The following is a 242510-nucleotide window of genomic DNA, read 5'->3' as shown; positions in this document are numbered from 1 at the left end:
GTATGCTTCACATATTGGGGACAGTGCTAGTTGCGATCCATAACGAAGTCTTACTGTTTGGATCAGCAGTCCTGTAGTTATCAATCTCAGCCTGAACTCATTTACCAAAACGGCATAGCATAATTCCAAATTGCATAATATGTCGAACTCTTTAAAAAAAAGAGACTTATCCCCTTAGATTATGTCGATAAAAATATTAAGTCAATAGTTAAAATAATTCTACAGCAAATACTGTAGTCCACCTTATTATTTTAAGATATTCCTAAAGAACGGTTCTTGCTCCAGAAAAAGTATTCTTTATAAGAATGTTGAGCAATGGAGTTTATCAACATAATGCATGAGAAAATGTGCTTTTTTAAAGAGTACAACAAAAGTAATTTTGAATCATACCATGTTGTATTGTGGAAAAACGATTTGAGACGAAATGTAAATATTCATGAGGGCAGTTTAATATTTTTGAATCCTGAGATGCCGAGTTTCAATTGTCTTTAGGTGTTGACTCATGTTTACGAACAGTCACAAATCTGGACTCAGCGACAGACAGGCGTGTTTTTAAATGACAAAACATCAGTCTAATTTCATGAATTTTACAGAATAAACGTACATAATAACTTTCGAATGGTAATATTTTAAGCAAAGCTCATCTTGTAGAACGAAAGTCACAATGAAATTAAGATTTGAAGTTTTAAGTCCTGTGAGACTGTTCGCAAACATGGGCAAACATCCAAAGACTCCCATTCAAAAACACCTCACTGCTCTTTTGGAACTATTTCTTTGAATATTTCTTCTTTCGTGCAGACGAGCTAGATAGCAAAATATTTAACTATGATCACATAGACACCGTTACGTTTGATGTTGTGCTATTACAGATGTCAAAGCTCGACTTTGAAATACCTCGACAAATATCTACAGTTTAGTCAATTCAGTTAGGTATGGAACTACAAAAGCAACTACATATATACAATCTAGATGACATGTGGACAACGTATATATTCCATACTTCCAGTGTGTATAATTAGAACGTTATTTCCATACCCCAGAGAGTGGTGGTCATTACAATAATCAGCCTATCATAAGTAATGAATGTCATAAACAATAAAACATACATGCCTGACTGTCTTACTCCTTAACATGTGCAATAGCGACGAAAATATAAATATTCAATTAAGGAATGAAATGCGGGGTTGATGTCATTATCTGGGTATGAACGGAATTGGGCTGGTCAAAGTGTGTGACGCGTACTTTGACCAGCTCAATTGCGTTTATATCCCCGATAATGACATCAACCCCGCAATTCAATACTTATATTTACACCAATAGTTCATTATTTCATGCAATACTTGTTAAAAAAATACTTCATTTCATTTAAGAAAACCTTTCAGTAATCCTTTCTTACCCATTCTCTAAATAGAACGACCCGACTGTGACCGGAAACATTTTTCAAATGACGTCACAATAACGCGGGAAAAGATCAACCACTTGAAATCCCTTTTAAACGTAAAATTGAAACACTTATAGCAACAAAACATTTAAAATATAATGAATTAACACTTTCTAAAATGTTGATTAATATTTTACGGGACCTGCTGACACAATACAAACAATAATAAGATCAATAGTTTTCATGTATATTGTTATGCGATGAATTGCGATCCGAACATATCCGAAGATGTTGCGTTCATCGATTGATAAACGCAATTGCCGAAAGGCAGTTCATTTAAGGAATGGAAGTTGAGGTATAAATATTATGTTTTAAAGGTCCGAAATTCCATGTATAAATAGGACATCTTGGGATGCGTAGCAATTTTCTTGATATATCCAACTTTAATTGAAGACGATATTGCTCAAACACATTTTCCAGAATCTAAAATTATATTATAGTTATCTATTAAACAACGCATACTCAGTTTTTAAAAGCTAATTTGCATAGTGGTTATAAAAAAAATCAAACGCAAAGGGCAATAACTTATGATACTGACCAATTTATACGACTCTGGCGCATTCACCAGCACACTAAAGTTATATGCATTTCAAGTGAAATAATATTCTGTCCTTAAGTGACACATTAATAGCCGTACCCCCATCACAAATACGTTACATAATAAGTTTCATTAGTTTCTGTTGATTAGTAGCATGACGATGGCTCCGTAAGGACGAATTTCATTGTTTACAATAAGGGCAATTAATTACTGTGACTGATTCAATCTAGATGAATTTTGAGCTCGCACCAGAGCACTTTGGTTTTTAACACAATTGACATAACATAGTTACGGACGACCATATTTTGGTGGGGGATTTTAAGTTTCTTTCACATGTATGCAAGGCGGAAGAAACGTGAGGAAGCCGGTAACGAGGCTTGCAGCGTGCCCTCAGGTCGATTTATTTTTCATCCGCCATACATACATATAAACTGTATTTTTTTCTTGCATAACCGAAAACTTGAATGTAAGTGCAATTTTGACGCGAAAGTGTTGTTTTAAGATATAGCACCAAGTTTCGAGCGCAACGTTGTTCCTTGGCGTCAATGCCATGACGCGCAGTAATTTGAAGTTAACGTCAAATAGTCCCCGATTGACGTCGCCGTATTGAGGTTTCCCATTAACGTTTGTACTAACATTTTTGTTGATGTATATTGTTCTGACTCTGCTCTTCTAAGTCGTTACATTTAGATATTATTCTAAAATTGCACGAAGATGCACGTTTGTCAACTTACCCGGGGTTGGCAAGACGGATATTTCCAGGCCCGGTAAAACTCGGAATATAAGTATTTTATATATATGCGGGGCGGATGGACAAATCCGACCCGAGGGCAGGTCCGTTAAAAACTCGGAAACGCATGTCCGCAATGAAAGAAACGCATGTCCTTAATACAAGAAAATGAAACTCTCAAGTAACTGATCAGGAAATAATGGATGTCAATAAATTCCACACATTTACTGATATGGTATGGGCATAGTTCCATCGTTATGACAACAAAACGATCCATAATGTTTCATTTATTATAAATGTGATTGAAAAATATTTAGTTTAGTTTACCTTTAATAGACTTAACAAATAGTTATCACATCAATCAACAGTATTAATTGAAAGAAATGAACATGAAGATGGGTTTAGATTTCAGGTTTATATATATCGTATACAAACAAAAAGAGACCCATGAAGCACGAACAAGGGGCATAATTCAGCAGACGATCTTTGATATACTGAGAGCTTTAAGCAAAATCAGAAACTAACTTGAGAAATGATTTATAACAACAATTTACAAGGTGATAAGACAATTCGAAATTTAAAAAAATACTTTTATATTTTTATATAACCATAATAAATTTATTGTTAACAATGATGCCATACAAAAGTCAAAATGCATAATATCTTTTTCAAACATCTTTATTGAGATTCAAGCATAATTGAAATTAAGTCTTTTTGTGATAAATTTCAAAAACAATGTACATAGTATATACATGTATGTCATAGTTTATTCATGAAACAAATATACGAACGTCGTGTTTTTCATTTGACGTTATTTCGATATTCTTTCACTTACACAAGACAAGTCTGGTTGCGAGGACAACACATTCATTATCACAGAGCCTTTTGTATTTCTCAAAATGTTCACTGCCTCATGATGTGTGAGACCCTTAAGACTAGCTCCGTTCACGGACAGAATCTGGTCACCACGTTTGAGCTGGCCGTTTTCGGACGCGGCTCACTTGGGGGACACGTTTACCACATAGATGGGGGGATCGCATTCAGAGCTCCCACGACCGCCCCCAACACTGAACCCCAGACCGTACACACCTCGTTCCAGGACGATTGTCTTGTACTTCGCTGGCACACTGTAAGTAAATTGTATTACTTTTGATAATGATACTAAATTTTGTGTAATAATACTTAATTTCTTCTATCGACGTAACACATGCTCACACACTGATAAACGTAACCATAATAAAGCCAGGTTTAATAGTGTGTACATGAGAGAAATAATACAATTATCAGAGTTGTACAATTATACCGGAATTTCATCTGAATGTTCATTCTTATATTTCAATTCATGCAGTAATTCAGAAAAAAAACGCTAGGTTAGAAAATATAAACAAAGCCCATACTCATCGTCCTCGAAGACATTGTTGTCCTGCAGGGTGGATAAGTGGAATTTTGAAGTATCAGGCGCTGTTCTACTGGTTGAGCCCCTGGTTAATGAGGAACGCCCACTCACACTAACTTGGGTCTGCTCTCCCGTGGAGAGAAATAATAGCACGGTGATGATGCAACGCGGATTTTTGTCGTCAACATTCGACATTGAAAACTATAATATTCAACTTCAAGACAACACCTTAAAATTGTCAACAAACTGGTGTTTTTCACGTAAATTGGGTTAGAAAATATCTTATAGTACATAACTTCCAGAGGTAAAATATTCATGTTTACCAGGTGTATTTGGGGCATCAATGACTTCTTCCTCAACAATGCCAAGGCCGGTTTTGGATGCCATCATCCTTTCTGTGTCCGAGTCCTTTCCGAATGTGTATTGATGAATGGTATTCTGCTTGTTGATCATATCAAGAGCAGTCTGTGTTACTTCCAGAAGTGTTTTGGCCCGTTTTGCCTCTATAAACAACTGGATGGTGTTGTTTTCTTGTGTTTCAAGCTTATTCTTGATTTCTAATACCTTAGCCCTAAGCTTATCACATTTTGTCCTCAGATAGCCTAGCAGTGCTTCATCGATATTTTTCATCTGTTCTATGTTCTCGAGGAGTGTTTTTTCTCTTTCGTCGAAGTAATTATTGATATCATCTCGACATCTTTTTAGTTTAGAAACCTCATTTTTTCACCCATTTCTGCTATAAACTTCATGTTTTTCTCTACGTCAGACGCACAATCATCAATGTCTTTAGATAACTTAGCAATTGCTTTATCGATGTCACCATACTCTGGACCATCATTGAAGGCCTGCGATATATCTGAGATTTCATCAACATGGCATGATTGATGGTTCTCCACTAAATAGTGTCCACAATTCAGGGACTGGTGGATGGGGCAGAAGTATTTTATGAACTATTTAGGATGGATCTCACAAGGAGTTGTGTACTTATCTTCATCGTCTTGGCCACTCATTGACGTAAGCATGCTGAATTTGTCAAGAAGGGCGTGTGCTCTAGTCATTATCTGTCTCTTATGTACACATGCGCAGATGGAGCAGAAAAACTCTTTACAAACAGTACAGTACGCCTCAGCATGGAGGGTTTTTCCATCATGGGAGCAGGGCTGACAGTACGTTGTGTCAACGGCAGATGACTCTAGCTGTAGTTTTCTTCCGGGTACCTCCATTTTCTAGTAAACAAAGGTATCGAATGTGTAAAATCAAGGCAAACATCACATGTTTCAGTAAACAGTTGCAATGTTCATGTTGTAGAATATGAAATTGTTTACTATAATTGAAACTATTTATTTACAGAACTATCTTTAAAAAGATAACCTTCTAATCACTGATTCACCAATGCACAGATTGAAACGTAAATAAGCTTTATACAGGTTTTTATCATTTCATTATTCATTTTCAATTGGTTTTGAAAATTAGATTTAAACATCACAGCAAGAAAGTGTTGAATTCAATCGAATTGCAATTTATCATTTTTTCAAAACAATTAATTTCTTTTAACAAACGGAAGTTCACTCTACATGAAGTCCATAGTCATTTCCTACTGAGTCGATTACACATAATATTGATATCAGCTATAACATGGGTCACGGTGCACGCAATCCATCACTTTTAGAATTAAAACACAACCTTCGGTTGAAAGTTTTAACATTGAAGACATTGTGATAGTGTACTTAAACTGTTTAGTGAACTCTATATATACAACATCAACCTTTTAAGCTATGTTCATTATTGAACCAAAAATTATCCATGGAAACATTTGTATATCAATATCGGAGAAAATTAAGACTAAAATACACCAGTATAACCATTTAAGACTAACAATAGCCAAACATATGTGTGGGGAAGACACCCAAATCCCAATCATCACATACATGTAATAATAACATACATGTATGACTCTTTTTGGACGGTCAGCTAAAGTTTCGCACCCAAGGTCAGCCCCCTCTAATAATAACAATATGTTACTCTTATTAAATTAGTCTTGAACATAAGAAATTTTAAGTGCATGTGCATGGTTTCGGTATGGACGATCAAACATGCAGAGCCAGGTCACATCCGTGTTAGTTCTCCTATCCAGAATTGCGTCGCGTTCCCGTTATGTTTCTGTAAAAAGAGTATGGACGCCGAAACTCTTCGCTGCATTTCTTCTTCTTTCAGTAATTTACACACCGAGCTAGCACATTCACATAGCATTTAAAGATGGTGTTCAATAGTGTCCAAGCCGTCCCGCATATAACGCCTACCTCCTGCACCAAAACCCGTACCATGACGCTTCTTTCGTTTTCAACGATGTTTTCTATTGACGTCACAATTTGCAGCCGAACTTTTGGGCGTCTTCCTCTTCTCTTGTCGTCGGAAAGTGTTTGCCGACCCTCTCTTAAACGTTTATGCTTCTTGAAAAGCTACATGTGTTCTGTTTTTATCTCCGCTGCACGTATTTCATCTAAAGATCGAGTCGCTGTTTATCCACGATTTACACTTAAAGTAATGACGGCCCGCGTGAGTCCGATGGCGCCATAAAAATGTTGTTGCCTGGTGATTGGTATAGCGAAAAAAAGCAGTTTATTTCACAGCAGATGAGATGACGTCCGAAATTTACATCAGACGTAAGATATGGCGTCATTGAATATGAAGCCAAGTTTTCATGATTTTTTTCCTTAAATATGAATGTGTCACAAGATGGAAATTTGATGCGTTGGTTTATCAAAATGTACATTTTTCTGGAGTGATTTGCGATATCGTTAATAGACATTTTCGATTCACTTTACAGTCGTTATTTGTGTGTAAAATAAGACATCATAGAAATAAGATGTTGCCAACTTTGTAAGAATTGCATTTATATGTTTCAAAACTTTCGGATGGCTTGAAATGTAGCGCCAGTAATATATTTAGTTGAATGTAACCCGTCTTTATTTTCTTCTGATGATACGTTACCGGATATAATTTTTTCGCTCGTTATTTAAGATTTTCCAATAAAGTTCCTTTGTTGAATTTCTCTTGTTTAATCATTCAGTGACGTAGGCTATAAACTAGCTATCAGTTAATAAATTTAAATCAAGACCTTTGCCGGTTAAAATTTAAAATATTCAACAAACATACTTATACATTTGAATTGTTTGGTGACCTCCATTAATGCAATGTATTCTATTTCGAAAGATCTACTATTCAACATTTTAAGCTAATGTTCATCATTGATTTTCTCGTACGTTTAATTCATTGCCTTTATATACATATTGATTTTACAACACGTTCGATCAGATCTTAGGAATGTTAAGTAACAAATATATATACGAAAACATTTATTACTTGTATACATGCATACATGTTGTGAAACTGAAATGAATACTCAACAAAATTAAGTGTTAAGGTTACCTTGTCCGTTCTTGTACCGTCCTGAGGTTATTTAATCCAGCGAGAGAAGTAGTTGAATGAATTTATGAATTCGAAATGGAATATTACTATGACTCGATTATAAAATAATTTTGAAAATGGTTATTTCCCTTTTCAGTGGCTCTATTGACAGGGGCGTACATGTAGCTTGACAAAACTATATGTGTAGGCCAAGTTTTAGGGGGCCCGGAGACATGCTCCCCATATATATATATATATATATATATATATATATATATATATAATGTCGCTTTCTACAGCTCAGTTGACTCCCCGGGATCATTAAAAACTCTAGCTTCCTGCATTTTCGCGACGCAAACACATGACGCGGTCAACATCTACGATCAGGCTCTTGTGGCCGTGGATTAGGGCCAAGAATGACAACCTGTCGCTTTTCATTGTCGTTCGCAGGAAGTTTTTTATTCGTTTCATTTCAACTAAACAACCTTCGAATATTGTAAATATGCTAGGATACAGGTCCTTGTTGGTCTGCTTCGTGGTCTCTTGTAGTCTAGATAAACTTCGTGGCGATCAGGGGCCTTAGCAGCAAAAATTAATGGCAGCATGTCGTCCTGCAGAATTTCCAGTTTTGGAGGCAATAAATGTAATGCACTGTATCGGTCTTTGAAGTAGTCAGATGGTGTTTGCGCCTCAGGATTTGCTCTGTTTTGCTGTCGACCAACTTTTCTTGGCATTGATGGTTGAATGTCAAAGTCTGAGCTTATATCCGTTGCTTTCATATACAGTTCATTCTACACATCAGGATCAGCCCCCCATTCATTGCACAATTTGACAATGACGTATGTTTCTTCAACAGCGTGTAGTATATCGTTGCCTTCCTTCAAGAAGGTTTGTCAGGTTCACGGTTATACCCAATGTGTTGCGCCCCTACAAGTGAGATCATTAATTAAAAGCGCAGTACAGCGGAAAAATACTGGCCGGCCTTCTCGTCTCTGTCTTCAAGTGCACGGACCACTACGGGAACGCATTTTGGAACGTTTCGAGTGCGTCCGCACGACTGAACCATCGTGTCTCACATAACGAGCGAAGCTTAGTGCGCCGGTTCATTTTCTCTTTCGTTGCGACTAAAAAGCTCGTCCTGGAACGCTGCTAGACGATTTGTTGAAAAATTGAACAAGAATCCAATGTCCTGAACTCTGTCCATCATAGTTCGGTAACTCGGGTGGACACAGGCACTGGAGGCATGATTGCCAAGTTCCTTCTAGAAGTTGTTGTTTGGTATCTTCATCTATTGAAGTCAAAGTGAGACTATCGAAATCAGGAAACGTAGGACTATGTTCGGCAATGTTGGTGCCAGACCGTTTACAATACTCAAATAATAAAGCGCCCGCAAACTTTTACCAAGCCGATTGGAAATGTTTAATGTACGGCGTAAACGCGCAGACTACTGGTATGCGACTTCTGAAAAATTATACACGAAACATTAATGTCGCGTGAAAATGTATTTGAGAGCAATGGAAAACGATATATTTGAAAAACCAGGTTTCCTATATATCAAAGCGCATTTGTTGGAATTTCATATTTTAGTCCCTCACCCTCCTATGCATTCAGTTTTTATTGCAGATTTGGCATTTTTATTTTTTTCGGTTTTTCTGAAAAATGTGTAGGCCGCGGCCTAAACGGCCTATAGGAAGCTACGCCCCTGATTGATGTGGAATATTGATAAAGAAACAAAAGCAGTTCTCCGTTCGGGAAATAAGAAGGCCTTGTGCTTTCTAATAAAACAATCTCAATCATTAACTTGATTTCTATTCGATACAATCATGTCAGGATTGAAGAACGCAGCAATAACAAAATGTGTCCAAAAGGAAAGCCCCTTAATTATGCACCAGTCAATTGTAACCACACACCCCCTCCCCCAGGTCAGGGGGTATAGTGGGGGAAATGGGCCGTGTTTCTAACTTTCGGGTGGCCCCGCATAACCGAGCGAGTGCGGTGGTTTTGTTTTCACGCCGAAAACAGCGGGGAATGGGCCGTACCTAGGATGTCCCAGAGGTGCGTGGGCATTTGGCGGGGATTTTACCAGCAGTGTGCCTGGGATTTTACCCGGGATCGGCTAGACCGAAAGTCAAAGTCCCCGCTATTCCCCGGACCCGGGGGCGTGGCTACAATTGACTGGTACATTACTTAAAGGTCAAAGTCATGCTTGTTGGCCAAAGCAGATTCACCGCGGATAGCTAGGCCATGGACGGACCCTTTTCGCTATGCTCACCATCATCAACACTAGCTTGTAATCAAGCAGTAATGAAATTGGCATATCATGCAAGAACTCTGACAAATGTCAAGCTTAGTTGTTCATATGTAGAATTACAAAGCAAATCGATGTACCTTGCAAGTACATGTATAACAATAAAAAAATCCGTTGCTTTGAACAAATTCATGTATTAAAAAAACAATAACAAAAACTATATTTACCCTGTGCAAATAAATCTAACGAAACATATTTGTCAATCGAAACCTCCCAAATTAGAACAAACCCACAGCGCCGCATTTGAATTTGAGCCTATTATCCACTGTACAACATATGAATGACGCAGCAATGTCTAGCATTTAAGAGTCAGTGTAGCCTGGCAGTTTTGTAACCTGATTTTAAAGATCCTACGTGACCTATGTTTTTGAAAGTGATCATCTTGGATTAAAACGGATTTGCCATTGCAATATTTCAATGCTTCCAAACCTCGAAACGCAAAGTATTTTGTAAACAATACTGAAGATGTTTTCAACGGTGTTTGTTTTTGTGTGAATTATGTTGTGTCTTATATAGCATGGATGTGGGCTCGTGTTGTGATAATCCCAAATCACACTAGATGTACCGTGACTTGGTTGAAGGGGTTTGACATTGGGAAACCACTGAATGTTAGTTGGTTGAAGGGGTTTTCAATTGGGCAAACACTAATCGTTACTCGGTTGAATGGGTTTGCCATTGTACAAACACTAATCGTTACTTGGTTGAAGGGGTTTTACATTGGGAAACCACTAATCGTGACTTGGTTGAAGGGGTTTGACATTGGGAAACCACTGAATGTTACTTGATTGACGGGGTTTGCCATTGTGCAAACACTAATCGTTACTTGGTTGAAGGGGTTTTACATTGGGAAACCACTGAATGTTACTTGGTTGAAGGGGTTTGCCATTGGGAAAACACTAATCGTGACTTGGTTGAAGGGGTTTGACATTGGGAAACCACTGAATGTTACTTGATTGACGGGGTTTGCCATTGTGCAAACACTAATCGTTACTTGGTTGAAGGGGTTTTACATTGGGAAACCACTGAATGTTACTTGGTTGAAGGGGTTTGCCATTGGGAAAACACTAATCGTGACTTGGTTGAAGGGGTTTGACATTGGGAAACCACTGAATGTTACTTGATTGACGGGGTTTGCCATTGTGCAAACACTAATCGTTACTTGGTTGAAGGGGTTTTACATTGGGAAACCACTGAATGTTACTTGGTTGAAGGGGTTTGCCATTGGGCAAACACTAATCGTTACTCGGTTGAATGGGTTTGACATTGGGCAAACACTAATCGTTACTCGGTTGAAGGGGTTTGACATTGGGAAACCACTAATCGTTACTTGGCTGAAGGGGTTTAATATTGGGAAACCACTAATCGTTACTTGGTTGACGGGGTTTGATATTGGAAAACCACTAATCGTTACTTGGTTGACGGGGTTTGATATTTGGAAACCACTAATCGTTACTTGTTTGAAGGGGTTTGATATTGGAAAACCACTAATCGTTACTTGGCTGACGGGGTTTGATATTGGAAAACCACTAATCGTTACTTGGTTGACGGTGTTTGATATACGGAAACCACTAATCGTTACTTGGTTGACGGGGTTTAATATTGGAAAACGACTAATCGTTACTTGGTTGACGGGGTTTGATATTGGGAAACCACTAATCGTTATTTGGTTGACGGGGTTTGATATTGTACAAACACTAATCGTTACTTGGTTGACGGGGTTTGATATTGGGAAACCACTTATCGTTACTTGGTTGACGGGGTTTGATATTGGGAAACCACGTATCGTTACTTGGTTGACGGGGTTTGATATTGGGAAACCACGTGTCGTTACTTGGTTGACGGGGTTTGATATTGGGAAACCACGTATCGTTACTTGTTTGAAGGGGTTTGATATTGGGAAACCACGTATCGTTACTTGGTTGACGGGGTTTGATATTGGGAAACCACGTATCGTTACTTGTTTGAAGGGGTTTGATATTGGGAAACCACGTATCGTTACTTGGTTGACGGGGTTTGATATTGGGAAACCACTAATCGTTACTTGGTTGACGGGGTTTGATATTGGGAAACCACTAATCGTTACTTGGTTGACGGGGTTTGATATTGGGAAACCACTAATCGTTATTTGGTTGACGGGGTTTGATATTGGGAAACCACTAATCGTTACTTGTTTGAAGGGGTTTGATATTGGGAAACCACTAATCGTTACTTGGTTGACGGGGTTTGATATTGGGAAACCACTAATCGTTACTTGTTTGAGGGGGTTTGATATTTGGAAACCACTAATCGTTACTTGTTTGAAGGGGTTTGATATTGGGAAACCACTAATCGTGACTTGGTTGACGGGGTTTGATATTGGGAAACCACTAATCGTTACTTGGTTGAAGCGATTTGACATTTGGCAACCACTAATCGTTACTTGGTTGACGGGGTTTGATATTGGGAAACCACTAATCGTTACTTGGTTGACGGGGTTTGACATTGGGCAACCACTAATCGTTACTTGGTTGACGGGGTTTGACATTGGGCAACCACTAATCGTTACTTGGTTGAAGCGGTTTGACATTGGGCGACCACTAATCGTTACTTGGTTGAAGCGGTTTGACATTGGGCAACCACTAATCGTTACTTGGTTGACGGGGTTTGACATTGGGCAACCACTAATCGTTACTTGGCTGACGGGGTTTGACATTGGGCAACCACTAATCGTTACTTGGTTGAAGCGGTTTGACATTGGGCAACCACTAATCGTTACTTGGTTGACGGGGTTTGATATTTGGAAACCACTAATCGTTACTTGGTTGAAGCGGTTTAATATTGGGAAACCACGTATCGTTACTTGGTTGAAGCGGTTTGACATTGGGCAACCACTAATCGTTACTTGGCTGACGGGGTTTGACATTGGGCAACCACTAATCGTTACTTGGCTGACGGGTTTGACATTGGGCAACCACTAATCGTTACTTGGTTGACGGGGTTTGACATTGGGCAACCACTAATCGTTACTTGGTTGATGGGGTTTGATATTTGGAAACCACCAATCGTTACTTGGTTGAAGCGGTTTGATATTTGGAAACCACTTATCGTTACTTGGTTGACGGGGTTTGACATTGGGCAACCACTAATCGTTACTTGGTTGACGGGGTTTGACATTGGGCAACCACTAATCGTTACTTGGCTGACGGGGTTTGACATTGGGCAACCACTTATCGTTACTTGGTTGACGGGGTTTGACATTGGGCAACCACTAATCGTTACATGGTTGAAGCAGTTTGATATTGGGAAACCACTAATCGTTACTTGGTTGACGGGGTTTGATATTTGGAAACCACTAATCGTTAATTGGTTGAAGCGGTTTGATATTTGGAAACCACTAATCGTTACTTGGTTGACGGGGTTTGATATTGGGAAACCACTAATCGTTACTTGGTTGACGGGGTTTGATATTGGGAAACCACTAATCGTTACTTGGTTGACGGGGTTTGATATTGGGAAACCACTAATCGTTACTTGGTTGACGAGGTTTGATATTTGGAAATCACTAATCGTTACTTGTTTGAAGGGGTTTGATATTGGGAAACCACTAATCGTTACTTGGTTGACGGGGTTTGATATTTGGAAACCACTAATCGTTACTTGGTTGAAGGGGTTTGACTTTGGGAAAGACTAATCGTTACTCGTTTGAAGGGGTTTGACATTGCGAAACCACTAATCGTTACTTGGTTGAAGGGGTTTGACTTTGGGAAAAACTAATCGTTACTCGTTTTAAGGGGTTTGACATTGGGAAACCACAAATCGTTACATGGTTGAAGGGGTTTGACATTGGGAGACCACAAATCGTTACTCGTTTGAAGGGGTTTGACATTGGGATACCACAAATCGTTACTTGGTTGAAGGGGTTTGACATTGGGATACCACAAATCGTTACTTGGTTGAAGGGGTTTGACATTGGGATACCACAAATCGTTACTTGGTTGAAGGGGTTTGACATTTGGATACCACAAATCGTTACTTGGTTAAAGGGGTTTGATATTGGGATACCACAAATCGTTACTTGGTTAAAGGGGTTTGATATTGGGAAACCACAAATCGTTACTTGGTTAAAGGGGTTTGACATTGGGATACCACAAATCGTTACATGGTTGAAGGGGTTTGACATTGGGATACCACAAATCGTTACTTGGTTGAAGGGGTTTGACATTGGGATACCACAAATCGTTACTTGGTTAAAGGGGTTTGACATTGGGATACCACAAATCGTTACTTGGTTAAAGGGGTTTGACTTTGGGAAACCACAAATCGTTACTTGGTTAAAGGGGTTTGACATTGGGATACCACAAATCGTTACTTGGTTGAAGGGGTTTGACTTTGGGAAACCACAAGTCGTTACTTGGTTGAAGGGGTTTGACATTGGGATACCACAAATCGTTACTTGGTTGAAGGGGTTTGACATTGGGATACCACAAATCGTTACTTGGTTGAAGGGGTTTGACATTGGGATACCACAAATCGTTACATGGTTGAAGGGGTTTGACATTGGGATACCACAAATCGTTACTTGGTTGAAGGGGTTTGACATTGGGATACCACAAATCGTTACATGGTTGAAGGGGTTTGACATTGGGATACCACAAATCGTTACATGGTTGAAGGGGTTTGATATTGGGATACCACAAATCGTTACTTGGTTGAAGGGGTTTGACATTGGGATACCACAAATCGTTACATGGTTGAAGGGGTTTGACATTGGGATACCACAAATCGTTACTTGGTTGAAGGGGTTTGACATTGGGATACCACAAATCGTTACTCGTTTGAAGGGGTTTGATATTGGGAGACCACAAATCGTTACTCGTTTGAAGGAGTTTGACATTGGGATACCACAAATCGTTACTTGGTTGACGGGGTTTGACATTGGGATACCACAAATCGTTACTTGGTTGAAGGGGTTTGACATTGGGATACCACAAATCGTTACTTGGTTGAAGGGGTTTGACATTGGGATACCACAAATCGTTACTTGGTTGAAGGGGTTTGACATTGGGGTAACACAAATCGTTACTTGGTTGAAGGGGTTTGACATTGGGATACCACAAATCGTTACTTGGTTGAAGGGGTTTGACATTGGGATACCACAAATCGTTACTTGGTTGAAGGGGTTTGACATTGGGATACCACAAATCGTTACTTGGTTGACGGGGTTTGACATTGGGATACCACAAATCGTTACTTGGTTGATGGGGTTTGACATTGGGATACCACAAATCGTTACTTGGTTGACGGGGTTTGACATTGGGATACCACAAATCGTTACTTGGTTGACGGGGTTTGACATTGGGATACCACAAATCATTACATGGTTGAAGGGGTTTGACATTGGGATACCACAAATCGTTACTTGGTTGAAGGGGTTTGACATTGGGATACCACAAATCGTTACATGGTTGAAGGGGTTTGACATTGGGATACCACAAATCGTTACTTGGTTGAAGGGGTTAGACATTGGGATACCACAAATCGTTACTTGGTTGAAAAGTTTTGATATTGGGCAACCACTAATGGTTACTCGGTTGCAGGGGTTTGATATTGGGAAACCTCTAATCATTATTTGGTTAAACGGGTATGCTGTGTGTAAATGTGTCAGTGTTTGCTGATCAGGTGACTGAGTTTTGATAGGCTGAAGGTATTTGTCACAACTTTTGCCGGTAAACGAAACTGAAAGTGTCTTAAGTAGTTGTCAGACGGTGAACGACGGTATGTTGACTGGTCTATGATTGTTCCGTGGTTGCAATGCAGTTTGTTTGTTGGCAACTTTGGAACTTGATATGCAACATATTAAAAAAAATTTTTTTTCATTTGCCCACCATTTGCGAAGCATGAGAAGTAAATCAATACTCAATAATCAACGATCAGTGTATGGCCAGCAATCAATCGCCTACTTTTGCCTTTTTCACACTTATTAATATTACTGTCATTATCTTCCGGTGGCAGTATCTCTCACAGCAAGCAGAGCTTTCTCAATAGAAACATTTTGAGGTTTAGCCCTTTGAACAACTTGTGAAATACCAAAGGATTTATTGCAGCATCCTCATATGCAATACCCTTAGACATTATGCTATTAGATTATATATAATAAATTTTTACAAGGCTACTTAGTGCCGTACGCATATAGACCATAAATCTGCCATAGTAACAATTATTTCATGATACATTAATGATCAGAAGTCAAGGAGATGGCAACATAAGCATAAGCCTTCTGTCATTATATTGTATTCAAAAAATTTTGATAATTGGACAATGTTTGCATGAAGCTCTGCAACCCAGCATACAACCAATCAGTAATACATCATATGTATTTAACACAGACAAATATGGCCAGTAGTGGTTGTCATTGGCAAGTAGCTATTGAGAAAGCTGTTACCTGTGAGTATAAACCGGATGGTGAGGAGACTCTCACAATTGACAGTTACCATGGTAACGACAGTTTCGGGAGGAAGTAACTCCAAATGTTGTAAAGTTGACAGGAGTGACCGGGTGCGGGGTGATACAGGAATCCAGTGGATTTCACGTGAAATCCACTCAAAACGTGAAATCCACTCAGAACTCAGTTATTTTAATTAATAATTTATTTTTTTTGTATACATATTAGAAAGTGCCTCATGAAGGGTTTATATTTCAAATTTTATTGAAATTGGTCAAAAAATAAAGAAGTTAGAGCAATTTTTCATTTTTTTTCAAAAATAGATCGGAAATCGAGGTGAAATCCAGATTCCGATAGGTGAAATCCACTCATAACTCATTGATTTTAATAAATAATTTTCTGTTTTTGTATAATTATTAGAAAGTGCCTCATAAAGGGTTTATATTTCAAATTTTATTGAAATTGGTCAAAAAATGAAGAAGTTAGAGCAATTTTTCATTTTTTTCCAAAAATAGATCGGAAATCGAGGTGAAATCCAGATTCCGATAAGTGAAATCCACTCATAACTCATTAATTTTAATAAATAATTTTCTGTTTTTGTATAATTATTAGAAAGTGCCTCATAAAGGGTTTATATTTCAAATTTTATTGAAATTGGTCAAAAAATGAAGAAGTAAGAGCAATTTTTCGAAAATAGATCGGAAATCGAGGTGAAATCCAGTTTTCGAGAAGTGAAATCCACTCCTAACTCAGTTTTATCAATTAGTAATTTTTATTTTTTGAATACGTTTTGGAAAGTGCCTAATAAAGAGCTTACATTTCAAATTTTATTGAAATATATCAATAAATGAAGAAGTTAGAGCAATTTTTCGGAAATCGAAATGAAATCCACATTTTGACAAGTGAAATCCACTTTTTCAGACGTGAAATCCACTCATAACTCATTGATTTTTAACAAATTAATTTTTTTGTTGAACAAATAATTGATAAGGCTTTATCATGTGTTTATATTTCAAAAATTATTCAAATTGATCCAAAAATAAGAAAGTTGTAGACCTATTTTGAAAAAAAGATCGGAAATCGAAGTGAAATCCACATTTTGACAAGTGAAATCCACTTTTTCAGACGTGAAATCCACTCATAACTCATTTATTTTTAACAAATTAATTTTTGTGTTGAGCAAATAATTGAAAGGGCTTCATAATGGGTTTATATTTCAAATTTTATTCAAATTGATCCAAAAACAAGAAAGTTGAAGTTATATTGTGAGGGCGTTTTGTTGTGTATGTATAATTGTTTATTTTTTTTCATGATAAACACAATATCCATACACATCCAGGCCATACCACGTGGAGGCGCCCTCAATCATGGCCCTTTTTTACTTTCGAATTTTGAAAATCTTAAAAATTTAATAAATAATCCGAATATTGTTTTGTATTATTTGTTTATGCCAGACATTTATTTATGGTTATTTATACATGTACATTGGTTGATATACGTAATCATAAAAATAAATAAAAAAAGAAACAAACAAATACAACAGAACCATTTTTACCATTTGTTCGTGGTTCAACCACGGTCGATTGTCCGTCGCTGGAGGTAACCAAATTGGGGCGTTTAAGTCTGTGCTGTCGAAACCGCTTATAATGGTTTGACCGCTGGACCAATGTCATATTAAGCCATTCTTGTTTTGAGACCAAGAATTGGGAATGGCTGTCAGACAACCGGAACTCACCAGACCCAATGAGTGCAGCTCTGAGGTCTGACGACTGTCCTTTGACTAGGTCTTCGGCTAATTTAGCAAAGACAGTTAGGCCTTTTGCTTTCCATTCAACCGATTGCTTGAGAACATGGTTCATGGATTCACAATTGTTGTTCGTCCAATTAGAACTAATGAGACCTTGTCGCGATGGGACATTGACCTTCTCTTTAATAAGGGGCTTTAATCTACTTTGGAAATATCTGAGAAATTTTTGAGAAATATCAGAGCACTTGTTCTCAATGTCTGTACATTTGGCCTCAAATGCAATGGTATCATCAGCTGATGAAATACCTTCATTGCCAAAGATCTGTTCCATTAGATCTTGTCTACACTTCCTATCAACAGCGTCGTCAGTTAGCTGATGTTTTGTGTTTTCCTTAAGATGCCTAGTGCACAAAACATGAGTAGCTTCAGGGAAATTTGACTGAATGGCTTTGACCATGGCTTTCTCATCGTCGGTGCCTATCACAAGCTGTGAAACCTTGACGTCAGACAACTTCAGTTTCAAATGATGAAAGAAGTGACTGTATGTTTCGTAGTCACTATTGTCATGAATGAACATGGGACCGACAAAGACAGGAGGTGCCTGAGTTCTATGGCGAACAACAGACATGTTCTTATAACAGGTGACTGTGACATGCATTTTACAGAGCATAAATGTTTTGTCCATCCCCAAAACAGTTTGACCAGTACAGCACATACTTTTTATGTCAGCTATTTGCTCATCAGTATACATAATGATACAAGGGGGTTTGCCGCTATTCCTTATCATTGAACGTACAAATGGATGACCTTCAGCAACCATATTGTCAAGCTGAACAATTTGATCTGCTATATTGGAAGACGGACCCTGACCTTCAGTTACTTTGACCTTTTGTCGTTGGGCTATTTTACGCACCGCTGCAATAGATGCTGGGCGTTCAAGTTCGTCATACTTTGTTTTAAGCACATTCATTATCGCCATGGGTTTGACCTTAGAAGACAAATCTTTTATCTCGTCTAATACATAGCCAGGGACTCGAACATATTCCTTAACATGTAATCCATCTCCGTATGGACCAATACCAGGATAGCTTCCGACATATTCTACAAGGGCAATAGAGTCTGACGCATTATTTAACCATGAGACACGCTTTTTGTATTCTTTATTGACTTTGAGGGTTTTGTAGTAACGTTGAACCTCTATTATCTTATCAGACTCAGGCTGGGGGTCTAAAATTACAAATACTCTCTTGCCCTTGACCGTTTTCCTTTTCCCGTACTGACCATCTTTGCAAATGTGCTTATAAAAACACGTAGTTATTAATTTATTGTTGTTATATAGTTGTTGTTATTTATGTTTTCAAATGTGCTTCATTCATTCATTTAAATGTTGTAATATTTATTCATGATTGTTAATGTACTTAAACTTATTATGAAATATATTTTTGAAATGAATAAATATTGCATTAACTCATATAAAACGTCTCCGTTTTCAATAATAAGCATATTATAAGATATGCTAAGTATATATTACACTTACCGATTCAGTGCTGCTGTGTAGTTGTACTCATCCCCGACACAAGCACACTTTATACACGCAAACTTGAGATGACGTTGGTCCCAAGACTTAAGCTCAAGCTTGCCCATTTGACAACATGTACGATGGCACCACAACTTACAATTATCACAATAAATTGAGTCAAGTGCACATGCCTCAAGGCAGACACTACACGGAAAGGTTCCCATTTTATGAACAAATACAGCAGAAATATACAGAAACAATTAATTATCCTTTTAAATATCCAAATATAATAACACAAAATACACAGAAACAATTAATTATCCGTTTAAATATCAAATAATACGTATATCCAACACTACATGTTCATAGCATAAAAAATAAAAACATAGCAATGACAATTGCCATTTCTGATACATTTTATACTTACCATATCTTCTCAAATTCTATTTCGGCATGAAATAATTACTGCCATTGTACTAAACTTCTTTAATATTACCGCCGAGTATGTTATGTCAACTTTCTCGGATATTTGATGTATCACCTTAACCGCTAAGTGCGAAAGGCGCGAAAGTAACGGCACGTGAGAGTCGTGATCCTCGTCTTTGATAGATATAGATCAAAGACAAGAGTAATTATTAAACGATATTATAGAACTAATATATTGGGTAGTGGTTACTTACAGAAAAAAACAAACCAAAATATTGCATCTCAACTGATTCAGATATTAGATCTAATGTTATATAAGATATCACGACTAAAACGGATTAAATGATACTAATGTAAGTAAATAAAACAAAAAAACAACATTAAAATATAATCATCGGACACAAACTACTACTGTATAAATATTAAGATACTTGAAAGAATTTATTTCTTTACACTTAGTAGATTTCTTTACCAAATATTGGATTTCACTTGTCAAAATGTGGATTTCACTTAGCTTTCAGATCTATTTTCAACATATTTATCTAACTTTTTCATTTTTGGGCCAATTCCATTTAAATTTTAAATATAAACCGATGATAATGCCTTTTCAATTATTTGCTCAACACAAAAATTAATTTGTTAAAAATAAATGAGTTATGAGTGGATTTCACGTCTGAAAAAGTGGATTTCACTTGTCAAAATGTGGATTTCACTTCGATTTCCGATCTTTTTTTCAAAATAGGTCTACAACTTTCTTATTTTTGGATCAATTTGAATAATTTTTGAAATATAAACACATGATAAAGCCTTATCAATTATTTGTTCAACAAAAAAATTAATTTGTTAAAAATCAATGAGTTATGAGTGGATTTCACGTCTGAAAAAGTGGATTTCACTTGTCAAAATGTGGATTTCATTTCGATTTCCGAAAAATTGCTCTAACTTCTTCATTTATTGATATATTTCAATAAAATTTGAAATGTAAGCTCTTTATTAGGCACTTTCCAAAACGTATTCAAAAAATAAAAATTACTAATTGATAAAACTGAGTTAGGAGTGGATTTCACTTCTCGAAAACTGGATTTCACCTCGATTTCCGATCTATTTTCGAAAAATTGCTCTAACTTCTTCATTTTTTGACCAATTTCAATAAAATTTGAAATATAAACCCTTTATGAGGCACTTTCTAATAATTATACAAAAACAGAAAATTATTTATTAAAATTAATGAGTTATGAGTGGATTTCACTTATCGGAATCTGGATTTCACCTCGATTTCCGATCTATTTTTGGAAAAAAATGAAAAATTGCTCTAACTTCTTCATTTTTTGACCAATTTTAATAAAATTTGAAATATAAACCCTTTATGAGGCACTTTCTAATAATTATACAAAAACAGAAAATTATTTATTAAAATCAATGAGTAATGAGTGGATTTCACCTATCGGAATCTGGATTTCACCTCGATTTCCGATCTATTTTTGGAAAAAAATGAAAAATTGCTCTAACTTCTTTATTTTTTGACCAATTTCAATAAAATTTGAAATATAAACCCTTCATGAGGCACTTTCTAATATGTATACAAAAAAAATAAATTATTAATTAAAATAACTGAGTTCTGAGTGGATTTCACGTTTTGAGTGGATTTCACGTGAAATCCACTGGATTCCTGTATCACCTCGCACCGGGAGTGACCCCCCTTTTTAGATTCTGAAAATGTGTCCGAAAATGTTTCCACTTAAAATGACCTGAAAATGGATCTCTTGGGAATGAATCGAAATTTGTTTCAAATTGCTCAACGGCAGAAGCGTTGCCTGAGAAAAACAGTGATAGATTGATTAGGTTACTTTTCTGAAAAACCAATATGAAAGACATCAGTGGAACAGAGTTTACTGCAACGAATAGAGAATTGTTTCAAACTGTATCTGTGACACTTGGAACAGCATGATTTTAAGTAAAATTCATAAATAAAAAATATAGTATGTGCAATCACTAAGCAAGTCTCGATCTATTACCATCAGTAGATTCGAGTTCAACCATATTTTAATCGTCTGTGAAGACACATAGGGATTACTTTGTTCTGTTTCGTCGTCCGAGGATTCGTCATCATCGGCGCCACACTACAATTTCAAAAACAAAACTTGGTATGTACAGTGTTCTTGGTCAGTAGATGACCCATATTGATTTTGGGGTCAACAGGTCAAAGGCCATAATAACCCTTAGTATACACATCTGATTTGCGGAAGTCTAGTTTTAAATTTAATGCTGCACACAGTTTTAACACAATGAAACTTGGACATTTGATGAATGTTGGCATCTGCAAAGAAAGTCCAACGTTCCATCTGCAAAGAAAGTCCAACGTTCCATTTTCAGAATTTGTTTTGGATTGAAGGACCAACTCTAATTAAATTTTGTTCTTCATTGTTTAATATAACGTTGAAGTTCAAATTGTATAATGATGGGTGTATTTGTTATAACACATTATATCCTTCATAACAATCTAAAAGCCCTTGTTTTAGCTCCTTATTGCTCATAAACATTTAAGCGAATGATAAACATTATTTTCAATCACCATCCATCCTTTCGCAACAATTCCAGCCCTTGCACTAATGTTCGAATATGGTGAAAACAGCGTCAACATTTAAAAGCAGCACAGACTTTTAAGTGCAAAAATGAGTTTTTTGTTCAAATTTTGATGAAAATATAATAGAGTAACTGGTACTGGGTTTTACTCAAGCACAATGTTTTGCTCAAGACTTTGTATTCTTTTAAATATTGAGCAATGCGGTTTATCAACATAATGCATGAAGTAATGTGCTTTTAAAGGGTACATCAAAAGTATTTTTTAATCATATCCTAATATTGTAAGCAAATCTCATCATGAAGAACGAAAGTTACAATGGAATAAAGATTTGCAGTTCTGAGTCAAGCGGGTCTGAACTCACACATGAGAAACTGGCCCTGATTTTAAAAACACTTTAACCTGTTTTGATAAATAAATCTTTTTCATGATTATCAGACATATAACTCCAATAATGAGAAGTCAAAAAACTTCTCAAAAAAGTAACAATATCAAAAATATTCATGAAAAATAGTGATCTTAGCATGATCCTGTTCTAACAGACTAAAGTAGCTTCAAGAAATCGACCCGTTTCGTAAACAAGGGCCAATATTCACACACACTCAGCATCCCAGGATAAACAAGAGCGCCGTGCAGTGGGCGCCAAGTGTCCCCTACCAGTTTAAAGCCTTGTGAAAAGGATGAGCGTGTCTCATGAGAATCTCCATGAAAACTTTAACAAATCCTACCAATAAATCAAAGTTGTTTAAAAGTCAACCCATCCCATGTGGTAGTGAACTAATGGCATTTATGGTAAACTTTATCCATCAAAATGCAACAGTTTAAGCCATAAAACCGACCAGATCACCAATGTCTACTTTTCACGTATTGCCCTCTATCCAAATACTAAGTTTCTTTAACTTAGCTTTGATACTTTTTGAGTTATCACAGGACCAAAATGGCTATAGTTTTAATGTCAAAGGCAATAACTCTGCATTACCTTGTCTGACGAAAAATATAAACTGAAGTGCATTATCTCCATATCACCCTTTTTCCATATACTAAGTTACATTAACTTAGCTTGGATACGTTTTTACTTATTCCAGGACCGATATTTTTTCAGTCAACAGCTATATTTTTAATAAGTCAAGGGCCATGACTCTGCATAACTTTGTCTGACGAAAAAAATAAACTAACGTGCATAATCTCCATTTTACCCTTCATCTACATACTAAGTTTCATAAACCTAGCTTTGATACATTTTGAGTTATCACAGGACCAAATTGGCTATATTTTTAATAAGTAAAGGACTATAACTCTGCACAACTTTGTCTGACGAAAAATAAAATACGTGCATAATCTGCAAATTACCCTCTTTCCACATACTCAAATTCATTAACCTAGCTTTGATACCTTTTGCGTTATACCAGGACCGTTTTTGGTATTCAGTCAACAGCTATATTTTGAATTAGTCAACAGCCATAACTCTGCATAACTTTTCCTGACGATATAAATAAATTAATGTGTATAATCTCCATATCCACATACTAAGTTTCATTAACCTAGCTTTGAAACCTTTTTAGTTATCACAGGACCAAATTGGCTATACTTTTAATAAGTCAAGGGCCATAACTCTGCATTACTTTGTCTGACGAAAAGAATAAACTAATGTGCATAATCTCCATATTTCCACATACTAAGTTTCATTAACCTAGCTTTGTTACTTTTTTGTGGACGGACGGAATGATAGACAGACGGAAGGATGGAAAGATGGACGGAGGGTAAATCTGAAGTGTCCTCCGGTGAAACCTGTAGGGGACTAAAAATACTTTTGATTTTCTACTTGACTGATGATAATGCTTTTCCTCTAAAGGCAATAACATAAAATATCAGTTAAGCAAGTTCATCAAGGTTTGGAACTTGAGTTACACTATGTAAATGTCATAACAAGATTCATTTTAATACATAACTTAGAGTGACTGGTGAATAAATAAGATCAGTATTCTATGTGCTGCTGTAATATGTAATCAACCCATAGGCTTAATTAAAATGGGAAACTGGAGTACCCGGAGAAAACGAACCTGTCTGGCTTGGTGACCACCAACTTAACTTACATGCTCCTATTAAGGCAATAGCTTGACAAATATCATCAGTTTAGCCAGTTTAGTGAGGTATGAAACTTAAAAAGTAGCTACACAATGTAAATGTCATAAAAAATATAATTTTAACATCTGGTTTAACTGCTAAATAAGTAGAGAGATCATTGGCGTCTCAATATGGTCAGTATTCAATGTGCCGCTGTCATATGCAGTCATATCATAAGCTTTATTAAAACGGAAACCAACCTGGTGAAACCCCACTTGTTCGGCCTTGTGACCAACATCCAAACTTACATGCTATCAGGCCAGAAATTGAGTGACATTGGTGAGAAGTGAGTGTGCTATAATAACTGCGCTTACCTGACAACCGATGTCTACATGAAAGGATGGCAGACGCCAATTCTATATACTTTCATATTTTGTTGGTGGTGGTGGTTTGATAGTAATACCCTCGAATTACTGGCCAGCAAGTGATGGGTGTAAATAAATTCAACCCAGTTCAATGGTTTTGACAAACAAAACAATCCATAGTTTTTCATTTATTATAAATGTGATTAAGAATAATTAGTTTACCTATAATAGATTTAACAAATAGTTAACATATCAATCAACAGTATTAATGGAAAGTAATGAACATGAAAACAGGGTTTGATTTCAGGGTTTTGAAACAAGTACAGATAATATACCAATAGCAAGAGCGCCATGGAGCAAACGCCAATGCCCGTCTGTTTTTTATTTCAGTCAAACAAGGGACATACCTCAACATTTATAAAAGTTATTGGCCTTGATTTACATGTGAGAATTATAATCCAAGTTTCATTTGAATATCTTTCACATTAGTTTCTTCAAATTCTTGCCAAAGTTAATTTGTGCACGATGCTGTGGTCAACAACACAAATTGCTATCACAGTACCTCTACTTTTTTTTCTTATAACAGACAAGCTAAAAATGGCTGAAACATTACAATCTGAAAATTTAGCATAAAACTGATTCTTGTAACAGAGGTTATACAAGGGGTGATCCAAAATTACCTGGACTGGCTTGCTGATTAAAATATTGAGTTGTTAAGTGTAACAATATAACAATATATAAACTGTTTGCCGGGTGCCCTTTAATATATAGTGCCCCTGTTCGGACCACTGTAACATTTGCACCATACACACCATTGCCATACAATATTTAGTGTTTGTAGCAGATACTCCCTGCCTCTTGATAATGTATATTTTGATGTATATTATTATACTGTATATTTTATATTAGAACAATCCTGTTTATTTTGGATCATCCCTCTTTTTGATCAAAGCATACCTGCGTTGTTCAGATAACATCAAAATTAACATAAATATAAGTGTAATGGAATGTTAAGCAAACAATCATAAATGGCCATGTTTTAGATCATAACAACTCCCGAAACAAACTTGATGCAAGAGTTGTACCAAAAATACAAAATTGATTCAAGCATGACTGATTCAACAGAGTTTCAAATCTGACTCAAGTGTAATTGTATTGGCAGATCCCATCAGACGAAGCACACATGACCCGAATCTAATCCAATTGGCAACCCAAAGAGTTTTCAATTTCAACCACGTCCATATTTCTAAAATTTCTTTAGAGTAACAAGCTTAATTATATGTACTTTGTTTCATTAAGCCAAGTTTCTTACTTAATTCTTCTTTTACTTAATAAAAATAAGTATATTGAGTGAATCATAAAGACAATTTCTTTTTTAAGTCCAAAAGCTCATATTTAGAGTGAGATACTATACAAATTATACCAAAACAGAAATAGCGACCTTAGTTTAATCCTATTATAAGATACTTACAAGGGACTTTACATAAAAGGATACAGCTGGCCAATTATTACATACACATGTATTTGTTTAAAATGAAAATATAGTTAAATGCAAGAGCTCTAAATTATACATAATTACATAAAAATGGTTATTGACAGTGTAAGATAAATATTATCTAATCAAGTTTCTCTTTTATCGGCAGACATCAAGTAAAAAGGATAGTTTCACATTATTTTTAAAAGTAACAATTAACAGAATAGTCTACATTTTTATGTGAAGTTTAGGATGAGGTACAGTATCTTGAATAATTAAATTAGGGATTGTCCTATTTTCCAATAAGGAATATTTCAGTATTTAAGAGGAACTTTGTTATTTTTGGGGTTACAGAACATTAACATGTGTCTTTATAGTAAAACAATATTTTGGAATATTTGAATTGTTCAAGTAATTCTGATTTTGGAGAGCTTGAAGTTTGAAATTTTAAGAAAACAACATAATTTATTGAACTCTTGAAATACATTCATGTAAAGAATATGATTTCAGATGAGGTTTTTTTCATAATTTTAACATGTAGGCCAACTCATACAGATACTATCCGAACTCCTTTCACTTCAATAGTGTATATGGAATGCTTCAAATCTGACAAGTGACAGGCAAAACGTTGATCGGAGAACACAAAGATAAAAATTGCTGTTTAAATGACTGAACACCTCATATGTCTCTTGTTTACATATAAAACCCCGTCCAAATTGGCTTAACTTAATTTAAGTAAGCCCAGTGATCTACATGTATACCGTAATGACAGAATATGTTTCTTGAATATTTTATATTTTTGAACGTAATATAAATAATTTATTTTGAGTAAATTAAAAGTCAAATTTCAGAGATATAAATATTTAAAAAGAATGGGTAAAAGGCTTCCTTACTGATTAATATTGTGAAAACATTTTTTCCCGAAAAATTGACAAAACTTGGTCACTAAATAATTAAGCCAATTTTCATTATATTAACAAAAGATCTCTTACCCAATATTTTTATGATAACTCAACATAGTTACAAATAAATATTTGCCATGAACGATATAGAAAAAATAAAATCTAATTCAATAAAAAAATTCAATGATCGACCCCAATTAAATAAGAAAGTGTCGTAAATAAACTTTTTTGTACAATGAAAACAAATCACAAGTTTTATTAATCAAAATCTAACAAACGCAACGCAACCACATCAAGGAAGATAATTATCGACTGTAGCAGAGATTTATACAACAAATATTGCTTATGTCACAACCTTGGAAAATTGATATAAAAATACGAAAAAACATCAAACATTAAAACCACGGAAAATATAAACAATATACACTGAAAATAATAAGGTTTTCTACGGTCTATATAATAAAAATCATCATAATGAATTCTCAAAACCCCCTTAACAATTTTTTTATTACCTATCTAGTTTCAGTAGTTTATCTAAGATATTCGCGATTATTATTTGTCGCAATTCTACAAACTATAGTTTATTTATTAAAGTCTATATGTTTGCTATGACGTCACAATGTAAAATTATTTACAACTTTCAGTGGACATTATAATATACTTTTGAAATGAATTATAAAGATCATCAGACGACCTTTGATGCAAAGAGCTTTTAGCAAAAGAGGAAACTAACTTGAGAAAAATGTTTAATATCAACAATTTACAAACGTGAGCCAATTAAAAATAAAAAATAATCGTAACAATGAAACCATACAAAAGACAAATGCATAATTTCATTTTCAAACATCTTGATTGCAATTTTAACCATAAAAAACAATGAGTCTTTTTGTGGTAAATTAAAAAAGAAGAGGTTATCTCCAGTTTTTCATAAAACAAACATCATTTTTCACTTCATATTCCTTAAATATTTATTCATCTCCACAAGAAATGTCTGGTTGCTAGGACAACACATTCATTATCACAGAGCCTTTTGCATTTTTCAAAATGTTCACTGCCTCCTCATGTGTGAGACCCTCAAGACTGGCGCCGTTCACGGACAGAATCTGATCACCGCGTTTGAGCTGGCCATTTTCAGACGCAGCTCCCTTGGAGAACACATTTTTCACGTATATAGGGAGATCCCCGTGTGGGCTTCCATGGCCGCCGACAATACTGAACCCCAGGCCGTCTACACCTCGTTCTAGGACTATTGTCTTGTATTGCGGTGGCACACTGAAAGAAGAGTGTATTGCTTTTTATAATAATCATATACTCAATTTCTTCTGTATAACAAATAATTAGCCAAATTCCTTAGACACTTATTTACACACTGAGAAAGAAAGTAACTATACAGCCACTTTTAATAGTGTGTACATAACAGTAACAACACAATAACCAGGGTCATACAATAACACGGTTAATCCATCAGAATGATTACACTTACCTTTCAAATCATGCAGTAATTTAGAAACAAACTGAAATGGTATGGAAATTTAAAAAAAACAAAGCCCATACTCATCGTCCTCAAAGACATTGTTGTCCTGCGGGCTGGATGGAGTGAGTTTTGTAGTGTCAGATGCTGTTCCCCTTGTTGAGCCCCTGGTTGATGAAGAACGCCCACTCACACTCACCTGCGTCTGCTCTCCTGTTGGGTGAAACAAGAGGAGTAATTTATGGAGTAAATTGCATCCTGCATAGAACCTTCCACATACATTAACAATGTTATGTTCTGTATTGTTTACACCAGAGAATGGAAAACCTACATTGTGTACTTTAAAATGTGACCCTACCAAGATATTAAGTGTGAATGAAGGATTGTAAACCCATTCTGTGTGATATAAGTAAGAAGGGAGAATGGTTAACCCAGTGTGTGAAGGATGGATAGAAAACCCAACTCCATATGACAAAGTATGATGGGAGAATAGTAAACTCACATTGTGTAAAATAACATGTTATTAAAAGCCTACCCTGAATGACATTAAGTGTGACAAGAGAATGGTAAATCTACCCTGTGTGACATTACATGTGAATTTAAACCCACATTGTGTGACATTACATGAGATTGAAGGATGGAAAGCCTACCCTGAATGACATTAAGTGTGACAAGAGAATGTGAAATTTACCCTGTGTGACATTACATGTGAATTTAAACCCACATTGTGTGACATTAAATAAAATTGAAGGATGGAAAGCCTACCCTGTGTATCATTATGTGTGACAAGAGAATGGTAAATTTACCCTGTGTGACATTACATGTGGTTAAAGGGTGTAAAACCTACCCTGTATGACTCAAAGTGTGACTTTAGAATGGTAAACCTTCCCAGTGTGACATTTCATGTGATTGAAGGATGGAAAACCTATCCTGTGTGACATTACCGGGTTAGTGTGACAAGAAAATGGTACACATATCCTGTGAGGCATTATGTGTAATAATTATTGAAAAACACCTATCCTGTGTGACATTAAGTGTGATGAGAGAATGGTAAATCTGCCCCGTATGTGTGATTTAAGGGTGGAAAACCTGACCTGTGTGACATTAAGTGTGATGAGAGAATGGTAAATCTGCCCAGTATGTGCGATTTAAGGGTGGAAAACCTGACCTGTGTGACATTATATGTAATGTGAGAATGGTAAACCTGCCCAGTGTGACATATATACCTGCCCTATGTTATGTTAGTTGTAATGGCAGTGTGGAATCCAAACGTATTTGACTTAAAATATGTTTAAAAGAGCATGTGTATCACAATGTGTGATTGGAAGATTGAAGTACCTACCCTGTGTGACCTGGAGGGTAATAGGAGGCTGGGAGGACTTGAGCAGGCTGACCACCTGGTCATGGTCCATCTTCTCCGTACTCACACCATTCACACTCAGGATCCTGTCTCCAACCTGGGAACATGCAGATGAAATAGTGCAATTTAAAACATGGAAACATACCATATTGATTATTAATCAGAGGCTCAAATCCTTTCCTAGCTCCAAAAATCAAATTTCTTTTCTGATTCCTATTCTGACATGTGAAAATGCCCCTGCCTGAGATTAAATCCCACTCCTAGCCGTTACAGCTGGATCTTATTTCTACTAAATAAGCCATTTCATACAATCATTGAACCAAGACATTGTGCTTTTAATGATTGACCTTATTAATATGAAAGATGGTCAATAACGATCAAAACAAACTTCTTATCTCCAGTTTGTGTGACCTTGGGACTGCCCGCCATACTAAGGCCAAGTGAACTTTGCCGGCAATTCTGAGCCTAAGTGATCTCCATCGCTATACTATGCCCAAGTGAGCTCCACCCGCTCTAATGAAAAAAGTGACCCATGCACAGCTGAGCCCAAGTGAGCTCCACTGACTATACAGAACCAAAGTGAGCTCCACTCGCTATACTGAGCCCAAGTGAGCTGACCCCACAATACTGATCCCAAGTGAGCTCTCCCAATAAGTTAAGCCCAAGTGAGCTCCCCCCACTGTATTGAGCCCAAGTAAGCTCCGCCACAGTAAGCTCCACCCAATTTACCCAAGTGAACTCTGTCCGCTAAACTGAGCCCAAGTGAGCTCTTCACTCTATACAGAGCCCAAGTGAGCTCCCCCCACTTTACTGAGCCGAAGTGAGCTCTGCCCTCTTTACAAACCCAAATGAGCTCCCCCCACTTTACTGAGCCCAAGTGAGCTCTGCCCTTTATTCTGAACCCAAGTGAGCTCCACCCACTTCACTGAGCCCAAGTAAGCTCTGCCCTTTATTCTAAACCCAAGTGGGCTCCACCCACTCTAAAGAGCGAGAGGAAACCTTGAGTGTCAAATTACTTAAAGTTTGCCTGATTTCCCTATAGGACTCTAAGGGGTAAGCTGCTGGGCATGTCCCCTTCAGATTAACAAATCCCGCCCACTATACTGGACCAAAGGGAGCCACCCGTTATACTGAGCCAGAAGAAGCCGTAAGCTTAAAATTACTTACTTTTAGTTTACGAGATCTCTCTGCAGGACCGCCAGATGTAAGGTTGGCAACAATGATGGGCGTGTCTCCAAGTGATGAACCGACTCCGCCGGCTATACTGAGCCCAAGAGAGCCGTTAGCATCGTGTTCAAGCTCTATAACACGGATGTGACTTATATCTTCACTGTTTTCTGAAAAGGAAACGAAAAGTGGGGGAAGATTAGTAGGAGGGATATTGATATTCATGTGAGGAAAATAAACAAAATATTTATCTTGTACAGATAGGGGATAAATTTCGGACAATATTCAAAATCGATATTCCAGTTTATCATTTTTTAGGCTTATATTTAGTACTTCATGTGAAAGAAAGAAAATACATGGTTGATCATTTTGACTTTAAAATGTGTTAATTTCTCTTTCTTAGTACCAAAACCTATCCGTTTATAAATGCATATGATTTTTGCCTTCATACACATTCCGTATAACAACTATAGCAAATCATATCAGATCATGTTAGTACGACTATACCAGTTGGCATGCTTGAAAAAATGCCAGGCAACTATAATTCATTCATTGAAGTTCTATTATTGTAATAAATATTCATGCATATCTGAAATAAAAACTTAAATAATATGAATTTAATTTAACAATGAAGTATATTCTCATGCAATAAGCTATATATAAAAAATGATAATGTGAACTTACAATGCTTCCTTCTTATTCATGAATCTTTGCTTCGACTAATTAAAAAACTTTTTTTATAAAGTTAAAAAATGACAGGGGAATGTATATGTTTGTGCTATAATGTTCATAAATAGAAAAGTTTATAATATCATGAACGTACCATTGTTGTTTATTGCAAATTAATGGAATTCATTTCAAGAGTGCAACCAGTTAAACCATCCAGCCAAACACAAACAATCTGTTGTTGTTGTTGCAATTGTTGTTGTTTTTCATTCAACAACATTAAATCCAGAGTTATTGGCCTTGCTTAACATGTGGGTGTTGCCATTGGCAACATGTGTACAAAGTTCCTTGAATATCTTGAATGGTTTTTGAGTTATGACCAAGGTTACTGTATCCAAGTGAGTGCATGACGATGAAGCAGACATCGAAAACAACACCGGTTACCGTATCCAAGTGAGTGCATGACGATGAAGCAGACATCAACAACAACACCAAGGCTTTACTCTTAAAAAATCTGTCGTCCAATAAAAACAATCGGGATAGTTATCAATTGCTTATTAAAACATAAAGGGTGGAAATGTCACTGGGCCGGCAAACTTTTCACTCAAATTGGATTAAGACCATTCATTGTATACTTTGTAAATAAAAGAAAATATATTGAATCCAAGTCCACATGCATTAATGTTTCGTCCAGGTTATCATGTGACTAGTAAATCTCTCCATTTGTTTGACAGCTATGAATATCTATATCATGGTGGTTTGGTGTCATGTCAACTAGCTAATGTGTTAACCATTGTGCAAACAGAAAATCTCTTGTATGTGATTGGCTGTAATACTTTTGATAAAACACAAGTGGTAACAAGCTTGGCCTGTATTCACTAACCTCCTGAGTTTGAGAGTCAGAATCAGAAAAGCTAAATCTTAATTTTATTGTAAAAATGCTACTTTAGAAGCAAAGATGGTAAAAACTGATGTTTGTGTTACGAATAATCTGTCCTACCATCAGGCACACATCTTTTGTCGAAATAAGTCATATTATAGATTTTTTGAAACATTTAAGAATTCTCTTTTCTGAGCCCGAGTCTTACACTCTGACTCAAGACATTTGTGTATACGGACCCTGTACTTTCGTTCGAAGTTTGATGACATTTGTATCAACTGGGTAATACTAAACATAGTTTAAACAAGAAGACACATCAAGATCAAATACCAACTCTGGTCTGCGGCTAGAGTTATGGGCTTCGATATAGACGTGTATTGTGAAATTTGATGACATTTTCATCATTAATACTAAACATAATTCTAATAAGGCGATAAATCAAGATCACCACCGGACAAATGCCAACACTTGTCTTTAGCTTTTTTTTCTGAAAAGCAAAGGACATCACTGAACAATTATTAAAGCAAGAGTAACGGGTCTTGATATACATGTGAATATTGTCTCTGTAAACATGAGTACCACTGTTTATATCTTGACTCTTTTATTGAGTTATGGCCGGTGACCATCTTTTGCTTTTCAAAAAGACATATCGATGAGCTTAAACATAAATAATTCTTGGTCTATATCAGTGCGATTGTGCATTGTAGGATTGTGGGATAATATCTTTGTTATGTTGTATGGAACTGTGTTATAGATATAAAAATACAAGTTGGTGGAGTAAATTATCTTACGACGCTTCGACATATACAGGAAGGAAACATTAAAAGCTGCTTGAAAATCTTACTGAAATCTTGCATATAAAACATGTTTTCAAAGTTTCATATCACTGCAGCATGCCAAAATCATTTTTTAACGCCCAATATATTTTAGGGTTGTTAATTTTTCTTTATATACTAAAACCTAAGATAAACTTAAAATATATCCAATAATCATGATAATTTAGAACAAGAAATGCTATTGTTAGAAGTCTTAATCATCTTTAAGATTTACCACGATAAACACATAAGAAATTGTTTTATCTTTTCTTTAAAGAGAACTTGTATGATAAAAAAATAATAAACAAAAGCATGCATAAAACTTGAGCAAGCAAATAAAACAGCAAGATTTCAGCAAAATTTCTGAACATCAAAAGCCATGATTCCATATGATGCATTCTTAAAACTTACACAATTTTCCCGTAGAAAACCCATTTCCCTAGCTGTCTGGCCATATCTTGTGGATCGTTTTGAGCCAATCGAATTATATAGATATATTTTTAATTTTAACTTACGTTGATTTTTTTTAGTAAGTTATTGCTTTAACTCAATTTTTTGGGGCCATTTTATAAATGAGTGTACAAAAATATCATTAGATCAAGATTGTAGTTAAAAATTTCATTAAAGTCAATATTTAAATTAAAAGAGTTATTGGCAAATCAAAACTTCAGTCGAAACCTGTTGGCATGATATCCCAGAGACCGGTCAAAATACTTTTAGCCTCGCAAATATGAAGCCAAGCAGGAGTAAAACAAAATCAGTTCTTAAACATCCAGTTCCAGTCCACGAGGAAATCCAGCCAAGAGATATTTAGCCAATAGGTTTCGACTGTATATGATGGTCATTTTTAAGACCTGAATAAAAAAAATTGTTGAGAAAAAAATAAATAATCCTACTTGGAATTACCAATTTGAAAAAGCAATCAAATTATTAAATTATGATCGTTAATAAGATGATCGTCTTTGTTCTTTTCATGCTTTCCAGTTTTTCATATTGCTGATACTGTTTAATGAATATTTTTTTTATTTTTTTCACCTGTAAAAAAACTATATCAACTTCTTAATTTCTTTTCATGACAGGGCATGCAGTTCCTAATTTCCTTTTTTTTTTTTATCCTTTTAATAGTATTTCCTAAAATGTGTTGAAACAAAAACAGCATACAAAAAAAAGAAATTCTTTGTTTCCACTAACACCTAAAAATAAAAAAAGGTAGGTAGGTTTTTTATTATTTTTTTTTTGGGGGGGGGGGGACTGAGATTCTGTATCAAACAGATATCAGGGTACATCACAATTGTAGAAATATTTATATATAAAATGGTCAAATTTTAACATGTTCTTCTTCTTCTTCAAAAAACCCCAAAAACACTAATAAGGATATTACAAAAAAAATCCAAACAACAGCAAATAAAGTGTAGTCAAGAGGAAGAAACATCGAAGGTCAGGTTAGTGGAGACAAACAATTTTATTTTTAAGCCTAATTCACAAAACTTAACTGTAACATAACAAAATAAAAGATATGTAGGCTATGTTATATATAGTATAAACCATAACAAAAATACAATTATATATTTCATATCATAATAACAATATACTAATATGTTTTCTTATACATATACATTTTTTTTCCTTCAAGATATGACCAGACTTAATTGGGTTTTATGGAATTTTGGCCACCTGTAGATTTGAAAATATAATATTCTTGAACCAGTCTAGAACACAGCGAAAGACTTTCCCAACAGCATTTCAAATAAAATCAAACAGATACCAATACTTATAAATTGAATGATAACAACAAGGAATTTAAGAAAAAAGTGTCATCAATGCTCATCTGTAAGTGCTGCTTTAAAGGGACTAGACACCAGATGGTCCCAGAATCAGCATATTGAGTATTTCCTCAAAACAAGCCTAGAATTGTCAATATGAGGCTGATAATATGCCACTTTTAAATTATTAAAAGAGTATTTTGTCACTGTCTCAGCCGAGTTTACCAGTTTTAAAATAGGGAATAATACGTTTTCCAAGCTTAAAGTGAGTTTTTTTAGCATGTGAAAGTCACGTTATTTGTACAGATACATAAACCATTTTATTATAACAATTAGTAGTATTTATGTGGTAAAACGACCCCAGTAAAATTAAATTTGGAAAAAAATACGCAAAAACTGCGAAAGTTACATTTATAGTAAGTGATGTGATATATCTGTAAGCATTTGTTGTACACATCGCTATCAGTTTTTTTTATCTTGCAATTGTATCATCTGGCGTCTAGTCCCTTTAAGTCAAACAAGAGACATATCCTTATTAAAACAAGAGTAATGGGTGTTGCTTTACATGTTTGAATTCCAAGTTTCATTTAAATATCTTTCTAAGTTTTTGCATAACAGTGCTGTGGGCAACGACACAAGGGCATAAGAACAGCTCGACTATTTTTATTTGAATTTAAGACAAGCTAACAAAGAATAACTGTAGCCATATTACTTCTTTCACCATGAAAAAAGTTCATAATTGTGTAGTTACCAAAATTAACTGGAAAACAAGATGGGCGATAATCATTCAAAAAGATTACATTTTTTTTTCAATGTCTTAAAATTTCACACAAGGTTTATTGTCATAATAGGTACTAAAATGCCGGACACTGAAAACAACCTTTAATCTATCCCACTAAGTGTATGCCATTTTGTTGGTGTCAATCTTCCTCAAATAATTCCATATCCAGAGTCATTGCAAAGTTTTAAGAGTTAATATTACATAAACTGTTGCACGTAAGTGCCATTAGTATATTCAGCCTAAACAGAAGGTGCACTGGTGTAGAATACATAATTATACGCAGCATAAATGATTAGTGTTCAAAATTATATTTTGTCCAGTTTGATGGCAGTATTTTTCATAAATGTCTTACATTTGTTTCGGCAAATCAGCTGTTAAATTGATTCAGTAGACTTAAAAAGAAGCTGAGTCAGTAGACAAAATATATTCTTAATCACCAAGCTGGTTAAAGGGTTATTTGTACGCATTTTCCATATAAACTAGCAAGTGTCTGCGACACTGAAGGCTGTTTTATTTTGGTAAATGCATTTTAATAATCTTAAACCATTTCTTCGTACAAAAGATACAATTTTAAACATTGAAATGCCTCTCTAACAATGACAATATGTAAGAAACAAAAAAGCTCCTATAATGTCTATTGTTCCAAATATTCACTAATAATTGGCTAAAACAAAATATGTGAGTCATAGTAATGCATTACACAAGCGGAAAATGTCCAATACCTATATCAGAATCAGGAGATGCCACTAAACAATAATAAGTACAAACTGATGAAAAAAATCAGCTTATTTTTCAGAACTTTGTTCAAGTTAACATCATTGTCATTACATGTACTTTTAAAATCTTAACTCCTCAGATGCAGCTCTTCTTACGAATTTAGAGACATCTGTTTCAGTTTACTTGCTTCATTCAAATATTTCAGCATGTGATAAATTACTTCACCATTTAAAGTTAACAGCGATGACGAAGAATTGTTAACTTTAACAAAATTCTAAACAATTGGCCCATTAATATTTAATAAACCTTTCATTATATATCAAAAACATGACTAAAAACATATCACAGAATCTTCACATATAACTTGACCACATCACGAAAGATTTACTCTCAATTACGTCAATTATATCACTAACTACACAACTGGGTAACAATACAACATTACTTAATCTACAAATCTGACCCTCATTATAAGAGAACATTTTGCATGAGAAAGTAAAATCTTCAGAATCTGTTTAACATAGAAAATAACGTTGAATGTTTTAACTTTTTTTTTATCATATTTTTGTTTTTATTTCATTTCGTTTCAGTTTTAGATATTATTTTATCCACGAGGAGTCTAATCTTACAACAAATTATAACTAAGAATGTAGTTTTATAAACATTTGCGGCATGCTACTCTTACTTTTGGAGTGTCGACCCCCACGTGACTTGTTGCTTGCTGTTGACTCTGATTTGCGCAGACCCGATCCTGCGTTGTTGGAGTTTTTACGCGAGGAAGTGCGGGAACCTGCTTTCAATCGACCAACAGTCAATGCCACTTTACCCATTGTTGTCTAAAAATAGAAATACATACTCTGTGTGTGTATATAATGTCTATCAAAATTTTGAAACCTATTTTCACTACCAAAACGCAATATTCATTACATGACATAATAAAAATAATCATCAGAAATCCACAGTAAACCCACTCAGATTTTCTCCTTTCATTTACTGTGACATATACGATGAACGCTTGTAACAGAATTGGTCCCACCTAGATATCTGATTATCACTTATACATCTGTAAAAATTCAGTTCTGTACTATAAGACATTATGCTGATTTGTCAATCCTGAAAAATAGCCATAGGTCTGCTAGGGTCAAGGGAAAGAGCATATTAGAGACAAGGGGGGCAAATTGGATTTGGGGCATTTTAAAGAACTTCTAAATGCTTCTCAGCAACACATTTTGGCATTTCAGACACCTTTTAAGCCCCCTTCCCTGAAAAATAATGGGATGAAATAAGAATCTCAAAAGTGGCCCTGGAGCCTCTGGATTACAGGATAAACCCTGAGCTTTAAAACCTTTAACAAACTAACTACTTTTTATTACCTTGAGCACGGCAGCAGCATATTCCTGTGTAGCGTTCCTCATATCTTCCCCATTCACTGTGAGTATCTGATCCCCTTGCATGAGGCGACCATCAGACTCCGCGGCCCCGCCCTTCACAATGTCCGATATGTACACACCAACATCATTACGCTTCCCAACAATACTCAGTCCTAGCCCTCTGCCGGGCTTTTTGATAAGGTCCACAGTGAAGATGTCGTAAATGTCCTCCTCCTTCACATGAGAGTCATCACGGAATACCAGCATGTCAACAGATGGTGGGGTCTGGCGAAGAACTTGAATTGCATAGTCGTGAGTTGCCTCCCTTAGATTTTCATGATTCACCTTTAAACACAAAAACAGTTATCGTTTAAATAAATATGCAGTAGGAAGAACTTGAATTGAACGGTCATGATTTACCTCCCTTTTCATCTATGTACCAACATCAAGATTTAGAAAGATATCATTATTGTTGGAGCTGAGGTACAGTACACTCAACGACTTTATCCCTCGGAGCGATCGAGGAAAGAGTGTCTAACTCATTGAGTGTAGTGTAGCTCTTGAAAGTGATAGTATAGATCGGTATATAAAATATATATTCAATAAGCAACTTAGATATTAACTTAAAAATTGAGAGTACAAACGAATGTTTTGATTGGACTTTAGAATTAATTTGCCGATTACCTGAATGTAACTACTGAGGTATGTCTAAGGGTAAGAATGATATTGACTACTGGGCTTGCGCCATATTTTGACTTACTCCATTAATAACCTGGCATAAACATGAAAACCTAACAAACACAAATTTTGTCCATAAATAAAACATACCTAAAACAAGTAAAATTGGAAACAATTAATGTTTTCTGGCCTAGACTACTTGCCTCTAGAATCTGGTCCCCGGCCCAGAGCCGACCATCCCGGGCAGCGGCTCCGTCCTCGTACACCTCATGAATGATGATTGCTCCCTGAAAATATTGCTTCATCCCATCAAAAATCTATGGTGGACAATAACCACGTTTCATCAAGCTTTACAGTCAAGACCAAACCGCTTGCCATAATGGTACTAACATTTTATTGAAAAACCCTTTCGGGGCAAACAGTTGGCTGAGTCCTCTTTTTCTACCAGTTTATATAATCAAAAGTGTTTCTGCTTACTGATATTGTGGGGATATGTTTGAATCACCAAGTATTTAGTGAACTTCTCATGCAGCATAGGACAGTTTTTCAAAAGAAGGGGTGTGAATTCAATTCAAATTCACAGTTATCATGTTCATTATCATACAACAAGTAACTAATGATGTCTCTGGCAACATGTTAGCAATTTAATTTGAATATCCTGAATCAATTCTTATAACAACAGTTATGGTCCTTACTTTCCATGTACACACTGTCTCTGGCAAAATTTCACCAGTTTAATTTGTATATCTCGAGCGATTTTGTAATTTTGGCCAAGGTTCAAGTTCTTCACAATGCCGCAGCAGACGATACCAGGGCTATGACAAAACCACAAACTTTTTCTTACAGAAACAGACAAGATAAATATACATCTAGTCTTCCACTCACCAACAGCGTGTCTGCCCCACCCACAATACTAAGACCCAATCCTGTACGACCCTTCTCTATGGTAATGCGCATTTCCTGGCCGGGAATGATTGGACATGTGAGGGGGTCATGTGACCCGGAATCTGCCGTCTGATTGGCTGTTGAACCATCAGTGGATGATTCACCTGCATTGAAGTAAAATAATCAGACATGCTAAAAATTAAAGAGTATATGGGGGATGTGAATATTGCCATTCTTTTTTTTCATGACATGCACATACTTCCTGCAGTGGTTGTAAGTGGTTACCCTGTCGGTCTTTGTATCATTTGGACCCAGATTTGATCCCCACTCGGAGAGCTATGCCGCTGATTGTTCAAGTTATTACCAAGGAATGGTAAAATGCTCTTAATCGCATGTACTTTGCAGAATTCAAAACTGTTTATTTTTTGTCGCTCAAACACTCTACAGCAGGGCTTCTAAAAACCGGCAATTCGCCTGTCTGGACCGATTTTGACCAAGCCAGACCGATTTCAGTTTCAAAAAGTGTAAAAAAAATCGGTCCGAAATGTTGTCATTTTTTTATAATTTCGGTCCAAAACGACTAGGCCAGTAAAAGTTGCAGAAATTGTAACACACAAATATTCATGGGTCATTCACACATTCAAAACCACCCCCAATAGGTCATAAAAATGTCTTAGTTACCATGTGACTAATGCGCCCAGCTGCTTTTTCCGCTACACTGATCACTCTATAGCCTATCTGTTAATTAGCAGACGCTTGCAATCGGTCCAATCACGTGTATTGGGTGGTTGTAGAAGACACGATTAAACAAACTATGTGTTAATTGTGTGCTTACAGCTATCCTGATTAAAATCGGTCCATATTTTCACATGGCAATATGAATATGCTATGTCGTCGTCAATCATTACATGATATATCCGTTTGTTGATTAGCAAACTGTTAAATTTAAATTGTTCTTTTAAATGTGCATATGTCATTGTAAATCCAAACCTAGTCATACAAAGGATATCAACAGCGACACGCTTGATTAACTACATAGTCTGGAAGCTGAGTGCGCCGCTTACGTCATTTTAATTCGCAGTAATAAAAAAATCGTTATCACACTTGAAGCCCCGATTATAAATCTAGATATATATTATTATTCAAGAGTATCAGTTGACCCACTGTATATAAATCATAATACTGTTTCACATTTTGTCGTCTGACCATTAAATTCGACAGCGACAGTTATTTACGATTGCAGTCGTTCTTATTAGAAAGGCCGCAGAACTCGATGAGAATCTCATTTGAATCAAGCTTGTATCAATGACTATCTGAATCGGCTATGCGGCTCTAGAACTCTCTTAGGAATTGCGACATCGCGGAAAAATATTGACAGAAAAGACGTCGCGAAAATGTATGACATTTCTAAGAAATAGGACTTTTGAACAGGTCTTTTTTTTTTTCCGGGGGCGGGGGGGTTGTCGCCGGGTCAAGACCGATTGTCGCCAGGTCCGGACCGATTGAGGTTCCAAAGTTTTAGAAGCCCTGCTCTACAGTCTCAGCTTTTGTTACACGCTCATGGATCCAAGATCACTGCGTCGTAAAATAAATATTTCATTTTACCTTTTTAATACCTTCATGTACATGTTCCCACAAAAGGCCCTTGAATACTGTATATTAATAATGAAATGGCAGTCTAACCATAAATATACCAGTAATTAATCTCTTGAAATGTATGGGAAAATACTGAATTCAATTTATAAACAGTGAAAACAGAAGTTTAAACAGATAAATTTCGTCAAATCTGTATAGATTATTGGCAAAGAATACATAAAAGAGTAGTTCAATTTTTATTAAAAAAAGTCAGGCCCCATATGGGTATGTGACAACATGAAACAGTATATGAAAACGAAGCAACACAAAATGGCAATTAGAACAAAACAATGTATGAATGGTATGATTACAATGCATTTAAAAGCATCAATTTATAAACAGTTGAAAAATAGACGTAGGAATAAGCTTGAATTTTCTAAATAATAATCTCATTTCCTTGCAAAATACAGGAAATTTCAGAAGGGTCTCTTTATTAATAATCATTCATCAATATTTCAAATTTCAATTTTTCAAATTTACATTAAAAAAGATAATAAAATTCATCTCCTATAGCTTTACTGTGACATAGACTACAAATTTTGAATCCTTTTGCACTACAATGTATTATCAAATGTTACTTCTAAATCAAAAGAAAACAATCATACCTGGAGGGTTAGGTAGAGTGACTTGCCCTTGGATATTATTTTGAGCATGAAGGGCACCATCTTCATCACACTTTCTCACTTTTAATCGTACTGTTCCTTGCATATTGCGTAGTATCTCAATGGCCTGTATAAATAAAGAGAGGAACTAAAGAACATTTGCAGTGATTCGTATATACAATTGATTATGTCTGGTTTTCGAAATAAGCAAGTGCCTGATGTTATCTTAGAACAAAAGATTTCACAAAAAAACAATAGTAATTACTTGATTCTTACACAAGATTTACACAAGCATGGAGAGTATACAGTATACATTGAGATTACAATGCTTCGATGTAACAAAATGTTTGTGTCTGGTTTCCTAACCTAACCTAAACTTTTGCACCTGACTCTATTCTTATTGCAAAAACTTTTTCTGAGAAGGTTTATTTTCATCCATTTTTGTTTTTCTTTCCGATAGTTCCTTGTGTTTGCTTGAAACATGAATGTACTGTTTTTTATAGATTGTCAAGAAAAAAAATAAAATAGCTGTAGACGTAAGTGTGAAATGACATTCAGGCGCAGCTGTCAAACCGTAAATGAATATTTTTAAAAACCATATTACCCTGTCCTTTTGACAGTGAAATCGGAAATAAACATTTGAGGGTTTTTTTGCCTTACAATCAATAACATTGTAAACTATACTGTATGCACAATCATTGCGTGTGAATACAGATTATTTTCATACTTATCAACAAAATCTCGACTGAAACTGAATCACTAATGCTCTTTTCCATTTTTAGCTTCTGATAGGCCAAAAGAAGCTTCTATGACTACATTTACAATCATCAAATAGAATGCAGCAGAAATTTCAAGGGCTATTCTGTGGTCAAAAGGTTTTAAAAGCTATGGATGTAAATTTGAAAACCTTTGGCTTCATTTATTTATTATAATAAAGTTCATCCATTTGGCAGTCAAATGAATGTAAGTCTTAAAACAAATCAATGGTCTATAACACTGAAAAGATAGCTGGATAATTCCAGATTTACCCCACCCACCTTATCATAATGCACATCCTGTAGGTTTTTATCCTGCACTTCAAGAAGCTGGTCTCCAACCGTGAGGCGCCCATCTTTAGCTGCAACGCCCCCCACTGTAATGCTGCGCACATAGATCCCGGGGCGACCATCCTGTGTCTCTTCTACAATCGCAAACCCTAACCCGTTTGGTCCCTGAAGCGAATAATAAATATTATAGTGTAATTTTCAACTTAATAATAACAGTAATTTTATCACACAAAACACATTCCGATCAAAAGGTTTCACTTTTTTATTTTTTGCCAATGACTGTTTTATCATCTTCACTATCAACAATCCTGACAGCATTTAGTTTATCTTGGAAGAAAAGAAAAATTGTCTTGATATTTTTGCTCACAATAAAAACTTCTGATGTATTTTTTGTAGCCTTAGAATTTTCTGTTCTCTGTTACAGAAGACAACATCCATTGCATCATAAACATTGACAAGCACTATTTACTTACAGTAACAGGGAAGACTGACCAATCACTGATATAATTCATAAATGACCAATCACTGGTTTCAGTCATAGACTGACCTATCACTGACATCATTCATAAACTGACCAATCACTGATATCATTCTTAGACTGACCAATCACTGATATCAATAATTGACTGACCAATCACTGATATCAACCATTGAGTGACCAATAACTGATATCATTCATAAAATGACCAATCACTGATATCATTCATAGACTGACCTATCACTGACATCATTCATGAACTGACCAATCACTGATATCATTCATTGGTTGACCTACATGTATCACTGATATCATTCATAGAGTGACCAATCACTGATATCATTTATAGACTCACCAATCACTGATATCATTCATGGACTGACCTATCACTGACATCATTCATGAACTGACCAATCACTGATATCATTCATAGATTGACCAATCACTGATATCATTCATTGGTTGACCTATCACTTATATCATTCATAGAGTGACCAATCACTGATATCACTTATAGACTGACCAATCACTGATATCATTCATGGACTGACCAATCACTGATAACATTCAAAGACTGACCAATCATTGATATCATTCAAAGACTGACCAATCACTGGTAAGATCATGTTAATTGATCTGTGGATTCAAACTGAAATTATAAATGCTGGGAATCAATAGCAAAATTGTAAGAAATGTATCTTATTTGATACCACAATCAATAAATCTGCTGAAAGTAGGACAATCTAAAACTCACAGAATCATTATCTGCAGACAACAACCACTTGCAACCAAATGTGCATTAAAGTATGAAGAATCAATCAATTTGATGATTTAAAGTTGGAATAATGGGAGATACCGGTTGCCTGAATGATGATGTTTTTCAAGAGCAAGGAACCAACATTTTCCGAATGCTGCAAAGTTTAACTTATTTGTTAATATTGCAACAATCACCTAAAAAGGTTGTCTTAAAACATCACTAAATATGATAAGAATATCAATACAGCGTAAAACAAGGGAGTGGTTTAAAAAAACAACCTTACATAACGAATTAAGCAAGGATTTTTTTGCTAACTGATTGGAATGTTATAATTACTCTCTTATCTGATTGTAGAATTATACAAGGTGGCAACTTAATTATTTTGTCTTAGATCTTTGTGAGACCAGCCAGAGGTCACTTTAACGATTTCTTGGTGCTACAGTAACAAATATGTATATTGTGCACCAGGATTTCAAAAGATATATTAGTTTATTATACGCTTTCCGGGGATTTAAAGAGGTTTATCAGAGAAATAAAAGTGATATTTCACTATTTCAAACAGTGAAATAACATTTAAATATTTTTCAGTGATATGAAATTTTAGCCTGCTTTCAATTTCAAATTAATGTAAGTGCACACAGGGCTGGGACATCAATTCAATGACATCATTTCAGAAACGACATTAAATACACATACAAATTGGCACACTTTTCTGAAAAACTGCAATAATCTGTCCTTTTTAATCCTTTTAGGCATATGATAAAAAAGAAAAATTGTTTGTTTCAGTGTAAGATCGCAATATGTTTTACCTCGTGAACACCTAAAGTAAATATTTCACTCATCACTACGCCAGCACTTGTGAAATATAGTATTTGGTGCTCACGTGATGAAATATATTACGATCTTACACTGAAACAAACAATTATACTCTATATAAAATCATTCTAATAAATGATACACACTAGTGTTTGAAAATCGGACTCCATTTGCAATCGATAATCGAATCGAATCGAACCAAGCATTTTGATTTACTATCGGACAATAATCGAAAGTTCATAATATCAATAAGGAATACATTCTTTATACATAGTATCATCATGCTCATTAAAGTTGTTTAACCTGGAATCAGTTCGTGTGATGCTTTAGTCATGCTTTTTGCAACAGTGAGTCAATTTCCATAATCTTTTTCTGTCTTTAATAACTTAACGAAGAAAACATAACAACACAACACATACTTAATAATTACACATCAATTGCACAATAATTCACACCGCATCAAGTAAATTATCTTAGCATTTTATCCATGTAAACTAAATATTAGTGCACTAGCTTGACATTCAATAACCTGTTATATAGAATATTTCATTAGAATATCTCAATTTCATAAAACTTTCACAAAAAATGTAAAGAAGTTAAATACAGACGATACCAAAAAAGGTTTCAACAACAGAATGCATCAAGCCAGGATTCCCGGTATTTGCAGGTAAGACCGGACCCACCACACCATATAAACAGGTTACTGAAGATGGGTTTATGAAATATATATCAACAATTAAAATGAGATTGTAATTTTGGGGGAGTGTGTATGTTTTAAGCAAAAAGAATTACATTCACCGCATTTGTGTCAACTTTAACCACAAAAAACCCAAAAAAAAACGTAGTAACCGGAATTAACATTGGCGACATCGATTTTGGACAAGCACTACCGATTGTCGCCCACATAGCATTGTCAGCGACGATTAATCGATTGTACTCGATAATTGTTTCATCACTAATACACACTAATGATGAACATAATCAAATTTCAACAAACTCCAAATTGCAAAAATAATGCGTTAATTGTACATTCATATACAATTGATATCATCTGAAACTTAAAGCTCAGGCCTCTCACAGATTGACCATTTTGACAACTTTGTTTGTTTTTTTTTGTCTTGGAATGAGCCAAACTTTGAGTAAATGTCTGGAAACCAGTGATATAAGACTGCTGACAAAAGATCAGATTGCAGTTATTCATATTAAAGTTTGAGCAATTTTATGGCTAAAAGTGTTACTAACACTCAACAAAACATGTGTTTTATGGCAGTTTTCCAAATAATTGAGATTTGTTATATTGCCAGTCTTCATATATGAATGAATTGAAAGCATTGATAACGAAAATAAGCTGATTCTGAGACAAAAACAAAAAAAAAGTCAAAACTTCAATGCTACACAAACATTAACAATTTGCAGAAGCAAATCTGCCCAAATCCCCTCGGTGATCACAACACATATTCTGTATTATCTTAGAGAAATCCCAACCGCTTCAATATGCAAACTGCTGTAATGGACCATAGGGGGTAATTATCAGACCAAATGAATAATTACATGACCTCATTTACAAGCTTACAGGCCTAATGGAAGACAAGGAAACAGACTTTTATGCTTATGAGGTATTTGTGTTTGGTGTATGGAGTTAACATGCAAACTAAGTTTGTTAACCCTTTACTTCATGTAAACCTAAGCCATATCAGGCTGCCAATGTATGGCTTATCAGTTCATATCAGTACCCCTACTTCATAGGAGATTATTGGTTATTATTGGAATTTTGACCCTTATGTATTACAAACCTATTTTCTTAGTATTTCTTTTGGTTTAATCAGTAAGTCATCAATGCAAAGTTTATAGAGAATTAAATTTCCAATCCAGTCATATAAATTTTTTGTTATCTAAATTATTTCCGCATGGTATTCATAAATAAACAGAAAAATATGTCAAATTTGATGAAAATTAATTTTTATTACACTTTTATTTATCATAACACAAAATATTATATAAACAACATATTTTTATAATTAATTTAATGCAACCTGAATTGAAACAAAGATGGACAGAATTAAAAAATAATTCACAACAAAAAAGCACGGTATATTTATATTTATGAAACAGAAGAAAAAAAAAAAAAAGTTGATCAACAGTCACAGTACGTATAACTTTCGGTTATTAAACACTACAATGAACAAATAAAGTTATTAATCAACTACTAAATGAGGCCTGCATGTTGTTGTTTACTAAATTTATATTGCTAATTGCATGTCCAGGTATTGTCATAATTGGGTTTGATTTTAAAAATCCTCATTTCTCATATCCTTGTGTGCGTAAAGCCGAGGTCCAAATTCGCCATCTCGACGTCGTACTCAAACTCATTTTAATCGAAGCCAGAATGTTCCAATTCGTCAGACAATCACTAAAATATAAATGACATTATTCAGGAATGTTGTTTTAAACTGAAGTTAACAAGGGCAGAAATTAGTTCTACATTGCATTATTGTGTATTCGAAAACACGTGTTTCAACAGCTGATCAATGTTAAATTGGGTCATGTCAAAGTTTAACAATAGGGATAGTCATTATTTTATAACACATTTGTACTTACTTTCAATTTGTAGAAGCAGATGCGCATTTTTATGACCGGATTAGCGAAACAGAAGTGACACATATGTCCCATATAATGATTTATGGCCTTTGTTTATACAAGCCAGATGATTTTTTGTTTATCCAACATGGCCGACATTTTGACACGATTCCGAACCATGACCTGTGATCAATAAAATATAGTTGTATTATTGGTAGTTAATTATAACTTGCAGTATTGTGTAAATTTCCACGAGGAAAACGAGACAGGAATGCCCACAAACCTGCGCAGTCAATGTTTTACGCATCTTTGATACCAGTGACCTTATTTCGCGATTTTCCGAAATTCTTTACATAGCAACATAGTGTTTTTATAGTGCATTGTATTTATCAATGTTTATACTTCATGAATATGAATTTATAGCGAATAAACAAGCATCAGGTATGAAAATAAATGTCCCTACATTACCAATACGTAGGATTACCTATCTATGAAGCTATCGATAAAACGTTAAGATCCGTATCTATGAAGCTACATTTTTATAGATAGATAAGTAAAATTGCGTATCTATGAAGTAAAGGGTTAACAATGTTGTTAATTTCAATGTTGTTACCTTTCAAATCTTACTACTCTTGAAGTTACATGGCTACACTTGTGATCTGCTGCACTTATTACAAAGTTTGACAACTGTTTCAGCTGTGCTTGTTTTGTTTTTTTAAATATATGCGCACATCATAGAACATCTCACCTATACAAGTTAACAACAATGCCATTATCATTGTTTACTTTATTAAAGTTCTATACGATTGCCCAATCACCACATTATCATATGGCGTAAACAAGTGGCCATGGGCATGGTCGGTTAACTTGCACTATTCATTATAACTCTACATACACCATATGCGGTTAACTTGCACTATTCATTATAACTCTACATAAACAATATGTGGTTAACTTACACTCTTCATTATAACTCTACATACACCATATGCGGTTAACTTACACAATTCATTATAACGCTACATACACTATATGCGGTTAACTTCCACTATTCATTATAACTCTACATACACCCATATTCAATTTGGCTCTTGGTTGACGGGTCATTCTTTGTGTTTATAAGTCTGCTCGAGCCTTCACAGCTGCATTATGGCATAACTCTGTCACACCCTCTGTACGACTTTCAAGAACAATTTTGTTAATGAAAAGGGGAAATTTACTCCCACTGGTTGGCGGAAAATGCGAAAGAAGTAATTTTGAAGCCAAAGTGCTGTGGAAACTTTAAGAATGCATGATACTGGATCAACAGCGCCAACATTCTGAAAAGAAGGAATGGCTGCAAATTTATGAGACTCTGGCCAGACCTTGTTAAGTGCAGAGGCAATTGAAATCAATGATTTAGCATTAGAAATTTAAGTAAACATTTTGATGTCAAACCAAATACAAATTAGATATTACAGTGTTTTTTTTTTTCTGCTGTTTAAAGGACTGGTGGCGGGGCTCTTTTTGGCAAAAATGAGGGAAATATTAACATTGGCAAAAAAGAGGGAAATATTAACATGATTCATATAATGTTCAACTTGTATTTAAACCTTTTATTCAACAAACCTATTGCCAAATTTGTGATAGCTAAGTTGGTAACACCCTTGACTGTGGGGCATACATATAGTGTGCCATATTGTAACATTTACCTTTGGAGTATTTTAAGTTAAAAGGAAAGTTAACAAAATTTAAAAATTAAGCTTAAATACATGTCCAAGAGATATATGCTTCAACTAAATCTTGACATGTCCGTGTTTAATCAGATTTGGTAAACAAGACAACAGCAGGAAATGGGAGCTGAGAGCCGCTAATGGAATGCCATGAAAATAGGAAACATGTGCCAATTTTGGCCGCAGAAGTTTCAAAAGTTGACAACCTGATGAAACGAGCTGGTCACATGCTGTGGTCACACACTGTGGTCATTTCTGTATATAAACTGTGCCTTTTTGATATTGGGCACTGAGGATTTACTAAACTAACTAACTAAAATACTTGCTTAAAGGGGCTGTCTCACGTATGATAAAATAGCGAAAAAAAAAGAAAATTGTCGAAAACTGACATAAACTTGGCATCGATGTGTACAATGCATGGACACTTACTAACTGAAATACCACAAAGTTTACAATTTATTTAAGTTTAGCAGTTATTTCGTATTTTTCCATTACAAAAGATTACTGCATAAGTCTACCAGGTAGAATTCATTCCTTATGCGTGATTGGCTAGTCGGTGTTATCACGTGATATTATCGAGGTAGGTATATAGCTTAATTATGTCACCCGATTGGAATAAGCCTTTGTAGCGCAGTGAGTAAGACGCTGGACTACAATTTTGGCGACGCAGGTTCAAACCCGGTCTCCGACACAATTTTTTTTTTACGTTTTGGTACTTATTTTTACAATTATGATATCAAAGCGTAAAACATTCTATTAGATAATTGTCCTGAGATTCATTACAGAAAAAAACTTTTTTTGGTGCCAATCTGTGACACAGTCCCTTTAATGAAATTCTGACTAAAGGAACCCTGTCGTATAACATTGTTTCGTAAATGTATCAAGTGTTAATCATATTGAATGTTCAGTTGAAAAAGTGAAGACAGTAAAACCTTTAAGAACCCTGGTTTTAAATAAAAAAGTTATAACTGAATAATTAATAAAGCCATAGGGCAACAATATAATTACATAGGTTTCAGTCTGATGGAACCCACCACATTTTGTAAATTCAATTTCTTAAAACCTCCAAAAATCAATAATCCAACTGGATGTTTGAAGAGTTCATCAAGTGTAACGTAGGCGTTGACAATGAAGCTTTCAGCTCTTACATTCCAGAACAAAATATCAAATTGCTCCATCCAATTTTTACTTGATTAATTGATTAAAGTGCTCCAAACGCTCATCAAAATTCATCTCAGCCAGACACTGCGATGGTTTTCACACCAGTTCAATAGATGACAAATTGGTTCTGTAACCATTAAGTATATAACTCATTAATTAATCTGAACAGAGAACATCAATAGTTATACTGTTAAAAACTTGCAAATATGGATTTTTTCGAAAATTACCATTTTGTTGCCACTTGGGGAAACTATTAATTCAAAACAATGCAAAACTTGTAAAAAATATTTGATGAAATAATAGCAGAAATTTGCATTATTCATGCATAAGCTATTCCGGGCATGAAGATCAGTTGGTTTCAATTACTGTAACAAAGTCATCATACAAAATCAAATCAACTTGGGGAGATTGAAATCAAATCTGAAAACCCAAGCAGTCATTTGACAACAAATATTGAATATATCCTCAAAAAGTGTGTTAAATGCACATGTAATCTGCATAAAGCGGTATTGGCACCATGTTTTAAATGTTTTGTTTTTTTACGGAGTGAATTAAAAACTAGAAAAATATGCACTTTTTGTGACTAAAGCACATTTATTCTGCACTAAAAGGGTATTTATTTCAGACTCAAAGGGCCTTGATGCACTTAAGCGCAATTGTATCAGCTTTAAAAGCACATTTTTGCTGCATTAAAAGTGCATTTTATCTGCGTTAAAAGCACATTTCTTATTGCATTTGAAGCGTATCTTTTTTTTGAGAAGGAAAGTATGGTCACATTTCATTCCTTGATGTCTGGCCTCTGGTGTTGATGGAACAAAGTTAGAGACAAATAATTCTACCAGTGAATCCATCTCAGTCAATGTCGATTAGTGAATGTTAACTTGATCACAGTTGGAACAGAAAATCTAGGACAGAAATTAACTCCAACTGACCGAAAACATTGATATTGAATAGGAAAGCAACATGATGAATAGGAAAGTATAATTTTAGGGTTATTCTCAGGAGATTTTCTTGCAGTACAAGAATACTGGATACCATATATATGGATATATATATATATATATATATATATATATATATATATATATATATATATATATACCAATTTTGCTTAATGCTCACGGCCTGGCTAGCATATGATATAGGATGAACAAATGTGATGTTGTTTACTTTTTTAGTTATAATTTCCTGAACCTGCACACTTTTACCTTTGATATTTGTGTGAAAGATTGATACATATTTTATGAAGAGAGCACCAAAAGCTATATTTCACCAGTGGCAAAAAATGGTACTTTGGTGTTCACGAGATGAAATATATTTTGATGTTACTGAACTGAAAGAAACAATTTTTCTCTTTGTTATTTTCCTTAAAAAACATAAAAGGACAGTTAATTGTAGTTTTCAGAAAAGTGAGCCAAATTGCATGTAAACACTACGTCATTACGGAAATCACGTCGTTGAAATTTTTGACCCAGCCTTTTGCCCGCTGACGATTGATTTGAAACTGAGAGCATTATAATATAAACAGTGAAATATATATTATATTGAAGTGATAAATCACTTGACTATCTACCCATCATAAATCCACATGCATGGGGAAGTCTGTATTCCAATCCAGTGCAATACGACCGTATTCCACTCTGCTGACATCACAACATAACCCTATTTTATACCACAGGAAAGCATATAATATATATTTATAATTTATATATATATTATGCCCTAGTGGACATGCATTGTGAGTTTCATTAATGATTATAAGACCTTTTGTGTTAATGGTGTTGTGTAACCTTCAAATAGGATGATAGGGGAGCTTTTTATATTAATGATGGCGACAAGTGTACAGTAAACAAATGGTGACAAAAACAATTAGTGATATATATATATTCATGGAAAATTAGCAGCTCTTTTTTAAGTTTTAATCAGAGTAAGCAATTTCCACATCCAACAAGAATTGTAGAAATACCAATGAAATATCTACATTGTATATGGGCATGTACGTCTATATAGACATTTACGGCATTTGGGTTAAAACACAGAGCTTATTAAACCTATCAGACTAGGTCACGCCACAAGTAGGAAAGATGTATCCAGGAATGGCTTGGCTCCAATATGCAATCAATTTCAATCTAGAGAGCAATTCCATTAATTTGGAAACTCTGCTTTAATTTGCCAGACTCTTCTGATTTTGAGCATTTCCGAAACAGACTCCGCATGTATGAATAACACAAGAAATCTATAAAACAATGTTTGGGAGGCAACAGGTTTTAAGTTAATGCTAGTGAGTTCTAGTCTTCTTTTATTCCTATCCTCATTCTTAGTGTTAAAAATATCCTGAGTGTGAAAGTTTATTTTTCTTTTTAATATTAGTGTAAAAATCGATCCAATTTTTTTTTTCCTTTTTATTCATGAAAAAAATATCATTTAAGAATTTCCTTTTCCATAGTGTTTACTATTCCTCTGTGTTAAAAAAAAAGAAGTTTTTCTTCCTTTTTACTTATGTAAAATTTATCCTTTTTATAAGTGTAAAAAATTGTTTACCAGTAGTTTTCTTTTCCAATGTGTAAAAATTCATCCAACTTGTTTTGTTTTTCTTTTCATTGGTGAACAAAAATCATGTATATGTACCCAACTAATTTTTCTTGTACTTTTTTAGCTCATGTAAAAACAAGTTGTTTTTTCAACAATACTTTTTATGGGGGGCTTGATGTCCAATCATTGTGCAGGCTTTCAACACTTTTGTTTGATGTGGTGATGCTTATTGTAATAGCCTCTGAAAATTGCTGCTTCTTTATCATTCTTACTCCCTTAGTAGCATGTAATGTGTAATAAATGTCCATTTCAATAACTGATAACATGGAGTCAAGTATGTACATATACCATGTTGATATCAGAGCAATTATTGATAACACGTGGCAAAACCCATAGCTCCCAAGTCTAGAATGATTTGGGCCATGGAAGAATATTTCGGAACAATGATGTTTTTTTTTTTTTTCAACACTTAATCTAATTTGTTCTCGTTACCTTTGTAACAACAGACTACTTTATTAGTATCACTTAGCACTGATTTGAGAGAAGCAGCCTCCAAAATATAGAGTGAGGACGCGGTAGTGGTCAAAACCAACAGCAGAAATCATATCCATGCATAGTTCAAAAACTTTAAATGACTTCAAGAGATTGCTTTGCTACATGAGCATATATATATATATATTAAGTACCTTGTTGAGCGAGATGACCTGTATCACATCGTGGGTGGCTGTGAGCAGTGTGGGGGTAGGCTTCTCTTCTGAGGGGGTGGGGTTTAATGTGGCGGGCTCTGAGAGCAGCGGGCTTGACTGCTTCTGCTCATGGGGCAGATCCTGTTAACAACAGAAAATTAATATATTTGTTTTAAATTGACCAATAATTATATAATTTTACATAATACGAATCGGGGAATGTTAGGATTAATTTAAATGAAACTGAAAGTCTTTAAGATGACATACCCATATCAAACTATTGCCAGCCTTGTGGAGGAAAAAGGCATACATTTTTTTATACATGTCTTTACCAACAACAAGTGACTTTAACCCTACGTCTACTGGTGACAATGATACAAAGTGATAATAACCCTAAATCTATTGGTGTCACGACGCTTCATCTACTGGTGATGAAAAAAAGAACTGACTATAAACCTACATCTACTGGCCGCAACGACAACAAGTGGTTATAACCCTACGTTTACTGGAAATGATGACAAAAAGTGACAATAACCCTACATCGTCAGGCAAAAAAGAAAACAAGTGACTATAGATTTATGTCTACTGGCAATATGCAGGAAGGAGAGTTCACAATATTTACATGTTTTAATATGGGGGAGGTGACCTTTAACGGCTTGACCGCCATTCTTTCCAGGTTGTCATCACGCCTGAAATACAGAACAAAGTTACATTATTTCAACACATCAGCCAAGTATTTTTGAGTTATACAAGTACTATATGTTGATGTAAAAAGATCCAAAATGTATGCTACTAGTATGAGGATGAATCCAAGAACCTATCGTTAGCCAGTCAAGCTTGGGCAGCCTCCAGCCTTTAATCAGGTGAATAAGTAGAATTAAACAGAGGCTGGGAAAGACAAAGTACCTAAGATCTCCTATTTCCATGCTAATGAGGTGACATAATTTTAAAGATCTTTCCTGGTATTTTCAAAGACCTTTTCACAGGTTTGTATACTGACAGCCTCTTAGAGATGCAAATGAATGCATAATTTCCTTTTAAATGTTAAGAGGTACAAAATTATTAGACACCAGTCAGAATAAGACCTTTACTGCCCCACAGTCAGGATTAGACCTTCACTGCCACGTCCTTGAAGTACTTCTTGTCACTACATGTACTTATATCTTGATCCTGTCACCATGATCAGAAATACTGTTTTTATTCAGAGGTTTAAAGGTTATTATCTTATATACAAAAACTAAACTAAATCATATTCTAATGTCTAATTTAAGCCATATTTCTTGGAAATTTCTCCTTTAAAGATTATAAAGAAAGAATATAATCATGATTATTCAGCCATTTTCCTCTATTAGCAATTCTTTAGCTGAAAATATCAATAGTTCAGACGCCAAGTGATTGGCATTGCAGCTGCAATAAACAAACAATCAAAACATCTGACAAATATTTTTTGAAGGAAGTAATTACGCCGACGTCAATATTGTTCCAGAACCTTCACTTCATGCAGAATTTGACATGGAACAGCTTCGATTGCTAAGATGCATGTCTACAAGAACAGCAATTACATCGAGAATGACTTATTAAAGGGACTCGCTCATTTTATTTTTGTGCTAATGCATCTGAAAACACTTATGTCATAACTATTTTACTCTTTGATAGCGAAATGGTAAAAAAAAATACACAAAGTTAAAACTAACACTCTGGTTTAAGTAGGGTATGAACCAAAGCCAGTAGAGTCAAGGAAAACATAGAAAACTGATATAAAAACCTCACACCCACAAGGAATCACACATAAACATAAGTCTTTTGTTGAATAGCGTTACTAACGTATTTCAAAATTGTGGACTTCAAAGACAATATTTGAGCATATATCAAGATTTGTTGAAGGGTTCCAACTGTCAGTATCTTAGTTGTGAAACTAGATTTGGTTATTCAAAAAAGGGCATATTACAAAAATATGAGCAATCAGTCCCATTTCCACCAAAATGTGCAAAAAAAATATTGTGAAATGCAGGCATCCTAGTCATGGCAGTATCAATTAGCCAGATTTTTTTGAATATATTTATATACTATTTCTTAAGTATGTTTATGTAAATCATGGTGCCATATTGTCACCTTAAAGCTGCACTCCCACTGATTGACTGTTATGACAACTTTTTAATTTTTTGTCTTGGAATGAGCCAATTTTTGCGTAAATGTCTGGAAACCCGTGATTCAAGACTGCTGACAAAAGATCAGTTTGAAGTAATCATATTTAGCTTAGAAAATAAACATTTTATGGCTAAATTCTTACAAATGCTTCAAGAAAAATGAGTTTTCGGCATAAAATTGACTGATTAAGATTAAGAATAAGATTAATTCCAACACAAGTCAAAATTGTTGGAAATACTGGCTGGATAGAACAATTAAAGAAATCAAGTGGAACGTGTTTCACTGCAAGGAAATGTGCCAATGGATGGACCCGTGCAATGATGTGACGATGCATGTGTTCCTATATAGCCTCAACTTCATTTTGTGAAGCAGAGATATAAACAGAAAAGAGTAACGTTCCTGTTTCACTGAGTTCTCTTTAAGTCAAAACCTGTTAGCTACGCTCCCTGAACATACTCATAAAATTAACTCCTATTTTTTGTAAGGCGTTTCAATACTTTGCAACATAAAATGCACATCCATTTTTTGTAACATGCTTTTCAATTATTGGCAATAAATGCCGCAGCTGTTTATAGAGTTTTGTTTGTACTTCTAGTGTTTTCTGTAAGCATTTAGAGGTAGAATATATTAACGAAACAACTATTAAAATTTCTGCTCTTTAACATAATACAAACAAATTCTTTGCAAACTGAAAATTCTTGCAAATTCAGAAAAATATTGTTTGAATGCCTAAATTTTGCTGGAAAAATAATATGAATTGGGGTAATTAAACATTTGGAAAACATTTGGGAAAACAATTTGGATATTGATTTTACTATTCCCACCCACCTCATAAGTTTTTATCATCTACCCACCTAGTGGGTTTTATGCTGAAAATAATGCATTGCACACACTATCAGTTGGAATAATTGGATTCTTAGGCCACAACTAATCAATTGTTAGTTTCCTACCAACAATTTCAGGTGTGGGCACTGGTAGGTTGTTTTTATTTTTACTTTCTATCCCCTTATTTCTGTACTGAAAAATTCAAAAGAAACGATAACCACTGGAGGTTGAAGGGGGCATGATACAGGTTGTTGCATTTTTTTAAATGCATTATTATGTTGAAATTCTTTGACTTTAATTATTGAAACAAAAAAACATGATTTGTGTGCAGATAAAAAAAAATATCAGTCTTTGTAAAAGATATTTTTTATGATTACTGGTAATAGCTTACTCCGCCACAAATTTACTCATTAAAAGAGCGCAAAAAAATTGCTTTTTATCTGTACACAAATCATTTGCTTATTTGTTTGTTTTGATCACTCAAGTGAAACGAGTTAAACATAATAATGCATTAAAATGAAAAATAAAATAAAAATGCATTAACCTATATTGTGCCCCTTCAAAGAAAAAAAAGGGTAGCTGGTATTATGTTGAGTCAGTCGTGGAAGTGCTAAACCATTTTTTTTCATAATTTTGTCCTTAAGTATTAACTTTATTTTTCCATCAGTTTTCCCTAGAAAAAAACGCACCCAGTTTCCAGACAGCCTGTGAGGAGTGTTTCATTTCCACATGCAGAACATGTACGATATTGTGCGGTCTTGATGGACATGTTTCCTTGACAACGTGTCTTAATTTTTAATTAGATCTGACAGTAGATTTAATAGAAAGCAAGAAATGTCGGCTTTTCAGAAATAATATGAAACGTAAACAATCATGATTCCGGATATATCTGATAAAATAAATTTATTTTCTCTAGGTGTGTCTACAAATAATTATTAGGATTTTTTTTTTCTGAATATAGTTTTCTGTCAAGCGGTTTTTAATAATTAGGTTTCAGAGTGGTTCAGAGATGTAGATGACTGCTTCTCATATAAAAGGCTGGTTAACGCCCCATTTTCTTGGCATCTCAAAAAGAGCACCTGTACTGCATGTCCCAATTATATTTTTTATACATGCTTATAATTAAGATAAAAGGAATTTACATAGTATGAACTAGATATATGTACATTTATTTAGAAAGGCTGAACCATTGTCAAACAGATTCAGAAATAATGAGCATAACACTTGTATAAAAAATAATATTAATCAATTTTGATGATGTGCATACCGAATAAAGCTTAAAAAGAACGCTTAACGCATACAATACTCAAAATCCCCTCAATACCGCATACTTTTAAGTTTAATATATCTTCATGCAGTTTGAAAAGAAATATTTATCATTAGTTTACCATGTGTTTTTTTTTTATAATTGAATTTTCAATAATCATAACAAAATATATCTTTCATGAAAAAATATTTTTATTTAATGATAAGCTTACTTTTATATCAATTCATTCTAGCTTGGTTGCAGAAAGAGATGATAAAATCAATGTGCAGTACTTTTCTGAGTTACTTAACAAGTGCTGTATATAAAATTTCCATTCTAAAAGGCCTATAGTGGTCAGAGTTTAAACCCATAACTTCTAAGGTGAGAGGCTCACACCTGCAACCACCAGTACCCAGCCTACTTATAATAACAGTTTTGAGTCTGACGTCTTACCGTAAGAGAACAAACTTGATGACTTGTGTGGTGATGCCTTTAATAATTGCCGAGGCATTTAGGTGGCTCCTCCCATACAGGACATTTCCATTCACCTGAAAACAAAAAAAGAGTAGAGTCAAACAGTTAAGATAAAGCTGATTTCAAGGCATACCACACTGAAATTGGTTTATGCAGGGCAGATTTTGACCACCTCTGACTGATTTCAGAAAAACCATAGTATAATACTCACAGTGCATACCATTCCTCACTATATACATGATTTGGTTAAAACTGGGAGTATGTGTGTTGAACAATCACTTAAATCTGTTTTATTTCAGCAAAAGAAACATAACAAGAGCTCTGCCAAGCAAATACCCAAACTAGTCTGTTTTTGTTCATTCAAAGAAGGGGCATAAAAAACAATAAAAAAGCCTCAGTGACCTTGCTGTACATGATTTGACTATTGTCTCTGGCAACATATGTACCAAGTTACAGTACAATATCTTTAACTTCTTTAAGTTATGGCTTACGTTGAACTTATGCACAACAACCCCAGACAAGCAGAGTCCAAGGACATCAAATTATACCAACTTTTTTTCTTAAAAAAAAAACAAAACGAGAGTTCAAAACTTTTTTTCATTGTTTTTTTTTTCATCTGAAAACCATCTGAGGGAATGCCGCTTAACATCACATGAACTGAAATAAGTTTATTGGACATGGAATGTCTGCAAATAGCAGATAAATGACAGGAAATCTGACAACTCAACATGTGAAATAGACACATTAGCAAAGGAACTGTCGTGCAAATGTCACATAAAATAGTTAGTTTCAACCATTTTCAACATTCCCCATTCTCCCCCAAGTATGAAATGGAGAAAAAGCTAGAACAGAAGCAATTGACTCGTGTTTTCGCTCCGGCTGCTTGTATAAGTTATCAAATCAATCGTATACAGTCCTGGTTTTTTTTCGCAAAGATTAATCCTGCTTTCCCCTGAGACCGACCTTGAAGAAACATTCAGATGGCCTCGAATATGTTAACAGATAATATATTAAAAGCATCTACGATTTCACCTCGAACATGTTTACAAATAAAACATTGAAAGTTGTATAAGGAGCATTGTGAAACTTGCCATTATAGCAGGATTTTTTATTTTGACAATGACATTTGTTCAATAGGATATACGGTTAGTGGACAAAACTTATATAGGTAAATGTTTTTCTCTTGGATTCAAATATTCTGACCATTTCATAAAGATAGGATGAAAATTTAAGTTATGAAAGAAAAAAATGAACTTGTGCATTAGGATTTGTGTTTGACTCTTTATATTGGAAACTAGCAAGTGAATTTAGTTGTTGTTAACTAATTTTATACGTTTTATATGCATTGTTTATGAAGGGGATTTTTTTTTCTTTTTAAGATTTGACCTAGTGACCTAGTCTTTTACCCATATTCATACTTGTTGAAAAAATGCAGACAAGTATTCTGAACAAGTTTCATACTCACAATTGGATGAAAACTATTGAATTGATGACATGGAATAATAACTTGAACACAGACTTGTTCCCCTGCCCAGTTTTAGCCAATCCATAACCTGTTATCTTTTGTTAAAAAATCTGGCTTAAAAGGATCGGTTCATTACAACATTTTCCAATTCTCAAAGTGTGTGTGGGTGGAAAATTCCAAATAATTACTGGCAGTGAAACACTATGTGGCTTTGCAAAATGGAGAAAGGCTTACAAAGCAGGCATACTTTATTTTGATGTAATAATAACCCCAAGAGATTAAAACTAATATAGGAGCATGGCATCTGATAAATTCCTAGTGGATGATTTCTGTGAAATAAGCAAATAATTGTAGGGAATCAGTAGTTATAACTGAGTTAGCATCTATCAGTAACATTAAACTTTTTCCACAGAGGGGCTTTGAATTTTTACATAGCCAAAAATGTTTTGAAATGGGATATCAACTTTCAACTATGATTCACTTAATATTACTGATTTAAAAGCTGGCATCAAAGGACAACAGAACTAGGTTTGGAATTCAGAAACAAATACCAGACAAACATTTGCCAAAATTCCCCCCCCCCCCAAAAAAAAAATGCATTTAGGGCCTCCCAGAAAATCTTAACCACAACCTATTTATTTTATCCCCCAAGCAGCTTATCTTAATCAAATATATTTCTTGCAAAAAGTCCATGAATTCCAAAATGGCTATCAAAAGCCCAATTTTTAGCCCATTTATATTTTATATAATATCATTTACCTCCATTGATTAGTTCTGGATCATATTTTTTCTAGTCCATAATATCTTTTAAGGCCCCGTTAGCAACATTTATTTCTTACCAGTCCACAAAATGCAAAATTGCCCTCAGAAACATCCACTTTATTCTTTACCTCCAGTAGCTCATCTCCGACCATGATATTTCCATCATGTGCGGCGGCACTCTCGGGCTGTATTCCCGCCACAAACACGCTCATCGTGTTGCGATCCTTGTTGCCTGCAAGACTGATTCCGAGCCCGCCAGACCCTCGTGTCAGTTCCACCAATAACAACTCCCCGTTCAGGTCACCATAGCGACGCTGGATACGCTCTAAAAAAGAAGAAGAAATGTCATTTAATAATACTTTTTTGGTAGCTTATGTGTTAAAACAATTAGTTTTATAAGCTTCCAAAAAACACATGGTTTTGTCGATACAGGGAACCTTATTCTGTTCTCTGAAAGTTTGAATAATACAATTAGATAGATTAGGAAATCATTTAAAAATCTTACATTTGTCAGAATATGTTTCCGAACTTTGGGCAAACTGCTGAATTAAATTTAACCCACTTATTAAAACCAATTAATGCGATTAAATGGAATTTTGGTGGTCGTTTTCTTCAGACACATAATAACTGATTAATTCAGAATCCGTCCAGCGACCCATTTTACGGACATTGCGTAAACACTAACTATTAAATGGTCTTTAAGTCTGAAATGCTCTGAACATAATAACTGCTTCTGGAAGCAATGTCTAAACCCCTGGCAATAATTCACCAGAAAGTACTCTTCAACCAAACCTGACTGATTCTACAAGGATTCTGTACTAATGAGCAATGCGTTTAATTTCTTACACAATTCACTAATAACTACCTAGTGGAATATACTGAATATCTTTCCAGATCTTAAAGTTTACCCAATATAATTGTATATACATATATATATATGTGCATATATTCAATGCTTTGTTCTCAGAATATATCCATATACAGTCGAAACTCGATGGCTCGATATTCTAGGGACCGGCCAAAGTACTTTGACCCTCGAGAATATCGAGCCAAGCGGGATTGCTTACAGAATGTTATTTTTTTCATTTGTTACATAAAGTCTTATTTACCTCGTTTGTTATTGGCTACGCTATCTCCCCAAGAGAAGGAAGAGTATTTATTGGGCATAGTTACGCACCCTAAATTTCGTAATATGACTTATTCGATTATTAGAAAATATCATTTCATTTTTTATTTATAATAAAAATACATTTATGCGAAAACAAGCAATTGTAAACAGTGGGTAACACAAACCTAGCTTAAAAGTTATATCAATATGCATAGTAATTTAGGGATGGATAACAATTAGAGACATAACTTAAAGTGATGGCATGTTTATTCAAACTGTTAAACCATTTAAATTCGATAATAATTATAATATCAGTCAAGCAATTTTAATCGATTAGCGCCTTGTGCTAAATGAAGCCAATCAAACAAATCAAGGCGTGAGATTCTTAACTGAACCCGCGAAAATGACATTGACCCAAGCAACCAAATCAAAGTGTGAAATTCTTGTTTGGGACCGCGAAAACCACTTCGAGCGTGGAGAAATATCGACCCTCAAGATATCGAGCCATCCGATCGAAATTTATATGAACAAACAGTAAATAAAAATCGGTCCTTTTAATTTGGTTCGAGCCAACGAGGATATCAAGCCATGAGATATCGAGCCAACCAGTTTCGACTGTACAGTAAAACATTGTTGACTCGAATTTCCTGGGACCAGGGAAAACACCTCAAGTCTTGAAAAATTCGAGCCAAGTGGGATTTTTTACCTTCAGTATAAAGAAATCAGTATATATTTATTTATATATTTATTTCAAGCCAATGAGGAATTTGAGCCACAAGCGAATTTGAGCCAACGGGGTTCGACTGTAGTACACTTCTTCATATAAGCAGGAAGAACCTTACCCACTTAAACAGACACAATAAACCACTTAGCTAACTTTCCCATTTACATACTAAACAATTAGGCCAAATATTTCTTGACTAAAACTCCGCGAGTCGGATGTGTCGCCTGACGAATTATTTACTGTCGACATTATAGGTGTTAGATTGGCATTTTATTCATTTATAGACAATGATGTTGCCATTTAACTTTCAAGTGTAGGTGGCTTACAAGATATGCCACGGACAAAACCTAAGCATGAAAATTAACAAAGGGAAATAACTCTAAAAATATGGCAGCAAGAGTTACGGTTCTTATGCACTGCACTTGCCCTCAATGAGATCTATCTAGCTATGAAGTTTCAAGTTGATACCTCTTATATTCTTCAAGATATGCCCCGGACAAAACTTTAAGCATGAAAATTAACAAAGAGCAATAACTCTAAACATATAGATGCAAGAGTTACGGTTTTTGTGCACTGCACTTTCACTCAATCAGATATACCTATGGAATAAGTTTCAGGTTGATACCTCCTATAGTTTACGAGATATGCCACGGACAAAACCTAAGCAAGAAAATTAACAAAGGGCAATAACTCTAAAAATATGGCAGCAAGAGTAACAGTTCTTGTGCACTGCACTTGCCCTCATTGAGATCTATCTAGCTATGAAGTTTCAAGTTGATACCTCTTATATTCTTCAAGATATGCCCCGGACAAAACTTTAAGCATGAAAAATAACAAAGGGCAATAACTGTAAAACTAAGAAAGCAAGAGTTACTGTTATTGTGCACTGCACTTGCCCTCCATGAGATCTATCTACATATGAAGTTTCAAGTTGATAACTCTTATATTCTACAAGATATGCCCCGGAAAAAACTTTAAGCATGAAAATAACAAAGGGCAATAACTCCAAAAATATGGAAGCAAGAGTAACAGTTCTTGTGCACTGCACTTGCCCTCAATTAGATCTATCTACATATGAAATTTCAAGTTGATACCACCAATAGTTTAGGAGATATACCCCGCCGCCGCCGACAAAAGTAACGCCTATATGTCGTCTTTTCAGGCGACACAAAAAGGGGGCTATTGAAACCATCATGCCAAGCAGAATTCATAACCAATCTGCAATTCAATTTAAGGCTCTGATAAGATTATTACCTACATTTACTGTCAAAGAAATCGGCCTATATCTGCCTCCAATAAGTACCATGCATGCTTAATTATTAAGACTTGCAGATTTACAACTTAACATACATTTCTTCATTATTTGGTTCCCTGTCTGTAGAAAACCCATTGTTATCTTTTTTTGTCAAACCTAAATTACTAAGAGAGACTGTACTGACTTCAGTTGCTTCACATGTTCCATCTTAAAAAAGTTTTTTTTAATACGTTATGTTTTAACTATTCCTTAAAATATCCTACTGTTGCATAAATGCATGCTTAGAACACAACCGCCATTTTCAGCCAATGAAATTTCAGATAGGCCATCATTAAGTTCTCGGCTTAACATACATTTTCCACCCATGAAATTGCAGATAAGCCATAAGTACTAAGGCTAAATTATTAAGAATTTCAACCTGCGCGGGTGTTTAAAAGGTTCGGCCTACGCTAGGCTCACTAAGCCCATTCTTATTCATTAAGATTTTACTTCATTTCATCAAACAATTACATAAAACGTACCTTCTGTTATATTATTTCAAATAAACCATTTAAAATCTAAAAGGCTATTTAGTATAGATTATGAAACAAATGAGACACTTTCTTAAACAAGGGGCATAACTCAACAATATTTTAACCAGAGTGTTGACACCTGCTACTAATATGGAAATGTATGCTTATTGACATTATTGACAGGTGTACTAAGTTTCATTTGTATCTCTAGAATAAATTCCAAACTATGGGGGAATGTTATTAATGATTTGCTGACTGACATCACTGATGACATAAGAAAGTCACAAACAATGCCATGCCATTATCTCGCCTCTTACATGATCGAGCTAAGAGTGTACCACATGACCCCCTTTGAATACATTTGATAACAATCTGACAACCTTTGAATTATTTCAGCATCACTCAAGAATGTAAACAATACACTGTTGTTGATGGCAAAGCATACCCGAACCCACCCAACAGTGCAAAAACATTAAAAAAACACTACCCTATCATACATCCGTCAAATGCCAGAATAAACATACAAAATCTGAGAAAAATCTCAGACACAACCCAATGTCAGCAATAAGTGTGTACATGCAATGCTGTATTTCCCATACACAGAATGATGTTTAGCCAAAAAAAATATAAGAAGTTTTTTTAAAACATTACTTAAGGTGTGCAGTGTACAATGATGTGAATTTTGAGTGGCAGGGGACTACAGGTGTAATGTTTTGGAGGTTAGTTTTCTATGTAGGGAACAAACATGTCAAAATTATACTCAACCTAATATAACGTAAAAGCTTTTAAGGCTGTAAACTATAGCAACTTTGGTCATTTCAAGTCCAATTTGAGTTGAAATAAAAAAAAACCAGAAATACTTACTGCAATAACTTTATCAAAAATTATGTTTCTGTCATTTATTTTTGATATTTAGCAATCAGCAGCCAATGCACTATCAAGTGATACCAACATTATGATTTTAATCATATTTTATTGCATGACATTACATTTACACAATATATGATGAGGAAACGAACACAGAAACAGAAACAGAGCAACACTTCTTTTGCAATAAAGCTTGCGTTCATATAAAAAAGACATGCAAAGGGTTCGGGCCACAAGTTTTTCCAACATTGGCAACAGCCCTTTCCCAAAATTCTATACAGTCACCAGGCATAATAGATTTAACAATGTGGCTAGTGCATGGTTAGATAAAATACCAGTTTATATTTGTACATCAGATACGAAAACACAACAAACTTTAAACTTTTTCAACAATTATTTAAAATTCACAAAAATAACAGTGTATAAATGCATTTCCCATAATGCATCACCATCTTTGCTAAAATGACATTTTTGTAGCTTACTCCTAATAAACATAATAGTACATAAATATTGAACTTAATTTCTCTTACAGGCTGCAAATCTTGTGCCAGTATGCCAGTGTGTTATATATTATAATCTAATAAAACTCCGTTTCCTCATCTAATGTAATAAACAAATGGCATATGGTGGTTATTACTTTACCAGTCAAAAATAAGCTTCTATCTCAGTGCAATTTCTTCATAACATAAAAATAAAACAGCTATCTAGATAAAACATCATTATAGCTTTAATACATGGACAACATGTATCCTTGCTTTACTGTATGTAATTAGACAGTGTTTTTTTTCAAGCCATTAACAATAAAAAAAATCTTGATTTGTAAATATCAGGGCTTTTTCTCTCCTTTTCTCAATTAATCCTACTGTTATTTCTTGGAAACTAGTATTATGCCTTAATTGAATATAAGATAAACTCCAAAATGCATGCGCAAAAAATCAGCAACAAATGGGATTATTGAAAGCCATTAACAATAAAAAAATCTTGATTTGTAAATATCAGGGTTTTTCCTCTCCTTTTTCTTAATTAATCCTACTGCTATTTCTTGAAATCTAGTATTATGCATTGAATATGGGATAAACTCCAAAATGCATGTGCAAAAAATTGATGGGATCATTGAAAGGTTAACCTCATGGAAAACAAACCACTTTTATCAATTTGATTGTTGTTTTAATACTCCCACACAAGTTTGGTTCTGAGAAAATATTTAGAATCCCTGATTTATTTGTTCTAAGCAGAGTATTCAAGATCATTTATTTAGGTAGTTTTAGCTTTCTCTGCTTTATGGTTTCATGTCTCTGGGCAATTTGATGAATTTGTTTCATTTGCTGGAGACAGGAAAATCTGAAAGAATATTTACCAATTGTTTTATTGTAAGGATAAAAAGCTTTGGCACCAACCCTTTTCTGCATATTCTGTTTTCTTTATGCCTCTGTAGGGCACAATTGTGGAGTCATTCTACCTTAGTATGGTACCATTGTGGAGTCATTCTACCTTTGTATGGTACCATTGTGGAGTCATTCTACCTTTGAAGGATACCACTGTGGGGTCATTCTGCCTTTGTAGGGTACCATTGTAGAATCATTCTATCTTTGTAGGGTACCATTGTGGAGTAATTCTACCTTAGTATGGTACCATTGATGAGTCATTCTACCTTTGTAGGATATCATTGTGGAGTCATTCTGCTTTTGTAGGATATCATTGTGGAGTCATTCTACCTTTGTAAGATATCATTGTGGAGTCATTCTACTTTTGCAGATATCATTGTGGAGTAATTCTACTTTTGTATGATATAATTGTGGAGTCATTCTTCCTTTGTAGGGTACCATTGTGGAGTAATTCTACCTTTGTAGGATAGCATTGTGGAAACATTCTACATTTTTAGGGTACCATTGTTGAGTCATTCAACCTTTGTAGGATATCATTGTGGAGTCATTCTACCTTTGCAGGATATCTTTGTGGATTTATTCTACTTTTGTAGGATATAATTGTGGAGTCATTCTTCCTTTGTAGGGTACCATTGTGGAGTCATTCTTCCTTTGCAGGATATCATTTTGGAGTCATTCTACTTTTGTAGGATATCATTATGGAGTCCTCCTACCTTTGTAGGATATCATTGTGGAGTAATACTACTTTTGTAGGGTAACATTGTGGAGTCATTCTACAATTGTAGGATATTATTGTAGGTTCATTCTACCTTTGCAGGATACTATTGTAAAGTCATTCTACCTTAGCAGGATATAATTGTGGAGTCATTTTACCGTTGCAGGATATTATAGTGGAGTCATTCTACCTTTGCAGTATATCATTGTGGAGTCATTCTACCTTTGTAGGATACTTTTGTAGACTCATTCTTCCTTTGCAGGACACCATTGTGTGGAGTCATTCTACCTTAGCAGGACATCATTGTGGAGTCATTCTCCCTTTGTAGGACACCATTGTGGAGTCATTCTCCCTTTGTAGGACACCATTGTGGAGACATTCTTCCCTTGAAAGACACCATTTTGGAGTCAATCTACCTTTGTAGGCACCATTGTGGACTCATTCTCCCTTTGTAGGACACCAATGTGTGGAGTCATTCTACCTTAGCAGGACATCATTGTGGAGTCATTCTCCATTTGTAGGACACCATTGTGGAGTCATTCTTCCCTTGAAAGACACCATTTTGAAGTCAATCTACCTTTGTATAACACCATAGTGGACTCATTCTTCCTTTGCAGGACACCATTGTGGAGTCATTCTTACTTTGCAGGACACCATTGTGTGGAGTCATTCTTCCCTTGAAAGACATCATTTTGGAGTCAATCTACCTATGTAGGATATCATTGTGGAGTCATTCTTACTTTATAGGATATCACTTTGGAGTCATTCTTCCTGTGTAGGATATCATTTTGGAGTAATTCTACCTTTGTAGGATATCACTGTGGAGTCATTATACCTTTGTAGGATATCACTGTGGAGTCATTATACCTTTGTAGGATATCACTGTGGAGTCATTATACCTTTGTAGGATATCATCGTGGAGTCATTCTACCTTTGCAGAATATCATTGTGGAGTCATTCTGCCTTTGTAGCATATCATTGTGGAGTCATTCTACCTTTGCAGAATATCATTGTGGAGTCATTTTACCTTTGCAGAATATCATTGTGGAGTCATTATACCTCTGTGGAATACCATTTGTGCAATAGCAGATTCGTTAGACCTTGGTAAGGCGCCATAGTGGATTCATTCTACTTTTGTCAATGTATTCATTTACCTTTTGTAGGGTTCCATACCTATGCGAAAAAGATTAGAACATTTTAAGAAATGTCCATGAATGATTCTTGAACAGTGTGCAAGAACCGTACTTGAACTACTCTTAAAGTGTGCAGGAACAATTCAAGTACATTTTAAGAAATGTTAAATTGGACAAATTTTAAGAACAGTTAGTTCTTAAAATGTAACAGTTCCAGAACTGCATTTTAGGAACAGATCTTGAACAATTGTTCCTACAATATAGTTCTTAAACTGAAACTGTTACATTTCAAGAACTAGAATTGTTCCTGCACACTTAAAGAGTAGTAAAAGTACAGTTCTTGAACAGTTCAAGAACAATTCATGCACATTTCTTAAATAGTAGTAAAAGTACAGTTCTTGAACAGTTCAAGAACAATTCATGCACATTTCTTAAAATGTTCTTATCATTTTCTAGTGGTTCTTGTACACGTTAAGAATAGATCAAGTACAGATCTAGAAATGTTCTTGCATGGATTAAAATCTTGAAATCTACCCAGTACATTCCTGACTAGATGTGATAACAATTGTTAAACGATAACGTTTTAGGAACAAATCTTGAACAATTGTTACATTATAACTTTCTTGTTTAAAATGTCAACCACTATTATGAAAGAAATAGTCAACAAGAAAATTGAAAACACTTTCTTATAAGCTCCAGTTTTAGGTAACCAATTTCAATTCTTCATGAAAAGTAGATTACTTTTCTTAATTAAGGAGTAGTCATTTAAAACAAACATATTATTATACATTACAAAATCAGCTATTCTTTCATACAAATATATGTTGTTGGTTACATTTCTAAAAGGACAAATACTCAATTGCACTTTTTGATACATAACTGTTGGCGAATGTCTTCAACTTTTGTTCCTGTGATACGCACAGAACGAGATAAAAGATACTGCTTCTGTTTTACCACAATGAACATTTTTTTCATTTATGATTATGTATTAAAGTTACAAGTATTGCTCACATTTTACTGCGCTTATGCTGTATGAACGCAGTAGGGTAAGAAAGCAAATGACCCAAGATGCTCTAACATGCTTTATGAAATTTGCTCACATGCCCTACTGCGCTCTTACAGCATAGACGCAAGTAAAACTGTTATCTCTCCTTAATTATATCATTATATTTTTCAAACATGTACTTTTAACCAATGTGCATAAAACATGGATAAAAAGTTCAAACTAACACAGTTGATAAAGTTATTGTATTTAAGAAACAAAAAGTATGCACCTGTACATTAATGGTTCTTAAAGGTAATTCTGGAGTTTAAATGCATAGTTATTAATGACTTAATTTTTTGCATCAGCGCGCCAAACTCAGTTTTGTATTTACTGATAAAAGTTAGTCATACAGTTGTTATTTTGATTCTAGAACGACAGCGTATTAATTGATCCACATTTATCATTTTCCATGTATCGAGCTTCTTTAGTCCAGCAAATTACTTATCCATGTCAGTGACGTCAAGTGTTTGATGAGAATAACATGAACTATTCATGAATGACAATTTGGACAAATCATGTTCATGAACTCCCACTAAGTTCATGAACTCCTGCTTAGTAAATGAACTTGACAGTTCATGAACATTATTTTTTTCAAAATGTCATTCATGAACTAAATTCATGAATAGTTAATGTCATTCGACACAGGGTGATAATTTCATCATTACTACACATCCATTTATAACAGTTTTAATTTCTTATGACGCATATAAACACAATTAGTAAGAAACCATTGAATTGCTCATTTCAGTCCTTGACATTTACATCTAGTCTCTGTACCCAGGTCCCTTTTCCTTATACACTTGATGATGAAACGCATCTGCGAAAAGATTTTTTGCAGTCATTCTTTGCATGATTGTTTTTGTTGAAGTGGTCTTTTCTTAACTCTGGAAGCCTTTCGTTGTCTGAGACTTTGACATCCATCTTCCAACCTGAAAAATATTTCTTTTATTTATTTGTACTGCCAACATTTTCAAATAACTAACGGCCAGTTGGTTATCAAATCAGTGCGAATTAAGATTTCAATGTTGCAGGTATATAAATTAATGATAGCTTATTTAATTCTTTCGAACCCAAGAGCTCAAATTTATTGAGTCTGATTTTTTTTTAAAGATTCTCATTAGTGTTTGTCTGTTACATATAAAATCCACTCCACACATCCAACCATATTGTTTTCAAAACCAGAATGAAAATCTTACCATTTGCTTTAAAAAATAGTCTACTCACTGATGGATTTGACAATTTACGGCTTTGAATGTTTTTCTCCTTCACTGGTTGATTCTTTTGAGGACTGATGATTTATTTGTTAGCTCCTTTGGGTTGGCTAAAATAGACGAAACAACATTTCAGACACTTAACCATAATTTGCTTGCATAGTGGTTATTTAAAAGGTCAAGGGTTGGCAGCGATGCAAAAGTCCATTGAAGGACCAAAATTTAAAAATGTTAAAAAAATCAATTTCTTCTTAGTTTTGAGGTTCAATATTTAACAAGCATGATTCATACCCATTTATCCATTGCAACATGAGGAGCTGTAATTAGGATTTGAGCATATTTTATGATATAAGATTTTATCAGATTTCAAATCAAAAAGCTATATTGTCTTTAAACCAAAAGAGTATATTTGTGACTGAGTCGAAGTTATTGAAACTGTCCAATCAACAATGTCTTTGTTTTGATTGCAGCTATATTTAAAAAGATATTAACATATTTGTAACCCGGAAATGATCTCTCATCCACTACTTTTCATTATTAACCTGAAGAACTTTTTTTTTTATTTGACAAGATATAATAACGAACTCACTACATTGTTAAATAGGTAGTCTGGAGCATTTTGACATGAAAACAAAGTGATAATGTCAACAGACTTTTTAGAACAAATGTGAAAGTTTTTTTATAAAAAATATTAATATTCTATTGTAAAATTTGTTAACTCCCTACTAACATGTCGCCAAAAATATATGTTTCACTCCCCTAAAAGATCGTTCCTCAAAACAATAAAAACTTTTTTAAAGGTTTTAGTTTTTGACCTTCCCCACCCACTTTTGCATCGTTGCCGGCCCATTACAATTGATCCTTTTTCTCGACAAAAATAGCTTACCAACGTTAAGAAACAAATTTAAAAGCAGCTTTAATATATATATATATATATAAATTAAGTATTAGCTGAACGCTAGTCAAAAACAAGCATTTAACTGTGTTTCTACACAAACGTATTTCCTATGTTTGTCGCGAAAATGTATTACAACAAAACATATTTGCTCATTACTTCAAAATGTTGCTATGTTATTTTAAACAATAATATTAGCGTAAAAGATCGTTATAAAAGTTACTGAATTATACTCCTTACATCGCTTGAACTTACCTTAAATAAACGAAACAAGACATCAGTTTATTTGGCGCATTATTTCGACAAAAATGGCGGGCGTTCGAAACTATCTCCGCCAGTGAAGAGCGTTTCGTCTTAAATGCGTAACCGTTAGAATATAGTTATATAGCTACGTTAGAATATGGCTATAGTATTTTGTAAATATTATAATTAACCGGTTTAACGACTAATTAACCAGTGTTGACCACAGGTGCTCGTCACATTGCCTGGATACAGTAATTTTATATAAAATAAAATATTTTTTATATTTATTTATTTTTAATTTTTTTATGACAAGATAGTGAATATATGTCATTTTAAAAAATATTCCACATTTTTCATGAAAAAAAGTTACTAATAACTTGACAAAATCTTGACAAAAAAATAAATAAAAAATATAAATTACTGTATCCAGGCAATGTGACCAGCAATCCACCATGGCACCTTACATGATACATATGATATATGTGGTGTTTTAATTCAAATAAATTTAATTTTAATGTTCATGTTATTTGGATATGGAATTTCCTTTACGTTTGTTATTTTTTATTTATAATCTTTGGGTTTTACCTGGGCCAAATGTGTTACACTAAATGCACCAGCCAGTTGTAACCACAGCTACCTCAACTTCCTGCCTGACTTGCTGATGCAACTACTTGTTTTTGTACAAGTTTCCTTTCAAAGACATATGCAGAACATTTTAAGAACTTGCCATGTTCATAAGCTGTTCCTATGATGTTCCAAATTGTTTGAAAAGCACATTTCAAGAACATATTAAGAACATAAAAGTTCATAAACTATTCTTTAAATGTGCCAACTTGTCTTTATGAACAGTTCAAGAACATTTTAAGTGCAAACACTATTCATGAACTGTTCTTATATTGTGCTAGACTTTAATATAGAACAGTATTAGAACAACAATAGTGTTTAAAAAATTCAAGAACTGTTCTTAAAAAGTGTTCTTGAACTGTTCAAGTACAACTGTTCTTAAAAGTGATCAGTTACTGTTCTAGTACAGTTTTGCACAGTTCTTGAACAGTAATTAAACACAAGAACATCATTTCACAGAGGTTAAGTGCATTCATTAGACTATTGAATAATGCCATAGTGGATTCAACAGAAACAATAGTGAATTCATCAGATATTTGTAAAATGCCATAATGGATTAATTTGAGATTTGTATGATACCATAGTGGATTCATTAGACATTTGTAGGCTGCAATGTGGATTCATTAATCATTTGTAGGCTACCATTGTTGATTTAGTACACATATTCCTTAAAATGCAGCCACAAGAAACAGATTACACAATTCAATAATAAAGTCTTCTGTAAAGATATCAATATTGGAAAACAGCTTCCCAGAATTAATTTACTAATCTTCAACATGACCACACTGTTTATTAAGCCTTCATTTATAGAACACCATATTTACATTGTGCTCAAAGCTGTGTTTACTCAACACTCTAGACATCATGGTCCTATAGATATTGCAAAAATCTAAATTCCAGACAAGAAATTCCCTTAAGGCATAAGGCAAACAAACTTCATTGGTCCATGTTAATTTCTTCCCTTTTTTCTTCTGCAAACACTTGCTCAACTTTGAAAACATATGGCTATGGTTGTTTCCAACCATGTTTTTTTCAGTATTTTTTGGGAAATTACCTTAAACCATTGGAATCAGGTTTTTTGTGTAGTTTTTCACGTAATTCTGACTTCTTGGTTAATATTTATTTAAGTTGAAGATACTCAAATACCCTTTTTTACTTTTTTGTTGGTTTTGATAACTTCAATAAACAATGTAAAAGTATCAAACAGAACTTCAAGGATTTTTAGAAGAAAAAAAAAATTGGATTTTTTTCATTCAACATTTCAGAAAAAGCATCCAGATTGGCAATTGGAACATAACTGAATATATGCTATAAAACTGTGCCGAAAAACCTTTGGTTTTCCTGTGTCGTTTAAAGGTTCATTAAATAAAGTGTGAACAGAAAATATTGACACTTGCATGAAATTTTGTACCTTTAAAGAAGCTGGTACATTTCATGGAAATTGGGTTGAATACAAAAAGCAATGATTCTTGTGAAAGACCTTACTTCTAGGACAATCTTTTTTATAAAAGTGAAAAATAGGACATTAATATTGGTATCTGAGACTTCAACAGCAGCAACTGTTGTCAACCAAGCAATTAAGTTTGAAGGCAGTATGTCTAACAAATTAAATCAGGGTGCTCGAAACTTGTCACAAACATTCATCACTCTAATCCTAATTTGGTTTAAAAAAAATTAGTCTAACAACTTGAAGCTGACAATCGAAGAACACAAAAGGCTCTTTCTGAATATGACATCTGATCTCGTCATCACAATTTTGTGGGAGCATGAATATAGTTAATAATGTTATATGATCAAATTAAACTGGAAATTAAAGTAATAAAGAAAAAATTGTAAATAAGCATGACATTATAGAATTTATGGGTAGAAATGAGGAAATATGCTATCTTTTCTCTTTTCACTTTAACACAGCAACCACATCCGTCAAGCTCAGCGAGTGAATTGAAGAAGATTAGAGGTTGTTACTGGCATCTCCCTGCCAGCTGCCAACTGATGACATGGTCATGGCATGTCTCTACATAACCTGTCCTCCACTTGTCCAGGGCTAACAAGAACCGATGCTGTTATGCAAAGTCAGTAACTTCGTGAAATAAGCCAACTGTTTCTGAGGGGGAATCTCAAACACCTATACCACTTTTGGCACTTTTGGAGCCTATTCTTTCCTCTTTTTTTGGGGGGGGGGGGGGGGGGCAGGGGGTGATGCCCTATGTTGTGCCCCCTATAACATCAAATTCTGGATCCACCCCTGTTTCTTTTAAAGAGACAATTGTGTTGATGCATGGCAAGAGTGCAAATATGTGAAAGCAAGTATGTAGAGCCATGCGAGATTGAAGAGGCAAGTATGTAGAGGCAAAGCAAGTATGTAGAGGCAAGGCAAGTATTTAGAAGCAAGGCAAGTATGTAGAGGTAAGGCAAGTATTGCAGAGGCAAGGCAAGTATGTAGAGGCAAGGCAAGTATTTGGAGGCAAGGCAAGTATGTAGAGGTAAGGCAAGTATTGCAGAGGCAAGGCAATTATGTTGAGGCAAGGCAAGTATGTAGAGGCAAGGCATGTATGTAGAGGCAAGGCAAGTATGTAGAAGCAATGTAATTTGAAGAGGAGAGGCAAGTATGTAGATGCATTTGCTAGTTTGAAAAGGCAAGTCTAAAGAGACAAGTAAGTACAAGCAAGTTTGGAGAGGCAGGTGAAGAGGTAATGATACTAGCTTTTAGGTCTCCTCAATCCTTAATATGATGTTTGTCTTGTTTCAATGTAATTTAATAAAATAAAATAATGTTTAACCCTTAAGCTGCTGATGGCGATTTTAAAGGCTTTGCAAACAGCTTGGAACCAGACCAGACTCCGAGTAACTCGGCGCCTGGTCAGGTTCCAAGCTGTTTGCCACTCAGTCAATATATCCCCAAAGTTTTAAGTAAATTGAAAGAAATTTAGAATAAACCAGACGACATTTTTGAGCAGAAGACAATTTACCCAGCATGCAAAGGGTTAAACTAGAGGCAGGCATGTAGAGGTGAAGCCAGTTTGTAGAGATAAGTATGTAAAGGCAAAGCAAGTATGTAGAGGCAAGGCAAGTATGTAGAGGCAACACAAGTTTGTACAGGTAAGGCAAGTATAAAGCGGCAAGAAAATTTGTATAGGAGAGGCAAGTACATAGAGGTAAGGCAAGTCTATAGAGAGGCAAGTTTGTTGAGGCAAAGCAAGTTTGTAGTACAGGTAAAGGCAAGTATGTAGAGGCAAGGCAAGTATGTAGAGGCAAAGCAAGTTTGTAGAGGAGAGGCAAGTATGTAGAGGTAAGGAAAGTATGTAGAGGCAAACTAAGTATGTAGATCGAGGCAAGGCAAGTATGAAGATGCAAGGCATTAGTATGTAGAGGCAAGGCAAGTATGAAGATGCAAGGCAAGTTTGTAGAGGTAAAGCATTTTTGTAAAGGAGAGGCAGGTATGTAGAGGCATGGCAAGTATGTAGAGGTAAGGCAAGTATGTAGAGGCAAGACCAATATGTAGAGGCAATGCAAGTATGTAGAGGCAAGGCAAGTATGTAGAGGCAAGGCAAGTATGTAGAGGCAAGACCAATATGTAGAGGCAAGGCAAGTATGTAGAGGCAAGGCAAGTATGTGGAGGCAAGGCAAGTATGTAGAGGCAAAGCAAGTATGTAGAGGTAAGGCAAGTATGTAGAGGCATGGCAAGTATGTAGAGGTAAGGCAAGTATGTAGAAGCAATGCAAGTATGTAGAGGCAAGGCAAATATGTAAAAGCAATGCAAATATGTAGAGGCAAGGCAAATATATAGAGGCAAAGCAAGTATGTAGGGGCAAGGCAAGTATGTAGATGCAAGGCAAGTATAGGCAACGCTAGCTTGTGAAGGCAAGGCAGGTGTGTAGAGGAAAAACAAGTGTGTAGCAGCAAAGCAAGTATGCAGATAACATAGATATTTATTACCATGTTGTTAAAACCAATGTTCAATAAATACTGTTTCGTATAAGTAAACAACCTTTTAAGCTTTCTGACAATAGTTATAGCATTGTTAATCTCGGCCTTCCTGTTTATGTTCGGATATGGGAAAAATTGTGCAGACGTTAACAAGGAAAATACTGTCAAACATTGCTGTATCAGTCAAACCCCGAGTTACCATTACATTGTCATTGGCGAGAACTTTTTTCAATGAACACTTCTCGAATAATGGAATTTCTCACTTACCGAAGATTCCTAGGGAAGCCTTGAAAATTGAACCGAAAATGTTTCCCCAATAAATCAGCATTTAATGCTGACATCAGCTACAAAGACTTCTATCAATTCAGCAGTTAAAAGTGGTCCTGTCATCGGTAAAATAAACAAAGTATATCTTGCAAAGAGACTTATTTTCCCAAAATAGTGTTTTACATAAATAGACGATTTTTCTCAGAACTGCAAATATCATTTGCGTATCAAGGTGAGAGGCAGGGGACTGATTTATCAAGAATCCTAGGAGCAACTTCCAACCTAGGAGTGGTTTTCAACAGTGAAGTACTACTGGGAAATCCCCAGGAATTTTGATCCATTCTCCGATCTCATCCCCTGGTATATATCTATACATTTTTTTTTGTGTGCGTGTAAGTGTAATTCAGAAATATGCAGACTTGATTGCTATGTACAATATATTTGTTTACACCATAAATTCTCAATAAAGCGCTTTTTAATTAAATAACAATTGTATCATGAATAAAATGCTTTTAAAAATAGAACATGCAAACAAAAATTCCCACACCGGAGCGATTTATGATTATTTCCCTTTAGATATGGGGAAATTGCCCTGGTTACCTGAACAAAACTCCCAGGGAAGCCTTCCAGAAATATGGCATGTTTGAGATATTGGCCCATTGTTTAGACACATTGAAAATCCCCTAGGCTCATGTCAAAATCCCCTTGTTTTCTCAACACAGTTCACTTGGGAGGTCTCCAGAAATATTGTATGCATGCAACATTTTTTGATACATTTAAAAAAACCCAGGGCTTTTGTCAAATTCCTCTGGTTTCCAAACAAATCCACAGAGAAAGTCTCCAGAAATGTTACATGTAATCCCAATACTGTTCATAGTAGCTACATCTCAAAATGTAGTCTCATACTAATTCCAATACAACAGGTTAAACATATCCTGGGCTCAAAGAGTGAATTTATAAGGCGCACAATATAGGCTGATGCCTAAAATTATTATTTGAATGCATAAATATGTTTAAATCATTTGACTTAAATGATGAACACAAAAAAACCCATAGGATTTAGATACAGATAAAAAAGTATTCGCGGCAATTTTTTAAATTTTGCTTTGTTTTAACTGGGGTGGCTTATAAATAAAAAAAATTCAACCCATACCTAAATCACATGCTTTTTTTTGCTTTTATCATTAAAATTAAATAAGTTGAACATGATAATGCATAAAATGCATAAAAATAAAATATGAATAAAACTTTGCATCAACGTATATTTTGCGCCTTTAATTTTTAAATCGAACTTGAATCATTGTCAAATTTCATAAGACTTTTCCTGTTTCCCACAAGGTTGTAAAGGAGATAAAACATGCACAATCAAAATAGTTACCTTCAGGCGTTTCATCGATGTGCAGATTCATTCTACATCCATCAATTTGCACAACTCAGGGCATAACTTCATGCCTTTGCAAAAATAAGCAGCGCCATACATTCCATTAACCAATTTTGTAAATAAAATTCACCTCTGAAGAAAAGGCAAAACACTTAAGACTGAGAAAGCCGAATCTTGGCACACTTCTATTACTTTCAGGAAATTCTGGGTGCACTAATTTCCTCCAATCTGCCAGAAAATAAGCATTATCAAATAATCCGACTGTTTAACCATTTTCTTCAAAAGACACAAACACGTTTGCACTCTCAGCACATGGAAACACTACCAGACCTTCTGAATTATTGTTTTTGCTTATTTCAAGGCCAAAATGCTTTTCAAGGCTGGAATACTATCTTAATATATGATAAGCAATATCCTCTGGCAAATCCAGTGAGTTTTATATTAAAACTATCATGCATAATTTCCAGCTATTTTTCTAATAAAATATCATATCTCTCACCCTAAACTAACTCTTGCTAACACTCATAAAGAGGAGGACAAAAGCGTTTTATCCAGTTATTAAACGATTTCATTCTATTTGCCTCACGAAGGAGTATCCAATACAATGCTTGCAGTGCCTATGCCACACGAATGACTCCTACTCCACGTTCCAGGATAAGCAGCCAATATCGCAATACAATTCCAATATAACTCACAGTCTCACATTATTTCAAACCATCTCATATTCCAAGAACGAAAATATGATTTTTTTCCGCTTTTTTTTCCTAATATTTGCTCACACTCAGAAATTGAATTATTGTAATAGTTTATCAAGAGTTTCAATTATTGCAAAACACATTATGCCTACGCATTTAACAAACTTTTTTTTTTGTCTCAAAAGGAAAATGGATATTATTCGAGCCTATTTCACCATTGTTGATGGCTGTGTACTTTAAATCTGACTTCCAGCTATGCCACACTTTTTATCTACAGAACATGATACCAAACATCACAGCAAGATGCTTTATTGTTTTGATATGATTTCACACCACACATCTCAGCAGGATGCTTTAATATGTGATATGAGAACAGCGGGCAGAATTTCATTTTTTTTTTCATTGACAATAGCATTTTAAATATAGCAAGCATAGGAATGATGCAATTAGTTGCTTATCTCCTTATAAATGAATTTATACGAGCGAACACATCCTATACATTAAACGCTGTGTTTTATATAAAGAACATATGTTTCTCTGCAACTTCAGGCGGACATCAAACTAAGATGGACACAAATGTTTCATGATGATTGGATGATAAATAAAAACATTGTCTTTACAAGCCATAATTCAACTGGTTGTGATTTTTTTTTATTTTTCATGTTAAAAGAGTCATAACTCTGGCAGAACTCAAGTGTTCATCATCCAAAAAATTAGGCCTAGACTAGATTTGGCCAAATAGTTGAACACTGTGACAACAATTCATGATGATTAAAACTGGAAATTTAAGTTATAAATAATTGTCAACATGTTACACTGGCATAAAACAATTTTAAAACAATTCTAAAAGGGGAACAACTCTATGAAACTAAACAATAGACCAAAACATTATATCCGCAAACGCTGTCTCAAAGCTTTGTTGTAATGTTGAGATAATAACTGTAAATCTCATCATGTCAACGGGGCTTATCATAAACCAATAAAGTAACTGTAAATGCAGTTTAATGTTGAAGTGCATGATCTCTACTTTTATGCTGGCTATCAAACTTTATCTAATAAAGGCAATAAATGCCAACAAACACTTTCGGTGCTTTTTTGATAAGTGAATAAAAAAACTCATCTTTATGCGGCTCCTTAAAACTAGCTATCTGGCTATTATCATTGAAGCATTTTTAAATTATGCGTATATACTTAGTGAGCCTTCGACATGACATGTGAATGTCTTTCATAAGTTTGACGCGACAAGTTATATGGTGTGTTGTAGAGGGAGGGATGTCCCCACCAAAAGGATTTTTTTGATGAATACAGTAATGAAAGAACCATTTGTAAGCATCACATGAGAACACCAAAATTCTGTAAAATTGCAATAAACAATGACCTGAATAACGATGCCCATATTAGCCTTCGATTTCTATTCCCGTTTTCAAAACTTAAGCACTTGCAATTTTGGGGGAATGTACGCATGGGCGTACTTGAGTATGCCTAGATACACCTCTGCCACATCGATAACTTTTTGCATATGAAGAAAAGCATATCTTTAACCAAACTTATAAATCACTCACAAAACTTATAATGAACAAACACATCCTTAAAATCACCTTAACACAGACAACACACAATAACTATTTGCCTTTGCAATGCAGTGTCTGCCCTTCATTTGAACTTGACGAATCCCCTGAAACACTTCACATGAAAAAATAACACAATATGACCACACACAATGAGCCAGGAAGCTTGAACAAGTGACAGTAGGACAACGGGAAGAATATGTGAGTTACAGGAAGTCAATAAACATGTGACTTCTCTCTTTTAACTGTCCGTGAAACATAAAGGCAATAACTTATAGTTAAAGATACAGTCTAAATGTTCTTAACATATTTCGTCCATACATATTTTAGCAATGTTAGATTTTGATACCCAGTCACCTGTTGTATTGCTGTAATCATATGGAAAAAAAATCAGTAGGTTGCTAATAATGTGATTATATATATTAGGTAACTTGAATTACATTTAGGCATTAGAGTTTGCATTGCATAATTTTCTTTTCATTTGAAGTACACGATCAAACAGGATAAAAACAATTTTGCAATCTCCCGATCTACCATATCAAGATAAAACAAGTAGAGCTGGAACAGTTGTCTCAAATCTTGTTAGGAACACAGCAGATCATAAGTGTATCCATGAGACTTCCAGAGCAATTACGATTTGAAAGTTAACAACGCTGATGTTCACTTTAACAAAGTCATGCACAACTGGCTCAATATCTTTCAGATGACTACATCAACCTTAATAAGCATTCAAAATAAATTCAATACACTCGAAACTCGCTTTATCAAACTATTTTCTCAATGTTCTGTGATAATATGTCAAACTTTTTTCAAATGTTTAATAAAACACTTTTTTGTATTTTGGTTATATCCAATGTTTGTTATCTCGAAGTATTTCCAAAGGTCCGAACAACTTTGACATAATGAGGTTTTACTGTATATTAATATTCACGAAAGCAATTACCTTGTGAGGCATCCATTGTTTTAAACACATTTTCCTCAGAAAATAATTATATCACAAGTAAATATTAAAATGTTACAAAAGAACAACAGTTTTAATACTGAACACATTGAAAAGGCCAAAAAAAATAATAAAATAAATAATTGTCAACATGTTACACTGGCATAAAACAATTTTAAAACAATTCTAAAAGGGGAACAACTCTATGAAACTAAACAATAGACCAAAACATTATATCCGCAAACGCTGTCTCAAAGCTTTGTTGTAATGTTGAGATAATAACTGTAAATCTCATCATGTCAACGGGGCTTATCATAAACCAATAAAGTAACTGTAAATGCAGTTTAATGTTGAAGTGCATGATCTCTACTTTTATGCTGGCTATCAAACTTTATCTAATAAAGGCAATAAATGCCAACAAACACTTTCGGTGCTTTTTTGATAAGTGAATAAAAAAACTCATCTTTATGCGGCTCCTTAAAACTAGCTATCTGGCTATTATCATTGAAGCATTTTTAAATTATGCGTATATACTTAGTGAGCCTTCGACATGACATGTGAATGTCTTTCATAAGTTTGACGCGACAAGTTATATGGTGTGTTGTAGAGGGAGGGATGTCCCCACCAAAAGGATTTTTTTGATGAATACAGTAATGAAAGAACCATTTGTAAGCATCACATGAGAACACCAAAATTCTGTAAAATTGCAATAAACAATGACCTGAATAACGATGCCCATATTAGCCTTCGATTTCTATTCCCGTTTTCAAAACTTAAGCACTTGCAATTTTGGGGGAATGTACGCATGGGCGTACTTGAGTATGCCTAGATACACCTCTGCCACATCGATAACTTTTTGCATATGAAGAAAAGCATATCTTTAACCAAACTTATAAATCACTCACAAAACTTATAATGAACAAACACATCCTTAAAATCACCTTAACACAGACAACACACAATAACTATTTGCCTTTGCAATGCAGTGTCTGCCCTTCATTTGAACTTGACGAATCCCCTGAAACACTTCACATGAAAAAATAACACAATATGACCACACACAATGAGCCAGGAAGCTTGAACAAGTGACAGTAGGACAACGGGAAGAATATGTGAGTTACAGGAAGTCAATAAACATGTGACTTCTCTCTTTTAACTGTCCGTGAAACATAAAGGCAATAACTTATAGTTAAAGATACAGTCTAAATGTTCTTAACATATTTCGTCCATACATATTTTAGCAATGTTAGATTTTGATACCCAGTCACCTGTTGTATTGCTGTAATCATATGGAAAAAAAATCAGTAGGTTGCTAATAATGTGATTATATATATTAGGTAACTTGAATTACATTTAGGCATTAGAGTTTGCATTGCATAATTTTCTTTTCATTTGAAGTACACGATCAAACAGGATAAAAACAATTTTGCAATCTCCCGATCTACCATATCAAGATAAAACAAGTAGAGCTGGAACAGTTGTCTCAAATCTTGTTAGGAACACAGCAGATCATAAGTGTATCCATGAGACTTCCAGAGCAATTACGATTTGAAAGTTAACAACGCTGATGTTCACTTTAACAAAGTCATGCACAACTGGCTCAATATCTTTCAGATGACTACATCAACCTTAATAAGCATTCAAAATAAATTCAATACACTCGAAACTCGCTTTATCAAACTATTTTCTCAATGTTCTGTGATAATATGTCAAACTTTTTTCAAATGTTTAATAAAACACTTTTTTGTATTTTGGTTATATCCAATGTTTGTTATCTCGAAGTATTTCCAAAGGTCCGAACAACTTTGACATAATGAGGTTTTACTGTATATTAATATTCACGAAAGCAATTACCTTGTGAGGCATCCATTGTTTTAAACACATTTTCCTCAGAAAATAATTATATCACAAGTAAATATTAAAATGTTACAAAAGAACAACAGTTTTAATACTGAACACATTGAAAAGGCCAAAAAAAAAAATGTTTGTTTCAGGTTACCAGACCTACCTAAAAAAAGACGCCGACTGTAGTAATTTAAAAAAAAGAGAAAAAAGAAGTATTCCAACAATAAACACAATTTTTTTTTTTAACATAAACTGTCATTATTTTTTGACAGAAAAAAGCTGCATAACAATGAATGCCATTTTCACCCACATTTTCACGCAAAAGCACTATTTGAAGGAAAATGTTCTTGACATAAAGAATATTTTTAAAAAATCCCCAAAATCCCTATCTACACTTCGTAGTAGTTTTTGGGATGTAACCCTAAACAAACAATTATATTTTGAGGCCAAAGCATTAAAATATGTAAATTATTGCTTTTTGATACATTAATTTGATTTAATGCTTCTAATTTGAAGAAGTTAAAGGTTGGAATTTAAATTGGACAATTAACATAATTGTACTCACTTGTGAACGATTTCAATCAAGATTATCTGAAAATTCACTTAATACCTTTAATGTTGCAGAACTTAAATTTCCAGTATGTATATCAGCCTAAATAATCATATTCCTGCAAAATTTAAACAGCTAATTTGAGTTGATCGAAAAACTTCTGTATCGAAATTCATTAAATCTAAATGCATGTTAAGTTGATGACTCAAGGTAAAATACAACACTTGGTCTCAATTTTCAGTTTGACCTCAATATCTTAAAGTTTGAATTTTCACCTAATTTCATAGAACTGTAGGGTCGATATCATTAGTACTATTGGGTTACAATATATCCAAATATTATGTCAAAGTCCTCGGTGTAAAGTTCCTTGGAATGCTTTCCCACCCCCTAACCCCCATTATAATTTTGGGGAAGTAAAAATAAATAGGGTATATTACTATATCGTGTATCAAAACATATGACTCCTATGTTAAAATCTCGACCGTCGGAAATCACCCCTGGTCTCAAAATCCTTGTACTGCTCCCCCACCCCCTTACCCTCATCACATTTGGGAAGTAAAAAATAAGTAGGGTCTATTTATTATTATTGGGTATAAATACATCTGACTTAATGTCAAAATCTCGAATGTCGGAAATCACCCTCGTTCTGAAGTTATAGTATGCTCCCATATTCCCTAAACCCAATCTTCATTTTGGGGAAGTAAAAAATAAATAGGGTCTATATTACTATTGGGTTTCAATAAACCTCTGGAAATCACCAACCACGGTCTCAAGTCCCCTAGTATGTTCCCTCACCCTAAAACCCCCATCATCATCTCTGGGAAGTAAAAAATAAACAGGTTCTATATTACAATTGGCTATCGATAAACCTGTTGGAAATCACCAACCACGGTCTGAAGTCCCCTTGTATGTTGTCCCAACCTCCAACCCCCATCATCATCTCAATGAAGGAAAGCATTGATAGCTTGCATTAAACAGATTTTTCTCCCATATACTTTTAATAAAAAATCACTTCTAAACATTCATTAAAAACTCATTCCACAAAATAAGCAAAGAATAAAACAGAAAAGCATGGGAATCAGATGCGCATGAGTGGCGTGCATGATGCAAAATACACTTCCATTAATCACAGGCACCTTTAATGTCTCATACAATCTCGAGAGTCTCTCTCAAAACACTTCCCATAACGAATTGTTCTGCCTCCAAATTGACAGTAAAATCTTGTCAGACTGATACCCAGCGTCTATGAAAAATGCTGACAATGACTGAGCGCCATTGATTTCCGACAGATAGCCATCATAAGCATTCTAGTCACTCTTCTTGTGTCTGTTCTGTCCCATACGGACATGATTATGACATTATGGACCTCCAATGCCAGGAGAGCTTCAATTGCTCTCCTCCAAATGAAGAGCACCCACAGGAGTTCAGACAGAGACAACATATCTGCATAGAAATGAAGAGAAATTAAAATGTGGCAGATATTATAACGCATGGGCCTATTGTTCAGAAATATGTTCATGGATATATTCTTTGTGAGATTGAAAAAGGGAAGTATTCTATGATGCGGGCACATATTTTTTATAACACAAGCACAGTTGAAAGTAAAGTCGCAAAGTTTGTAAGAAGTGCTGCCCATCACAAGTGTGTCCATTAAGTTCCAGAGAAGTAATGATATGAAAGTTAATAACAACTAGAGCTGTCACAGGAGTGACGAATACCCCCAAACGCCGCCTGGACACAGGAATGGCAAACCATTCCTTTGAAAAGAGGCCATAACTCCAAGGTTACTGCAAACTGCATCTTCTTTTATCATGCATGTATTGTTTTTATTTAAATCTGTTAAGTAATTTAGAAATTACACTGCTGACAAGAAAAACTAGTCTTTCATGAGTTATCATCCGGAAACCGTTTTTCTATTTTTAGTAACAGTGACCTTGACCTTGGCCCCACCAGCCCCAATATCGAACTTGACCTGTATCTTCTGATGTTACACCTTTGTACCAAAAATTGTTCAAATCTGTCTAGCCTTTCATGAGTTATCGTCCGGAAACCGTTTTTCTATTTTTAGCAACAGTGACCTTGACCTTGGCCCCACCAGCCCCAATATCGAACTTGACCTGTCCTTCTGATGTTACACCTGTGTACCAAAAATTGTTCAAATCTGTCCAGCCTTTCAAGAGTTATCGTCCGGAAACCGTTTTTCTATTTTTAGTAACAATGACCTTGACCTTGGCCCCACCAGCCCCAATATCGAACTTGACCTGTATCTTCTGATGTTACATCTGTGTACCAAAAATTGTTCAAATCTGTCTAGCCTTTCATGAGTTATCGTCCGGAAACAGTTTTTCTATTTTTAGTGACAGTGACCTTGACCTTGGCCCCACCAGCCCCAATATCGAACTTGACCTGTATCTTCTGATGTTACACCTGTGTACCAAAATTTTTTTCAAATCTGTCTAGCCTTTCATGAGTTATCATCCGGAAACCATGAAAACCGACCGACCAATAGACAGACAGACAGACCGACCGACGACCGACCGACCGACAAGCTCACTCCTATATACCCCCTCAAACTTATAATGATGTAAATACATTCTATATACTTTAACAAACATCTGAACAATCACAGCATTGCATAGCTGACGACCACTGGAACAATCCTATGCACTTTCTTTAAAGTTCAGCGTAGTAATGAAGAAACACAAAAATGACCACTTTTTCGCTTGTACCAATTATTCACACACCCTGTAAAATCTTTGTTTACCAGTATGATCGTTTTTCATACAAATTAATCTTTGTGTTCAAGGAAAGCACTTTAAATGGAAAAAAAAATAAGATAATATTGTTCTTTTGTCCTACATGTACATTCCATTACAGCATTTTATTGCAAAGAGACAAAAAATATGACACATTCCTCATTCCTTGGTGCATGGCTGCTGACGCTGCAATAATCCTATTGTGCTAAATCTACATCATCATAATAACATTAAGAAATGAAATGTGACAGTCAACAGTTAGTGTTTTCATGTTTCCCAGTTAAATACCCGCCAATGCCAATCAAGTGCCAAGTAAGCGGCACATTGGTACAATCATTGCAATCATCCTTATTATGCTATGGTCAGACCCAGAATTGGGCCATGGCTCTCTTACAGTGTCTACAAGAGGGTTGAGGGGGAGAATGGACATATAAGGTTCTAATAAACATCAAATAACAAAGCAGAAACTTCGGACACATTCACCTGCCCCCTAACCCCCTCCTCCCGGGATGCTCTACATCAGAACCATCCTGGCATTGCCATACTTTAACAATTATTTGTGAGTTTTTATGTAAATATTCTACATTTTTGTACTGTACATCATGTTATTGCATTTCACGGTATTCTAATATTAATGTCTTGGGCCAATATTCATAAAACATATTCCCTTATTTCCAAACTAGTCTTTTTTTATTCAATATTTCATCAATAGTTTGTGCTCTTTCTTGCATAAAAAGTGAATCTTAAATAAAGTCATTGAAAATTAAGTACCTCAAAAATTATAGAGAATATCTCATTTACTTACTAAAGCTAGAAGATGACTTAAAATTGGTTTTAAATAGGGGCCCATGCCTACTTTTTAAATACGGGCCCATGCCTACTTATGATGCGTATTTGCACAAATTTCCGGGCAATCCCCAGAAAACCTTTCAGAAAATGCTCCATCATAATTTCAATCTACAATGTACAGCAATGGCTGAATCTACTACAGATTAGACATGAATAATGGCTGCAGCAGACAGATGATTACTTAAAAGCACTATAGAACCTCTTTTATGTTGAACTGTGGACTTATGTTGTTATTTTGTGGCAGTAAAGTTTGATTCAATAGTGTGTTTTTGTGAAGATAATGGAGCGAAATACTGCTTTATCTGCACTAATCAGAAAGACATGAATCAGTGCAAACAAAGAACAATCTGCAGATGGAATGAATAAGTCAAACTTTGTGATGGCGTGTTATTTTTTTTTTAGTTTGACTGATAAATTACTTTGTAATATCTCTGACACCAGGGAGAAGTTGTCTGAACTTTCTTTCCCAAATACTGTTTTTCTATAAGCATTTTTGCATAGATGTCACTTTCATACTATAGTTAGGCATTTTTTTCATTGAATTCGGGGGGGGGGGGGGGGGGGGGGGGGCAAAAAAACCCATCCAACTTCATGTATGGTAGTTGTAAAGGTCATGGATGGTTTAAAGGAGTCAAAAGAAAAGAAGAAAAAAAGAATAAGGCTAAATGATAAACATATTAATGATTCTTTTTTTCTTATCACTTACGAGCATACTACACACTCACACGTGTTCTCGGACACACACACTTATACCTTATACGCCAGTCAATTGTAACCACAGCCACTCCGCCCCACCCCTCCCTCCAGGTCCGGGGGTTTACTGGGGATAGCCAGGCAAATGGGCCGAGTTTTTACCTTCCAGGTGGCCTGGCAGTGCCAGATGAATGAGGTGGTTTTGTCTTCATGCCAAAATAGCAGGGAATGGGCCATACCTACGGTCCTTTCGGTGTGGGGCCATTTGGTGGGGATTTTACCCAGGCTTAACTAGACCGAAAGTCAAAGTCCCCTCTATTCTCTGGACATGGGGGGGGTCGTGGTTTCAACTGACTGGTGCATTTTACACACATGATTTTGTCCATCTCCAAAGTTTGTTGCCCCTTAATGGATTTTCCAATCTAAGTATTGATAAGTTAGTATTCAAAAAGAATAAAAATCTGGTTGGCTATCTGATGTTTCATTCAAGACTGTTTAATATTTTATGTTTAAATGCCGAAGTTTCTGTGATATTTTTATTTAAATCATATATGTTGCCATTAAACATGAAAGGAACTAACTATTGCTTGATTTAATCCTTTATGCTAGAAACATACTGATAATCCTAAACATAAATGAAAACATGCGCAAAATATGAATAACATATGCATTATCAATATTTACTTTGAAACTATGATATATTTTCTAGACAAGCACTTAAAGCTAGACTATTTCAATCTCTAGTACAGAAGTAAATTATTACAATGCATTATTCGAAGAACTTGCCTAGAATTGGTCCCATCAGAATGATAGAGTGATAACGAGATGTCACAGGGGAGTTTATATGTGATCTAGTGGATGATAAAGAAATATGGTTATGCTATATTTATTACATACTTCTAAGAGATGCTAGATATAGATGATTTTCTCTTGATTGAGCTAGAGTTATATACAACAAAGTGCTGTTTAATTGAAGTGCATTTCCAGGTTGTTGTTTTCCATTTTGTGAAGGACAGGGTTCTATGAAATAATAGGCTCTAATGTTCAACATCTTGCAAAAGAGTGTAACTTTGCATAAGTTTATACAACTTCTTCACAATTGTTGTAAAACAAATCAAGCTTAGACTAATATCAGGACCAGTATTCAATATTGATATTATCCTTATCCTTAGACATGCCTCAGTCATTCCATTCAGCCTATTGGTCAGGTAAATATACAGGCCAATCAAATCACTAAAATAGTTGCTAATCTTAATTTTAAGTTTAATCTAAGTTGTTTATTGAATATTGAAAATTTGCTTTTATAAAGAAATAAATGGAAGAAAAGGTTTGTTAGACACTCTTAGACATTCCTATCACATTTTCTACATTGAAAAATATGATAAGAGCAATACTCGTTATCAGACAGAGTGCAAAACCAATATGCCTCAGCCCACACCTCACATCAACAAGTGATCAATTCAGTCTAGGGAATTTGTCAAGATTATTACTGTAATGTGAAATTATATATACATAAGCATCTCTCACCTACAGGCAATGATATCTAGGGAAATGTAATAAATCTTTAACCCACTTTCCCAATGGTGTCAAGGGAACTCTTATAAAAGGTTAACCTTTGTCAGTTACAAAATTATCAAAAAATTGTAATAAATGTTAAAAGTAGCAAAGGAATCAAAACTAGAGCTTTCATTGAATGTGATTAATATCCCTAACGCTGCCCTTCGAAAATGGCAATAAAATATTGAGATATCCCAACTGAAATTGACAATGCTGAGGAAACATTTATGGTTCTTGTACACTGAGTATCCTCTCATTGTGATTTACCATTTAATGAAGTTTGATTAAATTCCAACAAGTAGTTTTCAAGTTATGCTTAGGAAAAGAAAAAGTAACCAAGGGCAATCACTCTGAAATAAGCTCAAATAGAGTAGTGGTCCTGCACTATCTTTCATTGTGCTTTACCATTGTATGAAGTTTGATACAATTCAAACAATTAGTTTTCAAGTTATGCTCCAGAAAAAGAAAAATTGCAATGGACCAACCGAATGACCAACCAATGGCCCTGCCGACCATGGGGTGACTCCAATATACCCCCTTCAATCTCTAATAAATGTATGAGTCTGGTTTATTCCATGTTAAAGCCAACATCTCTAATAGTGTTGACAATAAATTCAGGTCACATTACACATACAGTTTCAGTAGGTCTGCAGTCCTGAGGCACATGAACTCCTAAATCATGACATGGATTTTATAAAGCTTGTCCCTGGTAAAAGTATTTTCTAACCCTGTTGAGATTAACATGAACTATTCATAAACTATTCATGAACTTTATTCATGAACAGTTCATGAACTATTCATGAATGACAATTTGGACAAATTGAGTTCATGAAATAAATGGTAGTTCATGAACTTTCAAGTTCATGAACTCGCACTTAGTTCATGAACTTGATTTGTCCAAATTGTCATTCATGAATAGTTCATGAACTAAGATCATGAATAGTTCATGAACTAAGATCATTAATAGTTCATGAACTCAGTTCATGTTATTCTCAACAGGGTAATAAGCTTGTCCAAGTGGACTTCCATAAATCCGTACTGATAATTATGAACTTGGAAACTGATTGTTGCCTTCAGCATTTCAGCGCCATATAGAGCTGTATATATTATACTGAACTAAAAACAAATCATGATTTTATTACAGAAGCATCATAATGTTAACACAAGAAACACTGTAAACTTCATTATTATACATAAGTCTGTCTGAAACATTGTAGACTACATAATTTTTTGTGAGGCTATTATTTTTGCTACTATATAATAATTTTCAAAAATCTCAAAACTTTGCTAAATAATAATGAAAAAAGAATTTCATCCAATATGTCATCTGTTGGAAGAATCTATAATTTTTCTACTGAAGGTCATCGTGAACTTTGGCACACTGACCAAAGTAAAACTCATCTTCTTAACACGAGTGTTGAGCAAACAAAATTAAGGACCCTCAAACTAATCAGTTTTTTGACCAAAACCAAAAATGTGACGCCAGAGTCGATAAAAATGCAAGTTAAAGTATCCCTACGCAGTCATTGAAGTTTGGAATAATTTTGGTTGAACATGCCTGAATCTTTTATACAGGTGCTTGCCTCAAAAAAATCAACAAGCCCTGCTATATAAAATCCAGAATTTGAGCAAACAGGAAAAACATTTTACTATTTCATTGACAAGATTAAAGGCCAGATAAGGCTGGATACATCACTTAATTAATTGCTGTATCTTCCGATTGCCTGATTAGTTGTACTGTCTCAACCCACGAATGAAGCATTTTCCACATTCTTTATGTCTTTGAAAAGAATTCTGTGAATATTTATTTTAATAAAGTAGACTGTGTACATGACTTTGATAGTGTTTGTTTGTTTGTCTGCATATCCATACAAAATGGAAGAAATATAATTCCCAGCTTGTGCTGATTTCGACCACTACCAATATGTCTGCTATACTTCCTAGGAAACACAAAATTACCATGTGATTGGAAGCGATTTAGAACATCAAGATTTTGCAATTACTAAACCTCATAATGGTAAAAAAAAACAAGCTCATAATGGTCAAAATATACAACCTCATAATGGTCAAAATATACAACCTCATAATGGTCAAAATATACAACCTCATAATGGTAAAAAAAAAACAAGCTCATAATGGTCAAAATATACAACCTCATAATGGTCAAAATATACAACCTCATAATGGTCAAAATATACAACCTCATAATGGTCAAAATATACAACCTCATAATGGTCAAAATATACAACCTCATAATGGTCAAAATATACAACCTCATAATGGTAACATATACAAACTGCAAAAAAAGTACCTCGCAAGTTCAAAGCACTCCACAGTAACTGATTGCTATGGTAAATCAACTTTACCAGACTTAACCTGGAGGCCAAGGGAGTACTGACCCCTTCATTGCTCTTCAAGAAAATCAATCGCAGGAGCATTGTACAATATTCTGTACTTGGAAACATACAAGACTCTTCACTAGGAACAGTTGAGCTGTATTGCATTTCAATCAGCATTTTTTGTTCTATTAAGTCAAAGAAAATCATTCTTCTGTGAGAGATGTAAAAAACAAATGGGATTAACACCAGACAAATGGCTGAAACACACTCGAATATATGCAAACAAGCAAAATAACTCAAATCTTTCATTTGATTTGCTAATGTAAACCACTCCATGTACTTTGCAAATGATATAGACAAACTTGCAATCTCTATAACATATGTTTGCCTCATTATTTTAATACAGGATTTTAACAGGTCTTGAAAAGTACTTGAAATCAATCGCTCTCTTTGAAAAGTACTAGGGGCGTTTCCATAATGATCTTAATCGATTTTAGCCGTAAATTAAATTGCATCAGTGCCATAGTTTTATTATTTTGCTACATATTTGAGTTAATTGAAAATAAACCAACATGCTGAGGAAATCAATGTACTGCCATTTGTGTCGTTTATACAGAGTATACAGATTTACGACCAAAATCATTCCCCTGGATTATTCATATACTTCTCAAAAAAAAACACTTTTTTATTTTACATATTTTGTGTGTTTAAAGAGCAGTTTTACAAGATCAACTTTAAACAACTAGCACAAATAATACAATAATGCAATCTTACCGAGTGAGTACCCATATTCGTCCACATGTTCATCGGATGGGGATGCTGCTCTGTGACCCCCATGGGATTGAGTGGTTAGGGGTGGGGCCTCTGTTGGGGGTACAGGTGAGCTGGTCTGGATGGGGGCCTCATCCACCGGCACAGGGGGTGGGGCTGATTGAGGGAGGCCTACTTGGGATGCCTCATCGTAAGATTGTACAGACTTGGTGTCTTGTTCAAGATCGCGAGGCTGGGAGTGGATTAAAATGACTTTATACTATGAACAGATTACCAAGGTAAAATTAGCCTATGCTAAAAAAAAGCAAAATTTAATAAGGCTGTACATATCAGCACGGCATAACAACAACCCTGTAGCAAATATGGCTAAGAGTGATCTCATAAAAAGGAGGAACACTCATAGAACATGGAAGAAGCTTAGAAAGCCTATTAATCTAATTTCTAAACATTCATGTCATAGACTGACCTTTAACTGAACATCATTTCTTTTACAAAAAGGAGTAACTTGTATCTTTGTTTTTAAACACATTGTAACATTTAAAAGGGTTTCTACTTACACAGGCAGGGTCAGTAAGACTCTGGACGACAAACTTAACAGGGTTACTGGCATGTCGAATAGTTTCCACCGCTTGGTCGTGCGTCGCATTACGAAGGTCCTTACCATCAACCTTGAAAACACATTGAAGATCATAATTAAACTTGTTCAATATGAGAATTCTGAATTTAAATATTCAAGTTCTAAACTTGCTCCTTAAGACAGGCAAATATAGTGCAAGCAGTTTATAGGTGATCTTTTTTCACTCATACAGACATGGTTCGAAACCTTTAGGATGTCACATACAAAGACAGGAAACCTTATTTTTCGAATTACCTTAGAATTCTTCCTGCCCTTCCTGTCATCAATATAAAAAAATATTTTTGCAAGAAATGGCATACATGCAATATTTTCTGGAGACCATTCAGGGGGATTTGTTCAATTAAGTCTGAAAATTCAGGGGGATTTTGGTAGTATTCAGGGGGATTTTTTAGCAAATCTAATTTGGCAAAATTTCAAAGTATTTTAAGACGCAAGTACGAAAAAAACAAATTGCCATAATTTTGAAAGGCTTCCGAGGGGATCATGTCCAGAATTTAAGGGGATTTGGGTCACATACCAGGGGATTTTCATCATCGCCATGTAGCATTATGGGCATGACACACGTGCCAATTCACCTTGTTTACCCCTTTTTCCAGCACTTCATCTATATTTTTATGAGACACAGCCATATTGCATAATAAAAGCACTCAATTGCAAAATAGAATACTTCACAGAAAAATATGTTTCAGAGACAATTTAATGGGCTTACCTTCCTCTAAAATTGGATACAAAATCTGCTGCCTATGTCTATGATCATAAATGATGACTTTCAGACTAATAGAGAGAATGGAATGAATTATCAATATTTTTCATTTCAATTCCCAAATAGTCAGATTTGTTTGCTTCTGATAAAAAGCAAATGCATAATTTATTGTTTAAGCTCAGAAACATATCTTCTTTTGGCATTCATCAAAAAATAAAAACATCACCACCATAATAAATAAATAAAAGTCATTTCATCCAAATTGTCTACTTTCAGTTTCTCTTCTGGAAGTTCTGTTATTTTGCGATGAAGGTCAAAGTCATGTATGTAAACATATTAGTGAGGCATAACAAAGAACAGCATTGTCTATAAGTTATTTAAATCCTTTTCTTTACTGAATAATTTACTGTCACCTTTAAATCATTAATCCTTTTGATGACAATGACACATGTTTTGAAGAACGCTTTAATTTGTTACATCCTCTCTGATTGGATAAAAATTATAGTTTTAACCAATGAAAATCGACCTTTTATCTGACCAGTCTAATTGACATTTCTTACGCAAATTCTGTCAGTTTCAATCAAAACAATGCATAAAATGTGCCCTGCTGATTTATTAAGTGTCACCCAATAGGTGTTGTTAAAACACACCATCAGTTGATTAAATCCAATTAGGCTTCAGGACAGGAAGGGCATTATAACTGTAAACAGGCATATATAATTAAACCCTGTGATAAATTTGCATAATTTTAAACACACTTTTTTTTGAATTCCAGGGGATTTTCATCCCCCTCCGGGAGACCGGGGGATGAGTCGAAATTCCGGGGGATTTTCCCCCTCCGGGGGATATGGCATGTATGAAATGGGGACATTTTCTAGTCTGTTAAATGTAATGTCTAAAATGAGCTGACAAACGAAGCTCCAACTGAACAGATTTAATAGCTTCATAGATCTTATGTCATGTGGGGTTTTTTTTAAGTCAAGTAAAACTATGGCAAATGGCTTGACATTCTACTTTTAGAAAGCAGACGTTACCTTGATTACTTAATCACACTTCTCCAGTCAACAATCTAAAACATGGCACATAATTGATGACAGTGTTTTTTTCCACCAATAAGGGCAAGGTCTCAGGGCATTTATGATTGGGGAAATGCATCATTTTGATTAAACAAGAGGCTCATGATAGCCTATGCTATTTTTGCATGGCTTTTTGGGGCATTTTCAATTTGATAAATTTCATGGGGCTATATAACCCAGTCATGCATGGGAGGATCTTGCTGGTTATTTAAAAGACCCATGATTAAGTCAATATCTATCTACTGTATTAAGTAAAGTAAACATCGGAAGATGAATGGTATCTCTATGGTCTTCTCAAATTAAATTATAGGATATAATTTTAAGGGTTTGAGCTTACCATCATCTTGCAGGTGTTTGATGATAAAAATCATATAAACTGATTGTATCTTTCATATCTTTTTGCTGTTTTAAATGCGCATGTTACGTCCTGTTGCGTCCTTTTGGGCTGTCAGCCACCATATGTTTGATGATAAAAGAAATCAGACAAATACATTTAATCATACCGTTAATATCCTGTCGCCAGTTTTGAGCGTTCCATTGCGTCCTGCGGGACTGTCTTCTAAAACGTGTTTGATGAAGATTCCTGAGATCATGTGCTCCTCGGATACATGGAACATGTCCACACGCCCTCCTGGTAAACATAATCGAGGCATGTAAAAATCATATTCAAAGGCACATAACATTTAACATGATGGCCTTAAGTCACAAAAAATATTCCACGCACTTCTACCCATCATGATTGGTAATGTGTACCAAGTATCAGAGTGATCCTTCTAAAGTGAGTAATATTCTCCACAAAATATGGCCATTAGACCACCCATCCAACTGATAAAGTGTGTATATATGTTGACTCCAATATTCCCCCCTCCAAACATTGTTAGCGGAGTATAAGAAGTTCATCGAAGACAGTAATTACCTTTTATAAATCACTATTCTGTTCGTTTAGAAACCCTTACTTGTGTCTGTTCTTAGAGGCAAATAGATTGACTTTCTGGATGGGGTACCTACAACATCTTTGGTGAGAGGAGAACGCCTACTGAACTAGACTGGTTTCCCACATGTTTTTAAAAATAATGTTGAATCTTTATACATGGTAAATAGAAACTCCTTCATGACTGTTTTATCTACTAAAACAATCCCATTGAAGTCATATAACAATGATGTGCATAACAGAGTGCATAATTTTATGTTTTCATGGTATAAGAGGAATTCTGGTGCATTGCACATTAAAGTTAATGCACTTCAAGAACTAACTTAAATCTTCTGTAGTTTGTATACATGATAAGCAATAATACCACTTTTACCGGTAATTATTTAACTTACATAAAAAAGAACTTTCTTGCTTACCAACAATGCTGATTCCGAGAGTTTTTCCTTGTTCTCTGTACAACTCTACAAGCCTGGGTGGACCCCATGTCTGGTTCCCTGGTCCAACAACTATGGTCTCCTTCTGTCGAGGGGATACCTATCATGTAGGGCATTATTTGCACTTTACATTTCACTTCAAAGGGATGTCACTAACATTGATTGATGAATTTAGTTATAGCGGGAGCAGAAAATCAGGTCTTGTTAAGAAAGTGAAACAACATAGCCATACAAATATTATATTAAGAAACTTCCAAGATGGAGGGTATGGCCATAATTATCTGGTGGGTAGGTTTGTTTTTTTCCAATTTATTCATTGTGTCCTTACTTTTAATTTTATCATTTACAGCCTAAGCAATCTTCATGTAAAATAATTAAATTACCTTTCCAACCGTTTTCAAGGTACCGGTATGCAAAAACATTATTTTTTGCCTGACGACACTATCTTTATTGTTGACACCAAAACTATCACAATACCTTGACTGGTTTAATGAGAAAATATGAGATCTCCTTGGGTTCAAAACTCATATTATTGAGTATCGGATACATTATCAAAAATGAAACACATTCATACCTCGGGTGGGGTTGATCTCGGACTTTGGCTGCCTAGTCCAGACGAGTCAGGAAGAGATGATGTCCTTCCTGGACTTGAGAGAGGTGATGTTTTGAAAGGGGAAGTGATCGGAGATGTGGTGGCGAGTTTCCGTGGCGATGACATAGGTGATGAATGGTTACTATGGTTACTACCTTCTGATGTCGTGCTGCCGGTATGCTTGCTAGCGGGGCTCAGGGTTGAGCTGCAATAAGGTAATTTGAGAATAAGAAAAAAACATAAAATGTTTTTTGCATAGTTGGAACCCATGGGGTATTGTTTCATTACATAATTGATAACTTAACTGAAAGAAATTAAAGTCTATGGTTATTGTGATCAAAACCTTCCCTCAATCAACTTACAAAGGGGTTATTACTATAAGTATAGAGGTATTTATACTACATAACAAAGATTCTTAAAGAGAAGTGTCACACAAAAATGCACCTGAAAAAAGCCATGCATACAACAAACAAAACATGTAGAAAAAATCTTACTGTACGATCTAGACCCATTTTCACAATATCTCAAGGTTTTAGACAAGGCTTTGAATGCTATCAAGACAACATGAAAACACTAAGGTAGATGCTGCTGGAAAAAAACTTTGTTGGACAATCAAAACAGACTTGATTAGATCCATACTGAATTTTCTCCCTATTTTAAATTGAATGATGTTTTGCAAATCTTTGAACTTTAAATTCTTTACCTTTACATTTATTTGATTACTTGACAAGACATCTTATACTTAGTAAAACTAAATGAACAAACTTTATGGACACATTATTTCAGATCCGTTTTATTTTAAGGGACTTAATGTCGGAAACATTTTTATTTTAAACTTTGTTCAGTTTGGGTTAAGTTTCTTACTTTCAAGTATTTGCCGCCATATGCAGGTTGTTTTTATTTTTTTTAAAAGCTCAGTATGAAATAATGACAAAACAATATTAAGCCTATTTGCTTCAGCACAAGACACAACCAATGGTTTGACTTCACTTTTAAGCAAAATAAAGCAAACTAAACAATCAACACAACAACAAATTTACCAACTGGAAACTACACAACTAAACGAACAAACAAACAAACAAAACTTATTGATAAATAACATATGGCTGTGGTGCGTTTATATGAGACAAATCCCAGGAATCGGGAAAATTGTGCAAACAATGTGGCTTACCGATAATACTTTGGAAATATCCTAGAGGCGGGAGGAAAATATTGTTTTATATCAATTATAACTAGCACCATCACAGGTTGTGACAAAGACCTTGAATGATAGCATCTTTAACAGGGGGAGCGATTCAAATAAATCATATTTTTTTCTTAGATTGAAATTGCTTTGAAAATATTTCTTATATAAGAATTCAAAAGACACCATAAATTTAAATACTATATAAAAGTTTCTCCAATTTCCATTTCTTTTAATATCCTATTGGTAAAATACATAGAAACAAGAATAAATTATTTTATCAATTAAGTTTCACACTAAAATACACATTTAAATTGTTGACACACTAACATATAAACAACAAAGCAAACTAATAAATTTGGCAACATAATGTTTAGACAATACAAGGAGACACTTTCATTCCATTGACTATTAATTAAATTATGACTTTTACACTCATTGTGTATTACATTTATAACATGTCCTCACGAATTTAAAGTAAGGGATCAATGTTACAGTTTTATAGGTGCCCACCTCTCAGCCAAGAGGTCATGGGTTTGAGCCCATCCAGGGTATCTTTCTTGGTGCCTCCCAAATAGGACAACAGTACTGGTTTCTATCGAAGAAACACACATGAAACTACTTTGTAGGCTATGAGTTTTAGTCCCCAAAAGAGGCGAGATAAAATGCTACATGTAGACAAAATTTTAAACTTTATCACAATCTAAAGATAGGCTTGTTTCTTAGTGTTTATGTGGTTTGCCTGCACCCATAAGCTGCATTATGTCTTAAACCCTCAAGGACACCATCACAACTTTTAAATGCTTTAAGTGACAAGTGATAGAAGCCACTGTATTCCCAGTCACATCTAGCTTAAAACAGAGTTGAAGAAACATAATGCGAACTAGAAGATATTGAGGCGATACCCTCGCGCTTTTTAAGAGATTTCTTGTTTCTTTAATGTATCCGGTTTGAAGCAACAATACACAGAAGACCAATTTTCAAGGTTTAACCAGTACTGAATATTCCACCAGTTCTACCCTCTTTTCCGAGCACAAATCAAGGGAGCTACTGGTACCAAGTTTTAAAGTCTTTCGTTTTGACCCTGTCCAAGATATTAGCCGGGACCTTCTGTTCTCGACCTGATGGTTATCTAAAAGCAAGGGTAGGGAGTGTTGCTGATATGTGAAAGATTACACAACTTGTGCCCTTGAATAAGACTGGAAATTTCGGAGGCAAAGTCAGGTATATTGTCTGGCAGGAGGATAATCCAATAAACATTTCAAGGGAATGCTGGAAGGGAAAGGTGCTCTCAAAGATCTGGTGTCTATAAAATAAAAATTTAAAAGATATGTTTAAGCTTTTTTTTAGAACTCTGGTGGCACTCATGTGAAGCCAGAATTTTTTTTAACATTTAACTTTATCATGTTGAGTTGTTTTATAAACAAACTTGACAAAAGCCTTTTAACTTGGTTTTCAAAGTGCACTTTTCATTGACATAAACTGTTTTCCAAACATGACTAATCATATATCACTATTATTACAAACATCAAATGATCTATGATCATCTTTAACAGCTAAAAGACCTGAGTTACAATTGAAACAATCGCTAGGTGCAAGGGTATTATTGGCAGGTTTGGTTGAACAATGGATGTTCTTCCATACCGCATAAGTCGGGCAGCCGCCATTGCACCTACTACACCAATTTTGATGACTCTGAAAAAGCAGTTAGTCTGTTTGTTTCCGAATTTATACTCTCAAAGATATCATTTAAATCTGATATCTAATCAATGAGCAAAGATGGTTACTTCACATTTTTTATACATATATAAATGATATATATAAATAAATATAACCCTGACTGATACAGCCACCTATGGCTGTGATAACAGCCACCTGTTATATTTACTAAACAAATCTCTTTCGATGGGAGAAGACATCATATATGGCAGCTATTGGAATTTTAAAGAGGATGGGCTGTCGTACATGTATGTTACACTTTATCTGTGCTCCCCCCCCCCCCCCTGCAAATCAAGCACACAAATTAAGCATACATATTATACCCCCCACCTCCCAACCCAATTCCAAATTACACACTGCCCCGACCCATCATATCTCCCAGGGGTACATACTTTGGTGAAGGCATCATATGTGGGCTATTTGGGCTCTCCGGAGGTCGGCCTGCTACAATCTCCTTGTGAGCTGCCCCATCAGCTGCTGTCACATAGTTGATACTGGAAATCGAAAAAACAATTGTTTAAGTTTATCAAAATATAAACCGAAGACAACTCATTAAAGCTGCACTCTCACAAATCGACACATTTGATATATTATTTTTTATTTTTGGTCTTGGAATAAGCCATCTTTTCATAAATATCTGGAAATCAGTGATACAAGACTGCTAACAAAAGATAAAATCACGTTTTTTCAAACTTCCTTTCAAAAACAGATATAAATGGCTAAAAATGATACGCTTTAAGAAAAAAAGAGTTTTTCAGCAGTTGTCCATACAGTTGAGATATGATCTTTTGAGAGTTATCTTATATGATTGAATTGAAGGCATTGATGACAAAACCAGCTGGTTCTGAGACAAAAATTAAAACAAAACTTCAAAACTTTATTAAAGTTAACACCATTGTTAACAACATCATTGTCAACTTTAAATAGTAAAATAATTAATGATATGATCATATATTTGGATAAAACTAAACAGCTGAAACAGTGGCTGCCAACCTTGTTAGAAATACGGCAGATCACAAATGTGTCCTTGAAAGTTCCATGGCAACAGATATTTGAATTATTATTATTATTATTATAATTATTATTGTTAATTGTTAACACTCAGATAGAAATAACCATTGCTCATTGCTTCTAGTGAGCTGATTCTTGAAGTCTGTATCATTTCATTATACCTGATATCGGTGCTTCCCATGAGCGATGCCCTACGGAGAATCACACGAGCCTGCGTGTTGGTGATGCGTCGCATGCTTTCGTTGTTGATCGACATGATATAGTCCCCAACCTGGATCTGCCCATCCTTGTACACAGCCCCTGTTTTAGTGAGCGCCTTTACCATACAGCCGTTGATTCCCTTGTCTGTAGATTCTACGGTCATACCTGAAAAATACAGCCCAAAGCATACAGTGTTAAATTTGAAAGCCTTTAAATGGCAAAAAGAATAATCATAATACATACAAAGAAGTACAGTCAAACCCCCTTGACTCATTCTCGCTTGGCTTGAATTCATCTATGGCTCGAACTTGAGGTAAAGGACCCATTTATTTAAACTGAATGTAAGCATAACCGCTTGGCTCAACTTTTCCAAGGCTTGAGGTATTTTTGCCAGGTTCGACTGAACGAAGAAGGCAGGAAAAGGTCGTGTTATACCTACCTTTTTTCAAAGAGGTCATGGATTCAAACTCAACAAGAGGCACCTCTTCTTGCCTCTTAAAAGAGGCTACAAATACTGGTTTCCTCCCATCCAAAACCAGGGGCAGTATTCATAAACCAAATGATGTAACATCACAAAATAATCACCTACCTAAGTTGTTATGAGATCGTTTGAGGGTGATCCGTTTCTCCAGATTCGGAGGGAATGCATCAGGTCCGGAGAACGATCGGAGCAAACTTGGAGATGTGATCGGAGATATGCCTGGTGAAGCTGTGCGAGGTGTGGATGACGATGATGCTGATACTGCCTGTGAACAGAATAATTTCTTAATTTTAAAACATTATTTACTTAAAACAAATATCACTTTTTTATATTTAAAATGAAACAAAGGGCAGTCTATGCTGCTTAAAGAGCCCCGCTTTCATTTCATTACCACAATTTGATAAGGCGATTACTTTTCCAAAATACTTCAACAATCATGTTTCAAAAAAAATAACATGTGCTCCATCAGGCAGCAGTTTTGTGAAAAGGTTTGTAAAAGTGTTATATAAAGAAATTAAACTCTCAACAAAACTCTGCTAAAAGACCGAGGGCAGGGCTCTTTAAGCAGCATAGACTGCGCTACTTTTCATTGAGAAAGGTAAAGATAGTGAGGTTACCTTTGTTTAAAGTATTCATTCGAAGCAAAATATTGCCTTCCGACGAACCATTTATGAAGCAATTGTGTGGTTTACACAGACTGCATATTTCTCTTTGCCACTCACCTTAAGGTCACTTGTGTTGAACTGGTCTGAGGAGGAGGAGATATTGAGAACGTCTGTCTGTCTGTCTGACAAGTCCACTTCTAACACTGTAGACTGGTCACTGGACGGGGCACGATCTGACACGGTTGGAGATGTCTGTAAAAGGGAAGCAACTTCTGTTATTTGTGATATAAGTGATGTTGTTTTGGTCTGCAGAGTTGAGCCTCTTTGTCTGATGAGGAAAAAGACTTAAAAATGGTTTACACATTTCAAAATGTTTTGGCAAAAAAGCGACCCATTAAGTTTCAGGAGACTTTAAACATCGCACAATCATTAAGAATTGAATTATTGCTCTTAAACAAAGCTGCGAAGGATAAAAAATCTATTATTATAGAAATGACAATGGGTGAATTTCACTCAGAGATTGGTTAAACAACTTGCTAGGCTACTATGACCCAGTAAAATGATTTTTAAAAAGACAAAAAATCTATCTAATTAATTCAAAAACGTCCGGTACCCATTTCACTATTGTTTTTCCATCTTTGACAAGATAACAAATATCTTCAACCATTATCTACAACTTCTTACCAAGAAAATTTCCAAATATCAATATAATACAGATAGGTTGATCTTACAGGAGTTGCAATTTAATACATAAAATATTAAACTTAATACAGAAAAGTTATAATGCATGCTTGGACCGAGCTTTATAACTTTACCATAATGAGTTTCATGAAATTTTGTATTAGATGGCAACTAATGTAAGATTCTTTTTATCACATGACTAATTTGATTCTAAACCTTTTTCAGTATCCTTTTTATGATTAAGCAAAAATAGAACTACGGTCAAAACATAATTTCACTAGTGTAATACACAAAAATATGTTATGGTTGTATATCACGCAAAGCATGGAATGTCATGTGATAAAAAAATTATACAGATTCACAAACAGATAATAAAAGCTTATTTCTAGCATATAACTAATACATTCACCAACATCACATTAAGACATCCATTGAATATTTTTAAAGAAACTGTTTGTGACTTATCAAATATCTATTCAAGATGCATTCATGCTTTTTCAAACAATAATGCATGTTTATATTTAAGATACATGCAAAGTAGCCTATTTTATGCTAGTTACATTATAATTACAAAAGATCCATGTAGTTTTAATTCTTTGTTACTAGCACATTAATTAATGCCTTTATGCAGTGTAGCCATGCAATCCATATCCAAGAGATGTTCAGCAATAATTTAGACCAAAAAAACAACTTGTACCTATGCCCGTCCAATCAACAGCAGCTTTGATGAGACAGATTCAACCTTTCAAAGAGTTTTGCTTGTATTCAATCCATTCTCACCAACATTATCTAAAGCTTTAATTTAATTGGTTAAACCATTTTCAAACTGTACATGTCAAGATACTGTCCAAGGTTATATTAGGCCAACTCTTAATTATTTATCTAAGGTTATAGTTCTCAGAGTATATGCCAAATCGTGAATGAACTCTGTCGGTTTCATTGATATAAGAGGCCAATGAGGTTGCACTTGAATTGATTTTAAATTCACCTTATCAATATGGGCGGAATTAGAGCCATGATCATTCAATGCTTTCAAATCTTGACATGCTATGTTCATTTGCAAACAGTTAGAAAGAGTCTACACTATTTTTGAACAACCCTTGTATATGGCATACAGCAGCTTCAAACAGTATATTTGTCCATTTACTTTTACATAGTTATTTCAAAGCCTTTGTCTCAAACGAAGGAGAAATTGGAAGACATTTGTATATTTGAACATAATGTACCTGGTTCATGTTCATATCTTACCTTATCCATCCAATTCAATAGATCCTAGAATGGTTTACACATTTTAACATGTAGAAATGCTCATCTTTTGTTATTCTAATAACCAGTCACATTACTTTGATGAAATTATAATGAAATTTGGTGCATTTGAAGAACTATTTGAAAACAGATATGAAAGTGACTTCAAGCTCTTATGCTTAAGTACTAAAACAGTAAAATAAATCAGACGACAATACAGAAAACTATGCATACAATTTTGTTTTTCAATACTAAAACTACACTGGCATCATTTCAAATATCTTTATTGTTATATGAGTGGGTGAAGCTTTTGCAAATTTGGCTGCCATAAACGAAGATGACAAAACCAGTGCTATCTCAAGACCTCTACCTTTTGCCTTTGGACAACATACAAGCTAAGAATGAATACACACATACACTTATTAATACATTTATCAAGCAAAACTTAAAACTCGAAAAAAATAACAACATTTCAACAGTTAAAAAAGAAATGTCTTTCACTATCACAAGCAACACGATAACTCCAGCATACACCACAACAGGCATGTATAATATAATTATGGGTGAGAATGGCCAAAGTAAAGATCCCTGACTATTAAACTGGGGATCCTGGGGCTCAAGATAGGCTGGTCTAGGGCATCACCTTTGTGGGGATCACGCGAGCAAAGCCCCAGGTTGAAGCATTCAAAAGAGCCTAAGATTGAACAAATTTGTGCTAGTTTTTAAGAGTAAAAAAAATCCATATTGCTGGGAAATATTCTTACTTCTAGTGGCAATATCTAATAAATTAGCAAAAACAGCATATAAAGCACACCTCAAGGTTTTATTTTTCAAATCTAATCATATTTTTTCAGCTATTACCATTACCTTTGTATCCTCATCCAGTGCAGACATATGGGGAGGGGAGGAGACAGGAAGTGGGGGTGGCGCATCCTGAAATAGACCAATCAAAAAACCTCTTACAAATCAACCAATCCTCAAATGGACCAATCAGAATCACTCTCACAAACAACCAATCAAATCTGGTGTTGCAATGTAAACAATTCAAACTTGTTATCACACCTTGCATTAGACTGTTAAACAACAAAGTTTTACAGTAAACCAACTACATGCATTTGACCTAGGAAAATAAATCAAAACACACAATACATGATTCTATGAACAAGATATCTGACATAAAAATTTCAAGGCATTTTGTCTTTTAGAACTTAATTATTAGTCTGTTACACAGATAATGTCATTAGAAGCATGAGGGTACAGTGGTGCCATCTTATCTAATCATACAATAACATATTATAAGATCAAGACTTTAAGGTCAATACTTAGTTAGTGTCATAAATCAAAATTAAAGTTCTTCTTGCAAATTCAAATAGACTTTGCCAAAACTGACCAATAAATCTCTTTTTTTTTAAACAGATTTTATAACTACTCAGAAATATAGCCTCGAAAAAGTGATCGCACAATATGTGCGATAAAAAGATGGCCCCATTATGTATTAGAGATACAAAATTTAGATACATCATACATGCCATATTTTCTGAAGACCATTCAGGGGGATTTGTTCAAAAGACTAAAAATTCAGGGGGATTTTGGTAGTATTCAGGGGGATTTTTTAGCAGATCTAATTCAGCAAAATATCAAAGTATTTTAAGACGCAAGTACAAAAAAACAAATTGCCATATTTTTGAAAGGCTCCTGAGGGGACTCTGTCCAGAATTTAAGGTGATTTGGGTCACTTACCAGGGGATTTTCATCATCGCCATGTAGCACTATAATGGGCATGGCGCACAATGCCAATTCACCTTGTTTACCCCATTTTCCAACACTTCATATATATTTTATGAGATACAGCCATATTGCATAATAAAAGCACTCACTTGCCAAATAGAAAGTTTTCTATGAAGTATAGAAAAATATGTTTCAGAGACAATTTAATGGGCTTACCTTCCTCTAAAATTAGATACAAAATCTGCTGCCTATGATTATAAATGATGACTTTCAGACTAATAGAGAGAATGGAATGAATAATCAATATTTTTCATTTAAATTCCCAAATAGTCAGATTTGTTTGCTTTTGATAAAAAGCAAATTTATGTATAATAAAAGTAAATGCATAATTTATTGTTTAAGTTCATAAACATATCTTCTTTTGGCATTCATCGAAAAATAAAAACATTACCACCATAATAAATAAATAAAAGTAATTTCATCCGAATTGTCTACTTTCAGTTTCTTTTCTTCTAAAGTTCTGTTATTTTCCAATATTTGCGATAAAGATCAATGTCATGTATGCAAACATGTAAGTGAGGCATAACATTTAAGAAAGGCTTTGTCAATTAGTTATTTAATCCTTTTCTTTACCAAATGATTAACTGACACCTTTAAATTTTTAATCCTTTTGATGACAATGACACAAGTTTTGAAGAACTCTTTAATTTGTTACATCCTCTCTGATTGGATAAAAATTAAATTTGAACCAATGAAAATCGACCTTTTATCTGGCCAGTCTAATTGACATTTCTTTCGCAAATTCTGTCAGTTTCAATCAAAACAATGCATGAAAGGTGACCTGCTGATTAATAAGTGTCACCCAAAAGGTGTTGTTAAAACACACCATCAGTTGATAATCTGATAATAATTAAGCTTCAGGATAGGAAGGACATAATAACTGTAAACAGGCTAATATACTGTAATTAAACCCTGGGATAAATGTGCGTAATTTTAAACACACTTTTTGTTCATTAATTCCGGCGGATATTCGTCTCCCTCCGGGAGACCGGGGTATGGGTCGAAATTCCGGGGGATTTTTTCCCCCTCCGGGGGATATGGCATGTATGATACATGTATGTGTAAAATAGTATTCTAACATTTACTAGTACAATGTTAGAAAAATACAAAATCATTTTGTCATATGCCTTGTGTCAAAAATATTGAGATGTTTTCTTTAGTAACCATGCTTTTGTACTTTCTTGTCGGCTTGATTTGGCATTCAGCTAACCCTGCTACAAAAACTATCAAAATAAATTTGATTTTGATTATGTGTGTGTATATGTATAAATCAGCATTTTGACAGCCCAAAGCTTCTTTTAGTCATGCAGTTACTGTACAAAATGTACATGAAAAAGTATCCCTTTTTTCACTATCCTTTGCTTGTTTACCATAACTCACTTATAGCTTTACCTTTTTTGCTTGCAGTGACCAAATTTTTAGCTATCCTTTGCTTGTCAAGGATAACACATTTTTGCTATCCTTTTACTAAATCTTTGCTATCCTTTGCTTAGTTAAGAGTTCACACATTTTTGCTACCCTTTGTGGTCGTTTAAAGTTATCACCATTATGCTATCCTTTGCTTGTTTAAAGTGACCATAATTTTTTGCTACCCTTTGCTTGATTAGAATTACCACTGTTTTACTATCCTTTGCTTGTTTAAAGTGACCAAATTTTTGCTACCCTTTGCTTCTTTAGAATTACCACTGTTTTACTATCCTTTGCTTGTTTAAAGTGACCATAATTTTTTGCTACCCTTTGCTTGTACCACTTTTTTACTATCCTTTGCTTGTTTAAAGTGACCATAATTTTTGCTACCCTTTGCTTGTTTAGAATTACCACTGTTTTACTATCCTTTGCTTGCTTAAAGCATACATGTGATAATTTCTTGGGTCGATTCCGGGACACCCATCGTAATGTCAACGCACACTAGGGGGGTCCGGGGGCATGCCCCCCCGGAAATTTTTTTAAATGGGGAACGTCTGTGGTGCATTCTATAGCATATCTGGGGCTATTTTAGTCGTTTTTAACGTCGGGAAAATGTACCTATTTTGACTGCCAAGACGTATTTTTTACTTGACATGGTTGTTTTTTTTCTGCATTTTCTTGAAAAAATAAAACCACCAGATATTTTCCCAGGCTTTAAATGAAGTGCTACCCAGGAGGATATGCAGTCTACTTTCGGTTTCATCAAAACAGGAAATAAACAACTATACGGGCACCTGTTTTCCCGCGCTTTTGAGAACATCCGTTACAAAATATTTATTTTTTCATCACATTTAAAACGTTTGCAATTAATGACACACAATATTTTTCAGACGATAAAGAAGATTTTCCAGTCGATGAGCTTTTTTCCGTTTGGAGATGCATATAATTTTGATAGAGACGTGTCAACAATCGGCTGTATAAAGCGATCACGTGACTTACCATGGTCACGTGATTAAAGCACTCTATATAACCACCTGTAAACCCCATATCGTCAGTTTTATTTCGGCGTAAAAATACACACGATAGTTCGGAAAAAAGGTCAAAACACTAAAATTCCTTATGGACGCATAAGTTGTTAAAAGTATAACGACGTATCGACTTTGAAATTTGAAAGGAATATGGGATGTTTTCCGTGTTTTAATTTTGTTTGTTTTTCTCATTTTGTCACTTTCTTTGAACTTACCTTCATGCTCGTTTGTTGGTAAAATGTGTGAAAAATATCAATTCATCAATTAAAAGCTATCATTCATAAGACCAAACAAATCCATATGAAAACAATGAATTTGTATACAAGAACCCTCCCCCACTCGTTAAGCACAACAATAGGCCGATAGATCAATTATCGGGTGATTGACGATGACCTCGACGACACACGTACCAATTAACGGATTAGTGTCAACATGTCCTGTGTTTTACGACCAGTGTCCCGGACAGGCAAAATAGCTGACTTACATTGGTAAAATTAAGATAATCGATTCCGACTCCGAGATTATTTTTTTTTTTCGTTTTTTTTTTATGACTTTCCGGGACAAACATGCACCCTCCGTGACTCCGTGACAGAGATACGATTTCCGGGACAATCCCGGACGTCCGGGACGTTATCACATGTATGCTTAAAGTGACCATAATTTTTGCTACTCTTTGCTTCTTTAGAATTACCACTGTTTTACTATCCTTTGCTTGTTTAAAGTGACCATAATTTTTTGCTACCCTTTGCTTGTTTAGAATTACTACTGTTTTACTATCCTTTGCTTGTATAAAGTGACCATAATTTTTGCTACTCTTTGCTTCTTTAGAATTACCACTGTTTTACTATCCTTTGCTTGTTTAAAGTGACCAAATTTTTTGCTACCCTTTGCTTCTTTAGAATTACCACTGTTTTACTATCCTTTGCTTGTTTAGAGTGACCATATTTTTGCTACCCTTTGCTTGATTACATTGACCACATTGTAAGCTATGAAGCTATTGTTAGCTCACGCTAGTATATAAACACAATTCTACACATTAATTGTTTAAAAGTTTTAGTATTTTAGAAAATTTAATAAATTTACTATTCAACTTGAACTGAAACTAGCCATTAAAATTTTCAAAGACAATACCAATGAAAATATTGCTCCCAAACTGATACAAAAGCTTAAACATTGTGGGAATAAAGGAATAAGAAACAAAACATTGACAAAGTCTATGATTTGAAATAAAATAGGAATTTCTAATGAACTTTTATTGAAAATTGAAAACTAAGGGAATCAGGGACCTAACTACAAACATTTATCATATAAAGTGATAAGCACCCCCATGTGAACAGTCATCATAACTTCAAATGTTGTTTAATTTTTTTGTTTCAACTATAATATTTTACTGTTATCTTTCACAACCATTATACATGAAAACAAAATCTTTATGTATTCATACACATGACAGCATTAAACAAAAGCCCTGTCTGGAAAAGTGGATCCATGGCAGACAACGTATTGAGGAAATATTCTTAGAACAAACCATGTTTCTAATTTGAATGAAAAAGATATTCCAGTAATCATGAGTTTTTCATCTATTTTCACCTTTAAAATAAAATTTTTTCATTGCTTGCTTATTTGTGAAATGCTATATGAGCTTGTATAATTTCACACATTGGTATCTTGCGCATGCAAAGTATTATTGTGCAACTAAGTTATATCGTACTGAGATGACAATAAACAATGTTAACCTGGTAGACAATCTAATACATTCTGGGAGTTGATCTGCATAAACATGTTAGTTTGTGTTTATTAATGACAGGGTTGTGATAAGGCATACTTAAGAATGCACGAAATCAATTTTGGTTCCATCCAATTGGCAAGTGCTTAATATTCGATATCAGGTATAAAAAAAGAAAAGAATGCTAAGGGGTTGTATATCGATATTGCTCTAAATTTGGGGATAAGAATGCTTGGAAGCTGTTCACTCATAACTGAATTTTAAAAATATAAATCCCATAAAAATCATATAGGAGGAGCACTCCTCTCCCAACCACCCCATATAACAGTGTAACATATTGGAACAAATTCTATGTAATGAGAGACCATCACATATCGAAATATTGATCATGTGTGCTTGTATGTGCATACAATTCAAAAGGTACACCTCTGAATGAACAGGAACATCCTAATGTTGCCATCATGTGTGTCACACACTATGTCTTGTTATGCACACACAGAACAGCATACAACATAAAAATTAAACCATGCAAACAGTTAGTCAAACTGAAAACGTGTTAATTATTAATGCTGATACAAGTCTACAACAGAACCAGTCTAGGAGAGCTAATATATGAACAGAGGGCTGAGTGGAGTGCTCACTGCATGCACAGTGACCTTGACATTACCTTGACCCCTGGTGACCCCTTACCCGGGGACTTAGGTTTGGGGGGTACAGGGGGTCGAGAACGAGACCTGCCTGTAGTCTTCTCAGAAGAAGTTATCTTTCTTGGAGAGGGCTGGGGCCTGTTAGTCTAACACAATGAATTCAAAAAAACGGTTGGTTACTTTGTCAGGCAACGTTTACATTCAAGACGACACTCAGAAATTAAAGATAAGGAAAAATAGCGATAATAAACTAAGAAACGCAAAAAAAAAACAAGTCAGGAATAACAATATAAAAGGTTTGAGGGTCGTTCTGGAAGTGTGCAGAATTTAACATAAAAAGAACACAATTTGATGAAAATTGTTGTAAATTGGTACAAATGTTCAAAAGTTCAATGTTATCCACATTGTTGCTATGCAAGTGGTGTATTTTACCAAAAGCTGTATTTCTGGTATCCGTGCCGACTCACATGTGAAATTGACTCAAATAAATATATCTCAAAATAAATTTTGAGAGCAAAGGTATAATATCTACATTATAATTAATAATTGATTCTAATTGTTCATGCGTTCATACTGCTTGATGTAGGCTTTGATAAAATAGGCTAATTGCCGTGACCAATGTAGAATGCACTGAACTTAATCTGTACCATTTTACAAACATTTTCTAGATCACATTTTCCTTAGTGTTAAAATTACGCAAACTTCCGGAACAACCCTTGTAGTATCAATCCATTTGCATATTGATACAAGAGGAATAACACAAAAGATCACGACCATCAATTTTCCTGTAATGAGTATGTTGAGTGAAATCAATGAAGTCATATCTTTTTTATCAACATCGAATAAAACAGATCTTCTGCATAGAAAACCTTCAAAATGAATTATGAGCAGCAAATCAAAAATCAAATTCAAATGCACAAATTTGCAGTATGCACTAAACAATGCAGGGGGATGCTATGATAGTGATCAGAATAGTGGATATTAAAATATGAATATTAAGGAGGAACATAAGCAAATAATGATAGTCATATTACCTCATCTGATGAAGAGCTATCTGACCCTGATTTCTGAGTCATCACCATATTTGAATCTCCACGGGCCGGAACAGGTGGGGCCTCGAGATCATCCATGTTGAAAAATTCTGCATCCCCTGACACGGCCTCTTCATATGAAGGCAAGGGAGCTAATGAGGTGTTCTCATACAGAAACATTTCCGGTGATTCGCCCCGCTGCATAGTAGTTGTCTCCCTTTGTTTGACTTCCATAGAAGGAAGTGTTGAGCTGTCGTAGTCGTAACTAAGTTCTAGCTCACTAGCAACAGGCAGAGGAGATTCACTTAAGCTTGCTTGACTGGCTTTTATAGCTTCCTCATGCTCTTTGAGGAGCTGTATTGCGTCTTCATTCTCATACGACGTGACAGAGTCTTGCTTCCTCGGCTGTGGGACGGGTCTCTTAATCTGCGGCTTTTCCTTCAAGGCAGGTTTTTCAGGTTTAGCAGGTCTGGCCCCACTTTCATTCATCGAGGTTGAAAATGAGAGTTCCTCTTTATCAGACTCATAAAAACTGTCGCTGCTCTCTGTGCGTGCATGACTTGGTGACACTTTCTGCTCAATCATTTCCGGAACACGATCCTCAGAATCGCTTTCGGAGCTTGAAGATGACAATGATGATTGCTGGTGGCGTACGATGCCGGCTAATGCTGGAAGACTATTACTTTCTTCAAGGTCTTGCAAGTTCATATAATTGTGACTCGTGCTGTGCGAAACGGATTCATGCATGGGTTGGGTGGCATATGTGGCTATATTGGTGTCAGCGCTAATCTGCAGTAGCAAACAGAGTAAAAAAACTGAAGCTTGTAATAATGGCGTTCAAGACATGCACAAAAAAGGTGTTGGAACAGAACAGTTTAAGAAAATACTTAAAACAGATATAAATGCATAAAATTAAAATAATGAAGCATGACATTCAAGAAGATTTTACTGAACACACAGAGTTATTTTTAATTTCAATATGAAACTGGCTTGCAAATCATAGTTAGGTAAGCATATTAAGGCAAACTAAGGCAAACTAGGAATAAAAGCATGATTCATACTGAACCAATGAGAATTAAAAACAATTTTTTCATCATTTTCATTCTATTTATCACTGGCATCATATATGTAAGGCTATACTATTTTGCACATATTCTTAAATAAGCTACAATTAATGCTTGAATTTCCAGACTTTGTGACCATATCTGTTGGAGGATTTAAGCAATTATACGTAAGAGAATGGAGTACGTACGAAATAGAGATTGCTGTTATTTTGCGACAAACTTAAGTCACAATACAAGCGAGAGAATACAAATATTTTCTTCAAACAAAACGAGAGCTTTAATACCTCTGAATCAAACATATTCTGAAATCAATTGGTCAATGGGACATAATTTTTAATAAACCTCTTTAATTTGCCATCATTTCACCTCACATGATCTCTTCAATTGACAAATTATTTATTCCTTTATCAAAAAGAAAGAAATGACAAACTAATGTGAAATATATTATTGTAAATGCATCTTTTTTGTCAAGTCGATAGTCTGATGCAATCCCAAGATGGCTCTGGATTTTAACCTTAACCTAGGCCTAATTATATCAAATTACGTATGTTCTTTATGTCATAGGGTCATATAATGTATAAACAAAAAGATCCCTAATCAATTCATTTTGCAAAGGGCAGGTCATTAGTAATCATGGCACATGATGCATTGCTTCTTCCTGGACCTGACCACACCCACCTCTAATTCTTCCTCCACGGGAACCTCAGGGAATCCCCCACTGAGCGGCAGGGGTTTTGCTACCCCTATCTGGACGACGCCCTTCTCTGCCCCTTTCAACGCCTGCACGGCTTCATCCAGCGTCGCACTTTCCAGGTTGACATCGTTGACAAACATGAGTCGGTCCCCTGGAACCAGTCGCCCATCCATCTGGGCCACACCTCCAGGAACAAGACTACGAATCACGATCACTGTCTCACCAGGATTAACTGGGTCCTAGAAAATGAGTATATCATAAAAAGGTGCATCACATAATCTATGCTCATACACTATGCACCTTATCGTTGTTTTCTTATGTATATAAAACTGTTTTAAGTGACTTATGTGAAATGATAGTGTTCTTCATGGTTTTGTGTTAGCCCTTCTTTGAGAATCGACAGCACATAAGTTTTTTATTTATTAAGTATCAGGATAAGACATATATTCATAACATGTTTGACCAAAACTTTATAACACAGGATTCAAGAATAATTTGTTTCTCACTCACCCTACCCCTATTTTGTAACTAGGTACAACTTTTCTTGTTGTTTAATATCTTAACCCCTTAAATCCATATTAAAACAATGGGGGAAAAAATGTTACTGTCATTATTTGAGAATGGCTAATGGCTAAAGTACTTTTTTATGCCTTATTATACACAACCCTTACCTGATAGTCCAGTATGCTAAATCCAAGCCCCTTGTAACCCTTCCTGAGTTCTATCACCATAGGCTCCTCACTCCACATAGCTAATCCACTTAGCGGCTCTAGCGACCGCGATTTTTTACCCGATAAATTACTCTGATTCATAGTCTCCGATAGCGCATTGTCTGATTTTGATTTCACGAGCCTTTCCAAACTCACTTCGCCGACACTGGGGTTGAGAGGTGGTGTCTCGAACTCTTCTGCATAGTTATCATTAGGCATTTCCTTACGACGTGCACAAACAAGGCGAACATTCTGTGGAAGCTGTTTGAGGATTCCTACGACTTCTTTGTGATTTAGACCCAAAAGTCTTTTCCCATTCACCTTAAAAAACAACAACTTCATTTAAATACAAGACAAAACCATTCATTAGCTATGCTCATTTTGGCAGCATTGCACAATTTACTTTTTGGCATTCTGCAGTTGACATATTTGTAATATCATTGTCATTTATCTTTCAACTCCAAGTTTGAATGTGTCAAATATATGCTTAAATAAAAAAGTCAAAGCATTATTTATTTGTCGAACAAAAAACTGAAAAAACTTACACTTATTTTTTCATAGTTAAAAATATACAATTCACATATTTCTTATCATGTATATGCTAAAAGCATTTTTTATAATCATATATGCATTAAAAAAAATAGTAAAAAAATAATATTTATATATATTTTTCTTTTTGTAATTTAGTACTCACAAAATAAATTAATCACACATAACTTTAATATAACTCGTATATAAGCTAATAAATGAAGATAATATCACATATAAGTTCACAATTATTACAAAACTTTTACTCTGCGGAACACAGTTTATCATTTATCAAACAAATGTTACATATTTTTATCTTGGCTGACATCTTAATAACATTCAAACAGTACTTTGATTTGATATCAAATATTACATTGTTCTAAAATTGATAATAAGGAAACATCCGTTCATTTGTCACATAACAGATCAATTAATGAAATATGCTTAAAGGGACTAGACACCAGATGATACAATTGCAAGAAAAAGAAGAAAACTGTCAAAAACTGAATACATAAAAATTGATATCATTGTGTATCACGTATTGAATCCCACTTACTGATGTATCACATTGGGTTGGTCTACTCCTTAAGTTTAAAAATTAAGTCAGTATATTTATCATCATTCATCACTTGACTTTCGAATGCTAAAATACACACACATAGGGATGACCAGTTTATGTTTCACTTTGTGAAAACCTGGTTAATAAGGAACAAAAATACAAACTGCCTTAACCCTATATGTAATGTATTGTCGCTCATTTGTTTTTTTTTACAGTAATCAGTAAGCAAAATGTTTTTAAAGGTAACAAAATTATACAAGGTCACCACGCACAACAAAATTTAACATTATGGCAAATGGCACAATATATTGACACACTTAATTGTACATCTAAAACCTTAGCAACAGTTGGATGAAAAACTGTTACAATTTCAAATTGTGTTCAGCCTGTTACAAATTAAGCAACTCAATAAAAATGTTATCCAATTATCAAGGTTAGATTCAATCATTATCAAGGTTACATTCCATCATTACCTCCAGCAGTTCGTCCCCGCCATGCAGTCGCCCATTTACGCCAACGGGGCCGTCTGGAAGGATTGCGCGAATGTAATGATGTGGACGCACCTCTACCCCATTCTCGACATCCACAGTTCCTTCGAGGCTGATTCCAAGCCCGCTCCCTTCTTTGAACTTGGACAGCTGAGCCACCTGAACATATAGGGAACCAGTCATTATGAATAGATACCCATTCACCAAGCCATTTTAATCCTATTTACTAGGTTTAGGAAAGCTTCAGGAAAAATCTTCTTTTTTCTCTTACAAACATAATCCTACCTACGTGTAAGAAAATGATTTCTTTCCATTTTCAGGGCTGCCCTAAATCTAAACGTAGAATGAACATTAACTAAGTGCTATAAAATGACAAAACGACCCTGATCCTGATTAAGCAGACCACTTTTAAGAGAAAAAAATGAAGATAAAAATCTTACACTAAACTTAAAAGCATATTATAGAGAAGACAGTCTTAAAAATTCCTATAAAGTAACTTATTTTCTCCTGAAAACAAAATCATCTTTACGCCCATATTTGGCATAAGCTTAAGTTTCTTCTCCCAACAATTACTTTTCCAAAGTCCCTGGATGCAGAATAAAGAAAGTCATGAGAAGTTACAGCCAGAATAATTCAATTACCAATAATTATAACGCCAGTTACAATTCCCACCAGAGGTGTCTGGCATATCGGATGTTTCATGTCCTAAATGCTCTTGTCTGAGACAACAGACACTCAGAGACCGGCTCTTTGTTCGATATCATTACACCTTTTTGCATTACGTATGCCAAGTCTGTCTGGACAATTCTGCAGCTGCTTAAAGGCAAATATCCCTATTATTACAAGGAATGAGGACAGGCTTATGGATAAGCTGTATTTTAACCATCACTGATACAAATAGAAGTAACGGATTGTCCTTTCTATGGCGGTCAATTCACTGTTTTCACTGAAGTTATTTTCATGGGAGCAGGACTTTTCAACCCTAGACTTTTCAACCCTTTCTCAAAATGAAGACTATTCAACACCTATTTTTAAAGACTTTTCAACCCCTATTTTTTAAAACTTTTCAATCCTTATTTTAAAGACTTTTCAACCCCTACCTATTTGGACTTTTCAACCCCTATTTTTTAAGACTTTTCAACCCCTACCTATTTGGGTTTTTCAACTCCTATTTTTAAGACTTTTCAACCCCAACCTATTTGGACTTTTCAACCCCTATTTTTTAAGACTTTTCAATCCTTATTTTAAAGACTTTTCAACCCCTACCTATTTGGACTTTTCAACCCCTATTTTTTAAGACTTTTCAACCCCTACCTGTTTTGACTTTTTAACCCCTACCCGTTTAAACTTTTCAACCGCTATTCTTAAGACTTTTCAACCCCTACCTATTTGGACTTTTCAATCCCTTTTTTTTTAAGACTTTTCAACCCCCACCTGTTTTGACTTTTCAACCCATATTTTTTAAGACTTTTCAACCCCCACCTGTTTGGACTTTTCAACCCATATTTTCTAAGACTTTTCAACCCTTACCTATTTGTACTTTTCAACCCCTATTTTTTAAGACTTTTCAACCCCTACCTGTTTTGACTTTTTAACCCCTACCCGTTTAAACTTTTCAACCGCTATTCTTAAGACTTTTCAACCCCTACCTATTTGGACTTTTCAACCCATATTTTTTAAGACTTTTTTACCCCTACCTATTTGGACTTTTCAATCCCTTTTTTTCTTAAGACTTTTCAACCCCCACCTGTTTAAGACTTTTCAACCCATATTTTTTAAGACTTTTCAACCCCCACCTGTTTGGACTTTCAACCCTTATTTTAAAGACTTTTCAACCCCTACTTGAAATATCTTAATTTCCATATTTGGAATGTAAGTATGGACCTTCATAGAATTTGCAAGACTGATAACGTTAATTACACCTTGGACTGTATTTCAGAAGCATATTAATTAATAAACAACTACTTTTTTCCTCAAATTTGAGATTGTTTTACCTGCTTTACTTTGTTTTACGTATATAAGCAGCCTTGACCTTGATCTTGACCTTGAACTACATTTTATCTTCCTCTAGTCATACATACCACAATATCAAATTCTTCCCCAATGATCGGCTCCCAGCATGATCGGATTGCTGCCTCAATCTCAGACGTTAGCTCTGCGTCTGAAAAACACACCAGTTTTGAAATTCAACATTGAGATTTTACTTCTACAATAAGCTCCCCTAAAAAAACAGACACCATTTGTAAATACGGTAGTCAATGGTTATTTAACCTTAATAGTAACATCCCCTTCCAAAATCATACATCATTAACTTGATCATTTAAATGGAACAGATTGGTTGGTTACTGAAAAATTTTATAGGCCCCCTTGTGGTGGGGAGAGATAAAAAGTTATTCAAATTAAAAACACTTATTTCACTTATTTAATCACTCTGTTTCTCTCTTGTTACCTTGCAAAGTGGAATAAATCATTAATAGGCCATAATTTTAATAAACAGTTTGATCATGATTAAATTCAATTCATTAAGTTCATCCCTAAATTGAATATTTTCATATGTGCATTTTCAATCAGTTCCAGAATCAAATTTGTCAACTATGCGATTATCCCTCCCTAGAGATTGGAGACATTAAATTTTGCATCCAGAAATTGATCAAGCCTTGAACATCGTTTTCATGCCCCAGATATTTTGAAAAACCCTCCCATTCTAAGGAGACATCATAATTTGCAGGCTCTGCTATTGCACCGTATTGCATAATTGAAGCATTTCGAGATATCTGCATCATTTCAATAAAACATTTTCTACAGAATTTATCAAATATTCAGAACAAGAAAAAATTCAATCAGAGCTTTCTTAGGATTTCAATTTCTAGAAATTCAGCCTTCCCAGAGATCTTTTCAATTTATATAATATTTGTGCAATAGTAATGGTACACATATTATTCTGCTTTCCTCCTGCAAACCGCATTAAGTCCGAATTCTGTCTATTTATGACCAACCTGGTATTTTCTGTACATTATTTATCGTTTACATTAATGTTTGATTGCTTTAGACTACCATAAATCCGACCCAAATTAAATAACAGATTCCATTACTGTGGCCGCACATCTATAAAAGAATATTAAGGGATTTCTATTTGCAGTATGCCTATAGGCACCCTCTGTATTGCGTTAATTACTGTCTGTACGTAAGTTTGTGTCTAAATAACCTCGTAATCAATCTCCAAAATTTTGCGATCGCGTGGTCAGTCTTTCGCAGACGGCTAATCATGGTCAGACGGAAAAGACAGACAAAAAGATATAAAGGCTCGCTGTTATGGGAAAATTATATCTCGAAACATCACTCGGCACACTCCCTAGTGGTCTGATTGCTACATAACAGCACTATTCCTAGAATCACCGATACTGTCTTCTGACATGACAATTCATCATTAGGTACATCAACATGAGAAATGTAGTTTCAAGCTGTTACATGAGATCTGTACTTTAATGTGATACACATTTAAGAGCAGTTTTGCTAAATGTAAATGATACCTGGAATCATGAATCTTAAAGGGCATTCATGATTCTAGGTCCCTTCCAGAGTTACCTACCCATATCATCTCCTACTCCCTTCCAGAGTTACCTACCCATATCATCTCCTACTTCCTTCCAGAGTTACCTACCCATATCATCTCCTACTCCCTTCCAGAGTTACCTACCCATATCATCTCCTTCTCCCTTCCAGAGTTACCTACCCATATCATCTCCTACTCCCATCCAGAGTTACCTACCCATATCATCTCCTACTCCTTTCCAGAGTTACCTACCCATATCATCTCCTACTCCCTTCCAGAGTTACCTACCCATATCATCTCCTACTTCCTTCCAGAGTTACCTACCCATATCATCTCCTACTCCCTTCCAGAGTTACCTACCCATATCATCTCCTACTTCCTTCCAGAGTTACCTACCCATATCATCTCCTACTTCCTTCCAGAGTTATCTACCCATATCATCTCCTACTCCCTTCCAGAGTTACCTACCCATATCATCTCCTACTCCCTTCCAGAGTTACCTACCCATATCATCTCCTACTCCCTTCCAGAGTTACCTACCCATATCATCTCCTACTCCCTTCCAGAGTTACCTACCCATATCATATCCTACTCCCTTCCGAAGTTACCTACCCATATCATCTCCTACTCCCTTCCAGAGTTATCTACCCATATCATCTCCTACTCCCTTCCAGAGTTATCTACCCATATCATCTCCTACTCCCTTCAAGAGTTACCTACCCATATCATCTCCTACTCCCTTCCAGAGTTACCTACCCATATCATCTCCTACTCCCTTCCAGAGTTATCTACCCATATCATCTCCTACTCCCTTCCAGAGTTATCTACCCATATCATCTCCTACTCTCTTCCAGAGTTACCTACCCATATCATCTGAGACTGCCTGTAGTGAGACATCCTCCAGTTCCACCACCCCGGTGACCACTGCATGCTGAGTGGGTGGGGAAGAGTTGTTCTCTGACCTTGGGCTTGACGTCACTGGAACTGTTGAAGTCTGGTGTGCTGGCTGGCTAGGGGGATCAGCTGAGGAGAAGAGAATTTTAGGTTAAATGACAAGATACTTTTGTGGGGGGTTATACTTTCAAGTACGAAGTCCATCATGCTGAATAATAGCTTCAATTATTTTGACATTTCAACCAAATCATCAGCTTATGTTCATCACACTTTCTATCAAGTACTATTTTTGTTAGACCATTACGGTACCAATAAAACCATTTAGGATGTAGCTTTTTTGCACACAAAAACAAGCAATTAATTACAAAAGAACAAACTGGGGGTGCACATAAAATGTCCTTAAAAGCACAACGATAATTCTGTAACAAAAGGCATATTATTGATATATTCAAACCCAATCAGACTCCGCCGTAAATAATTTCTCATTTAAGCATTGCCAGACCTAACAGTAAGCGGAGCAACTTATTCAATCAAAATATCTCTAGGACTTCCGTGCCAATGCAAAATCAACACTAGATTGTGTGTTTGGTATTGTCCTGAAAAGCTGCATTTTCAAACATATCATGAAACAATCTAAATTAGAGAACAGCTAGCACTGACCCAGGGGAAAACTGTCGATAAATGAACAATTAAACGAGCCTCTACAAAGCAGCATATCATACTGCCTTTATAATCCAACCAGATCAGCTTAAATAAAACATACAAGCTCATACCTTACGAGAAGACTGATTACTCAAACTAAGGACCATTTCCATGCTTTAGTGAAATTAACATTCATTTTTTTTTTTAAATAGTTGTTATTATGTAAAATGCTTTGCTGTACATGTGTGTATAGTCTCTGCTAGTAACGTATGTACCAAATTTTATTTAAATATATTGAACATTTTAAAGTTATAGACAATCGGTTATGTTTTTACCTTCCCATGACTACAACGAAAACCAAAAACCATGACAACAACAAAAACCGAAAACCAAGACAACAATGAAAACCGAAAACCATGACAACAACAAGGCTACACGACTACAATTCTTCCGAATTTTTTCTTAATTTTTTTTAGATGAGCCATAACAGCATGATTCCGACATGTATGTATCAGCCTCTGTTGCTAATACAAACAACACGCTCTTCATAGGATGTCAACCTTTTTTTACTGGAAAAAGTAATATATTAAAGACTAAGTTAAAACAAATATAGAATTCATTTATTTTTTAAGCAAATCACACATTTTGTTTGCTAAGTCATTATGCACGTATAATGACAATTTGCAATATTTTCCGATTGTTCATGATTCTGATGAAGAACCTAATCGATTTAAATCAGATTTGCTTGTAACCTTTCAAATCATTTTATTCTATTTTTATAAAAAAACAACAATTAGATATTTGTACTTTTTTTCCAGCTGAGCTAACGTCGAGATAAAGACATCTGAATATTGAGAGCGAATATGACCTAGCCGTTGTTGGTAATATGTATCTGACACGTCACGCAAGATCGTAATGAAGAAATTGACAAACCTATATACGAAAATCGTAATACTCTTATTGTCGGCACTGTTTGTCATTTAGTCAGAAAAATGGCTTTGTCAGCTGAGAAATGGAATATCTATAAGGAAAATGAGATCATTAACAATTTAGATGAAACACAGTTGGAACGAGCGTATTCCGTGTAGAAAACCAATTTTTATAAATAGCAAACATGGAACATTGGAATGGAAGAAACATTTATGGCACAAATTAACAACCCATTGTTCAAGACAAACAATACATGTATTGTCCAAAATCTACTTTAATTATTGTACACAGTCATCCAATTTTATCTTTAAAATCATTGTCTCAAAAATGATTTGTTGGTCACCTCAAAATTGCTTGCAAATCAGGCCCTTTTTTTATATTGTTTGTATTTGATCACACGGCCCTCCAAAAATAGAGTTGTAGGTCAGGGGTGGTATTCAATATGTGACTTAAGTCAATCTTATGGTCATACATCATTGACTTTATTCACACTATTGGTCAGTTATTAATAACCAGTTATCCGATTGGTTACATTGTTCTAAGATCCAATTATTACCAATATTGAATACCAGCCCTGGATTTATTTATTTTATTAGGTAAGGATGTGTCTGAATATCATTGGCTGCGTACACTTCAAAACTGCGCCCATTGGCAAAGGATAAACATTAACTAGAGTGCACTATAAAAACAATACATTTAGGCTTCTTTACAATTTAAGAAACTACTTTTAAGATGTACCAAAAGGAAGAACAAATGACGCAAATGTTTGTCAGATGGCAAAAAGTAATTATGTCGAAAAACTTTTTTTTCTTTTTTATTGTTACGACTCATTGAAATATAATCAAACCAGGATATTGCTTTTTCCCTAATTTGCATATTGTTTACCTCCCTTAAATTATTCTTTTTTGCAAACAGTACTCAACACTTTAGCAGACAAATTTCATGTTTCAATCTTGCATAAATTGTTAGCAGACAAATTTCATGTTTCAAACTTGCATAAATTGTAAATTCCATGTTGTACTTTTAATTCAAGGAAAAATTCATCTTCGACCTTAACCTCACACAAAACAAAAGTCCTAAAAAAACAAATAACAAGAGTTGTACGTCAACCGTCCTGAAATTGTTTCGAAACATAAACAACCATTTCTCCTGGCTCTTATTATAACTGATGCCATAATTTTTCGCGTGAAGACACATTTTTCGAAACCTTACACTCCCAAGCGACCATACAGAGGATTGATTCTGAAGACAATTGTTTATGGCTTGAGCGCCTATTTTCTATTACAAAAATCTTTTACGAGTACCTTTACATGCAATTTGGCGGAAATGCTTGTATTAACACGTCCCGAAATCAACCACAAGGGAGAACATATGAGACGCATTAAAATTATTCCCTCAGACAATATTTTAAAGATCTCGATAATAATCTGTGACATTTAAGAATCTCAGCTATGACAAGCTTTCCCCAATGAGTCGTTTATAGAGATTTCATGTGATATCTAAGCAGACGAGTCTGTTTTATATGCATTTCAATAGAATCAGCTTTGAACGCCAAATAAAGTATGATACTATCAATCCGCAATGTTTAGTTTATACCAATTCATTTTAGCTTTTGTGCAGACAGATAAAAGCTAAAAGCCGATATGAATCACTCTGGAGTTCGCTTTCTGGGTAGGAGCTTGACTGTGAACCACGCTACAAACTGGGTTATAAATGCTACGTCGGAAGGGAACATTTTGCTTTAAATGAAGACTTTAAACAAGATAACTTCACTATTTCTTCACAATTTTATATGAAATGTAGCACAGTCTATGCCGCTTACAGAGCCCCGCCTTTAGTCTTTTAGCAGAGTTTAGTTTCTTAAAACACTTCGACAAACCTTTTCACAAAACAGCCGTCTGACGGAGCACTGTCAAAACATTATTTTTGGAAACAGGTTTGTCAAAGTGTTTGATAAAACTAATCACCTAATCAAACTCAGGTAAAAGAACAAAGGCGGGGCTCTTTAACCGGCATAGACTGCCCTTCTAAGCAAAATGTTGCCTTCCGATGTAGCATATATGACGCAATTTATCATGTGGTATACACACACTGGTGTAGACAGCTGAAAAGTGATATAAATGACTCGGGTGTCAATTTTCTCCAGGGTAGAAATCAGTACTGATGTCCTTTTTGAGAGGCCATGAGAAAGTAACCATGGTTGGGATAAAACCCACACCCTTTTGGGTAAGAAGTGGACACCTAAACCACAGGACCACTCCCACATGTGTAAAACTGTAAAAATCTAGGCTGATCAGTTAGAGATTACATTCAAATGATTTTAGCAACCCTGGTAACTTTATTCTGTTTGCCATGAAATCCATTAGTGCCGAAAGTCAACTACCCATAAAAGATCAAACAAACACTGCAATTAACTAAACACTATAGTAACAAACCTTTGTTAATTGCATTTACCACTAGATTCAATCTAATTAGATTTAATTTCCATGATTCTGTCTATCACCATGAAGTTATAGTTTAAACATATTGCGTAAAATCTATATGATTAAGAAGGGCTTAGTGAGCAAGCCTTACTTAGTCATTCAGATTTTGCACAACATTTTGTATCTGTTTTTGATCATAGCATGTTTTCTGCAATCGAGAACCAAATTATGGCGTAATGCCTGTCAAGTTGTAAAATTGCAAATCTTAATGATAAGGCATGGTACTTATATATTGAAGGCTGATTGAGTGATCTCTGACGACTGGCTGGGTGGAAATGTAGGTTGTAATCCACGATCTGCTTAAACAAGTTCTGACAAAGAAACTCTGGCTTTGGAAATAGACATACATCTCCAAAGAAACTCTGGCTTTGGAAATAGACATACATCTCCAAAGAAACTCTGGCTTTGGAAATAGACATACATCTCCATAGAAACTCTGGCTTTGGAAATAGACATACATCTCCAAAGAAACTCTGGCTTTGGAAATAGACATACATCTCCATAGAAACTCTGGCTTTGGAAATAGACATACATCTCCATAGAAACTCTGGCTTTGGAAATAGACATACATCTCCATAGAAACTCTGGCTTTGGAAATAGACATACATCTCCATAGAAACTCTGGCTTTGGAAATAGACATACATCTCCATAGAAACTCTGGCTTTGGAAATAGACATACATCTCCATAGAAACTCTGGCTTTGGAAATAGACATACATCTCAGTAAAACTATTAATATTCATTTAACATAAAACCACCCCATTTAAAAGCCAGACAATTTTCCCGTTAGCTCATCTGACTTCCTGCCTCATGTCGTACGCAGCACCAGAAATTCTGTATGCAAACACCAAAAACACAATCTGCCTGGAACAAACTTACTGAATCATCATTAGGTTTCTGTCAACACCAGAAACAATGGGACGTTGCTCCATGCATACACAATCATGGATTATAATTCTCTGCTATATCTCCATTGGAGCCGGTCAGATGACATCCAGACATTGGATTATCCGCTCAGATAATTTTGTTTGGAAACTTTATGTAAATGGATTTTTCTGGACAAAATTTTGTACCAGACAACACGTAATATGATTCAAGAATGTCTGTGAAAATCTGGTTAAATTGAAAGGAAAATCTGTGAAAATCAAGAAGAAACACTCACATCGATATCATGCATATGAGATATCGTCAGTGGAAATGAGTTTTGTAAAGGAAAAAGATTTCATTTTGACCCATCCTGCCCAGTTCTTTGCATTGCCTACACATATTTGCAGCAATTCATAAAGCTCTGTATACCTACTAATTAAAGTTAATAATTCTGTGGTAATTTCTTAATATATCCCCTCTCATTAATTTTGTAAATGCCCTTTTCGATAAATCATTTTCCAAACGCCATGAACAAGGAGTAAGGGGGAAGATGAGTTCATTGCTTCCCCTGTTAAATAACACTTATGATGTGATTGTATTCTATTCCACTGCCTTGCTTGTTATCCAATATCCATGGTAATTAAAGCAAGGTGTATTTCATACCATTTTGGGCACTGGGCCAACTCCTTTTTGATTGGTGAAAAATGTGTCATTTTGACTAAAATTGGGATTTCAAATTTTGACTAGAAATGAACAAGAATGCTTTAAAAAAATAGACTGGAAAGAACTCAAATTGGTCAGAAAAGAAACACTGTAAAGAATTATCTTGAAACAAGTTATTTGCTTGAAACTCTTGGCAAACCTTAAATCCCATTTCAAAAGATTAGAAATCCCAATAAAATACAACAATTTTCTGGTTCTTTGACAATAAATCTTAGCATATTTGGAAACCCCCCAAACAGATTTCAACATTTCCACAGCTTTTAAACCACATTAATTGCATTATATGACAAAATACAGAGGACTCAGAATGTTAAACACTCAATCAAAACTCATATAACCACCATTTTAAGCAAGAAGAATTGTCCCATTATTTTAATCACCACAAATAACTTACATAATTAAAACTACAGAGAAACATTATTTCAATTACTATTGCCTTAAATCTTTCAGTTGTTTCATCTGTTTCTCCTTTACTCCTACATCATACACCTACATCTACCTCCTACTCCTACCTCACTACACCTAGTTGCTTGGCAACCATGCTTGTATCAGGTTAAATTAAACTTGATCTCATGTCTAGCTTACCAGTACAATTTTTTCAATAAAACCACCATACACAAACTTATCTAGGTACTGCTGGTGTAGCTCAAATTTGGCCATATGCTGGTATCAAGCTAACTTCAACTTGATCTCATGTCTATCTATATAACAAGTAAAAGTATGATATGTTTACAAATACAAACACTCACTTAGGTAGTGTTGTAGTTGCTCAAACTTGGCGCCATGCAGGTATCGCGCCAACTTCAACTTCACCTCGTGCCCAGTGTTCCGTAAAACCTCCACGGCCTGGTGGTTGGTGTAGCCCTGTAGAGGCTTACCATCAACCTAAGGAACAATTTTAAGTCAAAAGTAGAGATCACCATCGTCAACAAGAGCTGTGGTAAGACAGCGCGCTCGACCACGCCGCTTTGACTTAGAAGTGAATACAATAACAATGTATTATGTGCCTGTCAAAAGCAATAAAACAATCAAATAAAAAAGTGAACAAGAATCGCGATGTGACAAAACCAGGTTTTTAATGATTGGCAAAAGAAATTCAGTTTCAACTGCTTTCTTCTATTTTTTGTAACAGTAACCTTGATCCTAAGGGCCCCAAACACTGTCCCATGGAAGACCTCCATAAACTCTTCCTACATATCAAGTTTAGTCACAGTATGTCAACCATTACTGAAACAGTAATCTATTTTTAGAAACAGTGACCTTGACCCTAGGGGGCCAAAAAGCAAACCATGAAAGCTCTGCATAAACTTGTCCTATATACCAAGTTTGGTCACACTATGTCAACCCTTACTGAGTTATTTAGTACTAACCATATTTCTATTTTTAGCAACAGTGACCTTGACCTAGACCATAACTCTTGGGGCCCAAAACACAATCTCAGGAAAGGTCTCTATAAACTCTTCCTATATACCAAGTTTGGTCACAATATGTAGACCCTTACTTAAGTTATTTAATACCAATCCTTTTTCTATTAATAGTAACCTTGACCTTGATCCTATGGGCCTCAAAAGCATTCCAATAAAAGGTCTCCATAAACTCTTTATATTTACCAAGTTTGGTATTGCACTTATAAGTGAAAATCCCAACTTGCCCTAAAACTTTAACCTGCCCTAAAACTTTAACCTAAGTCAATCAGGGGCCATAACTTGTATAAAGGATAATCTGGAGTTATGTAACCTCATTGTGTGATGGTCCTGAAAAACTGTGTGAAGTATAAAGTTAATTAAACGTAGGATATAGAAGTTATTAATAAATATCCCAACTTGCCCTAAAAATTAAACCTAAGTTCCATAGTCAATCAGGGGCCATAATTTGCATTTAGGATAATATGGAGTTATGAAACCTCATTGAGTGATGGTCCTGAACAACTGTGCGAAGTATTAAGTCAATTAAATGAAGGGTATTGCACTTATAAGTGAAAATCCCAACTTGCCCTAAAACTTTAACCAGACGCCGACGCCGACGTTGGGGCGAGTATTATAGCCCTCCTTATTCTTCAAATAGTCAAGCTAAAAAGTTAGACCAGTCTTATGGATTAACTGTATTTCATCCATCACTGATAAAAACATTTGAGGCCCACACAGCTTATTTTTCGAATATCATTTTGAAAACCATAGCTAAACTCTCAAGAAATTGAGGCCAGACATCTGCAATTACCTCAATGATTTGATCGTTGACCTGTATCTGTCCGTCTTGATGTGCTGCGCTTCCCGGTGTGATGCTCTTCACAAAGATACCACATAGGTCTCCTGCAAATTATATTGACATAGCATATATAATATAATTATAATAATTGTTTGTAATAATATTGGGCAAAACATGGTTGTATAGTCATCAATATCTGAGGTGATGCTTTTCAAAAGGGATATAGACAAATCCCAAAAGCTGAATACAAATTTCTAAAAAAAAAAAGATCAAAAAAGAGTATTCAATCTACAAAATCATTCATAAACATTTCTTCAGGGGAACTTCAAGGGTACTGGGGCCTTATTCATAAAACTTCTTAAGACATTTCTTAACTTATGTCAATTTCCTAATATTTTTAACATGAAAGATTTATATTCAATAAAGTCAAAGTAAATAAAGTTATTCAGATAGCACTAGGATATTATATAATTTGATAAGTGAGATATTTAGCTTTGACTTAAATTGAAAATAGACTTAAATTAGGAAAAGACCTAAGACATTTTATGAATACCAACCCTGGTCATTCTCCCAATACGATGGTACAGTTGAAATGTATGTAATGTTAGGATTGCAATAAAAGGAATGAATAGCCATGCTGGTGTAAAACCAATCACATTTTCAGTTCATTTTCCAAACAAGCATTAAGTCAATAGCTCTTCTCTTCATCAATTATTTACAAGAGAAAATCATGATAAATGTTTCTACAGAGACTTTAAAAATGCATGACTTCAAAAAACCGTTTTAATAAACAAATGATTATTCAGCCCAGTAAATTCCTTGTGGATAATTAAGTCAATAAATTAAAGGTCACTCATTCCTGACTTGCCAATCCACACAGAATTTACCTGACTGAATAATCTTTTGTTTATTAAAAACAATTTTTCAATTTAGGATGATTTTTCTTCATTATTTTTCGTCTGCAAATTATCTATCCTTGCTTACGTATTGTCTACAGTAATTTATTTAATAAAGTCCTTTTATATTGTTAACATACTGAGCTAGCAGGATCACTCCCACTGGTAACATGTGAATATCTTTAACAGTTTTCAGTTATGTCTGAGGCTAGAGTGTTTTTACGTCAATGCTGACACTAATATGACAATAGCTCATTTTTTTAATACCCCCCCCCCCCCACCCAGACAAGCTAGCAAAGCAATTTATTGATAACAGACATCCCATAAGAACTAAAAACACCATAAAAGTACTTTAAGTTGTGACTAAGCCAACTAACTGTTCACTGTTTAGCAGTATAATACCTGGGTTATTGTCCTTGCCAATGTAGCCCGCGATGGTTATACCGAGGCCCTGATGGGAATCCTTCCCCAGCGTCACATCAAAATACACGACCTCCGGCTGCACCTCATCCCTGTATGGTGGTGGGACGTCCTCACCTCGGTATGGAGGCTGCAAGGTACTTGTACATATTAAAGGGGCACATATAGGTTGTTGCGTAAAACAGTTGTTTAATTTTATTGCATTATAATCTTTAACACTGGGTTTGACTTTTATTATCAAAACCAAAAAAAGTGTATGATTTCTCAACAGATAAAAAAGATATTAGCCTTTATACTGGTTAGAGAGCAGTAGCCGGCGGAAAGCAGTAGCCGGCAATCGCTTTTTACTCGTGTTTTTTTTAATCTTCTTAAAGAAGGTGAGAATGGTAAAAAAGAACTGTATCCAAGCAACACCATTTGCATCGAATCCAACACAAAGCGTAAGTTTTAACATTTTATTTACAAAAAGTATTGGAAATGTCAAAAAGTTTGCCAACTTTCTCGTGGGGGATGCTCACGTGAATGTTACTGCGCATGGGCAATAAAGCATGTTGAAATGATATTTTCATATTGCCCGTCAATTGCTTTCAAACAATATTGAGACATATTAAAAAATTTATGTATCCATGGTATGGTTTTATACGCGTTGTTAAAGCAAGACTACTCCAGCACTTGGTTACCAGTATTACTTCCCTGTTCAATAGAGGCACTCCATGGGGAAATTACACTTAATAAGCCGATAAATATCGGTTTTATAGTCAAGGAGCGGTACTGAAATAAAACTGCCGGGTACTGCTTCTCATAATCCGTAAATTGGCACTATTTGATTACCCCCTTTGTGGCCCCAATTAGGCACGCGCTTAGTGACGACACAAATTTTAATATTGTAAAGAGAGTAGACCTTGACCCCTAGTTTAATAAAATGTAAATATTATTTCCGTTAAATTTCGATCTACCGAGAAAATCTACCTTTTTTCTTTGAAGAAACAGACAAGCTAAAAATAACTAATAATATAAAAACTTTTATTACAGCTAAAAATAACTAACAATATAATAACTTTTATTACCTCTCGGATATAACTCAATCAAGTTAATAACAAGCGCAAAATTGTAATCAAGAAAACCCAGCCAGGGGTCCCTCTGTATTATAGAAGTAATATCCTGGTATCATCCTACGAACTAATTGGTTCACAATATAATACTATAAATTGCCTTAAATTGGAGAGAGGTTCATTCTATGCAATTTCTTTTAATTAAATTAATGACTTTTGTGAGGTTAAGTTTTCTTGATGCCATTTTGATGAAAAAGGGTTTCCATAAATCTACTTAAAGCTGCACTCTCACAGATTGAATGTTTCGACAACTTTTTTATGTTTTGTCTTGGATCCAGCCAATTTTTTTTAAAAGCATGGAAACCAATTGTATAAGACTGCTGAAAAAATTATATTGCAATTTTTTTTATTCAAGTTCAAAAAAAGATGTTTTATGCATTTTTCTTAAACCATTAGTAACGGTTTAAGCCATAGAACAGAATATTTTCAAATGGAAATATGAAAATCTGCGATCTGATCTTTTGTCAGCAATCTTTTATCGTTGGTTTGCAGACATTAACACAAAAAAATGCTCTTTCCCAGACAAAAAAATAAAAAAAAAGTTGAAAAACGGTAAAGCTGTGAGAGTGCAGATTTAAGATAGGATTTCCATACATCATTTTAGCAAATTTTTGAATTTATAAACACCATTCCCCAATTTCTTTCTGTGAATATTAGCAAAACTAAAACCCTAAAAGAGGCATGGTAACAAAATGACTTTGGCCAGTTCATTTACGCTGAGAAATGACATTTATAATATATATAAAGGGTTGACATTGATGTTTTGAATCAGTTTCACATCAAGTGACAAATTACATCATAGCTTGAAATTAAGCTCACAAAAAACAACTGTGGTGACAGACAAAAAAACCTGACTGTTCAAAGCCCCTGTTGAATGTGTACAAATTGACAATCATCAGTGCATAACAGTATTGTGATGGTGCTTTGTTTACCTGATTAACAAGCATGTTATTTGCAAACAGTAGCTGTAAGCCTCAGGCATGAATTTATTGTTTTTCAAAACACTTCATGCATGAAACACTCTAACACCCAACCATCACACCCCTCTGACTCACCCCATGAAGTTCCACATTGTGCATCATGTCCTGCTGTTGTTGGTTCATCTCAGACTGTTTCTCAATCATCATCTGATCTCGTTTCTCCAACATCGATACTATCTGTTCCATATGTTCATCAAGCTGTATTGTTGGAACGATCGGAGCTTCAGGAGTCGGTAATCCACTTGGCTCATTGATGGGCCTGGCGACAATAAGTCTGACATGGCTGCCTGCCTGACGCAACACCTGGGCTACTTGCTCCGAGGCGAACCCGCGAACATCAACATCCCCTATCTGCAGTATGTGATCCCCGCTATGGAGACGGCCATCCTGAAAAAATTGATGCATTTTTAAAAAATCGACCATTTCCATTTTAAAAAAATTGACCATTTGCATTTTAAAACAATCGACCATTTGTAATTTACTTTAACCTTTAAAAATTAAATAAATATAATTAAAATACTGTCACAAGCATCACAAACCTTCATAAACTCTCATCTGTCTTTTGTCCTTTTTGGGGCAATTTAAATTGACAATTTTAAGCCAGAGTTATGGCCCTTACTTAAAAATATGCATATAATCACAGGTAGCAAGCAGCTTTTTCTCATTGCATTACGACCAATAACACAGTCAGAAATCAAAAAAGACGAGAAAAACTCAGACAACTTTTTCTCCATTAGATTTCTTCACAAGCAAGATTAATTTATCAAGACCTTTTTCATTTGTCTGATTGGAAATGTAGGCAAAATAGACTAAAGCCACAAACACAATTTTCTTGGAAATTTCATCTACCATAAACGCACTGTTAGAAAATTCGTAATAACGAGGGTACAACAAAATATTGTTGGATTGAGAAACTTAGTTAAGTATTAAGTTAGTGCAATAAACTAGACTACGCAAATTGAATATGCTGTCTGCTTGGATTATGCCAGGAAAATATCTGCAAAATATATATTTTTCGTTGTGATAAGAACTGAATCAGAAGTTACTTGGACCAAAATATTTCATTATTGAACTTGATGAAAATATTTCAAATATATAATGGAATATAAAGCTTAACTGAGATGGTCAAGTTTGGAAAATCAGGGCCCACTACTCCAAAGTGACTGTTGCACTCTCCAGCACTAGCAGGCTACCAAACTTGCACAAGATGGAATACTTATAGCAATTGTTGGTGAAACTCCGAGAATAAATGGGAACCTCCTGTCAAATTTCATCACATTTTAACATTTTTGACAAAAAAAATATTATAACTCTAGAGTGAACAGTGCTATCTTGTTGATGATCAAACTTGGTGGCGCTATAATGCCAATAAATGTAATGACTAAATTTGGTAATGATAAGATCACAAATGCTCTAATCAGAGAGTTGTCATTAAAGTGTGTTGAGCAGACGACAAGCGACAATTCCCCCACCTGACAACATGATCCCTATATGTCTGTCATTTTATGCAGGCAACATTTAAAATCATGCAAATAATATTAAAATTTTAGATGGAAACTAATTAATTCAAGTAATATATTTTGAGAAAATAATTATACCAAGTCACAGGGGAAATATTTAAGAGAAATTTTAATAGAAAAAAAAATGTCATTAAACAGACTCACTTCTGCTCTTCAAGTTTTTCATTAGAGTGCAAAACTTCATTCGGATGATACAAGATATATATCTTGTTGTCAAGGTAACCATACTTCAACAAGAGACGTGTGTCAACCATTATGCCCAATGAGCGCTGCTTTGTCAGTGGAAAAATGAAAAAAGATGTTAAAAGAAAAAATGCTTTTGTTATTAATGCTTGCACCAAGTTTTCTGGAAAATGAAGATGTTTTGACCTTTAAACTTTGTTTGCATAAGTCTGTTGACCATGACGTTTGATCTCCTCACCAACACCAACCCCACACTCAAAAAAAGGGGACAAGGTCATCTACTGTTGCCTGGATTCATTGTCCTTAGTCAAACTGTTCTCAAGTTATGGTGAGACAAGTTTTCGTATCACTGTTGACCTTGACCTTTGAACTACTCTACTTAAAGAACAATACATATCAAGGGCAGCCTACCACTGAAGTGGATGATACAACATTATGCTATCCTTATTACATTTATTATCAAACTTTTTTTACATCATTTCATGTGCTGTTCTGCACTAAACTGATATTTTACCAAGAAGAATAAAATCCTTTTTTGGAATGTTGTTTATTTTGGTAAAAGTTATTGAACCTTTAAAAATATACCAGAATCTGATAGAACAGACACTGCCGGCCTGGGTCCAAATGGTTGTCTGTTTATCACTGCTAACAAAGAGACATAACCCACTAAACAATATAACCAGAGTGATTTAACTTGCTACAAATATGCTCATTGGGAATAAAAACATGATTGTATATACCAAGTTTCATGTTAATAGTTTTAACCATTTCTCAGCCAGTAATAACAATGATGCCAAAACTATGACAATACTTGACCATCTTTCTTTGAACAAAAAAACCCTCAATATATCAGATAGGAAATTGAACCCATTTCTTAACTTACCACATGGGCCACGCCACCAGGTAAGATGGTTTTGACAACAACACCAGTGCTACGACCCCCGATTATACCAAAGCCAAGTCCAGTGCCATCGTTGATCAGGTCAATAACTTCAATCTGTGTCCATTCTGTATTCAACTGAAATATACAATGTCTAATAGTTAGAGTCAAAACATCATTTCGGTCGTATTTCATATAATGAATGGTATTATATTCTTTAACGCCATACTGTTTTACCATCCAACACAAGCTCAAACATAGTACAGTGTTTCACCAAACTGTTTAAGACACAAAATAATTAGAATCTTCCAATGCATTACTTATAGGCACATTTTCTGCATAGTTGATGCATTTCATGCATAATTCTGCAAATGGGCTCTAATCTTCGCATTGGATAAGCAAATTTTCTTTGTAGTTAATAAATTTCATGCATAATTTGGCAAATAAGCTATAAATCTAAAGTTTTTAAATGAATCAACTTACATTCTCTTTCTGAGTTATCATAAAGTTTGTTTTCCTGTTGGCTTTTCTCGATATTTGACACTCTCATCCAATCATTCTTTCTAAGCCTTAGGCATCTACTGGGACATTAAAATAATCCTAAGAAAGTTTTTTTTTTATTTTCCATAAGTTTATATGTTAGAACTATGTACCTTGATCATAGCAGACAACATCTAGAAATTTCCAGACAGTTATTACCTGTTTCTTGCATAATGGACATATGCGTTTCCGAGTTTTTACCAGGCCTGTAAATTTCCGTCTAAGACAACTCATGTGCAGCTACAAGCCTTTTCATAATGATATTTAAATGGATAGTGATCCTAAATTAAAAACAGAACTATTTAGAAGATCAGAGTTAGAACAATCTTCATCAAAATATATATATATATATATAATATATAATGAAAACCTCAAAATGGCAGCAAGAATCAGGAACTCTTTGACGTTTACTTTAAATTACTGCGCGTAATGACGTTGATGTCAATAAACAATTTTCCACTTGCAATTTGGTGGAATATCAAAAAGCAACACTTACACCATCAAAATTGCACTAAAATCAAAATTTCGGTATGCAAGAAAAAGTTGTTCACATGTTTGCAGGGTGGATGAAAAATTCCGACCCTCGGGGAAGCTTCTTCACATGCCCTCTGATCAGATTTTTACCATCCAACCAGCATACATATGAAATGTTATATTATATATTATAATATATTCTAGCAAAAAATGACAAAACAATGAAGTCATCATAGTAAAAACAGAGCACTTTCAATGTCCTATTTTTGGTGCAGTATGCCAGACAAATAATATTCTGGATACCATCAAGCTTTGACTAATGATCACTTAAAGTTTATGTGCCAACAAAAATAACATGGAACTGCAAGAGAAATCTGCAAGGGTTATTTACGGAATATCTTAAAAAAGACGCAGCCTCAGCCTGTCTTTCTTCATTCAAGGTCATTACTCAGCAATTATGAAAACCAGAGTTATGGCCTCTGTTGTACAAATGCGTATTGTCTCTTTCAACATGTTAACAAAGTCCTGTTTGAAATGTGTTAAACATTTTTAGATATATGGCTTAAGTAAAGGTTTTTGCACACAGACAATGTTACTGCCACTCAGACAACTACGACTCCAAGTCTATGACAAGAAATTACACAAACAATAACTGCTGACAATAACTCCCATGACAAGAAATAAAAACAATAAAAACTGATGTGAAGTGAGCTAAAAAGACAACTTGATGAGACTACAGTGTGCTTAACCAAACAGAAGTTGTATGGTCTCTTTAGGAACCACTGTTGGAGACTCTCCTGTGAAACAAATGTTGAACAATCTGTTGTCAGCATTACCATTCTTGTTCTAATTACCAGGCTATGAAAAACTAGCTAGCTCCCCTTGAAACATGACAACTGATCAATATAGTTAATCACCAACAAGCAATTAAGGAGAAAAACATGGCAAAAAAGTGACAACGCAATGACAGATCACAGAATGACCACTTTGGTTTGCATTCTAAGAATGTCCCCTGAATATTGAACAATGTGTTTTTGTGCAGAAATTATACAGACCAGTGCCAATCAATATCTACTTTTATTCATAAAGTGATGTCCTAAGATTATCAAACAGAGTTGACCGCCAAAAAGTAAAATAGTTCACTGAGGTGAGAAATTTCTAAAAAATGGTTGTTGGAAGGAAAAAATTGTATCATTTAATACTACTTCCAGCAAATAAAATGGTAGATAATTTGATAAATGCAGATGAAACATCACGCAAATGGTAAATGACTTCCAGAACATCTCGATATATTGACTAAAAACAAAAATAAACAAGACTGAGCAATTATAACAAGAACTTTATCGTAGCCAACGTAGTACCGGCATAGCTCTGATAACAAGGCGTGGTGTCGAGGCTGGGGAAGGGGTCTGTCGAGACTTCATATAGCACATGGCCGCCACAAGGGCTCCACAGATCGCCTCCTGGTATGACTGGTTTATCCGTCTGTCCATGTTCAGGTCTGCATGCCCCACCCACCTAATCACGCAGACAAAAGCCCCACCCACCCATTCTTAAAGGCAAATATCCATCATTGTGACCTTGCTTACGTGTCTCTTTATATGGCGTGTACGAAAAATAAGAATTGTAACAATCAACACACTCATTTTCCAATGTACATGTAGATATATATCAGTCGGTTTGTTTCACATTAAATGATGAAAAATCACGAAAATGCTGAGAAAATATTCCAAGATTACAGCATGAAATATAGGAAACAATCAGAAAACATGACATTATCAGTGTCGTCTCGCCTCCAGAAATCAATCCCATGGTCATATATGACACATGATCATCATGTTTTCCTCGAAGAAAATGTCTCCAATTGTCAATACCGTTGCACATTTAACATTTAAAAATCACAATCGCCATGGAGAAGTGAACTCCCTTTAGGAAAACCAATAGATTCATTTTCTGAATAACCGTCTATCTTCAATCAGTACTTCTCTCTCCCTGGTAACACTCAGTTGTAGACTGATTAAACTCTGTATCATTTTAACATATTTTCCAGAAAAAAATCTCTGTACTCTTTTCCCTACTGTTGAGATTAGATTTTGCAGGATGCATGCAGGGTTTATTGAACAACTGCACATAACAGGTAAGGCCATACGAAATTGTTAATATATTCAGCGTCAACCCTTAGTAGGAAAACCTTATCTAGCTAACCTGAAAAAAAAGCAAATGACCCCCCCCCCAAAAAAAGGAGTAAATTGTGACATCCTCAGTAGAATATAGAATATAGACACAAGAGTCTTTGTCAATTGTGGACCATTCTCCATTGATTATAATAGATTTCCACTGCAAAATGAGTTCAAATAAAACTTTATTTAACTGTGTTGATCATAAAACCACACAGAATGCATCATTTTTTGATATCAAATGCCAAAAAAACTAGTATACAATTAGTATAAAGCATGTTGATTTCACTTGTGTAGTTGGAATTTTGTCAAACGAAATTCAAAATATTCAGCAGTATCAATGGTCATATAAGTTGTTGTTTCTTTTTTCATTCAGACAGCCAAAAATCTACTGTGTCTGCTGACGCAAAACATAGATATGATTTGTGGTATAATGGCCTAGCTATTCATGAGGGAATCATGTTTAATATGGTCAGTCTCCCCGAAAACATTAGTTTTGGTATTTGTTCATATAAGTAATTTAAATAGCACAATTATTGAACAAATTTTGCACAACATAAAATATGTTAGGACCATGTAGCCACAATCACAAACATACAGTATTTGCATGTTTCCTGCGATTCCTAATGCCTTTCCTCCATTCCTCATGCCTTTCCTCGCCAATTTTATCTGGATTACTGCACCTCTATGTTGTCTGCAATTTATGCCTTTGGACAAGGAATTTATTATTATTTAAATATTGAGAGGGGTGCTTAATAAAATTAAATTAAATATGAAAAAGTTGCTCAAAAAGTTTAAAAAAAGAAAAAGAAAAGGTATATACTTTTTTTCACTTTGAACTGATGGAAAAAATAATAAATAATATATATACCCATGCTTTTTTTCTCAATTTATTCACTACATGGTATTCAAGCTAGGTAATTGAAACTTTTTTGTGCATTTATGGCTATAAGGTGATTTTGCACATCATACGACTGGGGAATTAAAACCCTCCAGTCTTTTGGTATGACCAAAAATGTCCGTAGTGAGTGTGTGATGTTGGAAGCAAAAAATTCAATGATCACTATTCAGTAAATCAGTGGTTTGAAGTACATGACATGTAAGATTGTTTTTCAGGAAATGTTCACTTTATAAACATGTGGTATCCATATAATTTCATTGGATGTGGTTAACATTCGCAACTGCCAGGAGTAAATATCGGCAATGAAAACTCCATCACATTTTGGAAGTGAATGGCCAGACTTATAATCAGCATGAGCCAATTGGTTTGAAGAAGGAAGGTGCGCAAAATGTAATGGAGACAGCAGTTTCTCAATAACGACTTGGTAATCAAGTCGTAATGGAACATACTTTTTAATCTTTAAAATGAAGAGAAAGACACTCAATAAGCAATACTGAAGCGCATTTAAGGTGTAAATAGGAAAAGAATTGCCAATAAATGTTGTAAAAATTGTTGTTTTGGGTAATCAATGTCTCAGTGCCGACTCTTTTCTGTTTACATAAAGTACATAATTACTACTTTTCTCCGAAAATCAAAGCACTAAAAGTGCTGCAAGAATGGGGGAATGGTAAAGTGGTGTGAAGACTGATTTTTTAATGAGGCAAAGCATTGAATATGTGACTGCGAAATCAGGTTAGCATCAATAACAATCAATATTCACTAACTTCATTTGGTGTTAACTTTATCTCGGTATCACCTCTTTAATGCTTTGCATCATTAAAATCAGTCTTGACACCCACTAAAATATTCCCCCAGTCTCGCAACACTTTCAGTGCTTTGATATTTTTTGTTGGACAAGAATTGTGGTTGCTATGGCTACAAAATCAGTTAAAATAACACTTCCACTTAAAAAACTCAAGAAGTATGCTTGCTAGAATTATGAAACTTGGATTGTGGTTAGGTGGCCATTAGCAGATGAGTATGATTATTTATTGTTATACAAAAACTGTTGTTTCTATGGCAATGAACATAGTGAAAATACCACTTTTTGATGATACTCGAATGACTCAAGAAGTATGCAAGCTAGGTTAATGAAATTAGGTATGTGAATAGAGGGCCATAAGAAAATTATGCACATCATTTTATTCTTATTGTCAGACAAAAATTGTTGTTGCTATGGTAAGAAAAATATAGTGAAAACACAACTTCTATAAACCATTATTCAAACTATTTTCACAAGAAAGAAGAAATAGTATGGATTCTCAAGAAAACCTATGAAAAAGTATAGAAGCCTAGAAATAACATAACATGGAGCATTTTAGTAGGGTTGCCTGAACGCCTGAGAGATAAGTACAGAGACACCAAGCTAAAATGGGGCTTCAAGTACAAGAGAATTACAAGAGTGTATTTCTTCTTATCTGTGGTATTAATTCCCATCACCGACAATACTAAGTGTTTTTGGAAAATACAAGTAATCATTCCTGATGGCTAGGAACAATCCCAAACATATAAAAACATCCTATCAGGAACATCTATTTAGGTTAATAGGAAGAAAAGGCTAGGCTAGGAAGAAAAATGTCAAAACACCATTTTCCAATTACCCTGAAAACAGCAGGAATTCATAATGGTCAAATCACAACCCATGTACATGTAAGACATGTTGTACAATATCTATTCCACTGGATTTTCTGTTACCTCCTTTATACCTCTAGATCTTATTAGTATTTTAACCTAAATCATAATGGGTCCATCTTGTTGCTTAGTTCTTGGAGACTAAAGATTGCAAACAGTATTTTTTAGTTATATAAATAGTTACCCAAATAGATGAATGATTTTAAGTTGCTAAAATATACTTTTGGGCAGCCAAATTAATACATACCATAATATGCATTAAAATGTTTTCAAGTCTCCAATAGTTCGGTAAAAAATATATGTGCATAATTTTTTGCATCATTTTATAAACATGCACATTGAGCCCCATTAGATAAATAATATTACTACCAATGTCCGAATTATGTTCTTGGAATGCCATATTTCAGCATATATATTACAGCTAAGTTAGCAGTAAATGTAGCCTGTATGAGGTCAAAGAGCTATCATTTCCAATTAAAAGGCACTTCTTTTTAATCACCAAGATTGGAGAGAAAACAACTTGACCTCAGCATGTCCCCCCGCTGAAGATTAAAGAGGAATATAGAAGCCAGAAAAGGAAATTTATGCTATGATCCTACAATGAGGTTTAAAGCCAAAGAGAATAATTTAGCTCTGAGAAAGTGGTTGTGTAACAACAATGAATGTCCTCTAAGCATTACACCACCTAAAATGAAAAAAGTGAAGTCAGCCTTGGTCATAATTTATGGGAGTCGACCAGGGTCTGTGTACTTCACCGGTTGGTGGCAATGAGTCACCCCAAGGGAACCTCAGTTGTAGACTTCAGAATGTTTTCCCATCAAATGATTATAAGAGCCTTTTAAAGTGAGGCTGGTCGAATAGCTCTCATTTCATATCCTCCTTATATTAATTAGAGAGCAGCCTCCATTCTAAGAGCGTAAATTAACTATGAAGTCTCAATTAGAGGTTGAAGGGCACCACTTTCTGATCCTCTTTTATTATAGATCTAGTATTACTTTTTCATTCTCCATAATTGAAGAGCAAAGATACCATGTGACCTTAGTGAGATTAAGATTTCTCATTCACTAATCCTCCATTTTGGAGAGCACTTGTTTAATCTTCTTGATTAGAGCGTAAACAAAACATATGGTTTGAAGGAGGTTAAAAAAACCTCATATTTTAATCTTTCTCGGCAGCTAGCATTACCATTCAATCCTCATGATTGGAGAGTAAACATACCATGTGAGGCTGAAGGGCTCTCACTCTCTGATTCCCTTTATTTGAGAGCATTACTTTTCAATCTTATAATAGACTACTTTTCAATGGCCATTAATGAGGGTAAACAGAAAAGAATAAAAGAAAAAAAAATCCAAGTTTTGTCAATAAAGTCTTGTCAATATACATTCAATGTAATGAGAATTTATCAATATACCATGTTTTATTCATACCTAATAATGCAGGATTTACCCCAAAATGCTAACAAAGCCAAAAAAGTGTTTGTACTTGGGCTTTTAAGTAAAAATAACTATGAGGAATAAACTACAGAATCCGAATGCATACAGGGGCTAATAGCCAAATCTCCAAGAAGTCTAGGTTGTCAACCTGACAGTCTCTAATGACCCTATTTTCCGAGACCAGACTCCTATAACAAACACTCAATCTCTGAGTTCTTAATGAAAATGAATCCATAGGGATCAAGAAACAGACATTGTGCAAGGTCTTGCATAAGGTTAACAGGAAGGTTTTGTCACTCGAGAAAGTTCGGAAGAATTGCAAGATCGTGCAATATTTTACATAAGGTATACTGAATTATTTTGTCATTGTAGAAAGTCAGGAACATGTACAAGATTCTGCAAGGAGTTACGTACTGTACAGAAGGTATATAGGACAATTTTGTCATAGTATAAAGTTAGTAACAAGTGCAAGTCATATGGTAAAACACAGAGCTTTCACAGTTTTAATGAATACCCCAAGAGACTGCCTTCAGGACTCATCAAGGCGTGGAATAAATGAGTGAAATGTGAAAGAAATGGTAGGTGCACGTTACTGCATACCTATGAGGTTTCGTGAGTGATTATATAATACTTTTGGCGCTACATGCTACACAATAATTTTCATACCATTTCCTACATGTACTAAGGCAGGGTCATTACTCTTAATGTGACAGAAATGGCAGATGTACAACAGCCCATTCTGACCAACATCCCTATGAAGTTTAATGTGTGTATGTGAAAAACTTATGGTCCGACTTGCCACAGAATACATTTGGGGCCATTGTTTACTAAATCAAGGGCCGTAACTTTTATAACCTAAAATAGATTTGGAACATTGTTCATTGTTGTCAAAAAATGGCTGGGAATCTAAGAGTGTGTGAGAGTGGTTAAATAGTGGTAAAGGTTTCAGCCTCTTGTCCAAGAGTTGATGTTCTATTTAAACCATCAAGCATCTATTATCTTATCACACAAAAACAAATCTTACAGACATTTGAACTGGTTTCAAGCAAGGAAAATGATTTGCGGGTGATTATTATCGGCAAATAGCTGTCTTCACAATCCAGCTAAAAAGCTAAGAATAAAACTACATGAATTTTGGTATTTAAGTTAATGCCACATTCCAGCAAATATCCCATGAAAAGATGGCACCAGGCAAACAGACTATGCAAACAGACCATGTGGTCTGCCGGGAGGTTGAAGAGCTGTCATTTTCTAATCCTCCTTATTAGAGAGCACTACTTTTCAATCTCCTTGATTGGAGAGTAAACAGAGCTGACTTCAAGAATAATTGCTTGGCAATACAATCAATGCATTGAGAGGTAATCAATAGAACATGCTTTATTCATAACAAAATGATATCAGGAATTACCGCCATTCTATAAGAAAGCTCAACAACTGTACACACTCTCAGTCACAATGACAATCACAGCCAGATGTTCAAACAGAATCAAGGTACAGTATTACTACTGTTTACAAATGAACTTAGCATTTCAACTCTTTAAAGCTTTGAATTAATGACCACAGCTTTAAGTCCACCGAAATTCTAACAAGTGAATTTCAGATCAAGTTCAACGTCCATTAGCCTGTGAATAAAATTCCCACATCAAATGAAATCTGTTGCATGCAATCATCAGCAATTCCCATATTCTCTGACGATCACCATGGAGTTTGGCTCATAACCCCCCTGCAAAGCATCCATACATGAACAGTTTACATCAAACAACCATTACCAATTAAATCGTACTTTAAGTTATAAAAATGCTGTCAAAGACAGCCTGGTCCTAAATAAGGGCTAAAAACTTACTGTTCAAAACTGCTCTTCGTGCGTTAAAAATTGACTCGCTTTATTGCAAATGACATTATGAGCGTTATTTTATTACATGATCGACATGAAAGCTTTGCTTTGCTCCAGAAAAGTAATTAAGATTGCTATCATGTGATATGAGTGGCAGGAGTGATTAATATTTAAAATAGGGGAAAATTTCACTGTGCAGAGTTTAGGTCAATAGCTGGTCCTCCATGAAAATTTGCATGTTGAAATACAGGTATTTCATTTTGGAATATAGCTTGTCAAAACGTTCCCTCATTTCTCCATCATTCAACTTCCTTTGATTCCTGCCAACTTTTCCTCATGAGAACATTTCTGTGATATTGCACTCCTGTTTTCTTGTCTAAATAACAATGCATCACAAGAACACAAGAGTAACGAGAAACAAATATTTCTCATCAAACAGCGTTAGCATAATAAAGATAACTTAAATTTCAAGATAATTTTATATTCCTGATTTTAACAAATCAATCAAAGCATATATTTAAAACAAAAAAGTGAAAGATCAACTAACCAGTGTTTGCAAATAAGCTAATATTGATGTCACAAATTTTAATCCTCATCAAATTGGCAAAAATCTTGGAATCGCAAAAAAAGTAACTAACGAAATTGAAATAACCTACATTTCCTTCCCATGCACAACTCACTCTGCTCATCCATCAATGAGCTTATCAATCGATACTTCATGACAGGAATTATTTAATTGATTTTTACATAATTAGATTTTGATGTTTAATTCTAATTGATTACCACAACTGAGAACATGCGATTTAGTCTTTACATTTGCTGCTTTAGCAGACATTCTATTATAGCAGACGACAATGCTCGACAATGCTCGGATGATAAATAATTTATTACATGTGTCAGCTTTCATCGCCATCAATAATGCTGTTGTATGACAAAGTAGAAAACTGTCTGGATCAGAGAGTTGTCATCAAACACTCTTGAAAGTTAAAACACACAAATCCATCCAGATTCTGAGAAATTTCAGAGGCAATATTTCTACTCAAGTTAAACACACAAAAAACAGAAATTCTGAGAATTTCCTAAGCAACATGAAAGTCTAACATATTATGAGAATGTGGCTAGGCAACATTTTCACTCGTGAAAGTCAAACACACAAATCCCATGAGATTCAGAATAACATTTCCCCTTATCAAAGTGTAACACACAAATACATTGAGATTCTGAGCAAAATATCCGCTCATAAAAGTCAAACACACAAAGCGATTCAGATTCTGAGAAATTTCCAAGGCAAAATTCCCACTTATAAAAGTTGTATATAACACACAACTAATTAAGATTCTCGAAAATTTCTGAGGCAACAAAAAAGTCAGACACGTAAATCCATTGAGATTCTGAGAAATTTTTGTCTTCTTCTGATAAATGTAAAAGCACACTTTCTCAAATAATTTATCAAACTTGAAATAGGAACAGAAACAAGCTTATAGTGTGTCAAACATAAGTTTTCCATGGCAAAACATTTTGATCTTTTAACGTCTTCCAATCAATCATTATGCTCTTGGTTTTCGTGACCTCAGTCTTCTTTCTGAATGCCGTTCCATTTAAACTAACCCCGATGAGAAAATTCTAGCACAATATTTCATCCAAGAGTTATCAAAATTGTAACTTTATAAGATTTAAATTGAGCCAACCAATTTCTACCAAGTTTCTGTAATATCATTCAAATATCTTTCAAAGTTATAGCCAACATGTAACGATTTTTTTGTACAACAACACCAAGGTTATGACTTTGAAATTATATAAAGTAAAAAAACTAAGCATACCATATCTGCCTCAGAGTTATTCTGTAACGAGGCTGGCTGCTGGTCGAGGGAGTCTGGCTGGTCGTCGGGGGCAACGGTTGCCGAGGGGTGTGGCCCCCGGGCGACAACGATCTCGACGATGCCTCCCGTCTGCTGCAGAATGCGTATCGCCTCCTGGTGAGAAACGTCTAGTGGCTGTCCATCGATGGCAAGCAACTGGTCCCTTTCCCGCAAACGACCATGTCTGAAAATATATATCATTCTAACATGAGGTATTTCGCCATTATGAACAAAGAAATTATCAAGCATTCTTCGAAGCACAGATGAGCTCAAAATGAATTTAAATAAAAAAAAAGAGCATCATACGAAAGTCGTCCTTTTTTCAGAGTTTAAAAAAATGATCTATGACTTGGAATTTGTAATATTCATGTTAGATTTTTTTCCAACAAAATTGGGAATTTTGTTGACTTAAGTTAGTAGAATATATTCAAAAACTGTTTTTGATCTTTTTTATTTGTAAAGTTTTGTTACTTGAACATCAACAAACAAATCTTTCAACATTTCTTTTTTCACATTTCTAATTTGGAATTTGCATCCCACGTCAGACCAAAAACATACAATTTTTGGCATTGGGAACCAGAATAGCAGAATATTAGCTCTAACAGTGGCTGGGGAAAAACCCCTGATCTATCAACATGACAGCAAAAAACAAATAGAAATGAGTGTTTCCAGGCATTTCAAGTTTACAGGTGTCAATTTTTTGCTCTGGATTTCTTGGCTCTCAAGAACAACCTGATGATGGTGAACACTTCAAATAAATCAAGATTATTACAAGAAAAAACATTTATCACCCACCAACATTTATGAGGCAAGAATATTACGAAACTTAAAGTAAGTGTTATTTTTGTGATTTTTTTTTTAATGAAATTTCTAGACATTGTATCAAAAACAGCTTCAGTGGAGTGACATTATTCAATGAAATTTGAGTTATTATCTCAATTTTAATAGAGTTTGATTTTAATTACATATAATCTTTCCAAATATTTTCATTTTCAAATGAATGAAGAAATAACAATGGGTATTCAAACATCATGAAATTCTTACTTAAGTGTAAAGTGACACTAAGCAACTTCTAAAAACTTAAATGATTATACAACTTTGTATGTGCAGTGACACACATTGTTATTTTGCAGTAGGTAAATGTCAAGGGAAATAATTGTGTCCTGCTTCTTTCAGTTTATTCTAAAATGAAATCTGCCATTGCAATCAAGAAATCGATGAAAATGCTCTGTGCAGGAGTCAAATTGCCACTTGAAAGTGACACACATCTATGTAGTTCATCTTATTACTGTAGATCAGGCCATTCCATTTTGTAATTTTGTTGAGAGTCCACGTCAGCCTGGATTTTGAGCACGGCATGACATTTTTGGAAAGCTAAAATAAGCTGAATTATCTCCCATTTCTGATGCCTCTTGAAAGAGGACAAGGAACCATACCACATTAAAACAGATGCAGGTTCACACCAATGATATGAATGAAAAAGTAAGCCTTGTTAGTATATTATTTGCCATTCAACACTGTGGGGCTGGTATCACAAAAGAAATTGTTTATAGGTTTAACCTTAATTAACAAATAAATAAGACAGGTAATTTGTTTTTGAGAGGAGCAATCCTCATGGCAAGCAAAATGATTTAAATCAGTCTACAATGGCACTCCAGGTTAAAGGGCCTATAATTACACATTACCAGTATACCTATTTGGGACAAAACCTGCAAAATAATTATCAACTGCGAGAAAGTCAGCTGAGTTCTATCGAGAAAGCATTTGAAAACTTGATCACATGTAGCAATACCAACGTATTACCGGCATAGAGCCGACGTGCTACAGATTGTCACTTTTCTGTAACCGATGTTATATCAAGGTGTTGCCGTTGTTCTATTAATGAGCCACCACTGACTGGAGCTATAGTGATAACTTTGCGCAAAGTTGAACTATTGATGGAAGGTTTTAGTACAGTAGTAGTATGGTATCACATCGCTAGGAAGGGAAGTACACCATAAGTACATCAGTAGGACTTTGTAACAGTAACACATCTGTATCAGTACTGCAATGGAGTGCCGCTGATCCATTACGGGGCCCTAACGGTGCTCTATCAACATTTAACGAAGCCATACCAGAATACTGCCGTTATACTGCTGTTGCAGTCTCTAATAGCTAGCATTCGCAGCGCAATGGCAGAAAAACTTGAGCATGTTCAAACATTTATACTGTCACCTGCCGCGGCCAATTTTTTTCACCAATATTCTGACAAAGTATTACCTTTCTTAGCAATGAAATACCGTCACCTTGCTGTAACAGTCTTGATCCCTGAAAATTGCCTAATTTGTGCTCTGGTAGGGCTTCTGTGAGCCAAATAGGCTAGGACTGTAACAGGTCCTTAAGTCTTTTATTGAAATCACACTACAAGCTCCTTTGAAGATCTTGCTCTCCTTTGGCTGTACATACTTGAGCCAGCAATTTCATATATAATGTGTAATGTATTCCTTTATAGTTTCAAGAGGCATGAAGTCTTTCCAATCAATTAATTGTTCAACGATGCATAAAGCTAGCTGAGAAAGCTTCATCAGTCAACTGGAAGAATACTTAAAGAGCAAGAAATTTGTCTAGTCTGAGACTAGACTTAAAGGCAGTCAGCTTCATTTCAAAAGTTATCAAGAAAGATCAAATTAAAGATGTGAAGAAAATGTATGAAGTATTACAGAAAGAAAAGAAAAAATCAGCCAAATTCCATCCATACAACAATATAAGAAATGGGGCTTAAATGGTAATTATCTATTTTCAAATGTATTTAGAACTTAAGTGCATACAGTTTATGTAGTATTTCTTTTCTATAAATAGCAATCCTTATAAGAGTCCAACTTTTCAAAATGTGTTTCATTGTTGTTGCTTAATTCTGCCAAAAAAATATAACATGAACATAATTATGTTCCAACATATGTGAACATTTGTACAAACAAGTGTGAACATATGTACGAAAATGTGTGAATATATGTATCAACATGTGTGAACATTTGTTTTAAAAGTGTGAACATATTTACCAATGTGTCTGAATTTATGTACCAACATGTGAACACATCTACCAACAAATGTGAAAATATGTACCAATGTTTGTGAACATATGTACCAACTGTTAGTTCAATTTGAATATCTTCTGCAGTTTTTGCCAATAAAGTGTTTGCACAATTGCATTGCCACCTCAGCTGCCGCCACCAATACAAAGACAATAAATCAACTTTGTTTCCTGAAAAACAGATAAGCTAACAAAATCAAACATGTCTTCTTCCTCCACTGCAATATCAATTTTCATTTCCAACAATAACAGATGTTGCAGCAAACTGCACATTTGTCTGGGTAAAGATCAAAATAGAATTCAATAATTCAGAGAAAGACAGTCAAAAATACAGTGAATAATACAGCAGACTTCATTTTTCTTCCAAATGTTCATAAGAAGCACAATGTAATTATCACCTTCTGTCATTGGATAGATAAAATCACACACAAGCTTTTACTTGACATCATTGGATGGATCAAACAATGCAGCTTTCACACAATTTTTTAGTTAGATAGATCACACACTGTTGATATCACTACTACTGTCATTGGATGGACAATATCCCACACTGTAGCTAGCACCTACTGTCATTGGATGGACAAGATCACACACTGAAGCTAGCACCTACTGTCATTGGATGGATAAGATCACACACTGTAGATATCACCTACTGTCATTGGATGGACAATATCACACACTGTAGTAATCAACTACTGTCATTGGATGGACAAGATCACACACTGTAGTAATCACCTACTGTCATTGGATGAACAAGATCACACACTGTAGCTAGCACCTACTGTCATTGGATGGACAAGATCACACACTGTAGCTATCACTTACTGTCATTGGATGGACAAGATCACACACTGTAGTAATCAACTACTGTCATTGGATGAACAAGATCACACGCTGTAGCTATCACCTTCTGTCATTGGATGGATAAGATCACACACTGTAGATATTACCTACTGTCATTGGATGGACAAGATCACACACAGTATATAGCTATCACCTACTGTCATTGGATGGACAAGATCACACACTGTAGCTATCACTTACTGTCATTGGATGGATAAGATCACACACTGTAGATATTACCTAATGTCATTGGATGGACAAGATCACACACTGTAGTAATCACCTACTGTCATTGGGTGAACAAGATCACACACTGTAGCTATCTCATAATGGCATTGGATGGACAAGATCACACACTGTAGACTAACACACTGTAGATATCACCTACTGTCATTAATGGTTGGACAAGATCACACACTGTAGTAATCACCTACTGTCATTGGACAGACAAGATCACACACTGTTGCTATATAAAATTACCTACTGCCATTGGATGGATAAGAGCACACACTATATCTATCACATAATGGCATTGGATGGATAAGATCACACACTGTAGATATCACATAATGGCATTGGATGGATAGGATCACAACTTGTATTTATCACATTAATATAATCATTGGTGAAATGAAAACATATACTGCAGTTATCACTTATTGCCATTAGGAAGATAAGATCACACACTTCAGTTATCATCTATTGCCATTAGGAAGATAAAAATCACACACTGCAGTTATCATCTATTGCCATTAAGAAGATAAGATCACACAATGCAGTTATCACCTATTGCCATTAAGAAGATAAGATCACACACTGCAGTTATCACATATTGCCATTAGAAAGATAAGATCACACACTGCAGTTATCACCTATTGCCATTAAGAAGATAAGATCACACACTGCTGCGTGCAGTTATCACCTATTGCCATTAGGAAGATAAATAAACAAACAGTGTGTAGTAATCATTGGATATGAAAGAACAACATCAGAGGTTATACCTGCACTTATTATATCAGATAGAAGCAAAAACTCTCCTGAAAATAAACAAGTGTATCATATATTATTTTTCTGTGTAGTACAGCACTGCATTCACAGTGGAAAATTGACCAAGACATATATATGCCAACTTTTTGTCTTGATACTTAATACAACTGAAGAATGAATTGGACAGTTTTCACAAATCAAACTGTCTAATTGAACACCTGTATACATGATATCTGTGCTAAGGTGATAATGTGATAAATGAGATTTATTTATCAAGTCCAATCACATGGATTTTTTTAAATGAGCATCAAATTCCATCTCTATTCCATACTGAACATTTGCACATTATCTGGGGAAGGGGGATCAAACAGTTTCCGTTCTGTGACAGTGAAATCATTAAAAGGTTTCTTTGAGATCAAACAAATGTGACAATAAAAGCGACAATATATGTGACAAAACAGTAATTAAAACAACAATGATCAATATGCAGAGGTTAACTAAAATGGCAGGGTGCTGTAATTAAAATTGGAATGAGAAATAACAAGGATAAAAATATACTTTCATTGCATTAATATGTTACTTTTCCTCTGCTGAGTTCCATATTGTAAAAACAATTATTATATTTACTACAATACTAAGAGGGTCATAAGAACGATATATCTAGATTTAACCACAGGGTCATAAGAACATAATATCTAGATTTAACCACAGGGTCATAAGAACATAATATCTAGATTTAACCACAGGGTCATAAGAACATAATATCTAGATTTAACCACAGGGTCATAAGAACGTAATGTCAAGATTTAACCACAGGGTCATTAGAACATAATGTCTAGATTTAACCACAGGGTCATAAGAACATAATATCTAGATTTAACAACAGGGTCATAAGAACATAATATCTAGATTTAACCACAGGGTCATAAGAACATAATATCTAGATTTAATCACAGGGTCATTAGAACGTAATATCTAGATTTAACCACAGGGTCATAAGAACATAATATCTAGATTTATATAACCACAGGGTCATAAGAACATAATATCTAAATTTAACCACAGGGTCATAAGAACATAATATCTAGATTTAACCACAGGGTCATAAGAACATAATATCTAGATTTAACCACAGGGTCATAAGAACATAATATCTAGATTTAACCACAGGGTCATAAGAACGTAATATCTAGATTTAACCACAGGGTCATAAGAACGTAATATCTAGATTTAACCACAGGGTCATTAGACCATAATGTCTAGATTTAACCACAGGGTCATAAGAACATAATATCTAGATTTAACCACAGGGTCATAAGAACATAATATCTAGATTTAACCACAGGGTCATAAGAACATAATATCTAGATTTAATCACAGGGTCATTAGAACGTAATATCTAGATTTAACCACAGGGTCATAAGAACATAATATCTAGATTTATATAACCACAGGGTCATAAGAACATAATATCTAAATTTAACCATAGGGTCATAAGAATGATATATCTAGAGTTAACCACAGGGTCATAAGAACGTAATATCTAGATTTAACCACAGGGTCATAAGAACATAATATCTAAATTTAACCATAGGGTCATAAGAATGATATATCTAGAGTTAACCACAGGGTCATAAGAATGTAATATCTAGATTTAACCACAGGGTCATAAGAACATTATATCTAGATTTAACCACATGGTCATAAGAACGTAATATCTAATTTAACCAAAGGGTCATAAGAATGCAATATCTAGATTTTACCACAGGGTCATAAGAACATAATATCTAGATTTAACCACAGGGTCAAAAGAACTTTAGATTTGAAACCACCTGCAGCCATTTGCATAACACTGTTATTTCTTTGGTTTTATTGAAGTAAGTTTAATATTTATTTAGTTACTCTGACCTGTGGATAACATATTTTTTATCTAGTTTTATTCAATTTGCTGAGGGTCATAAGAAGGTAATAATTTGCAGCTATCACTGGAGATATAACAGCAGGGTCAACATAAAACATTATATAGCTTGTCTAGCACTGATAATGAAGTTTTCCTTTTAGTTATAGGAAACAATTCTCCATTAAATACTGTGAAATCATTAATGTTCGTGGGGCATTAATGTTCGTGGTTTTCGTGGGTTGGGTGAACCACGAATTCAAGATCCCACGAAATATAAACCCTTTATTCACTTTTTCAATTGCCTTGTTACGTACATACTCTAGTATATTCTTTACAGAGGTCGCAGTATACAGTGTTAAAACCTGTCTCACTGTATAACTTACGATCATTATTCTGTTAATATATTATAACTGCCATTAACAAATAATCAACCAAATCAATTAAATGTGTTTTATGCAGCAAATGACAGTTATAAGCACGTGTTTAAACGTGTGCTGTTAATGAAAATCTCCAAGTTTACAAGATGTGCGTGATGAGTGTCCATACTCGATTTTTTATTTAATAAAATAATTAATCGAATACTAGTATATTGAAGGTTACTAAGCACCGAACGTGACAATATACGCACCTTTTCGGTGTTTTCACAGTTTGCAAAATTCTTAATTGGCATTCAATGGCTTCCCCTATCTGTATTTATGATCAGGGTACATTTTCTTGTATTACCTTTATTCCCAATTAAATCGATAAGTGACATGGGAGATATGCACTAATTGGCATGTCGTACCACATTAGCGAGTGTCATAAACCCAGTGACGTAGAAGACGGAAATCAAGGGCCAGCGCGTGGATATTATGCAGACGATCTAGGACGATCGCATCTTCGATTTTTATTTTTTTTTTCAAAAATGAAAAACCACGAATTCAAGTAGCCACGAAATTGTTTTTTTTCGGCAAACCACGAAATTTCATGCCCACGAACATTAATGATTTCACAGTATTTAGAAACACATTCTGTGAATACCTTAATAGTATAGAATCCTTTTAAACTGTGAGCAAACCCTTAAACCACAGTTAAAAGATAGTCTTCAAGATATACCTCAAACTAGTGACCTGACTTAATTACTCTGTTCAGATCAAAAGCCATTCAGAAATCAATGAGACATGTCTAACACCTTAAAACCCAGCAAGTTCTTGAACTATCATATTTCTTTGCTTCCTAAAACAATAGCCATCATGCTAATGCTGGAAATGGCCATAATTGATTAGATCTTGGGCTTGATGGCTAAAATGGCCACTTGGCAGCGAATACCATCCGTCTGTGACTAGATTGGCCAGCTATGCCATCAATATTAAATGAGACTAGGATGATTACTACCCCCTATTGCAATTTATCAGATTTTTCACCGCCACTATGACTATTAAGAGATAATAATGACCCCTGCATGAAAGGATGAAGCCGTAGCCAAAGAGTGTTCCAAGCCTTAGTCAAAACATTAATGGCTTATATAAGGTTAAAGAAGCCTTTCACTTAGCAAATACTTGCCAACATGTCCAAATAATATACATGTACATAAAAATGTAATGCATCACTGTCCAGATGATGTGGTGCAGTGGTACTGAGGTTAGGTTAAGGGAAAAATAACCAACTTAGATCAGACTAAAGTTTATAGAGTAGAATCTAGTCACAGTTTTGATTGGACAGTAAAAATAACGGAATCACTGAGGCGTGTCTAAGGATAAGGATTAGAATAATATTGAATACAGACCCTGGTGTAGTCCTCCCCAGGGAATGTTCTCATGGTCTGGAAAAAGGACTTTACATATGCAATGGAGATAATTCAAGTTCAACATAAATCAACATTGGTTGTATGATGTTTGAAAGTGTTTTCTTTGAAGTTTCGGCTACACATTAACTCCAATATCGGAATGGTTAAACAAGTAGATGTAACCGTTCTATAACTACCATGTGGACAATTCAAAACTCTATTCACTAATACCACATGCTATTTATTGAACACTGTCCTAGGCAATATGATGTACAGAACAGTTATGTCACTCATGATTGGAATTAAGCGTCTAAATAACTGATCAAGTTGTAGGTGCCCTAACTATTACATAACAGAAAATAGATATATCATAAGAGCAATACATCTGACATTATATGCCTGCAACTGTTCCGGAAATTAACAAGCAAGGTCAAATCAGAGGATGTTCTTACCGACACACACAATAACATTGGAGAACACAATCATGTCACCTGCAGATAAGCTTGAGCACTTATGATTATTACCAACCACACAGAATTACTCCAGTGATGGCATGCAATTAAACACAATCAAGCCCTCAGATGAATAGTGTTACAAACTGTGGGGTCTGTCAGAATATTGGAAAGAAGCTGGTAGTGCCACTGCTAGAGGTAGAAACATGCAGGGCAACCATCCATCATTATGTGGTGACTCTGTTGGAACTATGGAATATCTAGGATTTGATGTAATATTGTTTTACCTTCTCAGATCAATCTTTATTCGTTGTTAGGGCACACCAAAAAAAATACTTTGTTTTCCTTACCCCACCCACATTTTGAGGGGTGGGAGGGTTGATTTTTGTGTTTTTTTAATTCATATAAACCCCTACAACCCCAAGAGCTTTGGATCAAAGAACAAGCTCAAATTTTCACACTTATGTGCCTGACACAAAAATATTCAGAATTCAAACAAGCCTCCCTCAAGTTTTCTTAACTCTTAAGCAAAATAAATATCAGCCATTAAGTTGACAGAGTGTGACAATTCCCTTGACATACAAGCTATGGCATGTATTTTATTATTTCATCTTCCGTTTTATCACTCTGTTTGACAAAATTCTATTTGAGCAAAACAAATCATTACCAAGAAAATAAAAGTGTTGTGTGCTACCTTATTCCATCAGGAAAGAAAATTGTTGTATGCTACCATTGATATTTTACCATTTTACTACTAAACATAAAAGTGCAGCTAAGTGTATTGAAACTGTCTGCATTGAAATTGAATACAGCAACATGTCAGTGGGAGGATGATTGTTCTTGAACAGCAATGAACATCTCCTTTCATTTGATCAATCGCTGGCTAAATAGGCATCAACTCAATTTGTATTCCTTTTTCCATGATTACATGAAACGAAATTTGAATTGTCTGGAGAATATGAAGGTTGTATTTGTTTTCAAAATATTTGTTTGCGGTGCTATATATCAGATAAAGCTTTGTTGTCTGTCATATTTGTTATTTTCAAACATTTGTTAACCATCGATTACTGTTCCTTTGAAACAAAATGCAGAAGACATATAAATACAGTAGTGCAGATTAGATTGGCTGCAAGTGCTGATTATATTGGCAAGAAGTTCATAAGGAAATGCAGGTTGAACCTACTCGAAGAGGATACTCAGGAAAAGCCGATGACATATACTGTGTATTGGGCTGAAGTCAGTACTATGTAATTATAATTTTGATACAATGATACACAGTTTTTTCAGCAAAGCTGATGCTACTCCAGCAATAATTGATGCGATGCATTATTTGTTTATGCACCAGTCAATTGTAACCACGGCCCCCCCAGGTCCAGGGGTATACCGGGGATAGCCGGGGAAATGGGCCGTGGTTTTACCTTCCAGGTGGCCCCCGCAGTACCGGGTGAATGCGGTGGTTTTGTCTTTGTGTCAAAAATAGCGGGGAATGGGCCTTTCCTATGGACCCTGGGGTGTGGGGGCATTTGGTGGGGATTTTACCAGCAGTTCGTCCCCGCAGGACAGGGATTTTACCCAGGTTTGAATGGACCGAAAGTGTATAAGTATAATAATTTTTATCATGATAAATGTGTTTCCGGTTCGGATCGAAAAAGTCTGACCCAAGGGCAAGTGCCTATTCAGTCAGTAACGAGACATGCCATCATCAGATTAATGGTCTGAGTTTAGGTTCTCTTGAAATTCAAAATGTGTCATTTACACAGGGAGTATAACTCTATAATGGTTTTCTTCAAATCAAAAGATCACCCAGGAAGGAAAAACTGATTGGTTTCTCATGTGACCAATCACTGATGATTTTAGCTTAATTGTACTAATTTAAAGCTCAATAAAGCTACTAATAGAGCTCGTTTGTGCAAGGACAACATCTATCAAATGTAGCTTCTGAATTACCTTGATTACCTAAAATAAAGGTAACTTAGCAACACTAAAGGCTAGTTTTTCTGTATGTGACTTAAGGTTAGCTGATTTTTTCAACGCAATTTCTGCAGCCAATTGTGAAGAACCTGGATAGGTTGTCCCCAGGTAATGAATAGGCTAGTTTTGAACATTTAAATGATTTCACTGGTCAATATCAATTTTAGGGTAAGTTATAATTGACCAATCAATACATATTTTGGCCAAATTTAACAGAACCAAAGACTTAACCAGTTGAATACAATTATGCTGAAAGACACCTTTGCATTTTAATGCACGATAAATAGATGACACTATATAAATATATTGGTTGGAACAGTTATTTAGACTTTTCATCAAACCTGCTTGTCTGTTAGAGTAAACAGTGAGGATTAATTCATTCAGAAATATATTGATGTAAAATAATCACAGTGGCTTGACTGTTGATTAACAAGAGAAATTGTTCATGAAAGGTAAAAATAGAGACCTGTGAATGAAGATGTAGTAAATACACTAGCGCTTCAGCACGAGTGTAATATTTCCAAGCGAAAGTGGAGTATGTGACGAAATTGCTTTGTACCGAGTGCTGTCAAGGACAATGTTCGATAACTAACATGCAGTAAAATCAAATAGCATTGTAATTTATGCGCATGCTAATTATTAAACAGCTTAGCTCTGCCTCCGCCTCCCCAACTATTCCCATAATCAGAGTTATAATATATTATAGAGATGCAAAAATAAATGACTCACTTTCAAACAAGGTACAAAATCATGTTTTGTTTTTGCGAAGGCCTTGTTCTTTTTATTTATCCTATAAAGCAGACTCATTGAGGCAACAAGTAATAATGGTAGTCCTTAGTGTTGGGAGGGTTAAAATGAGGTCTGATCAATTATTGATTCAGCTTCCTAGGCCAGAAACTAAAGTGAATGAGCAATCCAACATAGCACTGGAATCTTAGAACAATAAACTGTGATAGCAATGTTTGCTGATGCCTTTTTGCACTTCCTGATCTACCTTCTGATCTATTCAAAGTTAGCTGTTCAGTTAAAGCTGCACCTCTCACAGACAAAAATCAGATCATATTTAATTTCAAAATTTGATGTGTTATGCATTTTTCCTAAATGGTAGTAATTACCACTTTTAGCCATTCAACAATAATTTTCGAATGGAAATATGAAAATCTGCTACCTGACCTTTTGTCAGCAGTCTTATATCACTGGTTTGCTGATATTTATGCAAACATTTCAAGACAAAAAATAAGAAAGTTGTCAAAACAGCAAATCTGTGAGAGTGCCGCTTTAAAACACACCCATCTGCCCTAATCATGTTCTTGGAGCTATCTGTATTAAGTGTTTATTTATGCAAATGTCTTAACAAACATCTCTTCCAATGCGGGACAGATTTTGATTTAATAATTCAGAAAGCTGCAGATGAAAATTTGTCTACCGCGAAAGTTACATTTAGTTATTGGTTGGTTTAAGGTTCATGCATCAAGATGTATAGGGACATTTGCGCCAACACTAAGATAGCTTTTACCTGCAGCCGGGATGCGCTGAGCTTATGCCTATATATATAATTGCATCTGGGTTTAGTAAAGCAAAAATAAATAACTATTACTTAATAGTTATCTGCCTACCTGTTTATCATATAGCTACCTGTTTATCATAAAGTTCTTCAAGCCACCTGCGTTTAACAGCCACATCCCAGTACGATCTTCAAGTCATCTGTATTCAACCGCCACCAGCCTAAATTACTTCTTCAAGTGATCTGTATTTAATAGCAACCTGCCTTCAGATCTTCAAGTGATCCAATTATTTAATAGCAAACGTGTCTGAAGATCTTAGAGGCACCTACATTCAACAGCCACCTGCCTTTAGATATTCAAACTATTTGTATTCAATAGCAACCTGCCTTCAGATCTTCAAGCTATCCCTATTTAATAGCAAACCTGTCTTAAGATCTTAAAGGCACCTGTATTTAACAGTCACCTGCCTTTAGATATTCAAATCATCTGTATGTAACAGCTATGTTTCATTAGATCTTCAATACATCAATATTTAACAGCCACCTGCCTAACAATATTTAAGACAATTGTACAGTCAACTGCCATATATTCTTCAAGATAAAAAATCCTTCATTGAAATTAAACAGCCTGTCCTTATATATTCCAGACATCAGCATTTACAGCCTGTTCTTAGAATAAATAGAAACATTCAAGACATCGGCATTTTACTACTAACTGTTATTAACATTTGAAAGAATTGTGTTGGAAGTCATGTTGTCAACATCAAAACTTAAAATTGATTTAAAAACCTGAAGTACATTAAATTTAAACAAACTTGGTTCCCAAATCTTTCCATAAATTCCACAAATTATTTTGCACATTTTCTTATAATAAATGATGAAAGAAGTCCAACCAGTCAATTACCAAATACACATAGGCAAGAATTTCCAAGAAATACTAAGAGCTAAGTAATATGAATGCTTTTGAGGTAAAAGCCTACTAATAGACAAGAGTAATTATAGAAAAAACACATATTCATAATGGTCAATTAATAGTGTATTAAAACCTTTTCTAGTACATGGCTTAAGATTGTTTTCCAGGAAAATTATGCCGATGAACTATTGAACAGACACATTTCTGCTATTAATTTGAAAGCATTGGGAATAAAGTTGTTTCCTCCTATCCAGTACATCTTTATAAATACTTCCTGTATGAATCAAAGCAGAAAGCTTTTAAGTGAATATGTGTTATTTAATATTGAATTAATGCAACTTAGATAGGGGAGTTGTATTTGCATCATTGCCAAAACTTTTATTGTCAAGAAAATGCATACAATGTAGAATAATATTAATGTTTTAAACTTTTAAATTAAAGGCCAGATTGCTATTTCAGTTTGAATATTTCTTAACAAATATTCAAGTTGAATGTTTTAGGTATGACGAAGACGTCAACAACATTTAATAAAAGGTCTAACAGCCAAAGGGGCCAAAATGTCAATGAATTTTTCAACTTTATTACTCGATATCTTTTCATATTTACAGAATCCTGACACCTATTTTTGGTTTAAGAACCTATCTTAATTGGTACAATTAGGAGTGGCAAACAGTTGCAACATAATAGGCCCATATTAATTATGATTGTTTTTAGAGTTTGTGCAATTTCCGCAATTCAAGGGACATAACTCTACAGTGACAGTGACTATACATAATTGGCAAAGATATTCTGCCCATATACATGTTGTCCAAGTTAAGTGATTTTAGGGAAAAAGCTTCTGGAGCTAGAGCCTGGACAGCGCTTAGTTGACTTCACCCACTGGTCCTACCTCCCCAGTCAATCCATTGTACCTTAAAAATTTAACTCCCTTTCCGTTATTGATAAAAAATCCTTCATTATAATTATTCCTGTTTGTTTTTGTTATTGCTTCAAATAAAAGGCAATATATTGATGTTTTTGAGAATAAGAGCATTAATAATTCAAATTCAGCAACCTCAAAATACAATCATATAATGCATGATGTTTAATGTTCTATTTATAGGTTATTATAAGTTCATGTATTACAAAATAAACAAATTTACCAGTATACAAAGGGAGTGATAACAACTGTAATAAGGCAAAATAAAAATGGTTTGGTTTACAGGTTTTTTTTAATAAAAGGCTGTATGTAAAAATGTTGAAGTTATCTTCTGCATTACTATTCAGCTTTGAAGTATTTTTAACTACATAACAAAAAACGCACTTAAATCACTTCATATATATATATATATATATATATATATATATATATATATATATATATATATATATATATATATATATATATATATAAACAAAATACCAACAGATAATAATTGGTAGCGTCAGCGCCTATTTCATAAGCAGGATCTGGGCCTCATGCACCAGAAGGTTTTTATAGACCTTACGAGTTGGTTTAACTTGTTATACATCACTTTACAAAAAACAACTGAGACTCACTGTAGATAATTAATTATGACATCATAACCCAATTTATGAATTACAATAGGCTTATAAATGAAATACAGTGCAAAAACAGTTGACTCTGATTGGCTTATTCAAAGCAATTCACTATATTTATGCGTTAATATCAAAATGAGGTTTTTTAATTCAGCCACTTTTTTATACAAAACAAGACGCCAATGCAGCATTGCTGTATAATAAAGCCTGATTCTTTATAGGATTTGAGCTAGTGACCTAGTACTTTTAACCAAAAAGACCCATATTTATACTTATCGGAGATATCATTCATACAAATAACCTGATCAACAGAAACTATTCCATTTGTGTGAGGAAAAATGAACATTTTATAAATACATCAGCTTTTCCAATAAGATCTGTCCCAGAGACCTAGTTTTTGACTCTAGATGACACACTTTATCATATAAGATTTAATTTTTTTATGACATCGAGAAAATATTTTCTAAGATTTGACCTAGTGACCTAGTTTTGATCTGAGGTGACCCATATTCACAAATGTTTAAGACAACATGTAGACAAATATTCTGACCAAGTTTCATAAAGATTTGACAAAAAATAATGAATTTTTATGACCGTGGAATTCTTTCTCCTAAGATTTGACCTTGTGACCTGGATTTTGACCGGGGATGACCCATATTAAAGAATGTTCAAGATATTATGCAGACAAATATTCTGACCAGGCTACATAAAGATTTGACAAAAATTGTTGAATTCATGACGTGGAAAGATTTTCCTGTAATTTGACCTAGTGACCTTGAATTTGACCCGGGATGACCGATATAAATAATAAGCAAGATATTATGCAGACAAATATTCTGACCAAGTTTCATCAAGATATGAAAAAAAATGTTGAATTTATGACGTGGAAATATTTTTCCTAAGATTTGACATAGTGACCTAGATTTTGACCCAGGTTGACACATATTAAAAAATATGCAAGATATAATGCAGACAAGCATTCTGACCATGTTTCATTAAGATTTGATTAAAATTGTTTAATTTATTACCGTGAAATATTTCTTCTAAAGATTTGACCTAGTGACTTAGTTTTTGACCCGAGATGACCTTTATTCATACATATTCAAGATAACATGCTGACAAATAGTCTGACCAGGTTTGATAACCATTGGATCAAAATTCTTGGTTTTATTACATAAAATGAAAAGTTTAATGCAGATTTGTTAACGTCCGCCCGCCCTCCGCCCGTTTTCACCATTTTATAAGTCATAGTTTTTAGATGAAATATCTGGCTAAAAACCCTGATGACAATGAATTATATAATACAACAAACTTACTTAACAAGAGCTGTCACAGAGACAGCGCGCCGAAACATGCATGGATCACTGTTAGATTAGATTTCAATGCAATACATTATGTGCTGAGATATTTACATAAATTGAATGGAAAATATTTGAGGTGGTAAGCAAACTTTAACGTAAATTCTAAGTAAAAAAAGGGGCATAATTTTGTCAAAATGCTTGATAGAGTTACCTCCTACTGTGTACAGGTTGGGGGTATGATGGTGAACAAGCGTGCAAAGTTTCAAAGGCAGATGTCAATGGACTTTTAAAATATTTGAGGTGGTACGCAAACTTTAACGTAAATTCTAAGTCGAAAAAGGGGCATAATTTTGTTAAAATGTTTGATAGAGTTACCTCCTCCTGTGTACAGGTTGGGGGCATGATGGTGAACAAATTTGCAAAGTTTCAAAGCCAGATGTCAATAGACTTTGAAAATATTTTAGGTTGTACGCAAACTTAAACGTAAATTCGAAGTAGAAAAAGGGGTATAATTTTGTCAAAATGCTTGGTAGAGTTACCTCCTCCTGTGTCCAGGTTGGGGGCATGATGGTGAACAAGTGTGCAAAGTTTCAAAGCCATATGTCAATGGACTTTGAAAATATTTGAGGTGGTAAAAAAACTCTTACAAAAACTTTAACATAAGTGCATGGTTACCCCGACGCTCGGGTGACTAGGATAGCTCTCCTAATTCTTCGAATAGTCGAGCTAAAAAGCAAAATATCTATCGAAGTGTTCCCGAACGATGGGTAATTAAATATCTGAAAGTAAATCATTGCTAATGATTTTCTATGTGAAGCAGGAAGTTAGTCAAGAATGGTCAATTTAGAATTCCAGGATATGGGGGGAAAAGAGATTATTATTATTCTTAAGTAAGATACAAATATAGGGATTAACCTCAGGGGAAAATCAGGAATAGAAGAGCAGAGGAAACAAACAAAATCATTTCTATGTCAACATTGGAGATTCTGCTTGATTTTGATTGACAACTTGGTGTGGATCTAGCAGTATTTGATGTGTGGAATGCATAGAAAAATACCTTTATTGCTAAGAACAACAATTTTAAGACTTATGCATTATATTGATGTTTGCATTTTAGCATGGGGCAATGATGATCAAGCTTTTTCAAATTTTATGTTCATTTATTTTATACCTAGATTGATTCTGACAAATGCCCCAATAAAAACCAAATAAGTTAGAGTCCAATTTTGACAATCTACAGAAAAAAGAGCATACAAGCTTAATCGGCCTGCGGCCAAGGGACACACTGACGCTAAAATTAAACTCTTAACATATTGTACATGACATTCTTTGGAAATCGTCAGCAAGTAGAGAAAAATTGGGAAAAAATCATCACAAGCTGTCCCAATTAAAAGAATAGAAATTCCCTACCAGGAAAAATCCCTTGACCTTAGAGGTTTTTTTCGACCCTGGATAAAAAAATATAATTTGATTTTTAGTTGTTGTTGCATGACTTTGTAACAATTAAAAACACAAATAATATTTAAATAATAATATATACACTGAAATGTCATGGTAATTATTCGCGACTTGCTTTGCTGTTTTTACTGCATGGACTTAAACTTCAAATTTGTCTCTACCCTACCCAGTAGTTTTGAGACTGTTGCCCTTAAAAAATGCCTAAGCCTAAGTCTGGATTATTATACAGATTTTCTTTCAGGTAGTTTCACAACAAACACACTTACTTTTAGGTTTAAATACATAACCAGATGACATTTAAATCCATTGAAAGAATCCAGCTCTTGATATTATCCTCTAAACCACTATTTTTTGGTAAACTCCAGAAAACATATAACTATTTCATAAGAATGTCACAAGAAATTTATGTCGTCGCATCCACTTTTCAGCAAACTCTTAGGAAACACCACAATACTCCATCTGAACGTCACAAGAAATTAATACTATCATCTAACCACTTATGTTACTGCACATTATAGATAAAGCACATCAATATTCCATCAGCATGCATAATTGTCCCAAACATTCTGCATTATTATCTATCTGCTTTAGTTTTTTGTGCACAACTGTTGAGTACGTTCCTCTAAGTAAATGCATCAATGTTTAATACCATCATTTCTCAAGATTTTCATTAATTACAGCTTCAGTTAGCAGAAAAAACTCCTGTAAATACCTTAATAGTACATCGGCATGTCACAAGAAATTTACATTATATCCAATCCACTTCCTGTTATTTGCAAACTCCCAAGTAAACGCACCTCAATATCTCATCTTCATGTCACAGGTTATTACTTCTCAGCACTAACTGACGTACCCCAGACCAAAACAATAGTTCCCAAGCATCAATAGATAACAACTAAGGAAATATAAGACCAGCGCTGGCTAGTACCACCTACACTATTAGCACCTTGCAGCTGTACTGGTCAATGGATAGCATGTATGTCTCTGGTACCACCTACAATAAAGCAATTGATAGCTCTTGTTGTGGGCGGTTAGCATGTGGCTAGCATGTACATGTGGCTCTATGCTTCCATGTTGATTGCTTGATATCCATTGTCAGTTTCTGTTGTTTTCGGACAATTCTTTATTAAGCATGTAACACAATGCCATTATCGTGAATTGTTGCCAGGCATAAGATTTAATTAGCGGTATTTGTGAACACTCATAAAACATTTATGATATAAGAAACAAACGATTATAATTTTTTATTGAGTTAATACTTAATTAAAGCATTTATTTGTTTGACAGACTACCAGGTATCATGTCGAGTTAACGGCATTCAAGCCAAGAATTTTGTTTGCAACGAAACCAGAATTAAATCACCGCGACTTATTCCAACTACAGCTCTGAATGGGATTAGTTCACAATTCCAGATTAATTCACCAGTTCCATGCCATCTAACATACATATCCTTGCTTCTTCCACGAAATAATAAGAAGTATTTTAGCAAAAACAAGACATCATATCAGTACACTATCCAGTGTTAATCCAACCAATGAAACGTCCATCCACTGCACAAATCCAAAACTGTGTCACAATTTTTCACTAAAAACTTCAGCACAAGAATCTATCCAGTACGGCTTAAAACACACAGATGTACCAGACAGGACAGTGAAGATCCTATTAAAGCAACCAACACATACACACCATATCAGCCTGTCTCAAAATATTGATTTGTGAGCGAGAGAATGTACTATGTACAGACTGACTAGAACTCTTTCTCTCCCACAAAGTCCAATAATAAGTGAAGATCATTCCCCAACAAATACTATCAGATTCGGCCAGCCAATGCTTCTAGCTTTGCGACACAGGAACGTAAGTCAATAAAAAAAATGACACAAAAAGGCACTTGTGAAACCTCACTAACTGACCATTGCAATTAATGGTATTCTATTAATGGCATGTCATTGTAGTCATGCAGCATGGTATTCTATTAATGGTAGGTAATTGTAATGCATGGTATTCTATTTACGGCTTGTGATTGTAATGCATGATATTCTATTCAGGGTGTGTCATTATAGTGCATGGTATTCTATTTATGGTGTGTCATTATAGTGCATGGTACATGTATTCTCTTTATGGCATGTCATTGTAGTGCATGGTATTCTATTAATGATAGGTCATTGTTATGCATGATATTCTATTTATGACATGTCATTGTAATGCATGGGATACTATTAATGGTGGGTCATTGAAAAGCATGGCTTACTATTAATGGTGCGTCATTGAAATGCATGGTATTCTATTAATGGTGGGTTATTGTAATGCATGGTATTCTATTAATGGTAGGTCATTGTAATGCATGGTATTCTATTAATGGTAGGTCAGTGTAATGCATGGTATTCTATTAATGGTAGGTCATTGTAATGGATGGTATTCTATTAATGGTGGGTCATTGTAATGCATGGTATTCTATTAATGGTGGGTCATTGTTATGCATGGTATTCTATTAATGGTGGGTCATTGAAAAGCATGGGATACTATTAATGGTGGGTCATTGAAAAGCATGGCTTACTATCAATGGTGCGTCATTGAAATGCATGGTATTCTATTAATGAGGGGGTCATTGTAATGCATGGTATTCTATTAATGGTAGGTCATTGTAATGCATGGTATTCTATTAATGGTAGGTCAGTGTAATGCATGGTATTCTATTAATGGTAGGTCATTGTAATGCATGGTATTCTATTAATGGTGGGTCATTGTAATGCATGGTATTCTATTAATGGTGGGTCATTGTTATGCATGGTATTCTATTAATGATAGGCCAATGTAATGCATGGTATTCTATTAATGGTGGATCATTGTAATGCATGGTATTCTATTAATGGTGGGTCATTGTTATGCATGGTATTCTATTAATGATAGGCCAATGTAATGCATTGCATTCTATTTATGGCATGTCATTGTAATGCATGGTATTCTATTAATGGTGAGTCATTGTTATGCATGGTATTCTATTAATGATAGGCCAATGTAATGCATGGTATTCTATTAATGGTAGGTCAGTGTAATGCATGGTATTCTATTAATGGTAGGTCATTGTAATGCATGGTATCCTATTAATGGTGGGTCATTGTAATGCATGGTATTCTATTAATGGTGGGTCTTTGTTATGCATGGTATTCAATTAATGGTAGGTCATTGTAATGCATGGTATTCTATTAATGGTGGGTCATTGTTATGCATGGTATTCTATTCATGGTGGCTCATTACAACCCATGGTAATCTATTCATGGCAGCTCATTACAACACATGGTAATCTTTTCGATTATTCATAGTGGGTCATTTCAATTCATTGGTATTCATGGTATTCTATTTATGGTGAGTATTTACAATTCATTTTAGTCAATTTATTGTTTGTTGCAAATGAGACGCAAAAGAGACTTTAGAATAATTGTTCCAGAAATATTTAGTAATGATGCAGAAAATGTCATAAGACTATGTATCATAAATGATGTAAAATATTTACACCTTTTCTTACGCCAAGTCATTAAGAGTTAGTTTTTTTTCTGCTTACACTGACGTCTGTGCAAAAAAACTAAGAATGTTATAATCTAGACAATCTAGACAAAGATGTTTACATCTTAATTAAGAAAGTGTAAAACACATTATATACATATTACAAACACCGCTAGCAAGTGCTAAGGCAAGCCTATTACATCAGGAAACTGAGATGTTTGTTTTTTATTACCAATCAAATTCTAATGATGTACCACTGCCTGTGCCGTACGCACATATCCCCCTAAATCTGCTTGTGGGTAAAAAAGCTAAAGACCAGAATATATCTAATGTTCATAGAAAATTAACACCAGAAATGTTTGCATTAACCTGTCTTGCATAGTAATGATCACTCAATTCATCAAATAACTTTTTATCAAATTATCCTCAAGACATTTCCTTACGGAACTTCTCACATTGGTATTGACAGGCATTCCCAATGTTGGTATTTTATTATTTCCATCAGCAAGCATTTACACCTAACAAATGTTCAGCAGTCCATAAATATTGCCTGTTTGGCTAAAAGCATTTTTCAAAGACTTTTTTTCACAACTTTGAATTATATATGATTATGTTTTCTTCGCCCCTTCTTTCTGGGGACCTGACATTTTCATTCCATCATCAAGTATGAAAAAAGAATGCAAATATGTTAAACACATTTAATTCTGGTTGAAGAGATATAATTACTTTAAAAAGCCAATCACCTACACTGTTGAAGTAATTAATGTACAACTCATTTTAAGACAATTTGAAATACATTAACAAGCAGGAAAATTAGAAATAAAATAAATTTTAAAAATCTAAAACTTGCATTTTGAATTTAAAGAAAACCAAAAATTGTTTTTAGACCAAAAATATGAAAAAGGCAAGAAAAAGGTCAAAATAATTAATGCTTAAAAATACACATGATGAAAATATAGAGTATTAAACAAATCTGTCTTTAAAGATTCCATTTTTTTTTTACTATAAAGCTTTATGAATATTACAAATTATAGTTAATTGACACTGGTATTTGCATATTAACTTCCCTTTAGTCAAGACTGATACTTTGACATTTCGGAGTTACTCCCCTTTTATGCAAATTTGCCATCGGTAATCTAAAAGGTGTCATTTGAAAAAACAACAACACTAGCATGTTTCTGAATATCTTTACTGTAAGTCATCAATGACACTCCATAAACCCAGGTAGGCCTCTTGATTGCTGTTTGAACCAAAACCATTTTCTTGTTGACACGTCTGTTTTACCTATCAGACAATTTCTGCAATATCTGCAGAGGTATTATTTTCCCTCACTGAAGGTTTGTAGACAGAAATATCGCAGATATCTCCATCTGCATTGTTTCAACATAAGAATAAACGTTTGTAGTGATGATAAGATGCTTTTACAAATATACAAATTCAACTGACATAGAAAGTCTGAATGTTTATTGATAAAAAAATGTTAAAGCTTTACCTCAGCAGATAACAGAGGGTCTGAGTCACCACTAACTGTGCCTCAGCAGATTACAGTGGGTCTGAGTCACCACCAACTGTACCTCAGCAGATAACAGTGGGTCTGAGTCACAACCAACTGTACCTCAGCAGATAACAGTGGGTCTGAGTCACAACCAACTGTACCTCAGCAGATAACAGTGGGTCTGAGTCACAACCAACTGTACCTCACTTCAGCAGATTACCAGCAGATTACAGTGGATCTGAGTCACCACCAACTGTACCTCAGCAGATAACAGTGGGTCTGAGTCACAACCAACTGTACCTCAGCAGATAACAGTGGGTCTGAGTCACCACCAACTGTACCTCAGCAGATAACAGTGGGTCTGAGTCACAACCAACTGTACCTCACTTCAGCAGATTACCAGCAGATTACAGTGGATCTGAGTCACCACCAACTGTACCTCAGCAGATAACAGTGGGTCTGAGTCACAACCAACTGTACCTCAGCAGATAACAGTGGGTCTGAGTCACAACCAACTGTACCTCACTTCAGCAGATTACCAGCAGATTACAGTGGGTCTGAGTCACCACCAACTGTACCTCAGCAGATAACAGTGGGTCTGAGTCACAACCAACTGTACCTCAGCAGATAACAGTGGGTCTGAGTCACAACCAACTGTACCTCACTTCAGCAGATTACCAGCAGATTACAGTGGATCTGAGTCACCACCAACTGTACCTCAGCACAAAATGTTAAATAAAATACAAATAATTTGGCTATTTGAAATAAGATACTTAGTCATGTTACACTAAAGATTGTCTGAAAAACTGGGGCCAGAGGGGCTTAAAAACACTTCAAGACTGCTGATGTATTTTTGTGAGTCTGTCGGGAATGCCGAACAAACTGTTTTATTTATTCTGTGGCCTAAGTCTTGTTCCATACTTATGAACTTTGTCAGAACACTTTCTGCAGAGTTAATCAATACAAAGCACCCTGAGAACCATGCATCACAAGTTGACAACATTAAATGTAGCCTTACATAACAAACAATCCAATTATAATAATAAACATATATGCCATACATCATAAGAGTCAATTAAATACACGGAAATTGGTTTAACAAGTTTTAGTACTGAAAATATATGTTTTAACCAACAACTTTGATTATAGCCCAATAATTCAAGTTACTCAGGTTAAAAGCAACCTTAGTTGAGCATTTGGTGTTAAAAAATGGCTGAAAGCCAAAATCCCTGGGCTGGTGTCATAAAGATATCGACTTAAGGATATGCTTAAGATGCTTTGAGTATACCACCCCTGAACTCTGTAAGAGGGAGTTAGCTTAAACCCAAGAGGGTCACAAGGTGCAAAGCCTAGATTGCATATCCTTTGTGATTTTATATTTCATATCTCATCTAGTTGTTAGAAGGGTGTTTTTGGTCTAGGACTCAACAAAATCCACAAAAGATTCTCACCCCAGGTAGAATGTGAATTAACCAGGGCCTTGTTTCAATCCTATAAAGATCGTAAGGCTTAGTAATTTTCTTGGCATAACTACATTTATGGCATAAGCTGCGCATAAGCTGCGTTTCAATAGAAATATTGCAAGGACGTTTATTGTATGGACTCTGCCCATAACATTGGGTTAAACCCAAGCACTCTTAAACCCGCAACTTTCTGACTAAGATATTTGATTGAAAGGGGGCCCTTGGGTATTCAGAGGCCAAAATTTGAGCCCAATGTTAATGAAATTAGCAGAATAGGCTCAGCAGAATGTGAATTAACACCCATTTCAATAAAGATTTGAAGACTTAATTTAAAATTGCAACTTTCTATATGGCATAAGCTGCATTTCAATAAAACTATAGGACATATATTGCATAGATTCTGCTCATAACTGTTTAGTTAAACCTGAGCAGTCTCTTTAGCAGGGAAAGGTTTACTACTAAGATATCTTATTGAATCAAAGCCCTGGAGTATGCAGAGACCAAAAATTTCCCTAACCAAATGTTAATGAAGTTTGAAGAAAAGAGGCAGCAGAAAGTGTCTTGAGTACAGAAGCCAAAAGTTGCACTAATCCCAGGTTAATGAAGTTGGCAGAAAAGAGGCAGCTAAGAATGTAATAAACCTTGAATACAGAAGCCGAACTGCTCTTCAGTCCCATGTTAATGAAGTTGGCAGAAAACGGGCAACTGAGAAAATATGATTAACCTTGAGTACAGAAGCCAAAAGTTGCACTAAATCCTATGTAAATGAAGTTGGCAGAAAATGGGCAGCTAAGCATATGATGAACCCTATTAGGTACAGAAGCCAAATGTTGCACTTACAGGGCTTTTTCTGCCCATTTTGGGAAAAAGACCCTAGACATTTTGGGAAATTTTGCATCGTGAAAATGCGGAAATTGGGAAATTTTACAGTGAAAAGAAAAAGCTGTCTAGTCTCCTGTGAATTAGGAAATGATTTAATATTAGCTTATTTTCCCTTTAAAAGACCCACAATGGCTGAAATATCAATCCTTGGGGTGTAAATATCTATTGCAATAAATCATGACAGATAATATTTCATATCTCTGAATGTGATGAAAATCAATGATTTCTGAGTTCAATTACCAAAAAAACTTCACATCACATAATTTATTAGGATGTTGAAAATGAACCAGTACAGGTAAAAAGATTTTTTTTTTTTTTTTTTTAAAAAAAAATTGGGGGGGGGGGGGGATTGGGATTTTTTCTGAAGATTGGGAAAAATATCTTATATTTTGCTTTGGGAATGGGTCCGATAGTCGGACCCGTGGATACTATAGAAAAAGCCCTGACTTATCCAATTTTAATGAATTTGACAGAAAATGGTCAGCCAAGAATATGATTAACAGAAGTACAGAAGCCAAAAATTGCACTAAATCCCATGTTAATGAAGTTTGCAGAAAAGGGGCAGCTGACAATGTGTTTAACCTTGAGAACAGGAACCATAAGTTGCACTTAATACCTTGTTAATTAAGTTGCAGAAAACGGGCAGCTAAGAATATGATTAACCTTGAGTACAGGAGCCAAATGTTGCACTAAATCCCATGTTAATGAAATTATGAAATCAATCAATATGGAACACCCACAGGGATCACAGGCTAACAACATTTTGTAGCATTATATAACAAACCATCCAATATCACAACTAGCAGGAGAGGCATTTTACTGCCATTCTGTTTAAAATATTGGTTTCTCCCTCAATAAGTGGAAGTTTACAACAAAGTAACTTTTCGCTCATCATACAAAATTTCAAGTTAAATGACACTAAAAACAATAGCTGTAAATTATTCTTTAAAAAAAAACAAAAGGAAAAGGAAAAGGAAGAATAAAGAAACCAATACTGTAGTGTTTTAGCTAAAGCGGAATGGAAGGGCGGCCCGCCCTGCCCGTTGCCCCTTTTTACATGCCCTGTCATATTTTTCCCACCCCCTTGCGCCCTTATGGCCATTCAGATCGTTGTTTATCACAAAGTTACGCACTAAAAGTATTTCATTGGTCAATGGCGCCGTTTCCTAATCTGTCATAGATCAGTGTGTGCTAAGGCACATGACCGTCATCACCGCGGGTCTGATCAACGGTAATTCACGCTTATAATCAGGGTGCTAATTGCTGTTCATTATGACACATTATTCCTTGTCTGATACATCGAAGTTGTACCTCTAAATGTCGATCTTTGATGTTGTTACAAATTTAATTAATTTAGCCATTTATAATCGGTAATTATCACATAATTGGGTCATCTATCATCCAATTATCGAAACGTCCCATTTTAACCAATCAGAGAAGACACTGGTCAAATGATTAAAAGTTTGTTAAATTGCGATAGAAAAGGCGAGGAATTGATGAAAAATGTTGTTAAGCACTAGTAAACAATTGATACTTGCAGTGTAAAAACAAGGCATACTTGTTTCGTTTGAAGCAGACGGTCATTGAAAAACAGACAGTGGCGCTAAGAAAATCAAATACTCAAAACTTCATGACCAATATTTGATGTTGAATGTTCACAATAAAAATTTGTTTTGTAATCTCAAAACTTTTTTATTTGCTTTATAAAGGGTTTACTTACAGTATTTTCCTCATTTGTACAATGTTTAAAAGTAGAAGATTCGGCGAGTCACCGCCATTTTTCGGAGTGTATTTCTCGATTTTTAAGTTCTATTATTAAGTATTAGTGAGTTTTCATGAAGGATAGAGATTTTAAATGTCATTTTGTTTTAAAATGTCAGCATATTGAAATTCATTTAATAAAAGGCAAGTAAACAACAGCAAAGCTGAATGTGACATTCGTACCCTATCCTGATCGTACCAAAACAAGATTCGCCCCCTGCACTTTAATGTTTTTAACAGCTCATATATAAGGCCATTCTGATTGTTGCAAATGTGTTGTTTTTAAATGTCTTTGTTTTTATTTTTGAGGTCAACTATACATTGCAAAAAGGAGACTCTAGACAAATACACTTTTGATAGGCCAAAAAAGAACACTTTTTTTAACATTCCATCTAGAAAAAGCAATCAAAGTAAATGTGAAATTAAAGTTTTGTGGCATGGCACAATATTTATCTCAGGTTTTACGATAAGTATCTCTTCTCCTTAAAGTCCCCCCACTTCTCCCTAATTTGACTGGTGGGAGAAGTGACTTCTCCCAAAAATTCAGCCTTGTTCTCGAGAGCCCTGGTGAAAACAACCCGAGATGGTAAAGAAATTGTCTGAAGTGAAAATTAACAAGAAAGAAGAATTAAGAGTATTCTGTAGGGATATTACTACAATGTGTGCATGAACATGCATGTACTTTGATAACAATACAAAGCTAATATTGTGCGCATTGTTTTCCCATTTAAGAAAGCACCATGCCCCTATTTTGGCCCACCCTGCCCTTTTTAATTCCTGGCTAAAACACTAAATACTGTAAAATCATGTATATTTGTCTGTACAAAAATTTCGTGGTTTTCCAAAAATCGCCGTTTTTGTGTGTAACTTACTTAAATTTCTGGATTACACATTTTAAAGAATACAGAATGCCAAATACATTTTTGGCTTTAATTGTTTTAAGGGGAATAGTTATTATTTTGTGAATAAATATTTTGTCTGGATTTTAAAAGCATGGATTGCCTAGTAGCAAAAAAAAAGCCAGGAAAACTTCATCCCGTGAATAAAAACAATTTACAAATACACAAAAATTAAGAAATGAGTGTTCTAGGCTTCCACATTGTTGGAAGTCATTTTGCGTGAAACATGCCATAATAACTGTAATAGAGAAATATTATTATAAAACATCAGTACCAAGTTTTGTTGAAATGTTCGATAAGAAAATCAAGCTCAAGTTAGAGATTGGAAAAGGTGTAGATTGTCTTCAGTTGACAAAGTCCCCTCTGCCATGCACCATCGGATATTAGACATTTAACCAAGGGAGGGCATGCAGGCTGGTATATGTAAATTATATTTCGAATTTGGGAGGTTTAATAGTTGCTCTACAATTGGTGATCAATTTATCCCAGTTTACTTCCCTTTGCTGTACAGAAATTATTGCAATCATTATCAAAATCATGTGACCACATTTAAAATCATGTGACCGTACTCAGAATCATGTGACCACATTCAGAATCATGTGACTGCATTCAGAATCATGTGACCACATTCAGAATCATGTAACCTTATTCAGAATCATGTGACCACATTCTAAATCATGTGACCATATTCAAAATCATGTGACCTTATTCAGAATCATGTGACCGCATTCAAAATCATGTGACCACATTCAAAATCATGTGACCGCATTCAAAAACATGAAATATCTATCCTTCAGAAAAATATTTTGCTTTTAGACATGAAATGTTCTATAGTTTAAAGATCTAAGCAAAACAATACAGCAATGAGATAAAAAATCTGAAATCCAGCCTTTTCCGAGATCAACAGTCTGCTCATCAAGGGAGATTACTGTGTAGAAGATTGCATGATGACAAGACTTTCTCCATATATTTCTTAGCGATGATCTGAATATTGCGTTCCATATAATGGAGTGATCAATCAAGAAAATAAGCAAAAAAATAAAACCTTCAAGTAACAAAAGCCAGCTAAGACAAAGTAGTTAAGAGTGTATGTTACATCGGACCTTAAATACTTCTGACACAATTTTTTTAGAGAAAAGAAGACATGATTTGTATGGTCAGATTCTTACCCATCCAATTTATTTATGGACATGAATCTTCTCTTATCAAAATGATTCCAAATCTATCTTACAAAGTCAGTTGAATGAAAATCCCCAAGGAAATCATAACAAGTCTTTCTACAGCAGTTAGATCAGAAACATGTCAGAAAAAACCCTCCATCCTCCAAATTTTGTACAAATTAAACACTTTAGCTTTCAGCATTTTGTACAAGGAAAACACCAATTATATTGATTCAAGTTATGTAAATTGTTTAATTCAGGATATGGTTTTATTATGTGAAAACCGAACAAAACCTAAGGGCTGAAACTATTTTGGCAATGGGTTTTGGGGGCGCTTAAGGAACCCCTATGGGAGTCAAAGGGTGTGTGGCACCATGTCACAGAGGCAAAACTGGCTTTTTAAAAGCACTTTTGATTGCCCCACTGACTTCAAATTTGAAGAAAACTAGACTGTCAATAATAACAACAAATAAGGAAACAACCAAAAGGTACCAGTCAACTCATTTTAAATAGATAAAAAAAATATATATATATTTATTAACAAATTGCATCCCAGGCTTAAGTTTAAGTATCGGGCATATATTGAAATAGCATTGAAATTTATCGACATACTATTAATTGCGGGGTTAATTACTACCTGGGTCAGTCCTTTCTGATAGCTGAATGTATAAAAACAAACAAGTAAAAAAGTCGCTCTAATATGATTCAATGCATAATAAAATGACATATTGCAGCAAGTCAAATTCAACCAACAGACAAATCGCTTCTAAAAGATTTGAATTTGCCAGATCTCTTCCATGAAACATGGCAATTTTTTATGTAAATTCCTGACAATGGAAAGTCTGGATAATAAATAGGATCAAATGAGCACAACTAAAGCGGCATTCATATTTATCAGAGGACTCTATTTCAACAAGAAAAGACCATTTCTGGATCATATTTTCTCTGACAAATGCATCCAAATGAATTGCAACTGTTACTGAGGATTTAAACGAGATGACAATATTGAATGATGACGAGTATTTCACAGGATTGTCACAATAAAACGAAAGTTCCACTATCATACTTGATTTGTTTACTTTCCCTTGACAGAGTTATTTATATAGATAATATTTAAGCGTTCTATAATTTGATAATTCAAAAGGGTCCAATGGGATCCACAGTCTAAAAACCAAATATGAATGTTAATTTGACCTGAAATGAGAAGAATAAAGAAAAATTCAAAGGTACTGTTTGCTATGCTATTTTTTATGAACAAAAACAAAAAAGGAGCAAAATCTATTAAGCCAACAAACCTATGTATGTTATGCCTAAGCTTCTAAGGGTAATAAATTAACATGTACAAGCTAACCTGACAACGAAGGCACAATACTGCTGATTTAACTTAGCATTTCATGTTTCGAGTTTCAAATCAAGTGCAAAATAGCCAGTCAGTCGAGTATCACATGGAACTAACTCCTGAAGAGGCATGCTAATGCACCAGCAAAGCATTCACACATGTATAATTTGCATTGTTCTCATTTCAACATAACTGAAATTACATTCATATAACGGCATGGTGACAAAAGACACTTTCTGAAGTGTTAAAACAGACTGTTTGAAGCAGCTGTGGGGGCAGTATAAATTGACTTACTCATTGGTGCAAAATAGCATTGTGATTATACTTTGTTTAACTGGTGTTTTTTTTCACTTTAATTAAGCTTCTGATCTACAATGTGTCCTGGATTCAATTCACGGCCAGGATCTAATGTGTTGGGTGTTATCACATAGCTAGACAAGTGGATTTCTTTTCCTTCTAAAACTCATTAAGCAAAACCATTGAGCAGTATAAAAAATATTGAATATAAAAAGAGCAAGTGCAGATGCTTTTTGCTACATCAATAATCCAAAAACAATAAAAGAAATAATCACACACTTTATCACTGGAATATAACGGAAACCAGACAATGGAACGGAATGTCCTGATTTCTTTCCAGGCCACATTGACACAGTGACATTGTCTTTTATGGGAAAACTATCTTCTCTTCTTCGCCATCTATGGCAGTTTTCTTCAGCAGATAAAGATGTTTGGGGAAAGCACTTTACCATGGGTGGTATTCAATATGCAACTTAAGTGAATCTTATGGGCAAACATCATTGACTCCATTCACTGTATAGGTCCATTATTTCATTATCCAATTAAGACCAGTATTGAATACCATATATCTTGAAGTATTCTTATATTTTCTGGCAGAGGGATACTTCTGCAGCATTTGGGTCATGATTACAAGACAGTCTAAGTTCAGACTCAAGTAAACACATTTAAACTGCAAAACTTCATTTTGTTGTTATCTTCTTATTGAGTATTGATGAATGAAATCTGATGATTCTGTGTACTATTTGAAACCATACCATCACTTACGTTTATTTTTGCTTAAAAAATGGAATAAAGATGATTAATTAGTGTTTGTAATATAATAAAATAGCTTTTCTCTTTTTAAGATTTATAGTATTAAATCATGGGCCCAGAAAACATGAATTGTTATGTATGACACTACCCATCTAAGTTTCATTGAAGTTGTGAAAGAATATCAGCATGCACATCTTTCTCCAGCAGCCAACTGTTTGAATGGCAAATTTCAATTAACTTGGAATTTCTTGTTCATGGTAGAAGGCAGATAAAAGATAAAGTCAATCAATGTAGAAAACATGAGAAGGGCAAAACAGCCTTATAAATCAATTCCAATATACATACAAGCTAATTTGGTTAAGAAAAGTCAGAGAGTATTTTTGCTTTCCAACAGCTTAAAGGGACTAGACACCAGATCGTCCAAAAATCGGCAAATCCAGTATTTTCTCAAAATGAGCCTAGAATTATCAATACGAGCTAGTATGAGGCTGGATAATACTTTATTTTACATGACTAAAACAATAATTTATCGCTGTCTTAGATGAGGGCAGTGGTTTTTTTTACTCAACATTCTGGGAATGGGCCCCGGGGTCTTTCTGATTGGGAAAAATGAGTCATAATTTCGTCTAGGGAATTTCAATTTTTGCCTCGAATTGAACATTAATGCTTTAAAAATATAAACACTTGAGCAAATTTCACTTGGAAAGTGTGTTGGTCCTCATTTTTTTTAATAGTCATGTTTTTGTGTTTTTTTTGGTAACAATTATATTCCACCTTATTTAACTCTATGTTGCATTTTAATTCCGTCCAACTTGAATATCAGAAAAATCTAGACAACATTGTCTTTTGTGCAATACAGAGCATGCAGATAAAGTTTTAAGGAATTTTAATATATATATGCACGCTACATAAATATAGGATGGTAAAATAAGCTTGAAATAAGCTCCGTGAACTAGTTATATACCAGCTCATTCTTAGCTATATAAGAGAATTAATGTTTAAACAGAAACTTAAAACACGTTAAAATATGGTAAAAGACCCGTATATGCCAAGAAAGTAATCCCAGAGATGTCTGATTAAAGAAACTTGGAAGGTATCTTTCTAAAGCTTTTAACAATTTTCTTTGACACTTGCTCTTACAGAAGCCATGCATTGTCTTGGTATAAATGTTTCATGTACATCTGTATAAATATTATTATGACAGCTGCGAGCCATTTAATCAAGAAGTTGAATAACTAGTGTTGGGAATCGGTTGCAGTATGACTGAAGAAAATCGGTTCCACTCAAGTAACCGATTATCGATTACAATTGGTTTCTGACAATACCTTTATTGTAAATTAATTCTTGTACCATATCGCGTATTTGTTAACTAAGCTTATAAGTATGTTTTAAGTACAGTACACTCAACGAGTTAGACCCACTTTCTGTTTCCCTCCGTGCATTTTCGCTATCCGGCCAACACAATGATTTTATCGACTGTCCGCGTTCCTCAGAGTTTTAATTTAAGGCCCTCGGAGGGTGATCAGTCGACCAAAGAATAACGAACGTGGCGTTCCTCGGAGGGGTTAACTCCGCGAAACTCTGCAGACACTTGAAAAGAATCTATGCTTAAGTTATTTTATTTTTATTACAATTTTCAACCGATTACAACGGCTCCAGTAAATCGCTATTATTCTTTTTCCTCTGCCCCTTTTGAATGAAGTTAGCTTACCACAAGAATGCAGTCATATTTCACTAGTTGCACATGCATCTTATATAAACGTGTTTTTGCTAATGACTGAATACATTGATAAACACATTTCATCCGAGAAAGGCTAGGTTACACATTTTCGGAAAATCAGGAGGTCAAATGCGTTCAAAGTTCACAGCGCATGGTTTTGAAGGCCTTCTTGCCTCATTTTCGGTTTTTAACCACCAAAATAATAAATAGTATATTCTACATTGTATTGATCACGCGCTTGGCGTCAGAGGTCATGGTTCAGAATCATGTAAATAGTCGGCTGCTTTATGATGCAATAAAATTAGTGGCAATACTTTAATGATTCAATGTTTATTATTCAAGGCAATATTCAATTGGCGTTTACGGACACAAATACAAATTAAACTTTGGTACATGTAAGAATCTTTTACGAGGGAAAAGTTTTACTCTCAGGAGGAACTAGACTTTATCCCTCAGAGTGAGCAAGAAAGTAGGTCTAACTTGTTGAGTGTACTATATATGTATTTAGTGTTGTTGTTGTGTTAATTATTTATAAGCGATAACAACTGAACACTTCCGAATGTATAAATGGACTCCAAGGAGAAAATAGGTGGAAATAAACCGAACACAAATAAGGAGGGCAAAGACAATTAAACCAACTTGCCGGTTGAAAAAATGATTGATTATGACCAAATACAATTAATTGTCGCCAGTTTCAGGCCCAACCAATCAATTTTTCGATTATAATTGATCACTGAAACATCACTACTAAGAACTACTTCGTAAAAGAAATTTTACAACAGTAGTCTTAAAAGGACACCATATAGGTTGATGTAAAATAATTGTTTTAATTTAAATGCATTATCATGTTTAACTCAATATGCCTTTAATGAACAACACACAAAATAAAATGATTTGTGCACTTTTAAAAAAAAATTGATTTTGGAAATATGTTTGTTGTTTAATTAAAAGCTTCATCAGGCCACCAATTCCCCAGTTAAAAAATAGCACACCAAAACATCGCTAACATTTTTTTACCTCAATCTTTACCAAGTTACATTTTTCGCCCAATAAGCTAATTCTTGGAAACATGACAAATATTCTAGACAAAAGGATTGAATGGTGGAAATAAAAACCTAACTCTAGTCTGCACAAATAATGATTACATTTCTGCAGAATATATATCACATGTCAGAGCTATAGTAATCAGATTTGTATCTCAAAGAAGCTTTAATGCCAAGTTTAGTTATATAATTTCTTCAAAAAGGAATTAAATGCGATTTTTTTGTCTTTCGCAAATATTTAATTTGATTACATGAAAGTTCTGCCTTCTACTTGGAAGGAATAAAGCCATTAATAAAACAAGAGCACCAACTGTCACAAAATATGCTCATCCTAATTTTTAGACAAAAAGTTAGATGATATTTAAGAGGTTGTATGTTAAAGTAAGAGAGCAGACACTGTAAATACAGTTTTTGGCAATACAAGGGTTATAACTCTGGAATGACTGAGGTGAAACAGCTGGTTTTTGAACCTGACTGAGATATTCTGCCTATACACATTCTGACCAAATTTGTTGATGATTGGACAAAGGATTCTTAAACTTTGAAACAGACAATACTGATTTTTGGTAATCTCCATAATAAAAGGGTGATTACTCATGAGTGACTCAAAAAATATGGCTAAACTTGTCAGAGATATAAAACCCATACACATTCTGATCCAATCTGATGATTGGTCAAAAGCTTCTGAAGTTATTGATCGGACAAGTCTAATTTTAGGCAATTCTACAATTAAAGGGTGATAACTCTCGAGTGACTACTGAGATATTGTTGATTATCAAAATGGTCCAAGATATTATGCCCATTTACATTCACATTAGTTTATATAGTATCGTTACAGCATTAAAATTACCCTTATTAATAAATTGGTAAGGCCTTTTTCTAATTTTGCCAAAAAAGGCCTAGAATATTTCAATCACAGTTCAAAAAAGTTGTCGAAGAACATTCCTGATAGAGTTCAAATACCTTTGCCGGCAAACTTTTCTAACACATACTGAATTCCTCTCAAAATACACACACATCAGAGCATCACCATAAATTTGACAAAATTAATTAACACTCCACATGTGCTTTATCACAGAAAAGCCTATTTTCCATATGCTTTGATTAATAACAGAGGCTCTATATTTCCTTGCTCAATACTCAGAATGGTTCACTTTATATCAATATTCCCCCCTTAGTAAAAAAACATCCAACAGAATTCTGAAAAACACTGTCATAAATATTCCTAAACTGATCAAATATTAACGTAAACTGCTGACAATGCTTGCTGCAGCAGAAGGTAAATCAAACAGACTAGGAGAACAGGGAAAGCAAATGGTCCTAAACGTGCCAGGACAGAAAATGATGTTCTTGCATGCTATTGAATATTAGCAAATATTACGGCTCAGACTTCCCTGGCACCTATAACATCAATTAAGGACTTATAAAAAAAAATACTGGGGCCCTATCCTCAACATTTTTTCCTGGAAAAAAATCAAGCAAGGAGAGCTTGAGAACAAGAGAAACAAAAAATTCCTAAAATAGTCTTATTGTATTGCTTCAGTATTTCTTTGGTTTGGTAACGAGAACAGTGTTTTTGCTCCACTTTTTATATATTGGGAAAACCATTAAAATTGTTAAAATTAGGTTAAGATGATGAAATTTGGATTTTATCAAGTGCCTTGGTTAGGGTCAAAGATTGATTTAAAAATGTTAAAGAATACAAGATTGGCCCCATTTTCAATTGAAAAAATTAACACTTAAACACCACACATATCTTCTCTTGGCCTAATGCATATCGGCGAGGCAAGGAAACATATGAAGAAAATTTCTGCTTTTCCACAAAAACTGACCCCTCAAGCTCAAACTGTCCCTGATTAAGGAGCCTAAGTATGCCGGGTTAGTGGCACTTCATATCCTCATTTACATACAAACATTCTCTTCATTGACTGACAGGCCTTCTTTCATATTCATAGAAACATAAATTGCTTTTTCCTAACGAATATAAAATTACTGATCAATCAATGACTATTTTTTTAAGATAAATCATTAAGTATCTTCACATAGTAACAAAATGTTATGTCCATTAAATATCCTTAACTGCATCACTCTGGCCATTAAATATCTATCAATTGCATTATTCTGTCCATTAAATATCCTTAAATTGCACCCAACTGCATCCAATGCCACATGGACCTTTACATTTAAAAAAAAATTAACCATTACAGTCCTGAGCCATTAAACGGAAGAAGTAATGCATGCCATTGTTTGTTCTCTTACCATTTTCAGAATGGGGCTGGGGCCTTTCTGTTTGCAAAAATTGCCCTTTTTGACTAAAATTGATAAATCCAAATTGCCTGGACATGAACAAGGGGGCTTTCAAAAAGACTGAAATGATAAAATATTTTTTTTTCTTTAAGATAATGCCAGCATATTCCTTACAGCTTAGGTTCAATTTTGTTTTCACACTTGAAAATATGTTTAAAATATGTTTATGTTTAGAATTTGCAATGGGGCCTCATATGGTCCGAAAAAAAACACAAGGCATGCACATTTCATGATGAATTCTCAACCTTTTGTAAAACACTTTTTAAATACAATAAAAAAATTAGCAGAGCACATCTGACAGTTGTAATGAAATAAGTAAGCTAATATATTAGTTGCCTTTCTGCAAACATAACTATTAATTATTGAAAGTGTTACGCTGTTTGTAAGGCGTGAAGGCGTGTTTTAATTCAAAACGTAAAATTGATAATAATATTTTTTTGTTTGAACAACATTTGGAAAACATCCTGTCACAGGAACAACTCTCCAATAAAATACAGTGCAATAGAGTTAGCAGAACAAGAAAATAATTGAGTCATCCATCATCAAATAACAGTCCATATTGAACTTTATCTCTAGTTCACATAGGTCAAATATTCTGTCTGGCTTTTTAAAACCTGGCTAAAACCCTTGTCAAATTCATATTTATCAATTTCTTCACAGACATACTCAATTTCATCACCTTTGTACAAAAGGCAATGTGTTTTATTTCAATGGCACTTATTGACTTCGTTAGCACCCTAACCCTTTTAAGCGCAGCTTCGTGCCATTTTTAAATCTTTCGTTAAACATTATTACATCCGATATCCATTCAAAACTTATATTCAGACAGACGAATAAGCATTGATTAATGTTTTGCACCGGTTTCTTCAAATTTTCAGCATGAATTCCCAGACATCAAATAACCTTTTCAGATTAACAGTTCCAAAAAAGAATCAAGCAAGCCTAATCATGTAAATCAGAAAATGGATCAATATGACAAAAAATCTGTACAAAACTAGTTTCCTTTGGAAATGTAGCCTGTCTGGTTATGTAAAACTTGAATTATTTACAAGACACAATGGACTCACAAGACACTGACAACGCTGAAAGAAATATTTGTAACTGTTACCAAAGGACAGATTTATGGTCACATGATAACCGTAGACAAACAAATGCACATGGACTAAAAGAAATAATTTGTAAACAAAGTAGGTAATTAATGAGGGCATTCTTTATCAATTACAGTGTCATATAAATCAGTATACTAGTGCTGGGCTTGCAGACTTGTGCTAATAAATTTGACCATTGCAAACAATACCTTTCAGCAATCCCGCCAGGCTGGATATCCTGTACATATATGGCCGGATCGCCTGGGTTGGCGACTACACTGAACCCGAGGGACTGTTTTTCTGGCTTGAACAGCTTCATTGTCTCAATCTCTCGTCCCGCACCAGCTGCCTCGATCACGCGCTGGAACTCATCGTTGTACGCAGGGGTTGACTGGTAAGGCAGCATGCTGGTGTGAGGTATCTCTGCTTCAAAAACGGGGTTTGTATGGCCAACTGGGGTGAGCTGAAGTTCCGGTAGAAAATCTACATCGTGTCCCTCAAGGCCACCGCTCTCATGAACCTGCAGAAAGGAATAATACCCTAATAAAGCCTTCAATGTTTTAGACATGATATGAACTGCTCAAAAGTCAATTTGCTTTGATATGATTAACAAAGCTTTTTATTGGCACACATGTCATAACTGGGATGTAAGAAACAAAGGGAACTAACTCTAATTGTACAGAAAAGAAAATCAAAACATTATTCTACACCTTTATTTAATGAGCAGCAACAGGTACAAAGGAAATCTCTCAGCACTGACACCATATAAATACAGCCTTTAAGTATGCTTGAAAACCTGATGGTTGAATCATGATCACCCACACTAGTTAGCCACCCAATCACACCCACCTGTTTTAGCTCTTCAAAGGAATCCTACAGTACCACTAGCTGCCTAAACAGGATTCTGTAGAATACAGATCAGGACAATAACATTGTCATATTGGTTGTGGTCCCCACCTGTGACATAAACAACCCAACCACACTCACCTGTTGTAGCTCTTCAATGCAGTTCTGCAGTTCCCGTAGCTGCTTAAACAGAGGGCTCCGTAGCATACATTTCAGGGAGCTCACATTGTCATAATGGTTGTGGCCCCCTGTCCCCCACCAGTGACATAAACTGTCCCCCAACTGTGACATAAACAACCAAACCACACCCACCTGTTTTAGCTCTTCAATGGAGTCCTGCAGTACCAGTAGCTGCCTCAGAGGGCTCTGTAGCATACATTTCAGGGAGCTCACATTGTCATAATGGTTGTGGCCCCCTGTCCCCCACCTGTGACATAAACTGTCCCCCAACTGTGACATAAACAACCAAACCACACCCACCTGTTTTAGCTCTTCAATGGAGTCCTGCAGTACCAGTAGCTGCCTCAGAGGGCTCCGTAGCATACATTTCAGGGAGCTCACATTGTCATAATGGTTGTGGCCCCCTGTACCCCACCTGTGACATAAACTGTCCCCCAACCTGTGACATAAACAACCCAACCACATCCAACGGTTTTAGCTCTTCAATGGAGTCCTGCAGTACCAGAAGCTGCTTAAACAGAGGACTCTGTAGCATACATTTCAGCGAGCTCACATTGTCATAATGGTTGTGGACCACTGTCCCCCACTTGTGACATAAACTGTCCCCTACCCATGACATAAACAACCCAGCCATACCCACCTGTTTTAGCTCTTCAATGGAGTCCTGCAGTACCAGAAGCTGCCTAAACAGAGGGCTCTGGAGCATACAGATCAGAGAGCTCACATTGTCGTCCTGGCTGTGGTCCCCAGATTCCCATAGAAGGGTTTGAAGATGATCCAAGCACTCTGCTGCATGGTCACCATCTGCAAGCCGTAAAAGGTCATTAAAGGTAGTAGATCACACTGTTTGATGGTAAGTTTGTCTTCTTTTAAGTATTTTGATTATTTTTCAGTTGACAGTTTAGGAAATGCTTTCCTCTTCATTTGTATTTGTGCACATAATTACTGCATATTTACAAGTGTATTTGTGTTCATGATTCCTACTTTTACAAGTGTATTTGTGCTCATGATTCCTTCTTTTACAAGTGTGTTTTAGCTCATGATTCCTTCTTTAACAAGTGTATTTGTGCTCATGATTCCTTCTTTAACAAGTGTATTTGTGCTCATGATTCCTTCTTTTACAAGTGTGTTTTAGCTCATGATTCCTTCTTTAACAAGTGTATTTGTGCTCATGATTCCTTCTTTAACAAGTGTGTTTTAGCTCATGATTCCTTCTTTAACAAGTGTATTTGTGCTCATGATTCCTTCTTTAACAAGTGTATTTGTGCTCATGATTCCTGCTTTAACAAGTGTATTTTAGCTCATGATTCCTTCTTTTACAAGTGTGTTTTAGCTCATGATTCCTTCTTTAACAAGTGTATTTGTGCTCATGATTCCTTCTTTAACAAGTGTATTTGTGCTCATGATTCCTTCTTTTACAAGTGTGTTTGTGCTCATGATTCCTGCATTTACAGGTGTATTTGTGCTCATGATTCCTGCCTTAACAAGTGTATTTGTGCTCATGATTCCTGCCTTAACAAGTGTATTTGTACTCATGATTCCTACTTTTCCAAGTGTGTTTGTGCTCATGATTCCTGCATTTACAGGCGTATTTGTGCTCATGATTCCTGCCTTAACAAGTGTATTTGTGCTCATGATTCCTGCTTTAACAAGGGTATTTGTGTTCATGATTCCTGCTTTAACAAGGGTATTTGTGTTCATGATTCCTGCATTCACAAGTGTTTTTGTGTTCATGATTCCTACTTTTACAAGTGTCATTGTGTTTATGATTACTGCATTTACAAGTATATTTGTGTTCATGACTACTGCATTTACAAGTGTATTTGTGTTCATGATTCCCGCTTTTACAAGTGTATTTGTGCTCATGATTACTGCATTTACAAGTGTATTTGTGTTCATGATTCCCGCTTTTACAAGTGTATTTGTGTTCATGATTTCTGCATTTACAAGTGTATTTGTGTTCATGATTTCTGCATTTACAAGTGTATTTGTGCTCATGATTCCTGCTTTAACAAGTGTATTTTTGCTCATGATCCCTGCTTTTACAAGTGTATCTTTGCTCATGATTCCTGCTTTAACAAGTGTATTTTTGCTCAAGATTCCTGCTTTTACAAGTGTATTTGTGTTCATGATTTCTGCATTTACAAGTGTATTTGTGTTCATGATTTCTGCATTTACAAGTGTATTTGTGCTCATGATTCCTGCTTTAACAAGTGTATTTTTGCTCATGATCCCTGCTTTTACAAGTGTATCTTTGCTCATGATTCCTGCATTTACAAGTGTATTTGTGTTCATGATTCCCGCTTTTACAAGTGTATTTGTGTTCATGATTTCTGCATTTACAAGTGTATTTGTGTTCATGATTTCTGCATTTACAAGTGTATTTGTGCTCAAGATTCCTGCTTTAAAAAGTGTATTTGTGCTCATGATTCCTGCTTTAACAAGTGTATTTTTGCTCATGATTCCTGCTTTAACAAGGGTATTTGTGCTCATGATTCGTGCTTTAACAAGTGTATTTGTGCTCATGATTCCTGCCTTAACAAGTGTATTTGTGCTCATGATTCCTGCTTTAACAAGGGTATTTGTGTTCATGATTCCTGCTTTAACAAGGGTATTTGTGTTCATGATTCCTGCATTCACAAGTGTTTTTGTGTTCATGATTCCTACTTTTACAAGTGTCATTGTGTTTATGATTACTGCATTTACAAGTATATTTGTGTTCATGACTACTGCATTTACAAGTGTATTTGTGTTCATGATTCCCGCTTTTACAAGTGTATTTGTGCTCATGATTACTGCATTTACAAGTGTATTTGTGTTCATGATTCCCGCTTTTACAAGTGTATTTGTGTTCATGATTTCTGCATTTACAAGTGTATTTGTGTTCATGATTTCTGCATTTACAAGTGTATTTGTGCTCATGATTCCTGCTTTAACAAGTGTATTTTTGCTCATGATCCCTGCTTTTACAAGTGTATCTTTGCTCATGATTCCTGCTTTAACAAGTGTATTTTTGCTCAAGATTCCTGCTTTTACAAGTGTATTTGTGCTCATGATTCCTGCCTTAACAAGTGTATTTGTGCTCAAGATTCCTGCTTTTACAAGTGTATTTGTGCTCATGATTCCTGCTTTTACAAGTGTATTTGTGCTCATGATTCCTGCTTTAACAAGTGTATTTTTGCTCATGATCCCTGCTTTTACAAGTGTATTTGTGCTCATGATTCGTGCTTTAACAAGTGTATTTGTGTTCATGATTTCTGCATTCACAAGTGTATTTGTGCTCATGATTCCTGCTTTTACAAGTGTATTTGTGCTCATGATTCGTGCTTTAACAAGTGTATTTGTGTTCATGATCCCTGCTTTAACAAGTGTATCTTTGCTCATGATTCCTGCTTTTACAAGTGTATTTGTGCTCATGATCCCTGCTTTTACAAGTGTATCTTTGCTCATGATTCCTGCTTTAACAAGTGTATTTTTGCTCATGATCCCTGCTTTTACAAGTGTATTTGTGCTCATGATTCGTGCTTTAACAAGTGTATTTGTGTTCATGATTTCTGCATTCACAAGTGTATTTGTGCTCATGATTCCTGCTTTTACAAGTGTATTTGTGCTCATGATTCGTGCTTTAACAAGTGTATTTGTGTTCATGATCCCTGCTTTAACAAGTGTATCTTTGCTCATGATTCCTGCTTTTACAAGTGTATTTGTGCTCATGATTCGTGCTTTAACAAGTGTATTTGTGCTCATGATCCCTGCTTTAACAAGTGTATCTTTGCTCATGATTCCTGCTTTAACAAGTGTATTTGTGCTCATGATTCCTACTTTAACAAGTGTATTTGTGCTCATGATTCGTGCTTTAACAAGTGTATTTGTGTTCATGATTTCTGCATTCACAAGTGTATTTTTGCTCATGATCCCTGCTTTTACAAGTGTATCTTTGCTCATGATTCCTGCTTTAACAAGTGTATTTGTGTTCAAGATTCCTGCTTTAACAAGTGTATTTGTGCTCATGATTCCTGCTTTAACAAGTGTATTTGTGTTCATGATCCCTGCTTTAACAAGTGTATCTTTGCTCATGATTCCTGCTTTTACAAGTGTATTTGTGCTCATGATTCGTGCTTTAACAAGTGTATTTGTGCTCATGATCCCTGCTTTAACAAGTGTATCTTTGCTCATGATTCCTGCTTTAACAAGTGTATTTGTGCTCATGATTCCTACTTTAACAAGTGTATTTGTGCTCATGATTCGTGCTTTAACAAGTGTATTTGTGTTCATGATTTCTGCATTCACAAGTGTATTTTTGCTCATGATCCCTGCTTTTACAAGTGTATCTTTGCTCATGATTCCTGCTTTAACAAGTGTATTTGTGTTCAAGATTCCTGCTTTAACAAGTGTATTTGTGCTCATGATTCCTGCTTTAACAAGTGTATTTGTGCTCATGATCCCTGCTTTTACAAGTGTATTTTTGCTCATGATTCCTGCTTTAACAAGTGTATTTGTGTTCAAGATTCCTTCTTTAACAAGTGTATTTGTGCTCATGATTCCTGCTTTAACAAGTGTATTTTTGCTCATGATTCCTGCTTTAACAAGTGTATTTGTGCTCATGATTCCTGCTTTAACAAGTGTATTTTTGCTCATGATTCCTGCTTTAACAAGTGTATTTGTGTTCAAGATTCCTGCTTTTACAAGTGTATTTGTGTTCAAGATTCCTGCTTTAACAAGTGTATTTGTGTTCAAGATTCCTGCTTTTACAAGTGTATTTGTGTTCAAGATTCCTGCTTTTACAAGTGTATTTGTGTTCATGATTCCTGCTTTAACAAGTGTATTTGTGTTCATGATTCCTGCTTTTACAAGTGTATTTTTGCTCATGATTCCTGCTTTAACAAGTGTATTTGTGCTCAAGATCCTGCTTTTACAAGTGTATTTGTGTTCAAGATTCCTGCTTTAACAAGTGTATTTGTGTTCAAGATTCCTGCTTTTACAAGTGTATTTGTGCTCATGATTCGTGCTTTAACAAGTGTATTTGTGTTTTTGATGACTGCTTTTATAAGTGTATTTGTGTTCATGTTTCCTGCTTTTACAAGTATAGTTGTGTTCATGATTCCTGCTTTGACTAGTGCAATTGTGCTCATGATTCCTGCTTTTTTAAGTGTATTTGTGTTCATGTTTCCTGCTTTTACAAGTTTATTTGTTTGCACGATTCCTGCTTTTATAAGTGTCATTGTGTTCATGATTCCTGCATTTACAAGTGTATCTGTTTTCAAGATTCCTGACATGCAAGTGTATTTTTGTTTATGATTCCTAGTAGTACATGTGTATTTATATTCATTACTCACTGACAATTTATGTTTATTGTTTCAACTTCATGTTGTTTATAGTTTATGCCATTACATGTTCATGATATATACTGTTAGTCATTAACAGAAATGTACAAATATACTGCGATAGCCAAAACAATTTATTAAGTAACATGGACTTTGTTTTTTCCATCAAATGTTCTAAAAAAGATGCATAAATAAACTGATCAGCATGCTTAGCTGACAACCATTACTTGTTTTAAAGGATTTTTATGATAATAAAGCATATCTCACCATTGATAAGTGACATGTTGATCCTAAACTGAACACTGCTGACGCTTTAACCATTAACAGTCCAAGGGTCAATCACAACTCCTGAAACAAAAATTACAAACTGACATAAATATATTCCACTGCCAATTTTTGTCCTAGAAAACACAAGTTAATCAGACAGGACTCTCTGTAATAGCAGAAAAATATGGCAAAATCAGGGCCGACCAATATTTCATCTAAATGAAATCTGTTATAATAACAGAAAAGCTTGGAAATAGGATCAATGGCAGATAAAATATGACAGTACCACACATGGGATTTATCGAGAATGATAACTGGAACATAACATACTGGACAACATTGCAAATGGGAGCAAGTGCCCTAGGACAGTAAGCAAAATTGTATTGAATTTTCTTGGATCACAGATTAAATGGAGTGCTGGACAAAATTTCCCATTCCCACTGGACAGCATCCGCCTCCCTACCGGACAAAATCCCCCCTCTCCACCAGACAAAATCACCTACCACCATTTTTTTGTGACCCACTGTGATTTTAAACTATGGTAGATCCACCGAGTCTTTGATATTGTTTCTAGCTAAAACATTTGTAAAATTTAATAAACATTATACAACTTATACATTATTGGTGATACATGTGATTAAACTTCTCTGCAGTCATTTTGTCCATCTGGATGACATAAAATCATAGCATAAATTCTAAGTTAGCATAAGGTTATTCAATATTTAATCAAACAGCATGCATTCAACATATTTTGAAAACCTTTGGATAATAATGTTTACAGAGTTGAATACATTATTGCATAATGAACCAAAACCTACTTAAATTGAAAACAATTTGTAACATTTCATATCACATTCATATTAAATGTATTAGTTCTTCACAGCCTGATACAATGTGACCTTTTCTCCCTAAAAGCACTCTTTTGCAGCACCCTGCTAGTTTATAAAACCTCCTTCATTCTCTATTATACCTCTACTACTCAGTAATATTATCCCAAAATGTATAAACTTAAGCAGCACTATATACTAAATATATCTAACCTATTAAAGAAACATCCAATGCTAACTCCTATGTGACTTACCAAAACAAATAAACACAATAATGTGAAAGGGCATAGGAGGAACTGCAACACATCCCTGTAATACTACACCTCCACATAAGATAAAGCACCTTAATAGGCTGACCTTATCAGTTATTATCTACTTCATCCTTATTGTAATTACCTTGACAGTCACAAATTTTGCAGGCCCTAGGCCTGCATAAACCAAGCTTTTGTATCTATCAATAATTACATAATTAGGCCTAAAATAAGTTTTGTTTCGGGTTACCCCAGCACACTGTTTTTTAAATAATAAAAGATATTTGTCCAATAAGTGAAAACAGATTTGCTTTAAAGCTTGATTCAACTATATTTAACGATAGTCTGATTATGTTACTCATTTTTGTGTTAAAGGGACTGTACACCAGATTGGCACCAAAAAAAAGTTTTTTTCTGTAACGAATCTCATGACAATTATTTAAGAAATCTTTTTACTCTCTTATAAAAAAAAAAAATCAAGTCGAAGACCGGGTCTGAACCGGTGTGGTCAAAATTGCAGTCCAGTTTTGTATCCACTGTGCTATGAAGGCTTACACTAAACGGTTGGAATATTTAAGCTATATACCTACAATTGTAACTTGGTAATATCACGTGATAACATTGACTAGCCAAGCATGCATAAGGAATGAATTCTTCTAAGTAAACATACAAAGTAATCTTTTTTAATGGAAAAATATGGAAAAAAAAGTGAAAAATAAATCAATTGTAAACTATGTGGTACTTCAGTTAGTAAGTTTCAATGCATTGTACACATCGATGCCAAGTTTATGTCATTTTTCGACAATTATCTGCTCTTTTTTTTCGCTATTTCATCATACGGAGTACAGCCCCTTTAAATACATACTTTACACTAAACAAAAACAATAATTCTGGTAAAAAAAATGCCGCAAGTACAATAGTGCAACAGCAACACTGCTACTATTAAAATTTTCTTGACCCAAGAATCTGAATTTTTATCATGATCAGTCAAAGTTTACCAGCCAGGAAGGGCCGACGTTTTGCAAGATGTCTGAAAATTTATTTAACTTTTTGGAATGTTACATATTGTTTAAGAGGCAATACTGCTGTGACCTAAATGAAATCTTCCGAAAAAAATTATATTGATTTGTAAAAAAGGCAAACTTGTATATATAATAGCAATCTGCCCAAACCAGGACAAATGTGACCCATTAATCAATTCAACTTAGGAATGGAAAGGCTTGACCAAGCAATATTCATACAGCCTACTGGTTATTCAAGTAATGGTCATCCAATATTATAACCTGCCAGCAAAAATTATTCAATTCACTAGCAGTATAATTCTCTTCAGGGGAAAAGATGCCTATAAATTGTATTATTTAAAATTACATTCTCCACAAGTACAGGTAAATAAGTTTCAGACTTTTATATCATCTGCACTAAAAGATCAACAGGATACAGATAAGGTCTAAAAAAAAAAAAAAAATTTATTTTTTTATTAGGCTTTATATAAGAATGTCATTTCCATCATTGGAGAATAGTGTTAAAGTAATCTCCTTTATAAGCATTTAAGGTTTTAAACTCCATATTTAAAAACCAAAAAAAGAAGAAAAAAATCATTTTTTTTCAAACTGACTATAAAAACGGGTAACCCGAACCAAATGTATTTTTTTTAGGCCTAATTGTTATGGGAAATGATTTGCATAATATTGACAAGATGATGATTTAAAATGAAGGTTTGTTGTGTAATTTTAATTTTCAGGGAAACAAAATATGAGAATTTGAATTGAGTTTTTGAACTTATGAGTATCAAAACCTATTCATATGACCTAAACAGAATTCCTTATTTCAATGGGTCAGTTAGTTTCCTTTCCACATTGTCAATCATAGAAGATCCGTAGGAGATTGTCCAGATTTAGGCAATTGATTTTAAAAATGTGAATATCAGCACCACCCAGTCCCTTATAAATGATAACCATAGCATTTGGTTAATTTATGAAATGGTTACTATGTCTTGTTGCAAGGTAATATTTCCCCAAAGCCCATTCTTTAGGCGTTGGTGCCGCAATCCCTTCATAAACTGAGCTTGCACTCAAGCACCTTTTAATTATCATGTCATGCCCAATTCCTGCACAAAACATGCAATGTAATACAACCTGTTTATTATTGTCATTTGTGGTCTGCGCTTCTTTAGGTCAAATTATATGACGTGTAGCTTTCCAGTATATTCCTTCATAGGCATGTCTCAGCAATTAGAGGGTATAGTGAATAACACCCCATCGATTGGCATGGCTTTCCTGCAGATATTCCCTATACCATTTCACAGATTTTTTTCCCCGCGTCTAATACCCCCTATCGTCTTATACCCAGTCATTTACGGTACTCTCTAATTGCTGAGGCATGCCTATCAAGGAATTTACTGGAAAGTTGCATGTCATAAAATCATATTTTATAACATAAATTATCATTTATGTCAATTATAAATATGATTAAATCAGCTCTATAATTAATTATGTATACTGGAGTGAAGAAGAGCTGCATGTTTACTATAACAATAGCTGACAGGTTTAATAAAATTTTGATTTCAGAAAGGATTAATGAGCATTTAGTCTGTATGCAATAACACACGGAATAAAGGCACATTTTTTAAGTTAGTTCAACGCTTGCACAAGTCGATGGTACCAGAAGTGACAAAATCACAAGTGTCAACAATATTTCAATGCTTTAAGTAAACAATTACTTTTATTATAAAACCCAATTTAATTAATTATTATTAGTAATTGCTTTACAATAAGGAAGCATTTTATATAATGACTTAGTTTTGTATTGCATTTCATACCACTTGAATTTCAGCTACAAACACAAATCCTTCATTTTCCATTTTACCAGATTTTTTTAAAATGTTGACCTTGATGTAATATTACAAACAGTGAATCAAGTCATTGAAATCGGGTCAGATTTCTAACAATGAAAAGCATACACTTATAACTCAATGTGACATACCTAAACTTTGAATTGACAATTACCAGTAACCTGAATTGATTTACAGTCAAAACAACCTTGAGGCTAAACATAAAAATCCCAACCTGGGTCAACAGTAAATTCAGGAACTTTTTCCCCATTAAAAGTTCCACTGTGAATAACTTAAGTGTTGAAACTTGAGTATTAACAGCACTTGGGCCTAAAAAAACAAAACATTTAGTTCAGGTACCCGACCCTATCTATGAAATAGGCTCCGACCCTACCTTTTTTTCAGTCAGTTTGAAAAAAATGAATTATTATTATTTATTTTTTTGATTGCTTATCAATATGTAGTTTAAAACCTTATAACACCATTCGGCTATGCAAATGACATTCTTTTTTAGGCTTTATGAAGAGTCAATGACAAAATACACAGCCTGACTATTAATTTATTTTATTGGATTTATCATTTATACCCCACTAGTATTAGGCCTAGAAAAAAAATTTGTTTGGTTAAGGTTACATCCTTTTAAAAAATAGGTAGGGTAGGTAGGCTTTGTTTTTTTTATATAAGAATGTCACTTTTTATCCTAGCGAAATGGTGTTAAAAGTTATCTTCTGTACAAGCATTTAAGGTTTTAAACTACATATAAAAAAATAAAAAATTAAAAAATAATAAAAAAAAAATCATTTTTTTTTCACACCGACTATAAAAATGGTAGGGTCGGCGCCTATTCCGTAGGTAGGGTCCGGTTACCCAAATCAAATGTATTTTTTTATTAGGCCTTATCAGCCAAGCCAAAGTGCTGTCTCTTACAATGTGAAACTTATTTGAAAAAAAATACATTTTTTTCTTTATGTCAGGGTGTTGTTTATTGTGACACCTTTGACATCACAGGAAAATGATTAGAACATGACGTCTTCATGCTTGAACACAAAAGAGCCTGGAAAGGTGAATTATGAGATCTAGGTTGTTACCAGTAAGAGGTTGCGTCAAATCATCAAAATTACAGTGATGATGAACCATGACCTTTTCCTTTTCATGTAAGGCAACTGCACGTGGGGGTATTTAATGCTGCAACAGGTCATCAGTTTAATGACGGGTCTGCTCAATAATAATAGAATGCAAATGTGTCTTTCCAGATTGATTTATCTTTATTAAAAAAATATTGATAGATATCATCTATTCTTCACCCATGCTTCCAAATTAACAATTTGGTAAATAAAAGGACAATACTGAAACTGGCTCTGGATCGATGAACCAAATAATACAACAAACAATTGATGTTAACCAAATAAATGTCATTGCATTATCGCTGGTGCATATCGGATTTGACAAGGATGCATTGGATAACAGAACTTACAGTACATGCATTTCCATTAAATAAATGATATGTTCAGAAAATAGTTTTCTCTTTTTTCTTGTATTACCTTTTTGAAAACTTTATTAGTTACTGAACTTTTGATGACTACACTAATATATATATGACTATAATTTATTATTGACGCATTGTTCAGATTGGGGATCATTTATTGAAACTGTATGAGCTAGTCCAAATAATTGTACCTTGACGGATTTATTTTTAGATTTTTGATATGGCAAATCCTTCACATACAAATTGTTTAGTATCAAAAGTGGGTAGTTGTTCCGATCAGGATTCCGGGTTAAAGCATATAGCGTTTATAAAATATCATAAAAACAAGAAATATTACCAGATAATGTTATTTTATATTAGTTCCGTACACAAAAATTAAATATCCAACTTATAATAATGAGTTTGACGGCTTTTCTTCATTTCATTCTGTCAAAACATAACGATATATACATGAAGGGCACCTGCAAGGCTTTAGGGCGCAGTTTTAAATCGCTCGGAACATTTCGGCCATGGCCGAGTTGTTACGATTGTATAACGAGGTCTATCTCGAAGCTTTGTCTGAGGAGGCTGAGTTATTACGATTGTATCGAGTTGTTCCCCTTCGCATAATTGTTGTCTGTGTCAGTCAACTTTCGTTTTATTGGAAAGGTAAACAACTTGTTTTAATGCATTAAATGCTTGTTCAGTGCAAAATAACATTTCACTTACATGGTAAAATATGAATATAACTCTTTATGATCAATTTCAACCATAAAATACTTCACTTAAAACAATTTCAATATTTTTAAAACACCCCCGTTTTTTGCACATTCCCGTTTAGACGTTAGGGATTGGAAGAATCCCGTATAACACGTCTATTATTTTAGACTACTGTATGAGCGTGCTTGATTAGATGATCAGAATTGTTGCGGAATCGTATTCAAACTTCCAAAAATTATTCCCAACGAGTGATACTTTATAGCGTTTAAGTTTGGGCTAGTGAAATTGGTTTTGGGCTAGTAAAATTTCCTATCTGGTAGCCTGAATGGGCTAGTGGATTCAAAGCCGAATTTCGTACACTGTAAACTTTTATAATCAAGGCTTTTCTCAAGAAAATAAAACAGAAAGGTATGGTGCAAGAGATTAGTTATACCTCAAAATCATACTGAGTTCAAATATTTTGAATGAAATCATAGAAGTTTGAATGGAGATAAAGCACTTTTTTACTCCTTTCATCAGGTATTTGAAATTTGACCTGTGTACATATATTTTGATGTTTAGGCAGGATTGTTATGGAATTGGTTATTGTGTATGCGGCATACTTAAACATCTATGTTCATTAGTCTTCAAGCCCGTCAAAAATTATCATTAGAGTCATGTAAGCCTAGAAATCTAGTTTTGTACAGAATGTAAACAACATTTTTGGAATATTTCTCCCATTTATTCTGCAACCATAAATTCCCCAGGGCAAATTATTTCTAAAGACTCGACCCCTCAGACTCTACATTTGTTTTAATAAGATATTTGATAATTCAAATATTTTTTTATATACCTTGATGTTTATTAACTTAAATATTTCTGTCAAATTCCTTCCGCATTCAATTTATCACGCACCTGACTTCCGGTTTACCTTTAAAAAGTGTACCGAATATTGAGTTATTAGTCAAAACGGAAGACTACAATTGGTGAGCAGCCAACACCCTCATCACCGAGTTCATCAATTGTTCACACCGGATTGTCGTTTCTATGTCGGTTAAGCACTGTTTTCACTGAAGATATCTTCATCATATATCCATATTTATTATTATCTTGACACATGATGGAGACAACTTCAGTGAAAAGTTGAAATAACTACAATACAAACGAAAATCGTTTTATATCAGATTAATTGATTCACTGGTAGACTTCTTCCAATTAATTAAGGCACATTTTTAATCAGAGTTACATTCACATGATAATGTATTTTTAAAAAAACCCACTTTACTTCTGAAAATCCTCGTCTGCATTCGTTATGTATGTTGTCTTTAAACAGTTAAAACACAGACTGCACCAGGACAGCTTTTGGTTTCCAGCCCGGCTAGGAAATATTAGGCTCAGTTCACACTATATACCTTATGAATATTTTCTAAACTCGGTATATGTTTCATCGAATGCTATGTTTCAAGATGTTTTTAGAATTTTAATATCAGTATTGAACGGAACCAAAATCTGCCTTTCCTCTCCGTCTATTTTGATGACCATATTTACAATGCGTGTGTTTAGCCTTTTGGTAGATGAGAGTAAATAGTTTATTTGAGATTATGCAGGATTGCATCCGTGAACATGTTCCAGTGCAAGCACTTATTTCCAACTGGACAGACAGTGGTGGGATACAAGGAAGAACAGGTGCGATACCCGAGCTCTTTTCGAAGAGACTTCTTGGTTCTTTTTCGCGCTCGATATAAAGCACCAAAACACAACCTTCCTTGGTTAAACCAGTACCGAGCACGCCACATTTCCAAACACTACCCATAGATGCCGAGCACTAGGGAACTTCTTGTACCAGTTTTAAACGTCTTTTGGTGTGACGCGCCCAATAATTGAACTCACGACCTTCCCCTGCGTAGGCGGACATCTTAACCACTAGGCCACGGAGACGGCTCATAAAGTCATATTTTTTGTATCTATTGCACAATATACTCAAATACCTGCTGTTATTAGTTTGTAGATACAAACTCTGTCCCAATCTTAACTCAAAACATCATCGACAGACAACAATAGTCTTTACAAAACGAAATTCAGCCTCAAAATGTTAGTGAATACGGAACTTTATAACTTATTATCTATTATACTAGTGTGTCTTGCTGATACATCATATGGCCTCAAACGTGTTCTTGGCAACTGTTCCCTATACTTTTGGTATAAAACACTCATTGCAGTTTAACGGTAAGCCTATGAATTCTCTCTGATAGTTAGAACAATAATTATATAATATATGAGTCTCTTTAAATGGATTAATCCTCAGTTTTCCTACCGGCTAAAAAATAAGGTTAAACTCTTATCTGTTCAGATTAAACTTAAAGTCAGGCGTTTTCCAAAGAAGGTCATGTAATTCATAAAACAGTACAACATATAGTTTAGGCACAGACATAACGTTATGTCGTTTTTGGCATGGCTACTAAATTTACAAAGCGATATGATTTTACTTTATATACGATTACTTTGAGTGAATTATGTTTTACAGTATCATCTATACCATATAAAAACGTTATAATGTCATTAAGATCAACTTTCGGGAAACAAATGACCACTGTTACTAAATAAACAATCAGCAATCGAAACTTTCTATGATGCGATGAAAGTGCCATTACCCAGGTGCGTAAACTGTCTCTGTATGTGTTCGGTTTTACCGGAGCATGATGGGTATACACTTTTGTATTGGTTGACTTAAAAACAAATGTGTTTTTAAATGTCAAAGAAAATATTCATCTTAAAATGGCTACGAAAGTTTGCACAAGATAAACATATAGAAATTTTAGTGTACATTATTGAAAACCATATATGTAGAGTAATGTTAAATGACGACATCTTGTTATAGAACGTCATTTTCATATGTCGAAAATAGCTCTACACGAAATCGCCTATTTTTTTTTAAATGATCCGACAGAAATATATATATATATATACTTATTCGTGCTGCTAAGTATAACAACTTGTCATGGCACTTGAATAACTCAGCCTTCAGCCTTTTTTTTATTTTATTGAAATAAAACATGCTCTATTTGGGGCTTACTCGTCCCCACCCCTCTTTTTGTACTCCGTATTCAACGGCTTTTTAAAAAGTATTCGGGATATGCCATCAAATTTATGTAGAATCTATCATAGAACCCGTGTACAAGAAAGGCGACGATGACCAAGTAACAAACTTTAGAGGGATTACCCTTATGAGTTCAATGGCAAAACTCTTTACTAGCATTATTAACACTCGACTTATGACTTGGGGCGATACACATGAAAAACTACCTGATAGCCAATTCGGTTTTAGGAAGGGTAACTCCAAAGTGGACGCAATCCTCAGTTTAAATTGCTTGATTGAGCATTTACTAAACAACGGCAAACGCTTATATGTAGCCATGGTCGACATGAAACGAGTTTTTGACTCTATTAACCACTCTGCGTTATGGTATAAGCTATATAGACTCGGTGTTTCTGGGAAAATGCTACGTATAGTACGGTCTATGTATGACAAAGTGCGGTGCTAAGTCAAACATTGTGAAAAGATGTCCGATTTTGTTGAAATTGCAGTCGGTTTGAAGCAGGGGGATGTGTGTTCTCCGATTGTTTACTCCTTATTCGTAGAAGATATGGAACTTTATATTGAAACACTTCCTACAAGTGGAATTTTAATCAAGGAGTTGACTTTACCTCTGGTTATGTATGCTGATGATATGGCTTTGATAGCTGAATCTCCTGAAGATCTACAGGAAAGCCGGAATGCGCTTAAAAACTATTGCGATAAATGGGGATTACAAGTCAATACCGACAAAGCAAAGGTCATCGTTTTTAAAAAGAGAGGTCGTTTGAGACAAGGTGAAAAATGGACATATGACAATGTAAACTTAGATACAGTAAATAAATTCAATTATCTAGGAATGGTGTTCAGCTCGAGTGGATCGTTCGCTTTAAGTCAAAATATGCTAACGGGAAAAGGCATTAAGGCTTTGAACGCGCTAATGTCAAATTTAAAATCATTTAACTTTACACCCAAAACATGTTGTCAACTTTTTGATGCATTTGTTGGTTCAATATTGAAGTATTCATGTAAAGTTTGGGGTTATGTGAAGTCTCAAGAAGTAGAGAGGCTGCATTTAAGATTTTGTAAACGACTGCTAAACGTTAAACTTTCCACAAGTAACTGTAGCGTTTACGGAGGGGACGAGACCCATTGCATATAAATCGATATGTACGGCTAATTAAATACTGGCGTAAGGTCGTCAATACAGTCAATTGTATTATTAAATCTTTGTACGATCTATCATATATCTACTTTGTTAATGGTAAACATAATTGGTGTGGCAATATGAAGAATATTCTCGACAAATTTGGTTTCACTTTTGTATGGAATACTCCAGACATTGTTATTATTGAGCAGTTTATACCTATGTTTAAGCAGACAATTATAGACAATTTCAAGAATGGCGAGAGAGTCTACAAAATAATGGTGTGTTGACAGTGTACACACATTTAAAACATAACCTTGAATATGAACAATATCTGGACAGTGTTACAAACAAATCACTGCGTAGCTGTTTAACGAGATTGCGTGTATCTGGTCACAAATTACGTGAGGAAACCGGACGATATGGACCGCAACGTGTCAATAGAGAAGATAGACAATGCTTATTATGTGTTATTGCTTTAAGAGACATTGAAGATGAGTTTCATTTTATTTAAAAATGTGATTGTTACAAAGACATTAGGAAACGTTATATAAGCAAGTATTACACTAGAAACCCGAGTATGTGGAAATTGATTGAGTTGTTTTCATCAAATAAAAGATCGGTGTTAAATCGAGTGTGTACATATAGAACCAAAGCTAATGAAATAAGAAAATCGCTTACAAATACTATCCTTAAATTACACTTGTTTGTCTTAAAATGTTTTGTTTCTGTATTATTTGTATTTATTTATCAACCATTTGTGTTATAATTATGTGTATGGATGAGAAACAATATGTTTAAATCCAAATAAATCATCTTTCTGTTCTGTTCTGTTCTGTTCTGTATATAACTTTTGGCATTGTTCGTTACACATATTCTCAAATGATCGCATCCGAAAAAGACTAATCAAAATAGCTCAAACTGTAAAAAGGATGTAGAATTACACATCGTATATTAAGCTATTGAATTTAACAAGTGACTTCTGTTTTAAAAGAAGTTTTCTTGGATTTAATCTGTAAATGAATTCGCCATTATCATTAGTCGCTTTTTTCCCGTTTTTTTTTTAAATTATATAATCATAAGAAAAAATATTTTATATATCAACCTATTACTCATAGACCCCCTTGATGAGCAGAAAATATTACTGAATAGAAAGGGGAAGCAAGCGCTGCATAGAGAAGGGCTCGTATTAGACGTTTTATCTAAATGAAAATAAACTTTAAATTGTAAAATTTGCAAAACCGGAAATAGCCCACACGTCAAAACATATTGAAAATGAATTTCCTAGGGTCGTTTTTTGGTTTCTTTAATGATAATGACAGTTAATACAACATGGATGGAATCTTTTGGACAAGGTTTTATTTCTAGTTACAATATTAAATTACAAAACCCCGTTTAATTCTCAATTAGCAACCAAAACTGCACTTTGCCTTTTTTGCCAATTTTGAATGTTATTGTTAATTGTTAGTCTGAGTGATACGGTTCTACTAAACACTGCAACGCCTAGCAAAGTCAAGCAAAGCCTAGCAAAGTCAAGCAAAGTCAGTTGTATTTTTATTTTATTTTTGTATTTATTTTTATGAGTTTTATATATTTAGTTGGAAATTTTTTTAATTTATTGCCAATATTGTGTTAAATTTGTAAAATTACATTACTTCAAGATTGAATTATCCAGCGAAACCTAGCAAAGCCTATGGAATATAGCAAAGTCTGTTTTCTTGTTATTTATTTGTATGAGTTTTATATATTTAGTTGGAAAAAATTATAATTTATTGCAAATTTTGTGTTAAATTTGTAAAATTACATTACTTCAAGATTGAAAAATCCAGCGAAACCTAGCAAAGCCTATGAAAACCTAGCAAAGTCAAGCAAAGTCTGTTGTATTGTTATTTATTTGTATTTATTTGTATTTATTTGTATGAGTTATATATATTTAGTTGGAAAAAATTATAATTTATTGCCAATATTGTGTTAAATTTGTAAAATTACATTACTTCAAGATTGAAAAATCCAGCGAAACCTAGCAAAGCCTATGGAAACCTAGCAAAGTCAAGTCTGTTTTATTGTTATATATTTGTATGAGTTTTGCAGTGTTTAGTAGGACCCGAGTGATACAGTGTGTTGAGGAAAGTGCTAGACTCGTACCTTTTTTTCGGACACACACAATAATGGCATAATTTAACGTTTTCCAGGTTATACTGGTTTTTCCTTTTTCATGTACATCTGGTGAGGTTGGGTGCCCTACCCCTTTTATTTACTGATCTATAATTATAATACCATTTATTGGCAGAATACACAGGGTTCCCGCTGGCGATCGCCATTGTCGCCATTTGCGACAAAATCGCAAAAGTGGCGACAACTTTTCAAATTTGGCGAATTTATGGCGACAACGATTTTTTTCTAAAATATTTTCTTAAAATGACGTAAGTGGTGACCATGCGGCCTGCATGATAATCGATTCTATCACTGTCATAAATCAAGCGCATCTGCTGGTGCGACAACAAAAATTAATCCGATAATTAGGGCAAGCAGTCACGGCCCAGTCAACACCTCGCTAATTATTGCAGAATTGTATTGCTTTCACGGATAAACAATGACATCCTTTAACTGTTATTAGCAAACAATTTTAATATTTAGCTCAACAGCCTTGTTGTTGGGTAATTATCGTGTTAGTTTTAAATATGCAAATCATAGAATTTTATGTTGTCGGAAAGTCACGTGATATGCAAATTTCGTAATGACGTTTACGCGCTAAAAATAGACTTGCTTTCGGTTTTGTCGCAATTTGTAATTGCTATAAATGCAGCATTCTAAGAGTTCAAAAAGTGTCAAAAAGATTAACAGAAATCAAATAAATAGGATTAAACCCCATTTGATAAGGCTTCTAATATGTTGGGTGGAGTAAAGAGTAGGTAGACAAATTTCTATTAAGAAAGTTATGGCCCTAGTTTGACAATGTATATTTCTTTGAGTTTCCATTTATTTTAAATTTATCTCATAATTTCACAAATGTATTCTTTTATTGTATGCAGGCATTAGACTGAAATCAACATATTGATGTTTATGTCACATTTTTTGCAATATTTTTTTATTTATATACTAGTCCATATACAATGAATTTTGTCAACAGAATAACAATTTGCTATTAATATCTTGTGCTTCATGTACAACAAAATGTTATGATTTGCACGACAATGTGCTAATTAAATGCAATTTAAGGCTCTTAAAATGCTTAAACCCCATGAGCTTCAGGGGGCTTCGCCCCCTTGCCCCCCACAAGGGCGCTGCCCTGGACCCGTAAGGGGGCCTATCGCGGCCCCCTTAACCCCCCGCGAAAAAGTGGCGACAACTTTTTAGAACCCAGGGGGAACCCTGATACATCGATATATAGGTCAGCCATAGCCTGGATGTTACATACCATGTGTTGTTATAGAATAAACATAGTAAATATATTAATTAAAGGTGCACACTACTGACAAGAGGCACTTTTTATCCAGAAGGTCATGGCCAAACAATGTGAGGAGATACAGAAAATGTCAATGAGGTCATTAAAAAATATAAGGGGGCATTGAAAACACCAATGGGGGCATTCAAACAACAACAAAGGCATTGAAAACATAGCAACATTGATATTCAAAAACATCACAATAGTATTGAAAAGTGTTTTTTTTTCAATCTCAGACCCTTAGCCTCCAGCTCTTTTTTTTCAAAAGCAAAAACTTTCACTCATGTGATGGCCATTTTATATATTTTAGAGAGGAACAACAAAAATGAATGCAAGTTTAAAATGTTAATATCAGAAAAGATAAATCATTCAGCATTAGCAGAAAACACAGTATTACTATTTTTCCTGTTTTGTAGGACTGAGAAGAAACAATGGATGATTGGGCTATTCTGTGGATGTGCGACTCTATACTCATGCCGGACAGTTATGCCACTGGTGGCTGTTCCTATGGCCAAAGAGATGGGATGGGACAAAACAGAGTCTGTATGTATATGTAGAGGAAATTAGATTGTTGTTAATTCAAATGGGAGTTTATGAAGGTTTCATAAGTTGACACAAATGGCCTGGGCACGACCTCAAATGTGATATTCTGTTTTAATTTCATATCATGAATACCCATATGATGATATACAGCCCATATACATATAGCATCACTCTATGGTGCACACATTTTAACTGTTTTCATTTAAAACAGAATTAAACATCATTTCTATAATATGCCAGTACATTTTGAAAATAATAAAATTACCGTAGAAAGTTTCAAATTTAGAGTTGGTGTACTTGATTCAACATGTCCACATTTTTAGGGGTCAGTGTTGTCAGCATTTTTCTGGGGCTACACAATGACCCAGTTTCTCGGAGGCTATTTGAGCGACCGAGTGGGTGGTGATGTTGTCCTACCCATCGCGGCATGCTGTTGGTCTCTCGTCACGTTCTGGACGCCACAACTGACCTACCTGTTTGAAGATAAATATCTTACTCTACGGTTGATTATCTTTTCTAGAGTGCTACTTGGAGTCTTTCAAGGTAATTAAATGTTTTTTTGACTGAGGAAATAATATTTGTTACTTTAAATCCATTAAATATTTAATTAATTTAATTTTAATTACTTTTTATAACAAAAGATATATTTTAAAATTAAAATATCTGGTTATATATGTATGCAATTTAGTTTATAATGAAATTTATTCTTTGATAAGTTGATTACATCATCTTGTACAGCTGTTTACATTTACATGTGGCTATTTTGTCTTTGATAATAATCTGCTAAACTGAAATTTGCTATTATTTTCATTCTACTTATATGCAGTGAGCTTCGGTTAATACACATTTTATTGACAGTCTCAGCATCATATATATATTGATGTTAAAAATATAATTATCATTGTTGCATGTATACATGTCATCAGCTGATTTGGTGAAGAATGACATGGAAGTAAATAGGTCATGCAATTGGGGTTGGCATACTAATCCATGAATCATTTCATGATCGTCATCTACTAATTTATGGTATAATCAGCTTATCATTTTATCAGGCTTTTGGAGATAATGTTAGTTTTTGATGCCTAGTGACTCCATGTAATTTAAGTATCATTGGCAGGGTTCCCCCTGGGTTCTAAAAAGTTGTCGCCACTTTTTCGCGGGGGGTTAAGGGGGCCGCGATAGGCCCCCTTACGGGTCCAGGGCAGCGCCCTTGTGGGGGGCAAGGGGGCGAAGCCCCCTGAAGCTCATGGGGTTTAAGCATTTTAAGAGCCTTAAATTGCATTTAATTAGCACATTGTCGTGCAAATCATAACATTTTGTTGTACATGAAGCACAAGATATTAATAGCAAATTGTTATTCTGTTGACAAAATTCATTGTATATGGACTAGTATATAAATAAAAAAATATTGCAAAAAATGTGACATAAACATCAATATGTTGATTTCAGTCTAATGCCTGCATACAATAAAAGAATACATTTGTGAAATTATGAGATAAATTTAAAATAAATGGAAACTCAAAGAAATATACATTGTCAAACTAGGGCCATAACTTTCTTAATAGAAATTTGTCTACCTACTCTTTACTCCACCCAACATATTAGAAGCCTTATCAAATGGGGTTTAATCCTATTTATTTGATTTCTGTTAATCTTTTTGACACTTTTTGAACTCTTAGAATGCTGCATTTATAGCAATTACAAATTGCGACAAAACCGAAAGCAAGTCTATTTTTAGCGCGTAAACGTCATTACGAAATTTGCATATCACGTGACTTTCCGACAACATAAAATTCTATGATTTGCATATTTAAAACTAACACGATAATTACCCAACAACAAGGCTGTTGAGCTAAATATTAAAATTGTTTGCTAATAACAGTTAAAGGATGTCATTGTTTATCCGTGAAAGCAATACAATTCTGCAATAATTAGCGAGGTGTTGACTGGGCCGTGACTGCTTGCCCTAATTATCGGATTAATTTTTGTTGTCGCACCAGCAGATGCGCTTGATTTATGACAGTGATAGAATCGATTATCATGCAGGCCGCATGGTCACCACTTACGTCATTTTAAGAAAATATTTTAGAAAAAAATCGTTGTCGCCATAAATTCGCCAAATTTGAAAAGTTGTCGCCACTTTTGCGATTTTGTCGCAAATGGCGACAATGGCGATCGCCAGCGGGAACCCTGATTGGTTTTGCTTGCAGTTTTCTTATCTGTAGAATCAATGACCGAAAATACATTACAGTATATTTCATATCATTACTTGATTTGCAATGGGACATGAAATGGACTATTTAGCAATCTTTGAAAGCTAAACAGCTAATCTTTAAAGATGTCTTTAGTACAAATTTTATAGATTCTTTCTTTTAACAGAAATAACTTTTTGAAACATTTTAACAATATCATGATAATTAAGGGTCACCAGGAATCCTAATAATGTATTTGGAAAGTTAAAATAGCAGAGCCAACAGTCACTAAATATTATTGAGATTTGCATGTGTGTCTTGCACTTCTAGTTTTGTACATGTAAGGCAAATAAATGTTTGAACTTTGTGAATCTTTTTTTTATTATATCATAAAGGGAAGTTAAAATTAAAGGTACATTATAAGCAGTTGGTGAACACATTTCTTATTGTTACTCATTTCAATTCAAGCCTCAGAAGACTTAAAAACATTCCATGTCTCATAGTTATTTCACAGATCTGATATGGACATTCCTTTTTGTTATAAGATTTTCTCGAAGTCTTCAAAAGTAAAATATACATTTGTAAGCTTTAACATTGATAACAGTTTCTAGCTTATCCCTAAAAGAAATAACTGAATATTTGCCTGATGCAGAAAACCAGATGCAATATGCAAGCAAGAGACTCCCATTTTAAACTTACTGCACATTCCTGTGACTCCCGAAATGAGATGTCATTGAGGGGTGAATCTTATATTGGGCCCCAAATAATCACCAGGGACCCCCACTTCCCAAGAATTTCAGGACCCCAGCCACAAAATCTTACGCAAGACGATTTATCACTATTTAAAAAAACAACAACAGGAAAGATTAATGAATTTTGCCTGATAAATGTTTGTGTAACATAGTGATGCATGGAATTTTAGGTGTATATATGCCGTGTATCACAAGCTTTATTGGCCAGTTTGTGCCACAAAAGCAACGAACGTCCTCAGTCGGCTTCGTTGTCGCTGGGACGTACGCGGGGTGAGTAGCACGTGGGACTCCGTAGCAACCAGGGGTGATTTCCTGTTGGAATCAGTGCTGCAAGATATTGCATTTTTTTTTGTTTCTACACATGGATGCATGCTTTTTGTTTCAAATAAGACTTTGGGAATATTTTGATTTACTTCATGGCATTTTCCAAATTCGTATAATTTCCCTTTGTAGTTATTTCGTACTTAATTTCGTATTTAATTTTGTCTGGGGATTTGTCAATAAAAACCTGTGCCACATCGCTTTATATCACTGATGATTTTGCAAATAAAAAGGTCAAATACAAATGTAGGTGAATCTGATGCCTACTAACCCTACTAAATGCTAACAATGTGAGTGAATGACCTTTTTTTAATCCTTAGATTGGCTAGGATTGCCAAACTACAATACTCAAAATTCAGAGTTGCAGTTTCACTAGTGGTTTGGGTTTTCATTAACTGCATGCTTTGAATAATATATCATCCTCACATTCATTTATAATGTGTGGAACATATTCAATCAACAGTTTGTAGTTAATGCAATGTTTTAACCTTTGTTAAAAACCTACAATTTTAGCTAGTGTGCTGTGTTTTCTGAAAATGGTAAAAGTAAGTTACAGTGAGTGTCTGCGTCAAAATCGTTAACGTTGGCCATGACTCAAAAACTGCCCCAAGAATTTCAAAGAAACTTGGTATACATGTTTCCAGAGACAACGCACACAAAATGTCATGTACAACAAGGTCCATAACTCTGGTTTTGATTGATGTTTTATCCCTCGTTCAGACTGAAAAAACACCAGATGAGCGTTGGCATTCGTTCCGTGACACTCTTGTTGAAAATCATAATTCAAAACCTTGAAATTAATAAAGAAATTGTCATATCTAATTGCAAAGTCAATATATATGGACTGAAGCATCTCATTATAAACAAACTGTTAGAAGGACTGATTTGTGTGATGTATTTTATCTAATATACAAAGCTGGCTTATTTCTTATTCCAACAGGTTTTCACTACCCTGGTTTTAGTTCTTTAATCTCGCGGAAGATTCCCGAACATGAGCGTTCCCTAACTTACAGTATAGTTTGCTCTGGTTCCCATCTCGGGTAAGGTTCTCTCTTGTTACATCTTTTTGGTTCCCTGCTTTATTCCCACACTTTCTAAAAAATATAATTTTTATTATTTAATTATACTTCCTGAATTAAAAGGAACTCTGAAACGTTTTATAAGATATTGTATATTTTGATTTTGTGAAAATAATGACAAACAGCCTGAAACAATGAAAAGAAAAAATCCTTCCCTATAGTTTGTCAGACTTTGAAGTGAATGTTTTATTTCTGCTTATTAGTTTGTTAAAGAAATTTACTATTGCTGCTCAAAATCACTGTATTGAAAAGAAAAAGTATTGTTAAATTGCATTGGAAGTCCTGAAAGATATTTTGTGAATGAAATTTAATCTAAAAATAGTTTAGCCTTATTGAAACATTTTTTATATGTTTAGCCTTGGAAAACTGTCAAAATTGTATAAAATATTAGTGGTTCTCTTCTAATTCAGTTTCCAGTTAGAAAAAGTGCAAGTTCAGTTTCTTTGATATATTTGTTATAAGTGAAAATTACTGCACCCACATCCGAAGTTATTGTACATGAAAGCTTATGCATGAGTGTATAATTTCAATCATGAGTGAAGTGGGTGTTGTAACTGTTTAATACCATGTTGTCAAGGACAACGTTCAATATTTAGCATGCAGTATAAGTGAATGGCATACGTGTAGTAATTTATCCACATGCTAGTTATTGAACGGCTAAGCTCCGCCTTCTTGTTGCCTTTCCCATAAGAAGTTATTGCGTATGGACAAAAACAAAGGAAACACTATCAAACATAGTATTAAATATAAACATAGCAAAACCTTTTATAATAACAATACCATAAAACAACTAGATAGCAATATATCTGAATCAGATTATAGAATATTACCAGTATTAAAATTTAATGAAATATATTAATCTGTAAATTAAAAAAATATATATTGTCGTTACAGTAACAGTTGGGTTAAATACATTGTATACAAGAAGTGTTGCACATTTTAATATACATTGTTTGACTTTATTTCTTGCATGTTTTAAAAAGACTAATGTGTGTTTACTAATGAGTGTTTCTCTCATTTCAGAACGCTGTTTTGTGGAAGTATAGGATCTCTTATACTAGAGTCATATGGATGGCAAATAGTATTTTATTTTCTAGGTAATGTATATCATTTAGTCCTATGCTTCAATTTTTAGCTCTATTGGCAAAAGGCCAGAAGAGCTTTTGCGATGGTAATGTGTACGTAGTATGTGCGTCTGTGTGTTCGTGCGTCTGTAAACAATTGCTTGTGAACACGATACAGTCTTCAGTTTTGATTATATCTCGATGTTACTTGTACAGTATCTAGATATCCATTAGAGCTCAGTTCCTTTCGAAAACCAGCCAGATCTGCCCATGCATGCCTAGATTATGGCCCTTGATAGTATAAAAAATGCTATTGTGTAAACAATTGGTTGTGAACACGATACAGTCTTCATTTTTGATTGTATCTCGATGAAACTTTTACAGTATCTAGATATCCATTAGAGCGCTTTCCTTTCAAAAACCAGCCAGATCCGCCCATGCATGCCTAGATTATGGCCCTTGATAGTATAAAAAAATGCTTTTGTGTAAACACTAGCTTGTGAACACGATACAGTCTTCAGTTTTGATTGTTTCTCAATGTAACTTGTACAGTATCTAGATATCCATTAGAGCTCGGTTCCTTTTGAAAACCAGCCAGATCTGCCCATGCATGCCTAGATTATGGCCCTTCATAGTATAAAAAATGCTATTGTGTAAACATTAGCTTGTGAACACGATACAGTCTTCAGTTTTGATTGTATCTCGATGAAACTTGTACAGTATTTAGATATCCATTAGAGCTCGGTTCCTTTCGAAAACCAGCCAGATTCGCCCATGCATGCCTAGATTATGGGCCTTAAAAGTATTAAAAAATCAGTTTGTCTGTAAACAATTGCTTGTGAACATGATACAGTCTTCATTTTTGATTGTATCTCGATGATATTTAGATATCCATTAGAACTCGGTTCCTTTTGAAAACCAGCCAGATTTGCCCATGCATGCCTGGATTATGGGTCTTGAAAATATGTATATAATATAATAGTATAAAAAATGCTATTTTTAGCCAAGACTACATGAGCGAAGTCTATTTTTAGCCAAGTTTACATGTAAAGTCACAATTGCTTGTAAAGGTTTGTTCAAATTATCCCCCCCCCCCCCCCCCCCCCGGATATTGTCCCGCAAGAGTCCAGAAAAGAAGGGACGCACTCCCCCCCCCCTCCCCCCCCCCCCTTAATTTGGGAAATGTTAAAAACCTTTTTGTCTGAAACCACTATGCAAATCCTTGCTATTTTGAACAAGGCTTTATTTAGTGTTCCACTACCATGGTTGTTCAAATTATGCCCCTTGGGTCAAAACTGGCACTGCCCTGGGTGTCACAATTTTCCTGGAGACTTATTTAAGAAATATTTTAAAATCTTCTTGTTTCAAACCACAAGGCCCATACCTTTGATATTTGTTGTGGAGCATCATATGATGCAATTGAAAACATTTGAAATAATGCCCCTTGGGCAAAAGCTGGCCCCACCCCTTTTGACTTACTTATTAATTTTTAAAGCTACAGTAATGAAATTTTGACCATGTGAACAGTTTTGCAAACAAGCATTAATGTTGTCCTCGGATGTCCTTGACTTTGACCTTTGACCGACTTTTTAATTTTAAAGCTACAGAAAGGAAATTTTGACAATGAGTATGACTTTGACCGACTTTTTATTTTTAAAGCTACAGAAATGAAATTTTGACGATGAGTACAGTTTTAAAAGCAAATTTTTTACCCTCAGATTACCTTTACTTGGCACATATTAAAATAGTTCATGCAACTAATCTGCTTACAACACTTCCTGTCCTCAGATGTTGAACAAGCAGCGTTTTCAGCTAACACAAACACAGAAAGTGAACTATATATTTGTTGCCTATTACTAAAACGTCCATGCTCTGGATTGAAAATGACCACAAGAGCTATGCCAGTAGAGCATAGGCCCTTTTGGGCCTCTTGTTTTATTGTGTTTGAGTTATGTGCCATTTTACTGTTAAAAATCACTGCTAGGAGTGAAACTGGTTGTATGATTCTTGGATAAACTTCCTTCAGAATAACTCATTCATTGTAGCTTTCTGACGATTTATAGAAATTTATCAGTTTGACCAGCATGATATCTCGCCAAAATGAACAATTATCCACTTAATCTATAGAAGATTGTGCAGATAATTATTTGAAAACATATCTAAATTGCCTTACAAGAATTTAATAATTATTCATCAACAACTATTATGTATTAGCTATAACAAGTTACGGGAGTTGTTCCCCTTGCCTGTATTAAACCGATTGACATATAATCAAATCTTACACAATAATAGTCGGCTCTGATTTTTCGATAGATAGAAAAAAGTTCCATCGGTCACCTGGTATTTCAATTTCATTTGAAATGTCACCAAGCCGTCTGATTTGAATATTCATTACAATGAACACTAATCCCTGGACAAATGAAAACACATTATGAAGAGGTGATGCAGTTCATGATGCTGAAATAAGGATTGAGAGCTTTGGCATCAAAAATGGAAGAAAGTACCATGAAATTGATATTAATGGCTTTGGAAACAATTTCAACAGGGGCCAAAGCCCCTATACTCAAACAGACAATAATCCCTCTTATTCTAAAGATTGAGATTTTTGGTCCGTTATCTTGGATTCTTTTTGAAACAAGTTTTTGATTTATGAATAGGAATGTTCATATCCAGTTTTAACATGATGTCATTGGGCCAAATTTATTTAAACTATTATCTCTATCACCAAAACGTTTATATTTAGGCCTGATTGGTTTGATTTGGATGCTATGTATGCGTTACCTGCTGATCGATCGACACCGTCAGAAGTACCTACCTGTGATATTGTCTGAGAAGAAACCCCCTCCTAAGGAAACATCCACTCCCTGGACGAGCCTCTTCTTTAAATCAGCATTCTGGTATGGGCATTCAGTTTGTTTAGCTTGACTATTCGTAGAATGTTGAGATATATACTACTCATCCTAGCGTTGGCGTCACACCTTGGTTAAGGTTTTGCATGTTAGCACCGTTATGTCTCAAGAACTAGTTCATGTATTGCATTGGAACTTAGTACGAGTGTTCCCAACTTTCCAACCTACTTTATTAACAAATTGACATAATTCTATCTTGAATAGGTCACAAGTTATGGACCTTCAGCTTTTATATTCTCTTTAGGTTTTGCATGTAAGCACACATAGGTTAATATATCAGCAACTACATGATGTATTGCATTGAAATTTTATAGAATGGTACTCAAACATCAAACCTTCGTAATTATTTAAGCTAGATAACTCTATTTCTCAATTAATGCAAATTATGGTCCTTTATCATTCCACTTAGAAATTTTGATTAAGGTTTTGCATGTAACCACATTTAAGGCAATTCTCGGTTAATTTATCATGTATTGCATATAAACTTAAGCTATGTGTTCCCAACTATCTAACCTTCTTAAATAATCAAGTTAGATAATTCTAATTTTACATATAATGCAAATTATGGCCCATTATTATTTGACTCAGACAGTCTGGATACAGTTTTGCATGCCAAGCTGGCATAAGTCTCTATCTCAGCAACTACTTGATTTTTTGCATTGGAACTTTATACAAGGGCTCCCAACCATCCAACCTACTTAACTTACCAAGTCAGATAATTATGTTGCATGTGCTGCATATGATGTACCTTCATTATTCAACCTAAGTATTCTGGTTTAAAGTGGGAAAATTGTCGAGCTTGCTGTCTCCGTGACAGCTCTTGGTTCCCTGCCAGCATTTATTTTAAAATTTTCAACAAAAAGTAGGACGAAAAAAACAACTGAGATTTATAATATTTTTCTATTTTCTATTTTTCTTCATTGTTGAAGTGTTCATGGACTGTTGTATATTTTCCAAATAAATTTATGTAAGTCAATGTATGTAGATAGCCTTCATGTCTGCTGCACAGTAAATGGTGTGCAGATAAAAAAAATTGCGTGAAATTTCCCAATAGATCTTGAACTTATTCAAAAATATCAAAGAAACGACTCAGTTTATCACTGTTTGATAGACTAACTTATATCATCCATATTACGGGTAACGTTTGTTTTAAAGTTTATTTTAAGTTTCAACTGCCAAAAATGTAAAATATGTAAATGATTTAATATTATAATTTTTTAAATCACTTAAAAACATAATGTTTTCAAAAATTGTGATATCTCAATGAGACGGCATTACACCTTTATCAGTTGAAATAAAAAACAATCATAAAAGAAAGTGTTTCAATGTCATACACAGTTGAATGACAGCAGGTTGTTTAGTGGCAAAACAAATGATGCTGATATTCTGATATTGTTCAGAACATCGTAAAAGTTAACTACGTAGTAAACAGCATCATTGTAAACTTTATAAATATAATATATTATTGCAAGAGCATACATTTTAAAAAAACAACATGTGCAGCTTAAACGTTTGTCTTAGTAATAGTGCAGATCACAAGCGTGCACATAAAATGATGATGTTGTTAACTTAAACAAAGTTCTGAACAATCATCCCATAGACTCATACATATGTTCTTGAAAGTATTTTGGATCACAATAGCTAATTAGAAATTTTGTTATAAAAACATATAGTATAGACTTTAAAAATATGATATATGTTATTTTTATACCCCCACAAACGAAGTTTGAGGGGGTATATAGGAGTGAGCTTGTCGGTCGGTCTGTCTGTTGGTCGGTAGGTCTGTCTGTCGGTCGGTCGGTCTGTCGGTTTTCATGGTCTCCGGACGATAAATCATGAAAGGCTAGACAGATTTGAACAATTTTTGGTACACAGGTGTAACATCAGAAGATACAGGTCAAGTTCGATATTGGGGCTGGTGGGGCCAAGGTCAAGGTCACTGTTACTAAAAATAGAAAAACGGTTTCCGGACGATAACTCATGAAAGGCTTGCAAATTTGAACAATTTTTGGTCCACAGGTGTAACATCAGATGATACAGGTCAAGTTCGATATTGGGGCTGGTAGGGCCAAGGTCAAGGTCACTGTTACTAAAAATAGAAAAACGGTTTCCGGACAATAACTCATGAAAGGCTAGACAGATTTGAACAATTTTTGGTACACAGGTGTAACATCAGAAGATACAGGTCAAGTTGAATATTGGGGCTGGTGGGGCCAAGGTCAAGGTCACTGTTACTAAAAATAGAAAAACGGTTTCCGGAAGATAACTCCTGAAAGGCTAGACAGATTTGAACAATTTTTGGTACACAGGTGTAACATCAGAAGATTTAGTTTGGTACACAGGTGTTACATCAGAAGATACAGGTCAAGTTCAATATTGGGGCTGGTGGGGCCAAGGTCAAGGTCACTGTTACTAAAAATAGAAAAAAACGGTTTCCGGACGATAACTCATGAAAGGCTTGTTTATTTATTTTTTGTATGTTGTATTTTTTGAATAATCATGCAAGAAGTTTTCAAAACATAAGAATATTTGATTTTCATAAGTAATTAATTCGGTGAAGGCAAAAGGGGCTAACAAGGGCTGCCAGGAGGCGGGGTGGCAAAAAAAGGGTAGGGGTCAGTCCCCTTCGAAAACTGTTGGGCTAAAACCCGACAATCATGTACATACAAAATTGCCTAACGCCATAATATTAATGACTAACCACCCATTGTCAGGGTTGCTGTTTTGTACAGGAGTCAATTGGACTACCTATCTACAAACTTTAGGAGTCCAAGTCATAATTTGGGAGTCCAGTGATTGATGATAAATTAAAAGTCATACCAAAAGCAGGGTTCCCGCTGGTGATCGCCATTGTCACCATTTGCGACAAAATCGCAAAAGTGGCGACAACTTTTCAAATTTGGCAAATTTATGGAGATAACGATTTAAAAAAAAAATATTTTCTTTAAATGACTATGCAGTGCCCATGCGGCCTGCATGATAATCGATTCTGTCACTGTCATAAATCAAGCGCATCTGCTGGTGCGACAGCAAATCTGATTATTAGGGCAAGCAGTCATGGCCCAGTCAACACCTCGCTAATTATTGCGGAATTTTATTGCTTTCATGGATTAACAATGACAGCCTTTAACAATTATGTCTCTTATTAGCAAACAATTTTAAGATTTAGCTCAACTTTGTTGTTGCGAAATTAACGCGTTAGTTTTAAAAATGCAAATCAAAGAATTTTAGGTTGTTGGAAAGACACGTGATATGCAAATTTCGTAATGACGTTTACGCGCTAAAAATAGATTTGCTTTCAGTTTTGTCGCAATTTGTAATTGCTATAAATGCAGCATTTTAGGGGGTTAAAAAGAGTCAAAAAGATTAACTGAAGTCATTGAGTATGCCTACAAATAAATAGAACTACATCCCATTTGATAAGGCCTCCAATAAGTTGGCTCGAGTAAAGAGTAGACACTATTTTATTAGGACAGTATGGCCTTAGTTTGACAATGTATATTTCTTTGGAGTTTCCATTCATTTTAAATTTCTCATAATTTCATAATTGTATTCTAAGACTTTAATTCTATGACACTATTGTATGAAGGCATTAGACTAAAATCAACATATTGATGTATGTTGCATTTTTTTTTTATTTTTTTTTTTTTTTTATTTATATACTTGCCCATATATTTTGTCAATAGAAGAACAATTTGCTTATATCTTGTGCTTCATGTACAACAATATTATATTATGTTCTGCACGACAATGTGCTAATTAAATGCAATTTAAGGCTCTTAAAATGCTTAAACCCCATGTGCTTCAGGGGGCTTTGTCCCCTTTGACCCCCACAAGGGTGCTGCCCTGAACCCGTAATCGGGCCTTTCGCGGCCCCCTAAACCCCTACGAAAAAGTGGCGACAACTTTTTAGAACCCAGGGGGGGACTCTGAAAGTAATAACAGTTTGTTCAAGGCAGTACTACAACATTTGATATTGAACGTTGTTTTGTTGAGAAACTGAAATAATTGCTTATGGATGCAACATAGCACTGAATATCATTCAATATTTCCATTGCATGAACTAAAAGTGTGGCAGACCCCAAAATCCCAAAATGCAGGAGTCTGAGTCTAAATTTAAGATTTGAGGGACATAATTACAAACAGTGTCAAATTTGAGTTTAGACTTATACTCAGATAAGCACTTTTGTCAAATCAAGTAAACAATCGTAAAGCATTTAAATAGTAATGTTATTCAGTTAAGTTCACCATCAATGCTTTGCTAAAAGGAATATATAAAGAAATGTAGATTTACAATTTTTTGTCTTGAGTATGAACTCAGACTTGAGACTATTGGTAATCACTGCCCCCGGGACCATGATTAAGTCTCACGTCTGAGTTCAGACTCCAGTGGCAAAATTACAAATCTTTATTTCGCTTTAAAAATCATTTTACCAAAGCAAACAACTCCCTTAGTGTCATACTCTGATCATCTGATGTGTACTGTTTCTTTTTTCAGGTCTCTCATCATTGGTCATTTCTGTGAGAACAACGCATTCTTTATTCTGTTGTCATGGCTTCCAACATACTTCCATGAAAACTTCCCTGATGCCAAGGTAAGAATTACACAACACATCTTAATCTTAACTAAATTTGGGAGGGAAGGATTAGAAGCTCTGCTTTCATTTTAATCCACTTCAATATGATGTTGCAATACCATGATTAATAATATGTTTGGTTTGATCAAGAAACAAAATAAAACTTTTCTGTCTATTCTCCATTTATACTTTTGAAACATTTAGAAGTCTGATGCATGGAATTATGCAAAAACTTTCAGAAAGTGAGAGAGTTTTTTATACTGTATTTGTTCTTGTAGACATGCATACATTAATTGAGGCACAAGGGATTTTTGTCAGTACTTCTTGGATTTGAGCCATATTAAACTTTTGCAAGCTAAATTGCAGCTTCTTCCTTGGTTAACATCAAAGATTATGATTTTATTCCTCGGTTAACATCATATGGCATGTTTCATATAACCTTACAGCTGGAAGCTGTAATTATATGCTTTAGGGTAGAAAAAAAAATCTTCTATAAGGTAAAATTAATATCTCACTGTTCTGCATTTCTTCCAGGGCTGGGTGTTCAACGTAGTTCCGTGGGTTGTAACTATACCCAGCTCCATATTTGGCGGTTGGCTCGCTGACCTCATGATTACCAAAGGTTCGTTAATACAGTAAACAACTATCACAGTAAATAACTTTTAACAAGGCCATTTTTAAAATATGTTGGTTTGTAATGGTTTTTTAGCTCCACTGGCCGAAGGCCATTGAGCTTATGTCGTCACAGATTGTCCGTCGTGAGTGCGTGGGTGCGTGCGTGCGTGCGTAAACTTTTACTTTAAACGACATCTCCTCTGAAACTGATAAGCGGATTTTGACAAAACTTCACAGGAATGTTCCTTTGGTGGTCCTTTACCAAAATTGCTCAAATGGTTCTGGTCCATTGCACAATATGGCCGCCAGAGCTAAAAATAGCAAAATCTTTAAACGACATCTCCTCTGAAACGGTTCGGCAGATTTTGATGAAACTTGACAGTAATGTTCCTTGGGTGGTCCTTTATTAAAATTGCTCAAATGGTTCTGGTCCATTGCACAATATGGCCGCCACAGCTAAAAATAGCAAAATCTTTAAACGACATCTCCTCTGAAACGGATAGGCAGATTTTGATGAAACTTGACAGAATTGTTCCTTGGGTGGTCCTCAACCAAAATTGCTCAAATGGTTCCGGTCCGCTGCACAACATGGCTGCCAGGGCAAAAGAATAGAAAAACCTTTAAAGAACATCTTCTCAGAAACCGATGATCAGATTTTGATGAAACTTAACAGAAATGTTCCTTGGATGGTCCTTTATCAAATTTGCTTCAATGGTTTCGGTCCACTGCACAAGATGGCCCCCAGAGGTAAAAATAGAAAAACCTTTAAACGACTTCTCCTCAGAAACCGATGATCGTATTGCAATGAAACTTGACAGAAATGTTACTTGGGTAGTCCTTAACCAAAATAGCCCAAACAGTTCTGGTCTGCTGCACAACATGGGCACCAGAGCTAAGAATAGAAAAAAACGTTAAACTACATCTTCTCAGAAACCGATTATCAGATTTTGATGAAACTTTACATTAATGTTCATCGGGATGCCCTTTAACCAAAATTGCCCAAATGGTTCCGGTCCGCTGCACAACATGGCTGCGAGAGTTAAAAATAGAAAAACCTTTAAGGACTTCTCGTCCGCAGTCTTCACGAAAAACATTTTAACCTACTAGCCAGTTGGACTAGCATAATGGCATATTTTACTACTCCGAATGACAATCTAGTAGTCCGACTATTTTGCCACATTATAAAACTGTATGCTTGAGATAAATACCTATTTCAATTGAGGAGCTTGCAGTTTGAGTAAACATTTCTTTATTATGATGCTCATGCAGTGATAGGGAGTGACATCCTTCTGTTGGGAATAGTGCTCCTTGTTTTTCAGAACCTATGGGTACTATGTAAAAACAAAAGGCATCTTGCTTGAATAGACTGTAATAATATCAACATGGTTAGAAAAGAAATGCCATGCTTTAATAGCTTTGATTACATTTTACTACTGAATTACCTCCCTTTAATAGAAAAAAAAATAATGTCTTAATTTTTCACGTATAGCATCTTTAAATAATTTTTAAACAATAATAATTTATGAGTAAACATATAAGCATAAAGTTCTCACAAAAAGATCAATTTAAAAACCTTACATTTATACATAGTGAAGTATATATAGACTGAACATTAATTTTTGTTTAAGTGACATTCTGAAAGTTTATGAAACAGCTATTTTTAGTAACTTAAATGGCCGAAAAGTGTAAGTGAAACACCAAGTCGATTCTATCTCGTCAGTTCTTGTTCAGGTTAGATATTTGCTTCATAATCTATTCAGATTAAATGTTTATTAATTGTTTAACTTTTAAGCATTATTTTGGGTCGAAATTTATAGTTTAAAGGAAAAACTTCATCACATCAGAAGTGAAAAAAAGATGGTCTTATGCAGGACTAAGTGGATGCGTGTTGAATGCTGCTTGTATAAATATATTTTGATAATCAGTAACTAGTGATTAAAATCGATATCACTTAAGTTAAAAACTAAAAAGACAGTAAATGCTTATATTACTTCAGGTTGAGGGTTCTTTTCTGTTGTTGTTGGTTCTTGTCGGTTTTTAGTGACAGCGATTATTCGGAACGTCTCGTCGATTTCCAGATAATTTCCCGCGGAAAAACAAGCATGGCTGCGAAAAGAAAACGTGAAAATGACTCGGTAATGGGTTATTTAAAAGACGTGTCGCCATTAAAAGTCGCAAAAAACAATAATAAACGTCTCCATTTCCATTTGGAAAACAATGGTTTGTAATTTTTAGCTCGCCTGTCATATGACAAGACAAGATTACATGTTAGTCAATCGTCAGTCCACAAATTGCCTGCGTCACAATTTTGACATAATCTTTATGAGACTTAATAACAAGGGTCATCTCAACAAAATCTTTGACAAAATGGCCCAAATGGTTCTGTTCCGCTGCACAACATGGCAGCCAGAGCTAAAAATAGGAAAAACCTTTACACCACTTCTCCTCAGAAACCGATGATCAGATTTTGATGAAACTTGACAGAAATGTTCCTTGGGTGGTCATTAACCAAAATTTGTTAAATGGTTCCAGTCCACTGCACACCATGGCTGCCAGAGCTAAAAAATAAAAAAAACTTTATACGACTTGTCGTCGAAACCGATGACCTTTTTTCGATAAAACTTGACAGAAATGTTTGTTTGGTGCTCCTTTACTCAAATTGCCCAAATCATTTCGGTCCACTGCACAACATGGCAGCCAGAGCTATTAAAGTAAAAATTTTTTTTAAATAACTTCTCCTCAAAAATTGATGATTGTATTTCTATGAAACTTGACGAAAATGTTCGTTAGGTGGTCTTTGCTTGAACCTTTTGGCCAGTGGAGCACAGGCACTGATGTGCCTCTTGTCTTCATTTCTTATTAGAATCAGTGGTGATGTTACAATAAACAAGAAAACATCTGATATTAACTTAAATCTAAAGCATCAGTCGATAGTGCTGCCTTATGCTGACAAGATGCATTGTTTCCCAAGATGCATTGTTTTTCATTCTCCATGCATGAAGATCATAAGAAAAATGAAGAAGAGTTAATGCCCATATTTACTTATAACCTGAAGCCTAGTCTCGGACTCAAGGCTAAAAACATCACAAATTCTTATTGAGCTTTGTTTTAAATATAACATTTTCAATATTTTATCAACTGTTCACAAGTTTGAGATATCATTTCATATCCAGTGTGTAAACTTGGGTGGGACTTCTTTCACTGGTTTGTTGAAAATCACTGACATTTTCCATGGAATGTCATTGCAGTTAAACCTGTTTTAAATGTCCAAGTGGCTGCTTAAGACAGGTGGCCACTTAATCCAGGTGGGATATTGCTGCTACTTAAGCTTTGTTTTGTGTCAGTTGAAGTTGAAGTGTCAGTGACACGGGATAAGTAGTCATTAATAAGATCAAAGATCAAAGATAAGTGACTGTAGCCGCTTTAGACAGTTGACCACTTCATGTATGTACTTTATATAATTAAAACATACGGGAGAAATTTGAAGTGTCCAGGGAATTCAGGTGATTGTTTAATACAGGTGGCAGTCTGACCATGTTTGACTGTATGTATAAAGGCGCCAAAGGTTAAGGTACAAGCATGAAGTTAAGGGCAGAGTGTATGTGATAAATGTCCTGATGATGTATTTGTATGTTCACATGAGTGTAGCTAAACCAAATCATATGTGAATGCCCATCATACTGTAGGAAGGTGGGCGGAGGGGGGGCTTACTTGGCAGGTCATAAATGCCATCTCGCTCTGATAAATCTATTTTGTATGTGCTATATTAAGGAAAATTGGATTATTAACTTGCTATAAAAGTATTGAACCATCCATAGATGAAAAAAAAAATCATTAAATGAGCAATAAATCAAGGAATTTCATAGTCATGATGTTCTAAACATGTAAATTGGCCTTTTCAAGTCAAACCCTAGCTTCCCTAAATTGGCCATAAATCTTGCAGTGAGCTAGAATTTGATCTGGTGTGTTTTAGGTATGGTCTTTGTGATCTTTACATAATTATGTAATCATACATGTGATAACGTCCCGGACGTCAGGGATTGTCCCGGAAATCGTATCTCTGTCACGGAGTCACGGAGGGTGCATGTTTGTCCCTGAAAGTCATAAAAAAAAAACGAAAAAAAAATCTCGGAATCGATTATCTTAGTTTACCAATGTAAGTCAGCTATTTTGCCTGTCCGGGACAATGGTCGTAAAAACACAGGACATGTTGACACTTATCCCATAATTGGTACGTGTGTCGTCGAGGTCATCGTCAATCACCCGATAATTGATCTATTGGCCTATTGTTGTGCTTAACGAGTCGGGGAGGTTTCTTGTATACAAATTCATTGTTTTCATATGGATTTGTTTGGTCTTATGAATGATAGCTTTTAATCGATGAATTGATATTTTTCACACATTTTACCGACAAACGAGCATGAAGGTAAGATCAAAGAAAGTGACAAAATGAGTAAAAAAACACTGAAAACATCCCATATTCCATTCAAATTTCAAAGTCGATTCGTCGTTATACTTTAAAAAAAACTTTAAACAACTTACGCGTCCACAAGGAATTTTAGTGTTTTGAACTTTTTTTCGAACTATCGTTGTGTATTTTTACGCTGAAATAAAACTGATGATATGGGGTTTACAGGTGGTTATATAGAGTGCTTTAATCACGTGACCATGCTAAGTCACTAGATCACTTTATACAGCCGATTGTTGACACGTCTCTATCAAAATTATATGCATCTTCAAATGGAAAAAAGCTCATCGACTGGAAAATCTTGTGTGTCATAAATTGCAAAGGTTTTAAATGTGATGAAAAAATAAATATTTTGTAACGCATGTCACGGACCTATCAACCATATAGGTCCGTGCGCATGTTCTCAAAAGCGCGGGAAAACAGGTGCCTGTATAGTTGTTTATTTCCTGTTTTGATGAAACCGAAAGTAGACTGCATATCCTCCTGGTTAGCGCACGGACCTATAGGTCCATGGTTAGCGCTTCATTTAAAGCCTGGGAAAATATCTGGTGGTTTTATTTTTTCAAGAAAATGCAGAAAAAAAACAAACCATGTCAAGTAAAAAAATACGTCTTGGCAGTCAAAATAGGTACATTTTCCCGACGTTAAAAACGACTAAAATAGTCCAAGATATGCTCTAGAATGCACCACAGACGTTCCCCATTTAAAAAAAAATCCGGGGGGGCATGCCGGACCCCCCTAGTGTGCGTTGACATTATGAGTGTCCCGGAATCGACCCAAGAAATTATCACATGTATGATGTAATATATTTATGTAACATACACATGAATAACCTGATTTTTTACTTAAAAGCTAAATGAAGTTTGTTGCATTAACTACCACAGTTTTCAGTCATTCAAGAACTACATGCCCTTGAACTAACATTATCATGAAAGTTTATTCATATAGCAATCTTCTGCCATAATTTTAGTACGAACATTCGGGCAAAATTACTTGCCTTGATCTAATCATAGTTCATCTATAATGATTGCTACTTTAAGCAGATCTCTCACAGGCTAACTGTTTGAACGTCTTTTGTTGTTTTTTTGGAATAAGCTGATTTATGCTTTAATGTCTGAACACCAGTGATATAAGAAGGCTGCCTAAATATTAGATCACAGTTTTTCAAATTTATGGTAAAAAAATATGTTTCGTGGATAAAAGCATTTCTAACTCTCAAAGGAAATTGAAATTTAAGTCTGTTTATCAAACAATTGAGATCTGTTCTATAGTGAGTTATCTTATATGACTGAATTGAAGGCATTGATACCAAAATCAGCTGATTCTGAGAATTTTTTAAGAAAAAATGTAAAAACTCAATTGAGCTATGGCAGCGTGCTGGTGTAGTTACCACTCCTGTGACAGCCCCAGTTTGTTACCCTTTAAAACTAATATGAATATACCCGTGTTTCATGTGATCTTGGGCGGTTTCTAATCACACGCCATTACCCTGAATGATATATAAGTTTATCAGCTTCTTTAGTATAAAGCTTACAAAATTGCTGAATGGAATTAGATTTATGAACTTAAGGCGTTGAAGCATATATTGGTAACGTCTTATGCTTGGTATGCTTTCAATAATATTGGGTACAGTACAGACATAAATAGCATAATGTGCATTTAATGTGTGCTGTAGATGCGTCATGATTACAGGTGAAAAAATTATTCTTTTAGAAATTGATGACCCCATGCTCTGTTTTGAAGATAATTTAAGTTATTTACAGCTTTTTTTTTTAAATGTTAGAATTTTATCGAATTTATATTTAAGTAAATAGTGTAAAATCTTTTAAAACATCTAAAATTTTGTACTTTTCACAAATTTTAGATGATTGTACGATTTCAATGAGAATTGGAAGAGGTTTAAATTCTTTCTACTGGCCCAGCCTCTTTTTAAATCTACACATTTACCTGATTAAAATCAGTAACAGCTGACTGCTGACTTAAAGAATACCAAAATAAATATATGACTGATTTGTAAAATACTTTCATCCCATTGGACAAACTATGGTTGACTGTTATTTTTATGCCCTCGAAGGTTTCCGTCTTAAAATTGCATCGTACATCTGGTTTTTCCCGGGCTGTAACTTTGTCATGCAGGGAGGGATTAGAAAATTACTTGGCACATGTACATGGTTTGGGACATAAAAATGATGTGTAGCATGCAAGATTCATGACCTAAATGTAGACATAATAGTAATTGCATATTTCATTGAAGTTGATTGGCGTATATCACAAACTTTGACAGCACTTGATTGTTTTTTAAGATAATGTCATAGAATTGATTTATGATTGGCAATGTTACGGGAATATTTTAATAACTCTTATGCTGAACGAGGGTGTTTATAGCGATAGATGCTCTCTGAATACCCATTGTCAATAACATTAAAAAATATGGGTAAATTTGGATTGTGCAATGAACTTGTACAGCTCAAGACTTACAAAGCGGCTCCTATTTGCCCTGCCTTTAGGGAGCCTAAAAGCATTTAAGATATTTACATGATATTCAATGTACATTATTATAATGATAATACAATAATTTTTGCAAGTCTGATAGCCCTGGCTTTAAGTAATGCCCCTTGGTCAACATGAAAAAATGACAAACAATTATTTTACATCCGCATGCTGTGCCTCCTTTTGTGTTATCAGCACAGCATTGCAGACGCAGGGATATAACAGTCGTGTGGCGTTGTGGTTAGCGTCAGCCTTCGTTTTCAATCAATTACTTTTGAATTATTTGGTGTAGAGTTTTCAAACTTGGTATGGACATTAGCCATGGTCAGTAGATGACCCCTATTGATTTTGGGGTCAAAGGTCATGGTAACCTTCACTAAAAAATATATCCCACAGCTACCACATTTGATTGTTGCATTGTTTATCTTTCAAGGCTTCCAGTATTTAAGGGAGTAAAATGAAATTGCATATCCATTATATTTAATATTGGTCAATATGCTTTTTGGTAAATAATGATTTTTATGTTTAACAGTTTTGATTGCAGGTATATTTTATCTAATTGACTCATTTGGTTTTTCAGGTTGGAGTGTAACTTTTGTAAGAAAGTTTATGAATGTAAGTTATATGTGTTTATATTATAGTGTCCACATTAATGTAATATTTTTTACATAATTTGCAAACAAAAATTAAGAATACAGTTTATGAATGATAAAAACCTTTTTTTTAATCATTAATAATAATGGTTTTGATAAGAAAACACTTAAGATTAATAGAGGCTGTTAATGGATAAGGTCTGAAAGACTGTAGTAAGTCCTTCTATAACTTAAGTTTGTTACTACAGTCAAACAGACAGCTCTTATTCTAGAGATATAAATCAATGGTCTGTAACCTTACTACATGCTCCCCATTTCAGACAATCACAATGTTGGGTACAGCGTTTTTCCTGGTGGTAATCTCATACACAACGTCATACGAGGGTGCGCTTGTGTGTATGGCACTTGCGGTCGCGTGCTGCGGATTCCACAACAGCGGCATTCTAGTCAACCCACAGGACATAGCACCTAAACATGCAGGATCTGTGTTTGGTAAGGTTTATTATACATAATTAGCTTGTCTTAAATTTGGAGAAGTAGAACATGGGATATTGTATAGGGTTTTAGTTAGAGGGTTATGGAAGGGTGCTGCACCCTGCCCTATTTTGGAGGCATCCTTCTACCCTCATGGAGATCAGAATGTGCACCCTCCTGCCTTCAAAAAATCCTTTCTTAAGATAATCAAATATTTTTTTTGTTTTGATTAAAACTGAAAATATGATTACAAATTCAAACTACTTAAAATAAGCACATTTTCCAATATTTTGTATGAAATTCATAATGTATATATTATTCACTGCCTGATATAATATGCCCTTTTGATCCTCAGCACCCTGACCCTGCTCTGTAGCACCCTGACCCTTATCTGTAGCACCCTGACCCTTCTCTGTAGCACCCTGACCCTTCTCTGTAGCACCCTGACCCTTCTCTGTAGCACCCTGACCCTTCTCTGTAGCACCCTGACCCTTCTCTGTAGCACCCTGACCCTTCTCTGTAGCACCCTGACCCTTCTCTGTAGCACCCTGACCCTTCTCTGTAGCACCCTGACCCTTCTCTGTAGCACCCTGACCCTTCTCTGTAGCACCCTGACCCTTCTCTATAGCACCCTGACCCTTCTCTATAGCACCCTGACCCTTCTCTGTAGCACCCTGACCCTTCTCTGTAGCACCCTGTCCCTTCTCTGTAGCACCCTGACCCTTCTCTGTAGCACCCTGACCCTTCTCTATAGCACCCTGACCCTTCTCTGTAGCACCCTGACCCTTCTCTGTAGCACCCTGACCTTTTTAAAACTTGAGTAAAACCTTTTAGAAATAGCATGTCATCATTGAAGGGCAAAAACTGGGATTTAATTGAAAACTGGACCTAGATATTCACACGAAACTTAGTACATATATTAACAGTATCTCTGGCATCAATGATTATCAACTTAATCCACTTGATTTAGAGTGGAAAAAAGAATGATCTTTGACATCCGTTTTGTGGTGCCCTAGAATTAGCATATTGTTTCATGTTTACAATTAGCTTACTTACACATGTGTTTTCATTTATTTTTTTAGCTTACATTGATTATCATAAAGATTCTATTCTTTAAAAGTCTCAGAACTTCCAAAATGAGAACTTTACCAAAAAAATACCAAAAAAAAATAGCGATCTTAGCTTGATCCTGTTTTAAAGGAAGATAATTTGTTTGAGAAATTTGTGCTAGGTCAAATACAAGCCATATATTCATTATATTTATGTCATCAACATTTGGATTGATTAGATTCTCCTCAGTATAGCTTTTTAGCTCACCTGTCACTTTGTGACCAGGTGAGCTTTTGTGTTGCCTTTTGTCCGGCGTGCGTCGTCCGTCAACAATTTACTTAAAAGACATCTCCTCCTTAACCGCTGGGCCAATATTAATAAAACTTCATAGGGATGTTCCTTGGGTGGTCTTCTATCAAAGTTGTTCAAATAATTCAATTCCATGCAGAACTCTGGTTGCCATGGCAACCCAAAGGAAAAACTTTAAAAATCTTCTTCTCCCAAACCACAAGGCTTAGGCTGTTGATATATGGTAGGTAGGATCACCAAATGGTTCTCTACCAAGATTGTTCAAATTATGGCCCTTGGGTCAAAATTGGCCCCGCCCCGGGGGGTCATGGGTTTTCTCTATATGTTTATAGTGAAAACTTAAAAAATCTTCTCCTCTGAACTTACTTGGCCTAGAACTTAAATATTTGGCATGATTCATCGTCTAGTGGACCTCTACAAATTTTGTTCAAATTATGGCCCTGGGGTCAAAATTGGCCCCGCCCCGGGGGGTCATGGGTATTCTCTATATGTTTATAGTTAAAACTTCAAAAATCTTCTCCTCTGAACTTACTTGGACTAGAGCTTAGATATTTGGCATGATTCATCGTCTAGTGGACCTTTACAAAGATTGTTCAAATTATGGCCTTGGGGTCAAAATTGGCCCCGCCACGGGGGGTCATGGGTTTTCTCTATATGTTTATAGTGAAAACTTCAAAAATCTTCTCCTTTGAACTTACTTGGACTAGAGCTTAGATATTTGGCATGATTCATCGTCTAGTGGACCTCTACAAAGATTGTTCAAATTATGGCATTGGGGTCAAAATTGGCCCCGCCCCGGGGGGTCATGGGTATACTTGATATGTTTATAGTTAAAACTTCAAAAATCTTCTCCTCTTAACTTACTTGGACTAGAGCTTAGATATTTGGCATGATTCATCGTCTAGTGGACCTATACAAAGATTGTTCAAATTATGACCTTGGGGTCAAAATTGGCCCCGCCCCGGGGGATCATGGGTATACTTGATATGTTTATAGTTAAAACTTCAAAAATCTTCTCCTCTTAACTTACTTGGACTAGAGCTTAGATATTTGGCATGATTCATCGTCTAGTGGACCTCTACAAAGATTGTTCAAATTATGGCCCTGGGATCAAAATTGGCCCCGCCACTGGGGGGTCATGGGTTTTCTCTATATGTTTATAGTAAAAAAAATCAAAAATCTCCTCTGAACTTACGTTGCTTAGAGCTTAGATATTTGGCATGATTCATCGTCTAGTGGACCACTACAAAGATTGTTCAAATTATGGCCTTGGGGTCAAAATTGGCCCCGCCCCCTTGGGGGGTCATGGGTTTTCTCTATGTGTTTATAGTGAAAACTTCAAAAATCATCTCCTCTGAACTTACGTTGCTTAGAGCTTAGATATTTGGCATGATTCATCGTCTAGTGGACCTCTACAAAGATTGTTCAAATTATGGCCCTGGGGTCAAAATTGGCCACACCCCGGGGCTGATGGGTTTTCTCTATATGTGTTATAGTGAAAACTTAAAAAATCTTCTCGGAACTCACAAAGACAAGTAACATCTTAATTTAAACTGGATAACATATTTAGTACACATACCAATTTTCAATATGGGCCACATACAACAATTAATAACAAATATACATATATAGATACACACGTAAAATCAAGTAGTGACAAGAGCTTAGATATTTGGCATGATATATCATCTAGTTGACTTGTACCAATATTGTTCAATCTTTGGCACTGGGGTCAAAAAATGGCCCCACCCGGGCGGTCATGGGTTTCCTTATATATGTATATGATGAAAACTTAAAAAATCTTCTTCTCCGAAACCAAAAGGCGAAGGCCTTAGATATTTGGTATGAAGCATCGTTTATCGGACCACTATTAAGATTGTTCAAACTTTAGCCCTGGGGTCAAAATTGGGCATGCCCCGTGTTCATAGGCTTAGGTTTTCAATATTTGTATATAATGGAAGAATGTGCAATATATGACAGGTGAGTGATTCAGGGCCATTTGGCCCTCTTGTTAATTGCTATGATGGAGTCAACCTTTCCTGATGTTTAATTCATTTGTTATCTATCAATCTTATGTTTCACATATTATGATTTTCAATATTGCAGCAGCTTAACCTATTATGCTTGGGTTGTATTTATTGAAAAATATTAACGTCGTGATCAGTGGTGCTTTGATGAACTATAATAGTCTTATTTTAAGAATCACTGTAAAATCATAAGATAACGTGAGCGCTGTCACACTCATTTACTACCCATGTCTATTTTCATATAGCTTTTATATACGAATATATATATCTAGGATAAATGGGAATTCTTCACTAAATAAACAGACAAGCATAACATTATTCATTTTCCCCACTAAAAAACATTGTATCTCATTGAGTTGAAAATAGTACTGAAAACCTTGATCTCAATTTGATGTCAAGGATGTGTCAACCTTGACTTGTATTAATAAAAGATTAACAAAATATGATAGTTTTTCACCTTTCTGCTAACCTTCACTTTTAAATAGCTACCCTGGTAATATTTTATTTGCTTCAGAAACCACAGGACTTAAGTCAGTCAATGAAATTGATGATATTCTAGATTCTTCTCTGATACTGATAATCAATCATCATCTTCATACCATCCTTGTATTATTTTTTTAGCCCGTACCAGGCTAAGTAAATAACATCTTAATGCAGTCTTAAAAATGTTTCTGACAAAGCGGCACTTAGGGGTATAACTTTTAAAAACAACTCTTATTTTAGGTTTGATTTTCCTTACTCCATTGCTGTTTAGTGCTTTGAGCCCATTTTTAGGCATATTTTAACTTACATTTTCAGGCATATTTGAACATTCATTTTCAGGCATATTTGAACTTATATTTTAAGGCATGTTTGAACTTATATCTTCAGGTATATTTGAACTTATACTTTAAGGCATGTTTGAACTTTAATATAACTTCAAGTATATTTGAACTTTTATTTTAAGGCATGTTTGAACTTATATCTTCAGGTATATTTGAACTTATACTTTAAGGCATGTTTGAACTTTAATATAACTTCAGGCATATTTGAACTTTTATTTTAAGGCATGTTTGAACTTATATCTTCAGACAGGGGTTCCATTAAGAATTTTAAACTGGAAGTATGAATTTCCTGACATTCAATTTTGGAAATTTAAAATGTGGAAGTTTAAGTCTCCAGAATACAAAATCTTTTTCAACAAGTATATTAAAATTAAATAATTTGCAACTTTAACTTGCCAAATTCATAGACTTACTTATTATAAAAAAATGTTTTACTTAAAACAGTTAAACTGATTGAAATTGTGACCACAAAAGTAATATTGACAAAAGGTTTTGATATTTTGAACTTCCAAGCTTTCAGCCTTGGAAGTTTTCTTCAAATTCAGTAAGTTTTTGTACTTCCAACAGTTCAAGTTTAGAAGTTTTAACCCATTTCTAGGGAGTAATATACTTCCAAACTTCCTTTAACGGAAGCCCTGTTCAGACATATTAAAACCTAAATTTTCAAGAATATTCAAACTTACATATTAAGGCATATTTGAACTTAAATTTTCATAACATTTTCAGGCATATATTCATGATCGTCATTCTGTCTTATTTCAGGCATCATGAATATGGCAGGGGCTATCCCGGGGTTCATAGGGGTGTACATGGCGGGCCATATTCTTGAAGTGACTAAGAGCTGGAGTGCAGTGTTTAATCAGACAGCGGCTGTGTCAGTGTTTGGATGGATCGTCTACACTATATTCGGCACTGGAAAACAAATCATCTGAAAGATCCAGTGAAGATTTCAGGCAACTCATGATTCACTTTTGAAAACAAGAAATCTGAACGATTCAGTGACAATTGCTGACAATATGTGATTCTCTTGTGAAAAAAAAATCATCTGAATGATCCAGGCCAGTGAAGATAGCTGGTTATTTGTGATTCTGTTGTGATATTTGTTGGTGCATAATGTGTGTACAGATGCATAATGCATACCTCACAAATATTTGTGAGGGTTTAAATGGGTCCATAAAGTTTTATTAGACGGGAGTTTTTTAGCCAGTGGTGAGACAGAGACAGAGATATGGATATTTTTCTAGAAAATGTTTAAGGGATTGATGTAAAGATTCTTTTTATTTTCACTTATATTTGATATAATGATTTGTTGTCCTGTAAGAGCTTTTCACTCATGTCTATATCCACATTTGTCAAAAATACCAAGAAATAAGGGTTCATCTAATTGATGGCTCTGCAGGGTTGGGGAGGCGGGAGTGATATCCTTACCCCTTAATATCTCAACACCTTGTGGAACATTACTGATTACCCCCCCATCCCACCTCCCCACCCCCTAGCTGATCAGCGCAACTGGATTGAGATGGTGAACACATGCTAGAATCAACAACTAGTCTTATGGGGTTTTTTGTATTTAACATCTCAGTTGTAAATAATTAACACCATTATGTAAATAATTTCTTCAAATTCAAAGTGTAACCCTGAAGACAAACATTAAAAAATTCTTGCACCAAAAAAAACTGGTGTCACTCAATTTCAAGAGGCTTGTGTTATCAGATCGGAAAAGAGTAAAAATCTTGTTTAGAAAACAGTGTGTGTTTTCTGATCAGTTTAAGGCCGAAATTTAGAGGAATTCCTAGTGCTAAAATCCCAACAAGGGAAAGAAAATTTCATTTTTTTAAATATTAAACAATTCTGTGAAAGGATGATTTCAGTCAGAAATAAAAGTATTTGTGAAAAGATTATCTTTTCTCTCAGGAACGAACCTTATCACAGTCACTTACTACCCCTGTCTATTTTCATATAGCTTTTATGTATACATATATATATATCTTGGATAAATGGGAATTCAGAATTTTAGGAAAATCAATGCATTTTTTTCCAATGAGAAAGGCCTAAGCCTATTTCTCAAAGTGGTGAAAAAACATTGGATTAAGATAAAATACTTATTGATATGTATTGGTAGACTGTTACAATCTTGTATTGACTGGTATTAGTTTTAGTAAGTTAATGTTTTGTTTTATTAATGATGTAATTGTAGTTTGTTAATGTTAATCATAGTAATGAAATGTGTAAAAACTTCTTATTATCATACAGGGATGGTAATGTTCAGCTCTAGGATTAATCCTGAAATCCAGATTGAGGCTTTCAATTTCAGACTATCGTACTGTTATAAAGTTAGTTTTTGGCAAAAGCTTTGCCTAAAAATTGGCAAAAATACCTTGAATTGGATTTAAATGGCTTTGGACACAATCTCAACATGGGGTATATAATGTCTGTAGCCTTGCTTGGGGACTGAATCCTTATACTCACACTAAATTTTCAGAATTGGAATTTCTGTGTGTTCAATCGGTAATCCTCGGCCTTCTCCACCGTACGAAGACTATCAGCAAGTTAAAACTGATACACAGTAAAGAGTATAATTGCATAAATAATTAATATTCCTTAGAGTGTATTCCTTAATCTAAACTGCTGTGTTGAAATTACTTAGGGATCTACATGCAGCCTAGTAAAATGAAACGAATTCTGGCATTGTAAACATCCATATACATCCAAAGTATGAAGTTTTGCTGGAAAATGGCCAAAGTGCTATGATTGCTATCTATTACCATCCTCAATTATACTGTATCTTTATATGCTGTCAGTGCCATAGGAAAATGTGATGTAACTTTTTTTTATGATTAAACCTGTGCTAAGAAGGTCCAAAAATTAATTAAATATTTACTATGATTTTTCTTGCCAAATTGTTCATAAAGATTTATGCTTCCAAAGATTGTGCAAGAAATATTGTATCAAACGTTATTGCCATTTAGTATGCAATGCTAGTGAATAATTAAATGCATATTCATAAACCTTTTTTTATTAGTATTATAGAGTAAACAATAATTATCTTTGGTATAACTTAAAATGAAAACATTGGGCCGATTGTCCAGAACTTTGTTGAAGTTATCATCCTTGTAAACTGCAATGTTGTTAATTTTTAAAAAGTGAAATATTTTATATTGTGATTATATATTTCAATAAAGCTATGACAGATGTCCATATAGCTTAAAGAGCAGTAGAGATTTGAAAGTTAAGAACAATGACAAAGTTCTGAACTTTGAACTCCGGTCGAATGCATTGAGTTTAGTTTGAAATTTATAAGATACATTGGTTCAAGAAAAAAAAATCGGATTTAAAGGTTGTTATAGGTAGATTATAAAGATATTAAATATACATATATTAGATGCTTCCAAAATATTTGCCTTCATGTTTGCTGTATTTTAAGCTCTTCTATTTTTTTGAAGAAAAAAAGTCTAGGTATTTTCATAGCCATGGTCATTGTCGTTGTCAGCATCTATTTCATTGTGCAAAATCCTTACCTTGCCATAATTGTAAAATTGTTGGTATTATATTTATTCTTATGAAACTTGGTACACATGCTCCCAGGGAAAATACAGACATATGCAAGGCCCATAACTCTGGCTTTCATAATTTTTAAGTAACAAACCTTGATTGAATTGGGTATAAAACAGGACAAGTGTTGACGTTTAATCTGCAAAAACTTTGTTATGATTTATCACATTTTGTAAAATAGATGGAGATTGTAGTTATTTAAACTGTATTTTGTTCATGACTTATTGTTAAAATGTACAAGTTAAGTCAATAAACATGACAATCCTGCACTGACTTATAGTATTTAGTTGTCAAAGAAATTGCTGCAGTTTGTCGTCTGAGATCATTTTATTTTGAGGAAGGTTTGCAAGTTAATCCATTGGACAATGCAACCGTGTATGATGATTTTTTTTAAATTACAAAATATAACCTCTTTATAGTTTTATTACAGCTGGTGTCTGGTCAATTTCAATGCATAATGATCATGTCTATTTTTGTCAATTGCTATAAAGCTCATTCTTAACTGTTAGATTTAAACCAATTTAAGATACTGACATGGAACTTGGTACATGTGTTCACTGCCACAATATGCATCTGTATAGCAAGTGCCATCACTCACGGCAGGTTGATGCGTGCCCGCTAGCAGTTCTTTTTATCTCATTTTATATCGCCAGACAACATGAACACAAACATGCAAAATGCAAATATTTGCAGTAGTTAAATCACTTAACTGTAAACAACATGAGTGCAACTATTATGCATATTTAACCAGGTTTTCAATGAAAACCGGGTTATTAGAATGAGGTTGTCGTTGGGCGGGCAGACGGACGGGCGGGCGGGCGTCTAATATTGGTTTCTGTTCAATAACTTTAGTTAGCATTGATAGATATTGATGAAACTTGGTGTGTAGGAAGCTTATGGGAAGAGCTAGCTTGGGATTGCTTTTGAGGGGGGTGGGGCTAAGGTCACTGTTACTAAAAATAGAAAAATGGTTTCTGCCCAATAACTTTAGTTAGCATTGACCGATATTGATGAAACTTGGTGTGTAAGTTGCTTATATGAAGAGCTAGCTTGGGATTGCTTTTGAGTGGGGAGGGGCTAAGGTCAAGGTCACTATTACTTAAAATAGAAAAATGGTCAAGGTCACTGTTACTTAAAATAGAAAAATGGTTTCTGCCGAATAACTTTAGTTAGCATTAACCGATATTGATGAAACTTGGTGTGTAGGTAGCTTATGAGGGGCTAAGGTCAAGGTCACTATTACTAAAAATAGAAAAATGGTTTCCGCCAACAGTAATTTTCAGTTACGTCTCTTTTTGATAAAAGTAAATATAAAGTCATACAACAAATTAATTGGCTATAATTTCTGATTGCCCATAACAAAAACCTAGTTTCGTCGCATTGCAGCGCTTCTAGTTTTTTACTTATCGTAAGTAACTTGCGTGCAACAAAGTTGCATGTGTGTTGCAATCAATTTGTTTCAATTATCATCGTTTATTCATACTTAACATTTTTAGCGGCTTTATCTTCGAGACATCTTGGTCTTAAAGCTTTAGTAAAATTCCATTATTATGTTATTACCTTGTTCAAAATTGAAAACCAAATAAAAAATTTACTCATTATAACACTGTAAATTTTATTTCACAAGCTTAAGTTTCTTATATAAACGGGCAATATCAATTTAAATAATTGTTTTGTTTATAATATATATAAAGCCTGTAGTTCCCTAACATAATTCACGAGTGAAGATCTTATTCCATTCAAAGGAAAGCATATTCATATTATAACCATACTGTCCATTCCTCTGTTCCTCATATCTGGTCCATACAAGATGTTTTTACCAATGAATTTAATAAAATTATACTTAATTATCATTCTTGCATATTTCTAAGAGGCTTCCCAAGGGATTTTGATTTAAATTCCAGGGCCCCATTTCAGATAAGACCAGATATCTTGGTCATAAATTTACGTTGCTAAAGAGTGTACACGTACACCTGTAAAGTTACCAGCAGAATATATATATATATATATATGCGATAAATTTCCTTACAATATTTTTATTGAAATGCAGCTTATGCCAAAAAAGGAGCACAAAAAGTTACGATCTTAAGTCTTACAATCGTTATTGAAACGGGACCAAGGGGATTTGTATATTAGATTAGGGGATTTTTACAGTACTTAAAGCATACAGAATTTTAATGTCACTGATCAGAGCATCAAGACTGACAGGGATGTGATTTGTCCGCGGATTCACGGAATTCCGCGGATCTTATGGCCCCAGGGACCCCCCCCCATTTTTTAGCTGATTTAAAGTTACCAGAGTGCTTTTGGTTGTTTGAGTTGATATTCAACTTTAAAGTCAGAAGATCCCCTAAAAAGAGCTTCTAAAAAGGCAGTTTTTCTGCTACGGCAGTGTGCTTTTGACCCCATAAGTGCCCCAAGAACCCATGGCCGAAATGGTATCAGCCCTCCAGCTGCCAGGTCAATCACGTCCCTGGGACTTAAAACGTTCTTACTAATAAAAGATTTCTAATCAACTTTATGGGAATGTCAAGCACCCTGGCACGCCTGTTAGGGCTGAATAATTAATCAAAGGTCAAGGTCACACTTTGAGTCTGTGGTCAAAACCTCATTGATAATTTACATTTAGCAATATTTCTTTTACAAGTAAAACATTAGTATGATAAAATGATGTAAGCGGAGCTTTTTCTGGCAAAACTATGATTTAAAAAATATGAAAAAGAAAAATCGAAAAATAGTGTTGCACGCCTGTGCTGGCAGTGCCTACATAAATTTATTACAATATTGTATATTCTTTCTTACACCAGTGTCCATGCATTTAAGAAATATAACACACCACTGACGGTCAAATGACATTATACGGACAGGCCAGTCAGCGCTTGAAGGTCCATTCACCTTTGGGGGCTGACATACTGGCCCTTATATAATGCCATATGGCCCGAAGTGGTGTGTTATATTTCTTATATCGAACACTGTATATTACCATTCAATAATTTTAAAGCTCTTTTGATGTGTTTTATTGAATAAAGCTAATAATGTTTCCTTTCGAAAGATTTGTCGTTGTAAAAATCGCAAGCAACACTCCCCAGTTTTATGATGTCAGCAGTTCTTATTATATGATATGATGTCAGCGGTCCATATTATATTTTGACATCATAAAAACTGGATTTTTATACGGTGATACACGGACCAATCATTTTTTTTTTACAAAGAAGGGACACATTTATGTAAGGTATAATATTGCAAATATGTGATTGTCCAGCTTTGTGCTGATAAAAAAGTATGTAAATTCATATAATTATATGAGTTACTGGTATCATGGTACATGTGGCTACATGTTTATTTAGATATTTATAGTTCTTTCGAGTCACTATCACAGGGTTGTGGATGAAATACTTGGAATGTACACCAATATACTTTAGTGAGCCATGGAAATACTTTCATAAGTATTGATTTGAGAGCGAGCATGATGGGTTTCTTCTCCTGTAGATTTTTTTTGGAAGAATTCAAAAATGAAAAATACATTTTGGATGCCAACATTCATTGAGATTATGATTAACTTGAACCAGTAAAATTTTGGCGGTTTATTTTTTATCCTTATTTGGAATTGGAGATTAAGCAGCTGTCTTTTCAAGGGAACAAACAATTATTTGTATGCTCTGGTATACTGGTGTATACCTTCATACACACCCTGCTATATGAAAAAAAATACTCTCAAATGCCGAAATCCTCATATAAATTGGTTGGGTGGTCAACGTAATGTCCCAATAAATCAAGCATTGAAATTATGAACAACTGAAGTTTAAGGTATGAGAAAAAGCTCAGATAAAATCTTATAATTTTGTAATAAAAATATAATAACTGAAACATCTTTGTTCCCCTAAGAATATTTTTAATACACTGTTTTTATTGATGAAAACATAATATTTAAAAAACAACAACACCAAACCAAAACAGACTGGTTTAAGCTATTTCAGCAGTAGGCAGATAGGTAATTTATTTAACAATATTGTTTTGCCATTTTTCTTTGATTTAGTATGATAATAATAATTGAAATGACATGTTTTTCAGCTTTTCAGTACAGAAAAATATTTACAAACCTTTTCCTGTTTAAATTTTAATTACAGAACTGTCATTAAAATGTATTTAAGACTGAATCTTTCTATTTAATTTATTATATCCAATTTTAAAGTACTTGGTTGTAATTGGTTGCACAATCTAACAATTTTACATAAAAATCACACAATCTAATTTATATGAATGAAGTTATACAGTAGAAGTACAACTTCATTAAATACTTCTTAAAATTTGCTAAGGAACACATGTAATTGATTTGCTTTTACAATCTTTAACTGTAAAAGGAGACATTAATTGTTATTAAATACTTTTTTAAAAGTATATAGACATATGGGCCATTCGATCAGAGCTTACTTTTAAAGTGACTCCCTCATGTTTTTGCACCAAAAATTTGTTTCCTGGTTATGCATCTAAAAACACTTACTAGTATTTTATCATTATTTAACTCTATGATATCGAAATTGCAGAAAAAATACAGTTATAGCATAAAAAAGTATTTTGGTTTTAGTGGTGTTCAAACCCACGCAGGTGAAGTCAAGAAATAATTAGAAAACAGCCAGCTAGTCCACACTGCCAGCAGGACTTTAACAATAGTGATGGATATGTAGACCTCTTAAGGATACATTGATAACATCACGGGATAATGTCAATCAACCAATCACGCAACACCACAGCCGTAATTAATTTTCAATCGTGTTATAAACGAGTAAATATCAACATTTACTGAAAGGTTCCAGCTTTTGGTATTTTTGTTTTAACACTCCTTATGATTTGCCACTCTTTTTTTGTAATTAAAAAAGGTGACTTTTACAAACCTTGAGCGAGTCACTATAAAGTTTTTTAAAGCTTTTGAAGTTTAATGGATACACCATGGGGTAGGGGGGGGGGGGGGGCTTCGGCCAGTAAGTTGTCTGATCAATAACTTCAGAAGCATTTGTCTAAACATGGTCAGACTTTGTGTTGCTATCATATTTGGAGCAATATCTCTTTCTTAAGTCTTTTCGGAGTTATCACCCTTGAATTATAGAATTACCTAAAATTGGTCTTATCCTATCAAAAACTTTAGTAGCAATTCTGCAGTCATCACTAAATTCGGTCGAAATTTAGGAGTGATTGTCCTTTAATGATTACAATTACACAATTGTCCAATCAATGAATTTAGAAGCATTTGTCCAATCATCCCCAAATTTGGTCAGAATGTGTTTAGGGTCAATTTCTAGGACCAGTAGTCACCAGCCATTACATATATCCTCCAAAAATCGATCGACCTTGGAGCGTTACCTTCGGACTGGATAAATTCAAGTATTAGTCCGATTTTCAGGATAGGAAATAGTCATCAGGCAGAGAATTACTGACATTTATCTTTAACAGTTGTATTGAGTACAATACTTGAACATATCATCTGTGGACACTTCCTTAAACACTTTCAACAATATGCCATCCTTACATACTTGAGTCATGGTTTTCGTTCTGTGTTTCAACCGAAACACAACTCTTAGTAACAGTTGAAAATTCATTGAATTCACACACTCGTAAGGAACAAATTGACATTGCTATACTAGATTTTTCTCGAGCTTTTGACACAGTACCACACGACAAACTACTTCAGAAAATTGAACATTATGGCGTTAGAGGTCCTCTACTACAGTGGCTATATTCGTTCTTCAAAACGGCCAAATGAATGTCGTGGTGGAAGGCGAACACTCGACCAGTGCATTAGTCTTATCCGGAGTACTACAAGGAACAGGTTTAAGCCCATATTGTTTTATGTCAGGTAAATGATCGATCGGACACTGTAAAATCTAAAGTTCGCAGATGACTGCTTACTTTAGACGGAAATATCTTCAAGAAAAGATCATGACACATTTCGAAATGACTTGAAAGAGCTACACAAATTGGTATTCCGTTATATTTTAAGTGTTCGACAGTAATCGTATTTTTTCTCAATTATAAAATACGACAACAACAAGTAGACTCCAATATTAGGGACTTAACATATATAAGGCCTTACCCTGGAAACACATGCATGTACTAAAGTATAACCTATATCTGTAAGATAGAATAACTCAACTCTTGGATTTTTAAAGAGAAACTCGAAAATTGTCCCCAAGAATGTTACAAATTAGCATATATTTTACTTGTACGTGTATCAATAGAAAATGGTGCTCTTAAGTTGGATCCATACTTCAGCAAATAGATTAATGAACTCGAGAAAAAAACAACTTACAGCTCGCTTTATACAAAAGGACCTTTCCTCACGTGACGATGGTTGTGTCACAGAAATGCTGAAGAAATTACAGTTAGACAACCTCTAAAGATCGCCGCAAACAGGCATGGTCAGTCTTCGTGTTTCGATACTTGTTTATGGTTATGTTTATATTAGTATCGTAATTGACGTAGATTTGTACTCACTATTCATCAAGAATTTGATATCGTTGAGATATCTCTGTATAACATAGCGCAAGAATATCTAAGGCGATTATTCTGACTATGCATATTATGATGAAGTGGGGAGCTCTTAATGCCAAGAAGAAAGATCCATTTAAAAGTGCATGTGCGTCTGCAAGGCTTACACCTCTTTGTAGCAATATTGTCAACAACACGCTGAACTCTATGCGTCAGGATGCTACGCATAGAGCTACGGCGGAGGCCTCACATATGGCATGGGTCAGGCACAATTTTGTTCAGTATTCTCACAGTTCATACGTTTGCCCATATGCTTGTCGTATTATATTCATAGAGACCCGATCGTGGGTCATATGTATCTATTTCAAACATGTATTCATTATAAATAAAACTTAAAAACGGTTCTCCGCAATTTTTCCCCTCCCTTTTGAACAAATGACCACATGGTCACTGGTAAATTTTATGGTGTATCTCTAAATTTTGGTTGATGTGGCTCTCCACAAACGGATTCTGCACCATCCTGTTCTTGTTTTCATATATGTTTTATTACAAAACTGTTTCAGTATGTTCCATATCAGAAACCACTACTTTGCAGAGTAACCAGTTTACTTAAACATATTTATTTGTCTAATTAAAAGTAAGTAAGTACTTTTAGCAATTATTTGACACAAAATTTCATCGTTCTTTAGATATTTTAAAGTGGTTCAATTTCATGATAATCGTATTTGTTTTAAAACATTATCTGTATCTGTAGTAGGGCAGCGTAGGGCCACTTTTGGCATCTATTGGCGTGGCTGCAAGTATGGTAAGTCCCAATTATTTGTTTGAGTTAACTTGTTGCAAAGTTGTATTTTCTAGTCGATAAAAGAATGATAAAAGAATGATGACTTCTGGCGAACACTTAGAATATAGTAGTATTTGGCATTGAATTTCATGCCCCATAGATTTGCCCATCTTTCTAGTCCTCTGAAGATATTTTGAAGTCCGGTAGATCATGTATATGATATAAAAACATAAGCGGGCCTGAGGCTGCTCATTTTGGAGCGAATAAGACTGATGTACTGTCCGAGTGTCCGCTTCCCACCACGACATTCATTGGGTGGTTTTGAAAATCGAAAATAGCCACTGTAGTTTAGGCCCTCTTACGCCATAATCCTCAATTTACTGAAGTAGTTTGTCGTATGGTACGGTATCGAATGCATGAGCAAAATTTAGTATACAACGTCTACTTGTTCTTTATGATCGTGTGAATATACTGAATTTTCCACTGTTACTAAGATTTGTGTTTCGGTTGAAAAACAAAACGAAAACCATGATTCAAGTCTGTAAGGATGACATATTGTTCAAGGTGTTTAAGTAAGTGTTCACAGATGATATGGTCAAGTATTTTACTCAATACAACAGTTAAGGATACAGTTCTGTAAATCTCTGCCTGTTAGAAGTTTTTTTTACTCTTTTTAAAAATCGAGCTATTATTTGAATTTCTTCAGTCCGAAGGTAACGCTCCGAGGTCGATCGATATTTGGAAGATATATGTAATGGCTGGTGACAATTTTTCAGTATATATGATCTAGCCCCATGGATACATTTATAGACAAAAGTTGCTTGAGACCTCCCTTTTCTGTGATGTGAAGATCTTAGTAAACACATTTCGGAACACATCGACCATTTTTCATCGGAAAACAACCTCGGATGTATGCCGGTACATCAGTAGAAGTTGTTCGTAAATTTTAACCTCGTACATGTAGTATCAATTATTGTAGTGTTTAACGTGCATTTGTATTTCTAAGTTTAAATAGATTGCCAGCGAAGTGTAATATTGCACAAATAATTAAGATTCTTAAGGGTAAAGTCGTTAGGTTTAACAGCTATATTGAAATCACTTCGCGATCTACTTACAGAGTTCTTGTATTATAAAGCGTCCATAAACATCCCATTCGGAACTCCTCGGCCATTTTTCAAAAACAACCGTTGTTTTTGAAAAAAAAATGGCCGAGGAGCTCCGAATGTAAACATCCGAGATTGTTTCCGATGGGAAATGGCCCGAATTTGTTCCGAATGAGTAAACATAAGAAAGGCAATGACGTAGTTAGAAGTCCCTCCTATAGAAACAAGACTGACAGATCTAGGGGCATACTTTAAGCACTGTTTCATTAAAAAGGCGACTTAAAAGATTCACCATAGTACCCAATCTTAATGTTGAGCTCAATAAGTTATTACACTGTGTTTGTTAAAATGTGTTCTGTTTAAGTGCTGGCTTCCATAAGTTTAAACCTCGCTATAAATATTTTCCTGGGACGATAACCGGTGTGGTCTTTGGTGGCTATGTTCTGCCATTTAGTATTTTGCTGCGAGCATACGAAAAACGCAAAATGGGGGTGGGAAATATGCCATTTTGCGCAGTTTTGCGTATTTTCGTATGAGATTATTTTTTTTTAATATTTTTTTTTTGTGATATCATTGCGGTGAAAAAACGAAATATCAGAACTCATGCAGCCACCATAGTTCCCAGTTTGGACTCGAGCCCTTCAGCTAGGTGTCATGTTGACTCGAACCCTTTATCTAGGTGATTTGTTGACGCAAGCTCTTAACCTAAAGATATTTTGTTGACTCGAACCCTTTTGCTAGATGTTTTGGTGACCCGTGCCCTTTTGCTAGATGTTTTGTCGACCCGTGCTCTTTTGCTAGATGTTTCGTTGACTCAAGCCCTTTTGCTAGATGTTTTGTTGACTCGAGCCCTTTTGCTAGATGTTTTGTTGACTCGAGCCCTTTTGCTAGATGTTCTGTTGACTCGAGCCCTTTTGCTAGGTGTTTCGTTAACTCGGGCCCTTTTGCTAGGTATTTTGTTGACTCGAGCCCTTTTGCTAGGTGTTTCGTTGACGTGAGCCCTTTTGCTAGATGTTTTGTTGACTCGAACCCTTTTGCTAGATGTTTTGTTGACTGGAGCCCTTTTGCTAGATGTTTTGTTGACTCGAGCCCTTTTGCTAGGTGTTTCGTTGACTTGAGACCTTTTGCTAGATGTTTTGTTGACTCGAGCCCTTTTGCTAGATGTTTCGTTGACTCGAGCCCTTTTGCTAGATGATAAATTGACTCGAGCCCTTTTGCTAGATGTTTTGTTGACTCAAGCGCTTTTGCTAGATGTTTCGTTAACTCGAGCCCTTTTGCTAGGAGTTTCGTTGACTCGAGCCCTTATGCTAGATGTTTTGTTGACTCGAGCCCTTTTGCTACATGTTTCGTTGACTCGAGCCCTTTTGCTATTTGTTCCGTTGACTCGTGCCCTTTTGCTAAGTGTTTCGTTGACTCGTGCCCTTTTGCTATTTGTTTCGTTGACTCGTGCCCTTTTGCTAGGTGTTTCGTTGACTCGTGCCCTTTTGCTATTTGTTTCGTTGACTCGAGCCCTTTTGCTAGGTGTTTCGTTGACTCGTGC

General features: G+C 34.8%; 2 protein-coding genes across 14 annotated transcripts; one reads left to right on the top strand and one right to left on the bottom strand.

Annotated features, from left to right (window-relative positions):
• Positions 1 to 25119: 25119 nt before the first annotated feature.
• On the bottom strand, positions 25120 to 196022 carry LOC128214665 (multiple PDZ domain protein-like). 12 transcript variants are annotated; one of them, XM_052921243.1, is made up of 45 exons: positions 195950 to 196022; positions 189025 to 189105; positions 184074 to 184237; positions 182617 to 182927; positions 144958 to 145180; positions 134111 to 134245; positions 131600 to 131911; positions 129415 to 129562; positions 128129 to 128220; positions 126661 to 126796; positions 120237 to 120395; positions 117901 to 117980; positions 115805 to 115978; positions 114206 to 114565; positions 113519 to 113773; positions 113125 to 113142; positions 111780 to 112565; positions 110766 to 110891; positions 105017 to 105082; positions 104153 to 104176; positions 102341 to 102475; positions 101727 to 101883; positions 101098 to 101302; positions 100318 to 100419; positions 98195 to 98215; positions 97006 to 97228; positions 96414 to 96531; positions 95570 to 95697; positions 93208 to 93318; positions 92654 to 92882; positions 60924 to 61120; positions 58548 to 58642; positions 54498 to 54564; positions 53876 to 54016; positions 43148 to 43321; positions 42114 to 42237; positions 39874 to 40037; positions 39192 to 39275; positions 38314 to 38655; positions 37626 to 37776; positions 36946 to 36969; positions 31319 to 31488; positions 30134 to 30248; positions 28875 to 29004; positions 25120 to 28592 (listed from the first exon to the last, which is right to left on the bottom strand). In XM_052921243.1, exons 2-45 carry the CDS (start codon positions 189038 to 189040, stop codon positions 28319 to 28321), a joined length of 7266 nt encoding a protein of 2421 aa, XP_052777203.1. In that variant the 5' UTR covers positions 189041 to 189105; positions 195950 to 196022; the 3' UTR covers positions 25120 to 28318. The 12 variants fall into 12 exon arrangements, 10 of the variants coding, with proteins under 10 accessions (XP_052777203.1, XP_052777207.1, XP_052777206.1 ...); XM_052921247.1 differs by lacking the exon at positions 36946 to 36969; XM_052921246.1 differs by lacking the exon at positions 98195 to 98215.
• Positions 196023 to 200535: 4513 nt separating this feature from the next.
• LOC128213694 (solute carrier family 17 member 9-like) lies at positions 200536 to 232867 on the top strand. 2 transcript variants are annotated; one of them, XM_052919701.1, is made up of 11 exons: positions 200536 to 200671; positions 203178 to 203304; positions 203628 to 203847; positions 207510 to 207609; positions 208672 to 208745; positions 211456 to 211609; positions 216120 to 216216; positions 216733 to 216820; positions 224352 to 224386; positions 224685 to 224856; positions 229811 to 232867. In XM_052919701.1, exons 1-11 carry the CDS (start codon positions 200649 to 200651, stop codon positions 229978 to 229980), a joined length of 1260 nt encoding a protein of 419 aa, XP_052775661.1. In that variant the 5' UTR covers positions 200536 to 200648; the 3' UTR covers positions 229981 to 232867. The 2 variants fall into 2 exon arrangements, with proteins under 2 accessions (XP_052775661.1, XP_052775662.1); XM_052919702.1 differs by lacking the exon at positions 207510 to 207609 and adding an exon at positions 206419 to 206518.
• Positions 232868 to 242510: the final 9643 nt, after the last annotated feature.

The sequence above is a fragment of the Mya arenaria genome, chromosome 13 (genome assembly GCF_026914265.1).
Source record: "Mya arenaria isolate MELC-2E11 chromosome 13, ASM2691426v1".
NCBI classification, from domain to species: Eukaryota; Metazoa; Mollusca; class Bivalvia; order Myida; family Myidae; genus Mya; species Mya arenaria.
Note: the sequence above shows the minus strand (reverse complement) of the source record. Positions and strands in the feature narration are given on the sequence as shown.

Bases quoted from the DNA above. Each gene is read 5' to 3' on its own strand.
- LOC128213694 (XM_052919701.1), top strand. From the start codon at position 200,649: ATGGATGGAATCTTTTGGACAAG. The intron at 200,672-203,177 runs GTTTTATTTCTA...CCTGTTTTGTAG, and splicing joins GATGGAATCTTTTGGACAAG to GACTGAGAAGAAACAATGGA. The intron at 207,610-208,671 runs GTAAGGTTCTCT...CTCTCATTTCAG, and splicing joins TGCTCTGGTTCCCATCTCGG to AACGCTGTTTTGTGGAAGTA.
- LOC128214665 (XM_052921243.1), bottom strand. The intron at 101,303-101,726 runs GTAGGTGATTAT...TGTATTTTTCAG, and splicing joins ACGATCTCATAACAACTTAG to GTATGACCGTAGAATCTACA. The intron at 31,489-36,945 runs GTATTGGACATT...TTTCCTTTTCAG, and splicing joins ATCTCCTGATTCTGATATAG to AAAACAGTGAAGATATAAGT.